The following is a 278,245-nucleotide window of genomic DNA, read 5'->3' as shown; positions in this document are numbered from 1 at the left end:
GTATTCACAAACCATCAGGAGAGTAAGTTTTAGGGAACCCTGCTCACTGTGCCCATGAAATACCTGATTTGGAGCCCGGTAATCATGAAACATGCAGCAAAGCACCAAGTTCAAGGATCGCATTGGGCCTGATAGATGTTTAATTTCATGCAGTCTTTTAAAAATTTTTGTTCAGTGTGTCAGAATGTTCAAGTGTTCTTGGTGTTCAATAATAAATGATTTTCTGTCTTTGTTTGTGTCATATCTCTGTTTGAAAAGGGGGGGTGGGGGTGGAACCTGAGAAGAGCTCCCGGGGGTGGCACGGGCAAAAAGCAGTTGAGAATCACTGCTTTAGACAATGCTCCAAAATGGGCTTTTGCCCGAAACGTCGATTTTGCTGCTCCTCAGATGCTGCCTGAACTGCTGTGCTCTTCCAGCACCACTAATCCAGAATCCATGCTCCATAATTGCCCAGTTGTACTTGGCCATCCCCTGGCTACAAACAGACAAGATGCTTTCTTCCTCAGCAACTGCTAACGTCTCAGACATACCCTGCATGGACTTCAACTCAAGCTTTACCCTTCGTACTTCGAATCCCTCCAGGATTACAAGTATCTCCCTGACATTCAACATTCCTCGGACTACTGATTTCACCAGATCCTGCAATCCGTGATTAACGCCATGCACTGGTGTATATATACACTTGACTCCACTCTGCAATAACATCGACTCACCCTCTCTACACCGGTCCACAGCTTCACTTCAACAAAAGACGGTTTTTTTCTGTCCTACGAACATCAATGTGCACACGCTCCAGCACCTTTTGGATTCCAACATCCGTCCTGTGGACTGCCCCTTCGCAGCCACCCCTGACCAAGCCCTCAGAAACCATTACTTTCTGTCACCCTGAGGCCACTCCATGCAACTACAGCCTTTGCCATGTGTTCACCATACCTCCTGCCCTTCCCCTCTATTAGAATTAGAATCCCTACAGTGTGGAAACAGGTCCTTCGACCCTCCAAAGTGTAACCAACCCACACCCAATCCCCTACCCTATATTTGGCCCGGACTAATGCACCTAACCTACACATCCCTGAACGCTATGGCCAATTCACCTAACCTGCACATCTTTGGACTGTGGGATAAAAACCAGAGCACCCAGAGGGGATCCACACAGGCACAGGGAGAATTCACAAACTCCACAAAGGCATTTGTCCAAGGCTGGAATCGAACCCAGGTTCCTGGCACTGTGAGGCAGCAGTGGTAACCACTGAGCGGCCGTGCCACCTGTCTGAGGAGGAAGGTACTAGCCTCAACAAAGAACTCAGCTTCATACCCTTACACCCTCACCTTAATGAATCTCGGGCTTGTCATGGTGTTTTTCTACCACCTCTGCCTCCTCGCTCATTTCTTAAGGCAGGAATCCTGCCCCCCCCGTCTTTCCGCTGACCCCTTCACCCGCCTCCAGTATTCACCCTCCACTTGGATCCCATTTCCTGTCCTGCTGGCATGACATTGACTGTGTCAATTTCTCTGCTTCTCTCACCCACTCTAACCTGTCCCCTTCTGAAACTGCTGCACTTTGCTGTCTTAGGTCTAACCCTAACTTTGATATCAAACTGGCCGACAGAGGCTGTGCTGTTGTAGTCTGGCGCACTGATCCTTATCTTGCGGAGGCTCAATGCCAACTCTCAGACACTTCTTCCTACCACCCCCTGGACCATGACCCCACACCTGAACATCAAGCCATTGTTGCCAGGACTGTCACCGACTTCATTACTTCGGGAGATCTTCCCCCCACTGCCTCCAACCACAAGGTGTCCCAACCCCAAACAGCCCAGTTCTACCTCCTTCACAAATTCACAGATCAGACTGCCCCAGGTACTCCCATTGTATCAGCCTGTTCCAGCCCCACTGAGCTCATTTCCTCCTACCCTGACTCCATCTTTCTCCAGGCCCTGCCCACTTACATCTGTAATTCCTCTGATGCCCTCCACCATATTGACAATTTCCAGTTTCCTGGCTCTAATTGCCTCCTGTTCACCATGGATGTCCAATCCCCTCTACACCTCCATTCCCCACCGGGACGGGTCTGAGAGCTCTTGGCTCCTTCCTTGACCAGAGGCCTGAACACTGGCCATGCTCCACCACTCTCCTCCACCTGGCTGAACTTGTTCTCTCACTGAACAATTTCTCCTTTAATTCATCTCACTTCTGCCAAGTCAAAGGAGGAGGTATGAGCATCTACATGAGTTCCAGTTATGCCTGCCTTTGTATGGGGTATTGGGAATGATCCTTTTGCCAGTTTTACACTAGTCCCCACCTACCCACAACTCTCTTTCAGGTGTATCGATGACAGCTTCATGCTCCCACCAGGACCATGAAAACGTTTTGCCTCCAATTTCCACCCCTTTATAATTTTCGCATTGTCCATTTCCAATATTTCTCTTCCATTCCTTGACCTCTCTGTCTCCATTTTGGGGAATAAACTGCCCACTGCCATCTGCTGCAAATGACTCCCAAGGCTACCTTTATTACAGCTCATTACAGCCCACGTCCTGCAAGGACTCCATCCCATTCTCCCAGTTCCTTTGCCCACGCTGCATCGGTTCGTATGATGTCACCTTCTAAAACAGCACTGCTGACATGGCTTGCTTCTTCCATGGCCGTGATTTCCCACCCTCTGTGGTTGATAGGGCCCTTAACCGCATCTGACCTATCTCCCATGCTTCCATCCTTGCCCCTTCCCATCATGCACAGCAGCATGATCTGGTCTCCCTTACCCTCACTTTTCATCCCACCAGCCTCCGCATTCAAAGGATCGTTCTCAGCCATTTCCGACAACTCCAGCAGAACACCACCAAACACATCTTTCCCTTACTCCCCTGTCTGCGTTTCTCTCTGGGACATCCTAGTCCATTCCACCACCACCAACGCTAACCCTGTCTCCACGGCACCTTCCCATGTAACCGCAGAGGGTGTAACACCTACCCCTTCCCCTCGTCCCTGCTCAGTGTCCAAGTGCCTAAACAGCCTTTCTAACAGAAACAGCATTTCACCTGCACCTCCTCCAATGGGGCCTACACTACACTGCAGAACCCAAACACAGACTGGGTGACCGCTTTGCGGAACACCTCCGGTCTGTGCCCAAGCATCACCCCGACCTTCCTGCAGCTGGTCATTTTAACACAGTGCCCTGCTCACATGCCCATGTGCCTGTCCTCACCATGCTGCAGTGTTCCAGTGAATCACAGGGCAAACTGGAGGAACACCATCTTATCTTCAGATGAGGCACTTTACAGCCTTCTGGAGCGAATATGGAGGTCAACACCTTCAAACTGTGAACCATTTCTTCTCTTTCTTTTAGCCCCTGTTATCATGCACCTCCCTCCCCCAACCCAGATACTGTCCTCATTCCTGATGAACCCGAAACTTCGATTTTCCTTGCTCCTCAGATGCTGCCTGACCTGCTGTGACTTGCTCCACTCTGATCTCAACTACTGTTCTTATCAGTCTGACAGTTAGCCACAACATTGTTCTTCCGTTCTCATATTCTGATCACTAAATCTGAACTATCAACATCTTTTCTCCAACAGCACCCTACACCCACTAACCCCACACACCCCCACCCCAAACCACTGCATAAATGCTGTCCCCTCCACACTTCACTCCAGCTCTGATGAAGAGTCATCCAGACTCAAAATGTGAAGTTGCTCTCTCTCAGTGGATGCTGCCTGACTCGCTGTGATCTCCAGCATTGGTTGTTTTCAGTACAGATTTCAGCATCGGCAGCAATTTGCTCCTACGAGAGGCAAATACATGACCGGTACACCACCATGAGACTGGCACGGTCTGTACACAAGCAGCACTGTGTCAGCAACAGGGTTTCAACTTTCACAATGGAAGGCCAATGGAAAAGTGCAGGGTTTTCCTCCAATCTTTTAACTGAATATCATTTAGGTTGTGGGGTACAAAAACCATCAAGGAGTGATCTGTAAACGTCGTATTTAAATGACAACACAAAGCTGGAGATAAAGTGCTTTTCATGACCCCTGGAACCTAGGATTCTGTGAAGTTCAAAGGTTATAGAGATAAGGCAGGAACAGGATACTGATTAAGGATGATCAGCCATGAGCATATTGAATGGTGGTGCAGGCTCGAAGGGCAGAATGGCCTACTCCTGCGCCTACTGTCTATTGTCTATTGTCTACAGTAAGGTGAGAATGACAACTTTACAAAACAGCAGGAGAATTCCTGCAAGATACAACTTTTTATTCACTCAATGCCCTCCATTGTGTAAGCAAACATGATCAGCTCACTTACTCATTGGAGTATCACTCCCATACTTGCCACAGGAAGGGAAGGAGCAATGGACATAAACACTCTCCAAGCAACCAGACAGCAACAATGGGAGGGCTAATCAAAGCTATTGGTCTCCTATCAAATGTCAAAGAAACCATGCAACCTTTAATCTTATTCCCCAAACCAGCCTCAAACATTTGCAATTCTTTGCACCCTTGGTTGGAGTTTAATTCATTTCTCCACACACTTCCTCGGTAACTTCATGTGGAATATTGGAAGGATTTGCAGATGATCTGCACTGTAACCCATCTTTCTGGAATGTACCATTTTTATATCAGTCTTACGAGTTTTGTGATCTCCCACAATGCTTAGGAACAGAGGCGATGTCTCCATACCTACTGGATGCTCGGGGGTTTGTTAGCTCAGTTGGCTGGACAGCTGGTTTACAATGAAGAGTAATGCCAACAACATGGACTTAATTCCCACACCAGTTAAGGTTACCAAAGAGGTTACAATGAAGGTCTTGTCTTCCAAACATCGTCTGAGGTGTGGTGTCTGTCAGGTTAAACCACCAGCAGCCATCTCTCTTTCCAATGAGACTGCAGCTCCATAGTCCAGTTGAAGTGTGGTGACTTTTCTTTTTACTGGATGTTAGCCCAATTCCAAGATGGAGCTTTGGTCTTTTCTCACCAAGGGAGTTTGCTCCTTCTGACTCTGAGGCGGGAATGCTCTTTTATATCCAAGCCCCCCCCCCATTCATTCACAGAAACAGGTGTCATTGTCAGGACCAGCAATTCACTGCCTAATTGTCAGATGGTGACGATTCTAACTTTGACTTGCTCGGCCGTATTAAAGGGGAGTGCAGTTAAAGAGCCAAATACTGTACCGTGGGTCTGGAGTTATGCACAAGCCAGACTGGGTAAAGGTCACAGAGAAGGGTTACAGTGCGGAGGCCATTCAGCCTACTCTGCCCGCATCAACTGTTCAAACGAGTATCATTCCTTTGTGCCAGTCTCCTGCTTTAACCACCGACACCCTCCCCCACACACATACCGTTGCACGTTATTTTATCCAAATACTCACTCCATGTCCTCTTGAATGCTTCTCGATATCGCATTTCCTTCCTTCCCTAAAGGAAATCTGTGAATGATATGGATGTTTTACAGCTGTCCAATAGCTTCTTGGTCACCATTACAGTTGTGAAATTTGGAATCCATCTTTTTAAAGCAAAAAAAATCAATTGAAAATACGTTCCTCTGATGCTGCGTTGAGATTTACTCAAAAGCTCTGAGTCCAAAGCTCTATGAATGCCAGTCCGTTAACATAACTGCTATACTCTCTCATTCGTTATAACTAACCGCCAACCTCTGTTTAATGGTGCCAGCAGCAAAATGTATGGATTTATATAATTCACTGAACCCAACGTAATAACACACTCATGTAGATTTTCTGACAAGCAGTTAGCACATACACAGAGTCAAGTTTATTTCAGTACCTACACATAATTTCTAACATGAAACAGCATCACAGACATGAGACAAGTGCAGTGTCAGGTTAAGAGGACACCTGAGGTGTGATGAGATCCAAGTATTTAAATGGGAACTGCACCCATTCCTACAAGGTCATGAGCTGCCAGTAAATGTTGTGACTTCAATTTAATAACTCATTCTGGAGGACAGGGCTAATTCTAAGTGACACATACAGCTGTCCGCGTATTGGCATTATTTTTAGACAAGGCTGTATGTCTAATAAGCTCTCTGCAGTGCACGGATAGTCAATTTCACTGAATTTTAATATGCTCCCTTACTGCTATGGAGAAGAAAAGGGTTTGCAAGGGTCAACACTCATCTGAAGCTAAGATACAGGGTGCGGAAAGAAACCCAAAAATGCCTAGTGGCCTGGTTGCCTATATCTCAAGTAGACTGGAAGGAAATAAAGGGGCTGTATAGGTATACTTCAGATGTCATCTGCAGTACTAAGTCAAGATTTGAGCATCACAGTTAAGGAAAGATACACTGGCTCTCCCAAGACTTGTTGATATTGGCCCTCCAGAACCCTAAGTGGCAGTACAATTGAATAACTATTTTGCAACCTGTAACACATATTGATATTCTAATCTATTTTATCTGTATTAATCTATATCATTCATATTGCCAGAAATAACAAAGCTAGGTTCCATATCTTTTTCTAATCTTGGCAGACAAGGAGTAACAAGGAATCAGCAACTGAGGAACAAAGGTTCCAATGGGAGTTTTGGTCTTGAACATATTAATTTTCAGCAGTTTATAATCTCAACCAGATTAAGATGGTTTGCCTGGAGGTTTGGAAACATTTATTTTAATCTCTCCTGGATGTGACTAACTTTCAGTGCCCATCCCTAGCTGCCCTTGAGAAGGTGAGGTGGAGTGAGCTTCCTTCTTCAATTGCGTCAGTTGCCATAAGTAGACCCACACTGCCATTAGGGTGGGGACTCCAAGATCTTTACCCAATGACAGTCAAGGAATGGTGATATATTTCTAAATCAGGATGTCTTGGAGGGGAACTTGCAAGCCAGTTTTTTTTTCTCTGGAGAGTGTCACGTTTCTTGAGTGTTGTTGGAGCTGCACCCATCCAGGCAAGTGGGGAATATTGAGCTGAAAATGTGTTGCTGGAAAAGCACAGCAGGTCAGGCAGCATCCAAGGAACAGGAGAATCGACGTTTCGGGCATAAGCCCTTCTTCAGGAATGTGGGGAATATTCCATCACACTCCTGATTGAGCCTTGTCGATGGTGGAGAGTCTTTGGGGAGTCAAGTGGTGAGTTACACTCTACAGTATTCCTAGCCACTGATCTACTCCTGCAGACACTATATTTATATGATGAATCTCATTCAGTTTCTGATTAATGATTATCCCCAGGATGTTGATAGTTGGGGATTCAGTGATGTCAGTAGTTTTGCTACCCTCTTGGGACAGTGGTTCAACTCTCTTTTATTGGACGTGGTCATTGTCTGGCACTTGTGTCATGCAAATGTCAGTTGCCACTTGTTAGGCCAAGCCCGACTCCTTTGGGGAGTCAGGAGGTGGGTTACCCATTGCAATTTCCTAGCCTCTGAGCTGCTCTTGTGGTCACTGTGTTTATATGGCAAGTCCAGTTGAGTTTCTGGTAAATGGTAAGCCACCAAAATGTTGATAGCAGGCAATATGAATGATATAGATTAATATAGATAAAATAGATTAGAATATCAATATGTGTTACAGGTTGCAAAATAGTTATTCAATTGTACTGCCACTTAGGGTATGGAGGGCCAACAAGTCTTGGGAGAGCTTTTGTCCTGGACCTGTCAGCAAAGAAATCGCCTTCAATTCCGATTGTAGACTATTCCCAGCTCTGGGCAATCTCAGTGCTTATAGAGCCATAAAGTCATACAACACAGACAGAAACTCTTCAGTCCAACCTATCCATGCCAACCAAGTTTTCTAATTTAGTCCGACTTGCCTGCATTTGACCCATATCCCTCTAAATCTTTCCTATTCATCATTCCACATATGAACAGTCCTCGGTGCGAAAACGTTGCCCCTTAGGACCCTTTCAAATCTTTTTCCTCTCACCTTAAAAATATGCACCCTAGTTTCAAAATCCCCCACCCAAGGGAAAAGATCTTTGCTGTTTACTTTATCTCTGCCAATCTGCACTCATCCCACCTGCCTGCATTCGGCCCATATTCGTGAGGTGGCATGGTGGCTCAATGGTTAGCACAGCTGCCTCACAGTGCCAAGAACCTGGGTTCAATTCCAGCCTCAGGTGACTGTAGTGTGTGGAGTTAACACCTTCTCCCTGTGTTTCCTCCAGGTGCTCCTGTTTCCTCCAACAATCCAAAGATGTGCATGCTAAATTTTCCATGGATGTGTAGGCTCCATGCATTAGGCAAAAGCGAGGACTGCAGATGCTTGAAACCAGAGTTTAGATCAGAGTGGTGCTGGAAAAGCACAGCAGGTCAGACAGCATCCAACGAGCAGGAGAATCGACATTTCGGGCAAAAGCCCTTTATCAATGTTATGTGCATCAGTCAGGGGGAAATGTAGAGAAATAAGGGTCGGGCAATGGGGTTGGGTGGGATACTCTGAGGATCAGTGTGGACTTGTTGTGCAAAATGGCCTGTTTTAATACTGTAGGGATTCTATTCTATATATCTCCAAACATTTCTTATTCTTTTTATGTATCCAAATGTCTTTTAAGAGTTCTAACTGTACCTGCATCCACTCCTTCCCCTGGAAGTTCATTCCACACATGAACTGTGAAAAAAAAATGATCCTTATATCTTTCTGTATACCTTTCTTATCTCACCTTAAAAATATGTCCCCCTAGTCTTGAAATCCCCCACCCTAGAGAAAAGGCACCTGCCATTCACCTAATCTACACCCCTTGTGATTTTTTTAATCCTCTATAAGTTCAGCCCTCAATCTCCTACGCTCCTGTGCGAAATTGTCCAGCCATTCCAGCCTCTCCTCATAACTCAAACCCTCCATTCCTCGCTAGAACAATGGCCCAATTGCTTGGGCGATCTTCAGCTACCTCTCACTGGAGGCTTATCACAAATCAGAAACAGAAAGAAAGCAATTTTGCTCCTTACAATAAGAGAGAGGATAATTTAGTAACTAACTAGTTGACCTGTGACACCAAAGCCAGCTCTGATAGGAACAGGCTGGGCTAACTGCCTAGCATCTCCACAGAACACAGAAATCAACAGTGTACTGTCTTACAGCTGGGGCCAGGTAAGTGCCTCAACGTCACTTGACACAAGTGACACTCCATCTGTCTCAGACTGCATAAAGTGCTCTGTACAAAATATTTATTCAAATTGGTATGCGTAATCAGGGAGAATCATGATCTCAGACAGTACATAACAATCTATTTGATGGTCTTCCGAAATTGCCTGATGGAATTGGCTTCAATTCTTCAATACATATTTAAATACACATATGCATGCAGATAAGTGACAATCTTTCAGCAGAAAGTGGCTTGTTTCAAACACAATATTGATGCTAATACTGAGGACTACTTATGAATAAGACTTGCTTTTAATATAATAAGTCAAAGATTTAGACTGGTTTAATTTTGTTGGGCACCAATAAAGACCCCATATTTTGAATTTTCTTTATTTCTGGATTATGGCCTGAAGTGAGTAAAGGGATACTGCTTTAGAGATTGTGGAAGATATTTCAGTTTTAAAGCAAGTTATCGAACTCACTGAGAGTTTTATTGATACAGTTGCTCTGTTCTAGCAGTGGGGAAGATGGTTGGAATCACCGACATTGCGATCGTGTGTTCAGGGCTGTTTTCCACAGAGAAAACCTGTTGATTAGCTTTTCCAATCAGGACCAGTTGCTTAGGTCAGGAGTCATCAGCACAGTAACAATTCTCAGATCCAATCCTGGGCAGTTAGAGAGTCTGTATGTTAACCACACAAAAAGCCTTTAGTCTCTAAAAAGACAACACCCTCTCTCTCCTTACAGGGAAGGAACAAAGAATTGGAGGATTAGTTAGCTACTCTATTCACTATTTGTCTATAAGTGTTCCAGTAAAATGGTGACAAAGTAGGGCTCTCCAGCTGGAGCTCCTCGGGTCTGCCATTCCCTTTCTCCCCCTTCCCCCCCCTTAACTCCCTTCTCTCAGCTTTGGATTCCTGTGTCCAAAAATCTGGGTCCGCTACGTAGATGACACCTTTGTCATCACAAAACGAAACAAGATAGAAGAGACATTTAACATCATCAACAACACCCTCACTGGCATAAAGTTCACCAAGGAGGAAGAAACTGACAATAAACTCACATTCCTGGACGTCACAGTCGAAAGAAAAGGACAACGGAGAACTATAAACCTGTGCATACAGAAAACCGACAAACACTGACCAAATACTTAACTACACCAGCAACCATCCCAACACACATAAACGAAGCTGTATCAGAACACTATTCCAACGAGCCACCTCACACTGCAGCACAGACGAACTTCGGAAAACAGAAGAGAACCACCTATACAATGTATTCAAGAAGAACGGATACTCAAAAAACACAGTGCGCAGATACCTCGAGAACAAACCACGACAAGCAGACCAAACACAGCCAGAAACTCTAACCACCTTCCCATACATCAACGAAGTTTCAGAAATGACAGCCAGACTACTGAGACCCCTCGGAATCCTAGTAGCACACAAACCCACCAACATTCTCAAACCAAAACTAACAAACTTAAAAGACCCAGTACAACCCATGGACAAAACCAACGTCATCTACAAAATTCCATGCAAGGACAGCCACAAACACAACATAGGACAAACAGGAAGAAAGTTAGCCACCAGGATACAAGAACACCAGCTAGCCACAAAAAGACACGACCCTCTCTCCCTTGTAGCCCTACACACGGATGAAAAAAAGCACCATTTCGACTGGGACAACACATCTATCCTGGGACAGGCTAAGCAAAGACATGCCAGAGAATTCCTAGAGGCCTGGCACTCCAACCACAACGCCATAAACAAACACATAGATCTAGATGCCATCTATCAACCCCTCAGAAAACGAACAGGAAATGACATCACCACAAACCCCAGGAACCCCATCCAGGAGAAAGATATAAATAGAAAGCAGGAGACAACAGCTTCGCTTCACTTGGAGGTCCCCACTGATGATGTTACCTAGCCAGGTAATGTAACGTCTGGATATCAAACCTACAGCTCAGCGAGCAAACCTACACCCTGGGCCTGGCCTCTGACTCCCAGCCTCCAAAGCACGGATGGTGGTTGGCAGCCTGGAATGAGGATGCCAGCGACTAGCCGGCACGCATCGGGGATGCTAAAGGCCTGGTGGGAAGCAGGGGCAGCAGCCCAGGGTGGAGCTTGGGGGCAACCAGCAGTCAAACCACATGGAGTCCCCCCCCACCCACTCCCCTCTCCCCCGCTGGTCTGCTGCGGAGATCCTTTGGACAGAGACTGTGATGATTGCCTTTTTAACTTCTTGTTTTTCTGACCTGTGTGTATAACTGTGATGTAACTTTTCTCTTCATTCCTCTATTCTGTCACTAAGGATTGTACCTAGACACCCTGTACCTAAGATGATGTCGTGTGTTGGTGACATTGTTATACTTGTATCTGAAGAAGCTGAACCTGCTACCTTAGTACCTCAGGTGGTGTCTTATGAACTTTACACTGGACTCACTTGAGTACATGTGACAATAATGCCAACTCAATACAATAAGCTGCGGCCTCAAACCAGTGACTGAGAAGCTGAAAAGTTGGTGTGTCCTGTCTCTTCACGAAAACCTGAGGACTTGGAATGAAGATGATCAGAGATAGAGGAACTCTGAAGAAGCAAAAGGACACTTCATTGAACCTTGTGGACTGGTTCATTGAACCACGCTTTCCTAATTCTTTTCACCACTTATAACAGCTATGTTTTTTTTCTTGCTCTGTGTATGCCTGCATGTTGTGTGAGGGTTTAAGAATGGGTTAGAGTTTAAGTGAGAGAGTTATAAGTTGAACATTCATATTTTCTTTGCCTGTGGATGTAGTTTAAGTGCAGAAACCTGATCAGTGTTTTCTGAGTATATCAGGAAGGAAATTTGGGGACTTTCAGTAATTTAGTTAATTCTTTAACTTTTGCAGCATTCCCGGAGATAATGGGGCTGGTGTATCAGTGCTTTGTTCCAAATGGGTTATGACATAATTTGATTAAAAGTACATTACTTTCGGCTTCTAACCATTAAGACAAATCATTTTATTAAATAGAATTTAAAAGCCTTGAAGGTAGCAGATCGAATGAGAGTGCTATTATAAAAAAAAGCTTTATGAGATCCCTGTCTTTATAAATAGAAGCATAGAATGCAAAAGCAAAATAAATTTATGAAAGCTTTAAAATCACTGGTGAGACCTCAGTTATGAGCATTATGTCTGGGTACCTCACTGTACAAAGGATGTTACAGCCTTGGAGAGACAGTGTCGTGATTTGTTCCATTGATGAGGGACTTTGGTTGTATAGAGGGGCTGCAGAAGCTAGGATTGTTCCCCTTGCAGCAGAGAGGATGAAGGAGGGATTCAGCAGAGATGTTCAAAGTGATAAAGGAGAAATTATTTCCTCATGGGGAGCACTGGGAACCAGGCGATACAGATTTAAAAGAAGAGGGTTTTTTGTACAACTAGTTGTTGATCTGGAATGCACTGCTGGCAAGGGTGATGGTGGAAAGTTCAGTAATAACATCAAAAAGGAACTGGAACTGGAGAAATCTGAGTTCATCCCTTGTGGTTGGAGGGTTCCCAGGCGGAAGATGAGGCGCTCTTCCTCCAACCATCGTGTTGCCATGGTCTGGCGATGGAGGAGTCCAAGGACCTGCATGTCCTTGGTGGAGTGGGAGGGGGAGTTGAAGTGTTGAGCTACGGGGTGGTTGGGTTGGTTGGTCCGGGCCCTCCCCCCACCTTGTCTCAGTCAAATCCCTCGAACTCAGCACCGCCTTCCTAACCTGCAATCTTCTTCCTGACCTCTCCGCCCCCACCCCCATTCCGGCCTATCACCCTCACCTTGACCTCCCTCCACCTATCGCATTCCCAATGCCCCTCCCCCAAGTCCCTCCTCCCTATCTTTTATCTTAGCCTGCTGGACACACTTTCCTCATTCCTGAAGAAGGGCTGATGCCCGAAACATCGATTCGCCTGTTCCTTGGATGTTGCCTGACCTGCTGCACTTTTCCAGCAACATATTTTCAGCTCTGAACTCCAGCATCTGCAGTCCTCACTTTCTCCTCCAACTGGATAAATATCACAAGTTAAAAGATCACAGGGTTATGAGGAAAGAGCAGAGGAATGAGATGAATTGGTTATCACTTTCAAAGAGTTAGCACAGACACATTGGGCCAAATGGCCTCCCTTTGTGCAGTATGATTCTGCCAGTGAATAGCATGGAGACTTCTAGTTAATTATAATCAAAACAAACACTTCCTTCACCATTTTGTATCTCTTCAAAACCCAGTCCATATTTGGCCTATGCCAACAGTAGGGTAACATTTGACAACTGCTGAATAAAGATCGATTTTACCACCTATCAACGCCAGGTCGTTTTACACCTCAGGAATGCATCAGCTATTGTTGATTCCAGATGACAACAGAGCAGCTTCACACTAGGCTTGAGTATGTCCCATCAAACCAGGATTGACGATACACGATTTGTCTGATGGAGGATCTGAAATGCAATACATTGGAACATTGCCAAAAAGAAACATGTCTGTTCCAGTCATGTAGTTATTTCAGTTCCTGTCACATTTCATCTTGCAAATCTTCAACCATCTAATAATACCCTTCCTATAGCAGGGTGATCAGAACTGCATGCGGTGCTCCAAAGGTGGTCGCACTAATGTCCTCCATAGTCACAACATAACATCCCAATTCCTATATTCACTGCTCTGACTGGTGAAGACAAGCAGACCAAATATCCTCTTCACCACCCTGTCAACCTGTGACACTCCTTTCAAGGAACTATGCACCTGAACCCCAAGGTTTCTCTGTTCTTCAACACTCTATAGAGCCCTACCATTAATTGTGCAAGTCCTACCCTGGTTTGTATATGATACTTCCCATTGCATAGTATAGTTAAACAGCATGGAGTTATGTGTAGCATTGTGCTGGCAGTCTTTGCTTTGAGTCACGGAGCTGATGGATTCAAGAGACTTAAGCACGGCACTTAGGCCGACACTTCAGTGCAAACCCAGGCATTAAAAATGTCACATGCTATTCGAAAAATGCTCTTCCTGCTGAAGGTGTTCAGTGCACATGAAAAAATGGAAAAGATTTGAATTCATACAGTGCCTTCCATGATCTCAGGTTGACCCACATTGATTTACATCTGATCATTGCAATTTAGTCTAACGAAACACTTGTTAAAGGTGTGTTCACTGTCTGAACATGGGAAACACGACACTCACTTGGAACCATCATTGTGATAATGGCCCAATCATCTGTTTTGCAGTGACCATGGTTGAGACAAAAGTGTTGGCTGGGACCAATGTTCCTTACCGACTCAGCATCTATTCGGCAACAAAATTTGCTGGAAAAACTCAGCGGGTCTGGCAGCGTCTGTGGAGGGAAAGCAGAGTTAACATTCTGTGAGTCACTACCCTGGCCGTGCATAAGTAAGAGACAAAAACTGCGGATGTTGGAATCCAAAGTAGGCAAACAGGATGCTGGGAGAACACAGCACGCCAGGCAGCATCAGGAGGTGGAGAAGTCAACCTTTCAGGTGTAACCCTTCTTCAGGACTGGGGGTGAGGGTAGGGGAGCTACAGGTAAAGGCGGGAGGGGGCATTGGGATGAGGAGGGTAGCAGAATGCTGAGGTAGTGATAGGTGAGCACAGGTGGTGGGTACGACCCGGTTGGTCAATGGGAGGGATGAATCCAGCTGGAAGGAAAGGTCAGGGGGTGGAAAGGAAGGGGGGGAGGAGGGGCTGGAATGGGAGCCGGGGGATGGGTGGGAAGGTTATTTGAAATTGGAGAACTGAATGTTAGGGGAGTAGGCTGCCCAGGTCAAAGATAAGATGCTGTTGCTCCAATGTGCAGGCTGATTCACTATGGCAATGGAGGAGGCTGAGGATGGACATGTTGGAGAGGGAATGGGAAGGGGCATTAAATGTGCGGTGACTGGGAGATCAGGTCCGCCTCACCACGAGCCTGGCTGAGACGCTTGGCGAAACAGTCACCTTGTCTATGTTGGATCTCCCGGATATAGAGAAGGACCCCACATCGGGAGGACTAGGATGTAGTAGACTAAGTTGGAGGAGAGGCAGGTGAACCTCTGTCTCACCTGGATGGACTGTTTGGGGGCCTGGATGGAGGTCAGGGGGGTGGTGTACCAGCAGGCTTTACATCTTGTATGGTTGCAGGGGAAGGTACCTGGGAGGGGGGGGATGGGGGCGGGGGGAGTGGACAGGTCAGGAGGGTGGAACGAACCAAAGAGTGAGAAAAAAGATCCTCAGTTTCTACCCCCCCAACTTCCATGTTCAACATATCATCCTCAAACACTTCCGCCAACTCCAATTAGACTGTCCCACCCAGGACATCTTCCCCTTCCCACCCCTCTCTGCCTACTGCAAGAACCATTCCCTTTACCAATCCTTGGTTTGTGCCACTCTCCCCACCAATGCCCCAATATTCCATCCGCCCCAGCCTCCCCACCCCAGGTACCTTCTCCTGCAACTGTAGAAGATGTGAAATCTGCCAGTACACCACCCCTCTCACCTGTGGTCATCTGTACATCGGGGAGACCCAACATAAACCAAGTGAACATTTCACCAAGTTTCTTTGCCAGGTCCAAAAATGGCCAGCCTGACCTCCCGGTCACTGCCATTTCACTTCCCCTTCCCATTCCCTATCCTTGGGCCTCAGAGGGAACGTTGAACAGGCCAGCAGAGAAAATACACCTGATCGCTTCCAAAATGGTGTAATGGGATTGTACACATTAGCCTTGCAAGCTCAGCTGACTGTGTCCAATTCTACACCCCGAACATTAACAGCTCGTTGTAGGCAGCTGAAAACCAAAACTGTTAGAAATCACAGCAGCTCAGGCAGCACCAATAGAGAGACAGCAAGCTCACCTTTTGAGCCCAGATGGCTCTCATGAGATTGGATTTCTCTCCATGGATGCTGCCTGACCCGTTGTAATCACCAGCATTTTTAAAATTTCAGTACAGATTCCAGCTTTTGCAGTAATTTGCTCCGATGCTGAAGACAGCAGTGTTTCCAACATGTGCATTAATGTAGTCCCAGTAATGGGTTACTAGATATTGAGATAACTCGTTTAACATCTGGTCAAATATTACTCAGATCCACAGCAACACTTTACTCTTGTGGACAAAAACCTTGTACATTTAAGATAGTTTCAACAAATGATTAATCCCTAGTCACATATTTTCCTCTTTTCTATCTCTGCCAATAGATTGCAATCCATTGTTTTCATGTTTTGCAGGTCAATGTGATCAGCTTAGTCTTAGCCCTGCAAATAAACAATCCATCCATCACCAAAGCTTAATAAATAGAATGTATTGATCACTCTGAATGTTATCAATCATGCTTGCAACAGGCACTTCATCACGAGGTGAAATTATCAGTGAATTTGGTAAGACCTTGTGCTAAGAGTATTTTTGGCAATATTTGTGAGGGTTGTAAATGACAAAGAGCCACATGCAGATCTGTATCAGACCATTCACAATCGCCACTGTCACGGTTCAGAGAGATTGTCAAGCTATCAACACCCAGCATTGAAGTAACTTATGAAATAATGCCAGGATGTGAACCAACCAGGAAACCACCAGGTCCTGCAGGGAAAGGAATCCTTAGCCTACCCATGTCTATGTGGATTTATTATTAAAGCCTTTTGAAGTGCCCTATGGCTAGAACTTCAACCGTGGATTCATACAGCACAGAAACAGATCCTTCAGTCCAACTCATCCATGCCAACTACGTTTCCCAAACTAAGCTAGTCCCATTTGACTGCACCCGGCCCATATCCCTCGAAACCTTTCCTATTCAAGCACCTGTCGAAATGTCTTTTAAATGTTCTAACTGTACCTGCATCTATCACTGCCTCTGGCAACTCATTCTACATATGCACACCCCTCTGTGTAAAAAAGTTGCCCCTCAGATCCCTTTTAAATCTTTCCCCCCTCACCTTAAAACCTATGCCCTCTAGTTTTTGAACTCCCTCACCCTAGGGCCTCTCATGATTTTATAAACACCTATAAGGTCACCCCTCAATCTCCTACACTCCAGGCAAATAAAGTCTCATCCTCAGTAAAATCCATGTACATTTTTTCTGCACCCTTTCCAATTTAATAATATCCTTCCATCTAATCTAATCTAATCTATAGCAGAGTGGCCATAACTGTATGCAGTACTCCAAAAGTGGCCTCACCAATGACCTGCACAACCACAACAGGACGTCCCAACTCCTATATTCAATGCTTTGACCGATGAAGGCAAGCGTACCAAATTCCTTCTTCACCATCCTGTCTACCTATGGCAACCCTTTATATACCTGAACCCCAAGGTTTCTGTGATTGACAACACTCCCCTACTCATTAACCGTACAAGTCCTGCCCTGGTTTGTCTTACCAAAATGCACTATGTACCACTACTTCAAGGGATATATAGTAAACTTGGTCTCCCAATTTTCAGTGTTATATCTGTCAGAGGAAAACCATTGGACACAATAGCAGGGCATTTGCAATACTTCAAGGTAATCAGCCAAAGTCAACATGGTGTTGTGAAAGGGAGATAGTATTTGAGGAGTCTACTGGATTTCTTCACGGAGGCGACACTTGCTGTAGATAAAGGGGAACCAGTAGATGTAGCACACTTAGATTTCAAGAAAGCATTTCATAAGGTGTTATATCAAGGATATTGTGGACAGTATAAGCTCATATTGCAGAGGTAGCATATTGGCATGGATGGTACCAGGAAGCAGAAAGGAGGCATAAATGGGTCTTAGTTGGCAAGATGTTTAAAATGATGTGCTACAGTGTTGGGGCCTCACTGTTCATAATTTACACAAAATAACTTAAATTCAGGGGGGAAGAGCCTCAAAATAGAGGGGGGTGGGGTGGGGTGGGGGCCGCAGATTTAGGACCGAGTTGAGGAGGAACTTTGTCACCCAAAGGGATGTGAATCTGTGAAACTCTCTGCCCAGAATGTTTTTAAGGCAAAGGTAGATAGATCTTTAAACAGTAAAGGAATTAAGGGTTATAGTGAGCGGGTGGGTAAGTGGGGCTGAGTCCACTAAAAGGTCAGTCATGATCTTATTGAATGCTGGGGCAGGCTCAGTGGGTCAGATGCTCTTTTCCTGCTCCTATTCCTTACGTTCTTAAGGCATGGTTTCCAAATGGCTAACAACACAAAGATAGTGCATAGAGGACACAAGAACATGAGAGAGGGATAGAAATAGGTTGAGTGGGTAGCAAAACTCTGGCAAATGGAGTACATTATGGGAAGATTTGAAATTGTTTAGTCTAGCAGGAGTAAATGAAAGAAGTATATTTTGTCAACAGTGAAACCTCTAAGAGCTCTGAGAAGCAAAGGGGTCTGAGTGACGTTGTGCATGAATCTTAGAAGTTTAGAAGTAATCATGGAAGGTATTTGGAAGTTATCAATTATTGCAGAGGAACCGAATACTGAATCAAAGAGATTATGCTTCAGTCACAGGGGACACTAATGAGACCATACCTGGAGTACTGTGTACAGGCCACATTATTGAAGGAAAGGATATAAATGCATTGGAGGAAGTTCAGTGAAGGTTTGCTAGATTAACACCTGGAATGGGAGATTGCGTTACTGTGCTGAAAATGTGTTGCTGGAAAAGCGCAGCAGGTCAGGCAGCATCCAAGGAACAGGAGAATCGACGTTTCGGGCATAAGCCCTTCTTCAGGAATGAGGAAAGTGTGTCCAACAGTTCAACACCAGGACCTCCACATCACAATTTTCAATGTTTAATCACATTTTGATCTGTTCTTCCCATCATGCCATGCTTCCTCGTTTACCCTACAGCCTGAGGACAGAGTTGTAGTCGCAGGACACCCAGTCACATTGTGTTACAGTCCCTGGTTTGTGAATGGTTCCCTCCTGGAAGAAAGGTTCGATAAACTGGCTTTGTACCTGCTGGAGTTTCAAACAATAAGAGGTGATTTGTTCAAAACACACGAGACCCTGAAGGAGCTCAACAGGGTAGATGTGAAGAGAATGAAACAAATGAACAAGTGGTGTTCGGAACTTGAAACAAAAACAAAGTGCTGGAGAAACTCAGCAGGTCTGGCGGAACCTGTTGGGAGATAAACAGAGTTAATGTTTCAAGTCCCTCCTTTAGAGCTTCGGTTAACTCTGCTTTGTCTTCATAGATGCTGCCAACCTACTGTGTTTCTCCAACAATATCTGTTGATGTGAAGAGAGTGTTTCCTCTTATGGGGAATCAAGAGCTAGGTGTCACTGTTTAAAAATCAGGAACAAAGTCAGAGATGAGGCAAAACATTTTCTCACAGACGATGTGAGCCTTTGGAATTTTCTTCCTGAAAGTTTCCTTAGAGTGCACCAGTTTCCTCTCTCAGTCCAAAGATGTGCAGGTCAGGTGAATTTGCCATGCTAAATTGCCCGTAGTGTTAGGTGCATTAGTCAGAGGGAAATGGGTCTGAGTGGGTTACTCTTCGGAGGGTCGGTGTGGATTGGTTGGGTTGAAGGGCCTGTTTCCACGCTGTAGGGAATCTAATCTAATCTAAATTGCCCACAATGTTCAGGGATGTGTAAGTTAAGTGCATTAGTGATGGGAAACGTAGGGAAATGGGTCTGGGTGGGTTGCTGTTTGGAGTGTCAGTGTGGATTTGTTGGGCTGAAGGGCCTGTTTCCACACTGGAGGGATTCCATTCTATTCTTGATAAGCAAGGAGGTGAAATCTTAACAGAGGGAGGTGGGAAAGCAGATTTGCAATTACAGCCAGACCTTACTAAGGTTATCAAAGATTACAAAGAAGTCTTGCTTAATTGTGTCAATGGGCTGAGGAGTGGAAGATGGGATTTAATTTGGATAAATGCGAGGTATTACATTTTGGTAAAACTTACATATTAATGGTAGGGCCCTGGACAGTGTTGTAAAACAGAGAGGCCTAGTAGTTCAGGTACATAATTCTTTGAAATCTTCATCACAGGTAGACAGGGCATTTAGCACTTACTTTCATTGGTCAGACCTTTGGGTGTAGGAGTTGGGATGTCACATTGAAGTTGTTCAACATGTTGGTAAAGCCTCTTCTGGAATACTGCGTGCAGTTCTCGTTACACTGTTAGAGGAAGGGTATTATTAAACTGGATTGGGTTCAGAAAAGATTTACCAGCATATTGCTCGGACTGGGGGGTTTGAGTTATGAACATAAACTGGAAAAACTGAGACTTTTTCACTGTAGCGTAGGAGTTTGAGAGGTGACCTTATTGAGGTTTATCAAATCATGAGGGGCTTAGATAAGGAGAATAGCAAGCGTCTTTTCCCTAAGGTGGGCAGAGTACAATTTAAAAAAGGACAGGAGGGGCAACTTTTTTACACAGACAGTGGCTTGTGTGTAGAATGGACTGCTAGAGGATGTAGTGGATGCGAGCACAGTTACAACATTTAAAAGACAATTAGGTAAGCTCATGAACAGGAAAGTTGGGAGGGATACGGGCCAAGTGCAGGCAGGTGGGAGTAGTTTAGTTTGGGAACATGGTTGGCGTGGACTGGTTGGGGCTGTTTCCATGTTGTATAACTTCTATGAGTAGCACAGCAGGCCAGAGGGGCTGAATCGCCTGAACGGCCTAATCCTGGTCCTAGGTAACACGGTCACATGAACCTAACTGACTCTGAGCCACATACACCAACAGGACATTAACTCCACACACTTTCAGAAAGGAACAGCACATTCTTTTGTTCAGGAGTTAAAGTCGTAACTTATGGCTATTCCCAACTTTCACCCAATGGGGAAAATAATCAAGTTCAAATGAGCTGTGACCTGGCCACTTCCCCGGGGTGCTCCTCAGAATGGGTAAAATTCAGAAAATCACTGCCCGATTAGCGAGCAGTGTGTGTTTTTTTTTCCCAGCATCCAAAGGGAACATCTGGACAGGCCTGACCCAAGTAAAAATGCAGCCTTTATTCCCCTGCCACAGGGCTGATTAGTTTCCAACTTTGAAGTTTGTGCCACGAGGTGTGTGTTGGAGGGGGGAGGGGAGTGGGGGGAGGGGGGGGGGTGTGGGGGACAGGCTGGAACAGCTGAAGAACATGTGTTAAAGGCAACCACAGCGCAAAACTCTACAAAATACCAAAACTCAGAGAAAAAAGGACTACTCAGCAACACAAAGCGGAAGCATGGCTTTCCAGTTAACCCACCAGAGTCTGCCAAAATCTATCAGCTTCACGGCCATGAGAGAGAGAGAGAGAGAGAGAGAGAGAGAGAGAGAGAGAGAGCGAAAGGCTGAGTTCTTCTGTTTGGGATTAAACTAATGTGTCCTGTATTCCCTCGGTTTCACCTTTGTATCCCAGAAAATATTCGAATACACGGCTGCCAACAGGAATCCAAACGTTAATGTGAATCCAGGTGATGGCAATCGCACCTCTCTGTAGTTTTAAACACAGCCAAGGCTGATACTCCAATGCAGCATCGAGGGAGTGCTGCACTGTTGAAAGTACCAGCTTTCAAATGAGACATGAAGCAAAGACCCTCTTAAATGAATGCACCCCCAGGTGCCAAGAATCACCCAAAGAAGAGCAAAAGCAACTAATATTCATATTACGCTTTCGATGGACTCCGTAAAAGCGTTAGAAGGAAAACAGAACTTCATAGAGTAAAGAGTTTTTAAAGCATGAAAAGAGGCCATTTGGCCCATCATGCCTGTGCTGGTCAAACAAACAGCTACTCTCATCTCATTTTCCAGCACTTGGCCCCTCAGTTTACATGTTATGGCATTTCAAGTGCTCATCTAATTGGTTCTTAAATGCCTTGAGGGTTCCAGCCCATACCAGCCTTTTAGGTAGAGAGTGCCAGATACCCACAACTGTCTGGGTGAAACGTTTTCCCTCTAAACCTCTTGCTTCCTACCAGTGCCCTCTGGTTACTGACTCCTCTGTGAAGCTGATAGGTTTTCTCCCTCTCTATGCCCCTTGGAACTTTGTAGACCTCAATCAGGTCCCCCTCAGCCTTCGTTACTCTAAAGAAAACAACCCCAGCCTAACTAGTCTTTGGTCATAGCTGAATCACTCCATCCTAGTCAACATCCTGGTGAATCACCCCTCTAATGCAAACACATCCTTCCTACTGTGTGACGACCAGGACTTCACCCAGTCCTCCAGCTCTGGCCTAACTAATCATTATATTCCTACTGTAGAAGCAGGCTATTTGGTCTGTTGAGTCCACACTGACTCTCTAAAAAGCATGGCACTGGACCTTACATTTCCCATGGCTAATCCACCTACTCTGCCCATCCCTGGGCACTATGGGCAATTTAGCACAGCCAATTCCCCTGACCTGATCATAGTTAGAGAGTTGTAGAGCACGGATACAGACTTCTCGTCCAATCAGATATCCAAAACTGATTGAGTCCCATTTGCCAGCATTTGGCCCATTTCCCTCTAAACTATTCCTATTCGTCTTTGGATGGGAGTGGAAGGAGACCAGAATACCTGGAGGAAACCCACAGAGACACAGGGAATATATGCAAACCCCACAAGGACCAAAGCTGGAATCAAACCTGGATCCCTGTGTGACTGCTGTGACACAGAAGTGCTAGCCACTGGGTCACTATGCCTATGATAGAAAGTGCTCCTTCATTATCTCTAAAACAGTACAAAGAACTGCAGATTTTGGAAAACTGAAACAAAAACAGAAATTGCTGGAGAAACTCAGCAGGTTCATTCTGAAGAAAGGTCACTGGACTTGAAAAGTTAACCTTGCTTTTTCTCCACAGATGCTGTCAGACCTGTTGAGTTTCTCCAGCAATTTCTGTTTTTGTTCCATTATACCCTCCTTGCTCTTGCATTCAATGCCTTGACTAATAAAGGCAAATGTCCCTTGTGCTTTCTTAATCGCCTAATCGCTTCAAAGATCTATGTGCAAGTACATCAAGAAACCTCTGAACCTCTGTACCCCCTAGGGATTGCCATTCAATCTGTACTCCCTTACACTGTTAGTCTTTGCAAAACACATTAATCCTCACTTTTCAGGATTTAAATTCCATTTGTCACCGTTTAGACCATCAGATCGGCCCAAGCTGTTATTCTTTTTGTTAATGAAGAGGGGAAAACTTCATAGCTTTCACTTGGCAAAGTATATAGCTATTCAACAGTATCTTAAACAGAGGAAAGAGACATAGGGAGTCAGAGAGCTTTAGAGAAACAATTATGAGGAAGTGAGGACGGCAGATGCTGGAGGTCAGAGTTGAAGAGTGTGGTGCTGGAAAAGTATCTGACCAGCAGGAGAGTCGACGTTTTGCGTGTAAGCCCTTCATCAGCCATTCCAAACGTCGACTCTCCTGCTCCTTGGATACTGCCTGACCAGCTGTGCTTTTCCAGCACCACACTCTTCGATTTAGGGAAAGAATTCCAAAGCCTCAGGACTGTATAGGTAAAGATCTGCCCACCTGCCTCTCCCTTGCCTTTTGATGGTCCGTACTGCCCGTAATGGGCTTTACATGTGAATTAATAATTTGGAAAGCACAAGTGATTTATTGGTGGTGGTTAATAGATGAAAAAAAAACATGGGTGATTTGGAATGAAAAGCTGTTCGGTTGCGTGTGAGTGTGAGAGGGACAGGAAAAACAATCGAAAAGAAATTAAAGGTCCAGCCACCAGTGGTCATAGAGTCATAGAGATGTACAGCATGGAAACAGACCCTTCGGTCCAACTCATTCATGCTGACCAGATATCCCAACCCAAAGTAGTCCCACCTGCCAGAACCTGGCCTATAACCCTCCAAATCCTTCCTATTCATATACCCATCCAAATGCCTTTTAAAAGTTACAACTGTACCAGCCTCCACCACTTCCTCTGGCAGCTCATTCCACACACGCACTGTCCTCTCTGTGAACAAGTTGCCCTCTAGATCTTTTTTATATCTTTCCCCTCTCACCCTAAACTTATGCCCTCTAGTTCTGGACTTCCTCACTCCAGGGAAAAGACTTTGTCTATTTACCCTATCCATGCCCCTCATGATTTTATAAACCTCGATAAGGTCACCCCTCAGCCTCTGACGCTCCAGGGAAAAAAAGTGTTAGCCTATTCAACCTCTCCCTATAGCTCAAATCCTCCAACCCTGGAACATCCTTGTAAATCTTTTCTGAACTCTTTCAAGTTTCACAACATCCTTCCAATAGGAAGGAGACCAGAATTGCACGCAATATTCCAAAAGTGGCTTAACCAATGTCCTGTACAGCCGCAACATGACCTCCCAACTCCTGTACTCAATATTCTGACCAATAAAGGAAAGCATATCAAACACCTTCTTCACTATCCTATCTATCTGCGACGCTACTTGCAAGGAGCTATGAACCTGCACTCCAAGGTGATTTTGTTCAGCAACACTCCCTAGGACTTTACCATTAAGTGTTAAGAGGTTCAAAAGGCCAGAATAAACTGAGAGCAGATGGGTTCTGGGGGCGGGAGAAGATTACTGAGATTGGATGGAAGGGTATGAGATTTATAAACAAGGCTGAGAATTGTAAAACCAAAATGTTGCTTGGCCAAAAGCCAATATAGGTCAGTGAGCATGGGGGTGGAATGGGACTCTCTGCAGGCTGGAACATGCGCTACTCCGTTCCTGGGTGACCTCACTTACACAGAGAGTAGGATGTGGAACAGCAGCCAGGGGTGTGCAGGAACAGTCAAGTTTAGAGGTAACAAAGTCATGAATGGTGTGTGTCAGCAGCTGACAGAGAGCCAACAGCACTAAAACAGATTATTTGCTTATCGTCATAATGTAGTTTGTGGAACACTGTATGTAAATTGACTGCCCTGTTTGATGCTTTACAACAGTGAATATGCTGAAGAGTACTGCCCCTCATTTGCTTGTTAAGGACTCAGTGCTCTGAGGTTGTGAATGGTATTGGGTAAATCCGTATTTAGCCCAAATTTTAAAACTGGTTTCCTCTGTTGTTGCAGATTTAGTCATAGAGTCATAGAGATGTACAGTATGGAAACAGACCCTTCGGTCCAACCCGTCCATGCTGACCAGATATCCCAACCCAATCTAGTCCCACCTGCCAGCGCCCGGCCCATATCCCTCCAATCCCTATTAAATTGACTTTCCCAGAAAAGGTGGAGCAGCTGCTTTAGGATGTGTCCATGACTAATCCACTGACCCATCATTTCATACAGGACTCATTGAGGATCGCATTGCTATTCCTACAGCCACTTGACAAAGTCTAACTTCGTCCATTTATTCTTCCTTAAAGGGAGTGGGTGAAGCGCAGGTAACTGAAAAATCAGCCGACCTCTGGCCTTCGTTGTGGCTTTACTTAGGATGGTATTTATCGGGTCATCAATCGGGGTGAGACTTGGAACACAGAAGTGGGTGCCCAAGCACTGACTTGTGACTGTCCTTTCCCCTCTCATATTGTCAGTTACATATTGAGTCGAGAGGAGGCATCAGATGAAAAACAAGTCTTGTGTAACTGGAGTTTAATCAGTCCGGAGATAGAGTTAATAGCTTCTGAGCAGATCTTGCCACTGCCCAGCACTGAAAACCATCTCGACCAACAAGATGCAGTGGTTTGGTTAAGATTTGTACTTCAACCTAGCTCCTGGGGAAGAGAATTCCACAATCTCATAATGCTCAGAGGGAAGGAAATGTTCTCCTTAGAAAAGGAGATTTCTTGCTTTTAAACCACATCCTCTAGTTTTATGATCCTTATTGCAGAAAACCCCATTATGGTTTCCGCTCTACCTAATCCTCTCAGGATCTTATCCTTTTCAATAAGGTCATCTCTCATTCTTCTAGACTTCGGGAGGTACAGGCACAAACTGTTCAAGCTTCCTTCAAAAAATAAGCCCTTGATCTGAGGAATTAGTTGAGTGAACTGTCTCAGGGCTGCTTCAGAAACAATTAGAGCATTTTTTTCAAATCACTAGAATGAACTTCTACACTGTACACTCCAGATGTGGTCGCACCAGTACCCTTTATAACTGAAGGAGTGTATTCCAACTTTTACATTCCATTCTCCTTACAAGAAATGAAAACATTCCACTTACTTTCCTAATCACTGGCTGCACCTTTCTGCATTTCATCTTCTGTCCAACTAAGTTCTGCAATCTCTCTGCATCTGAATAGCGTACTGCTTTTCTTTTCGTCCTGTCAAAATAGACAAGTTCATATTCATCCATGTTTCACAACATTCCTCAAATATTTGCCCACTCACTTAACTTTCCCTATATTCCTTTGCAAACTCTCTAACTCCTCTTCACGATTTACTTTCTGAATTGTCGGTGTCATCGGCAAATTTAGTGATCACACATCTAGTCCACACATGCAAACCATTGATTTGGATGGTAAATAATTGAATTCCCAGCACTAACCCTTCTGCCCCCTTCTATATGTTTCAGCTCTTTACTCCTCTGTACTTCAGTCAATGCAAGTTGAGTCTGTCCAATCTTTCCTCACAAGACACCCTACACATTTCAGGTATGAGTCAAGTAAACCTTCTCTAATCTGCTGCAACACATTTACATTCTTTCTTAAATAAGGAGACAAGTTACTGTACACTGTATTCCAGATATGTCCTGCATAATCTGCTTACCTTTGTATTCAATTCCTCCTCAGTGTATTACTTTTCCAATTACTTGTTGCATTTGTGTACTAGTTTTTTTGGGATTCATTTCACTTGAACATCCAGGTTCCTCTTCATTTCAGAGCACTAAAACGTTTCACCATTCAGGTAACATACTATTTTAATTCTTCTGCCAAGATAGATAATTTAATTTGCAATATGCAGATTTGTAATCAGTAAGGAATTCAAGGATTATGGGAAAAAGGTGGAGTTCAGGATGATCAGATCAATCATGGTGTCATCGAATGGTGGAGCAGACTGGATGGGCTGAATGGTCTACTTCTACATTTTACAGCAGACAAATTATTTCCATAAATTATAAAAACGTGAAGTCACAACACTGATCCCTATGGTACATCACTTATTACATTTTACCAATCTGTAAAAGACACATTTATGCTCATTCCTGATGAAGGGCTTTTGTCCAAAACGTCGATTCTCCTGCTCCTTGGGTGTTGCCTGACCTGCTGTGCTTTTCCAGCAACACACTCTTGACTCTAATCTCCAGCATCTGCAGTCCTCACTTTTGCCTACATTTATGCTACTGTTTACATTTAGCTAGCCAATCATCTGTCCTTGTCAACTCCCTGCGCAATGAGCCTTTGTTTCCTGCAATAACCTTTGATGTTACACCTTATCAATTACCTTCTGGAAATCCCAATAGCACATCTATCAGTTCTCCTTTATCCTCAGCACCCATGCATCTTCAAAAGAACCCCGTAGGTATGGAGGGTTTAAGATATAAAAATAGACTGGAAAGGCGGGAATGCTTTTTCACTGGAGTGTAGGAAGGTTGAGGAGTGATCTTATTGAGGTTTACATAGATGAGGTAAATGACTGGGGTCTTTGCCCTAGGGTGGGGGCCATATTTTTAAGGTGAGAGGAGAAAGATTTAAAAAGGACGAGAGGACATTTTTAACAAGAGTGGTTCGCACATAGAATATACTGCCAGAGGATGCAGTGGATGTGAGTACAGTTAACAACATTTAAGAGGCATTTGAATAAGTACACGAATAAGAAATGTTTGGAGGGAAATGGACCAGGAGCAGGCAGCTGGGATTAGTTTAGTTTGGGGATAATGGTCGGTCGTGGACTGGTTGAATCGAAGGGTTTGTTTCCTTGCTGTATAACACTAGGTTGGTTAAACATGACTGGTCCTTCCCAAAACCATGCCTGATTTCTCAGAACACTTTCAAAGTGCCCTGGTGCAGTGTGTTTAATCATTCCTGCACCGTCGCTGAGAGATGTCATTAGGTGCTCTTTGGTTCTTAATCTACTGCCATCGGAACCATTTCTTCGCTAAAGGGAACACCCATAGCTATGGCAACTGATTCTCTCATCCTTTGAAATACTTACCACGGACGTTTCCTGCATCTTCTCCAACGGCTTCACATCTTCCCAAATTCTGGTGCTCAGACTTGCTGAATAGTTCGGAGCTAGTGTTTCACAATGGTTCTCTCTATAACTTTCTGCTTTTCCATGCCGATATTTTCTGTTCAGACTTGTTACGACACACCTCTGGAGAAGGTGGGAATTGAACGGAAGACTTGGGACACTATCATTGCACCACAAGTGCCCCACTTTTGTACTGTTCAGATTGCACTTGGCTGAGGATCTCCAATACCTGCTTTCTCAACCAGTCTTGCCAGTTTCCAAACGTTTGTGCGTCTGCATTCCCAGATCCCTCTGCTCCCATGACCCCCTGGAGATTTGTGTCCTTTATTTTGTGTTGGTTTTCCGTCTTTTTGCCAAAAAAATGATTCATTTCACAGCAAATTTTATCCGGCAACCCCCCCCCCCCCCCCCACCCCCCCCCCTCCGTCCTCCCACCTCACCATCCCATCTTCTCTTGAACTCCAGCTCTATTCCACATCACAGGTCACAATATTCCCAAGATTTTTTTGTATCCGCCGCAGGTTTTGATGGGCTGGCCTGCAGAAGGATCCAAGTCAAGGTCACTCACGTGGATCAGGGGTCCCAGGACTAAAAGACTGAGGAACCCCAGCATCGAAACCTCACCCTCTCGGCCCCCACCCTCTCAGAAACAACCCTCCATCCAGTCACACAGTCAACTGCCCCACACTGGAAGGTAGCAGAAGGGTTCCCCTGCCTCTGAATACACATGGTTTGCTTGTGGCCACCTTCTGATTGGTGGGAGCTTGCTGTGCACCTCTACCAGCTGCAAAGCTTGCTGCAGGTGTTATGCAAATGCAACTTGTTACTGTGAAGTATATTCACAAGGGGCTGGCCCAAGTGTCCCTCATGGGGCAAGCAGCAAAACACAGCAAAGTCCGGGAGCCCCCCCACAGCTTTCCGCTCACAGCCCGGAGCCCCAGGGCTGTATCATCCCCGGGGTCAGGAGGAGGCTGACAGTGGTGTCAATCCCCTCACTGGGCTGTCCCAGTGCCCAGTGCCGAGGACCTGTTATTCCGGAACGCCGTGTATCAACCACCCTGGCTCCCGCAACACTGCTGCTGGTCAGTCTCCAGCTCCCCGTCTCCCTGCTGCTGGTCAGTCTCTAGCTCCCTGTCTCCCTGCTGCTGGTCAGAGTCCAGCTCCCTGTCTCCCTGTTGCTGGACAGTGTCCAGCTCCCCGTCTCCCTCCTGCTGGTCAGTGACCAGCTCCTTGTCTCCCTGCAGCTGCTGGACAGGATCCAGCTCCTCTTCTCCCTGCTGCTGGTCAGTGTCCAGCTCCCGGTTTCCCTGCTGCTGATCAGTGACCAGCTCCTTGTCTCCCTGCTGCTTCTGGACAGGGACCAGCTCCTTGTCCCCCTCCTGCTGGTCAGTGACCAGGTCCCTGTCTCCCTGCTGCTGGTCAGTGTCCAGCTCCCTGTCTCCCTGCAGCTGCTGGTCAGTGTCCAGCTCCCCATCTCCCTTCTGCTGGTCAGTGTCCAGCTCCCTGTCTCCCTCCTGCTGGTCAGTGACCAATCCTGGTCTCCCTGCAGCTGCTGGTCAGTGTCCATCTCCCCATGTCCCTGCTGCTGGTCAGTGTCTAGCTCCCTATCTCCCTGCTGCTGGTCAGTGTCCAGTTCCCTGCCACCCTGCTGCTGGTCAGTCTCCAGCTCCCTGTCTCCCTGCTGCTGGTCATGGTCCAGGTCCCTGTCTCCCTACTGCTGGTCAGTGTCCATCTCCCTGCCACCCAGCTGCTGGTCAGTCTCCAGCTCCCTGTCTCCCTGCTGCTGGTCAGAGTCCAGCTCCCTGTCTCCCTGCTGCTGGACAGGGACCAGCTCCCTGTCTCCCTCCTGCTGGTCAGTGACCAGCTCCCTCTCTCTCCGCAGCTGCTGGTCAGTGTCCAGCTCACTGTCTCCCGCCTGCTGGTCAGTCTCCAGCTCCCTGTCTCCCTGCTGTTGCTGGTCAGTGAGCAGCTCCCTGTCTCCCTGCTGCAGGTCAGTCTCCATCTCCCCATCTCCCTGCTGCTGGTCGATGTCCAGCTCCCTGTCTCCCTGCTGTTGGTCAGTGTCCAGTTCCGTGTCTCCCTGCTGCTGCTGGACAGGGTCCAGCTCCCTGTCTCCCTCCTGCTGGTCAGTGACCAGCTCCCTCTCTCTCCGCAGCTGCTGGTCATGGTCCAGCTCCCCGTCTCCCTCCTGCTGGTCAGTGTCCAGCTCCCCGTCTCCCTCCTGCTGGTCAGTGACCAGCTCCATGTGTCCCTGCTGCTGCTGGTCAGGGTCCATCTCCCTGTTGCTGGTCAACCTCCAGCTCCTCGTCTCCCTGTTGCTGCTGGTCAGGGACCACTCCCTGTCTCCCTGTTGCTGCTAGTCAGTGACCAGCTCCCTGTCTCCCTGCAGCTGCTGGTCGGTATCCAGCCCCCTGTCTCCCAGCTGCTGCTGGTCAGTCTCCAGCTCCCTGTCTCCCTGCTGCTGCTGGACAGTGTCCAGCTCCCTATCTCCCTGCTGCTGGTCAGAGTCCAGCTCCCTGTCTCCCTGCTGCTGCTGGACAGTGTCCAGCTCCCTGTTTCCCAGGTTATGGTCATAGTCCAGCTCCCCGTCTCCCTGCTGCTACTGGTCAGTGTCCAACTCCCTGTCTCTCTGCTGCTGGTCATTCTCCAGTTCCGTGTCTTCCTCCTGCTGCTGGTCAGTGTCCAGTCCCTGTCTCCCTGCTGCTGCTGGTCAGTGTCCATCTCCCCATCTTCCTGCTGCTGGTCAATGTCCAGCTCCCTGTCTCCCTCCTGCTGGTCAGTCTCCAGCTCCATGTCTCCCTGCTGCTGACAGTCAGTGTCCAGCTCCATGTCTCCCTGCTGCTGGTCATGGTCCAGGTCCCTGACTCCCTGCTGCAGGTCAGTGTCCAGCTCCCTGTCTCCCTGCTGCTGCTGGTAAGTGTCCAGCTCCCTGTCTCCCTGCTGCTGGTCAGTCTCCAGCTCCCTATTTCGCTGCTGCTGGTCAGTGTCCAGCTCCCATCTTCCTGCTGCTGCTGGTCAGTGTCCAGCTCCCTGTCTCCCTGCTTCTGGCCAGTCTGCAGTCCCATCAACCTGCTGCTGGTCAATATCCATTGGTCTCATTGCTACTGGTCAGTGTCCAACTCCCTGTCTCTCTGCTGCTGGTCATTCTCCAGTTCCCTGTCTTCCTGCTGCTGCTGGTCAGTGTCCATCTCCCCATCTTCCTGCTGCTGGTCAATGTCCAGCTCCCTGTCTCCCTCCTGCTGGTCAGTCTCCAGCTCCCTGTCTCCCTCCTGCTGATAGTCAGTGTCCATCTCCCCGTCTCCCTGCTGCTGCTGGTCAGTGTCCAACTCCCTGTCTCTCTGCTGCTGGTCATTCTCCAGTTCCGTGTCTTCCTCCTGCTGCTGGTCAGTGTCCAGCTCCCTGTCTCCCTGCTGCTGCTGGTCAGTGTCCATCTCCCCATCTTCCTGCTGCTGGTCAATGTCCAGCTCCCCGTCTCCCTCCTGCTGGTCAGTCTCCAGCTCCATGTCTCCCTGCTGCTGGTCATGGTCCAGGTCCCTGTTACATTGCTGCTGGTCAGTCTCCAGCTCCCTGTCTCCCTGCTGCTGGTCAGAGTCCAGCTCCCTGTCTCCCTGCTGCTGGTCATGGTCCAGGTCCCTGTCTCCCTGCTGCAGGTCAGTGTCCAGCTCCCTGTCTCCCTGCTGCTGCTGGTAAGTGTCCAGCTCCCTGTCTCCCTGCTGCTGGTCAGTCTCCAGCTCCCTATTTCGCTGCTGCTGGTCAGTGTCCAGCTCCCATCTTCCTGCTGCTGCTGGTCAGTGTCCAGCTCCCTGTCTCCCTGCTTCTGGCCAGTCTGCAGTCCCATCAACCTGCTGCTGGTCAATATCCATTGGTCTCATTGCTACTGGTCAGTGTCCAACTCCCTGTCTCTCTGCTGCTGGTCATTCTCCAGTTCCCTGTCTTCCTGCTGCTGCTGGTCAGTGTCCATCTCCCCATCTTCCTGCTGCTGGTCAATGTCCAGCTCCCTGTCTCCCTCCTGCTGGTCAGTCTCCAGCTCCCTGTCTCCCTCCTGCTGATAGTCAGTGTCCATCTCCCTGTCTCCCTGCTGCTGCTGGTCAGTGTCCACCTCCCCGTCTCCCTCCTGCTGATCAGTGACCAGCTCCTTGTCTCCCTGCAGCTGCTGGACAGGGTTCAGCTCCTCGTCTCCCTGCTGCTGGTCAGTGTCCAGCTCCCAGTCTCCCTGCTGCTGGTCAGTGTCCAGCTCCCCATCTCCCTGCTGCTGTTCAGTGTCTAGCTCCCTGTCCCCCTGCTGCTGGTCAGTCTCCAGTGCCCTATCTCCCTGCTGCTGGTCAGTGTCCAGCTCCCTGTCTCTCTGCTGCCGGGCAGTATCCAGCTCCCTGTCTCCCTCCTGCTGGTCAGTGACCAGCTCCCTCTCTCACCGCAGCTGCTGGACAGGGACCAGCTCCCCGTCTCCCTCCTGCTGGTCAGCGACCAGCTCCATGTGTCCCTGCTGCTGCTCGTCACGGCCCACCTCCCTGTCTCCCTGTTGCTGGTCAACCTCCAGCTCCTCGTCCCCCTGTAGCTGCTGGTCAGGGACCACTCCCTGTCTCCCTGTTGCTGCTGGTCAGTGTTCAGTTCCTCGTCTCCCTCCTGCTGGTCAGTGACCAGCTCCCTGTCTCCCTGCTGTTGCTGGTCAGTCTCCAGCTCCCTGTCCCCTTGCTGCATGTCAGTCTCCATCTCCCCATCGCCCTGCTGCTGGTCAGTGTCTAGCTCCCTGTCTCCCTGCTGCTGGTCCGTGTCTAGCTCCCTGTCCCCCTGCTGCTGGTCAGTGTCCAGCGCCTTATCTCCCTGCTGCTGGTCAGTGTCCAGCTCCCTGCCGTCCTGGTGCAGGTCAGTATCCAGCTCCCTGTCCCCCTGCTGCTGGTCAGTGTCCAGCGCCTTATCTCCCTGCTGCTGGTCAGTGTCCAGCTCCCTGCCGTCCTGGTGCAGGTCAGTATCCAGCTCCCTGCCACCCTGCTGCTGGTCAGTCTCCAGCTCCCTGTCTCCCTGCTGCTGGACAGGGTCCAACTCCCTGTCTCCCTGCTGCTGGTCATGGTCCAGCTCCCTCTCTCCCTCCTGCTGGTCAGTGACCAGCTCCCTCTCTCTCCCCAGCTGCTGGACAGGGTCCAACTCCCTGTCTCCCTGCTGCTGGTCAGTGTCCAGCTCCCTGTCTCCCTCCTGCTGGTCAGTGACCAGCTCCATGTGTCCCTGCTGCTGCTGGTCAGGGTCCATCTCCCTGTTGCTGGTCAACCTCCAGTTCCTCGTCTCCCTGTTGCTGCTGGTCAGGGACCACTCCCTGTCTCCCTGTTGCTACTGGTCAGTGTCCAGCTCCCCGTATCCCTCCTGCTGGTCAGTGACCAGCTCCCTGTCTCCCTGTAGCTGCTGGTCAGTGTCCAGCTCCCTGTCTCCCTGCTGTTGCTGGTCAGTCTCCAGCTCCCCGTCTCACTGCTGCTGCTGGTAAGTGTCCAGCTCCCTGTCCCCCTGCTGCTGGTCAGTCTCCAGCTCCCTATTTCGCTGCTGCTGGTCAGTGTCCAGCTCCCATCTTCCTGCTGCTGCTGGTCAGTGTCCAGCTCCCTGTCTCCCTGCTTCTGGCCAGTCTGCAGTCCCATCAACCTGCTGCTGGTCAATATCCAGCTCCCTGTCTCCCTGCTGCTGGTGAGTGTCCAGCTCCCTGTCTCCCTGCTGCTGGTCAGTGTCCACCTGCCTGTCTCCCTGCTGCTGGTCAGTGTCCACCTGCCTGTCTCCCTGCTGCTGGTCAGTGTCCAGCTCCCCGTCTCCCTGCTGCGGCTATTCAAGGTCCATCGCCCCGCCTCCCTGCTGCTGCTGGTCAGTGTCCAGCTCCTGTCCCCCTGCTGCTGGTCACTGTCCAGCTCCCTATCCCCCTACTTCTGGTCAGTGTCCAGCTCCCTGTCTCTCTGCTGCTGGTCATTATCCAGCTCCCAGTTTCCCTGCTGCTGGTCAGTGTCCAGCTCCCTGCCACCCTGCTGCTGGTGAGTATCCAACTCCCAGTCTTCCTGCTGCTGCTGGTCAGTGTCCAGCTCCCTGTCTCCATGCTGCTGGTCTGTCTCCAGCTCCCTGTCTCCCCGCTGCTGGTCAGTGTGCAGCTCCGTGCCACCCTTCTGCTGGTCAGTGTCTAGCTCCCTGTCTCCCTGCTGCTGGTCAGTATCCAGCTCCGTCTCTCCCTGCTGCTGGTCAGTGTCTTTTCCCTGTCTCCCAGCTGTTGCTGGTCAGTGTCCTGCTCCCTGTCTCCCTGCAGCTGCAGGTCAGTGTCCAGCTCCCTGTCTCCATGCTGCTGGTTGGTCTCCAGCTCCCTGTCTCCCTGCTGCGGGTCAGTCTCCAACTCCCTGTCTCCCTGCTGCTGGTCAGTGTCCAGCTGCCTGTCTCCCTGCTGCTTCTGGTCAGTGTCCAGCTCCCCGTCTCCATGTTGCTGGTCGGTCTCCAGCTCCCTGTCTCCCTGCTGCTGGTCAGTGTCCAGCTCCCTGTCCTCCTACCTCTGGTCAGTGCCCAGCACACCTTCTCCCTCCTGCTGGTCATTATCCAGCTCCCTGTCTCCCTGTTGCTGGTCGGTCTCCAGTTCCCTGTCTCCCTGCTGCCGGTCAGTATCCAGCTCCCTGCCACCCTGCTGCTGGTCAGTCTCTAACTCCCTGTCTCCCTGCTGCTGGTCATTGTCCAGCTCCCCATCTCCCTGTTGCTGATCAGTCTCCAGCTCCCTGTCTCCCTGCTGCTGGACAGGGTCCAGCTCCCTGTCTCCCTGCTGCTGGTCAGTGTCCAGCTCCCTGTCTCCTTATGCTGGTCAGTCTCCAGCTCCCTGTCTCCCTGCTGCTGGTCAGTGTCCAGCTCCCTGTCCCCCTGCTGCTGGTCAGTGTCCAGCTCCCTGTCTCCCTGCTGCTGGTCAGTGTCCAGCTCCCTGTCTCCATGCTGCTGGTCAGTCTCCAGCTCCCTGCCGTCCTGCTGCAGGTCAGTGTCCAGCTCCCTATCTCCCTGCTGCTGGTCAGTGTACAGCTTCCTGTCTCCCTGCTGCTGGTCATGGTCCAGGTCCCTGTTACCTTGCTGCTGGTCAGTGTCCATCTCCCTGTCTCCCTGCAGCTGCTGGTCAGTCTCCCGCTCCCCGTCTCCCTGCTGCTGGTCAGTGTCCAGCTCCCTGTCTCCATGCTGCTGGTCAGTGTCCAGCTCCCTGTCTCTCTGCAGGTGCTGGACAGGGTCCAGCTCCTCGTCTTCCTGTTGCTGCTGGTCAGGGACCACTCCCTATCTCCCTGTTGCTGCTGGTCAGTGTCCAGCTCCCCGTCTCCCTCCTGCTGGTCAGTGACCAGCTCCCTGTCTCCCTGCTGCTGCTGGTCAATGTCCAGCTCCCCGTCTCCCTCCTGCTGGTCAGTCTCCAGCTCCATGTCTCCCTGCTGCTGGTCATGGTCCAGGTCCCTGTTACATTGCTGCTGGTCAGTCTCCAGCTCCCTGTCTCCCTGCTGCTGGTCAGAGTCCAGCTCCCTGTCTCCCTGCTGCTGGTCATGGTCCAGGTCCCTGTCTCCCTGCTGCAGGTCAGTGTCCAGCTCCCTGTCTCCCTGCTGCTGCTGGTAAGTGTCCAGCTCCCTGTCTCCCTGCTGCTGGTCAGTCTCCAGCTCCCTATTTCACTGCTGCTGGTCAGTGTCCAGCTCCCATCTTCCTGCTGCTGCTGGTCAGTGTCCAGCTCCCTGTCTCCCTGCTTCTGGCCAGTCTGCAGTCCCATCAACCTGCTGCTGGTCAATATCCATTGGTCTCATTGCTACTGGTCAGTGTCCAACTCCCTGTCTCTCTGCTGCTGGTCATTCTCCAGTTCCCTGTCTTCCTGCTGCTGCTGGTCAGTGTCCATCTCCCCATCTTCCTGCTGCTGGTCAATGTCCAGCTCCCTGTCTCCCTCCTGCTGGTCAGTCTCCAGCTCCCTGTCTCCCTCCTGCTGATAGTCAGTGTCCATCTCCCTGTCTCCCTGCTGCTGCTGGTCAGTGTCCACCTCCCCGTCTCCCTCCTGCTGATCAGTGACCAGCTCCTTGTCTCCCTGCAGCTGCTGGACAGGGTTCAGCTCCTCGTCTCCCTGCTGCTGGTCAGTGTCCAGCTCCCAGTCTCCCTGCTGCTGTTCAGTGTCTAGCTCCCTGTCCCCCTGCTGCTGGTCAGTCTCCAGTGCCCTATCTCCCTGCTGCTGGTCAGTGTCCAGCTCCCTGTCTCTCTGCTGCCGGGCAGTATCCAGCTCCCTGTCTCCCTCCTGCTGGTCAGTGACCAGCTCCCTCTCTCACCGCAGCTGCTGGACAGGGACCAGCTCCCCGTCTCCCTCCTGCTGGTCAGCGACCAGCTCCATGTGTCCCTGCTGCTGCTCGTCAGGGCCCACCTCCCTGTCTCCCTGTTGCTGGTCAACCTCCAGCTCCTCGTCCCCCTGTAGCTGCTGGTCAGGGACCACTCCCTGTCTCCCTGTTGCTGCTGGTCAGTGTTCAGTTCCTCGTCTCCCTCCTGCTGGTCAGTGACCAGCTCCCTGTCTCCCTGCTGTTGCTGGTCAGTCTCCAGCTCCCTGTCCCCTTGCTGCAGGTCAGTCTCCATCTCCCCATCGCCCTGCTGCTGGTCAGTGTCTAGCTCCCTGTCTCCCTGCTGCTGGTCCGTGTCTAGCTCCCTGTCCCCCTGCTGCTGGTCAGTGTCCAGCGCCTTATCTCCCTGCTGCTGGTCAGTGTCCAGCTCCCTGCCGTCCTGGTGCAGGTCAGTATCCAGCTCCCTGTCCCCCTGCTGCTGGTCAGTGTCCAGCGCCTTATCTCCCTGCTGCTGGTCAGTGTCCAGCTCCCTGCCGTCCTGGTGCAGGTCAGTATCCAGCTCCCTGCCACCCTGCTGCTGGTCAGTCTCCAGCTCCCTGTCTCCCTGCTGCTGGTCATGGTCCAGGTCCCTGTCTCCCTGCTGCTGGTCATGGTCCAGCTCCCTCTCTCCCTCCTGCTGGTCAGTGACCAGCTCCCTCTCTCTCCCCAGCTGCTGGACAGGGTCCAACTCCCTGTCTCCCTGCTGCTGGTCAGTGTCCAGCTCCCCGTCTCCCTCCTGCTGGTCAGTGACCAGCTCCATGTGTCCCTGCTGCTGCTGGTCAGGGTCCATCTCCCTGTTGCTGGTCAACCTCCAGTTCCTCGTCTCCCTGTTGCTGCTGGTCAGGGACCACTCCCTGTCTCTCTGTTGCTGCTGGTCAGTGTCCAGCTCCCCGTCTCCCTCCTGCTGGTCAGTGACCAGCTCCCTGTCTCCCTGTAGCTGCTGGTCAGTGTCCAGCTCCCTGTCTCCCTGCTGTTGCTGGTCAGTCTCCAGCTCCCCGTCTCACTGCTGCTGCTGGTAAGTGTCCAGCTCCCTGTCCCCCTGCTGCTGGTCAGTCTCCAGCTCCCTATTTCGCTGCTGCTGGTCAGTGTCCAGCTCCCATCTTCCTGCTGCTGCTGGTCAGTGTCCAGCTCCCTGTCTCCCTGCTTCTGGCCAGTCTGCAGTCCCATCAACCTGCTGCTGGTCAATATCCAGCTCCCTGTCTCCCTGCTGCTGGTGAGTGTCCAGCTCCCTGTCTCCCTGCTGCTGGTCAGTGTCCACCTGCCTGTCTCCCTGCTGCTGGTCAGTGTCCACCTGCCTGTCTCCCTGCTGCTGGTCAGTGTCCAGCTCCCCGTCTCCCTGCTGCGGCTATTCAAGGTCCATCGCCCCGCCTCCCTGCTGCTGCTGGTCAGTGTCCAGCTCCTGTCCCCCTGCTGCTGGTCACTGTCCAGCTCCCTATCCCCCTACTTCTGGTCAGTGTCCAGCTCCCTGTCTCTCTGCTGCTGGTCATTATCCAGCTCCCAGTTTCCCTGCTGCTGGTCAGTGTCCAGCTCCCTGCCACCCTGCTGCTGGTGAGTATCCAACTCCCAGTCTTCCTGCTGCTGCTGGTCAGTGTCCAGCTCCCTGTCTCCATGCTGCTGGTCTGTCTCCAGCTCCCTGTCTCCCCGCTGCTGGTCAGTGTGCAGCTCCGTGCCACCCTTCTGCTGGTCAGTGTCTAGCTCCCTGTCTCCCTGCTGCTGGTCAGTATCCAGCTCCGTCTCTCCCTGCTGCTGGTCAGTGTCTTTTCCCTGTCTCCCAGCTGTTGCTGGTCAGTGTCCTGCTCCCTGTCTCCCTGCAGCTGCAGGTCAGTGTCCAGCTCCCTGTCTCCATGCTGCTGGTTGGTCTCCAGCTCCCTGTCTCCCTGCTGCGGGTCAGTCTCCAACTCCCTGTCTCCCTGCTGCTGGTCAGTGTCCAGCTGCCTGTCTCCCTGCTGCTTCTGGTCAGTGTCCAGCTCCCCGTCTCCATGTTGCTGGTCGGTCTCCAGCTCCCTGTCTCCCTGCTGCTGGTCAGTGTCCAGCTCCCTGTCCTCCTACCTCTGGTCAGTGCCCAGCACACCTTCTCCCTCCTGCTGGTCATTATCCAGCTCCCTGTCTCCCTGTTGCTGGTCGGTCTCCAGTTCCCTGTCTCCCTGCTGCCGGTCAGTATCCAGCTCCCTGCCACCCTGCTGCTGGTCAGTCTCTAACTCCCTGTCTCCCTGCTGCTGGTCATTGTCCAGCTCCCCATCTCCCTGTTGCTGATCAGTCTCCAGCTCCCTGTCTCCCTGCTGCTGGACAGGGTCCAGCTCCCTGTCTCCCTGCTGCTGGTCAGTGTCCAGCTCCCTGTCTCCTTATGCTGGTCAGTCTCCAGCTCCCTGTCTCCCTGCTGCTGGTCAGTGTCCAGCTCCCTGTCCCCCTGCTGCTGGTCAGTGTCCAGCTCCCTGTCTCCCTGCTGCTGGTCAGTGTCCAGCTCCCTGTCTCCATGCTGCTGGTCAGTCTCCAGCTCCCTGCCGTCCTGCTGCAGGTCAGTGTCCAGCTCCCTATCTCCCTGCTGCTGGTCAGTGTACAGCTTCCTGTCTCCCTGCTGCTGGTCATGGTCCAGGTCCCTGTTACCTTGCTGCTGGTCAGTGTCCATCTCCCTGTCTCCCTGCAGCTGCTGGTCAGTCTCCCGCTCCCCGTCTCCCTGCTGCTGGTCAGTGTCCAGCTCCCTGTCTCCATGCTGCTGGTCAGTGTCCAGCTCCCTGTCTCCATGCTGCTGGTCAGTGTCCAGCTCCCTGTCTCCATGCTGCTGGTCAGTGTCCAGCTCCCTGTCTCTCTGCAGGTGCTGGACAGGGTCCAGCTCCTCGTCTTCCTGTTGCTGCTGGTCAGGGACCACTCCCTATCTCCCTGTTGCTGCTGGTCAGTGTCCAGCTCCCCGTCTCCCTCCTGCTGGTCAGTGACCAGCTCCCTGTCTCCCTGCTGCTGCTGGTCAATGTCCAGCTCCCCGTCTCCCTCCTGCTGGTCAGTCTCCAGCTCCATGTCTCCCTGCTGCTGGTCATGGTCCAGGTCCCTGTTACATTGCTGCTGGTCAGTCTCCAGCTCCCTGTCTCCCTGCTGCTGGTCAGAGTCCAGCTCCCTGTCTCCCTGCTGCTGGTCATGGTCCAGGTCCCTGTCTCCCTGCTGCAGGTCAGTGTCCAGCTCCCTGTCTCCCTGCTGCTGCTGGTAAGTGTCCAGCTCCCTGTCTCCCTGCTGCTGGTCAGTCTCCAGCTCCCTATTTCACTGCTGCTGGTCAGTGTCCAGCTCCCATCTTCCTGCTGCTGCTGGTCAGTGTCCAGCTCCCTGTCTCCCTGCTTCTGGCCAGTCTGCAGTCCCATCAACCTGCTGCTGGTCAATATCCATTGGTCTCATTGCTACTGGTCAGTGTCCAACTCCCTGTCTCTCTGCTGCTGGTCATTCTCCAGTTCCCTGTCTTCCTGCTGCTGCTGGTCAGTGTCCATCTCCCCATCTTCCTGCTGCTGGTCAATGTCCAGCTCCCTGTCTCCCTCCTGCTGGTCAGTCTCCAGCTCCCTGTCTCCCTCCTGCTGATAGTCAGTGTCCATCTCCCTGTCTCCCTGCTGCTGCTGGTCAGTGTCCACCTCCCCGTCTCCCTCCTGCTGATCAGTGACCAGCTCCTTGTCTCCCTGCAGCTGCTGGACAGGGTTCAGCTCCTCGTCTCCCTGCTGCTGGTCAGTGTCCAGCTCCCAGTCTCCCTGCTGCTGTTCAGTGTCTAGCTCCCTGTCCCCCTGCTGCTGGTCAGTCTCCAGTGCCCTATCTCCCTGCTGCTGGTCAGTGTCCAGCTCCCTGTCTCTCTGCTGCCGGGCAGTATCCAGCTCCCTGTCTCCCTCCTGCTGGTCAGTGACCAGCTCCCTCTCTCACCGCAGCTGCTGGACAGGGACCAGCTCCCCGTCTCCCTCCTGCTGGTCAGCGACCAGCTCCATGTGTCCCTGCTGCTGCTCGTCAGGGCCCACCTCCCTGTCTCCCTGTTGCTGGTCAACCTCCAGCTCCTCGTCCCCCTGTAGCTGCTGGTCAGGGACCACTCCCTGTCTCCCTGTTGCTGCTGGTCAGTGTTCAGTTCCTCGTCTCCCTCCTGCTGGTCAGTGACCAGCTCCCTGTCTCCCTGCTGTTGCTGGTCAGTCTCCAGCTCCCTGTCCCCTTGCTGCAGGTCAGTCTCCATCTCCCCATCGCCCTGCTGCTGGTCAGTGTCTAGCTCCCTGTCTCCCTGCTGCTGGTCCGTGTCTAGCTCCCTGTCCCCCTGCTGCTGGTCAGTGTCCAGCGCCTTATCTCCCTGCTGCTGGTCAGTGTCCAGCTCCCTGCCGTCCTGGTGCAGGTCAGTATCCAGCTCCCTGTCCCCCTGCTGCTGGTCAGTGTCCAGCGCCTTATCTCCCTGCTGCTGGTCAGTGTCCAGCTCCCTGCCGTCCTGGTGCAGGTCAGTATCCAGCTCCCTGCCACCCTGCTGCTGGTCAGTCTCCAGCTCCCTGTCTCCCTGCTGCTGGTCATGGTCCAGGTCCCTGTCTCCCTGCTGCTGGTCATGGTCCAGCTCCCTCTCTCCCTCCTGCTGGTCAGTGACCAGCTCCCTCTCTCTCCCCAGCTGCTGGACAGGGTCCAACTCCCTGTCTCCCTGCTGCTGGTCAGTGTCCAGCTCCCCGTCTCCCTCCTGCTGGTCAGTGACCAGCTCCATGTGTCCCTGCTGCTGCTGGTCAGGGTCCATCTCCCTGTTGCTGGTCAACCTCCAGTTCCTCGTCTCCCTGTTGCTGCTGGTCAGGGACCACTCCCTGTCTCTCTGTTGCTGCTGGTCAGTGTCCAGCTCCCCGTCTCCCTCCTGCTGGTCAGTGACCAGCTCCCTGTCTCCCTGTAGCTGCTGGTCAGTGTCCAGCTCCCTGTCTCCCTGCTGTTGCTGGTCAGTCTCCAGCTCCCCGTCTCACTGCTGCTGCTGGTAAGTGTCCAGCTCCCTGTCCCCCTGCTGCTGGTCAGTCTCCAGCTCCCTATTTCGCTGCTGCTGGTCAGTGTCCAGCTCCCATCTTCCTGCTGCTGCTGGTCAGTGTCCAGCTCCCTGTCTCCCTGCTTCTGGCCAGTCTGCAGTCCCATCAACCTGCTGCTGGTCAATATCCAGCTCCCTGTCTCCCTGCTGCTGGTGAGTGTCCAGCTCCCTGTCTCCCTGCTGCTGGTCAGTGTCCACCTGCCTGTCTCCCTGCTGCTGGTCAGTGTCCACCTGCCTGTCTCCCTGCTGCTGGTCAGTGTCCAGCTCCCCGTCTCCCTGCTGCGGCTATTCAAGGTCCATCGCCCCGCCTCCCTGCTGCTGCTGGTCAGTGTCCAGCTCCTGTCCCCCTGCTGCTGGTCACTGTCCAGCTCCCTATCCCCCTACTTCTGGTCAGTGTCCAGCTCCCTGTCTCTCTGCTGCTGGTCATTATCCAGCTCCCAGTTTCCCTGCTGCTGGTCAGTGTCCAGCTCCCTGCCACCCTGCTGCTGGTGAGTATCCAACTCCCAGTCTTCCTGCTGCTGCTGGTCAGTGTCCAGCTCCCTGTCTCCATGCTGCTGGTCTGTCTCCAGCTCCCTGTCTCCCCGCTGCTGGTCAGTGTGCAGCTCCGTGCCACCCTTCTGCTGGTCAGTGTCTAGCTCCCTGTCTCCCTGCTGCTGGTCAGTATCCAGCTCCGTCTCTCCCTGCTGCTGGTCAGTGTCTTTTCCCTGTCTCCCAGCTGTTGCTGGTCAGTGTCCTGCTCCCTGTCTCCCTGCAGCTGCAGGTCAGTGTCCAGCTCCCTGTCTCCATGCTGCTGGTTGGTCTCCAGCTCCCTGTCTCCCTGCTGCGGGTCAGTCTCCAACTCCCTGTCTCCCTGCTGCTGGTCAGTGTCCAGCTGCCTGTCTCCCTGCTGCTTCTGGTCAGTGTCCAGCTCCCCGTCTCCATGTTGCTGGTCGGTCTCCAGCTCCCTGTCTCCCTGCTGCTGGTCAGTGTCCAGCTCCCTGTCCTCCTACCTCTGGTCAGTGCCCAGCACACCTTCTCCCTCCTGCTGGTCATTATCCAGCTCCCTGTCTCCCTGTTGCTGGTCGGTCTCCAGTTCCCTGTCTCCCTGCTGCCGGTCAGTATCCAGCTCCCTGCCACCCTGCTGCTGGTCAGTCTCTAACTCCCTGTCTCCCTGCTGCTGGTCATTGTCCAGCTCCCCATCTCCCTGTTGCTGATCAGTCTCCAGCTCCCTGTCTCCCTGCTGCTGGACAGGGTCCAGCTCCCTGTCTCCCTGCTGCTGGTCAGTGTCCAGCTCCCTGTCTCCTTATGCTGGTCAGTCTCCAGCTCCCTGTCTCCCTGCTGCTGGTCAGTGTCCAGCTCCCTGTCCCCCTGCTGCTGGTCAGTGTCCAGCTCCCTGTCTCCCTGCTGCTGGTCAGTGTCCAGCTCCCTGTCTCCATGCTGCTGGTCAGTCTCCAGCTCCCTGCCGTCCTGCTGCAGGTCAGTGTCCAGCTCCCTATCTCCCTGCTGCTGGTCAGTGTACAGCTTCCTGTCTCCCTGCTGCTGGTCATGGTCCAGGTCCCTGTTACCTTGCTGCTGGTCAGTGTCCATCTCCCTGTCTCCCTGCAGCTGCTGGTCAGTCTCCCGCTCCCCGTCTCCCTGCTGCTGGTCAGTGTCCAGCTCCCTGTCTCCATGCTGCTGGTCAGTGTCCAGCTCCCTGTCTCTCTGCAGGTGCTGGACAGGGTCCAGCTCCTCGTCTTCCTGTTGCTGCTGGTCAGGGACCACTCCCTATCTCCCTGTTGCTGCTGGTCAGTGTCCAGCTCCCCGTCTCCCTCCTGCTGGTCAGTGACCAGCTCCCTGTCTCCCTGCTGCTGCTGGTCAATGTCCAGCTCCCCGTCTCCCTCCTGCTGGTCAGTCTCCAGCTCCATGTCTCCCTGCTGCTGGTCATGGTCCAGGTCCCTGTTACATTGCTGCTGGTCAGTCTCCAGCTCCCTGTCTCCCTGCTGCTGGTCAGTGTCCAGCTGCCTGTCTCCCTGCTGCTTCTGGTCAGTGTCCAGCTCCCCGTCTCCATGTTGCTGGTCGGTCTCCAGCTCCCTGTCTCCCTGCTGCTGGTCAGTGTCCAGCTCCCTGTCCTCCTACCTCTGGTCAGTGCCCAGCACACCTTCTCCCTGCTGCTGGTCATTATCCAGCTCCCTGTCTCCCTGTTGCTGGTCGGTCTCCAGTTCCCTGTCTCCCTGCTGCGGGTCAGTGTCCAGCTCCCTGCCACCCTGCTGCTGGTCAGTCTCTAACTCCCTGTCTCCCTGCTGCTGGTCATTGTCCAGCTCCCCATCTCCCTGTTGCTGATCAGTCTCCAGCTCCCTGTCTCCCTGCTGCTGGACAGGGTCCAGCTCCCTGTCTCCCTGCTGCTGGTCAGTGTCCAGCTCCCTGTCTCCTTATGCTGGTCAGTCTCCAGCTCCCTGTCTCCCTGCTGCTGGTCAGTGTCCAGCTCCCTGTCCCCCTGCTGCTGGTCAGTGTCCAGCTCCCTGTCTCCCTGCTGCTGGTCAGTGTCCAGCTCCCTGTCTCCATGCTGCTGGTCAGTCTCCAGCTCCCTGTCTCCCTGCTGCTGGTCAGTGTCCAGCTCCCTGTCCCCCTGCTGCTGGTCAGTGTCCAGCTCCCTGCCGTCCTGCTGCAGGTCAGTGTCCAGCTCCCTATCTCCCTGCTGCTGGTCAGTGTACAGCTTCCTGTCTCCCTGCTGCTGGTCATGGTCCAGGTCCCTGTTACCTTGCTGCTGGTCAGTGTCCATCTCCCTGTCTCCCTGCAGCTGCTGGTCAGTCTCCCGCTCCCCGTCTCCCTGCTGCTGGTCAGTGTCCAGCTCCCTGTCTCCATGCTGCTGGTCAGTCTCCAGCTCCCTGTCTCCCTGCTGCTGGTCAGTGTCCAGCTCCCTGTCCCCCTGCTGCTGGTCAGTGTCCAGCTCCCTGCCGTCCTGCTGCAGGTCAGTGTCCAGCTCCCTATCTCCCTGCTGCTGGTCAGTGTACAGCTTCCTGTCTCCCTGCTGCTGGTCATGGTCCAGGTCCCTGTTACCTTGCTGCTGGTCAGTGTCCATCTCCCTGTCTCCCTGCAGCTGCTGGTCAGTCTCCCGCTCCCCGTCTCCCTGCTGCTGGTCAGTGTCCAGCTCCCTGTCTCCATGCTGCTGGTCAGTGTCCAGCTCCCTGTCTCTCTGCAGGTGCTGGACAGGGTCCAGCTCCTCGTCTTCCTGTTGCTGCTGGTCAGGGACCACTCCCTATCTCCCTGTTGCTGCTGGTCAGTGTCCAGCTCCCCGTCTCCCTCCTGCTGGTCAGTGACCAGCTCCCTGTCTCCCTGCTACTGCTGGTCAATGTCCAGCTCCCCGTCTCCCTCCTGCTGGTCAGTCTCCAGCTCCATGTCTCCCTGCTGCTGGTCATGGTCCAGGTCCCTGTTACATTGCTGCTGGTCAGTCTCCAGCTCCCTGTCTCCCTGCTGCTGGTCAGAGTCCAGCTCCCTGTCTCCCTGCTGCTGGTCATGGTCCAGGTCCCTGTCTCCCTGCTGCAGGTCAGTGTCCAGCTCCCTGTCTCCCTGCTGCTGGTCAGTCTCCAGCTCCCTATTTCGCTGCTGCTGGTCAGTGTCCAGCTCCCATCTTCCTGCTGCTGCTGGTCAGTGTCCAGCTCCCTGTCTCCCTGCTTCTGGCCAGTCTGCAGTCCCATCAACCTGCTGCTGGTCAATATCCATTGGTCTCATTGCTACTGGTCAGTGTCCAACTCCCTGTCTCTCTGCTGCTGGTCATTCTCCAGTTCCCTGTCTTCCTGCTGCTGCTGGTCAGTGTCCATCTCCCCATCTTCCTGCTGCTGGTCAATGTCCAGCTCCCTGTCTCCCTCCTGCTGGTCAGTCTCCAGCTCCCTGTCTCCCTCCTGCTGATAGTCAGTGTCCATCTCCCTGTCTCCCTGCTGCTGCTGGTCAGTGTCCACCTCCCCGTCTCCCTCCTGCTGATCAGTGACCAGCTCCTTGTCTCCCTGCAGCTGCTGGACAGGGTTCAGCTCCTCGTCTCCCTGCTGCTGGTCAGTGTCCAGCTCCCAGTCTCCCTGCTGCTGGTCAGTGTCCAGCTCCCCATCTCCCTGCTGCTGTTCAGTGTCTAGCTCCCTGTCCCCCTGCTGCTGGTCAGTCTCCAGTGCCCTATCTCCCTGCTGCTGGTCAGTGTCCAGCTCCCTGTCTCTCTGCTGCCGGGCAGTATCCAGCTCCCTGTCTCCCTCCTGCTGGTCAGTGACCAGCTCCCTCTCTCACCGCAGCTGCTGGACAGGGACCAGCTCCCCGTCTCCCTCCTGCTGGTCAGCGACCAGCTCCATGTGTCCCTGCTGCTGCTCGTCAGGGCCCACCTCCCTGTCTCCCTGTTGCTGGTCAACCTCCAGCTCCTCGTCCCCCTGTAGCTGCTGGTCAGGGACCACTCCCTGTCTCCCTGTTGCTGCTGGTCAGTGTTCAGTTCCTCGTCTCCCTCCTGCTGGTCAGTGACCAGCTCCCTGTCTCCCTGCTGTTGCTGGTCAGTCTCCAGCTCCCTGTCCCCCTGCTGCAGGTCAGTCTCCATCTCCCCATCGCCCTGCTGCTGGTCAGTGTCTAGCTCCCTGTCTCCCTGCTGCTGGTCAGTGTCTAGCTCCCTGTCCCCCTGCTGCTGGTCAGTGTCCAGCGCCTTATCTCCCTGCTGCTGGTCAGTGTCCAGCTCCCTGCCGTCCTGGTGCAGGTCAGTATCCAGCTCCCTGCCACCCTGCTGCTGGTCAGTCTCCAGCTCCCTGTCTCCCTGCTGCTGGTCATGGTCCAGGTCCCTGTCTCCCTGCTGCTGGTCATGGTCCAGCTCCCTCTCTCCCTCCTGCTGGTCAGTGACCAGCTCCCTCTCTCTCCCCAGCTGCTGGACAGGGTCCAACTCCCTGTCTCCCTGCTGCTGGTCAGTGTCCAGCTCCCCGTCTCCCTCCTGCTGGTCAGTGACCAGCTCCATGTGTCCCTGCTGCTGCTGGTCAGGGTCCATCTCCCTGTTGCTGGTCAACCTCCAGTTCCTCGTCTCCCTGTTGCTGCTGGTCAGGGACCACTCCCTGTCTCCCTGTTGCTGCTGGTCAGTGTCCAGCTCCCCGTCTCCCTCCTGCTGGTCAGTGACCAGCTCCCTGTCTCCCTGTAGCTGCTGGTCAGTGTCCAGCTCCCTGTCTCCCTGCTGTTGCTGGTCAGTCTCCAGCTCCCCGTCTCACTGCTGCTGCTGGTAAGTGTCCAGCTCCCTGTCCCCCTGCTGCTGGTCAGTCTCCAGCTCCCTATTTCGCTGCTGCTGGTCAGTGTCCAGCTCCCATCTTCCTGCTGCTGCTGGTCAGTGTCCAGCTCCCTGTCTCCCTGCTTCTGGCCAGTCTGCAGTCCCATCAACCTGCTGCTGGTCAATATCCAGCTCCCTGTCTCCCTGCTGCTGGTGAGTGTCCAGCTCCCTGTCTCCCTGCTGCTGGTCAGTGTCCACCTGCCTGTCTCCCTGCTGCTGGTCAGTGTCCACCTGCCTGTCTCCCTGCTGCTGGTCAGTGTCCAGCTCCCCGTCTCCCTGCTGCGGCTATTCAAGGTCCATCGCCCCGCCTCCCTGCTGCTGCTGGTCAGTGTCCAGCTCCTGTCCCCCTGCTGCTGGTCACTGTCCAGCTCCCTATCCCCCTACTTCTGGTCAGTGTCCAGCTCCCTGTCTCTCTGCTGCTGGTCATTATCCAGCTCCCAGTTTCCCTGCTGCTGGTCAGTGTCCAGCTCCCTGCCACCCTGCTGCTGGTGAGTATCCAACTCCCAGTCTTCCTGCTGCTGCTGGTCAGTGTCCAGCTCCCTGTCTCCATGCTGCTGGTCTGTCTCCAGCTCCCTGTCTCCCCGCTGCTGGTCAGTGTGCAGCTCCGTGCCACCCTTCTGCTGGTCAGTGTCTAGCTCCCTGTCTCCCTGCTGCTGGTCAGTATCCAGCTCCGTCTCTCCCTGCTGCTGGTCAGTGTCTTTTCCCTGTCTCCCAGCTGCTGCTGGTCAGTGTCCTGCTCCCTGTCTCCCTGCAGCTGGAGGTCAGTGTCCAGCTCCCTGTCTCCATGCTGCTGGTTGGTCTCCAGCTCCCTGTCTCCCTGCTGCGGGTCAGTCTCCAACTCCCTGTCTCCCTGCTGCTGGTCAGTGTCCAGCTGCCTGTCTCCCTGCTGCTTCTGGTCAGTGTCCAGCTCCCCGTCTCCATGTTGCTGGTCGGTCTCCAGCTCCCTGTCTCCCTGCTGCTGGTCAGTGTCCAGCTCCCTGTCCTCCTACCTCTGGTCAGTGCCCAGCACACCTTCTCCCTGCTGCTGGTCATTATCCAGCTCCCTGTCTCCCTGTTGCTGGTCGGTCTCCAGTTCCCTGTCTCCCTGCTGCGGGTCAGTGTCCAGCTCCCTGCCACCCTGCTGCTGGTCAGTCTCTAACTCCCTGTCTCCCTGCTGCTGGTCATTGTCCAGCTCCCCATCTCTCTGTTGCTGATCAGTCTCCAGCTCCCTGTCTCCCTGCTGCTGGACAGGGTCCAGCTCCCTGTCTCCCTGCTGCTGGTCAGTGTCCAGCTCCCTGTCTCCTTATGCTGGTCAGTCTCCAGCTCCCTGTCTCCCTGCTGCTGGTCAGTGTCCAGCTCCCTGTCCCCCTGCTGCTGGTCAGTGTCCAGCTCCCTGTCTCCCTGCTGCTGGTCAGTGTCCAGCTCCCTGTCTCCATGCTGCTGGTCAGTCTCCAGCTCCCTGTCTCCCTGCTGCTGGTCAGTGTCCAGCTCCCTGTCCCCCTGCTGCTGGTCAGTGTCCAGCTCCCTGCCGTCCTGCTGCAGGTCAGTGTCCAGCTCCCTATCTCCCTGCTGCTGGTCCGTGTACAGCTTCCTGTCTCCCTGCTGCTGGTCATGGTCCAGGTCCCTGTTACCTTGCTGCTGGTCAGTGTCCATCTCCCTGTCTCCCTGCAGCTGCTGGTCAGTCTCCCGCTCCCCGTCTCCCTGCTGCTGGTCAGTGTCCAGCTCCCTGTCTCCATGCTGCTGGTCAGTGTCCAGCTCCCTGTCTCTCTGCAGGTGCTGGACAGGGTCCAGCTCCTCGTCTTCCTGTTGCTGCTGGTCAGGGACCACTCCCTATCTCCCTGTTGCTGCTGGTCAGTGTCCAGCTCCCCGTCTCCCTCCTGCTGGTCAGTGACCAGCTCCCTGTCTCCCTGCTGCTGCTGGTCAATGTCCAGCTCCCCGTCTCCCTCCTGCTGGTCAGTCTCCAGCTCCATGTCTCCCTGCTGCTGGTCATGGTCCAGGTCCCTGTTACATTGCTGCTGGTCAGTCTCCAGCTCCCTGTCTCCCTGCTGCTGGTCAGAGTCCAGCTCCCTGTCTCCCTGCTGCTGGTCATGGTCCAGGTCCCTGTCTCCCTGCTGCAGGTCAGTGTCCAGCTCCCTGTCTCCCTGCTGCTGCTGGTAAGTGTCCAGCTCCCTGTCTCCCTGCTGCTGGTCAGTCTCCAGCTCCCTATTTCGCTGCTGCTGGTCAGTGTCCAGCTCCCATCTTCCTGCTGCTGCTGGTCAGTGTCCAGCTCCCTGTCTCCCTGCTTCTGGCCAGTCTGCAGTCCCATCAACCTGCTGCTGGTCAATATCCATTGGTCTCATTGCTACTGGTCAGTGTCCAACTCCCTGTCTCTCTGCTGCTGGTCATTCTCCAGTTCCCTGTCTTCCTGCTGCTGCTGGTCAGTGTCCATCTCCCCATCTTCCTGCTGCTGGTCAATGTCCAGCTCCCTGTCTCCCTCCTGCTGGTCAGTCTCCAGCTCCCTGTCTCCCTCCTGCTGATAGTCAGTGTCCATCTCCCTGTCTCCCTGCTGCTGCTGGTCAGTGTCCACCTCCCCGTCTCCCTCCTGCTGATCAGTGACCAGCTCCTTGTCTCCCTGCAGCTGCTGGACAGGGTTCAGCTCCTCGTCTCCCTGCTGCTGGTCAGTGTCCAGCTCCCAGTCTCCCTGCTGCTGGTCAGTGTCCAGCTCCCCATCTCCCTGCTGCTGTTCAGTGTCTAGCTCCCTGTCCCCCTGCTGCTGGTCAGTCTCCAGTGCCCTATCTCCCTGCTGCTGGTCAGTGTCCAGCTCCCTGTCTCTCTGCTGCCGGGCAGTATCCAGCTCCCTGTCTCCCTCCTGCTGGTCAGTGACCAGCTCCCTCTCTCACCGCAGCTGCTGGACAGGGACCAGCTCCCCGTCTCCCTCCTGCTGGTCAGCGACCAGCTCCATGTGTCCCTGCTGCTGCTCGTCAGGGCCCACCTCCCTGTCTCCCTGTTGCTGGTCAACCTCCAGCTCCTCGTCCCCCTGTAGCTGCTGGTCAGGGACCACTCCCTGTCTCCCTGTTGCTGCTGGTCAGTGTTCAGTTCCTCGTCTCCCTCCTGCTGGTCAGTGACCAGCTCCCTGTCTCCCTGCTGTTGCTGGTCAGTCTCCAGCTCCCTGTCCCCCTGCTGCAGGTCAGTCTCCATCTCCCCATCGCCCTGCTGCTGGTCAGTGTCTAGCTCCCTGTCTCCCTGCTGCTGGTCAGTGTCTAGCTCCCTGTCCCCCTGCTGCTGGTCAGTGTCCAGCGCCTTATCTCCCTGCTGCTGGTCAGTGTCCAGCTCCCTGCCGTCCTGGTGCAGGTCAGTATCCAGCTCCCTGCCACCCTGCTGCTGGTCAGTCTCCAGCTCCCTGTCTCCCTGCTGCTGGTCATGGTCCAGGTCCCTGTCTCCCTGCTGCTGGTCATGGTCCAGCTCCCTCTCTCCCTCCTGCTGGTCAGTGACCAGCTCCCTCTCTCTCCCCAGCTGCTGGACAGGGTCCAACTCCCTGTCTCCCTGCTGCTGGTCAGTGTCCAGCTCCCCGTCTCCCTCCTGCTGGTCAGTGACCAGCTCCATGTGTCCCTGCTGCTGCTGGTCAGGGTCCATCTCCCTGTTGCTGGTCAACCTCCAGTTCCTCGTCTCCCTGTTGCTGCTGGTCAGGGACCACTCCCTGTCTCCCTGTTGCTGCTGGTCAGTGTCCAGCTCCCCGTCTCCCTCCTGCTGGTCAGTGACCAGCTCCCTGTCTCCCTGTAGCTGCTGGTCAGTGTCCAGCTCCCTGTCTCCCTGCTGTTGCTGGTCAGTCTCCAGCTCCCCGTCTCACTGCTGCTGCTGGTAAGTGTCCAGCTCCCTGTCCCCCTGCTGCTGGTCAGTCTCCAGCTCCCTATTTCGCTGCTGCTGGTCAGTGTCCAGCTCCCATCTTCCTGCTGCTGCTGGTCAGTGTCCAGCTCCCTGTCTCCCTGCTTCTGGCCAGTCTGCAGTCCCATCAACCTGCTGCTGGTCAATATCCAGCTCCCTGTCTCCCTGCTGCTGGTGAGTGTCCAGCTCCCTGTCTCCCTGCTGCTGGTCAGTGTCCACCTGCCTGTCTCCCTGCTGCTGGTCAGTGTCCACCTGCCTGTCTCCCTGCTGCTGGTCAGTGTCCAGCTCCCCGTCTCCCTGCTGCGGCTATTCAAGGTCCATCGCCCCGCCTCCCTGCTGCTGCTGGTCAGTGTCCAGCTCCTGTCCCCCTGCTGCTGGTCACTGTCCAGCTCCCTATCCCCCTACTTCTGGTCAGTGTCCAGCTCCCTGTCTCTCTGCTGCTGGTCATTATCCAGCTCCCAGTTTCCCTGCTGCTGGTCAGTGTCCAGCTCCCTGCCACCCTGCTGCTGGTGAGTATCCAACTCCCAGTCTTCCTGCTGCTGCTGGTCAGTGTCCAGCTCCCTGTCTCCATGCTGCTGGTCTGTCTCCAGCTCCCTGTCTCCCCGCTGCTGGTCAGTGTGCAGCTCCGTGCCACCCTTCTGCTGGTCAGTGTCTAGCTCCCTGTCTCCCTGCTGCTGGTCAGTATCCAGCTCCGTCTCTCCCTGCTGCTGGTCAGTGTCTTTTCCCTGTCTCCCAGCTGTTGCTGGTCAGTGTCCTGCTCCCTGTCTCCCTGCAGCTGGAGGTCAGTGTCCAGCTCCCTGTCTCCATGCTGCTGGTTGGTCTCCAGCTCCCTGTCTCCATGCTGCTGGTTGGTCTCCAGCTCCCTGTCTCCCTGCTGCGGGTCAGTCTCCAACTCCCTGTCTCCCTGCTGCTGGTCAGTGTCCAGCTGCCTGTCTCCCTGCTGCTTCTGGTCAGTGTCCAGCTCCCCGTCTCCATGTTGCTGGTCGGTCTCCAGCTCCCTGTCTCCCTGCTGCTGGTCAGTGTCCAGCTCCCTGTCCTCCTACCTCTGGTCAGTGCCCAGCACACCTTCTCCCTGCTGCTGGTCATTATCCAGCTCCCTGTCTCCCTGTTGCTGGTCGGTCTCCAGTTCCCTGTCTCCCTGCTGCGGGTCAGTGTCCAGCTCCCTGCCACCCTGCTGCTGGTCAGTCTCTAACTCCCTGTCTCCCTGCTGCTGGTCATTGTCCAGCTCCCCATCTCCCTGTTGCTGATCAGTCTCCAGCTCCCTGTCTCCCTGCTGCTGGACAGGGTCCAGCTCCCTGTCTCCCTGCTGCTGGTCAGTGTCCAGCTCCCTGTCTCCTTATGCTGGTCAGTCTCCAGCTCCCTGTCTCCCTGCTGCTGGTCAGTGTCCAGCTCCCTGTCCCCCTGCTGCTGGTCAGTGTCCAGCTCCCTGTCTCCCTGCTGCTGGTCAGTGTCCAGCTCCCTGTCTCCATGCTGCTGGTCAGTCTCCAGCTCCCTGTCTCCCTGCTGCTGGTCAGTGTCCAGCTCCCTGTCCCCCTGCTGCTGGTCAGTGTCCAGCTCCCTGCCGTCCTGCTGCAGGTCAGTGTCCAGCTCCCTATCTCCCTGCTGCTGGTCAGTGTACAGCTTCCTGTCTCCCTGCTGCTGGTCATGGTCCAGGTCCCTGTTACCTTGCTGCTGGTCAGTGTCCATCTCCCTGTCTCCCTGCAGCTGCTGGTCAGTCTCCCGCTCCCCGTCTCCCTGCTGCTGGTCAGTGTCCAGCTCCCTGTCTCCATGCTGCTGGTCAGTGTCCAGCTCCCTGTCTCTCTGCAGGTGCTGGACAGGGTCCAGCTCCTCGTCTTCCTGTTGCTGCTGGTCAGGGACCACTCCCTATCTCCCTGTTGCTGCTGGTCAGTGTCCAGCTCCCCGTCTCCCTCCTGCTGGTCAGTGACCAGCTCCCTGTCTCCCTGCTGCTGCTGGTCAATGTCCAGCTCCCCGTCTCCCTCCTGCTGGTCAGTCTCCAGCTCCATGTCTCCCTGCTGCTGGTCATGGTCCAGGTCCCTGTTACATTGCTGCTGGTCAGTCTCCAGCTCCCTGTCTCCCTGCTGCTGGTCAGAGTCCAGCTCCCTGTCTCCCTGCTGCTGGTCATGGTCCAGGTCCCTGTCTCCCTGCTGCAGGTCAGTGTCCAGCTCCCTGTCTCCCTGCTGCTGCTGGTAAGTGTCCAGCTCCCTGTCTCCCTGCTGCTGGTCAGTCTCCAGCTCCCTATTTCGCTGCTGCTGGTCAGTGTCCAGCTCCCATCTTCCTGCTGCTGCTGGTCAGTGTCCAGCTCCCTGTCTCCCTGCTTCTGGCCAGTCTGCAGTCCCATCAACCTGCTGCTGGTCAATATCCATTGGTCTCATTGCTACTGGTCAGTGTCCAACTCCCTGTCTCTCTGCTGCTGGTCATTCTCCAGTTCCCTGTCTTCCTGCTGCTGCTGGTCAGTGTCCATCTCCCCATCTTCCTGCTGCTGGTCAATGTCCAGCTCCCTGTCTCCCTCCTGCTGGTCAGTCTCCAGCTCCCTGTCTCCCTCCTGCTGATAGTCAGTGTCCATCTCCCTGTCTCCCTGCTGCTGCTGGTCAGTGTCCACCTCCCCGTCTCCCTCCTGCTGATCAGTGACCAGCTCCTTGTCTCCCTGCAGCTGCTGGACAGGGTTCAGCTCCTCGTCTCCCTGCTGCTGGTCAGTGTCCAGCTCCCAGTCTCCCTGCTGCTGGTCAGTGTCCAGCTCCCCATCTCCCTGCTGCTGTTCAGTGTCTAGCTCCCTGTCCCCCTGCTGCTGGTCAGTCTCCAGTGCCCTATCTCCCTGCTGCTGGTCAGTGTCCAGCTCCCTGTCTCTCTGCTGCCGGGCAGTATCCAGCTCCCTGTCTCCCTCCTGCTGGTCAGTGACCAGCTCCCTCTCTCACCGCAGCTGCTGGACAGGGACCAGCTCCCCGTCTCCCTCCTGCTGGTCAGCGACCAGCTCCATGTGTCCCTGCTGCTGCTCGTCAGGGCCCACCTCCCTGTCTCCCTGTTGCTGGTCAACCTCCAGCTCCTCGTCCCCCTGTAGCTGCTGGTCAGGGACCACTCCCTGTCTCCCTGTTGCTGCTGGTCAGTGTTCAGTTCCTCGTCTCCCTCCTGCTGGTCAGTGACCAGCTCCCTGTCTCCCTGCTGTTGCTGGTCAGTCTCCAGCTCCCTGTCCCCCTGCTGCAGGTCAGTCTCCATCTCCCCATCGCCCTGCTGCTGGTCAGTGTCTAGCTCCCTGTCTCCCTGCTGCTGGTCAGTGTCTAGCTCCCTGTCCCCCTGCTGCTGGTCGGTGTCCAGCGCCTTATCTCCCTGCTGCTGGTCAGTGTCCAGCTCCCTGCCGTCCTGGTGCAGGTCAGTATCCAGCTCCCTGCCACCCTGCTGCTGGTCAGTCTCCAGCTCCCTGTCTCCCTGCTGCTGGTCATGGTCCAGGTCCCTGTCTCCCTGCTGCTGGTCATGGTCCAGCTCCCTCTCTCCCTCCTGCTGGTCAGTGACCAGCTCCCTCTCTCTCCCCAGCTGCTGGACAGGGTCCAACTCCCTGTCTCCCTGCTGCTGGTCAGTGTCCAGCTCCCCGTCTCCCTCCTGCTGGTCAGTGACCAGCTCCATGTGTCCCTGCTGCTGCTGGTCAGGGTCCATCTCCCTGTTGCTGGTCAACCTCCAGTTCCTCGTCTCCCTGTTGCTGCTGGTCAGGGACCACTCCCTGTCTCCCTGTTGCTGCTGGTCAGTGTCCAGCTCCCCGTCTCCCTCCTGCTGGTCAGTGACCAGCTCCCTGTCTCCCTGTAGCTGCTGGTCAGTGTCCAGCTCCCTGTCTCCCTGCTGTTGCTGGTCAGTCTCCAGCTCCCCGTCTCACTGCTGCTGCTGGTAAGTGTCCAGCTCCCTGTCCCCCTGCTGCTGGTCAGTCTCCAGCTCCCTATTTCGCTGCTGCTGGTCAGTGTCCAGCTCCCATCTTCCTGCTGCTGCTGGTCAGTGTCCAGCTCCCTGTCTCCCTGCTTCTGGCCAGTCTGCAGTCCCATCAACCTGCTGCTGGTCAATATCCAGCTCCCTGTCTCCCTGCTGCTGGTGAGTGTCCAGCTCCCTGTCTCCCTGCTGCTGGTCAGTGTCCACCTGCCTGTCTCCCTGCTGCTGGTCAGTGTCCACCTGCCTGTCTCCCTGCTGCTGGTCAGTGTCCAGCTCCCCGTCTCCCTGCTGCGGCTATTCAAGGTCCATCGCCCCGCCTCCCTGCTGCTGCTGGTCAGTGTCCAGCTCCTGTCCCCCTGCTGCTGGTCACTGTCCAGCTCCCTATCCCCCTACTTCTGGTCAGTGTCCAGCTCCCTGTCTCTCTGCTGCTGGTCATTATCCAGCTCCCAGTTTCCCTGCTGCTGGTCAGTGTCCAGCTCCCTGCCACCCTGCTGCTGGTGAGTATCCAACTCCCAGTCTTCCTGCTGCTGCTGGTCAGTGTCCAGCTCCCTGTCTCCATGCTGCTGGCCTGTCTCCAGCTCCCTGTCTCCCCGCTGCTGGTCAGTGTGCAGCTCCGTGCCACCCTTCTGCTGGTCAGTGTCTAGCTCCCTGTCTCCCTGCTGCTGGTCAGTATCCAGCTCCGTCTCTCCCTGCTGCTGGTCAGTGTCTTTTCCCTGTCTCCCAGCTGTTGCTGGTCAGTGTCCTGCTCCCTGTCTCCCTGCAGCTGCAGGTCAGTGTCCAGCTCCCTGTCTCCATGCTGCTGGTTGGTCTCCAGCTCCCTGTCTCCCTGCTGCGGGTCAGTCTCCAACTCCCTGTCTCCCTGCTGCTGGTCAGTGTCCAGCTGCCTGTCTCCCTGCTGCTTCTGGTCAGTGTCCAGCTCCCCGTCTCCATGTTGCTGGTCGGTCTCCAGCTCCCTGTCTCCCTGCTGCTGGTCAGTGTCCAGCTCCCTGTCCTCCTACCTCTGGTCAGTGCCCAGCACACCTTCTCCCTGCTGCTGGTCATTATCCAGCTCCCTGTCTCCCTGTTGCTGGTCGGTCTCCAGTTCCCTGTCTCCCTGCTGCGGGTCAGTGTCCAGCTCCCTGCCACCCTGCTGCTGGTCAGTCTCTAACTCCCTGTCTCCCTGCTGCTGGTCATTGTCCAGCTCCCCATCTCCCTGTTGCTGATCAGTCTCCAGCTCCCTGTCTCCCTGCTGCTGGACAGGGTCCAGCTCCCTGTCTCCCTGCTGCTGGTCAGTGTCCAGCTCCCTGTCTCCTTATGCTGGTCAGTCTCCAGCTCCCTGTCTCCCTGCTGCTGGTCAGTGTCCAGCTCCCTGTCCCCCTGCTGCTGGTCAGTGTCCAGCTCCCTGTCTCCCTGCTGCTGGTCAGTGTCCAGCTCCCTGTCTCCATGCTGCTGGTCAGTCTCCAGCTCCCTGTCTCCCTGCTGCTGGTCAGTGTCCAGCTCCCTGTCCCCCTGCTGCTGGTCAGTGTCCAGCTCCCTGCCGTCCTGCTGCAGGTCAGTGTCCAGCTCCCTATCTCCCTGCTGCTGGTCAGTGTACAGCTTCCTGTCTCCCTGCTGCTGGTCATGGTCCAGGTCCCTGTTACCTTGCTGCTGGTCAGTGTCCATCTCCCTGTCTCCCTGCAGCTGCTGGTCAGTCTCCCGCTCCCCGTCTCCCTGCTGCTGGTCAGTGTCCAGCTCCCTGTCTCCATGCTGCTGGTCAGTGTCCAGCTCCCTGTCTCTCTGCAGGTGCTGGACAGGGTCCAGCTCCTCGTCTTCCTGTTGCTGCTGGTCAGGGACCACTCCCTATCTCCCTGTTGCTGCTGGTCAGTGTCCAGCTCCCCGTCTCCCTCCTGCTGGTCAGTGACCAGCTCCCTGTCTCCCTGCTGCTGCTGGTCAATGTCCAGCTCCCCGTCTCCCTCCTGCTGGTCAGTCTCCAGCTCCATGTCTCCCTGCTGCTGGTCATGGTCCAGGTCCCTGTTACATTGCTGCTGGTCAGTCTCCAGCTCCCTGTCTCCCTGCTGCTGGTCAGAGTCCAGCTCCCTGTCTCCCTGCTGCTGGTCATGGTCCAGGTCCCTGTCTCCCTGCTGCAGGTCAGTGTCCAGCTCCCTGTCTCCCTGCTGCTGCTGGTAAGTGTCCAGCTCCCTGTCTCCCTGCTGCTGGTCAGTCTCCAGCTCCCTATTTCGCTGCTGCTGGTCAGTGTCCAGCTCCCATCTTCCTGCTGCTGCTGGTCAGTGTCCAGCTCCCTGTCTCCCTGCTTCTGGCCAGTCTGCAGTCCCATCAACCTGCTGCTGGTCAATATCCATTGGTCTCATTGCTACTGGTCAGTGTCCAACTCCCTGTCTCTCTGCTGCTGGTCATTCTCCAGTTCCCTGTCTTCCTGCTGCTGCTGGTCAGTGTCCATCTCCCCATCTTCCTGCTGCTGGTCAATGTCCAGCTCCCTGTCTCCCTCCTGCTGGTCAGTCTCCAGCTCCCTGTCTCCCTCCTGCTGATAGTCAGTGTCCATCTCCCTGTCTCCCTGCTGCTGCTGGTCAGTGTCCACCTCCCCGTCTCCCTCCTGCTGATCAGTGACCAGCTCCTTGTCTCCCTGCAGCTGCTGGACAGGGTTCAGCTCCTCGTCTCCCTGCTGCTGGTCAGTGTCCAGCTCCCAGTCTCCCTGCTGCTGGTCAGTGTCCAGCTCCCCATCTCCCTGCTGCTGTTCAGTGTCTAGCTCCCTGTCCCCCTGCTGCTGGTCAGTCTCCAGTGCCCTATCTCCCTGCTGCTGGTCAGTGTCCAGCTCCCTGTCTCTCTGCTGCCGGGCAGTATCCAGCTCCCTGTCTCCCTCCTGCTGGTCAGTGACCAGCTCCCTCTCTCACCGCAGCTGCTGGACAGGGACCAGCTCCCCGTCTCCCTCCTGCTGGTCAGCGACCAGCTCCATGTGTCCCTGCTGCTGCTCGTCAGGGCCCACCTCCCTGTCTCCCTGTTGCTGGTCAACCTCCAGCTCCTCGTCCCCCTGTAGCTGCTGGTCAGGGACCACTCCCTGTCTCCCTGTTGCTGCTGGTCAGTGTTCAGTTCCTCGTCTCCCTCCTGCTGGTCAGTGACCAGCTCCCTGTCTCCCTGCTGTTGCTGGTCAGTCTCCAGCTCCCTGTCCCCCTGCTGCAGGTCAGTCTCCATCTCCCCATCGCCCTGCTGCTGGTCAGTGTCTAGCTCCCTGTCTCCCTGCTGCTGGTCAGTGTCTAGCTCCCTGTCCCCCTGCTGCTGGTCGGTGTCCAGCGCCTTATCTCCCTGCTGCTGGTCAGTGTCCAGCTCCCTGCCGTCCTGGTGCAGGTCAGTATCCAGCTCCCTGCCACCCTGCTGCTGGTCAGTCTCCAGCTCCCTGTCTCCCTGCTGCTGGTCATGGTCCAGGTCCCTGTCTCCCTGCTGCTGGTCATGGTCCAGCTCCCTCTCTCCCTCCTGCTGGTCAGTGACCAGCTCCCTCTCTCTCCCCAGCTGCTGGACAGGGTCCAACTCCCTGTCTCCCTGCTGCTGGTCAGTGTCCAGCTCCCCGTCTCCCTCCTGCTGGTCAGTGACCAGCTCCATGTGTCCCTGCTGCTGCTGGTCAGGGTCTATCTCCCTGTTGCTGGTCAACCTCCAGTTCCTCGTCTCCCTGTTGCTGCTGGTTAGGGACCACTTCCTGTCTCCCTGTTGCTGCTGGTCAGTGTCCAGCTCCCCGTCTCCCTCCTGCTGGTCAGTGACCAGCTCCCTGTCTCCCTGTAGCTGCTGGTCAGTGTCCAGCTCCCTGTCTCCCTGCTGTTGCTGGTCAGTCTCCAGCTCCCCGTCTCACTGCTGCTGCTGGTAAGTGTCCAGCTCCCTGTCCCCCTGCTGCTGGTCAGTCTCCAGCTCCCTATTTCGCTGCTGCTGGTCAGTGTCCAGCTCCCATCTTCCTGCTGCTGCTGGTCAGTGTCCAGCTCCCTGTCTCCCTGCTTCTGGCCAGTCTGCAGTCCCATCAACCTGCTGCTGGTCAATATCCAGCTCCCTGTCTCCCTGCTGCTGGTGAGTGTCCAGCTCCCTGTCTCCCTGCTGCTGGTCAGTGTCCACCTGCCTGTCTCCCTGCTGCTGGTCAGTGTCCACCTGCCTGTCTCCCTGCTGCTGGTCAGTGTCCAGCTCCCCGTCTCCCTGCTGCGGCTATTCAAGGTCCATCGCCCCGCCTCCCTGCTGCTGCTGGTCAGTGTCCAGCTCCTGTCCCCCTGCTGCTGGTCACTGTCCAGCTCCCTATCCCCCTACTTCTGGTCAGTGTCCAGCTCCCTGTCTCTCTGCTGCTGGTCATTATCCAGCTCCCAGTTTCCCTGCTGCTGGTCAGTGTCCAGCTCCCTGCCACCCTGCTGCTGGTGAGTATCCAACTCCCAGTCTTCCTGCTGCTGCTGGTCAGTGTCCAGCTCCCTGTCTCCATGCTGCTGGTCTGTCTCCAGCTCCCTGTCTCCCCGCTGCTGGTCAGTGTGCAGCTCCGTGCCACCCTTCTGCTGGTCAGTGTCTAGCTCCCTGTCTCCCTGCTGCTGGTCAGTATCCAGCTCCGTCTCTCCCTGCTGCTGGTCAGTGTCTTTTCCCTGTCTCCCAGCTGCTGCTGGTCAGTGTCCTGCTCCCTGTCTCCCTGCAGCTGCAGGTCAGTGTCCAGCTCCCTGTCTCCATGCTGCTGGTTGGTCTCCAGCTCCCTGTCTCCCTGCTGCGGGTCAGTCTCCAACTCCCTGTCTCCCTGCTGCTGGTCAGTGTCCAGCTGCCTGTCTCCCTGCTGCTTCTGGTCAGTGTCCAGCTCCCCGTCTCCATGTTGCTGGTCGGTCTCCAGCTCCCTGTCTCCCTGCTGCTGGTCAGTGTCCAGCTCCCTGTCCTCCTACCTCTGGTCAGTGCCCAGCACACCTTCTCCCTGCTGCTGGTCATTATCCAGCTCCCTGTCTCCCTGTTGCTGGTCGGTCTCCAGTTCCCTGTCTCCCTGCTGCCGGTCAGTGTCCAGCTCCCTGCCACCCTGCTGCTGGTCAGTCTCTAACTCCCTGTCTCCCTGCTGCTGGTCATTGTCCAGCTCCCCATCTCCCTGTTGCTGATCAGTCTCCAGCTCCCTGTCTCCCTGCTGCTGGACAGGGTCCAGCTCCCTGTCTCCCTGCTGCTGGTCAGTGTCCAGCTCCCTGTCTCCTTATGCTGGTCAGTCTCCAGCTCCCTGTCTCCCTGCTGCTGGTCAGTGTCCAGCTCCCTGTCCCCCTGCTGCTGGTCAGTGTCCAGCTCCCTGTCTCCCTGCTGCTGGTCAGTGTCCAGCTCCCTGTCTCCATGCTGCTGGTCAGTCTCCAGCTCCCTGTCTCCCTGCTGCTGGTCAGTGTCCAGCTCCCTGTCCCCCTGCTGCTGGTCAGTGTCCAGCTCCCTGCCGTCCTGCTGCAGGTCAGTGTCCAGCTCCCTATCTCCCTGCTGCTGGTCAGTGTACAGCTTCCTGTCTCCCTGCTGCTGGTCATGGTCCAGGTCCCTGTTACCTTGCTGCTGGTCAGTGTCCATCTCCCTGTCTCCCTGCAGCTGCTGGTCAGTCTCCCGCTCCCCGTCTCCCTGCTGCTGGTCAGTGTCCAGCTCCCTGTCTCCATGCTGCTGGTCAGTGTCCAGCTCCCTGTCTCTCTGCAGGTGCTGGACAGGGTCCAGCTCCTCGTCTTCCTGTTGCTGCTGGTCAGGGACCACTCCCTATCTCCCTGTTGCTGCTGGTCAGTGTCCAGCTCCCCGTCTCCCTCCTGCTGGTCAGTGACCAGCTCCCTGTCTCCCTGCAGCTGCTGGTCAGTGTCCAGCTCCCTGTCTCCCTGCTGCTGCTGGTCAGTGTCCAGCTCCCTGTCTCCCTGCTGCTGCTGCTGGTCAGTGTCCAGGTCCCTGTCTCTGTGCTGGCAGACAGTGTATAGTTCGCTGTCCCCCTGCTGCTGGTCAGTGTCCAGCGCCCCGTCTCCCTACTGCTGGTCAGTGTCCAGCTCCCTGTCTCCCTGCTGCTGGTCAGTGTCCAGCTCCCTGTCTCCCTGCTGCTGCTGGTCAGTGTCCAGCTCCCTGTCTCCCTGCTGCTGGTCAGTGTCCAGCTCCCTGTCTCCCTGCTGCTGCTGGTCAGTGTCCACCTCCCGGTCTCCCTGCTGCTGGTCAGTATCCAGCTCCCTGCCACCCTGCTGCTGGTCAGTGTCCAGCTCCACGTCTCCATCCTGCTGGTCAGTGTCCAGCTCCCCGACTCCCTGCTGCTGCTATTCAGGGTCCATCGCCCCGCCTCCCTGCTGCTGCTGGTCAGTGTCCAGCTCCCTGTCCCCCTGCTGCTGGTCAGTGTCCAGCTCCCTGTCTCCCTGCTGCTGGTGAGTATCCAACTCCCAGTCTTCCTGCTGCTGCTGGTCAGTGTCCAGCTCCCTGTCTCCCTGCAGCTGCAGGTCAGTGTCCAGCTCACTGTCCTCCTGCTGCAAGTCAGTGTCCTGCTCCCTGTCTTCCTCCTGCTGGTCAGGGTCCAGCTCCCTGTCCCCCTGCTGCAGGTCAGTGTCCAGCTCCCTGTCTCCCCGCTGCTGGTCAGTGTCCAGCTCCGTGCCACCCTTCTGCTGGTCAGTGTCTAGCTCCCTGTCTCCCAGCTGCTGCTGGTCAGTATCCAGCTCCCTGCTGCCCTGCTGCTGGTCAGTGTCCAGCTTCCTGTCCTCCTACTTCTGGTCTGTGTCCAGCACCCTGTCTCCATGCTGCTGGTCATTTTCCAGCTCCTGTCTCCCTGCTGCTGCTGGTCAGTGTCCTGCTCCCTGTCTCACTGCTTCTGGCCAGTCTGCAGTCCCATCAACCTGCTGCTGGTCAATATCCAGCTCCCCATCTCATTGCTACTGGTCAGTGTCCAACTCCCTGTCTCTCTGCTGCTGGTCATTCTCCAGCTCCCTGTCTCCTTGCTGCTGCTGGTCAGTGTCCATCTCCCCATCTTCCTGCTGCTGGTCAATGTCCATCTCCCTGTCTCCCTGCTGCTGGTGAGGGTCCAGCTCCCCATCTCCTTGCTGCTGGTTAGTGTACAGCTCCCCGTCTCCCTGCTGCTGCTGGTCAGTGTCCACCTTCCGGTCTCCCTGCTGCTGGTCAGTATCCAGCTCCCTGCCACCCTGCTGCTGGCGAGTGTCCAGCTCCACGTCTTCATCCTGCTGGTCAGTGTCCAGCTCCCCGTCTCCCTGCTGCTGCTATTCAGGGTCCATCGCACCGCCTCCCTGCTGCTGCTGGTCAGTGTCCAGCTCCCTGTCCCCCTGCTGCTGGTCAGTGTCCAGCTCCCTGTCTCCCTGCTGCTGGTGAGTATCCAACTCTCAGTCTTCCTGCTGCTGCTGGTCAGTGTCCAGCTCCCTGTCTCCCTGCAGCTGCAGGTCTGTCTCCAACTCCCTGTCTCCCTGCTGCTAGTCAGTGTCCAGCTCCCTGCCACCCTTCTGCTGGTCAGTGTCCAGCTCCCTGTCTCCCTGCAGCTGCAGGTCAGTGTCCAGCTCCCTGTCTCCATGCTGCTGGTCTGTCTCCAGCTCCCTGTCTCCCTGCTGCTGGTCATTGTCCAGCTCCCTGCCTCCCTGCTGCTGGTCAGTATCCTGCTCCGTCTCTCCCTGCTGCTGGTCAGTGTCTTACCTCTGTCTCCCAGCTGCTGCTGGTCAGTACCCAGCTCCCTGTTGCCCTGCTGCTGGTCAGTGTCCGGCTCCCTGTCTCCCAGCTGCTGGTCAGTGTCCAGCTCACTGACCTCCTGCTGCTACTGGTCAGTGTCAAAATCGGTGTCTCCCTGCAGCTGCTGGTCCGTGTCTAGCTCCCCGTGTCCCTGCTGCTGGTCAGTCTCCAACTCGCTGTCTCCCTGCTGCTGGTCAGTGTCCAGCTGCCTGTCTCCCTGCTGCTTCTGGTCAGTGTCCAGCTCCCTGTCTCCATGTTGCTGGTCGGTCTCCAGCTCCCTGTCTCCCTACTTCTGGTCAGTGTCCAGCACCCCGTCTCCCAGCTGCTGGTCATTATCCAGCTCTTTGTCTCCCTGCTGCTGGTCAGGGACTAGCGCTCTGTCTCCCTGCTGCTGGTCAGTGTCCAGCTCCCTGTCTCCCTGCAGCTGGTCAGTCTCCAGCTCACTGTCTCCCTGCTGCTGTTGGTCAGTGTCCAGCTCCCTGTCTCCCTGCTGCTGGTCAGTCTCCAGCTCCCTTTTTCCCTGCTGCTGGTCAGTGTCCAGCTCTCAGTCTCCCTGCAGCTGCTGGTCAGTGTCCAGCTCCCCGTCTCCCTGCTGCTGGTCAGTGTCCAGCTCCCTGCCACCCTTCTGCTGGTCAGTGTCTAGCTCCCTGTCTCCATGCTGCTGGTCATTATCCAGCTCCCCATCTCCCTGCTGCTGGTCAGTGTCCAGCTCCCTGTCTCCCAGCTGCTGGTCAGTGTCCAGCTCCCTGTCTCCCTGCTGCTGGTCAGTCTCCAGCTCCCAGTCTTCCTGCTGCTGCTGGTCAGTGTCCATATCCCTGTCTCCCTGCAGCTGCTGGTCAGTATCCAGGTCCCTGTCTCCATGCTGCTGGTCAGTGTCCAGCTCCCTCTCTCCCTGCTTCTGGCCAGTCTGCAGTCCCATCAACCTGCTGCTGGTCAATATCCAGCTCCCCGTCTCATTGCTACTGGTCAGTGTCCAACTCCCTGTCTCTCTGCTGCTGGTCATTCTCCAGTTCCCTGTCTTCCTGCTGCTGCTGGTCAGTGTCCAGCTCCCTGTCTCCCTGCTGCTGCTGGTCAGTGTCCATCTCCCCATCTTCCTGCTGCTGGTCAATGTCCAGCTCCCAGTCTCCCTCCTCCTGTTCACTCTCCAGCTCCCTGTCTCACTGCTGCTGATAGTCAGTGTCCATCTCCCTGTCTCCCTGCTGCTGGTTAGAGTCCTGCTCCCTGCCACCCTGCTGCTGGTCAGTGTCCAGCTCCCCGTCTCCATCCTGCTGGTCAGTGACCAGCTCCCCGTCTCCCTGCTGCTGCTATTCAGGGTCCATCGCCCCGTCTCCCTACTGCTGCTGGTCAATGTCCAGCTCCCTGTCCCCTTGCTGCTGGTCAGTGTCCAGCTCCCTGTCCCCCGACTTCTGGTCAGTGTCCAGCTCCCTGTCTCCCTGCTGCTGGTCAGTGTCCAGCTCACTGTCTCCCCGCTGCTGGTCAGTGTCCAGCTCCCTGTCTCCCTGCTGGCGGATAGTGTATAGTTCGCTGTCCCCCTGCTGCTGGTCAGTGTCCAGCTCCCGTCTCCCTGCTGCTGGTCAGTGTCCAGCTCCCGTCTCCCTGCTGCTGGTCAGTGTCCAGCTCCCTGTCTCCCTGCTGCAGGTCAGTGTCCATCTCCCTGTCTCCTTGCTGCTGGTTAGTGTACAGCTCCCTGTCTCCCTGCAGCTGCTGGTCTGTGTCCAGCTCCCTGTCTCCCTGCAGGAGCTAGTCAGTGTCCAGCTCCCTGTCTCCCTGTTGCTGGTCAGTGTCCAGCTCCCTGTCCCCCTACTTCTGGTCAGTGTCCAGCTCCCTGTCCCCCTGCTGCTGGTCAGTGTCCAGCTCCCTGTCTCCCTGTTGCTGGTCAGTGTCCAGCTCCCTGTCCCCCTACTTCTGGTCAGTGTCCAGCTCCCTGTCCCCCTGCTGCTGGTCAGTGTCCAGCTCCCTGTCCCCCTGCTGCTGGTCAGTGTCCAGCTCCCTGTCCCCCTACTTCTGGTCAGTGTCCAGCTCCCTGTCTCCCTCCTGCTGCTGGTCACTGTCCAGCTTCCTGTCTCCCTGCTGCTGGTCAGTGTCCAGCTCCCTGTCTCCCTGCTACTGGTCAGTGTCCAGCTCCCTGTCTCCCTGCTGCTGGTCAGTCTCCAGCTTCCTGTTTCTCTGCCGCTGGTCAGTCTACAGTTCCCTATCTCTCTGCTGCTGCTGGTCACTGTCCAGCTCCCTATCTCCCTACTGCTGGTCAGTGTTCAGCTCCCTGTCTCCCTGCTGCTGCTGGTCAGTGTCCAGCTCCCTGTCTCCATGCTGCTGGTCAGTGTCCAGCTCCCTGTCTCCCTGCTGCTGCTGGTCAGTGTCCAGCTCCCTGTCTCCATGCTGCTGGTCAGTGTCCAGCTCCCTGTCTCCATGCTGCTGGTCAGTCTTGAGCTCCCTATTTCCGTGCTGCTGGTCAGTGTCCAGCTCCCTGTCTCCATGCTGCTGGTCAGTCTTGAGCTCCCTATTTCCGTGCTGCTGGTCAGTGTCCAGCTCCCAGTCTTCCTGCTGCTGCTGGTCAGTGTCCATATCCCTGTCTCCCTGCAGCTGCTGGTCAGTGTCCAGCTCCCTGTCTCCCTGCAGCTGCTGGTCAGTGTCCATCTCCCCATCTTCCTGCAGCTGGTCAATATCCAGCTCCACGTCTCATTGCTACTGGTCAGTGTCCAACTCCCTGTCTCTCTGCTGCTGGTCATTTTCCAGTTCCCTGTCTTCCTGCTGCTGCTGGTCAATGTCCATCTCCCTGTCTCCCTGCAGCTGTTCAGTCTCCAGCTCCCTATCTCCCTGCTGCTGCTGGTCAGTGTCCAGCTCCCAGTCTCCCTGTTGCTGGTCAGTGTCCAGCTCCACGTCTCCCTGTTGCTGGTCAGTCTCCAGCTCCCTGTCTCCCTGCTGCTGCTGGTCAGTGACCAGCTCCCTGCCACCCTGCTGCTAGTCAGTGTCCAGCTCCACGTCTCCATCCTGCTGGTCAGTGTCCAGCTCCCCGACTCCCTGCTGCTGCTATTCAGGGTCCATCGCCCCGCCTCCCTGTTGCTGCTGGTCAGTGTCCAGCTCCCTGTCCCCCTGCTACTGGTCATTCTCCAGCTCCCTGTCTCCCTGGTGCTTGTCAATGTTCAGCTCCCTGTCTCCCTGCTAATGGTCAGTGTCCAGCTCCCTGTCTCCCTGCTACTGGTCAGTGTCCAGCTCCCTGTCTCCCTGGTGCTGGTCAGTTTCCATTTCCCTGTCACCCTGCTGCTGCTGGTCAGTGTCCAGCTCGCTGTCTCCCTACTGCTGGTCATTGTCCAGCTCACTGTCTGCCTTCTGTTGGTCAGTGTCAAGCTCTCTTTCCCCACTCTCCCCACTTCCCCCAGGAGACACAGGCTGCACTCCCGATAATGAGCCCCTTCTCCTTCTCTTTCTGCCTCTCTTTGGAATCTTACATCCACTACAGTGACCAGCCTGTCCTGCCCTCCCCATCAGAGTCCCTTCAAGGGATCTTGTCCCCAACCTTCCCCCCTCCACCCCCACCCACAACCCCAGCTCCTCCAGAGTCAAGGCAGCAGTTTCTGTTCTCATACCTGGGCGTGGGCCTGGATGTCACCTTCGCAATCTATCCCCAGGAGGAGCCCAGCCTGTATCACCCACTCCATATCACACCCTCAGCCCATATCACATGCTCCAATAACAGCCCATGACCATCCCTTACACCCTGTATCAAACATTCAATATCACTCTCCTCACCCCACATCACCGCATTCTCACCCCCTCACCCCATATCAGCACAATATCACACACTACTCCATATCCCAACCAATTTCACGTCCCCCATTTTATCCCTAAATCATCCCATCTTACACCCCACATTGCATCCCCATCATCGCACCTCATATCACAACCCCAGATTACCTGTCTTACCCCATTTCACCCCCACATCACAAACCTGTTTCACACCTCTTATCATCCCCATATATACTGGAAAAGCAGGTCAGGCAGCATCCAAGGAGCAGGAGAATCGACGTTTCGGGCGTGAGCCCTTCTTCAGGAATGAGGAAAGTGTGTCCAGCAGGCTAAGATAAAAGGTAGGGAGGAGGGACTTAGGGGAGGGGTGTTGGAAATGCGATAGGTGGAAGGAGGTCAAGGTGAGGGTGATAGGCCGGAGTGGGGTGGGGGCGGAGAGGACAGGAAGAAGATTGCAGGTTAGGAAGGTGGTGCTGAGTTTGAGGGTTGGGACTGAGACAAGGTTGGGGGGGGGGGGGGGGGGGGGTGGAGGCACCCGATGTGGCCTCCTCTATATTGGGGAGACAGGCCACCTACTTGCGGAACGTTTCAGAGAACACCTCTGGGACACCCGGACCAACCAACCCAACCACCCCGTAGCCCAACACTTCAATTCCCCCTCCCAATCCACCAAGGACATGCAGGTCCTTGGCCTCCTCCATCGCCAGACCATGGCAACACGACGGTTGGAGGAAGAGCGCCTCATCTTCCGCCTAGGAACCCTCCAACCACAAGGGATGAACTCAGATTTCTCCAGTTTCCTAATTTCCCCTCCCCCCACCTTGTCTCAGTCAAATCCCTCGAACTCAGCACCGCCTTCCTAACCTGCAATCTTCTTCCTGACCTCTCTGCCCCCACCCCCTCTCCGGCCTATCACCCTCATCTTAACCTCCTTCCACCTATCACATTCCCAACGCCCCTCCCCCAAGTCCCTCCTCCCTACCTTTTATCTTAGCCTGCTGGACACACTTTTCTCATTCCTGAAGAAGGGCTCATGCCCGAAACGTCGATTCTCCTGCTCCTTGGATGCTGCCTGACCTGCTGCGCTTTTCCAGCAACACATTTTCAGCTCTGACCTCCAGCATCTGCAGTCCTCACTTTCTCCCCAGATATACTGCCCCTGTCCCCCCAATATCACCCCCTCAGCAATATTACACCATCAGTCCATATTCCTGACCTATTTCACACCCTGTACCATCCCTTATTATCAGCAATGAACAACTCACATCAATAAAGTACAGGTCAGGACTGTGATGAAATACTTCGCACTTACCTGGAGGAAGGCAAATGAAACAATTGACTGGATAATCTGTTTTATTATTGTCGTTTGAGGGATAAATATTAGACAAATGTAGAACTTCCTGACTCTTCTTCACAATCGTGCCCTGGGATCTTTTACACCATATCTCACAGGGTATGTCATAGTCTCGGCTAAACTCCACCATTTCACAGACATAGGAACGGTTCCTCCCATGTCTTTTTTCTGAGACCACACCCCAGATCACACCATCAGGAACCCAGCTCAACATGACACACCCAGGTCTCTGTTTGACATCTTAAACAGTTTGTCACTCCCTCTGTATCGCACTGAATTGTTAGCCCATGATCTGAAGAAGGGGCATATTGGATTCAACAACCCTCCCTCTCTCTTTCCCTCTCTCTCTCTCTCTCTCTCTCTCTCTGACACTTTCTCTTTCTTCTGACCCCTTTCTGCTCTCTCTCTGTCCTCTCACTACAGCCAGATTAGCTGAGTTTCTCTAGCACGTTCTTTTTATATTTCAGATCACCGCTTGAATTATGTTGAGACCGAGGATGAAGTTCAGTCGAACTGATTCTATTAAATTTCTTTTGTTTGTTCACTGGGTGTGAGTGTCTCTGTGTGGGTGTCTCTGTGTGAGTGACAATGTGTGAGTGTCACTGTGTGGGTGTCACTGTGTGAGTGTCACTGTGTGAGTGTCTCTGTGTGAGTGTCGCTGTGTCGGTGTCACTGTGTGGGTGTCACTGTGTGGGTGTTACTGTGTGGGTGTCGCTGTGTGGGTGTCTCTGTGTGAGTGACAATGTGTGAGTGTCACTGTGTGGGTGACACTGTGTGGGTGTCACTGTGTGAGTGTCGCTGTGTGGGTGTCTCTGTGTGGGTGTCACTGTGTGAGTGTCACTGTGTGGGTGTCACTGTGTGGGTGTCACTGTGTGGGTGTCGCTGTGTGGGTGTCGCTGTGTGGGTGTCACTGTGTGAGTGTTACTGTGTGAGTGTTACTGTGTGAGTGTCTCTGTGTGGGTGTCACTGTGTGGGTGTCTCTGTGTGAGTGTCACTGTGTGAGTGTTACTGTGTGGGTGTCACTGTGTGAGTGTTACTGTGTGAGTGTTACTGTGTGAGTGTCTCTGTGTGGGTGTCACTGTGTGGGTGTCTCTGTGTGAGTGTCACTGTGTGAGTGTTACTGTGTGGGTGTCACTGTGTGAGTGTCACTGTGTGGGTGTCACTGTGTGGGTGTCTCTGTGTGGGTATCGCTGTGTGAGTGTCGCTGTGTGGGTGTCACTGTGTGAGTGTCTCTGTGTGGGTGTCACTGTGTGGGTGTCGCTGTGTGGGTGTCTCTGTGTGAGTGTCGCTGTGTGGGTGTCGCTGTGTGGGTGTCACTGTGTGAGTGTTACTGTGTGAGTGTTACTGTGTGAGTGTCTCTGTGTGGGTGTCACTGTGTGGGTGTCTCTGTGTGAGTGTCGCTGTGTGAGTGTCACTGTGTGAGTGTTACTGTGTGAGTGTCTCTGTGTGGGTATCGCTGTGTGAGTGTCGCTGTGTGGGTGTCACTGTGTGAGTGTCTCTGTGTGGGTGTCACTGTGTGGGTGTCCCTGTGTGGGTATCGCCGTGTGAGTGTCGCTGTGTGGGTGTCACTGTGTGAGTGTCTCTGTGTGGGTGTCGCTGTGTGGGTGTCCCTGTGTGGGTATCGCCGTGTGAGTGTCGCTGTGTGGGTGTCACTGTGTGAGTGTCACTGTGTGGGTGTCACTGTGTGAGTGTCTCTGTGTGGGTGTCTCTGTGTGGGTATCGCCGTGTGAGTGTCGCTGTGTGGGTGTCGCTGTGTGAGTGTCGCTGTGTGAGTGTCGCTGTGTGAGTGTCACTGTGTGGGTGTCACTGTGTGAGTGTCGCTGTGTGAGTGTCACTGTGTGAGTGTCTCTGTGTGAGTGTCGCTGTGTGAGTGTCACTGTGTGGGTGTCGCTGTGTGAGTGTCACTGTGTGAGTGTCTCTGTGTGAGTGTCGCTGTGTGAGTGTCACTGTGTGAGTGTCACTGTGTGGGTGTCGCTGTGTGAGTGTCACTGTGTGAGTGTCGCTGTGTGAGTGTCACTGTGTGAGTGTCTCTGTGTGAGTGTCGCTGTGTGAGTGTCACTGTGTGGGTGTCTCTGTGTGAGTGTCACTGTGTGAGTGTCGCTGTGTGGGTGTCGCTGTGTGAGTGTCGCTGTGTGAGTGTCACTGTGTGGGTGTCTCTGTGTGAGTGTCACTGTGTGAGTGTCGCTGTGTGGGTGTCGCTGTGTGAGTGTCGCTGTGTGAGTGTCACTGTGTGAGTGTCTCTGTGTGAGTGTCGCTGTGTGAGTGTCACTGTGTGGGTGTCGCTGTGTGAGTGTCACTGTGTGAGTGTCTCTGTGTGAGTGTCGCTGTGTGAGTGTCACTGTGTGGGTGTCGCTGTGTGAGTGTCACTGTGTGGGTGTCGCTGTGTGGGTGTCGCTGTGTGGGTGTCGCTGTGTGGGTGTCTCTGTGTGGGTGTCGCTGTCTGGGTGTCGCTGTGTGGGTGTCACCGTGTGAGTGTCGCTGTGTGGGTGTCACTGTGTGGGTGTCGCTGTGTGGGTGTCGCTGTGTGAGTGTCTCTGTGTGAGTGTCACTGTGTGGGTGTCGCTGTGTGGGTGTCGCTGTGTGGGTGTCGCTGTGTGGGTGACACTGTGTGAGTGTCACTGTGTGAGTGTCGCTGTGTGGGTGTCGCTGTGTGAGTTTCGCTGTGTGGGTGTCGCTGTGTGGGTGTCGCTGTGTGGGTGTTACTGTGTGGGTAACACTGTGTGGGTGACACTGTGTGGGTGTCGCTGTGTGAGTGTCGCTGTGTGGGTGTCTCTGTGTGAGTGTCGCTGTGTGGGTGTCGCTGTGTGGGTGTCACTGTGTGAGTGTTACTGTGTGAGTGTTACTGTGTGAGTGTTACTGTGTGAGTGTCTCTGTGTGGGTGTCACTGTGTGGGTGTTACTGTGTGGGTGTCGCTGTGTGGGTGTCGCTGTGTGGGTGTCTCTGTGTGAGTGTCACTGTGTGAGTGTTACTGTGTGGGTGTCACTGTGTGAGTGTCACTGTGTGAGTGTTACTGTGTGAGTGTCTCTGTGTGGGTATCGCTGTGTGAGTGTCGCTGTGTGGGTGTCACTGTGTGGGTGTCGCTGTGTGAGTGTCGCTGTGTGGGTGTCGCTGTGTGAGTGTCGCTGTGTGAGTGTTACTGTGTGAGTGTCTCTGTGTGGGTGTCACTCTGTGGGTGTCTCTGTGTGGGTATCGCTGTGTGAGTGTCGCTGTGTGGGTGTCACTGTGTGAGTGTCTCTGTGTGGGTGTCACTGTGTGGGTGTCCCTGTGTGCGTATCGCCGTGTGAGTGTCGCTGTGTGGGTGTCACTGTGTGGGTGTCACTGTGTGAGTGTCTCTGTGTGGGTGTCTCTGTGTGGGTGTCGCTGTGTGGGTGACACTGTGTGGGTGTCACGGTGTGGGTGTCACGGTGTGGGTGTCACGGTGTGGGTGACACTGTGTGAGTGTCTCTGTGTGGGTGTCGCTGTGTGGGTGTCACTGTGTGGGTGACACTGTGTGAGTGTCACTGTGTGGGTGTCACTGTGTGGGTGTCGCTGTGTGGGTGTCTCTGTGTGAGTGTCACTGTGTGAGTGTCTCTGTGTGAGCGTCACTGTGTGAGCGTCGCTGCGTGAGTGTCACTGTGTGGGTGTCACTGTGTGGGTGTCGCTGTGTGGGTGTCACTGTGTGAGTGTCACTGTGTGGGTGTCACTGTGTGAGTGTCGCTGTGTGGGTGTCACTGTGTGGGTGTCGCTGTGTGGGTGTCACTGTGTGGGTGACACTGTGTGAGTGTCACTGTGTGGGTGTCACTGTGTGGGTGTCACTGTGTGAGTGTCTCTGTGTGAGTGTCGCTGTGTGGGTGTCACTGTGTGGGTGTCGCTGTGTGGGTGTCACTGTGTGGGTGACACTGTGTGAGTGTCATTGTGTGGGTGTCACTGTGTGGGTGTCACTGTGTGGGTGTCGCTGTGTGGGTGTCACTGTGTGGGTGACACTGTGTGGGTGTCGCTGTGTGAGCGTCGCTGCGTGAGTCTCACTGTGTGGGTGTTGCTGTGTGGGTGCCGCTGTGTGGGTGTCACTGTGTGAGTGTCACTGTGTGGGTGTCACTGTGTGGGTGTCGCTGTGGGAGTGCCGCTGTGTGGGTGTCTCTGTGTGGGTGTCACTGTGTGGGTGCCGCTGTGGGGTGTCACTGTGTGAGTGTCACTGTGTGGGTGTCACTGTGTGAGTGTCGCTGTGTGAGTGTCGCTGTGTGGGTGTCACTGTGTGAGCGTCACTGTGTGGGTGTCACTGTGTGAGTGTTACTGTGTGGGTGTCACTGTGTGAGTTTCACTGTGTGAGTGTTACTGTGTGAGTGTCTCTGTGTGGGTATCGCTGTGTGAGTGTCGCTGTGTGGGTGTCACTGTGTGAGTGTCTCTGTGTGGGTGTCTCTGTGTGGGTATCGCTGTGTGAGTGTTACTGTGTGAGTGTCACTGTGTGGGTGTCACTGTGTGAGTGTTACTGTGTGGGTGTCACTGTGTGAGTTTCACTGTGTGAGTGTTACTGTGTGAGTGTCTCTGTGTGGGTATCGCTGTGTGAGTGTCGCTGTGTGGGTGTCACTGTGTGAGTGTCTCTGTGTGGGTGTCTCTGTGTGGGTATCGCTGTGTGAGTGTCGCTGTGTGGGTGTCGCTGTGTGAGTGTCGCTGTGTGAGTGTCACTGTGTGGGTATCGCTGTGTGAGTGTCGCTGTGTGGGTGTCACTGTGTGAGTGTCTCTGTGTGGGTGTCACTGTGTGGGTGTCCCTGTGTGGGTATCGCCGTGTGAGTGTCGCTGTGTGGGTGTCACTGTGTGGGTGTCACTGTGTGAGTGTCTCTGTGTGGGTGTCTCTGTGTGGGTGTCGCTGTGTGGGTGTCACTGTGTGAGTGTCACTGTGTGAGTGTTACTGTGTGGGTGTCACTGTGTGAGTGTCACTGTGTGAGTGTTACTGCGTGGGTGACACTGTGTGAGTGTCTCTGTGTGGGTATCGCTGTGTGAGTGTCGCTGTTTGGGTGTCTCTGTGTGGGTGTCGCTGTGTGGGTGACACTGTGTGGGTGACACTGTGTGGGTGACACTATGTGGGTGTCACTGTGTGGGTGTCGCTGTGTGGGTGACACTGTGTGGGTGACATTGTGTGGGTGACACTATGTGGGTGTCACTGTGTGGGTGACACTGTGTGGGTGTCACTGTGTGGGTGACACTGTGTGGGTGTCATGGTGTGGGTGTCACGGTGTGGGTGTCACGGTGTGGGTGACACTGTGTGAGTGTCTCTGTGTGGGTGTCGCTGTGTGGGTGTCACTGTGTGGGTGACACTGTGTGAGTGTCACTGTGTGGGTGTCGCTGTGTGAGTGTCTCTGTGTGAGTGTCTCTGTGTGAGCGTCACTGTGTGAGCGTCGCTGCGTGAGTGTCACTGTGTGGGTGCCGCTGTGTGGGTGTCACTGTGTGAGTGTCACTGTGTGGGTGTCACTGTGTGAGTGTCGCTGTGTGGGTGTCACTGTGTGGGTGTCGCTGTGTGGGTGTCACTGTGTGGGTGACACTGTGTGAGTGTCACTGTGTGGGTGTCGCTGTGTGAGTGTCACTGTGTGAGTGTCACTGTGTGGGTGTCGCTGTGTGGGTGTCACTGTGTGGGTGTCACGGTGTGGGTGTCGCTGTGTGAGCGTCGCTGCGTGGGTGTCGCTGTGTGGGTGTCACTGTGTGGGTGTCGCTGTGTGGGTGCCGCTGTGTGGGTGTCACTGTGTGGGTGTCGCTGTGTGGGTGTCACTGTGTGAGCGTCGCTGTGTGGGTGTCTCTGTGTGGGTGCCGCTGTGTGGGTGTCACTGTGTGAGTGTCACTGTGTGGGTGTCACTGTGTGGGTGTCGCTGCGGGAGTGCCGCTGTGTGGGTGTCTCTGTGTGGGTGTCACTGTGTGAGTGTCGCTGTGTGAGTGTCGCTGTGTGGGTGTCACTGTGTGAGCGTCACTGTGTGGGTGTCGCTGTGTGGGTGTCACTGTGGGAGTGCCGCTGTGGGAGTGCCGCTGTGTGGGTGTCTCTGTGTGGGTGTCGCTGTGTGGGTGTCGCTGTGTGAGCATCGCTGTGTGGGTGTCTCTGTGTGGGTGTCACTGTGTGGGTGTCGCTGTGTGGGTGTCACTGTGTGAGTGTGACTGTGTGGGTGTCTCTGTGTGGGTGTCACTGTGTGGGTGTCTCTGTGTGGGTGTCACTGTGTGGGTGTCGCTGTGTGGGTGTCACTGTGTGAGTGTGACTGTGTGGGTGTCTCTGTGTGAGTGTTACTGTGTGAGTGACGCTGTGTGGGTGTCTCTGTGTGGGTGTCGCTGTGGGAGTGCCGCTGTGTGGGTGTCGCTGTGTGGGTGTCACTGTGTGGGTGTCGCTGTGTGGTTGTCACTGTGTGGGTGTCGCTGTGTGGGTGTCACTGTGTGGGTGCCGCTGTGTGGGTGTCACTGTGTGGGTGTCGCTGTGTGGGTGTCGCTGTGGGAGTGCCGCTGTGGGAGTGCCGCTTTGTGGGTGTCGCTGTGTGGGTGTCACTGTGTGGGTGTCGCTGTGTGGTTGTCACTGTGTGGGTGTCGCTGTGTGGGTGTCACTGTGTGGGTGCCGCTGTGTGGGTGTCGCTGTGTGGGTGTCGCTGTGTGGGTGACACTGTGTTGGTGTCACTGTGTGGGTGACACTGTGTGGGTGTCACTGTGTGGGTGACACTGTGTGGGTTTCACTGTGTGGGTGACACTGTGTGGGTGTCGCTGTGTGGGTGTCGCTTTGTTGGTGTCACTGTGTGGGTGTCACTGTGTGAGTGTCTCTGTGTGAGTGTCACTGTGTGGGTGTCACTGTGTGGGTGTCGCTGTGTGGGTGTCGCTGTGTGAGTGTCACTGTGTGAGTGTCTCTGCGTGGGTGTCGCTGTGTGGGTGACACTGTGTGAGTGTCGCTGTGTGGGTGTCTCTGTGTGAGTGTCTCTGTGTGAGTGTCACTGTGTGGGTGTCGCTGTGTGAGTGTCACTGTGTGAGTGTCACTGTGTGAGTGTTACTGTGTAGGTGTCACTGTGTGAGTGTCACTGTGTGAGTGTTACTGTGTGGGTGTCACTGTGTGGGTGACACTGTGTGAGTGTCTCTGTGTGAGTGTCACTGTGTGGGTGTCGCTGTGTGAGTGTCACTGTGTGAGTGTCACTGTGTGAGTGTTACTGTGTAGGTGTCACTGTGTGAGTGTCACTGTGTGAGTGTTACTGTGTGGGTGTCACTGTGTGGGTGACACTGTGTGAGTGTCTCTGTGTGGGTATCGCTGTGTGAGTGTCGCTGTGTGGGTGTCTCTGTGTGGGTGTCGCTGTGTGGGTGTCACTGTGTGGGTGTCACTGTGTGGGTGACACTGTGTGGGTGTCACTGTGTGGGTGTCGCTGTGTGGGTGTCACTGTGTGGGTGTCGCTGTGTGAGTGTCACTGTGTGAGTGTTACTGTGTGAGTGTCTCTGTGTGGGTATCGCTGTGTGAGTGTCGCTGTTTGGGTGTCTCTGTGTGGGTGTCGCTGTGTGGGTGTCACTGTGTGAGTGTTACTGTGTGAGTGTTACTTTGTGAGTGTCGCTGTGTGGGTGTCACTGTGTGGGTGTCTCTGTGTGAGTGTCACTGTGTGAGTGTTACTGTGTGGGTGTCACTGTGTGAGTGTCACTGTGTGAGTGTTACTGTGTGAGTGTCTCTGTGTGGGTATCGCTGTGTGAGTGTCGCTGTGTGGGTGTCACTGTGTGAGTGTCTCTGTGTGGGTGTCACTGTGTGGGTGTCTCTGTGTGGGTATCGCTGTGTGAGTGTCGCTGTGTGGGTGTCACTGTGTGAGTGTCTCTGTGTGGGTGTCACTGTGTGGGTGTCCCTGTGTGGGTATCGCTGTGTGAGTGTCGCTGTGTGGGTGTCACCGTGTGGGTGTCACTGTGTGAGTGTCTCTGTGTGGGTGTCTCTGTGTGGGTGTCGCTGTGTGGGTGTCACTGTGTGAGTGTCACTGTGTGAGTTTTACTGTGTGGGTGTCACTGTGTGGGTATCGCTGTGTGAGTGTCGCTGTTTGGGTGTCTCTGTGTGGGTGTCGCTGTGTGGGTGACACTGTGTGGGTGACACTGTGTGGGTGACCATATGTGGGTGTCACTGTGTGGGTGTCGCTGTGTGGGTGACACTATGTGGGTGTCACTGTGTGGGTGACACTGTGTGGGTGTCACGGTGTGGGTGTCACTGTGTGGGTGTCGCTGTGTGGGTGTCTCTGTGTGAGTGTCACTGTGTGGGTGTCACTGTGTGGGTGTCGCTGTGTGAGTTTCGCTGTGTGGGTGTCTCTGTGTGGGTGTCACTGTGTGAGTGTCTCTGTGTGGGTGTCACTGTGTGGGTGTCACTGTGTGGGTGTCGCTGTGTGCGTGTCACTGTGTGGGTGTCTCTGTGTGAGTGTCTCTGTGTGGGTGTCACTGTGTGGGTGTCTCTGTGTGGGTGTCACTGTGTGGGTGTTGCTGTGTGGGTGTCTCTGTGTGAGTGTCACTGTGTGGGTGTCACTGTGTGGGTGTCACTGTGTGAGTGTCTCTGTGTGGGTGTCTCTGTGTGAGTGTCACTGTGTGGGTGTCACTGTGTGGGTGTCGCTGTGTGGGTGTCACTGTGTGGGTGTCACTGTGTGGGTGTCACTGTGTGGGTGTCGCTGTGTGGGTGTCTCTGTGTGAGTGTCACTGTGTGGGTGTCACTGTGTGAGTGTCACTGTGTGGGTGTCACTGTGTGGGTGTCACTGTGTGAGTGTCTCTGTGTGGGTGTCACTGTGTGGGTGTCGCTGTGTGGGTGTCTCTGTGTGAGTGTCACTGTGTGAGTGTCTCTGTGTGGGTGTCACTGTGTGGGTGTCTCTGTGTGAGTGTCACTGTGTGGGTGTCTCTGTGTGGGTGTCACTGTGTGGGTGTCACTGTGTGAGTGTCTCTGTGTGGGTATCGCTGTGTGGGTGTCTCTGTGTGAGTGTCACTGTGTGAGTGTCTCTGTGTGGGTGTCACTGTGTGGGTGTCGCTGTGTGCGTGTCACTGTGTGGGTGTCTCTGTGTGAGTGTCTCTGTGTGGGTGTCACTGTGTGGGTGTCTCTGTGTGGGTGTCACTGTGTGGGTGTTGCTGTGTGGGTGTCTCTGTGTGAGTGTCACTGTGTGGGTGTCGCTGTGTGCGTGTCACTCTGTGGTTGTCTCTGTGTGAGTGTCACTGTGTGGGTGTCACTGTGTGGGTGTCGCTGTGTGGGTGTCACTGTGTGGGTGTCACGGTGTGGGTGTCACTGTGTGGGTGACACTGTGTGAGTGTCACTGTGTGGGTGTCACTGTGTGGGTGTCACTGTGTGAGTGTCTCTGTGTGAGTGTCGCTGTGTGGGTGTCACTGTGTGGGTGTCGCTGTGTGGGTGTCACTGTGTGGGTGACACTGTGTGAGTGTCACTGTGTGGGTGTCACTGTGTGGGTGTCACTGTGTGGGTGTCGCTGTGTGGGTGTCACTGTGTGGGTGACACTGTGTGGGTGTCGCTGTGTGAGCGTCGCTGCGTGAGTGTCACTGTGTGGGTGTTGCTGTGTGGGTGCCGCTGTGTGGGTGTCACTGTGTGAGTGTCACTGTGTGGGTGTCACTGTGTGGGTGTCGCTGTGGGAGTGCCGCTGTGTGGGTGTCTCTGTGTGGGTGTCACTGTGTGGGTGCCGCTGTGTGGGTGTCACTGTGTGAGTGTCACTGTGTGGGTGTCACTGTGTGAGTGTCGCTGTGTGAGTGTCGCTGTGTGGGTGTCACTGTGTGAGCGTCACTGTGTGAGTGTCGCTGTGTGAGTGTTACTGTGTAGGTGTCACTGTGTGAGTTTCACTGTGTGAGTGTTACTGTGTGAGTGTCTCTGTGTGGGTATCGCTGTGTGAGTGTCGCTGTGTGGGTGTCACTGTGTGAGTGTCTCTGTGTGGGTGTCTCTGTGTGGGTATCGCTGTGTGAGTGTCGCTGTGTGGGTGTCGCTGTGTGAGTGTCGCTGTGTGAGTGTCACTGTGTGAGTGTCTCTGTGTGGGTATCGCTGTGTGAGTGTCGCTGTGTGGGTGTCACTGTGTGAGTGTCTCTGTGTGGGTGTCACTGTGTGGGTGTCCCTGTGTGGGTATCGCCGTGTGAGTGTCGCTGTGTGGGTGTCACTGTGTGGGTGTCACTGTGTGAGTGTCTCTGTGTGGGTGTCTCTGTGTGGGTGTCGCTGTGTGGGTGTCACTGTGTGAGTGTCACTGTGTGAGTGTTACTGTGTGGGTGTCACTGTGTGAGTGTCACTGTGTGAGTGTTACTGCGTGGGTGACACTGTGTGAGTGTCTCTGTGTGGGTATCGCTGTGTGAGTGTCGCTGTTTGGGTGTCTCTGTGTGGGTATCGCTGTGTGAGTGTCGCTGTGTGGGTGTCGCTGTGTGAGTGTCGCTGTGTGAGTGTCACTGTGTGAGTGTCTCTGTGTGAGTGTCGCTGTGTGGGTGTCACTGTGTGGGTGTCGCTGTGTGGGTGTCACTGTGTGGGTGACACTGTGTGAGTGTCACTGTGTGGGTGTCACTGTGTGGGTGTCACTGTGTGGGTGTCGCTGTGTGAGTGTCGCTGTGTGGGTGTCGCTGTGTGAGTGTCGCTGTGTGAGTGTCACTGTGTGAGTGTCTCTGTGTGAGTGTCGCTGTGTGGGTGTCACTGTGTGGGTGTCGCTGTGTGGGTGTCACTGTGTGGGTGACACTGTGTGGGTGTCACTGTGTGGGTGTCACTGTGTGGGTGTCGCTGTGTGGGTGTCACTGTGTGGGTGACACTGTGTGGGTGTCGCTGTGTGAGCGTCGCTGCGTGAGTGTCACTGTGTGGGTGTTGCTGTGTGGGTGCCGCTGTGTGGGTGTCACTGTGTGAGTGTCACTGTGTGGGTGTCACTGTGTGGGTGTCGCTGTGGGAGTGCCGCTGTGTGGGTGTCTCTGTGTGGGTGTCACTGTGTGGGTGCCGCTGTGTGGGTGTCACTGTGTGAGTGTCACTGTGTGGGTGTCACTGTGTGAGTGTCGCTGTGTGAGTGTCGCTGTGTGGGTGTCACTGTGTGAGCGTCACTGTGTGGGTGTCGCTGTGTGGGTGTCACTGTGTGAGCGTCACTGTGTGGGTGTCTCTGTGTGAGTGTCACTGTGTGAGTGTTACTGTGTAGGTGTCACTGTGTGAGTTTCACTGTGTGAGTGTTACTGTGTGAGTGTCTCTGTGTGGGTATCGCTGTGTGAGTGTCGCTGTGTGGGTGTCACTGTGTGAGTGTCTCTGTGTGGGTGTCTCTGTGTGGGTATCGCTGTGTGAGTGTCGCTGTGTGGGTGTCGCTGTGTGAGTGTCGCTGTGTGAGTGTCACTGTGTGAGTGTCTCTGTGTGGGTATCGCTGTGTGAGTGTCGCTGTGTGGGTGTCACTGTGTGAGTGTCTCTGTGTGGGTGTCACTGTGTGGGTGTCCCTGTGTGGGTATCGCCGTGTGAGTGTCGCTGTGTGGGTGTCACTGTGTGGGTGTCACTGTGTGAGTGTCTCTGTGTGGGTGTCTCTGTGTGGGTGTCGCTGTGTGGGTGTCACTGTGTGAGTGTCACTCTGTGAGTGTTACTGTGTGGGTGTCACTGTGTGAGTGTCACTGTGTGAGTGTTACTGCGTGGGTGACACTGTGTGAGTGTCTCTGTGTGGGTATCGCTGTGTGAGTGTCGCTGTTTGGGTGTCTCTGTGTGGGTGTCGCTGTGTGGGTGACACTGTGTGGGTGACACTGTGTGGGTGACACTATGTGGGTGTCACTGTGTGGGTGTCGCTGTGTGGGTGACACTGTGTGGGTGACATTGTGTGGGTGACACTATGTGGGTGTCACTGTGTGGGTGACACTGTGTGGGTGTCACTGTGTGGGTGACACTGTGTGGGTGTCACGGTGTGGGTGTCACGGTGTGGGTGTAACGGTGTGGGTGACACTGTGTGAGTGTCTCTGTGTGGGTGTCGCTGTGTGGGTGTCACTGTGTGGGTGACACTGTGTGAGTGTCACTGTGTGGGTGTCGCTGTGTGAGTGTCTCTGTGTGAGTGTCTCTGTGTGAGCGTCACTGTGTGAGCGTCGCTGCGTGAGTGTCACTGTGTGGGTGCCGCTGTGTGGTTGTCACTGTGTGAGTGTCACTGTGTGGGTGTCACTGTGTGAGTGTCGCTGTGTGGGTGTCACTGTGTGGGTGTCGCTGTGTGGGTGTCACTGTGTGGGTGACACTGTGTGAGTGTCACTGTGTGGGTGTCGCTGTGTGAGTGTCACTGTGTGAGTGTCACTGTGTGGGTGTCGCTGTGTGGGTGTCACTGTGTGAGTGTCACTGTGTGGGTGTCACTGTGTGGGTGTCACTGTGTGAGTGTCGCTGTGTGAGTGTCGCTGTGTGGGTGTCACTGTGTGAGCGTCACTGTGTGGGTGTCGCTGTGTGGGTGTCACTGTGTGAGCGTCGCTGTGTGGGCGTCGCTGCGTGGGTGTCGCTGTGTGGGTGTCACTGTGTGGGTGTCGCTGTGTGGGTGCCGCTGTGTGGGTGTCACTGTGTGGGTGTCGCTGTGTGGGTGCCGCTGTGTGGGTGTCACTGTGTGGGTGTCACTGTGTGAGCGTCACTGTGTGGGTGTCGCTGTGTGGGTGTCACTGTGTGAGCGTCGCTGTGTGGGCGTCGCTGCGTGGGTGTCGCTGTGTGGGTGTCACTGTGTGGGTGTCGCTGTGTGGGTGTCACTGTGTGGGTGTCACTGTGTGGGTGTCGCTGTGTGGGTGTCACTGTGTGAGCGTCGCTGTGTGGGTGTCACTGTGTGAGTGTCACTGTGTGGGTGTCACTGTGTGGGTGTCGCTGCGGGAGTGCCGCTGTGTGGGTGTCTCTGTGTGGGTGTCACTGTGGGAGTGCCGCTGTGGGAGTGCCGCTGTGTGGGTGTCGCTGTGTGGGTGTCGCTGTGTGAGCATCGCTGTGTGGGTGTCACTGTGTGGGTGTCGCTGTGTGGGTGTCACTGTGTGAGTGTGACTGTGTGGGTGTCACTGTGTGGGTGTCTCTGTGTGAGTGTCACTGTGTGAGTGACGCTGTGTGGGTGTCTCTGTGTGGGTGTCGCTGTGGGAGTGCAGCTGTGTGGGTGTCGCTGTGTGGGTGTCGCTGTGTGATCGTCGCTGTGTGGGTGTCACTGTGTGGGTGTCGCTGTGTGGGTGTCACTGTGTGAGTGTCACTGTGTGGGTGTCGCTGTGTGGGTGTCACTGTGTGGGTGCCGCTGTGTGGGTGTCGCTGTGTGGGTGTCGCTGTGGGAGTGCCGCTGTGGGAGTGCCGCTTTGTGGGTGTCGCTGTGTGGGTGTCACTGTGTGGGTGTCGCTGTGTGGTTGTCACTGTGTGGGTGTCGCTGTGTGGGTGTCACTGTGTGGGTGCCGCTGTGTGGGTGTCGCTGTGTGGGTGTCGCTGTGTGGGTGACACTGTGTTGGTGTCACTGTGTGGGTGACACTGTGTGGGTGTCACTGTGTGGGTGACACTGTGTGGGTTTCACTGTGTGGGTGTCGCTGTGTGGGTGTCGCTTTGTTGGTGTCACTGTGTGGGTGTCACTGTGTGAGTGTCTCTGTGTGAGTGTCACTGTGTGGGTGTCACTGTGTGGGTGTCGCTGTGTGGGTGTCGCTGTGTGAGTGTCACTGTGTGAGTGTCTCTGCGTGGGTGTCGCTGTGTGGGTGACACTGTGTGGTTGTCACTGTGTGGGTGTCGCTGTGTGAGTATCTCTGTGTGAGTGTCACTGTGTGGGTGTCGCTGTATGAGTGTCTCTGTGTGAGTGTTACTGTGTAGGTGTCACTGTGTGAGTGTCACTGTGTGAGTGTTACTGTGTGGGTGTCACTGTGTGGGTGACACTGTGTGAGTGTCTCTGTGTGAGTGTCACTGTGTGGGTGTCGCTGTGTGAGTGTCACTGTGTGAGTGTCACTGTGTGAGTGTTACTGTGTGGGTGTCACTGTGTGGGTGACACTGTGTGAGTGTCTCTGTGTGGGTATCGCTGTGTGAGTGTCGCTGTGTGGGTGTCTCTGTGTGGGTGTCGCTGTGTGGGTGTCACTGTGTGGGTGTCACTGTGTGGGTGACACTGTGTGGGTGTCACTGTGTGGGTGTCGCTGTGTGGGTGTCACTGTGTGGGTGTCGCTGTGTGAGTGTCACTGTGTGAGTGTTACTGTGTGAGTGTCTCTGTGTGGGTATCGCTGTGTGAGTGTCGCTGTTTGGGTGTTTCTGTGTGGGTGTCGCTGTGTGGGTGTCACTGTGTGAGTGTTACTGTGTGAGTGTTACTTTGTGAGTGTCTCTGTGTGGGTGTCACTGTGTGGGTGTCTCTGTGTGAGTGTCACTGTGTGAGTGTTACTGTGTGGGTGTCACTGTGTGAGTGTCACTGTGTGAGTGTTACTGTGTGAGTGTCTCTGTGTGGGTATCGCTGTGTGAGTGTCGCTGTGTGGGTGTCACTGTGTGAGTGTCTCTGTGTGGGTGTCACTGTGTGGGTGTCTCTGTGTGGGTATCGCTGTGTGAGTGTCGCTGTGTGGGTGTCACTGTGTGAGTGTCTCTGTGTGGGTGTCACTGTGTGGGTGTCCCTGTGTGGGTATCGCTGTGTGAGTGTTGCTGTGTGGGTGTCACCGTGTGGGTGTCACTGTGTGAGTGTCTCTGTGTGGGTGTCTCTGTGTGGGTGTCGCTGTGTGGGTGTCACTGTGTGAGTGTCACTGTGTGAGTTTTACTGTGTGGGTGTCACTGTGTGGGTATCGCTGTGTGAGTGTCGCTGTTTGGGTGTCTCTGTGTGGGTGTCGCTGTGTGGGTGTCACTGTGTGGGTGACACTGTGTGGGTGACCATATGTGGGTGTCACTGTGTGGGTGTCGCTGTGTGGGTGACACTGTGTGGGTGACACTATGTGGGTGTCACTGTGTGGGTGACACTGTGTGGGTGTCACTGTGTGGGTGACACTGTGTGGGTGTCACGGTGTGGGTGTCACGGTGTGGGTGTCACTGTGTGGGTGTCGCTGTGTGAGTGTCTCTGCGTGAGTGTCACTGTGTGGGTGTCGCTGTGTGAGCGTCACTGTGTGGGTGTCTCTGTGTGGGTGTCTCTGTGTGAGTGTCACTGTGTGGGTGTCGCTGTGTGGGTGTCTCTGTGTGAGTGTCACTGTGTGAGTGTCTCTGTGTGGGTGTCACTGTGTGGGTGTCGCTGTGTGCGTGTCACTGTGTGGGTGTCTCTGTGTGAGTGTCTCTGTGTGGGTGTCACTGTGTGGGTGTCTCTGTGTGGGTGTCACTGTGTGGGTGTTGCTGTGTGGGTGTCTCTGTGTGAGTGTCACTGTGTGGGTGTCGCTGTGTGCGTGTCGCTCTGTGGTTGTCTCTGTGTGAGTGTCACTGTGTGGGTGTCACTGTGTGGGTGTCGCTGTGTGGGTGTCACTGTGTGGGTGTCACGGTGTGGGTGTCGCTGTGTGAGCGTCGCTGCGTGGGTGTCGCTGTGTGGGTGTCGCTGTGTGGGTGCCGCTGTGTGGGTGTCACTGTGTGGGTGTCGCTGTGTGGGTGCCGCTGTGTGGGTGTCACTGTGTGGGTGTCGCTGTGTGGGTGTCGCTGTGTGGGTGTCACTGTGTGAGCGTCGCTGTGTGGGTGTCACTGTGTGGGTGCCGCTGTGTGGGTGTCACTGTGTGGGTGTCGCTGCGGGAGTGCCGCTGTGTGGGTGTCTCTGTGTGGGTGTCACTGTGTGAGTGTCGCTGTGTGAGTGTCGCTGTGTGGGTGTCACTGTGTGAGCGTCACTGTGTGGGTGTCGCTGTGTGGGTGTCACTGTGTGGGTGTCGCTGCGGGAGTGCCGCTGTGTGGGTGTCTCTGTGTGGGTGTCACTGTGGGAGTGCCGCTGTGGGAGTGCCGCTGTGTGCGTGTCGCTGTGTGGGTGTCTCTGTGTGAGCGTCACTGTGTGGGTGTCGCTGTGTGGGTGTCGCTGTGTGGGTGTCTCTGTGTGAGCGTCACTGTGTGGGTGTCGCTGTGTGGGTGTCACTGTGTGGGTGTCGCTGCGGGAGTGCCGCTGTGTGGGTGTCTCTGTGTGGGTGTCACTGTGGGAGTGCCGCTGTGGGAGTGCCGCTGTGTGCGTGTCGCTGTGTGGGTGTCGCTGTGTGAGCATCGCTGTGTGGGTGTCACTGTGTGGGTGTCGCTGTGTGGGTGTCACTGTGTGAGTGTGACTGTGTGGGTGTCACTGTGTGGGTGTCTCTGTGTGAGTGTCACTGTGTGAGTGACGCTGTGTGGGTGTCTCTGTGTGGGTGTCGCTGTGGGAGTGCCGCTGTGTGGGTGTCGCTGTGTGGGTGTCGCTGTGTGATCGTCGCTGTGTGGGTGTCGCTGTGTGATCGTCGCTGTGTGGGTGTCACTGTGTGGGTGTCGCTGTGTGGGTGTCGCTGTGTGGGTGTCACTGTGTGGGTGCCGCTGTGTGGGTGTCGCTGTGTGGGTGTCGCTGTGGGAGTGCCGCTGTGGGAGTGCCGCTTTGTGGGTGTCGCTGTGTGGGTGTCACTGTGTGGGTGTCGCTGTGTGGTTGTCACTGTGTGGGTGTCGCTGTGTGGGTGTCGCTGTGTGGGTGTCACTGTGTGGGTGCCGCTGTGTGGGTGTCGCTGTGTGGGTGTCGCTGTGTGGGTGACACTGTGTTGGTGTCACTGTGTGGGTGACACTGTGTGGGTGTCACTGTGTGGGTGACACTGTGTGGGTTTCACTGTGTGGGTGACACTGTGTGGGTGTCGCTGTGTGGGTGTCGCTTTGTTGGTGTCACTGTGTGGGTGTCACTGTGTGAGTGTCTCTGTGTGAGTGTCACTGTGTGGGTGTCACTGTGTGGGTGTCGCTGTGTGGGTGTCGCTGTGTGAGTGTCACTGTGTGAGTGTCTCTGCGTGGGTGTCGCTGTGTGGGTGACACTGTGTGGTTGTCACTGTGTGGGTGTCGCTGTGTGAGTATCTCTGTGTGAGTGTCACTGTGTGGGTGTCGCTGTGTGAGTATCTCTGTGTGAGTGTCACTGTGTGGGTGTCGCTGTATGAGTGTCTCTGTGTGAGTATCTCTGTGTGAGTGTCACTGTGTGGGTGTCGCTGTATGAGTGTCTCTGTGTGAGTGTCACTGTGTGAGTGTTACTGTGTAGGTGTCACTGTGTGAGTGTCACTGTGTGAGTGTTACTGTGTGGGTGTCACTGTGTGGGTGACACTGTGTGAGTGTCTCTGTGTGAGTGTCACTGTGTGGGTGTCGCTGTGTGAGTGTCACTGTGTGAGTGTCACTGTGTGAGTGTTACTGTGTAGGTGTCACTGTGTGAGTGTCACTGTGTGAGTGTTACTGTGTGGGTGTCACTGTGTGGGTGACACTGTGTGAGTGTCTCTGTGTGGGTATCGCTGTGTGAGTGTCGCTGTGTGGGTGTCTCTGTGTGGGTGTCGCTGTGTGGGTGTCACTGTGTGGGTGTCACTGTGTGGGTGACACTGTGTGGGTGTCACTGTGTGGGTGTTGCTGTGTGGGTGTCACTGTGTGGGTGTCGCTGTGTGAGTGTCACTGTGTGAGTGTTACTGTGTGAGTGTCTCTGTGTGGGTATCGCTGTGTGAGTGTCGCTGTTTGGGTGTCTCTGTGTGGGTGTCGCTGTGTGGGTGTCACTGTGTGAGTGTTACTGTGTGAGTGTTACTTTGTGAGTGTCTCTGTGTGGGTGTCACTGTGTGAGTGTCTCTGTGTGGGTGTCTCTGTGTGAGTGTCACTGTGTGAGTGTTACTGTGTGGGTGTCACTGTGTGAGTGTCACTGTGTGAGTGTTACTGTGTAGGTGTCACTGTGTGAGTGTCACTGTGTGAGTGTTACTGTGTGGGTGTCACTGTGTGGGTGACACTGTGTGAGTGTCTCTGTGTGAGTGTCATTGTGTGGGTGTCGCTGTGTGAGTGTCACTGTGTGAGTGTCACTGTGTGAGTGTTACTGTGTAGGTGTCACTGTGTGAGTGTCACTGTGTGAGTGTTACTGTGTGGGTGTCACTGTGTGGGTGACACTGTGTGAGTGTCTCTGTGTGGGTATCGCTGTGTGAGTGTCGCTGTGTGGGTGTCTCTGTGTGGGTGTCGCTGTGTGGGTGTCACTGTGTGGGTGTCACTGTGTGGGTGACACTGTGTGGGTGTCACTGTGTGGGTGTTGCTGTGTGGGTGTCACTGTGTGGGTGTCGCTGTGTGAGTGTCACTGTGTGAGTGTTACTGTGTGAGTGTCTCTGTGTGGGTATCGCTGTGTGAGTGTCGCTGTTTGGGTGTCTCTGTGTGGGTGTCGCTGTGTGGGTGTCACTGTGTGAGTGTTACTGTGTGAGTGTTACTTTGTGAGTGTCTCTGTGTGGGTGTCACTGTGTGAGTGTCTCTGTGTGGGTGTCTCTGTGTGAGTGTCACTGTGTGAGCGTTACTGTGTGGGTGTCACTGTGTGAGTGTCACTGTGTGAGTGTTACTGTGTGAGTGTCTCTGTGTGGGTATCGCTGTGTGAGTGTCGCTGTGTGGGTGTCACTGTGTGAGTGTCTCTGTGTGGGTGTCACTGTGTGGGTGTCTCTGTGTGGGTATCGCTGTGTGAGTGTCGCTGTGTGGGTGTCACTGTGTGAGTGTCTCTGTGTGGGTGTCACTGTGTGGGTGTCCCTGTGTGGGTATCGCTGTGTGAGTGTCGCTGTGTGGGTGTCACCGTGTGGGTGTCACTGTGTGAGTGTCTCTGTGTGGGTGTCTCTGTGTGGGTGTCGCTGTGTGGGTGTCACTGTGTGAGTGTCACTGTGTGAGTTTTACTGTGTGGGTGTCACTGTGTGGGTATCGCTGTGTGAGTGTCGCTGTTTGGGTGTCTCTGTGTGGGTGTCGCTGTGTGGGTGACACTGTGTGGGTGACACTGTGTGGGTGACCATATGTGGGTGTCACTGTGTGGGTGTCGCTGTGTGGTTGACACTGTGTGGGTGACACTGTGTGGGTGACACTATGTGGGTGTCACTGTGTGGGTGACACTGTGTGGGTGTCACTGTGTGGGTGACACTGTGTGGGTGTCACGGTGTGGGTGTCACGGTGTGGGTGTCACGGTGTGGGTGACACTGTGTGAGTGTCTCTGTGTGGGTGTCGCTGTGTGAGTGTCTCTGCGTGGGTGTCGCTGTGGGAGTGCCGCTGTGTGGGTGTCACTGTGTGGGTGTCTCTGTGTGGGTGTCACTGTGTGGGTGTTGCTGTGTGGGTGTCTCTGTGTGGGTGTCACTGTGTGGGTGTCGCTGTGTGGGTGTCTCTGTGTGAGTGTCACTGTGTGGGTGTCGCTGTGTGGGTGTCTCTGTGTGAGTGTCACTGTGTGAGTGTCTCTGTGTGGGTGTCACTGTGTGGGTGTCACTGTGTGGGTGTCGCTGTGTGCGTGTCACTGTGTGGGTGTCTCTGTGTGAGTGTCTCTGTGTGGGTGTCACTGTGTGGGTGTCACTGTGTGGGTGTCACTGTGTGGGTGTCTCTGTGTGAGTGTCTCTGTGTGGGTGTCGCTGTGTGGGTGTCACCGTGTGAGTGTCGCTGTGTGCGTGTCACTGTGTGGGTGTCTCTGTGTGAGTGTCTCTGTGTGGGTGTCGCTGTGTGGGTGTCACCGTGTGAGTGTCTCTGTGTGGGTGTCACTGTGTGGGTGTCACTGTGTGGGTGTCACTGTGTGGGTGTCGCTGTGTGCGTGTCACTGTGTGGGTGTCACTGTGTGGGTGTCTCTGTGTGGGTGTCACTGTGTGGGTGTTGCTGTGTGGGTGTCTCTGTGTGAGTGTCACTGTGTGGGTGTCGCTGTGTGGGTGTCACCGTGTGAGTGTCGCTGTGTGGGTGTCTCTGTGTGGGTGTCGCTGTGTGAGTGTCGCTGTGTGGGTGTCACTGTGTGAGTGTCACTGTGTGGGTGTCGCTGTGTGGGTGTCACTGTGTGGGTGTCGCTGTGTTAGTGTCACTGTGTGAGTGTCACTGTGTGGGTGTCACTGTGTGGGTGTCGCTGTGTGCGTGTCACTGTGTGGGTGTCTCTCTGTGAGTGTCACTGTGTGGGTGTCACTGTGTGGGTGTCGCTGTGTGGGTGTCACTGTGTGAGTGTCGCTGTGTGAGTGTCGCTGTGTGGGTGTCACTGTGTGAGTGTCACTGTGTGAGTGTCACTGTGTGGGTGTCTCTGTGTGAGTGTCACTGTGTGAGTGTCACTGTGTGGGTGTCGCTGTGTGGGTGTCACTGTGTGAGTGTCACTGTGTGAGTGTCTCTGTGTGAGTGTTACTGTGTGGGTATCGCTGTGTGAGTGTCGCTGTGTGAGTGTCACTGTGTGAGTGTCTCTGTGTGAGTGTCACTGTGTGGGTGTCGCTGTGTGGGTGTCGCTGTGTGGGTGACACTGTGTGGGTGACACTGTGTGGGTGTCACTGTGTGAGTGTCGCTGTGTGGATGTCTCTGTGTGGGTGTCGCTGTGTGGGTGACACTGTGTGAGTGTCGCTGTGTGGGTGTCGCTGTGTGGGTGTCACTGTGTGAGTGTCTCTGTGTGAGTGTCGCTGTGTGAGTGTCACTGTGTGGGTGTCGCTGTGTGAGTGTCGCTGTGTGGGTGTCGCTGTGTGAGTGTCACTGTGTGGGTGTCGCTGTGTGGGTGTCGCTGTGTGAGTGTCGCTGTGTGAGTGTCGCTGTGTGAGTGTCGCTGTGTGGGTATCGCTGTGTGGGTGTCGCTGTGTGAGTGTCTCTGTGTGAGTGTCACTGTGTGGGTGTCTCTGTGTGGGTGTCACTGTGTGGGTGTCACTGTGTGAGTGTCTCTGTGTGGGTGTCTCTGTGTGGGTGTCACTGTGTGAGTGTCGCTGTGTGGGTGTCACTGTGTGGGTGTCACTGTGTGGGTGTCGCTGTGTGGGTGTCTCTGTGTGGGTGTCGCTGTGTGGGTGTCACCGTGTGAGTGTCGCTGTGTGGGTGTCTCTGTGTGAGTGTCGCTGTGTGGGTGTCACTGTGTGTGTGTCACTGTGTGGGTGTCGCTGTGTGGGTGTCTCTGTGTGGGTGTCGCTGTGTGGGTGTCGCTGTGTGGGTGTCACCGTGTGAGTGTCGCTGTGTGGGTGTCGCTGTGTGGGTGTCGCTGTGTGAGTGTCTCTGTGTGGGTGTCTCTGTGTGAGTGTCACTGTGTGGGTGTCACTGTGTGGGTGTCGCTGTGTGCGTGTCACTGTGTGGGTGTCTCTCTGTGAGTGTCACTGTGTGGGTGTCACTGTGTGGGTGTCGCTGTGTGGGTGTCACTGTGTGAGTGTCGCTGTGTGAGTGTCGCTGTGTGGGTGTCACTGTGTGAGTGTCACTGTGTGAGTGTCACTGTGTGGGTGTCTCTGTGTGAGTGTCACTGTGTGGGTGTCACTGTGTGGGTGTCGCTGTGTGCGTGTCACTGCATGGGTGTCTCTGTGTGAGTGTCACTGTGTGGGTGTCGCTGTATGCGTGTCACTGTGTGGGTGTCACTGTGTGGGTGTCGCTGTGTGAGTGTCACTGTGTGAGTGTCACTGTGTGGGTGTCGCTGTGTGGGTGTCACTGTGTGAGTGTCACTGTGTGAGTGTCTCTGTGTGAGTGTTACTGTGTGGGTTTCACTGTGTGAGTGTCTCTGTGTGAGTGTCACTGTGTGGGTGTCGCTGTGTGGGTGACGCTGTGTGAGTGTCACTGTGTGAGTGTCTCTGTGTGAGTGTTACTGTGTGAGTGTCACTGTGTGAGTGTCACTGTGTGAGTGTCACTGTGTGGATGTCGCTGTGTGAGTGTCGCTGTGTGGGTGTCGCTGTGTGGGTGTCGCTGTGTGGGTGACACTGTGTGGGTGACACTGTGTGGGTGTCACTGTGTGAGTGTCGCTGTGTGGATGTCTCTGTGTGGGTGTCGCTGTGTGGGTGACACTGTGTGAGTGTCGCTGTGTGGGTGTCGCTGTGTGGGTGTCACTGTGTGAGTGTCTCTGTGTGAGTGTCGCTGTGTGGGTGTCGCTGTGTGGGTGTCGCTGTGTGGGTGTCGCTGTGTGAGTGTCGCTGTGTGAGTGTCACTGTGTGGGTGTCACTGTGTGAGTGTCTCTGTGTGAGTGTCGCTGTGTGAGTGTCGCTGTGTGGGTGTCTCTGTGTGGGTGTCACTGTGTGGGTGTCACTGTGTGAGTGTCTCTGTGTGAGTGTCGCTGTGTGAGTGTCGCTGTGTGGGTGTCGCTGTGTGGGTGTCGCTATGTGAGTGTCGCTGTGTTGGTGTCGCTGTGTGGGTGTCGCTGTGTGGGTGTCGCTGTGTGGGTGTCGCTGTGTGAGTGTCACTGTGTGAGTGTCTCTGTGTGAGTGTCGCTGTGTGAGTGTCGCTGTGTGGGTGTCGCTGTGTGGGTGTCGCTATGTGAGTGTCGCTGTGTTGGTGTCGCTGTGTGGGTGTTACTGTGTGGGTGTCACTGTGTGGGTGTCACTGTGTGGGTGTCACTGTGTGAGTGTCTCTGTGTGAGTGTCGCTGTGTGAGTGTCGCTGTGTGGGTGTCGCTGTGTGGGTGTCGCTATGTGAGTGTCGCTGTGTTGGTGTCGCTGTGTGGGTGTTACTGTGTGGGTGTCACTGTGTGAGTGACGCTGTTTGAGTGTCTCTGTGTGGGTGTCGCTGTGTGGGTGTCGCTGTGTGAGTGTCGCTGTGTGGGTGTCGCTGTGTGGGTGTCTCTGTGTGGGTGTCACTGTGTGAGTGTCACTGTGTGGGTGTCACTGTGTGGGTGTCACTGTGTGGGTGTCGCTGTGTGAGTGTCGCTGTGTGGGTGTCGCTGTGTGGGTGTCACTGTGTGGGTGTCACTGTGTGGGTGTCGCTGTGTGAGTGTCGCTGTGTGGGTGTCGCTGTGTGGGTGTCTCTGTGTGGGTGTCGCTGTGTGAGCATCGCTGTGTGAGTGTCGCTGTGTGGGTGTCGCTGTGTGGGTGTCGCTGTGTGAGTGTCTCTGTGTGAGTGTCTCTGTGTGAGTGTCGCTGTGTGAGTGTCGCTGTGTGGGTGTCGCTGTGTGAGTGTCTCTGTGTGGGTGTCGCTGTGTGGGTGTCGCTGTGTGAGTGTCTCTGTGTGAGTGTCGCTGTGTGAGTGTCGCTGTGTGGGTGTCACTGTGTGGGCGTCACTGTGTGTGTGTCGCTGTGTGGGTGTCGCTGTGTGGGTGTCGCTGTGTGAGTGTCTCTGTGTGAGTGTCGCTGTGTGAGTGTCGCTGTGTGGGTGTCGCTGTGTGAGTGTCGCTGTGTGGGTGTCGCTGTGTCAGTGTCTCTGTGTGGGTGTCACTGTGTGGGTGTTTCTGTGTGAGTGTCACTGTGTGGGTGTCTCTGTGTCGGTGTCACTGTGTGAGTGTCGCTGTGTGGGTGTCTCTGTGTGAATGTCGCTGTGTGGGTGTCGCTGTGTGGGTGTCGCTGTGTGGGTGTCTCTGTGTGAATGTCGCTGTGTGGGTGTCGCTGTGTGAATGTCGCTGTGTGAGTGTCACTGTGTGGGTGACACTGTGTGAGTGTCTCTGTGTGAATGTCGCTGTGTGGGTGTCGCTGTGTGGGTGACACTGTGTGAGTGTCTCTGTGTGAATGTCGCTGTGTGGGTGTCGCTGTGTGGGTGACACTGTGTGAGTGTCTCTGTGTGAGTGTCTCTGTGTGGGTGTCACCGTGTGAGTGTCGCTGTGTGGGTGTCTCTGTGTGAGTGTCTCTGTGTGAGTGTCGCTGTGTGGGTGTCGCTGTGTGGGTGTCGCTGTGTGGGTGTCGCTGTGTGGGTGTCTCTGTGTGAATGTCGCTGTGTGGGTGTCACTGTGTGGGTGACACTGTGTGAGTGTCTCTGTGTGAATGTCGCTGTGTGGGTGTCGCTGTGTGGGTGTCGCTGTGTGGGTGTCTCTGTGTGGGTGTCACTGTGTGAGTGTCGCTGTGTGGGTGTCACTGTGTGGGTGTCACTGTGTGGGTGTCGCTGTGTGGGTGTCTCTGTGTGGGTGTCGCTGTGTGGGTGTCGCTGTGTGGGTGTCACCGTGTGAGTGTCGCTGTGTGGGTGTCTCTGTGTGAGTGTCGCTGTGTGGGTGTCACTGTGTGGGTGTCGCTGTGTGGGTGTCGCTGTGTGGGTGTCGCTGTGTGGGTGTCACCGTGTGAGTGTCGCTGTGTGAGTGTCGCTGTGTGGGTGTCACTGTGTGGGTGTCACTGTGTGGGTGTCTCTGTGTGGGTGTCACTGTGTGAGTGTCGCTGTGTGGGTGTCGCTGTGTGGGTGTCGCTGTGTGGGTGTCTCTGTGTGAGTGTCGCTGTGTGGGTGTCGCTGTGTGAGTGTCGCTGTGTGGGTGTCGCTGTGTGGGTGTCACTGTGTGGGTGTCTCTGTGTGGGTGTCACTGTGTGAGTGTCGCTGTGTGGGTGTCACTGTGTGGGTGTCACTGTGTGGGTGTCGCTGTGTGGGTGTCTCTGTGTGGGTGTCGCTGTCTGGGTGTCGCTGTGTGGGTGTCACCGTGTGAGTGTCGCTGTGTGAGTGTCGCTGTGTGGGTGTCTCTGTGTGAGTGTCGCTGTGTGAGTGTCGCTGTGTGGGTGTCACTGTGTGGGTGTCGCTGTGTGGGTGTCTCTGTGTGAGTGTCGCTGTGTGAGTGTCGCTGTGTGGGTGTCTCTGTGTGAGTGTCTCTGTGTGGGTGTCGCTGTGTGGGTGTCACCGTGTGAGTGTCGCTGTGTGAGTGTCGCTGTGTGGGTGTCTCTGTGTGAGTGTCCCTGTGTGAGTGTCGCTGTGTGGGTGTCACTGTGTGAGTGTCGCTGTGTGGGTGTCGCTGTGTGGGTGTCTCTGTGTGAGTGTCCCTGTGTGAGTGTCGCTGTGTGGGTGTCACTGTGTGAGTGTCGCTGTGTGGGTGTCACCGTGTGAGTGTCGCTGTGTGAGTGTCGCTGTGTGGGTGTCACTGTGTGGGTGTCTCTATGTGGGTGTCGCTGTGTGGGTGTCTCTATGTGTGTGTCGCTGTGTGGGTGTCACTGTGTGGGTGTCGCTGTGTGGGTGTCGCTGTGTGAGTGTCGCTGTGTGGGTGTCACTGTGTGGGTGTCACTGTGAAAGACAGCATTTATTACCCATCCTTAATTAGCCCTGAGAAGGCAGTGCTGGTGAGCAGTTTTCACTCAGCCATTTCTGACGCTATAAAAGGCAATACATTCATTAAAATCTCTCAGTGGAGATTTTGGCACTGCAGAATGGGTGGCACGGTGGCACAGTGGTTGCACTGCTGCCTCACAGTGCCAGTTACCTGGGTTCAATTCCCGCCTCAGGTGACTCTCTGTGTGGAGTTTGCACATTCTCCCCGTGTCTGTGTGGGTTTCCTCCGGGTGCTCCGGTTTCCTCCCACAGTCCAAAGATGTGCGGGTCAGGTGAAGTGGCCATGCTAAATTGCCTGTGGTGTTAGGGGCAGGGGTAAAAGTAGGGGTGTGGGTCTGGATGGGTTGCTCTTCGGAGGGTCGGTGTGGACTTATTGGGCCGAAGGGCCTGTTTCCATGCTGTCGGGAATCTAATCTAATAAAAGAATCCTATGACTTAGAACCCAATATTTAACGTTCAGCTTTGCTTCTGGGTAAACCAGTGATCATCCAACTTTCATGCTCTTAAAATGTATCTTAAAAACATTGAAATTCTGTACGATCGAAGCCATATTTACCCACCTCCTTAAACACAATGTAATTTCTCTTGATTTATAAACACGTCACTTTGATTAGACAATGACTTTGTTCTGATATGATTTATAAATATTTGAGGTCGTGCAGAAGATATCACGATACAAACAAAATTATAATAAACTATCATTTGTTTTCTTGTTGACTCCTTATCATAAATCCCAGACACTGCTTTAGAAAGAATTCATGCTAGTTTGTAAATTTCATACGAGAGTTACTACAGCAATGGATTATTCTTAAGTGTTTTGGCAGAGACCATTAGTCTAAATGAAACATGCACAACTGGTTAGTGAAGTACTTGCTAAAGAGTACAATTGCTTTTGCGAAAAGTCAAAAAATGGGAGAAAGAGAAAAGGTAAACAGTGGCACGGTGGTAAGAAAGACAGAAACAATGGAATGGTGGTAGAGTGAGGGAGGAAAGAAAAAGATGTCCCACTATTTCATGGCTAACAAATACTTTTGAAGTGTTGACATTCCAACAAACTGTGTTACTAGGGGAGAGGTTACACGTTGAGAGAAACATTCACTTTGCTGCAGTACGATTTTGATTGCTTCCATATCAGATTGTAATGAAAACTTTATTTAACGAAACATAAAATGAAGGAACAATCTGGTTATTTACTGCAAATCAGATCATAAACAGGAGGAATAGGCCCTTTGGCCCATCAAGCCTGCTATGTCATTCAACAAGATGATGGCTGATTGTGATTTAACTGCACCTTCCAGTCGGACCCTCATTACACTTGGCGCGCTTGTCAATCGAGAATCTCGTCTCGCTCAGTCATGAATATATTCAATAACATTTGTTCATAGGATGTGGACGTGGCTGGCTAGACCATTTATTACCCGTCCCTAGTTGTCCTGGAGAAGGTAGTGGTGACCTGTGGGATGTAGTAACACCCACCCTGCTGGTGGGAGGGAATTCCAGGACTTGATCCAACAGCAGTGAATGAGCAGTGTTATATTTCCATGTCAGGATATTGTGTGGCTTGCAGGGCGATTTGCAGGTTCCATGTATTTGCAGCCTTTATCCTTCTGGACAATAGAGGTCACAAGTTTGGAAGGTGTTATCGAAGAGGTCTTGGTGAGTTCCTCCATTGCATCTTGGAGATGGTGCTACTACTGTGCATCAGTGGTGTGACAAGGGCGAAGGTTTGTAGATGTGGTGCCAAGTCAAGTTTGGCCTGGATTGTATCAAGCTTGTGTTGTTGGAGCTGTACCCATCCAGGCAAACAGGTGGTATTCCACCACACTCCTGACCTGTGCCTTGTCGATGGTGGACAGGCTTTGGGGTGTCAAGAGGTGAGTAACTCAGTGCTACATTCCCAGCCTCTAACCCACTCTTGTAGCCACTCTATTTCTAGTAATGGCCTAGTTCAGTTTCCGGTCAATTGTAGCCCTCAGGATGTTGATAGTGGGGTATTTAACAATGGCTTTGGAATTGAATGTCAAGTGCTGATGGTCATTGCCTGGAACTTGTGTCTTGTAAATATCACTTGAATGGAATTGAATTTATTGTCACATGTACCGAGGCACCGTGAAAAGCTTTGTCTTGCGAGCAATACAGGCGGATCACAGAGTTAAATAGCATAGATAAGTAAATAATAGGTAAAGTGTGGCAAAAACCAAAACACAGGTACAAGCGAATGCCGGTTTGAGAGTCCATTCGGTATTCTAACAACAGTAGGGTAGGAACTGTTGTGAAACCGGCTGGTGCATGTGTTCAGGCTTCTGTACCTTCTCCCCGATGGGAGAGGTTTTAGAGAAACATTACCAGGGTGGGATGGATCTTCGAGAATGCTTGTGGCCTTTCCCTGACAGCGGGCCTGGTAGATGGATTCTATAGATGGGAGGTTGACCTTTGTGATTGTCCAGGCCAAGTTCACCACTCTCTGTAACCGTCTCCGATCTTGAATGGTACAATTGCCATACCAGGTAGTGATACATCCAGACAGAATGCTCTCGATGGTGCACCCATAAAAGTTGGCACAGGTATTCACCATCATGCCAAATTTCCTCAGCTGCCTGAGGATGAAGAGACGTTGTTGGGCCTTTGTAACCAGTGTGTCCACATGAAAAGCTTGTTATGGATGACCATTCCCAGGAGTTTGACAGTCTCCACTCGCTCCACCTCTGTGCTGTTAATGTGTAGGGGAGCATAGGTAACATCCTGCCGAAAGTCAATAATGAGTTCCTTGGTTTTACTGACATTGAGAGCGAGGTTGTTCTCAGTGCACCATTTGTCCGGGTCTTCCACCTCCTGCCTGTAGTCTGTTTTGTAGCCACTTATTTGCCCATATCTGGATATTACCTCAGTCTTGCTGCCTTTTAATATGGATGGCTTCAATATCTGAGGAGTTGCAAATGGTGCTGAACATTGTGCAACCCATTGGTAAACATCCCCACTTCGGACCTTATGATGGAAGGAAGGTAATTGATGAAGCAGCAGGAGGTGGTTGGGGCTGGGATACAATCCTGAGGAATTCCTGCAGCGATGTCCTGGAGCTGAGATCTCTTGTGTTGACTCTCAGTCTTTTCTTGTGTTTAAGGAAGTGTTTTGAATTGTGAACTACATCAGGTGAGAGGCAGTAGATTGTCATGCAGAGGAAATCTGATTTAAAAGGGTAAAGTAGTCATAGTCTGACCAGACTCTAAGGCTGTTGTCTCATTAGAAAGAGGGGACTGGTGGTGGTTTAAGCTGAGGGTTACCATACCTCAGGTGAGGAGGGAGATTGAGAAGGAGAATTCTTGATGATAATCTTAGCTGGTGTGGGAATTGAAGATGCGCTATTGGTGCTACTCTGCATTACAAACCAGCCATCCAGCTAACTGACCCCCACAATGCTATTAACTGCAGCTGTCTATTATGGCTATCATGTGGAAGAATTCCCGGGGCTCATTGACTCACAGACACAACTTGAAAGAAAAATATTAATGAGGAAAGTGAATCAAATTTGTGGATGACACAAAAATAAGTTAAAAATCACAGCTTGTAGTCTAAAAGGATTATTTGCAGGTACTAGTAGTTGGAGTGCTGCTTCTTCATCAGGTAGCTGTCATTAAAATAGGTGGGAAGGTAAAGGTTCAGGATGCCAAAGCATTGACAGAGATAAAAATCACACAACACCAGCTTATAGTCCAACAGGTTTAATTGGAAATACTAGCTTTCAGAGTGACGTTCCTTCATCAGTTGGACAACCACTTGATGAAGCTCGTGCTTCTAAATAAACCTGGTGGATTATAACCCGGTATTGTGTGATTTTTAACTTTGTCCACCCCAGTCCAACACCGACATCTCCAAATCATCGACAGAGTGATATAGACAGATCGAGTGTGTGGGTGAAAGCGTGTTAGGTGGAATATAATATGGGAAAATGTGAGCTTTTGCACTTTGACAGGAAGAGTCGAGGAGTTGAATGTTGTTTAAATGGTGAAAGATTGCAGAAAGCTGCCACACAGAAGGATTTGGGGGACCCTTGAGCATGAATCACAACATGCTGGCATCCAAGTTCTGCAGGCTATGGGGAAGGCAGTTTGAATGCTGGTCTTTAGTTCAAAGGGAATGGGATGTATACAATGGGGAGGTTTTGCTAAAAGTATACAAGGCAGTATTCAGACCACAGTTGGAATACTTGTGAACTGTTGTGATAGCTAAGGAATGACATGCTGACATTGGAGACAATCTAGAGAAGGTTCACTAGTCAGATCCCAGGTTTGGTGGGATTTCTGAGTGAGGGGAGGTTGCATAGATTGGGCTTATACTCATTGACATTCAGAAGAGTGAGACATAACCTGATTGAAACATACATTCTTAGGTATCTTGACAGTGTAGATACAGAGAAGATGTTGCCCCTTGTGGGTGGGTCTAAGACCAGAGGTCATAATCTCAGAGTAAAGTATCACCCTTTTAAGACAGAGATAAAGAGGATTTATTTTCTCCCAGAGGGTGGTGAATCTGTGAAATATTTTATTGCAGAGGGCTGTCAAGGCTGACTCTCCAGGCTGAGATAGAGATATTTTTAATCAGGTAAAGAATCAAAGGTTACAGGGGAATGCAGGTTAATTGATTTGAGGATGATCATATTAGCTACAATCTCATTGAATGGCGAGGCAGACTTGATGGGCTGATTGGACTGTGTCTACTCCAATATCTACAGCCTTATGGGACCACGCAGTTGAAGGGGTGTGGTGGGGTGTCAGTCTGAATACCATTTATTCCTTGACCAACACCAATCCAGTAGGTGATCTGGTCATTGTCACATTGTGGGTTGCAGGAGCTTGTTTTAGATAAATTGGCTCCTGTAGTTCCTGTACAGAAACAGTGATTATTCTTCATGGGGACTAAGTGCAGCAACTCCCTGGGTATCTCAGGAAATGACACCAATGACACAATAGTATGGGCTTTCTGTGATGCTTAACCAATCGCAACCTGTGACGGTGACCTGACCAATACCTGGCCATTGTGAGATCACTGACTAACTTTCATCGATAACATTTTTTTACAGACAAGTTACAAGCACATACCTAAAGCAGAGATTTCAATTGATTCAGCATCCACAGGTACAGAATGATATTTTTCATACAATTTACAATATATACTGTTTATAAAATGGACCACATCTTGCTCGGGTGGAACACCACTTTCCTGCCGCTGGCCTTTAGCTTCAGTACGAGTTGGGCTACAATTTGCAGGAGGTGAGGGCTGATAAGAGGGTGGCCAGTGCAACTAGGGACCTGGACCTTTCTCAAACTTTGGGACCACTGAAAGAGTGAGGAAGAATCAGAGGAGCAATGAAAAAGGCAGTGGATTGGTAACACCTTGAGCAAGGTAAAGAGTGGGAGAGGGGTTGGGTGAAGACCATATGACCATATGACCATATGACATAGGAGTGGAAGTAAGGCCATTCGGCCCATCGGGTCCACTCCGCCATTCGATCATGGCTGCTGGGCACTTCAACTCCACTTACCCACATTCTCCCCGTAGCCCTTAATTCCCCGAGACAACAAGAATCTATCAATCTCTGCCTTGAAGACATTTAGTGTCCCAGCCTCCACTGCACTCTGCGCCAATGAATTCCACAGGTCCACCACTCTCTGGCTGAAGAAATGTCTCCGCATTTCTGTTCTGAATTGACCCCCTCTAACTCTAAGGCTGTGTCCACGGGTCCTAGTCTCCTCACCTAACGGAAACAATTTCCTAGCATCCACCCTTTCCAAGCCATAAGAGAGAGTGACAGAAAAGAGAAAGAAATGAAAACATTAAGCCTCACATTTTGAAAACCTATGTGAAGAACAGGCTATAATGCAGGAATGAGACACAGCAGTTCAAATTGATCCCTTTTTAGGCCAGAGAGGTAGATTAGTGTTGGAAGGATTACTACAAGACAGTTAACTGCAAGTCCTAACTTTTTGTGATGAATGGACCATTAATGTATAAATCCAGCAAGTTCTTGAAAGGACAAACTGTTTTCATGGGAGATCAATGGCAGAGCAGCATAAAATGGCCCTTGTGTTATGGAGATCAAAAAGGTAGAACATTTGATTTCTTGCTCTGATCTGGTTGGCTGATATGAGCATTCATTATGCCATGTGTCGTGAACTCAGTTACTTCTCTAGAAAGATTTAGCTCAATGTTTTCCTTTTCCCCCAGTCTTGTCATCTTCAGCTGCTGAGCAGAAGCTTCTGTGATTATTTACAACAATAATGTTGAGAATTGCGCAGCTGATTCTAACAGCTCTATTAAGCTTCTTATGCTTGGTTTGTTTGCAACACTCTTGCCTACACTGTTATGCCTTCTGGTAGATTTAATGTTTCCAAGATGTTTGAAATAATTATTCTTTAAACTTGGAAGGATGAGAGTTCTTTTGTTTAATTCTGCCTTGACATACTGCCCGGTTTTTGAAGGCTGGTTTGTTAATTGTTGTGTTACACACAACAGCTGACTCTCCAGTGCAGCTATGAATGTTACCCTTTCAAGCACTTGTGCATACAATTAGTTCCTGGCTAATTAGTTTCTGGCTCATGACAGACAGGGTAGCAATATATAACACTCCTCTTTCTTCAAAATATGACTCCCCTATCACTATATAAACTGAACCCCTTCTTAGAGTCTTTTTTTATTTCAAAAATATCCTTTATTCATAACATCATCTATAAGTACATTCAAATGTTCTAAATCAGATCTGCACAATCTTTGCAGAGAGAACGTAAAATTGGAGTTTTGACCTTTCTCTGACTTTGTCTGCACTTGCAAAATCAAAGGCATTTTTACTTGCACAGGAAGCTATGCACCTTCATTTGGAGGTACAAAGAGGGTCCTTATTGTATTTTGGCAGAAAGACCTCAGACGGTGGTCTTTCCCTATTGCACCTCACTGGCAGCTGCCCCAAGCTTCAGCGCGTCCCTCAGCACGTAGTCCTGGACCTTGGAATGTACCAGTCTCCAACACTCGGTCAGGGTCAACTCTTTGCACTGAAAGACCAACAGGTTTTGGGCATACCAAAGAGCATCTTTCGCCGAGTCGATGGTCCTCCAGGCACAGCTGATGTTTATCTCGGTGTGCGTCCCGGGGAACAGACCGTGGAGCACAGAGTCCTGCGTCACGGAGCTGTTCAGGATGAGCCTGGACAGAAACCACTGCATCTCTCTCCAGACGTCCTTTGCAAAGGCATATTTCAGAATGAGATGTGTGATAGTCTCTACCTCTTCCTGCAGCCTCTTCAAGGGCAGTGTGTGTTGGAGCATGGAGACTAGGCAAGCATGAAGGATCTCACAGTGGGTGCCGTTCTCACCACCAGCTGAGCAATCTCTTGGCACCTGTTGGAAAGTTCTGGCAATGAGGCATTCTGCCAAGTGACTTTGATAGTCTGTTCAGGGAACAACCCTCTTTTTTTCTTGAGGAAACTATATGCTGGCCACTTCCTGATGTACGTATGATCGAAGGTACTTTCCATTGCAAATTTTCCACGAAGGTTAGGTGATAAAGGAATGGTCCAACTACCGGGGGTTTGGGAGTGGGTGGTTTGGGAGATGGGGTTCTGTGGCCTTGAGGCCTGTCCCATTCTTCACAACCTCCAAGGACAGGTTTTCCTGTTTCTGCCAAGGCAATAAGATGGTTTTCTGCTGTTTGCTGTGTTTGCTGTTCTCAGTGCTGAGTTGGCACACTGTATATGTGGTTATTATTGGTCCTGGTGTTGGAGGAGAGATGCTTTCAAGTTGCTGATGTTGTCTCTCTGGATAGTGATGTTACCGGTCTTGCTGCTGATGACCTTTTCTGACCACCTCAGATGTGGGTTCCCTATTGCTTCTCACTCAAGCAGGTCAGGCAGCATCTGAGGAGCAGGAGAGTTGACGTTTCGGTCACAAGCCCTTCCTGCCTGAAACATTGACTCTCCTGCTCCCCGGATGCTGCCTGACTGGCTGTGCTTTTCCAGCACCACACTTTTCAACTCTGATCTCCAGCATCTGCAGTCCTCACTTTCTCCTGTAGATGTTCAGTTTGTCCTTTGGCACACCTAGGGGCTTAGCATCCCCATTGAAGTGCTGACCTCTCCTCTCTCCTGTCTTAGAGTCATCTCATTTATTCCCAGTAACTTGGAGAATGTAATTTCCTGGCAGAATAGTCTTGCATCTTCTTCCATTCAATGACATTGCAAGTGATTTAATGCTAACCACAACGAGTGTAGGTCTGAGTCACAATAAAGCCAGTCTCTTGTCTCCCTGTTGCAGAGGTTCTTCCAGGAGCATAGACATGTCATTCTAACCAGTGTTGCTGAGGGTAGTGCAGTGATGATGTTGAACTTGTCCTGAAATTGTACAAGAAATAGACCAAGTAAAATAACTCCAGTCTGTCCAACCTTTCCTCAAAGCTGAAAGTCTCCAATCCAAGGAACATCCAGATAAATCTACTCTGTATCCTCTGCAGTGCTGTCATATCCGTTTCATAATGTGGATTCTAGAACTATAAACAATACTCCAGATGTGGCCTGACGAGCATTTTCGACAGTTGGCAAACATTAATCTTTCAGGAATCCCTTGTTCAACAAATAGAACTCCTATGTTGAGATGTCTGTTGTGGTTCTCATGTGACCAAGAGATATCATTCTTATCAGGTCATGGTCATGTTCTGGGTGATTCTCCAGTACAGCCATCCCTTCTTTCTGCTATGTGTTTCTGTATCTCGAACATGTGGACTCCACATTTTCAATATCTTTGCAAATGCAACAGCTGATCTAGTTCTGATGTTACACTTCTCCATTACCAAGCGGCCTTCATCTGTCTTCTGGAGAAGCTCTTGCAGTATCGTCCTGGGTGGGATTACTCTGGATCTGAGCAGCAAAACACCATCTTCTAGCAAGATGTCCTCTCTGATGGATCCAGTATTGTTGCATAGGCGGGTGTAAATGATCAGCCGTGCCTGGATTACATGCTGATTGGGAGCATTTGTAGCTCCTTGCCTTTGCTGGATCATCTCAAATTTGACTCCATTTCATTGGTGTTGCATCTACCTTGTCTTTATAAACCTTTATTTTTTTCCTCTTGCAAGGCAAAACTTGAGATAATGTATCTACCAGCACCTTTTCACATTCTAGATCATAGAATCCAGGCTATTCAGCCCATCAAGGACACACTGAGCCCCTGAAGAGCATCTTACCCAGACCTAGCCACTTACGTGATCCCGGTAACCCTGCATTTCCCATGGTTAACCCATCTAGCTTATACCTCCCTGGACATTATGGGCAATTTCCCATGGCTGATCCACCTAACCTACACATCTTTGGACTGGTGGGAGGGAACCCACACAGACAGTCACCTGAGGGTGGAATTGAACCCAGGTCTCTGGTGCTGTGAGGCAGCAGTGCTAATCACTTAGCCACTGCGCTACCCTATAATTGCTTGTTCTCTACACACTGAAGGATATAGCAGAGCCTTTCTTCATTACTCATGCAGATGTGCTTCTATGAATAATTAACATCCACAGTTGTTATGGGCTGTAGCTGTTGGCAATCTGTTTATATTTCACTTGGTTAACTCAGTCTTTCTCCTGTGGATCCATTTTCCAAATCAGCATTAAATTCATATGGCTTAGTATTTAGTCACATATTATGTCTTCTGGTTATCTTATGGTTCCCAGATGTTTGAAATAATCATGGTTTAAATTTAGAAACGTGTAAAAAGCAATAAAACTAGGTCAGAATTGGGTAACTCACCATAAAGGTAAAGTTGCCACCGTCTTGCTGGACAATAGGCCTACTCTCTCATTAGAGAGAAAGAGAGACTGATGGTGGTTTAAGCTGAGGAGCACCACGCCTCAAGCAAGGGGAGAAGTTGAGAAGGAGAGTGCTTCATGGTAACCATAGCTGACATGGGAATTGAGCCCATACTGTTGGTCTCGCTCTGCATCACAAACCAGCCATCCAACCAACTGAGCTAACAAAAGCTATCACTCCAATGTGATAGTGAATGTTGCCCGCAGACTATTGGTTCCTGGCTAATTCGTACATACATAATAGATACTTGAGACAATTGTTGGTTCAGATCCCATTCTAGAGTTTGCACTTGGCTGATACAATTCGAAACGTTTGCTGTGCCGTTTTAGCCCAGGTGCTCTTCGAACATCCCTGATGTGGAGATGTCAAGTTGGACTGGAGTGGCCAAAGTCAGAAGTCACGTGACACCACAGGTGACGAAGGGGCAGCGCTCTGAAAGTTTGCGATTTCAGTTAAACCTGTTGGACTATAACCTGGTGTCGTGTGACTTAGAACATCAGTGGGCATTTTTTTTAAATAAGAAGTGCACAGGTTCCTCTGCGTGCCCTGGTTAATGCCCCCCCCCCCCCCCCACCCCACCCACGGAGGTTATTTTTCTCATTGCTGCTGGTGGAATCTTGCTGTGCTCAAACATTTCCTGCATGAAGTCAGTGACTGTTGCTCAAAGAGAGCTGTGGAAGTTGTGAAAAAAAATGCCTTAGAGTTGCAAATCTGTTCACTCTCAAGGATGCTATTAATATTCCCTCCTGTATCTCGTCTGCAAATTGGGTGAGGTTGTTTTCAAACAAACAGAGACAATTGGAGTGGCTCTCAGACCTGAAAACCCAATTATCTGGTTGCTGTACAGATGGCCTATTATCTTTGCTTCTAACCCTTGTCACGGCCGTGCTGTTTCAGACAAATTATGCTGCTTTTCCAGAAACCCCCTCCTACGTGTGGCACAAACCAAAATAATCTTATTTAATGAAACAATTACTGCAACAGTGCTCTGATTTAATTCCCATTGGCCTTCATGTTCACTCAGAGGATAACTGGAATCTACATGCTGAATGAGAAAAACGCGGCTTTATCAGCGGATTACGAGAATGTGGAGAAGCAATTGTATATGGGTCCAATTTTAAATTGAGACGCGTTGTTTGAAAGGGTTTAGAAATATCCATCAGAGTTTGGGATGTCACTTCAGAATTCCAGCGTAATTATCCAACCCAGTTGGGAGAGCTGATGCAATAATTACTGCTTTTCTCCCAACTGAATGTATTCAGTGCAATCTCACCTTTGACCCCACTGGCACACGCCAACAATATGACAATGGGATAGCCATCGACAAATCTCCATTAAGAACCAGCAATTTCGGCCTCATCTCTCTGTTTGCTGCAGCAGATAGTCTGACATTTTTAGTGTTGGTGCCAGTTGGTTGGTAATGTTCTCACTTCTCAATCAGCATGTTATGAGGTCAGTCCCCACCCAGCACTGCACCTTCTGACTTGATCATATGTGAGCTGATCAACACGAGTCAGTATGGCTTTATTCAGGGAAATCCGTGCATGAATGATCTAGTTGAATTAGTTAAAGAGATCATTAATGTGGTAGTTAAGGGAACATCAATATATGACATTCATATGAATTGACAGAAAGCATTCCAAGAAGTTCCACACCCATCTGATGTTGCAAACTTGATAGTTCTCTGCCTATGTCAGTTGTTGGAACCTGGCAATATCCTTTTAGCAAGTCAATTTCCATGATGAATCATATGTCTCCAATTCTTTGTGTTGTTACTGTTTGACTTTACGATAATCAATGCAGAATCTTTGTGACCCACCCGATTTCAGTACCATCACGGTAGGTGAGATTCAGCTACTATGACTCGGTTTAGTAATGTCATTGTCAATCATGAATTTAATCTCTTCTTTCACTTGTGCTAATCTCTCTAGATTGAGTCTTTAAGGGTTTTGCCTTAAAGATAGCATGAGCAACTGTTTTTCCTGGTCTATTCACATAAAACAATAGAGCAGTCTGTAATAAGTCACTTTTGTAGATTTCTGGAAAATGATATATCGTGCTACCGAACACTTTGAGCACCCCCATATTATTCCAAAAGGGGATTGGGTCCTTGAGCCCAGACCATGAAATGGATTAATTTCTCTTCCTTTAAAACATTTGTTTTATTATCCTGTTCTGGAAGGATTGCTATTCTGAACTTTATATTTCTTTATTTTTCTTATCTCTGACAGTGATTTTGTCCTTTTGAAGACTACAATGCTGGACATTTTATTTCTTTATTTTTCTATTTTTTCTCCGAAGAAATTTTCCTCAAGAACCTGCACCCAGGTATCTTTGTACCTAAGATGGCGCCATAAGTGGCGATTTGTAAACTTTTCACCGTGCTCATGTGAGTATGTGATAGTAAAACTGATTCTAATTCAATTCATTCTAACAATTCCACTTTTGAATTTTTAATTCCTGATTCATCACCAATTGTTCAGATATTTTAATTTCACTCCCTATTTCCTTCACTACCACAAATGCACCTCTGTTCTGACTATCATCCTACAAACTATTGTTTTAATATGCTAACATGAAACACATACTGATATCTACTACTGTCTGGAGTACCCTTATATATAATCTACATCCTTGACTTCCCTTTCACATTTGATGAGGGCGAGTGAACCTTGTTATCAAAGCTTCCCCAGAGACAGGCAACTCCAGCAATAACATTTTGAACAATGTAGTGACCATTCTTCAAATAACCTTTTGGCCATCTCGTAGATTTGGTTAAGTTCTCTCTGAAATTCCCAATGCTGGCTGGAAGTGCAATCTCTGAACGTTGGTTTATCATTGTTTCTTTGATCAATAAATCATCCACAATCATTAAAAGATATTTATTTCCATTCCTGATGGAGGGGCCTGACACAATCTATTTAAGACCTTGCCAAACCGGTCATTAAAAACTGGCGTTAGAATTAAAGATGTAGGTTGAATTGGGGGCTGGAGTTTCCACATTACTTGAAATGTACGGGATGTCTGGCAAAGTTTGACCACATCTTTATGTAATCCGGGAAAATAAAATGTTTTTTTTTTGTATTTTCGTCTGTATTTTCCTAATACCTAACTCATCTTGTCACTGGAAGTTTGTGAGCCACTTCTGAAACTTTGTTATGACCCTCAGATAGAATTAGCAGCAGATGGGCTTTTCCCCATTCAGCTGATATTTGAGGGAGTCTCCACTTCCTCAGTAATGTACTCTTTCAAGAAATAATGCACAGATATCAGTTTTGATTCAATTTCTGAGTAGCCTGTTTAGTGTAACTCTTTCAATTCAGGATCCATTTGTTCCATTTGTATTAAAGAAGGTAGGCAAAAGATGTCTGCCTCAACTCTTTGCCTTCATCCTTTTTGAAACTTGTGACTGATGATTGAATTTCCAAGTTACCTTCATGTTTCTCTCTGTCTAATTCTACTGGCCTGAGATCTTGTCACAACACAATCCATGCTGTTCCGCCTACAGCACCTCAGTCTTATTTTCCCTCCACTGATTTGGTGAGGCCAATATGCTTTAACCAGTTGGTCATTTCCCAAGATAAAATGAATTCTTCCAATCAGGATTTGTTTCACCACTTCAGCTATAACTTCTTCAATTACTACTCTTTAATCCAACTTTATGTGACCATACTGGCTTGTAACCTCCATATACATCACCAATTCATATTTTCTCCTTTATTAAGCCTGCTGGAAGACTAATGGCGTTATCAGCTAGCATCAGTGATTGACTTGCACCCTTGTTTTGAGTGGATAGAGTCTTACAGGGCGCGAAATAACAAGGACCATGGTGATAAATCTGGGAGCATTGTGCGAGAAATCGAGTGAAAGCCTTTTTCGAATTCACAAGCAACTAGCTGCACTTTTCAACTGTGTTCTGGATGTCAAGAAAATGATGGGGATAATTGCTCGTTATAAACATAACTCTACGTTGCACTTCATTAACATGCAGTTTCTTGCCCTTAAATATAATTGTTTGTCCCCTACCCACTGAAGGATATAGCAGAGCATTTCTTCCTTACTAGTGTCTTTTACATACCTACTAAACTTCAACATACGTTGCTGTTTCGACGACATTATTATCATCCAAATTATTGTGGGCTTTGGCAGTCGACAGGCTGTTTGTTTTTCACTTGATTGACTCAGCTCAATCCACCATGAAGACACAAGGCACTAAGAATTCCTGACGTGAAGATTGGGTGCCTGGAAACTCCAGCTCAGCAATATGCTCCTCTGGGCCACCATCATCTAAAACTGGCAACAGCTGCATCTCAGGGCACTCTCCAGGGCACCAGCCACAATTCCTCCCCACCTCCCCCCCCCCCCCCACACTCCATGCACACTGGCATCAAACTCTTGCCCACCTTTTAGGACCCTCCTGGCACCTTTTTGATCCTCCTACAGAATGCCCCAGAAATTGGCATTGCACTCCTAGACCAGGTTTCATCTCAGGCCCTGCTCTCCCGTGGCTAACCCAGCAGCCCTTCCTAATGCAGTCACACAAGCACGCAACTGGTTCTTGCTGGTCAGCAATCTGCAGTCAAAGGGGATAGACATATTGCAGTACAGCACATCGCAACATCGCTCTCATACCTGCACCAAGCACCAACGGCTCCCACGACAAATATGCAGCGTGTACAACAAGCAGAGAGTGGCATCTAAAAGCCTCCGGACTGCAGACCACATTGAAGTGCATGGAGGCTGGTCAGGAGGTCCCAGCACAGTAAGTCAAGGCAGCCTCGGAGCTCAGTTCTGGGCTTTTGGCCATACTAAGATGTTCAGTCGGGACCAGTCTTGGCCAGGGGCTATATTTATCTGCGATCCAGGGAGTGGGGAAAGGTCAGCCTTTTGAGAAACACAGTCAGGGGGAGGTGCAGGCATCTTCAGGGCTATACGCACCACTCTAATGTCACTCTAGGGAGTGGATCACGATCAGTCTGTTGGGTCCGTCCAAAGAGAACAAGAGGGAAATGGGGGAGTGTGTAAAGAGGGTCAGTGCTGAGGTAAGAAGGCTACTGATACTGAGCGTTGGTGGTGGAGGGTGTGGATGTTTGTGGTTATAGTGCCAAACACATGGGCTGCTTTGTCCTGGATGGTGTCAAGCTTCTTGAGTGTTGTTGGAGCTGCACCCACCCAGGCACGTAGGGAATATGACAACACAATCCTGTCTTGTTCCTTTTAGATGGTGAACAGAGTTTGGGGAATCAGCAGGTGGACTACTCACTGCAGTATTCCTAGCCTCTGACCTGCTCTTGTAGCCACTGTGTTGCTGTGGTGAGCCCAGTTCAGTTATTGGTCAATGTTAACCCCTAGGATGTTAATAGCTTTGCCTTCCCTGAACTATCCAAACATCATTCTTGGAGAGATACTGTATTTCTGAACTCAGCCAGGTATCATTTGAACTGCCCTAAACTTTTCAATCCCTGGATGTTCTAAGTTAAAATCAATCCTTGATTATCTTGAATCAAAACAAAAACCCACATTTAAAAGCCATATTTAGCTCAACCGTCATAAACCATAATACAAACAATTTTCCATTCACACTCCAGGAGAACTGAGCTCTCTGATAGAGGTTTTGGTCATTGTTCTGGAAGGATATTCTGACCCAGTTATTCTTTAAATCCTTCAGAGAAGTAGTCAACTGCATATGGCATTATTTTAAAATTCAAACCATAAAAATAACATTAATATATACATATTTCAGACACCTTTCGCAACACAAGCAACCGGAAGTTCATGCTTGTTGAAGTGTTCTGCATCATGGTTAACCAGCATGCGTTTGGTTCCGCCAGTGCAGAGGAGAGTGTAGTGAGAGCAATGAATACCATGGGAGAGATTGAAAAAGTATAAGTAAATAACTCCTTCACCTAGAAGGAGTGAGCAGGGCCTTGAGCAGAGAGGGGAGCGAAGGTAAAAAGGCAACTGTTACATCTCCTGTGCTTACATGAAACAGTGTCATGGTTTGGGAATGAAGGCTGGTTCAGGAATAGAGGAATGGATCCCGGTATGACAGAGGGAATGGTCCCTTCAGAATGTTGAAAAGTAGGGAAGAGGGGAAGATCTATTTGATGTTGGCACCACACAGTAGTGGCAATGAGAGCTGATGATCCATTGAATATGAAGGTTTGAGGAGTGAAAGATGAAGACAACATAGAACATAGAACATAGAAGAATACAGCGCAGTACAGGCCCTTTGGCCCTCGATGTTGCGCCGATCCAAGCCCACCTAACCTACACTAGCCCACTATCCTCCATATGCCTATCCAATGCCCGTAAAGAGGGAGAGTCCACCACTGCTACTGGCAGGGCATTCCATGAACTCACGACTCGCTGAGTAAAGAATCTACCCCTAACACCTGTCCTATACCTACCACCCCTTAATTTAAAGCTATGCCCCCTCGTAATAGCTGACTCCATACGTGGAAAAAAGTTCTCATGGTCAATCCTATCTAAACCCCTAATCATCTCGTACACCTCTATCAAGTCACCCCTAAACCTTCTTTTCTCCAATGAAAACAGCCCCAAGTGTCTCAGCCTTTCCTCATACGATCTTCCTACCATACCAGGCAATATTCTGGTAAACCTCCTCTGCACCCGTTCCAGTGCCTCCACATCCTTCCTATAGTATGGCGACCAAAACTGCACACAATACTCCAGATGTGGCCGCACCAGAGTCTTATACAACTACAACATGAACTCAATTTCTCTACCAATATAAACCAGTACGCCATATGCCTTCTTCACTGCACTATTTACCTGGGTGGCAACTTTCAGAGATCTGTGTACATGGACACCAAGATCCCTCTGCTCATCCACACTACCAAGTATCCGACCATTAGCCCAGTACCCCATCTTTTTGTTACTCTTACCAAAGTGAATCACCTCACACTTACCCACATTGAACTCCATTTGCCACCTTTCTGTCCAGCTCTGCAGCTTATCTATATCCCGCTGTAACCTGACACATCCTTCCTCACTGACAACAACTCCATCGACTTTTGTATCATCCGCAAACTTGCTCACCCAACCTTCTAACCCCTCCTCCAGGTCATTTATAAAAATGACAAACAGCAAAGGTCCCAAAACACATCCTTGCGGAACACCGCTAGTAACTGCACTCCAAGATGAACCTTTACCATCAACTACTACCCTCTGTTTTCTTCCAGTCAGCCAATTCCTAATCCAAACCTCCAACTCACCCTCAATGCCATACCTCCATATTTTTTGCAGTAGCCTACCATGGGGAACCTTATCAAAAGCCTTACTAAAATCCATATACACCACATCTACCACTTTCCCCTCGTCCACCTCCTTAGTCACTTTCTCGAAGAAATTCAATAAGGTTTGTGAGGCACGACCTGCCCTTCACAAAACCATGCTGACTATCCTTGATCACATTATTCCTATCCAGATGTTCATAAATCCTATCCCTTACAATTCTCTCTAAGACTTTGCCCACAACAGAAGTGAGACTCACTGGCCTATAGTTACTAGGGTTATCCCTACTCCCCTTCTTCAACAAGGGAACCACATTTGCTATCCTCCAGTCTTTTGGCACTACTCCTGTAGACGACGAGGACATAAAAATCAAGGCCAATGGCTCTGCAATCTCCTCCCTTACTTTCCAGAGAATCCTAGGATAAATGCCATCAGGCCCAGGGGAATTATCTATTTTCACCCTTTCCAGAATTTCCAACACCTCTTCCCTACATACCTCAAAGCCGTCCATTCTAATTACTTGTGACTCAGTATTCACATCGGCAACAATGTCCTGTTCCTGAGTGAATACTGATGAAAAGTATTCATTCAGTGTCTCCCCAATCTCTTCAGCCTCCACACGCAACTTCCCACTACTATCCTTGACTGGACCTATTCCTACCCTAGTCATTCTTTTATTCCTGACATACCTATAGAAAGCCTTAGGGTTTTCCCTACTCCTACCAACTAAGGACTTTACCTGTCCCCTCCTTGCTGCTCTTAGCTCTCTCTTCAGATCCTTCCTGGCTACCTTATAACACTCAATCGCCCCAATTGAACCTTCACGCCTCATCTTTACATAGGCTGCCCTCTTCCCTTTAACAAGGGATTCCAATTCCTTATTAAACCACGGCTTCCTCACACGACCCTTTCCTCTCTGCCTGACAGGTACATACTTATCAAGGACACTCAATAGTTGCTCCTTGAACAAGCTCCACATATCGATTGCGCCCTTGCCTTGAAGCCTACTTTTCCAAGGCACGCATCCTAAGTCGTGCCTTACCGCATCATAATTTCCCTGCCCCCAGCTATAACCCTTGCCCTGCAATGCACACTTATCCCTCTCCATCACTACAGTAAAAGTCACCGAATTGTGGTCACTGTCCCCAAAGTGCTCACCTACCTCCAATTCTAACCTCCAATTCTGGTTCGTTACCCAGAACCAAATCCAGTATGGCCTCACCTCTTGTTGGCCTGTCTACATATTGTGTCAGGAAACCCTCCTGCACACATTGGACAAACACCGACCCATCTAACGAACTCGAGCTATAGCTTTCCCAGTCAATATCAGGAAAGTTAAAGTCCCCCATAACAACCACCCTATTACTTTCACTTTTCTCCTGAATCATCCTCGCAATCCTTTATTCTACGTCTCTCGGACTATTAGGAGGCCTGTAGAAAACTCCTAACAGGGTGACCTCACCTTTCCTATTCCTAACCTCAGCCTAAACTACCTCAGATGGCGAGTCTTCATCCATCGTCCTTTCCACCGCTATAATACTATCTTTGACAAGCAATGCCACACCTCCCCCTCTTTTACCCCCACCTCTGACCCTACTAAAACATTTAAACCCTGGAAGCTGCAACAGCCAATCCTGTCCCTGTTCTACGTAATCCATGTCTCCGTAATAGCCACAACATCGAAATCCCAGGTACCAACCCACGCTACAAGTTCACCTACCTTATTACGTATACCTCTTGCATTGAAGTATACACACTTCAAGCCACTTTCCTGTTTCCAGGCACCCTCCTTTGAGATTGATGTCATGTTCCTAACCTCCCTACACTCCAGGTCCTGCACCCTAAAGCTACAGTCTAGGTTCCCATGCCCCTGCAGAGTTAGTTTAAACCCCCCCCCCCCCCCCAAGAGCACTAGCAAACCTCCCCCCCAAGGATACTGGTGCCCCTCAGGTTCAGGTGTAGACCATCCTGTTTATAGAGGTCCCACCTTCCCCAGAAAGAACCCCAGTTATCCAGAAACCGGAATCCCTCCCTCCTGCACCATCCCTGTAGCCACGCATTTAACTGTTCTCGCTCCCTATTCCTCGACTCTCTATCATGTGGCACGAGTAACAAACCAGAGACAACAACTCTGTTTGTTCTAACTCTGAGCTTCCAACTTAGCTCCCTGAAAGCCTGCCTAACATCCTCAGCCCTCCTCCTACCAATGTGGACCACGACTTCGGGCTGCTCCCCCCCACCCTCCCCCTTAAGGATCCGGAAAACACGATCGGAGACATCACCTGGAAGGCAACATACCAAATGTGAGTCTCTCTCGCCCCCACAAAACTGCCTATCTGTGCCCCGAACTATCGAGTCCCCAATAACTATTGCTCTGCTCTTCTCCACCCTTCCCTTCTGAGCAATGGGGACAGGTTCCATGCCAGAGGCCTGAACCCCATTGCTTACCCCTGGTAAATCGTCCCCCCCACAAGAATCCAAAACGGTATACTTGTTCTTGAGTGGAATGGCCACGGGGGGTCCCTGCACTGACTGCCTCCTCCCAGTCCCCCTCACTGTCACCCATCTGTCTGAATCGTTGGAGTTACTACTTCCCTAAAGCTCCCATCTATGACCCCCTCTGCCTCCCTAATGATCCGAAGTTCATCCAACTCCAGCTCCAGTTCCCTAACACGGTCTTGGAGGAGCTGGAGATGGGTGCACTTCCTGCAAGTGTAATCAGCAGGGACGTCCATGGCATCCTATACCTCAAACATCAAACATCAAACATCAAACAAGAGGGAATGTATTGTGGTTCGGGGGGGCGGAAGTGAGACTCATTAGGAAATGAGTCAAACAAGTGAAGGGAAGTTTTTTGTTCAGCCTTCTTGTTTATGCTTATCCTAAAGTGAAAAACGTCAAAACATGATCTCTTCAATAATCACACTGCTGTTTTTGGGGATTTCCAACAATGACTACAATTAGAACATTTCAGTGTTGCACTTTAGGACACCTTGAGATTCTGAAATATGTTACATCATGTTCCTTCTCGATGTAAAGGCTACCATAGAAACAGGAGTAGACCATTCAAACTTTCAAGAACGCTCCACCATTCAATCAGACCATGGCTACTCACAGCCTTCAAATAACTGTCAAACATAAATCTATCAGTCTTAATTTACAAAATATTTAGCTGTCCTGAACGTAACAACTTTTTTTTGGCAGGGGTGAGCGTTTTCTGACTTAACTCTATGTTGCTTATTCCAGACTCTTTCACTCCCCTCCAATGACCTTTGATATGGAATACAGTACCGAGCCTTGCAATAGAAAAGGACTTAAGATGTCTAAGACATGTTGTTCAGTAATAATTGACAAATAAGTAAAATGGATTTCAGATGAAGCCGTGCACAGTTTTGGTTTGCCTATCTAACCATTGTGCATACTAACATTGGGGCCCAGAGCAATGAATTCAGTGAACTACACAGAGAGTGGCTTAGAAGTCTGTGATCAAAGGTGTAAAATTAGAAGACTCCACATGACAATCAGTTACATTTTCCAAATTAGCAGAAACCTCAACATTTGGATACCTGCTTATTCTTTCGGTTGAAATGCATGGAGGATGCTTAAAGACATAATTTTAAGGTATAGGGAACATAGAAACAATCACAGACTGAATAGTATCATTTTCCACTTTGAAGTGACAACCCCTGAGCAAATAAATAGCTGATATTTTTATTTGGCTGCATTTCTGAAGTGTGTTCATAGTCTGCAGTCTTCAGGCACCTCAACAGAACCTAATGTTCCAATTTCTCATTCTAGGCTTGGATCAGCAAGAAATCATTTGACATATGGTTTCACACAAGCTGTCACACCTACAACAGGTTACACCCTGAGCAATCCACAAAGTCTTTTCTAGACTTATGCTCCCATTTATATTGTGATTGATACTATAGCACGTGTCAGTTCAAGCACAGGTAGGTTATGAAATACTATTTTTAGTGTACTTTTGGTGAAATGCAGCAACCTCTTCTGAATCTGCGTGAGGTGTTGAATTTGCTCACAATGGACCCAACACACCGAGCTCCACAAAACTGTTACATCGCAGAATGAGACCAGCTGGCCTGTCATGTCAGTGTTGGCTTTTGAATGAACAATTTACTCCCTCACCTTCTACTGTAACCCTGCACTATCTTCATTTTCAGATGATAATCTAACCCTGTCTTAAATGTTTCGATTGAGTCTGCCTCCAGCAGATTCTCAGAATGTCCATTCCATCTCCTCACGTGGTGTGTGAAGTGTTTTAATTAGATTAGATTAGATTACTTACAGTGTGGAAACAGGCCCTTCGGCCCAACAAGTCCACACCGCCCCGCCAAAGCGTAACCCACCCATACCCCTACATCTACCCCTTACCTAACACTACGGGCAATTTAGCATGGCCAATTCACCTGACCTGCACATCTTTGGACTGTGGGAGGAAACCGGAGCACCCGGAGGAAACCCACGCAGACACGGGGAGAACGTGCAAACTCCACACAGTCAGTCGCCTGAGGCGGGAATTGAACCCGGGTCTCTGGCGCTGTGAGACAGCAGTGCTAACCACTGTGCCACCGTGCCGCCCACATGATTTACTTTCCATTGCTTCTTTTGTCAGTTATCTTAAATTTATGTCCTCTGGTTCTCAGTCATTTCACCAAAGGGAATAGTTCCTCCCTATCTAATCTGGCTGGAGACCTCATCATTTTGAGCTCTTCAATCAAATAAGACCATAAGACATGGGAGCAGAAGTTGGCCGTTCAGCCCACTGAGTCTGCTCTGTTATTTAATGAGATCATGGTTGATCTAACAACTCTCAATTCCAATTTCCTGTATTTTTCCCCTAAATATTGATTCCTCTTAAAAATCTGTCTGTCTCAGCCTTGACCATACTTAATGACCCAACCTTAACAATCCTCTGCAGTAAAGAATTCCACAGATTCACAATCTTCTGGGAGAAGAAATTCCCCCTCATTTCTGTTTTAAATGTGTGTCCCCTTATTCTGAGATTACACCCTCTGGTCCTAGACTCTCCTGAGAGAGGTAATATCCTTCTGCATCCACTCTGAAAAGTCTTCTAAGTATGTTTCAATAAGGTCACTTCTCATTCTTCTATATTCAAATGTGTGCAACCTACTCAACCTCTGCTCATTAGACATTCCCTCCATACAAATCATGAGGGGCATGGATAAGGTGAATAGCCAAAGTCTTTTCCCCAGGGTAGGGGAGTCCATAACTAGAGGGTATTGGTTTAGGGTGAGAGGGGAAACATTTAAAAAGGACCTAAGGGGCAACCTTTTCATGCAGAGGGTGGTGCATGTATGGAATGAGCTGCCAGAGGAAGTGGTGGAGGCTGGTACAATTACAACATTTAAAAGGCATCTGGATGGGTATGTGAATAGGAAGGGTTTATAGAGATATGGGCCGAATGCTGGCAAATGGGACTAGATTGATTTGGGATATCTGGTTGGCATGGACACATTGAACCTGTTTCCCTGCTGTACCTCTCTATGACTCTATGGTATCAGCAAATTAACCTTCTCTGGACGGCCTCCAATGCCATATATCTTGCCTTAGATAAGGGACCCAAAAGTGTTGCTAGTATCTCAGCTAAGATCTGAACTAGTGCCTTGTACAAAGTTGTGGATTCCTTCACTGAGCTGGTGTGGTTTTCTGGAAACGTCTCGTTGCCTCGCCAGGTGACATCATCAGTGTGTCTTTGATAAGGTGTAGGTGCTTTGTACTGTCTGTAAGTGATGTGTCTCTGTTGGTTGGTACTTGCAGTTCTGCATCTGAGTGGTTTGTATACGGGTTCCAGTTCAATGGATTGAGTTACAGTTGGAGTGCCAGGCTTCAAGGAATTCTCTGGCATGTCTCTGGTTTGCCTTTGCTAGGATGGGTACATTGCCCAGTTGAATTTGTGTCCTTTGTTGTCTGTGTGTCTTCTATAGTTTAGCTAAAGCTCCATACTTTTCCTGTCCGCCTCTTCCTCTCCAAGAGGAGCTCAGTCCCTCTTCTACAATCTATGTCTAATGGAAGTTTCTCATCACTGGAACCATATTCATGAATCCTTCATGCACTCTCTCGAATGCCTTCACCTCTTTCTGAAAGTGTGGCACCCACAACTGGACACCATTCAGCTGAGGCTGAACTAATGTTTTCTCCAATTTCATCATAATCTTCTTACTATTGTATTCTGTGCTCCAAGTAACAAAGCGCTTGCAACTCCCTCAGAATCACCTCCAAGCCAGAACACAGCATAAGATCATCGGTAATGAACAGATCTGGCTGTATGTTGAAGTTGATGTTCGTACATGAGCTGACAGACTATTCCAGAGCTCCCATTATCCCATGTAAATAGAAATGCTGTCTGAAAAATGCTGTCTAAAACCTACTCTTTTAATACTGATCTCCCTCAGCCCTTCAGGGTTGAAGGTGACTTTCTTCCGCCCTGCAGTTGTAGGTCCTGAGGTGGTTAAACAGTCTAATGCTGGACGTACATGCCCTGCCACAGATGGGGCCAATGGTGTTTGCAGAGCTCTCTGGGTGGGATGCTCAGCCCACTCTCTGCTATTTGCACTTGTCCTCCACCTGGCTCTCTTGGAAGTGCTCGAGATGGTCAGCACCTTCGAGGGTGCTGCTACTCCCAGTTTGGGAGTTCCTGGGCTAGGATCTCACTGATCACCAGGAAAATCGCATTATTTTGTAAGGGTATTTATAACTTTTACGAATGATACCAACTCCTCTCACACTGATTCAGTCAAAACTTAAGGTCTACACATATATAATCACATCCCCTTATGAATCACAATTACTCTAAATTCTGTGCTCCTTTTAAAGTGCAGCAAGCCAGTTGTTTGACGTTATCTGGGTAACCTGGGGAATCGTGTGATGTTCATCCTCTCAATGCAATTCTCAGTAACAAACATGCCTTTATAATATTTGCATGAATAAAGATATTTACAAATCTTACACAATGTATATGTGTAAATTAAGTAGATGTTCATTTGTAAAATAGGGTCCTTTATGATACATTGATTGATAGTAACATAATAGGTGATGGATGGATAGGTGGATAGAGAGATAAAAAGGTAGATTGATGGACAGGTAGATAAATTGATAGATAGAAAGTCAGACAGATAAAAAGTCAGAGATAGATATCAGGTAGATAGACAGACAGATAGATGGACAGACATGGATAGATGGATGGATAGACAGATAGATAGACAGATGAATAGAAAGAGATCAACATCAGATAGGCAGGTAGATAGACAGACATAGATAGATGGATAGACAGACAGAGACAGACAAATAGATAGACAGATGGATAGACAGATGGATGGATACATAGACAGACAGACAGATAGATAGACAGACATAGATGGATGCATGGATAGACAGACAGACAGATAGATACACAGACAGACAGACATAGTTGGGTAGGCAGACAGATAGATAGACAGACATCGATGGATAGACAGATAAATAGACAGAGATAGACATCAGATAGATAGGTAGATAGAAGAAAGAATGATTGGTGGGTATGCAGGTAAATGGACAAGTCAAAAGAGGAGCAGATAGACAGATCTGGAGAGGTAGACGGGTGGATAGATATTCAGACAGGCAGATAGGTCAATAAATGGTCAGGTAAATAGATAAGCATATGGCTGGATATATATTCAGGTAGGCAGACAGACAGAGAGATTCAGGACGCTGGCTTGTTAAACTGGAAAGGCCAGGCTGGGGACTGGGGCTGTTAGCACGATGAAGGTGTCCCGGAACCGGCACATCGTCGCTCTCCTCCCGTGTACCAGGAAGCGGGTGTAGAGACCGTTGTGCCTCTCCATGGAAACGGTCAACACACGGCGCCGACCCGAGTGGCCCTGGAGAGGGAGAGAGAGAGAGGGAGAGAGGGAGGGAAGGAAAGGAGAGTGCAGCCGGCAGTGGCGGTGAGGCTAGAGTACCATCTCCCTTGTCTGCACACACTGGCACGTTGTGTTTGTGCTGGGAGCCTGGGTTAAAGTGACTATTCCCAAATTAAAGACTGCCCAGTCCAGAGAAGGTGTAATTTGGTGAGTATTAATTTTGTGTTGGACTCATAACAGAGATTTGAGGTTGAAGGAGGACAGATGATAGCAATTTGGTTCCTGTTTCCTTGAATGCTGAAGATTCAGGGTGAGCTGTTCTGGGTTTCTAAAATGAGACAGGAATTTTAAAAATTAAAGTGTGTCCTCAATTGGGAGAAAACCAAGGACCAAAAGGCACAATCTTTAAATGTAAGAGGGGCGGGGGGAACCCTTAACACACACACAGTAGTGAAAAAGTGGAACTCTCTCCCAGACAAGTTGACACAATTGGAGATTTTCAGATTAAGAGACATGGAAGGAAATAGAGTTAAAATACAGTCATTGTGTATTTGAACTGGGAAAAGACCAAAGAGGGGCTGAGTGGCCTCCTCCTGTTCCTATGTTCCTTTCTCTATACATCTTAATAGTGCCATTACCAGAAGTTGTAAATAGCACATTGTGTCTTGTGTAATTTGTAATTGAACTGGGACATGGGTGACTGAGTCATAGACTGGTTGGCTCGTTCTTTGGCTGGAGTGTGCCAATTGGGGAAGGTCAGAAATGTTTACCACTGCTGTCTGTTCAGGTGTGGAGATGCCGGTGTTGGACTGGAGTGGACAAAGTTAAAAATCACATCACACCAGGTTAGAGTCCAACAGGTTTATTTGGAAATACAAGCTTTCAGAGTGCTGCTCCTTTGTCAGGGAGCTAGTGGGGCAGGATTATTGGACACAGAATTTATAGTAAAAGATCAAAGTGTCATACAACTGATGCGATGCATTTCACCAACACTGGGGTATCGTCTTGCCTTACATCTGTGCTGCTCCACATCCTGGCTTGTTTCTGTACTGGAAGGCAGTTGTACATGGGCATGCTATTTGCTGGATTCACACACAGTTATATTGGGCTCTGGAGAACAGTAAACGTGAACAGTGCAGTAAGCCATTTCAGTTGTTGCATCATTTCCATAATGTTCAGTAAATTCGATTAAAAGTCATGCTGGCTGATTTTTAATGTTTAGTGCAGACCCCTCGTTTTCTTTATTTTCGACAACTTGCTTTTATTTAGTTCCTCACTTTCCTCTACACAATTGGCTGTGCAAGGATTAAACCAGATCCCTAGCTCCTTCAGCAGTGTTGCTATGGCACTGGTTACTGGGAGTCATGTAAGGAAAGTGCAAAGTGACTCTTCACGACACTCTGTCTCCTGCTGAGGAATACCTAGCCTGCACTTCTTACAGAAGCATGGAGAGGACTGTTGGTCCAATGCACAAGGCTGAATTAGTACTAAGGTGCTTCAGGCTCACTGCCTTTATTCCTGATGAAGGGCTTTTGCCCGAAACGTCGATTTCACTGCTCGTTGGATGCTGCCTGAACTGCTGTGCTCTTCCAGCACCACTAATCCAGTGAATTAGTACTAAGGCAGTCCAACACGCTAGTTTGAGGGAAATGTGTAGCATATTAATTAATACATATTTGAACATATTTGCTGAATAGTTGTGCAGAAAAGATTATCATTACCAGAGAGCTGACTGACCTATTGCAGTGCAGAGGGAGTGCTGCACTGTTGGAGAAGCTGCCTTAAAAAAAAGGATCTTCAATCCAAGAGCTTACAAGTATACTTACTGATCACAAAGCCTCATTTTGAAGAAATTGTCTGTGTGTCCAACACTTATTTTCAACCAACATCTAAAATCATTACCCCATTTCTCTTTGTCAATAAATTCTTACTGAACACAGAATCACTTCATGTTTCCCAACATCACAACAGCGACAGCAGTTCCAACATGTATATCAATGGCTGTGAAACCAGCTGAGACATCCAAAGGTCATAAAAAGCTCTTTATAGTCCAATTTCTCTCCTATTTCTTTCTGAAGGTAATCTGCTTTAGTTAATGTTCAATGACAGATAAGCACTATCAAGGAGAATCTCACTCCTTTTGAACAACATAATGGGATCTTTCTATGCTCACCTAAGTGAGCAGTTGAATTTTGGTTTCAAACCTTATGAAAAACACTGCACCTCCAATAATGCAACAAACATTTCCTTATTCCTACTCCGACTGCCAGCTTGTGGTATATACTCAGATGTTACATACAGGCAATGCCTGGAACCTGCTGAGGGAGTATTACCAGTAGAGCCAAGGCTGATATAGTGTTGGCTGTTCTGTTCCGTTTATCATCTTTATCACTCCTTAATGTAATAACACATGTATAGTCACGATTTTACCATTTTTATTCATTCATCCACGACATATGGGTGCCGCGGGCTGGGCCAGCATTTATTGCCCGTCCCTAGTTGCCCTTGAGAAGTCAGCGTTGTGCTACCTTCTTGAGCCGCTGCAGTCCATTTGGTGTAGGTAGATCCATAGAGTCATTCATTGCAGAATGTTGACCCAGTGACACTGAAGCGATAAATGTCCGAATCAGAATGGTGAGTGGCTCTGCTTCTTGTGAGGGGTGTTGGTGGAGGGAGTGTGGATGCTTGTGGGCGTGGTGCCAGTCTGCTTTGTCCTGGATGGCATCAAGCTTCCTGAGTGTTGTTGGAGCTGTATAGTCATTGAAGCAAAAGGGGAGCGTTCCATCACACTCTTGGCTTGTGCCTTGTAGATGGTGGACAGAATTTAGAGAGTCAAAAGGTGAGTTATTCACTGCAGGATTGTCAGCCTCTGATTGGGTCTTATTGCAACTGTATTTAAGTGGGCTAGTCCCAGTTCAGATTCTGGGCAATGGTGACCCTCGGCTCCTGAATTAACATGGAGGATCGTGTACGTCCAGATTTATAAAGTCTTCAGGTCTTCAGTTGTTAGCGTCTGTGGTGCTTTTTAAGTTCAATCTGCAAAGGTATCAGAGGCCACAGTCTAGAAGCATAAAGGTTTATGTCCTGGAGAGCTAATGCCTAAACTATCTTTCTTCACTGCTTAGCTCGGCCACAGCAAGCACCTTCTTTGACTTACCCAAGATTCCATGTGGTGTGGGTGAGACTCATTCAAGGAGCGACAAACTCGGTCGAACCCTTCAAGTTGAATGTCAAACAAGGGATATTTATTGTGAATGTCAAGACGAGTGAACTAGTGTTGTGGCGTCCCATTGTTGCCATGGGGAAGGGTTGAAATCTGTGGCACTCTCTTTAATTTTCAAACTGAAATGTTTTGCCCTCGAGCTTTAGGCCCAACATGGCATTTGTTTTCCAAATATCAAGGGTACGGCAATCATATTGAGGCACCTAAGAGCGGAACATGCTGCAGACAAGTTGGATTTTATTGCCTTTTCTGTAGTCTTCGAGTTCAAATGTTTTGGAATGTACTTTCATAAATTTTACAAATACATTGTATTTTTGGAAAACCAGAATCTTGCAGAAGATGGGATTTCAGTCCATTATTGGTATGCCACTGCAGCATTATGAATGGCTGCCTGACGTAAAATGGTTGTCTTGCCAGCTCTGTCTTATTCGCCGACTGTAGGTTGGGGTCAGAAGGAATCCTGGAAGTCAAGGGCTGTCCAATGTTGTCATTGCAGATGGCTGGGATTGTGCTCTTCTCGGTACAACCTGCAACCTCAAGGCATTCTAACTGTGAGGGGCTTAGTGTCAATGTGACTGCAAGTGAGGCAAGTAAAGGGGGGGCAACCATGAGAGCAGGAATACGGGAGCCTCAGTCTTGGCAACTATCCAACAGCTCTGAGGATCTTTCAACTTAATTGGATGTGAGTGTGGGCTACAGAGTAGATGAGCTAACTAACCATGATGCTTTGGTGCAGGAAGCTATTCAAGAAATGGGGGTGGGGGATGACTAAGAGGAAATGCAATAGGATAGGGGACAATGGAATGAGGGGCTTGACATTGCTTTCAGCAGCAAACAGCGTGATTCCAGATGGCTATGTTCTCTGCCAGTGTCAGGGATCGGGACCTTTGCTCTAGGCAGGGCTGATAGAATCATAGGGTCATACAGCACAGTGACAGACTCTTTGGTCCAACCAATTCATGCCAACCATAACCCTTACTACACCAGTCCCACTTGCCTGCAGTTGGACCATATCCCTCCAAACCTTTCCTATTCATGTACTTATCTGAATGTCTCTTAGATTGGCTCAATGTGCTGAACAGTGGCAAATGGAGTTTAATTTGGATAAATACCATGTACCCACATCCACCACTTTCTCTCAGAGTCCATTCCAGACATGAACCACTTCCTGTATTTAAAAAAATGCCTCTCATATGTGTTTTAAATCTATCTCCTCTCCCCTTAAAACTATGCCCCCTAATCTTGAAATCCCCCACCCCAGAGAAAAGACACCTGCTATTCCCCTTATCTATACCCCTCTCATGGATTTTATAAGCCTCTATGAGGTCACCCCTCAGCCACCTACGCTCCTGTGAGAAAAAGTCTCAGCCTCTCCAGCCTCATCTTATGACTCAAACCTTCCATTCCCAGCAACATCCTGGTAAACCTTTTCTGAACCCTCTTCAGCCTTCCTATAACAGGGTGACCAGGAATGGATATAGTACTCATTGCAGACGCCTCACCAACATCCTATACAACTTCAATATAGCGTCCCAACTCCTGTACTCAAAAGGTCTGAGGAATGAAGGCAACCATGTTAAATGCCTTCTTACCCACCCTATCTATATGTGGTACAAACTTCAAAGAATGGGCGGCACGATGGCACAGTGGTTAGCACTGCTGCCTCACAGCGCCAGAGACCCGGGTTCAATTCCCGCCTCAGGCGACTGACTGTGTGGAGTTTGCACATTCTCCCCGTGTCTGCGTGGGTTTCCTCCGGGTGCTCCGGTTTACTCCCACAGTCCAAAGATGCAGGTCAGGTGAATTGGCCATGCTAAATTGCCCGTAGCTTTAGGTAAGGGGTAATTGTAGGGGTATGGGTGGGTTGCACTTCGGCGGGTCTGTGTGGACTTGTTGGGCCGAAGGGCCTGTTTCCACACTGTAAGTAATCTAAAAAAAGAATTATGAAATCCAAGGTTTGTTCCACAACAGTACCCAGGGTCCTACACAATTAGAGTCAGAGTCATAGCGAAGTACAGCATAGAAACAGACTGCAATTCTTGCCTTTGTTTGTTTTGCCAAAATGCAATTTATCCAAATTAAACTCCATTTGCCACTGTTCAGCACATTGAGCCAATTGAGGTAATTGGTGTCACCTTAATGTCTGCTTAAAACACAGTATAGGCAGTACCAGGGTAATGAACATGTTCCATTCCTGAGTACATTTGTACACATGTTGGAATATAAAACAATAAATATAAAATATCTGTTCATGAGTACGAACAAACATTGAATCCGAAAAACTAATAGTGATATGGGATCTTGTTTGTAAGCATAGATGTTTGTAAGCATAGATGTTTGTAAGTCAGAGTATGGGTATGTTCATATGGGGTTTATGGTGAACCCATTGTGAGCGGAATTGTTCTAGCTATTAGATTTGCCTTTCAGTAAATTATAATCGCTGTTTTCTGCAGCCAACAAAATGGCAGATTGTGGGTCTATTGGCCAGAAGTCAGAGAAAGCTCAACTGCAGGAGCTGAATGAACGATTCTGTCATTACATACGAAAAGTGAAATGCATGACAGATCAGCTTGGAATGAAGGTACAGTACTGAACTTGGAAAAGGTTCCTCAAAATATGTTTATGCCAATGTTCCTTTTGCTTGCTGTCCTGTGCTTCTGGGATATCCTGGGGCTGTGAAAAGCACAATATCAATGCAACCCATACATTTTTGAAATCATTTGAAATGCAGTGTTGCAACAAAAATGCCCATGGAATCAGAGACTTGAAAGCCAACAATTTCTGTCGCTTCACTGCTTTCCGATGAATTATTCTCAATGGGGGACAAAAAGCTCACCTAACAAAGTCGGAGCTGCCTTTCCCTCTTGGAGTGGTCTGGGTTACAGTCACAACATTAAAATTTACAGGGGCAGCTACAGAATGAAAAAAGCTTTTAGAAATACAGTAATTAGTAGAATTTGTCAAATATGTGTTTGGTTTTGGATATCAATATTTCCTTTGAATTCTCTCTATATGTGGGAGGGGTGAATGACGAACTGCTCTTACAACAGAAAGTCAAAACCAAAGTCTTTATTTGATTTGTAAATTCTGGCCCTTCTTTCACAGTTAACCTGTTTGTATGTAATGTGTATGTAATTATGTCTTTATTCTGAATGAATTTCAGTTTTATAATGTCTATGAAAATCTTTTACAAGAAAGTTTCAGGATCTTAGAAGAAGCGTCACAAAGTAAAGGAAGTGTATGACAATGAATGCGATTGTAGATAGTTCACACGATTCACTGATTGAGTTGATAAGTACGTGCTTTTATGTGTGAATACCAGAGTGCATGTTCATACAGGAGGTGAAAGTGTCCGATCTCCCTCTTTGATCTACTGCTGTTTTGGATCATATCTTATATTGCAACTGATTGGGTGGAAACAGTCACACTGACCTATGTAGTCAGAACTTACTGTCTTCTAAACAATCGGCAAATCAATTGCTGTGGAGTAATTACAAAGAGAGCAAGGAGGATAGACAGGAGGACAATTCACAAGGAGAGAAAAAAAATGAAGGGGGAGCTGAAGGAAGGACAAATAAGCCTCATTGACTCATATGCTGTGTTTAAATTGGGGAAAGCTAAGCATCCCATCAGTGCTGTTTCTTTCAGTACATTGAGTTGGCATTTTAGGCTGATTCAATGACCAATTGCATACTTCCATTGTATTTCATTTAGAATAAAAGGATGCATCAACCAATTTTCTTAAATACACAATAAAATTATTGATTTATTTTGAAAAAGACTTATTTGAAAAAGATATAAAGCTAGTTATCATATAGTTTGAAATATGAAAGCACAAATACCTATCCTTGTAAGTTCTCCATGGCACAAAAATACATTTATTCACGTCAGAAGATGGAAAAAAATGGATTTCTCTCTGCAGAGGTTAATTTTGAAAAAGGAATTTCTAGCTAATGATGGTTGGCTCTTGAAGGCAAAATGGAAATGGGGATGCTCAGTTAGCTGTCAACCTTACACTTGGACCCCTACATATTCATAGAGGTAGATAAATCCTCGAGACAGGATCAGGTGTACCTGAGAACTCTGTAGGAAGCTAGAGAAGTGATTGCTGGGCCCCTTGCTGAGATATTTGTATCATCGATAGCCACAGGTGAGATGTCGGAAGACTTGAGGTTGGCTAACGTGGTGCCACTGTTGAAGAAAGGTGATAAGGACAAGTCAGGGAATTATTGACCAGTGAGCCTGATGTCAGTGGTGGGCAAGTTGTTGGAGGGGTTTCTGAGGGACGGGATGTACATGTATTTGGAAGGGCAAGGCCTGATTAGGGATCATCAATATTACTTTGTGTGTGGGAAATGTGGGTTGTTTGAAGAAATGTTGAAGAGCATTGATGAGGGCAGAGCAGTGGATGTTGTCTTTCTGAGTTCAGTAAGGCATTCAACAAGGCTCCACGTGGTAGACTGGTTAAAAAGGTTAGATTACTTTGAATACAAGGAGAACTAGCCATTTGGAAACAAAACTGGTTAGAATGTAGGAGCCAGAGGGTAATGTTGGAGAGTTGTTTTTTGGACTAGAGCTCTGTGACCAGCAATGTGTCAGAAGGATTGGTGCTGGCCCACTGCTTTTCGTCATTAATATAAATGATTTGGACGCAAGCATAAGAGGTACAGTTAGTAAGTTTGCAGATGACACCAAAATTGGAGGTGTAGTGGACAGCGAAGAGGGTTACCTCAGAGTACAATGGGATCTTGATTAATGGGCCAATGGGCTGAGGAGTGACAGATGGAGTTTAATTTAGATAAATGTGAGGTGCAACATTTTGGAAAGGCAAATCAGGGCAGGGCTTATACTCATATATAAGGTTTTGCAGCATGTTGCCGAACAATGGCAATTTAAGTGGAGTCACTAGTAGACAGGGTAGTGAAGGAAGAATTTGGTACACTCCCCTTTATTGGTCAGTGCATTGAGTATAGGAGCTGAGAGGTCATGTTGCAGCTATAAGGACATTGGTTAGGTCACTTTTGGAATACTGCATTCAATTCTGATCTCCTTGCTATAAGAAAGATGTTGTTAAACCTGCAAGTGTTCAGAAACAATTTAAAAGGATGTTGTCAGGGTTGGAGGGTTTGAGCAAAAGGGAGAGGTTGAATAGACTGGGCTAGTTTCTTTAGAACATTGAAGGTTAAGGAGTGACATTTATAGACATTTATAAAATCAAGAGGGGCATGGATAGGGTGAATAGCCAACATCTTTTCCCCAGGGTAGGGGAGTCCAAAATTAAAGGGCACAGATGTAAGGTGAGAGGAGAAAGATTTAAAAGGGAAATAAGGGGCAACTTTTACATGCAGAGGGTGGTGCTTGTGTGGAATGAGCTGCCGAATGAAGTGGTGGAAGCTGGTATAATTATAACATTTAAAAGGCATCTGGCTGGGTAAATGAATAGGAAGAGTTTGGAGGGATATGGGTCAAGTACTGGCAAGTGGGACTAGATTAGTTTAGGATATCTGGTTGGCATGGATGTGTTGAACCGAAGGGTCTGTTTCTGTTCAAAGTTTGGGAGAAGATTTGTAGCTCGGGTGCTCGTTGTTGTGGTTCTGTTCGCTGAGCTGGGAATTTGTCTTGCAAACGTTTCGTCCCCTGTCTAGGTGACATCCTCAGTGCTTGGGAGCCTCCTGTGAAGCGCTTCTGTGCTGTTTCCTCCGGCATTTATAGTGGTCTGTCTCTGCCGCTTCCAGTTGTCAGTTCGAGCTGTCCGCTGTAGTGGCCGGTATATTGGGTCCAGGTCGATGTGTTTGTTGATAGAGTCTGTGGATGAGTGCCATGCCTCTAGGAATTCCCTGGCTGTTCTGTTTGGCTTGCCCTATAATGGTAGTGTTGTCCCAGTTGAATTCATGTTGCTTGTCGTCTGTGTGTGTGGCTACTAAGGATAGCTGGTCGTGTCGTTTTGTGGCTAGTTGGTGTTCGTGTATACGGGATCGTTAACTGTCTTCCTGTTTGTCCTGTGTAGTGTTTTGTGCAGTCCTTGCATGGGATTTTGTACACTACATTGGTTTTGCTCATGTTGGACAACAACTCACCAGGACGAAGGACCCAATACCCAACATGAGCAAAACCAATGTAGTGTACAAAATCCCATGCAAGGACTGCACAAAACACTACATAGGACAAACAGGAAGACAATTAACGATCCGTATACACGAACACCAAATGAATAGCCACGAAACGACACGACCAGCTATCCTTAGTAGCCACACACACAGACGACAAGCAACATGAATTCAACTGGGACAACACTACCATTATAGGGCAAACCAAACAGAGAACAGCCAGGGAATTCCTAGAGGCATGGCACTCATCCACAGACTCTATCAACAAACACATCGACCTGGACCCAATATACCGGCCACTACAGTGGACAGCTCGAATTGACAACTGGAAGCGGCAGAGAACAGGCCACTATAAATGCCGGAGGAAACAGCACAGAAGCGCTTCACAGGAGGCTCCCAAGCACTGAGGATGTCACCTAGACAGGGGACGAAACGTTTACAAGACAAATTCCCAGCTCGGCGAACAAAACCACAACAACGGTCTGTTTCTGTGCTGTACATCTCTGTGACACTACCTCGATATCAGCAAATATTGACAGTTGTCGCTGGGATGTTTGCTTGCTTTAGGAAACACAGTAAGGCGAAGTATTCCAAGTTGCTCTTCGGGACGACAATTGGGTTAGTCACTTGATTCAAGATGTTCTTTCCTTCAGAAGCCTGAGAAGTGAGGTGGGAGCTCCTTCTTCTCCACAGGCTAGTCTCCAGCTACTCAAAACAATATCTGAAACATGACTTGCAGCCTGATGATCACCAGCCCAAGCAATGGCATCTTCAGTAAACAAGCAGTTATCACACATGTGGCATTCAGCAGATGCCTTGTTAGAACAAGGTCAGATGTCCTTTCATTGACCTCTTTTTTAAAAAAAATATGTCCTCCAAACTCAAGTTCATTAAAAATATTGAACATGAAGTCTTCACAATACAAAATGCATTATATAAAGGGGAAGGTGAGAGCCCAACCAGACTATCGATTAGATTACATTACTTACAGTGTGGAAACAGGCCCTTCGGCCCAACAAGTCCACACCGCCCCGCCGAAGCGTAACCCCACCCATACACCTACCCCTACATCTACATCTACCCCTTACCTAACACTATGGGCAATTTAGCATGGCCAATTCACCTGACCTGCACATCTTTGGAGTGTGGGAGGAAACCGGAGCACCCGGAGGAAACCCACGCAGACACGGGGAGAACGTGCAAACTCCACACAGAGAGTCGCCTGAGGCAGGAATTGAACCCAGGTCTCTGGCGCTGTGAGGCAGCAGTGCTAACCACTGTGCCACCGTGCCGCCCTGGAGGGAGTCCGTCTATTCTGTAGCTAGTTACTGTCTTATACGATAAAGAGGCAAAGCAGTCTGTAAATGCCCACTGCCACCTTCTCAAGCAGGAACGGGCATCACAGACAGGCTTTGCCAGTGATCCACCACATTGCAAGGAATGGATGCCCAACTTGCTATGCTGCCTTTAAGTGTGGGTAACTCACATTTCATCATACCAGATCACCTTCCCACATGCATTTTGAAACTTGAAACCAGAATGCTGGGACCCTCTGAGAATATTGTTCAGATTTTGTGCCACTGGAGATGGTGTACTGAAATGTAACTGTATGACCACACTGAGGATACCAGCCCCTGTGTGTGTTGATGTTTTGAAGATAGCAGGCTAAATAGCCTTCGTTCTATTTTCATCCAGCAAGTATTTAAATACTTGGCCTGCATCTTGTTGATGGCAGCCTGTCTGATTGGGGCCATTTTAAGAGGTTGTCTAAAACTTGTAGCAGGTGTCAGTTTGATAAGTCCTCATAGTGGAACGTCAGTCTGGAATTAATAGCTTGATAACCAACAGATGCTTAAAACAAAATCATCCGAATGGTTTGTGCACTCACACGAATGCATTTCCCCAGAGGATTTGGGATTTTATATATTGTGGCAACAGCAAGGAAATTAAGTATGTAAAAATACAGCGAATTGTGTTACAGTGTTCATTTTGAAGGGTCATCTTTCCTGCTTGGCTTTTTCGAAAGAGCTCACAGGGGGTCTCCGATTTCCGAATGTACGACTTATAAGAGTTTGTACTTGCGAAAGCGACGCTATTTAGGGCTGTGATTTTAAACACCTGACAAATGAACGTTGACTGTACTTAGGAACAACTGCTTAACATTGTCCTGCATTGAGTTCTCCAGAACTGAACCCATTTACAGCCTGTGGACTGCCTGTAATGTGTACGATTTCAAGATTACAAGTAGGGCCTGATGTGTTTAAACATAGAGTGAATATTACCCCATTGTTTTGCGTCCTGTTCTAGTTCAGACAATGTGATTAAAAGGCAATAGTTGACTAGTCAAGGGATGTTACTGTAGTGATTATAATAAGGTCAGCCAGTTGGGCATCATAGAATATGAGTTCACTGACTGGGGCTGTTAACCTGGTCCAGTCAGGGAGCCCTGGCTGACAGATGTACACAGGAGTGTCAGAGGGACGTTCACTCTGAGAGCTGGCTCTGAGGAAACCAGACCCATCTGCCTACTGTTATGGATAAAGGGTGGCTTGGTGATGGGCTGTCTGCCTCTGTGGCGTTACATCAGTGACAACAAAAGGATAAAAGTACTCTCCTGAAGAAATTCACTCGAAATAGTCATCTTTGAATTGAAGTAAGCATTCCTGGCATCACGCCCTTATATGGGAAGTTTGACTCATTTGATCAAAAATGACATTGAGGGCAAATGAAAAGTAACGAGTAATTCTCCAGACAGCTTATGGACCCGCAGTTGTTTTGGTTATTGGGAGCCTAACTTCCCCTGAGGTACCAGATACTAAAACCTTTCAAGACTTGATGGATTTAGTTAACGAACATTATGACCCCTAAGCCTCCTCTAATGCTAAGAAGCTATAGATTTTACTCAGCAATTTGAGAACCTGGGGAATCTGTGTCAGGATTTTTGACTTGGTTAAGACAACTGGCAGAAGTATGTGACTTTGGTTTAACCCTTAATGAGATGCTGAGAGATTGTTTAGTATATGGGCTTAATGATGTAACCACGCAAAAGCGCTGACTGGTTGAAGCCCAACTGGTCTTCAAACAGACTCTACAGTTGGCTTTGTCATTGAAAAATGCAGAAAGTGGATCATGGGAACTACGAGGCATCCCAATGGAAGTAGACACCCTCAGTTCTCTGACTGAGCTTGGGGAACACCACTTGAGTGAAAGCAATTGCATAGCCTCACTCAGGACATATCCTGAGCAGAGGGACTCTGGCTCAGACCACAGACAAACCCCAAAAATAGAGCCAAGTCTTGGTCAAAAGGCTAACATTTTCTTCAGGATTGTCATTGCTACTGGTGTGCAGACTCGAGACAGCAAAGAGTCCCATTAGACCGAAACTGAGTAAGAGCACTCTGAGGCTGGTACCCAGGAGAGTGCACATCCTGGAAAGTCTCTCTACATCTGGTTTATTTGGAAGCACAAGCTTTCATAGCACTGCTCCTTCATCAGATAGCTGTGGAGCAGGACCATAAGGCACAGAATTTATAGCAAAACACGTCTTATAGACCTGCTCCACAGCTACCTGATGAAGGAGCAGCGCTCTGAATACTAGTCCTTCCAAGTAAATCTGTCGGACTATAACTTGGTGTTGTGTGATTTTTAACTTTGTCCACCCCATTCCAACTCCGGCTCCTCCATACCTGGTTCGGAACAGTTAAATTGCTTAGCAACGTCCAAACCAGAACCAAACAAAATGACCATATGGTGAAAAGGTCACCCGCTTCTAATGAAGGTTGATACTGGCGCGGCCGTTTCAGTGATCACAGAACCAGTCTTTAACAACATTCACTCTGGACTCCAACAATCAAGGAGCCCTGGCTGACAGATAAGACAGGAGGGTCAAACATCCTGTTCACTCTGAGAGCTGGCTCTGAGGAAGCTGGATCAGTGTCAAGGACTCTCCGTGTGTAAATAAAGGGTGATTGGTGACAGGATACTGGACCCTGTGCAGTTATTTCTGTTACCCAGTCAATTGCTGAGCTTTCTATCCTCTGCACAACCAGTAATCAGTACGTATCCTCTTGCTTCATCATTATCTCCTTGGTTTAAGTAAAGCTTATCTGTTCACAGCACAATGGAAACAATGAGGAATGTTTGTATTTTCACAGCTCATTGTCACTGAGTCAAATAGCACTCTGAGCCTCTCAATTATCTATTTTAAAGTGAGAGGAAAAGTTATGGGACTCTGTACCAAAATTCCCAAACGTGTTCCTGATGACTGCTCATTTCGAAAGAGAGCTTAAGATGAAGTTTGGGGAGTAATTGCGAGGGTATGATCTTCAACGTGCTTCAGAGCAGACAGAATTTATACTGCTGCTGATTGAGCTGAGCGAATACAGCCAGGGTGAAGCAGAAATGTGTAAGCTGAAGAACCAAACTGTACAATCAATGTATGAAGTGTTCCTGGAAAAGGCATTTTATTCAGTGCAGGACCTCCCGAAGTGTTTTACAGCCAATGATATACAATATTTGTAAGGTGTGGTAATTGCAGGAAATAATTTTCACGCAACACACTTCCACAAACAGCAATATCGCAATAAAGGCAAGACTTTTTTTTTCTTTTGAGTGATGTCAGTTGGGGGTTAAACATTGGTCAGGATCATGAGGGTGGGGAGAAATATTCCAATCTTTTCCAATTTCTATCACCTGATAGGGTTGATAAGGCCTCAGTGCACCAGGTCTCAGTACTGCACTGAAGAAATTACATTTTAAAACATTTTAAAATTACTGTACTATATGGGATCCTGTTCAAGGTCTTCTTAGTAAATTGGAGACCACCTATAATCACATTTGAAAAGCCAAAAAGGAAAGGTTACCTTTTAAAATGAACACTGTAATGCAGCTCTCGGTCTTTTAGAAATTTAATTTTTTTGCTGTTGTCACAGTATTAAAGTGCAAAATCCTAGATTTTGTCTGAGACGATACTGTAGCTTGAAGAGGTGTATTTTGTTCTGATTTTCTTTTATGAAGAAAGATTGAAACAGAGATGAGGAGTGGTCTGTCCAAGCCAATAAAGTAAACAACTTTTTAAAAGTTGGAACAATAGAAGCAGCCTGAACGGGTGGAGTCAGGCTCCCATGGAGCCAGGGTTTTAGTTTAGATTTCAGTAGTTCTTGGGTTTGGAAGCTCCTATACCTCTCTCCCTGTTATGCTTGAGTTCTTTCCCTGTTTCTATCAGAATTTTCTCTTGATGCTTTTTTCTCCTAGACTGGAGAAATACTGCATATAAAACAATCTATTTTACTGAATTTGCCTTTGCCAAGGGTGTGTTTATGGGATGTCACTTTATTGTAACAGTTACGGTTTAGTAGTTAAATAATCTATTATTCTATTGCATCTTCCAATTTAGTTAAAATTATACCAATACTCCTGTGGCTGTTTATAAATTAACTATATGGTAAGAATAAAGTGTGTTTTGGTTAAAACCAATTAATATAACCAATGAATTACATCTGGAACACAGTACCTCACACTTACCTTTAAATAAGATAAAAGTTAGGCTCTAGACTATCTCCTTGATATCTTTGGTGGAGGGAACAGTGGCAATAGAGTTAAGTTATTCCAGTTTCTTGTTTCTATTGTTGAATGTTAATATAGAGTATGAATAAAGTGTGTTTTGTTTAAAATCTAGTAGTTTAATCAATCAACTTGTATCCGGAATGCAATGCATGGTAGTTGCCTTTAACATAAGAAAAAGTTAGTGTCTAGGCAATCTTCTTCATATATTTTGAGGAGGTTTGGTCTGGTCCACAACAAATAGTGCCCTTAAAATAGTTAAAAGCTCCAGGCTGCTTCTGAGGGAGCATTATCAAACATGATTTGACATTGAGTCACATCGGGAGATATTTGGTCAGGTAACTAACAACTGGGGTGGAGCAGTGGGTGGCAATTGGTACAGAGCAGAGGAAGCTTTTTCAGTCCATTGTGTCTGTGCCAGCTCTCTGAGCATTTTAACTTCGTGCCAATCTTCTGCATTTTTTCTATAATTTTCTGACACATTGTTTCACTTTAAATAAGCATCCAATGCCCTCTGAAATGCCTTTATTGAACTTGCCTCCACTACATTCCAAGGCAGAGGATTACTCACTTTGTGAAAAGGTTTCTTTCTCACTTCGTATAGAGAGCTAAAAAGATGTATGGAAAGAATTCCAGCGTTTAAGGTATTGGGAACTGAAGGCATGTCTAGCAGTAGTGGTGTGATTTAAGCCAGGAATGCATGAGAGGTCAGAACTGACCAGCACATAATTATATTGGAGCATTGTAAGACTGGAAGAAGTAAGCCAAGGATAAGAATTGTAAATCTGAGCTCTAACAGGAACAGGAGATGTTAATGTTATTAACTTGGTTTGATTCAGACCCACATCCAATAAGGGAGGCATAGTGAAACCACAGTGACATCATCCACAAAGCTGAACATGCTGGGTTTAAGTAATGGTGTATAATCTTTCCTTTTGTCTAGTCTGATAATTCCAATGATTTAAAACGCATCCAAGAGTTGGAAGAGGAAATGGTAGCTGCTCGCAATATGTACAACAAGGAAATCCAGGCTCTACATGATCAACTGGATCAGAACTGTAAAGAAAGAATGCAGATTGAAATGAACAATCTCAAAAATTCCCAAATGATTGCTGAATTCAGGGAAAGGTGAGTAATCTCTTAAAATCCGAAGGAGGGAGGCCATTCAGCCTACACCAACTCTCCGCAGAGGATCCCACCCAAACCCCCTATCCCTGTATTCCCCATGGTTAACACACCTAGCCTGCACACTATGGGCAATTTAGCACAGCCAATCCACCTAACCTGCATGTCTTTGGACTGGGGGTGGACACAGGGAGCACATGCCAAGTCTTCACAGACAGTTGCCCAAGGCTGGAATCAAACCCAGGTCCCTGGTGCTGTGAGGTAGCAGTGAGCCATCGTTCCAGCCCTCATCCCTTTGGAGTATAAATGAAGAAGCAAAAGTGAAGGGTAACAACCACAATATTTAAAACTTAGTTATTATAATTAGAACAATTACATCATTTAATATGCACCTAGATGGTATATTATTAGTAAGGGGTTGGAAAGGTATGGGCCAAATGCTGGTAAATGCTGCAGAAGAAATTTACAAGGATGTTGCCAGGACTCAGTGATCTGAGTTATAGGGAGAGGTTGGACAAGCTAGGACCTTTTTCTTCCGAGCACAGGAGACTGAGGGGCGATCGTACAGAAGTGCATAAGGTCATGAGAGGCATGGATAGGGTAAATTCACTAGTCTTTTTCCTAAGGATGGGGAATTGAGGACCAGAGGGCATCCATTTAAGGTTAAAGGAGAAAGAATAAAAGGGAAGTTGAAGAACAACTTTTTTACACAGAGGGTGGTATGCATATGGAATGAGCTGCCATCACAAATGGTTGAGGCGGGTACATTAACAATATTTAGAAGGCATTTGGACAAATACATGGATAGGAAAGGATTAGAAGGAAAAGCAGGAAGATGAGGTTCATGTGGATGGACATTGTGTTCGGCATGCACTAGTTTTGGCCAAAATGCCTGTCTCCATGCAATAGGACTCTATGACTCTATGCCTTTAAATGGGACTCGGTCAAATTAGGATATCTGGTTTGTGCAGATGAGTTGGACCGAAAGGTTTATTTCCATGCTGCAGGATTCTATGACACAATGTAACCTAGCTGTGCAAATATTCCATGCCAGCTGAAATAGTGAGGGTAGGTTTCATTGCGTTCTTGGAAAGGGCTCAAGCTGTTTTAGAAGCCAGACTTCATCTAGGTTGAATTGGTAAGATGCTAGCAATGAACCAGCACTCACAACTCACACAGCAATTTGGGATGTGGGTACTAGTATCATTCTCCAAGGTTGGGAAGGCTGGTGGGACCTAGGACAGAGCAGAGAGCTACAGCCTACGCAATGGCACCTCAAATGGTGTCCTATCTAGGTCTGGCTATAGCTCAGAGTTTCTGTAGCTTATTGGCAGCTTTTTCCAAGGTGAACAGGCAATGGCATGTTAGGACAATGTAGGGGGAAGGGAAGTTGGCAAATCAGTTGCGTGATTTCAGGATAATGACTGGCTGTAAGGGCTGGATGCAGTTTTACCCAGTAAAGCAAATGATTAGAGGCCTTGGGACCAAAACAATCTCAACCTACTGGGGCGGAGGGGCGGGGGGTGTGGTGGGGGGGCGGGGGGGGCGGGTATGGTGGCGGTATGGTGGCTCAGGGGTTAACACTGCTGCCTCACAGTACCAGGGACCTGGGTTCGATTCCAGCTTCGGGCGACTGTCTGTGTGAAGTTTGCCCATTCTCTGGGTGCTCCTGTTTCCTCCCACAGTCCAAAGATGTGCACGTCAGGTGACTTGGCCATGCTAAATTGCCCATAGTGTTAGGTGCATTAGTCAGAGGGAAATGGGTCTGGGTGGGTTACTCTTCGAAGGGTTGGTGTGGGCTTGGTGGGCCAAAGGGCCTGTTTCCACGCTGTAGGGAATCTAACCTGATCTATCCTCGAGTTTCAGATGAGTAAGAAGCCCAATTTGCTGGCTTGGAGCCAGGTGTGGAATGTGAGGGCCAAATGGGGTGGGCAGCACGGTGACTCAGTGCTTAGCACCTGCTGCCTCACAGCACCCGGGACTCAGGTTCAATTCCACCCTTGGATGACTGACTTGTGGAGTTTACATGTTCTCCCTGTGTCTGTGTGAGTTTCCTGCAGGTGCTGTGGTTTCCTCCCATACTCCAAAGATGTGCAGGTTAGGTGGTTTGGCCATGCAAAATTGCCCATCGTGTCCAGGGATATGCAGGCTGGGTGGGTTAGCCATAGGGAATGCAGGTTTACAGGGATGAGGTAGGGGTCTGGGTCTGACTGGGATGGCCGTAGGAGGGTCAGTCCAGACTCAATAGGCCTCTTTCTGCACTGTAGGGATTCTATGAAGTTGGCGACAGAGAAGGTCATACCTTTTCTGAATTTTAATGAGTTCAGTGCTCACAACATGAAGGTTTGTCAACCAGACTTGTTTCAGATGTAATTGTAATTAAAGTAATATTTTAATTTGCAACATCTGATGTATTATAGAAAGCCTACTTTATTTGCTACAGTATTCCCCATTTTTGAAATCAGTGAATGTTCTTATAGTTATAGAGACTGGCCTGGCTGTTAGGGTCAGAAACTTTATCTTGAACAAAATTCAGAGATTATAAAAAAATCCCAACTGGTTCAGACAGGCCAGTGGGAAGGAAGCCTGCCATTCTGGAAGTATATGTGACACAATGCTGTGAGGCTGTGTCAAAATCCTGGAATAGGGGGAAAGTGAGGACTGTAGTTGCTGGAGATCAGAGTCGACAGAGTGGTGCTGGAAAAGCACAGCAGATCAGGCAGCATCCGAGGAGCGGGAGAATGGATGCTTCAGGCATATGCCCACCAGCTCATTCTTGATGAAGGGCTTATGTTGACTCTCCTGCTCCTCAGATGCTGCCTGACCTGCTCTGCTTTTCCAGCACCACACTCTTGACGCAAAATCCGGGAATACCCTCCGTAATGTAGTGGGTGTATCTACCCTAAATGGTCCACAGCGGTACAAGAAGACACCTCACCATGACCCTCTTGAGTGCGGTTTGGAGTGGGCTACAAATACTGACCCAACCAGTGATGCCCCCATTCCTTGAAGAAAGGAAAGACTGGGCCAGGAGTCAGATTATGTGATTTAACTGCCCTTATCTGGAGTACTGTGTCCAGTTCGGGTGTCCCGGTTATAGCAAAGGGTATTATTAAGCTGGAGAGGCGTCAGAAGAGATTTACCAGGATATTGCCAGGAATGGAGGGCTTTGAGTTATGGAAAGGCTGGGGCTTCTTTCACTGCAGCGTAGAGGGTTGAGGGGTGACCTTATAGAAGTTTATAAAATCATGAGGGATAGAAGTAAAGTGAATGGTAGGTGTCTTTTCCCTAGGGTGGGAGATCTCAAGGCTATTGAGCATATTTTCAAGATGACAGGAGAAAGATGTAAGAAAGAAATGAGGGGCAATTTTTTTACATATGTCGAATGAACGTCCAGAGGAAGTGTGGGTGTGAGTACAGTTCCAATACTTAAAAGACATTTGGATAAGTAGATGAAAAGTTTGGAGGGATATGGGCCAAACGCAAGCAAGTGGGGCTAGTTTAGTTTGGAATATGGTCGGCATGGACAGGTTGGACTGAAGGGTCTGGTCCCATGCTGGAGGACTCTCCGACTCTCGATAACTGCCCAAGGAGGTCACACCAAGGCAAGGAATGAGGAGTGAGCAATAAGTGCCACAATGAATACATTGTCACGCCAGCGCCTTGGTGTGCCAATGCTGAGAGCCAATGGGAACGTTATGTCACTAGGAGTTAAATGCACATTTGCTGAACTGCTGAAGACCGGTAGGCATTAATATCCAGCAGTCCCTGCGGGGCAAGTATAATGTTGCCAATGTGTTCTGTCTTTGGTGCAGCATACTGGCGCTCAACACAGCCGTGCTGCAGAAAGAGGAAGAGAAAAAATGTATAGAGTTGTTGCTGTGTCAGAAGGAAGCAGAGCTCAGGGAGCTGATGAACAATGCGTCAAACCCCTCTTCAGAGGTGGACGACCTTAAACGGGACCTCGAGAGGTTACGCTGCAGCCTAGAAGAGATCCAACAGAAGTAAGATTACACTTCTTTAAAATATTGAGGTGGATATGATATATATTTATGTGTTTCTGTAATACCTATTGCACAAATTAAACAAGATGGACTCTGTTTTCCGCAGCCTTCCCCCTTTCAGAGTGCACTCTGCCTGGCTTGATATTTAACATTACAGATTATTCTTCCATCTTTTGACTGGTCTGTACAGCCAGGAAATGGGATCAGAATCCCAATCCTGCAGAAGTGATAACGGTAATCACTGGTAATGGTAATCGCAGGTTAAAGCAGTCAGTAGTAATGAGAGTGTGAATGGTTGTCAGTGATAATGGTGTCAGCGGAAACACTAATGGCCATGGTGAGAAAGATTGTCCATGATTGCGATGGTTGATGGTAGTAGTAACCACTGGTCATGGAGTCAGTGGAAATATGAACACAAGAACATATGACTTAGGAGCAGGAGGAGGCCATTCAGCCTCTTGAGCTTGCTCTGCCGTTCAATAAGACTATGGCTTGAACTTCAAATCCACGTTCCCACCCACCCTTGATAATCCTTTGCCCTCATCACATTCCATAAATCTATCCACCTCTGCCTCAGAAACACTTAAAGACTGTTTCTACTGCCTTTTCAGGGAGAGAGTTCTAGCAACTCATGCCTCTCTGAGAGGAAGAATATTCCTCATCCCCATATTAAATGGGCTACGCCTTACTTAAGAGGAGCCCTTCTCTCCATATCCTCTCAGTCAGGACCCCCGAAGAATCTAATATGTTTCCCTTCCTCCTCTAAACACCACTGGATATAAGCCTAACCTGCCCAATCTTTCCTCAGAAGACAGCCCAACAGAAACCATATACTTCAGTGCTCTTCCTGGCCTGTGCTTCTGGCCTCACCTCTCACCCTCAGCCTGATCACTAGGAATTGTGTGCAGTGGGGCCCATTATAGACCTGGACCCTAGTTGTTAGGCCCCGATGTACTCCACTGTCCTCAGTCCTACAACCTACCTGAACCTTCTCTATACTGCTTCCAATGCATTTACATAGTGCACTTCTTTAAATAGTACAATCGAGAGTGCACAAAGTATTCCAGATGAGGTTTTATCAGTACCCTCTATAGCAGAAATATAACTTCCTTCCTTTTCTATTCGATTCCCTTCACAACAAATGATAACATAGTATTCGCTTTACTAATTACTTGCTATGCCTGCATACTAATGTTTTGTGATTCGTTCACACCCAGATCCCTCTGCATCTTAATACTTTGAAATCTCTCATCACTTACATCGTGGGCTTCTTGTTTTTGTTCTTCCTGCCAAAAAAGGGCAAATTCACATTTTCCCACAGTATACGCCATTTCTGGACTCACTTTATCCATCCAAATGAGCGGAATCTTTCCAGCCTTTAAATGATGTGAGAATTGGCGAGAATGTTGGGGAAATAGGGAGAAATTGGCAGAAATGAGATTCTCAAAGTTGTGAGCAAAACGTCCCATTCTCCAAACCAAGTCTTGAATGGCAAGGCTAGGATCTCTGTAGTGAGAAGCAAGAGGCATTCTGCATCTATTTTCATCCATCAGCAACTCTTCATTATCTAATCTCAGCTCACTAAGATGCAGTTTCCCAGTCTCCCACCCGGCATGACAACTCCTGTCAGGGTGGGTGACTCCAGCTCACCTCCAGGTCTCTAGCTTGGACATAAGTCACGGTGGCTCAGTGGTTAGCACTGCTGCCTCACAGGGCCAGAGCCCTGGGTTCAATACTAGCCTCGGCGACTGTCTTTGTGGAGTGTGTACATTCTACCCATATCTGTGTGGGTTAGGTGAAATGGTCACGTTAACTAGTGTTCATGGATGTGTAGGCTAGGTGTGTTAGTCAAGGGAAATGTAGAGTAGTAGGGTAGGGGAATGGGTTTGGGTGGGATACACTTTGAAGAGTTGGTGTTGACTTGTTGGGCCGAATGGCCTGTCTCCCCACTGAAGGGATTCTGTGATCTCAGGATGCACTCCATGGGCAGCGACCACCTGCCACTCCTCACTGCCATTACCATTGACATCAGACACCATACCACAAATGATGCAGCCAAATGTGACTAGTTTAGTTTGGGAAACCTGGTTGGCATGGCTGAGTTGGGCCAAGGGGCCTGTTTCCCATGCTGCATGACTCTATGAGACACCCTCATGGTATATCTCCAATTCATTACAGTGCGGGTACCCACGTCAATGCTGCATTTCGAACACACCAGCAGCTTTCATTGTAAAGTAGCTGCCGGGACACATTGCTCACAGGGATGGACACCCAGCTCATGGATTGGACCAGAGCTCCTTAAGCGTTGGAGGCTGAGGGGTGACCTTATAGAGTTTTACAAAATTATGAGGAGCATGGATAGGATAAATAGACAAAGTGTTTTCCCTGGGGTGGGGATGTCCCAAACTAGAGGGCATAGGTTTAGAGTGAGAGGGAAAAGATATATAAGGGATCTAAGGAGCAACATTTTCATGCAGAGGGTGGTACATGTATGGAATGAGCTGCCAGAGGAAGTGGTGGAGGCTGGTACAATTGCAACATTTAAGAGGCATTTGGTTGGGTATATGAATAGGAAGGGTTTGGAGGGATATGGGCCTGGTGCTGGCAGGTGGGACTAGATTGGGTTGGGATATCTGGTCGGCATGGACGGGTTGGACCGAGGGGTCTGTTTCCATGCTGTACATCCCTATGACTCTATGACACCTACTTCAGCACTCTCAGCATCCTTGCCTTGCCTTGCCTGTTTTTGCACTTTGACCCTCATCCAGAGCTTAAATGTTCACCGTACTTCTGTCATACTGGGTGTTTTAATTGAGAGACAACACCAGGAAGCTTCTCATGGCTGTCCGGGGTGTAGGGGGGCATGTGTCAATAAAGGAGATGGGCATATTGCTGTCTGGCACCAATTTACATAACTATCATGCCTGCATTACGTGACAGCAGCCCACATTGCAAACACACTGCTTCAACCAAGTGGTCCTATCCCAAAGTGGAATGGGATTAGTTGAGTCAAAGGAGAACCACTTTCAGTCAGATGGTGCTGGCACAGAAAGTCTGCTATCTATCGGGGCGGGTGGGGAGCAGGGGGTTCAGACCACGTTCAGCCAGCTACCTGGGTCGGTCAAAGTCAAGGATCTGTACCTCTACGCTCCAGAGAGTGGGCGATGGTCAGTCCTGAAAGTAAAGGTGGGCTTACAAGGGGCTATGGCTGTGGTAGGGGAATTGGAGAATTTGATTGTGGGTTTTGGAGGCAGCGTGCTGGGATGCAGTGGAGGCATTAATTGTGACGAGGGGAGACTCTAATTATTGGGTAGGGAGATGATGATTGGTGGATATGGGATCCCTACAGAAGTGGGAGGCCCTCAACGATCACAGCCAGCCTGGCTTCAATGGGCAGGGGCAGGGAGGCTCGCTGATTGGCAGGGCTGAAGCGTAGGCTACATTGGGCACTTAGGGGGGAAGTATAGCACTCTCTTAGACAGGTTTCTAAGATGGGTAACCTGTGCAGCTTGGTAAATAGCAATAGATGTACAAATGTGCACATGGGCTTGCAACGTAGTACCAGCTGTCCCACTGTGTGCCCCCAGCAGGTTTTTCTCTCCCACTGTGTGCACTGTGAAGGGTGGTTCTTGGCTGCCAGAACTTGCCCTGATGAAAGACTAACTGGCTTTAAATGTGGTACTGGCACACTGAATTCCAGGGTATCCCAGCAGTTGCCAGTATTTCGCCCGTGGTGCATAGTTAATGAGGCAGGTTTCAGAGAACCGTGTGAAAAATCTCATGGAGTGAAGCCTTCCCTGAAGCTGGCCAGAACTGACATTTAGTCACTTTCTGGTAAAATGCAGCTCTGTTTGATTGTAGTCTTCTGTTGTTCTCTGCATGTGTTACTTTATACCTAGCTTTGTACCACCAGCATATTTGGCAACCATACCTTAAGTCCCTTTGTCTAAGTCAGGGGTATAAAGTCAAGGCCCCAGCACTGATCCCTGTGGCACACCACTCACTACAAGAGCCATTTATACGTACTGTCTGCTTTCTGGTAGCTAACCAGGTTGTCAGTGAGAAAGGTTTCCAGTGGGAATGGCAATCAATGGTTACAGAAGTCACAATCACATATTTGTAATGGAGCAGAAGGAGGCCATTTGGCCCATTGTGTGTTGACCAACTGTCTGGTTGAGCATCATGACATAATGTTTTAGTTAAAAACAATGACTGCAGATGCTGAAAATCAAATACTGGATTAGTGGTGCTGGAAGAGCACAGCAGTTCAGGCAGCATCCAACGAGCAGCGAAATCAACGTTTCAGGCAAAAGCCCTTCATCAGGAAAGGCTTTTGCCTGAAACGTTGATTTCGCTGCTCGTTGGATGCTGCCTGAACTGCTGTGCTCTTCCAGCACCACTAATCCATCATGACATAATGCCACACTCCTAACCTTTCTCCTTAACTTTGCATATTATTACTGTTTACATGATTATCCAAAGCCCTCTTGAAAGTCTCCTTGCCTCCAGGTACTTTCCAAACATTGTATTCCAGAATCTTTTGAAGTGCTGTGTGAAAAGCCTTTTAATTCCATGCCTCCCATTCTCAATGCTGTTTAAAAGAGGGAATGGTTTCTGCACAGACACCTCATAATGTGAAAACAAAAGCCTCTCTTCAGCTCAGGTCTTATATAAGTTCGTCCTTGCTCTTGTACTCTATACATCTATTAATGAAACCAAAGATATTGTTTACTTTAGTAACCACACTCTCTGCCTGTCCTGTTACCTTTAATTTCTTATCCACACAGTGTCTGCGGACTGAACTTTCTGAGCATGAATCAGAAGAACCCTAACCCTAACACTTCTGAAAGGGCATTTCAGCCTTCACATAAGATTTAATTTTCATTTTCACATTTATCTTTCCTTCCTCCTGTCTCTCTCTCTCTCTCTCTCTCTCTCTCTCGATCTCTCTATCTCTCTCTCTCGCTCCCTCTCTCTCTCTCTTGCTCTCTCTCTCGCTCTCTCTCTCTCTCTATCTCTCCCCCCTCTCTATCTCTCTCTCTCGCTCTCTCTCTCTCTCTCTCCCTCGCTCTCTCTCTCTCTCTCTCCCTCTCTCTCTCTCGCTCTCTCTCTCTCTCTCTCTCTCCCCCCCCCCCCTTTCTCTCTCTAAGCATTCTTTTTGTGCAAACTCAAATAATTAGTCTTCACAAATCAAGTTGTCACCTGGTAAAAACTACTTACATTTTGTGAAAAAAATCTCAATTTGTGGTCCAGCTTGGATTGATTGGAAGCAAATTGTGTTTCTCCTCACTAGCTGTGAATGAAAGACATTCAATGAATCCTAACCCAGACCATCCTAATGCAGACTTTTATTTAACAGCCCTGTTTACATCATAGACCGGCCCTGTAAAATAGAATAGAATCTCTACAGTGGGGAAACAGGTCCTTTCGGCCCAACAAGTCCACACCGACTCTCTGAAGAGTATCCCATCCAAACCTATTCCCCTACCCTATTACTCTACATTTACCCCTGACTAATGCACCTAACTTACACATCTCTGAACACTGTGGACAATTTAGATTAGATTAGATTACTTACAGTGTAGAAACAGGCCCTTCGGCCCAACAAATCCACACCGACCCTCCGAAGCGCAACCCACCCATTCCCCTACATTTACCCCTTTACCTAACACTATGGGCAATTTAGCATGGCCAATTCACCTGACCTGCACATCTTTGGACTGTGGGAGGAAACCAGAGCACCCGGAGGAAACCCATGCAGACACGGGGAGAATGTGCAAATCCACACAGACAGGTTTGGCCTAGTCCGTCTGCCCTTCAGCTGGTCAGCCAACACATAAATCTCCTCTGTCGTTATGCCCTTTACTTGGAGGAAGAATTCACAGACCAGGACAATGACAGATGTAAGCCACCCATTGAGACAAGGAGTTATTAAATTGCATTTATTCCACACCGTATCTCTCCCGGAAGGCTGTGAATCTGAGAATTGGCTGTCATCGGGGTAGGGTCTCAGCTACAATTTGGATGGTTTCCAAGTTGAAACTTACCTGGATATCACTCCAAAAATCATCACCCCATTCCCAATCCACGCTGATCTTGGTATCTAGTTACAACCCACTGTTGGCAGAAGAGGTTGCAGATTCACGGCAATTGTTTTTCCCCCCAAATGATAAGTTCAAAATCATACTCCTTTGTAATTCGTGGGAAGACAAAGGAAGAATTTTGGTCCTTTCTCCACCTCAGGATGTCCAAAAGGTCTTCGCAGTTGATGAGATGCTCCTGAAGTGTAGCAGTGATAGCACGTTGAGCAGACATGAAGGGTTGAGTGGTCTACTATTGATTCCAGTTTGTACATTTGTAAGAAACAGGGCAGCCAAATTGTGGGCAGAAAGATCTCCATTGACAGCAATGAGCTGAATGACTAGATCATCTCTTCTTTAATGTTTGTTGGGGGTAAATATTGGCCAGGAGGTCAGGGAGAACTCGCCTATCCTTCATCAAATAGTGCCCTGGGGATTTAGCTGCAGTTGATGGGATGTTTGGTTCCCAGTCAGCATTGTGTTTCGCAAGAAATGAAATGCTATCAAGAGATGAGCTGATAATGTCTTGTCGGCTGCGAAGAAGACAATGTCAATGTCAGCAACAAGAAACATAGTACATTGGTACCTCTTTGTCATCTATCACTCAAAAGAACTTACATCCAACAGTGTAGCATCCCCTCAGTACTGTACTCTGAGTCTCAGTCTGGACTCCACATTTAGGTTTCGAGAATGGGACTTGAACCCACAACCTTCAGTCTCAGAGTCTAGAGTGTTGCTAATTGATTCATGACTGACTTTGTTCCTATCAGCTTTACAATTCTTTATACCCATAAAAATCACCCCAAGGTGCCGTGCTTGAATTTCACCAACCTTCATGAATCCACATTGTAGCCCATCCCTTAAAACTTTATTCCTCTTAATATACAGACAAGCTGGATATTTATGTGGCTGTAATCAATGCTGAACAACCCATTTATTCAAAATACGCATATGGACTACTCAAGAATTTGTAAGTGATATCTGCTGATCAGATAAAGAATTATTGAAAAATAATTGGATCTTATGTTCTGGATTTCTACCCAAAACACAATTTTTCTCACAAGAAAATGTTCCTCATGTGCGTGGAAACCATCAACCTCAAGATTATCACATGGCTGGAATGAAACAAAGACAAATGCATTGTGCATGAAAAATAGAATGAATATCCTATTGTGGGATTGTTCAGGCTAAAATTAATTGTGGTATTTATTTTAAAATGTGACATTTACAGTGAAGCAGCCAAACACATTCCAAGCAATTAGTGGTTCAAAACTTGACTAACTGCTTAAACCATTTACAAACAATCTTTGTAGTTCTTGCCAAACTTGCAATTGATTTTGCTTGTGAACATCTTCAGACCATATATGGCAACTGAAGCAGGAATTTCAGGAAGCATGCAAAACCCCTAGGTTTTACTGCAACATCTTCAAAATGCATATTCTTCATGAAGATCCAGGTAGTTCTTTGTCAGTAGTCAGATAATCTCCCTTATTCAGTACCTTTGCTACTCAAGTAAATAAGTGGAGAACAAAATTTCTTGTTTTTTTTGCTAAGAATACACATCCAAAATCACTCGCAACATCTGGAGTTTTCTTGGAGTCTGAAATGCTCCTTTGTGCAAACTGACAAAGATTTGATGAACTGAGCTGATGAAACTGACATAGATTCATGAACAGGGGCCCATTCCCTGCAAGTGGAAAGAATATTTGAATGACCCAGGAGCTTGGCGAGCCTATTAGGGTACCCCCTTGACGAGCCTATTAGGGTACCCCCTTGACGAGCCTATTAGGGTACCTCCTTGACTTCTCCACGTGAATGCCTCAGACAATCAAAGGCAATTTGTTGACTATCACCCATTATCTCCTGTCGTACAAATTGTTGTAATGGTTTGAAATTTGGCATTCTTGCATTGGTCCTGAAGAGTACAAGATGAATATTCAAGTTCTGTACAACGAAATGACTATCTAAATAGGTTTTGGTGAAATGTTAGCCATCAAACAACTGGCTGGCTGCTATTTCTAGATATGTCTTTGCTCCCAAAACACCAAAAGCTAAAGCAGCAATTTTAAAAAAGGGCATGTTTATTTCCCTTGCTACAAATATCAGGATGAAATGGGATCAAACCTTTCCATTTTGGGATGTTTCCATGGAAATTCTATAAGTCCAGTTATGTATCTTCTTTGGACCAATAGGAGCCATCATTCCAGACTTGAAACGTTAACACTGTTCCTCTCTGCCCAGGTACTGCCAGAATTCCCGAGTTTCTCTTGCACTTTCTGTATTTCAGAACTTCAGACTCTGCCGTATTTTGCTTCACTTGAAACCAGATTAATTATTCTGTATTCACCTAACGCAAAAAAAGTTGCATCACCCACTTCGCAGTCAGCGGTTAGCACAATATTATCAACAAAATTCTATTCAGGCATGTACTAAAGCATTTATTTAAAGTCACTGGGCATGATATCCCAGCACTAAACCTTATTTCAGTTCCACTCCCCATTTTAAAGCTCTGCGGAACTCTGAACACCCTCTTCAAACACCAGGAGTGGTGGTTAATTTGACTTAGTTTTGAACAGGCTTTCAGTGAAGGTATAGAAGATGTAGGAACATAGGAAGCGGAGTAGGTCATTCAGCCCCTCAAGCCTGTTCTGCCATTCAATGAGATCATGGTTGATCTGTGGCCTAACTCCATATTCCTTCCTTTGGCCCATATTCCTTAATACTTGTTGCTCAACGAAGATTTTAAATCTATTTCAGATTTAAAATTAACAACTGATCCAGCATCCACTGCCATTAATGGAAGAGAGTTCAAAACCTTATACCACCCTTTGTGTGTAGAAATGCTTCCTAACTTCTCTCCTGAATGGTCTGGTCCTAATTTTCAACTATGCCCCCTAATTCCAGAATCCCCAACCAGTGGAAATAATTTATCTTAATCTACCCTGCCTTTTCCTGCTAATAACTTAAAGACTCTGATCAGATCACCCCTAAACTTTCTGATTTTTAGAGAAAACAGGCCTAATTTGTGTAATCTCTCCTCATAACCTAACCCCTGAAGGCCAGGTATCATTCTTGTGTACCTATTGTGCTCCCTCCAAGGCCAGTATATCCTTCCTAAGGTGTAGTGCCTAGATCTGCTCACAGTGGAGGTTTGTTTGGGTTTCTTATATGTAGATTATAACTTTGCTAAGCATCATTAAGAATATAAGAATAAGACCAGGATGAGGCCATTCGGTCCCTCAAGCCTACCCTGCTATTCTATAAGATTAAGGGTGATCTGCCTCAGGTTTAAAATCCTTCTTCATACCATACATTGTCCTTAACTCTGCTATATTTTTAAAAAAATCTATCTGCTTCCTCTGTAAATACTCTTAATGATCTAGCCTCCGCACTCTCTGGGGTAAAGAATTCCAGACATTCGTTACCATCTGGGAGCAGATATTCCTTTGGTTCTCAGTTTTAAATGAATCTCTCCTTATTCTGTAGCTACATCCCTGAGTTCAACTTCCCCAACTGGTGGAAACACCTTCCCTCAACATTTACCCTCCATCAGAATTCTGTATGTTTCAACACAGTCACCTTCTAAATTCGAATGAAAACGTGGTATTGTCACTGGACTAGTAATCCAGAAACCCAGGTTAATATTGTAGTTAATAATCAGAGAAGGAAATCTATCATCCTGATCTGGTCTGGCCTACACGTGATCGCAGACCCACAGCAATGTGGTTGACTCTTATCTGCCCTCTGGGTAATCCGGAATGGGCAAGAAATGCTGGCCCAGCCAGTGAAGCTTACATCCAGTGAATGAACATTAAAAAATAAAACCCTAAATTATTCCATGGTTCAGAATTCTCCTGAGAGAGAATTCAATGAGAATTTTGACACGTGATATTGATTATTCTGGCAGATGTTTTACACATCTGGGTGGATTGTATGGAAGCATTTGAAATTTCCAAATTCTCCACAAGGCTTCAGATACGGTTCTGCGTAAACATGTTTTTTTTTTGGTTTCAAGCCTTGTCATCTTAATTTAGAAACAAAAACCCTACTTTAAAGCTTTTCATGAGTTGTGGTTGTGTGAGTCTGACCATCCCAGTCTGGTGAATCAGCCTGTTCTCTTTCACATTGTAGATCTTTCTGAATCTGTTTGTAGTTGTAGGCTGATTAATGACCAGTGTGATTCCACACCTGATAACATATCCTTAACATCTACAAATTTCTGCTTTCTGGGGTTTACATTGCACTCCACTGAAGTTAATCACTGATGATAGCCAGACCAAATTCCAGGATAAACAAAGCTCAAACAAAGAATGGAAAGTGCTGGAAAATACTCAGCAGGTCATGCAGTATCTCTGGAGAGTGAAAACCAGAAGCAACAGTTCCAGTTGGCCACCTTCCAGTGGAGTTAGGGAGAAATATAGGAGAGGGTGACCCCAATCTTCTGGTTCCTGGACAGTTGAAGGCTGGGTGTACCCGAAAGCATCCACCTCGGGAACCCTCCAAAGTCCTGATGGTGTAGGAATTGCCTGCGAAGATTAATCTTCTGATAGGCACTTACCCTGAATCTCAAGTCCTTTGAGAGTTTCAGTCAGGGACTTCAGACTCTGACTCAGCCACCCGATAGTTACTGGGAAATGTTAGATAAATTAAACCCGTTCCCATTTTGATTGTGGTTGTACAATTGATTCACCAACAGCCACAACAACGCCCCAATGGACCCGACAAACTCCTCACCTGACCCTCCGACATGCTCCCCCCTCCATTTGCTTGACTGCTCACTGACCTTCCGACTACTTCTAATCCATGCCTGGTTACCCTCCTTCACCTGACCCCGATTCTGACTTGACCCTGACCAGCCTCCCCAACCTTGACCCTGACCCTGACGTGACCCTGGTTGCAGATGACATTGATCATCTGTCTAAGATTCTCCCTTTCTAAGCAGTCAGAAAATATAGTAAGATAGGAACTGGCTAGGGCATTCAGCCCTTTGACCCTGCTGCATCATTCATTTAGGTCAGGGCTGATCATCTACTTCAATGCCACTTTCCCGTTTCCCATGATGCCATAGGTCTCCAGACTATTGATGGTAATGCAGCTGTGGCCTTACTCGGTTGTTTAAAGTGAGGACAGGTTCAAGCACTGGAAAGTGAAGTGGATGGAGACAGATTGGGTCCAGTTTCACGGAAGAAGTGAAAAGATTGAGAGGCTAGCCCAGTGGAAGTTGAAGGTGTCGTTGGTCTAAGTATCAGCGGTGAAAAGAAGATGGGTATCATTTCAAACTGTAAATGTAGAGGCATTCAGACACAATTATTCAGAGAATCCTTACAGCACAGCCTTGGCTTCTGAAGAGCATCCCAGCCAGACCCAACCTCCTACTCTACCCTGTAACCTTGCATTTTGACTGACTGAGTGAATGATTTATTGTCATATATATCTAGGGAGATACAGTGAAAATTGTTCTGTCGCCACAAACCGGCGCTATTTTGAGGTACAAAAGAGATAGAGACAGCTAGAGAGAGGAAGAATAAAAGAGAGACAGGAGGGGAGAAGAATTTAAGAGAAGTCAGAAGCAAACAGGAGTTAAGAGAAGACACAGAGAGACTGAAGAGGTGATACTCATCATTGTAGTGGGTCCCAGCTCTCTCAATAATTTTCTCACACTCCCCTTTCTCCCATGAAGGAACACACACTGCTCCTGGTCTGTCCATCCAATCCGTCTACTTTGTATAGCTTTGGACTGTGACAGGAAGCCCAGCAGACACAAGGAGAATGTGCAAACTCCACACAGACAGTCACCCAAGGTTGGAATTGAACGTGGGTCCCTGGTGCCGTGAGGCAGCAGTGCTAGCCACTGAGCCACCGTGCTAGCCACAGTCACCATAAGTGTCCTCCACATCTATTCAAACAAAAACATGTTTCAGACGTGGCTAATGGGCTTGTAGTGAGCAGTTGTTTTTGTAGAAACAGTATTCTCGTGCCTGAAGACTGCACAAGATGCGATGGAATCGAATTGTTCATGTTCAATCTGTTCAAGGCAGGAGCAAGGCAGGGGTGAAGCATCTGATACCAGACTGATCCCTGGGATGCAGCACTGATTTATGAAGAGAGAATAATTAAGTTGGGACTATTATTTGCTGGCATTTAGAAGAATGAGGGGGGAGGATCTCATAGAAACCTATAATATTCTAACGGGACTAGACATAGTAAACACAGGATGGATGTTCCCAATGACGGGGGAGTCCAGAACCAGGGGTCACTATCTAAGGATAGGCCATTTAGGACTGAGTTGAGGAAAAATGTCTTCACCCAGAGAGTGATGAGCGTGTGGAAAGCAGTTGAAGGAAAATATAGAAAGAGTTAGATATTGTTGGGCTAAAAGGATTGAAATGTATGGGGAGAAATGGGAACAATGGACTGAGTTGGATGATCAGTGTTGAATGGCGGAAGGCCTATTTTCTATGTTTCTACTGCAATGGGATGGCTTGCGTATAATGGGCATTGGGATCCCTCTGGAAAATATAAAGGACCTATTTTCAGGGTTGTAGCTGCTGCTGCCAATGAGACAGTCAAGCCGGCATTGCTTTGGACCTGACCACTCCCTGAAGCTAGGAGAAAGTGGGGACTGTAGTTGCTGGAGGTCAGAGTCGAGAGTGTGGTGCTGGAAAAGCACAGCAGCTCAGGCAGCATCCGATGAGCAGGAGAGTCAATGCTTCAGGCATAAGCTCTGCTAACTTGCCCCGAGCATCGACTTCCATTGGATCTTTCAGTTTGGGAACAGCTGGTCACACGGCATCATGTCTAATAACAGAAACGAAACAACCTGTGGGTGCTGGAGATCAGAAATAAAATCAAAATGGTGAAGAAACTCAGCAGGTCTGGCAGCAACTGTGGAGAGAGAAACAGAATAAACGTTTGAGTCCAGGACAATTATTTTTCAAAACTGAGTGTCTCCAGCATTCTTGGTGTTTGTTTTGAGTCCGATATGAGTCTTTTCTAGAACTGAAGATGGATATCCTTTTCAAGTTTCCCAGCTCACTTTTTCCTCTCAAGTTTCTCCTTTCCTCTTCAGTTCTGAAGTTACACCATTTCGAATGAACCCAGATCAAAACCTGCCTTCAAACAACGTTTAGACCTTTTATTAATTGGTGTTTAGAACAGAATTTAATCCTTTGTTTTGCTGCAGCATTGGGGGAGTGCTGCATTCCTGGAGGTGCTGGCTTTTGGATGTGAGGCTAAACTGAGGTGGATGTATAAATAGTCACTGGGAGTTTTGAAGGACAGCTGCAGGTTTTCACCTGGTCGATATTTCATTACTTAAGTCTTTTAAGGTTAGCTGGTGAGGTTACTGCGGAAGTGGAAATTCAACTGGAATGAACAGATCAGAAAACCCAACTAGAATGAGTAATTTGGAGTCCGTGTCTGGATTGAGTGCAGGAATCACATTTCGTTATTCCAACAATGATCTCCTGTCAGGTAGCTACAATCAAGTCACAATGATTAGTTTTACAGTAGCACCAATGTCTGAGTGGATGGACCATTGTCCTTTGCCATTTTAAGTTGGTGCAGAGGAGGCAGTGTTGGACTGGGGTGGACAAAGTTAAAAATCATACAACACCAGGTTATAGTCCGACAGGTTTATTTGGAAGCACTAATTTTCGGAGCACTGTTCAACCACCTAGTGAAGAAGCTGTGCTCTGTGGAAACACACAGAAAGGTCCCACAAACAGCAATATGATCAATGATAAGCTGTCCAGTTTTGTTGATATTGCTTTGAGGAATGTATTTGGGCTGGGGCACCAGGAGATCTCCTGATGAGTTTGGAATGTCTCCATTTCCAAAAATGCTCAGCTGGTTTTCAAATATGCATTGTGATTTGATTTGATTTGATTTATTATTGTCACATGTATCAGGATACAGTGAAAATTGTTGCTTTGCGTGTTCACCAGACAAGTCTAACCTGACGGAATTATATCAGGGTAATACAACAGACTGTACCATATAGTGTTACAGCTATAAAGAAGGTGCAGAGAAAGATCAACTCTAATATATAAGAGGTCTGTTCATAAGTATAATAACAGCAGGTTGAAGCTGTTCTTAAATCTGTTGGTATGTGTTTTCAACCTTTTGTGTCTTCTGCCTGATGGAAGAGAGAGGAAGAGAGTATAACTGGGGTGGGAGAGGTCTCTGATCATGTTAGATGCTTTCCTGAGGCAGTGGGAAGTGCAGATGGAAGGAAGGCTGGTTTGTGTGATGGACTGGGCTGTGTTCACGACTCTAATTTCTCGCGATCTTGGGCAGAACAGGTACCATGGCAAGCTATAATGTGTCCAGATTGCACACTTTCTGTGGTGCATCTATAAAAATTGATAAGAGTCACTGCGGATACGCTGAATTACCAGAGACTTCTGAGGAAGTAGTGTGCTTTCTTCACTGTAGCATTGGCGTGGCTAGATCAGACCAGATCAATGGTAAGAGTTAGAACGAAACAGATCATTGGTGATATTTAGACCAGAATGGATCATTGGTGATAGTTAGACCAGAATAAATTATTGGTAATAGTTAGACCAGAGCAAATCCTTGGTGTATTTATACCAGAGCAGATCATTAGTGATATTTATACATGAACAGATCATTCGTAATATTTAGATCAGAACAGATCATTGGTAATAGTGAGACCGGAACAAATGATTGGTGATACCTAGACCAGAGCAGTTCATTGGTAATGTTTAGACCAGATCAAATCATTGGTGATATTTCGACCTGAACAAATCATTGGTGATATTTAGGGCAGAACAGATAATTAGTAATAGACTAGAACAGATCATTGGAAATATTTAGACCAGAACAGATCATTGGAAATATTTAGACCTGAACAGATCATTGGTGATATTTAGACCTGAACAGATCATTGGTAATAGTGAGACCAGAATAAATCATTGGTGATATTTAGACTAGAACAAATCATTGTTAATTGTTCGACCAGAACAGATCATTGGTGATAATTAGACCAGAACACTTCATTGGTAATGTTTAGACCAGAACAGACCATTGGTGATATTTAGACCAGAACAAATGATTGGTGATATTTAGGGCAGAACAGATCATTGGTGATAGTTAGAACAGAGCAGATTATTGGTAATATGTGTACCATAACAGATCATTGGTAATAATAGACCAGAGCAGATCATTTGTAATAGTCAAACCAGAACAGATCATTGGTGATAGACCAGAACAGATCACTTCTAATTGTGAGACCCGAACAGATCATTGGTGATAGTTAGACCAGAACAGAACATTGGTAATACTTCGACCAGAATAGATCATTGGTAATAGTGAGACCTGAACAAATCATTGGTGACATTTAGACCAGAACAGATCATTGGTGACAGTCAGACTAGAACAGATCATTGGAAATATTTAGACCTGAACAGATCATTGGGAATATTTAGACCAGAATAAATTATTGGTGATTGTTAGACCAGAACAGATAATTGGTAATAGTTAGAGCAGAACAGATAAAACATAGAACATAGAACATAGAAAAATACAGTGCAGTACAGGTCCTTTGGCCCTCGATGTTGTGCCGATCCAAGCCCACCTAACCTACACTAGCCCACTATCCTCCATATACCTATCCAATGCCTGTTTAAATGCCCATAAAGAGGGAGAGTCCACCACTGCTACTGGCAGGGCATTCCATGAACTCACGACTCGCTGAGTAAAGAATCTCCCCCTAACATCTGTCCTATACCTACCACCCCTTAATTTAAAGCTATGCCCCCTCGTAATAGCTGACTCCATACGTGGAAAAAGGTTCTCATGGTCAACCCTATTAAACCCCTAATCATCTTGTACACCTCTATCAAGTCACCCCTAAACCTTCTTTTCTCCAATGAAAACAGCCCCAAGTGCCTCAGCCTTTCCTCATACGATCTTCCTACCATACCAGGCAACATCCTGGTAGACCTCTTCTGCACCCGTTCCAGTGCCTCCACATCCTTCCTATTGTATGGCGACCAAAACTGCACACAATACTCCACATGCGGCCGCACCAGAGTCTTATACAACTGCAACATGACCTCAGGACTCCGGAACTCAATTCCTCTACCAATAAAAGCCAGTACGCCATATGCCTTCTTCACTGCACTATTTACCTGGGTGGCAACTTTCAGAGATCTGTGTACATGGACACCAAGATCCCTCTGCTCATCCACACTACCAAGTATCCGACCATTAGCCCAGTACCCCATCTTTTTGTTACTCATACCAAAGTGAATCACCTCACACTTACCCACATTGAACTCCATTTGCCACCTTTCTGTCCAGCTCTGCAGCTTATCTATATCCCACTGTAACTTGACACATCCTTCCTCACTGTCAACAACTCCACCGACTTTCGTATCATCCGCAAACTTGCTCACCCAACTTCTAGCCCCTCCTCCAGGTCATTTATAAAAATGACAAACAGCAATGGTCCCAAAACAGATCCTTGCGGAACACCGCTAGTAACTGCACTCCAAGATGAACCTTTACCATCAACTACTACCCTCTGTCTTCTTCCAGCCAGCCAATTCCTAATCCAAACCTCCAACTCACCCTCAATGCCATACCTCCATATATTTTGCAGTAGCCTACCATGGGGAACCTTATCAAACGCCTTACTAAAATCCATATACACCACATCTACCACTTTACCCTCGCCCACTTCCTTGGTCACCTTCTCAAAGAATTCAATAAGGTTTGTGAGGCACGACCTGCCCTTCACAAAACCATGCTGACTATCCTTGATCACATTATTCCTATCCAGATGTTCATAAATCCTATCCCTTACAATTCTCTCTAAGACTTTGCCCACAACAGAAGTGAGGCTCACCGGCCTATAGTTACTAGGGTTATCTCTACTTCCCTTCTTGAACAAGGGAACCACATTTGCTATCCTCCAGTCTTCTGGCACTATTCCTGGAGACAACGAGGACATAAAAATAAAGGCCAATGGCTCTGCAATCTCCTCCCTTGCTTCCCAGAGAATCCTAGGATAAATGCCATCAGGCCCAGGGGACTTATCTGTTTTCACCCTTTCCAGAATTTCCAACACCTCTTCCCTACATACCTCAAAGCCGTCCATTCTAATTAATTGTGACTCAGTATTCACATCGGCAACAATGTCCTGTTCCTGAGTGAATACTGACGAAAAGTATTCGTTCAGTGTCTCCCCAATCTCTTCAGCCTCCACACGCAACTTCCCACTACTATCCCTTTCCTCCCTGCCTGACAGGTACATACTTATCAAGGACACTCAATAGTTGCTCCTTGAACAAGCTCCACATATCAATTGTGCCCTTGCCTTGAAGCCTACTTTTCCAAGCCACGCATCCTAAGTCGTGCCTCACCGCATCATAATTTCCCTTCCCCCAGCTATAACTCTTGCCCTGCAGTGCACACTTATCCCTCTCCATCACTAGAGTAAAAGTCACCGAATTGTGGTCACTGTCCCCAAAGTGCTCACCTACCTCCAATTCTAACCTCCAATTCTGGTTCTTTACCCAGAACCAAATCCAGTATGGCCTCACCTCTTGTTGGCTTATCTACATATTGTGTCAGGAATCCCTCCTGCACACATTGGACAAACACCGACCCATCTAACGAACTCGAGCTATAGCTTTCCCAATCAATATCAGGAAAGTTAAAGTCCCCCATAACAACCACCCTATTACTTTCACTTTTCTCCTGAATCATCCTCGCAATCCTTTATTCTACGTCTCTAGGACTATTAGGAGGCCTGTAGAAAACTCCTAACAGGGTGACCTCACCTTTCCTATTCCTAACCTCAGCCCAAACTACCTCAGATGGCGAGTCTTCATCCATCGTCCTTTCCACCTCTGTAATACTATCTTTGACAAGCAATGCCACACCTCCCCCTCTTTTACCCCCACCTCTGACCCTACTAAAACATTTAAACCCTGGAAGCTGCAACAGCTAATCCTGTCACTGTTCTACCCATGTCTCCGTAATAGCCACAACATCAAAGTCCCAGGTACCAACCCATGCTGCAAGTTCACCTACCTTATTTCGTATACTTCTTGCATTGAAGTATACACACTTCAAGCCACTTTTATGTTTACAGGCACCCTCCTTCGAGATTGATGCCATGTTCCTAACCTCCCTACACTCCAGGTCCTGCATCCTAAAGCTACAGTCTGGTTCCCATGCCTCTGCAGAGTTAGTTTAAACCCCCCCCCCCAAGAGCACTAGCAAACCTCCCCCCAAGGATACTGGTGCCCCTCAGGTTCAGGTGTAGACCATCCTGTTTATAGAGGTCCCACCTTCCCCAGAAAGAACCCCAGTTATCCAGAAACTGGAATCCCTCCCTCCTGCACCATCCCTGTAGCCACACATTTAACTGTTCACTCTCCCTATTCCTCGACTCTCTATCACGTGGCACTGGTAACAAACCAGAGACAACAACTCTGTTTGTTCTAACTCTGAGCTTCCAACCTAGCTCCCTGAAAGCCTGCCTAACATCCTCAGCCCTCCTCCTACCTATGTCATTGGTGCCAATATGGACCACGACTTCGGGCTGCTCCCCCTCCCCCTTAAGGACCCGGAATACACGATCAGAGACATCACGTACCCTTGCAGCTGGGAGGCAACATACCAAACGTGAGTCTCTCTCGTTCCCACAAAACCGCCTATCTGTGCCCCGAACTATCGAGTCCCCAATTACTATTGCTCTGCTCTTCTCCACCCTTCCCTTCTGAGCAACGGGGACAGGCTCCGTGCCAGAGGCCTGAACCTCGTTGCTTACCCCTGGTAAGTCATCCCCCCCACAAGTATCCAAAACGGTATACTTGTTCTTGAGGGGAATGGCCACAGGGGGTCCCTGCACTAGCTGCTTCCTCCCAGTCCCCCTCACTGTCACACATCTGTCTGCAATCTTTGGAGTTACTACTTCCCTAAATCTCCGATCTTTGGTGATATTTAGACCAGAGCAGATCATTGGTTTTGTTTAGATCAGAACAGATCATTTGTAATAGTCAGACCACAACAGATCATTGGTGACAGTCAGACTAGAACAGATCATTGGAAATATTTAGGCCAGAACAGATCATTGGTAATAGTCAGGCCAGAAGAGATCGTTGGTGAAATTTAGACCAGAACAGAACATTGGTAATAGTTAGTCCAGAACAGAACATTGGTGATAGTTAGTCCAGAACAGATCATTGGTGATAGTTAGACCAGAACAGAACATTGGTGAAATTTAGACCAGAACAGATCATTGGTGATAGTTAGACCAGAACAGAACATTGGTGAAATTTAGACCAGAACAGATCATTGGTGATAGTTAGACCAGAACAGAACATTGGTGAAATTTAGACCAGAACAGAACATTGGTGATAGTTAGTCCAGAACAGAACATTGGTGATAGTTAGACCAGTACAGATCATTGGTGGTAGTTAGACCAGAACAGAACATTGGTGATAGTTAGTCCAGAACAGAACATTGGTGATAGTTAGACCAGTACAGATCATTGGTGGTAGTTAGACCAGAACAGAACATTGGTGAAATTTAGACCAGAACAGAACATTGGTGATAGTTAGTCCAGAACAGAACATTGGTGATAGTTAGTCCAGAACAGATCATTGGTGATAGTTAGACCAGTACAGAACATTGGTGATAGTTAGACCAGAACAGAACATTGGTGAAATTTAGACCAGAACAGAACATTGGTGATAGTTAGTCCAGAACAGAACATTGGTGATAGTTAGACCAGTACAGATCATTGGTGATAGTTAGACCAGTACAGAACATTGGTGATAGTTAGACCAGACAGAACATTGGTGAAATTTAGACCAGAACAGAACATTGGTGATTGTTAGACCAGAATAGATCAGTCGTGATATTTAGACAGAACAGATCGCTTGGTGATACTTACTCTCATGTGCTTGATCCTTTTAACCACCTCCACCTGAGTCATGGCGATATATATACACCATAAGTAATTAAATGTCTGGTCCTTTGCAGGTATGAGAGGGAACACAAGCAGAACATGGAGCTGCAGTGCACAGTTCAGCAACTGCGACATAAACTGGAGAGACAACAGGAAAATCATTGCCAGGTCAGCAAATTGCAATGGCACAAATACTCACCAATGTACGTAGTAGTAGCAGGAGTCGGCCTCTCAGCCTATCGGGCCTGCTCCAGTCTTCAGTAAGATTCAGACATACCTGAAGCTGGCCTACATGTGACTGGAGACCCATAGCGATGTCGTTGATTGCCCTCTCGGTGAATAGGGATGGGCAATAAATGCTGGCCTAGTCAGTGATGCCCTCGTCCCATGTATGAATAATAAAACATAGTTCCTGTTGACCTCCAATAACCTTTCCCACCCTTGCTTATCAAGAATCTATCACATCTGCCTTAAAAATATTCAAGCCTCTGGCTTCCACCCCCTTTTGATGAAGAGCATTCCAAAGGCTTTCCACGAAGAAAAATAGTTTACTTCATCTCTGGTGACCCATTATTTTGAAACAGTGGCCCCGGGTTAAGGATTCTCCCATGAGAGGAAACATCCTTTCCAAAACCAACCCCTCTAGACCCCTCAGGATCTTATAAGTTTCAACCTAGTCACCTGCTAACCTGCAGCAGATAGAGGCCCAGTCTGTCCAACCTTTCCTCATGAGACAATCTGCCCATTCCAGGTATTAATGTCGAAAACCTTCTCTGAACTGCTTCCTTTACATCCTTTCATAAGTAAAGTGACCAGCACTGCACACAGTATTCCAGATGTACCCTTGTAAATGGAAGAGCTTACCTTTGTCTAGAGCCATTCACCTCAACATGTCCCTTTCCTTTATAACTTAGTCACTGTTATATTGTGGGAAAGCTGTCAGCCAATGTGTACAAAGCATGATCGCATCAATAAAAATGACATCAATGGTAGATAATCAGCTATCGTAATGTTGGTTGAGGATTAACCTTCAACCAGGACAACAGGAGAAATCCTGAGCACTTCTTTGAATGCTCCTTGGGAATTTTTGCCATCCACCTCAATTTAACTTCATGTTGGAAAACAACACATGGTGGCACGGTGGTTCAGTGGTTGGCATTGCTACTCCACAGTGCCAGGGACCCGAGTTCAATTCCAGCTTCGGGCGACTGTCTGTGTGGAGTTTGCACATTTTCCCCGTGTCTGCGTGGGTTTCTTCCGGGTGCTCCAGTTTCCTCCCACAGTCCAAACATATGCAGGTTAGGTGAATTGGCCAGGCTAAATTGCCCATAGTGTTCAGGGATGTGTAGGTTAGGTGCATTAGTTACGGGAATGGGTCTGGGTGGGTTACTCTTCGGAGGGTTGGTGTGGACTTGTTGGGCCAAATGGCCTGTTTCCACACTGTTGGGATTCTATGATTCTAAGCACTTCCAACCATGTAGCACAATCACCCAATACAGAGGGAACAAGGGTATGGAGAGAAAACAGGAACAGGGGACTGATTTGGTTGACCGGCCATGATCATAATGAGGGTGAAACAGGTTTGAAGGGCTGAATGGCCTACTGCTGTTGCTTGTTTCTGTGTTTCTATGTCCACTGCAGTGGAATATTGCCTTAGCTGATACATTTAAATCTCTGGAGTGGGTGTGAACCCAACCTCCTGAATTCAAGGTCAGAGAACGAGCACTCAGCCAGAGTTGATGGCGGCTTTGAGATTGGGTCAAGAACAGGTACAATCTTGATGGAACAGGATACCCCGGTTGGATGTTTCAAAGGCCACAGTTTGGCCATGAATTCTAGACCTTTGTCGTCAACCTGTTCAGAGAGGTTCCAACACGTGTCTGAGGCATTGAACTCAGACCTTCTGGTTCAGAGATAGGGACACTATCGCAGCACCAACTTCACCAGGAATTATACCCCAGTTCAGGTGTTATTGGTGACGAGAAGTGGGAATTGACTGACATATTCTGCGTCATTGGAAAGTCGTCCTGTTTCGGTATGGGATCTGCTGACAAGCAGGGCTGTTTAAACTGGGCGAATGGGAGTTTAGGAAACATCACCCCACTGAGCCGACAATACATGGGGGTCCCTCTCTCTAACTCTAATGTTTCTCAGGCTTTGAAAATGTACCCCCAAATGTTTCACCACCAGGGCGCAACGTCTTCCCTATTTATAACAACTTGAAGCCCATGTGAAACCCAGGATTACTTTGACATAATTGACAGCAGCAGCTGAAGGGGTGCATCCCCAGAGGAGCGCAAGACAAAGTGCTTTTAGTTTAATTGAGTGACTTATTTAGGTGCACCGGTTTAAAATGGTGCAGTTAATCATGTTAAGCATTTTGTCAGTGCACAACGCAGTCAGCATTGTCCTGTCAGCATTAATCTGTGCTGAGGGAACAGCCTAATATCAGCTAAATCTAGATTCGATCTGCTGCAGTAATGGAGCGTGGAGCTGATCTGTTTCCCTCAGAGAAACCCCCATGGGGAATTCACAGCAGCAGGTCGGAATTGTTGACCTGCCAATAAAATTTGATTCAGGCAGGACAACCCAGTCCCGGCAGGTTAACACACCAAGGGCTTTAGTGAGATGAGAGGCATACACAATCATGTAATAAAATATTATTGTACATCAGCGATGGACATGGTACATTCTTGTGCCAGTTCTGAATTGCTACGGTTCTCCATGAGTAATGGCTCTTTCACACTATATTTTACTCTCCATTTAGCGACAACAATTTGTATTTATATAGTGCCCTGAATGCAAGAAAGCATCCCAAAACTCTGAAGAAATTGGCAAATGTTGTGCTTTTGGCAGAGTGAGAGTTTGGTGCTGGACAATGGGGTCACTAACAAGATAGAAAGATCGTTCTCTGACATAATTCTGGTTTCAGCTGACATTGATCACCTCTCTGTAAGATTCTCCTTTTATGACACAAACTTAATAATCTGCAGTCAGAAAATGTAGGAAGATAGGAACTGGAGTAGGCCATTCATTTAGATCATGGCTGACCATCTACTTCAATGCCACTTTCCCAAATCCCGTGATGTCTTTAGCCTTCAAAAAATCTAAGGAATGCTGACTTGAAGTTAATAATTGAGCTACCTTCGGGGTAGATTCCAACAATTCACCACTTTGAGCAAAGAAATTCCTCCTCATCCCCATTTTAAATGACCTACCCCTCAGTGAGATATTGTGTCCCCTGGTTTTAGACTCAGCAGACAGGACCCTGCCATGCCCTATATGAACTCTTCACATTTCAATGACATCAATTCTCACTCTTTGAAACTCTAAGGCCTCTATTAAGTAGATTGTAACCGACTGGTTTGACCGCAGAGTCTTCAATGGTCGATTTCACTGCGCGTTGTGTTCCTTCACTGCCCACTATCTTCATGCCAATTCTGTTTGAGAAAAGTGCATGTCCTTAGCCAGCTTCTTGCATATGTTTCCGTTTGGTCCAGATGGACTATCTTTGTGGGGTAAACACAGTTCTGTGGTGGACGTGTAAGCAAATGAATAAGAAATGTACCAGGAACTGATGTGTGCAGTCAGGATATTGCAATACTTGAAACAAAGGAGGCCATTCAGCCCATCATGTCTACGCAGAGTTTCTGCAAGAGTAGTTCAGCCTATTCCCATTCCTCTGTCCATACTCTGTAGACCTGCAGAGTTCCTTATCTAAAAGGTCCGTGCAGGATGAAGAAACATTAGGGGGGGACACTGCCACACCCGACATCCAAATCTGACTGACCCAAGCTGACCAGGGGTCCTGGAAGCAAATCATACCCACAGAATGACACCACTGTGCCTACACATTGGAAACCAGCAGTGACATTTCAAGTGTTCCAGAGGCAACTTCAGGCTTAGTCCCAAACCTCTCACCATTAAAGAAGTATTCTGACATTCTACCAACGCCTCTTCATTCTATCTGCCATGTTCTTTCCCATTTCCATAGTTATTTTAATCAGACATTGCTGTGACACATCTCTGTGGCACAGGGGAGAGGCTGGGACACTCCCACTGAACCACAAGGCATTCCCTTCGCTTGTCCAAATCCACCTGCAGCCACTTTTTGCAATATACGTTCCTTCTTATTTTGTGCCCTCAGCAAGTTTGGGAACATTACAATTTCACCCCACAGCCAAATCATTTATGGACATTGTGAACATTTGTGGAACCAATATCAATCCTTGTCATATCCCACTGAGTAAGAGGCTGCCACCATGAGATTGATCGCTGACAGTCATAGAGTCAGAGAGAAAACAGATCCTTCGGTCCAACTCATCCATGCCGAGAAACATCCTAAATTAATCTAATCCTATTTGCCAGCCTTTGGCCCATATCCCTCTAAATCCTTCCTATTCATACACTCATCCAGATGCCTTTTAAATGGTGTGATTGTACCAGCCTCCAACACTTCCTCTGGCAGCTCACTCCATACACACACCACCCTCTGTGTGTAGAAGTTGCCCCTCAGGCCCCTTTTAAATCTTTCCCCTCTCACCTTAAACCTATGCCCTCTACCCTTTTGTCTGAAACTCTAAGGCCTCTATTAAGTAGATTGTAACCGACTGGTTTGACCGCAGAGTCTTCAATGGTCGATTTCACTGCGCGTTGTGTTCCTTCACTGCCCACTATCTTCATGCCAATTCTGTTTGAGAAAAGTGCATGTCCTTAGCCAGCTTCTTGCATATGTTTCCGTTTGGTCCAGATGGACTATCTTTGTGGGGTAAACACAGTTCTGTGGTGGACGTGTAAGCAAATGAATAAGAAATGTACCAGGAACTGATGTGTGCAGTCAGGATATTGCAATACTTGAAACAAAGGAGGCCATTCAGCCCATCATGTCTACTCATTCTTAATCTATTCTATTTCCCTCAATCCATGCGTTTAATGTGATCACTGTTCAACCATGGTTCATCTTGGACAAATGCAGCACCTTTGTTATGATTCACTCAGAACCTGAACCATTCTTGTGCAGCTTGTTAAAATTCATTTGCAGGATGAGCTGCTGCCACTAAATTTGTCAAAATTCTAATCCCACTTGGGCAGTGTAGGCCTTTGATCTTTACTTTGACTTGTTTAATCAGAGAGGCAGGGCATGATCAAATCATGCTTAAGGTCATAGCTTCTGAAATGCTCCCCGATCTTATGAAAGACACTTTGAAACTTGATGATTTTACCAATCAGTAAAGATGAGTGGACTCTCTCTCAGCTTGTCCATTTGGCAGCATGCTTTTCTCAGTAACAGTTTACCCTGCATTTCCAGGACATGATATGTATGAGAGAGAAGGCTGCCGAAGCAGATCAGTTGATTCAGGAACTGGAAGCGAAGTTGAGAAAGCCAAGCACCGACGATGGTGGTGCCATGAAGATGCTGCAGAAAATCCGTGAGGCGAACGAAGCCGAAATGAAACACTACCAGCGACAAACAGAGCAGGCCTATAATCAAAATGTAAGCTTGACTTCATATCATTGTAGAATCTGGCAGCAGGCAGGGAGGCCGATTAATCCATCATGCCTGTGGAATTGAAAGCTAGTCTCAGCAATGATTGCCAAGAAATTATCATTGACTTGTTGTAAAAACCCATCTGGTTCCCTCATGGCCATCAGGGGAAGAAACCTGCCCTCTTTACCTGGTCCGACCCACATGTGTCTCCACACCCACAGCAATGTGTTGACTCTTAACTGCCCTCTGAAATGGTCGAGCAAGTCACACATTTCAAGGGCACTTAAGGACACAGGTGAATGCTGGCTTTGTTGGTGATACCCCACCTCCCAAAAAAAATGGGTAATTGGAAAATGTATTCACTTCCCCTTTGAAAGCCATAGTTATATCTGAGAGATAGCGAGGCCTGCAGATGCTGGAGAAGTCAGAGTCGATAAAGTGTGGTGCTGGGTGGCACGGTGGCACAGTGGTTAGCACTGCTGCCTCACAGCGCCAGAGACCCGGGTTCAATTCCCGCCTCAAACGACTGACTGTGTGGAGTTTGCACATTCTCCCCGTGTCTGCGTGGGTTTGCTCCGGGTGCTCCGGTTTCCTCCCACAGTCCAAAGATGTGCAGGTAAGGTGAATTGGCCGTGCTAAATTGCCCGTAGTGTTAGGTAAGGGGTAGATGTAGATGTAGGGGTATGGGTGGGTTGCGCTTCGGCGGGGCGGTGTGGACTTGTTGGGCCGAAGGGCCTGTTTCCACACTGTAAGTAATCTAATCTAATCTAAAAAAAAAGCACAGCGGGTCAGGCAGCATCTGAGAAAGGTTAAGCCCTAAATGTCGACTCTCTTGCTCCTGAGCTGCTGTCTGACCTGCTGTGCTTTCTCCAGCGCACACTTTATTGATTTCCCCCACAATTATATCTGACCCCACCATACTCTCAGGCAGATTCCCAACCTCAGTTTGGAAGTCCCCCCTCCTTTGTAGGCAGATTTAGTACCCAGCCCTTTGCTTTCTCAGTCTTTGCAAAAGTTTACATCTGGATGCCACAGTGGCTCAGTGGTTAGCACTGCTGCCTCACAGTGTTAAGGCAGTTTGATTCTAGCCTCGGGCGACCGTGTGGAGTCTGCACATTCTCCCCCTGTAGGATTCCTCCAGCAGCTCCAGTTACTTCCCACAGTCATAAGATGTATGGGTTAGGTGGATTCGCCTTGCTTTAGTGTCTAGGGATATGCACACTAGGTGGGTTAGCCATGGGAAGGGCGGGTATAGGATGGGGGAAATGTGGGTCTGGGTTCGATGCTCTTCAAAGATTTGGAGTGGGCTTGATGGCTAAATGGCCTGCTACCACACTGTAGGGCTGGACCTCAGTTTATCATCTCTTTTGAAGTGCGGTGCCTGACGCAGTGTAGCCCTCCTTGAAGATGGATGGCTGTCTGCTTGAACTATGTTGCTGTGGGACACCTTTGAAGCCGCTTCAGTCCCGGCACTGAGCAAGTGTGCCATGTGATCACAAGGCGTGCTGTAAGCTGCTGTCGGGAATCTGTAATGACAGCAGCTATAAGCTTGCTCAAGGTTATGACTGCTGTGATAATGAGATTTAGAGTTGCTGAACTTTTGACACCTGCACATTAATTTTGATCCTAGCTGATGGACCTGAGCATATGCCTGAATAAAGAGCGTATCCAACTGGAGCAAGTTCAGGAGGAAAACCAGTGTCTGCGCCAGCACATTAACAACCTGTCGACTGAAATTAAAATGCTGCAAACGAAGGTTAGTGGGAGGCTGGGAAAATGAGCCGGGTTGACCAGATTAGATCCTGGTAAGGAATATTGTGACCTGAAGGAGAGGGCATTTACCTTGATAGGTGTGTCCTGTTATGCAATTAGACAATTGCTAATCAGTTCTATTTGCCCACCTTAGTCCCACAGCCCTTGACGTCTGCACACAACAAAAATATATCCACCTCAATCTCGGAAGCTGCAACTGACTTGCAGGCTCTTGGGTACAGATATGTACTCACCTTTTGTGTGGAAATCTGCTTCCTGAGCCCATTCCAGAATAAGCTTTCTCCTATTTCTCAAAAGGAATTTTTTTTTCTCTCTGTCTCTACCCTTTCAAAGCATTGTTATGTTTTAACCGCCTGGATCAAATCACATCCCAGCACTCAATGGGGTACAAGCCAAGTCAGTCTGCCTCTCCTCTGCTGCAAGATGGAATGATGGCAGGGGGGTGCAAGCTGACATTGGGCTGAACTGCCAGCTCTGCAGCTGTCAGAGTGAGTAATAACTCCAGCCTTTGCACAGGTAGTGGAGCATGGACTCAAGTGCATCTCATCCTCTTAGGGTAGTGTGTGCAGTAGAAATGCAGCTTTGTATTGCACAGACAGTTTGCTCACAGGTAAATTGGAGTCAGAAACCAGAGTTAAGTCTTGAGCTGGCACTATTGCATGCTTCAGTTAATTGCCAATATATCAATCAGTGACAAGGACTGGTCAGATAAGACTGTGTGTTCCTTGTTTGAAAGTATGGCTGGTAACTGGAAGGCTATATAGTCATATCTGACTGATAAGACTCTAGCTCTGTTCTGGCTACAGAGTAAATGGCTTATACATCACATCCTGTTATGGATGGTTGTCATTTAGGATAGTCTCCCTTAAAGATGCATCGCAAGTGTACCTGAGTCTGAGGAGGTCCACTTTCCTTCACCTTTGAGTCAGTTGGCTTCTTCACAGTGGAATGTTCTTCTCAGTTAGAAGAAGAATGTTCTGAACATCCAAACCCAAGTTCTGCCCCTGTTTCACCTGAGATTGTAAAGCAATGGACAATCCTCAGCCATTCCATGTCGCGTAAGAACAGGTACTCTGAGGAGCAACCAAACAAAAATGCTTAAAATGTGATTTTTAACCACTGATTATTAACCAAAACCAGACTGAATATGGGTTCTTTAAAAACTAAGTATTTGAACAGACAGAAAATACAGTCCAGAAAAAGTAAAGAACAGATGCCATCCCAGTCCCATCTTACCGCAAATCACAGTCAACTTTTAAGAAATATATTGTAATGTTTAACTAATCTGCCTTGTGTTTGTATGGACTACAGTAGACTGATGTGGGGGCTGGAATGACGCAGATTCTTGATGATTTTTGATGAATCACTCTGTATTTCCTCTGTATTTATACTGTGCTCTCAGGACAGAGTGAAAAATTAAGGCTGACTCCAGAACTGGAGCCTGTCCTGACGATTACAAGTGGTGTTTATGCAGCTCCTTTGACATTGTGAAACATCCCATGGCACTGTGCTGGAGCATAAAACAAATCAGACAAATGACCACTTTGTGGTCAGGGAGACAATTCCTGCTTCCCACATTGAATCCTTACAGTGTGAAAGCAGGCCATTCAGCCCATCAAGTGTGCACTGACCCCTAAACTGCATCCCACCCAGACTTACCCCCCCTACCCGGCCGGTGGCTAACCCACCTACCCAGCAAATCCTTGGGTTGTGGGAGGAAACTGGAGCACCCGGAGGAAACCCACGCAGACATGGGGAGAATGTGCAAACTCCACACAGACAGCTGAAGCTGGAATCCACTCCAGGCATCTGGTGCTATGAGGCAGCTGTGCTAACCACTGAGCCACCACGCCACCAGGAGATGTTTCTGTCTCGAGTCACTTGGTTATTGAGCTGGACTGGGAGTTAGAGACACTGAAACATCAGGAATGAAGAGCACATCCTGGATAGTCTCTGCAGAAAGCAGTCCCATCCCAAAGGGATACATGGCTCAGGAAAAGGACGGTGTGACTTTCAGGGCCTCAGAAGCTGGGACCCTGCAGAGGATGAGAAAGAGGCCCCAGGGACAGCATTTTGTTCAACAGCCACTTGTAAAAACAAGGAGAAAGCCCATGGGGAAGAGAGCCACAGCACCTTGGCTAAGAGGGTTGAAGACCAAATCAGGAATGAGACAGTGAAGAGGAATTTTCTAGTGGATTAGATAGAATTCTATATAACCATAAATGAGAGTCCGAAAGGCTATTGCCTGCCTGACACCAGATCAGATATATCTTGCAGTGCTTGAAGAGGAATTTGGAAGTAGGGAGAAAGTTCAATTATCATGCTCCTTACAAAATACAGAGTGGGTCACAATCTCAGGATAAAAGGTTTAGGACTGAGAATGTAGAAGAATGACAGAGGGATCTTATAGAAACGTGCAAAATTATGAAGAAAATGGATAATGTAAAAATAGAGAGGTTGTTTCAGCTGGTGGGCGAAGCTAGAATTACCTCAAAACAAGGGGGAGCAGATTTCAGACTGAGTTGAGGAAGAACTTCTTCACCCAAAAGGTTGTGAATCTGTGAAATTCCCTGCCCAGTGAAGCAGCTGAGGCAAAGATAGATAGATTTTTGAACATAAAGGAATAAAGGGTTATAGAGAATAAGTGGGCAAGTGGAGCTGAGTCCACGAAAGAGATCAGCCATGATCTTATTGAATGACAGGGCAGGCCCAAGGGGCCAGATGGCCTACTCCTGCTCCTGGTCCTTACGTCCTTACATTCTTAGTCACTCAGGGGGTAGACAATCTTTGGAATCTTCTACAGCTGATGTCTGTGGAAGCTCAGACATTGAGTGGATTCAACTCATGCGTTGAAAGATCTCCCTAGTTATTAATGACATCAAGAGATACAGGGATAGTAACCTACTCCTCTTCCTATGTTCCTATATTGGAATCAATGGTTAAAGGTCAACACTAAGATATGGCATTGTTGCGAGACTGATATTCCAGCCCAATGCTCCAGATACACCATTTCACTACAGGACATGGCGAAATTTAACTTTCCTTAGTTAAGAAATGATACAGTTGCATTAGAAGCAGTTCAACAAAGGTATGCTTGACAATTTCTGTAGTGAGGGGTTTGGCTTATGTGGAAAGGTTGAGCAGGTTAGGCCTGTACTCCTTGGAGTTTAGAAGAATGAGAAGTGATATTGGAATATATAAAATCCTGAGGGGGCTTGATCATGTAGATCCTGAGAGAATTGTTCCCCGTGTGTAGCTAAGTCTAAAACTAGGGAGCGCAGTTTAAGAATCAGAGTCTGCCCTTTAAGACTGAATGAGGCAGAATTTCTCCCATCAGAGATTCTTTGGAATTCTCTGGAAAGTGGAGGCTGGGACATTGAAATATTCAAGCTTGGGTTAGGCAGATTTTTGATCGATGAGGGAGTTCCAGGGCTGTGGGAGACAGGCAGGAAAATGGTGTTGAGATCTTAATCAGATCAAACAACATCCAACTGAATGGCAGAATGAGGTTGATGGGCCAAATGGCCTAGAGCAATTCTTGTGAGCTTGTGTTGGAGCTAGAGACCCTGCTGGGGAAATATTGGAACTTAGGAACCAGATTTAGAAATTGGACCACTAAGGTAAATAATGTCTCTGAGGTAAAAACAATGACTGCAGATGCTGAAAACCAAATACTGGATTAGTGCTGCTGGAAGAACACAGCAGTTCAGGCAGCATCCAACAAGCAGCGAAATCGACGTTTCGGGCAAAATCCCTTCATCAGGAATAAAGGGCTTTTGCCCGAAACGTCGATTTCGCTGCTCGTTGGATGCTGCCTAAACTGCTGGGCTCTTCCAGCACCACTAATCCAGTAAATAATGTCTCTCCCAAGCTACATGCAAATTGGTACAGGGAATTCCAGAGCAGGAGAAAAAAAAGAGCTTTTAGTTGAAGGTCTGGGGAGGGAAAAGGTGCTCCATTTTCATGGAACGCTGGTACTAATTCCGGGAAAGGCAAGAACAGCATTAATGAAACAGCCTCTAACTGCAGCAGACAAGCAGGAGGCTGGAGGAACACAGCAAGGCAGGCAGCATAAGGAGGGACAGGCAGGAGGCTGGAGGAACACAGCAAGGCAGGCAGCACCAGGAGGGACAGGCAGGAGGCTGGAGGAACACAGCAAGGCAGGCAGCACCAGGAGGGACAGGCAGGAGGCTGGAGGAACACAGCAAGGCAGGCAGCATCAGGAATGACAGGCAGGAGGCTGGAGGAACACAGCAAGACAGGCAGCATCAGGAGGGACAGGCAGGAGGCTGGAGGAACACAGCAAGGCAGGCAGCATCAGGAGGGACAGGCAGGAGGCTGGAGGAACACAGCAAGGCAGGCCGCATCAGGGGGGACAGAGAGGAGGCTGGAGGAACACAGCAAGGCAGGCAGCATCAGGAGGGACAGGCAGGAGGCTGGAGGAACACAACAAGGCAGGCAGCATCAGGAGGGACAGGCAGGAGGCTGGAGGAACACAACAAGGCAGGCAGCATCAGGAGGGACAGGCAGGAGGCTGGAGGAACACAGCAAGGCAGGCAGCATCAGGGGGGACAGAGAGGAGGCTGGAGGAACACAGCAAGGCAGGCAGCATCAGGAGGGACAGGCAGGAGGCTGGAGGAACACAACAAGGCAGGCAGCATCAGGAGGGACAGGCAGGAGGCTGGAGGAACACAACAAGGCAGGCAGCATCAGGAGGGACAGGGAGGAGGCTGGAGGAACACAGCAAGGCAGGCAGCATCAGGAGGGACAGGGAGGAGGCTGGAGGAACACAACAAGGCAGGCAGCATCAGGAGGGACAGGGAGGAGGCTGGAGGAACACAGCAAGGCAGGCAGCATCAGGAGGGACAGGGAGGAGGCTGGAGGAACACAACAAGGCAGGCAGCATCAGGAGGGACAGGCAGGAGGCTGGAGGAACACAACAAGGCAGCATTAGGAGGTGGAGATTTCGGGTGTAACCCTTCTTCAGGACTGGGGATGGGTGTAAGGGGAGCTTCAGATAAAGGGGGCGGGGGGTGTGGCAGGGAGCAGGGTGGTGAGGCTGGGATAGGTGAAGACAGATAGAGGGTACGACCTGTTTGCTCGATGAGAGGAATGAATCCTGTTGGTAGCTGGAAGGAAGGGTCGATCGGAAGAATGGAAGGGAGGGGGAGGGTTTTCCCCCATCACCTCTTTAACTGCAGCTCCCCCGATAACCACCCCCAGTCCGGAAACATTGACTTCTCCACTTCCTGATGCTGTCGGCCTTGCTGTGTTCCTCCAGCCTCCTGCTTATTTACCTCGGATTCCAGCATCTGCAGCTTCTTTTTGTCTTGAGCTGCAGTAAAGCAGGATGTGGTTCCCAGCAGAAAGAATAAGTTGGGAGAAGCAAAGGCTGTGAATCTGATACGATGAGATTGGAACGTACAAGGAATGAGCTGAGCTTTGCTATAAGTGGAACAGAAGTGGAAAGCATAGGATATACGATAATAAGGATCTGTGTTACCAAGGAATAAATGCAATCATAGAACAGGAAGGTAAAATATTCAGTAAGAGGAACTGCTATGACAAATGAATTAAACATCTGTTCAGCAATCAGCATACCATGTGTAATTCAACAGGAGAACTCAAGGTAATAATAAATAGTGACTGATAAGTACAGCTGAGATTATTGAGAGATTCCAATGGAAAGATGAAACATTACCAAATATAACATGTTTAGAAATAATAGAGGGCAAAGGGGTTTGTGAAGTAGCTGTGCTTATTATAAATAATAGTGACAACAGAAAAAAACATGATGTAGTCATCAATAAAACAGATAGATAATTCATCCAGCCAGAGAGAAAAGACAGTGAAGGATCAATACCATTGATGGAGGTAGTCTACAGGCCATCTAATAGTGGTAGGGAGGCAGAACAGGAAATATGCAAAGAAATTAGAGAATTGAATTTAAAAAAAAGATAATAGTGGGGACTCACTCCATCTTCAGCAGAATACCTGCCGCTTCAAATGCCAATCAGCTGTACACTTCTCTTGGAGAGTCCCACAGCCTGCATCCAGTACTATCACTGGATAAATACCCTGGAAGCAAAATTGCGCCATGATATTTCACAGCTCAGTGCTACTTTCCTGGCATCCTCATTTATAATTCCTGATGAAGGGCTTATGCCCGAAACGTCGATTCTTCTGCTCCTCAAATGCTGCCTGACCTGCTGTGCTTTTCCAGCACCACACTCTTTGACGTCCTCATTTCCCAGTCCACTACCTGGAAAGACAGTCAACTTCCCTCCAGAATGTTTTTAACTATATAGCGATGAGCGTAGCTAGGTGATGGCGTTGTGGCATTAGGGGAGGTGATGTCCTATTGTAAGGTCCATTAGGCTGTTAATTCAGAGGTCCAGGTAATATTCTGGAGACCCATATTTGAATCCTGCCACCGCAAATGCTGGACGTGAATTCAATAAAAATCTGGAATTAAGTGTCGTGTGATGACCATGAAATCATTGTCGATTATCGGATAAGGGGAAAGTGAGGACTGCAGATGCTGGAGATCAGAGTCAGGAGTGTGCTGCTGGAAAAGGACAGTAGGTCAGGCAGCATCCGAGGAGCAGGAGAATCAACGTTTCGGATATAAGCCCTTCATCAGGAATGAGGCTTGTGGCCCAGGGGTGCTGAAAGATAGAGAGGGGGGGGGGGGGGTTGGGGGGGAAGGTAGCTGGGAATATGATAGGTAGATGAAGATGGGGGTAATGGTAATAGGTTGGAGAGGAGGGTGGAGCAGATAGGTGGGAAAGACTATGGACAGGTCAAGAGGGCGGTGCCAAGTTGGAGGCTTGGGGCGATAAGGTGGGGGGAGGGGAAATGAGGAAACTGGTGAAATCCACATTGATCCCATGTGGTTGCAGGGTCCCAAGGTGGAAGATGAGGCGTTCTTCCTCCAGCCGTTGGGTGATTAGGGATTTGCGAAGGAGGAGGCCCAGGACCTGCATGTCCTTGGTGGAGTGGGAGTTGGACTGGGAGTTAAAGTGTTTGGCCACGGGGCAGAGGGTTTGGTGGGTGCAGGTGACCCAGAGATATTCTCTGAAACGATCCGTAAGTTGGCATCCTGTCCCCCCAATTAGAGACCACATCAGGTACAATGGATACAGTAGATGACGGGTGTGGAAGTACTGGTAAATCTCTGTCGGATGTGGAAGGCTCTTTTGAGGCCTTGGATGGAGGTGAGGGGGGTAGTGTGTGCGCAGGTTTTGCACTTCTTGCGGTAGCAGGGGAAGGTGCCGGGAGTTGGGTGTCAGCTGGTTGGGGGGAAAGGTCTCTCTGAAATGCAGATAGAAGTGGTGGGGGGCGAAAATATATCCCTAATGGTGGGGTCTGTTTGTACATGGCAGAAGTGGCAGAGGATGATGCAATGTGCCAGAGGTTGGTGGGGTGGAAGTTGAGGACCAATGGGGTTCTGTCCTTGTTGCAATTGGAGGTGTGGGGTTCAAGAGTGGAGGTGCGGGAAGTGGATGAGATGCGCTGGAGGGCATCACCACACGTGGGAGGGAAATTGCGGCCTTTGTAGAAGGAGGCCATCTGGGATGTTCTATGGTGGAATTGGTCCTCCTGGGAGCAGATTCGGTGGAGACAGAGGAATTGGGAATATTTTATAGGAAGCGGGCTGGGAGGAGGTGGAGTCCAGGTAGCTGTGGGAATTGGTGGGTTTGAAGTAGATGTCCATGGTTAGTCGGTCACCAGAGATGGAGATTGAGAGGTCCAGGAAGGGGAGGGAGGTGTCCAAGATGGTCCAGGTGAACCTTCTCATGGGAGCATGAGGTGGCGCCATTACAGTCATTGATGTAGTGGAGGAAAAGTTGAGGAATGGTGCTGGTGTAACTCCGGAACATGGACTGTTCCACGTCCCCAACGAAGAGGCAGGCGTAGCTGGGGCCCATGTGGGTTCCCCTGGCTACCCCTTTGGTTTGAAGGAAGTGGGAGGATTGGAAGGAGAAATTGTTGAGGGTGAGGACCAGTTCAGCCAAGTGGATGAGAGTGTCAGTGGAAGGGTACTGGTTGGGTTGGCGTGAGAGGAAGAAATGGAGAGCTTGGAGACCTTCATCATGTAGATCAATGTGTACAGGGTCTGGATGTCCATGGTGAAGATGAGGCATTGGGAGCTGGGGAAACAAATATCTTGGAGGAGGTGAAAGGCATGGGTGGTGTCCCGAATGTAGGTGGGGAGTTCCTGGGCTAAGGGGTCAGGATGGTGTCAAGGTATGTAGTGATAACTTTGGCGGGGCAGGAGCAGGCCAAGAGAATGGGTTCACCGGGGCAGTCAGGTTTGTGAAGTTTGGGTGGGAGGTAGAACCGGGCTATGTGGGTATCCCAAACGATGAGGTTGGAGGCTGTGGGTGGGAGGTCCCCTGAGGTGATGAGATTGTGGATGGTCTGGGAGACAATGGTTTGGTGATGGGAGGTGTGGTCGGTGGTCAAGGAGGCAGTAGGAGGAGATGTCTTCAAGCTGGCACCTGGCTTCTGCATTGTCGAGGTCAGTGTGCCACAGTACCACTGTGCACCCCCTCTTGTCTGCTGGTTTGATGGTGAGGTTGGGGTGGAGGGCTGTGCATTGTGAGGGTGAGAGGTTGGAGTGGGTGACAGGGGTGGACAGGTTGAGGTGGTCCATGTCACGGTGGCAGTTGGAAAGATTGGATAAGCCTGTTTTTTTTTCCACTAATGTCCTTCAGGGAAGGAAACTGCTGTCATTACCTGGTCTGGCCTTTATGTGGCTCCAGACCATCAGCAAAATGGTTGACTCTTAAATAGAAGATGAGCAATAAATGCTAGCCTGGCCAGTGATGCTATGAATGAATGTTTTAAAAAAAACCTAGGAGCTATTGATATAAGAGAGTCAGCAAAATATCCTTTTGGGAATTTGAGCGAGAGAAGCGTTTTGAAGGAGAGGGCACATTGAGAGTGACAGTTGTAGGTTTGGATGAGGGAAAGTTGGGAGGAGGCTTGAGTGAGCACAAACACTAGCATGGTCTAATTGGGCCAACACATTCTCTAAGTAATAAAGAGTTATTTAGGAGAGGTGATCAAATCTCTGCTCAGATAAGTGAGTTTTAAGGAGCATTTTGGAGAGGTGCAGAGATTTTGAGAAAAAAGTTGCAGAACTTGGGATTGAGATGGTTGAAGCCAACACCGGGCAAAGGATGCATCGGTAGGCTACAGAAATTATAGCACAAATCTCTGAGACCGTTGTCGGCTGGAGGAGGTTGCACAGAGACAGGGAAGGGCGAGACCACGCAGGGATTTGAGCTTGAAGATCAGAATTTTAAAATTGAGGTGTTGCCAAACTAGAAACCAATTTGCATTTAGGAGAATTGAAGGTGAGAACGAGACTTGGTACGAGTTAGAACAAGGTATAAAAATTACCACAATAGAATGTGGTGGACTGAGAGGCTTGATTTTCATGCAGTGTTAAGCCAACGCTTTAATCAGATTTAAAGCTGAGAGCGTTTGTTACAGAGATGTGAATAATGCTGGCAAGGTTTGTCTTAATTGCTTATAACTGGTGCTGGACTTTCCTAAGTTGATATGACTCCCTTTTCCATTACAACTAACATTTACAGACCTAAATACAGTCCTGACATAAATCAGCAAAGCCACTCACTTACAGATTAAACCAAGATGGTTTAGATCTCCTGACTCAGCAGTAGTAGAAATGTGAAATTCACGTAGAAAACGCAGCCCCTAAATCTTTCTCAGGAAACCTTTGTCACCTCATCTGGTAGATCACAGCTGGCAGAATAAGATAAATACGTACAGAGACAGGATTGAAATACTTCTCAAATCTGTTTGGGGGAAATCTCTGAGACACATAATAAAGAATAGACAAAAAAATGATAGTAAAGAATTTTTTTCTCTATCAAACTGTCTTACAAGGAATAAAAATAATTAAAAATTGTAAAAATTCTGTACTTTGATAGCAGCTTATCCAGTACCCCAGAACCTTCTGTTGTTCAATATGAAGTGCTGGCTATCCACCAGTGGAACTGCATCAGTCACATTTTAACCAGACACAGTCATTTCAATAGAAAGGACCACAAGTACACTTACACAACATGGGTAATTGTACTCACACTTACACATGACAAGCAATAGCACTTTACACTTACATAATGCAAATAACTGTACTTCACTCTTACATTCTTACAAAGAGCCCTGGTACAAATGCATCTGGAGTATTAAGAATCATAGAGATACACAGCAAGAAACAGACCCTTCGGTCCGACTCGTCCATGCTGACCAGATATCCTAAATTAATCTTGTCCCATTTGCCAGTATTTGGTCCATGTCCTTCTAAACCCTCCGTATTCATATACCCATCCAGATGTTGTAATTGTATCTATCTCCACCATCTCCCGCGGCAGCTAACTCCATATATGCAACATTCTTTGCATGAAATCATTGCCCATTAGGTTCCTCTTATATCTTTCCCCTCTCTCCTTAAGCCTATGTCCTCTAGTTTTGGAGTTCCCCACCCAAGACTTTGTCTGTTTATCCTATCCATGTCCCTCATAATTTTATAAAACTCTATAATGTCACCCCTCAGCCTCCGACACTCCAGAGAAAGCATTTGGTTCAGTTTTGGCCTCCTTACCTGTGGAAAGACACACTAAGTCATACAAACAGTGCAACAAAGGTCCACTGAACAAATTCCTGGAATGGTGTTATGAGGAAATATTTCACGAGGTTGCATCCTTAACAACGGAGAGATGATCCAATTCAACTCCATACAGGGATCAATAAGGTAGGTGAGGGAAGACATTTCCGCTGGTTAGAGGGGGTCAAGAAGCCGTGTCAGATGAAAGTACTGCGATGAGGTGGGATTTCTTCACTCAGAGCATGGTTTTCTTTTGCAAAGGGCTATGGAGGCTCAGTCTTTGAATGTTCAAGACAGAGCTCGATAGAACTGTTTAAGAAAAGCATACAGTTTAATGGCAGGCCACTGAACAGCATTGATGTATAGTGGGATCTTGGGTTCAAGTCCATAGCTCCCTGAAAGTGGCCACAAGTAGATAGGGTGGTAAAGCATACTTGCCTTTATTGGATGGGGAGCTTAGTATAAGAGTCAGGACGTCAAGTGGCAGCTTTATAAGACTTTGGTCAGGCCACACTTTGAGTATTGCATTCAATTCTGGTCACTACATTACAGGAAGGCTGTGGAGGCTTTGGAGAGGGTGCAGAAGAGGTTTACCAGGATGCTGCCTGGATTAGAGGGTATGAACTATAAGGAGAGGCTGGAAAAACTCTGGTCATTTTGTCTGGAGTGGCGGAGGCTGAGGAGGGACTTGATAGAAGTCGATAAAATTCTGAGAGGCATAGATAGGGTTGAAGGTCAGAATCTTTTTCCCAGAGATGAAATGTTGAATACTAGGGGAGCATGCCTTTAAAGTGAGAGGGGGAAAGTTCACAGGAGATGTGAGGGGCAAGTGGTAGGTGTCTGGAAAGCATTGTCAGGAGGCAGATACAATAGGGGCGTTTAAGGGACTTGTAGGTAAGCATGTGAATATGCAAGGAATGCAGGGATGTAGACCAAGGGCAGGCAGAAGGGATTAGTTTAATTTGACATCATGTTTAACACAACATCATGGGCTGAAGGGCCTGTTGCTGTGCTTTACTGTTCTATGTTCCAATTCTACTTATTGAAATCATGAAGGGAATGTGGGGTTAGTGTAGTGAACACGTTCAAGGGGCTGAATGGCCTACACCTGCTCCCATTTCTTATATTTTTAAATAACAACCACCTCCCAATGTTAATTAAGGAAGAGAGTAAAGCACTTATACTCCTCAAAAAGTATTCACACAATCTGATCTTCTGTTTTACATTTTAACATGCTAAAATATTCAAGTCACCAACACAGGTCTTAATGTTAGTGTGCATTATCCAATTGTGATTGACCAGTCATAAAAGCAATTAAGCTGCATGGCTGGATTCCCAATTAGCCACACTACAGAAACACTGCCATCCTGTTTTCAGTCAGGGCTTGGTAGAAATCTCCTACTGGTTCTTTCCAGGAGGAGACCTTGCAATGCATGAACGCTCAGAAAATGAAGTGACGAGCTACATCTGATTTGTTCAGCCCTGTTACTCAACGTAATGGAGCGGAGATGACAAACACATAACTTGAGTCCAAACAGTTATAAAATAGTGATAAGACACCGTGGATTGCAGAATTCCTCAGGCGTTATCTATCAGTCAGGGCAGAGAATGACTTAAGGTCAAGAATGCTTAGAGCTCTTCTTTAATGTGCTGCTCCTGGGAGTTTTCATAATGAACTGATTAGACCTGGTTTACAATGAGAATGGTCTCAATAATTGTGTCATTGGCTCTTAACAAACGCTGAATTGGATGTTTAAATTTGCAACAAATCAAAACAGAAGTATCTCAGTGATAGACCTTGAGAATTTGTTTTGTAATTTGCATTCTTCACAAATTCATAAAATTTTTAACGCCATCATTTCTGTTTTGACAAACTGAGATGTAGTATATGACCTGATGAGAGAGTGAGTTGGTGTGTATGTGCACGTGACTGTGTGGATACTCTAAATTTTAACGCGCTCTGAGCTAAAAATGAGTGACTGAGCATCTTATTTCTGCGATCTGTGTTCTTTGTGGTTTAGAAGAGTAATCAGGGCTTCCGTTAGGAAATGAAAAGCACAGAAGCAGGAAACAGTCATTCCCCCTCAAATCTGACCCGGTTCCTCATTCAGTTCAACGTATCCCTATCGTGTTGAAGCAGGACTTTTGATCTGACAGGTCCACCCTGACCCTTTGAAGAGAATTCTTCCCTGACCTATCCTACTCCCTGTAACCCTGCATTTCCCATAGCTAATCCACCTAGCCCGCACAATTTGGCATGGCCAATCCACGGGGCGAATGTGCAAACGCCACACTGACAGTCACCCTATGGATCTGAACCCGGGTCTCTGGCGCTCTGAGACTGCAGTGCTAATCCCTGAGCTATCATGCTGCCCCATTAGCATATATCTGACTTGTCTTTTAACACTATATTCATGGCCTGGTTCCATGTCCCTCCATACCATCGCTAGCAAACAGCTATCTAAGTAGCCCAGGCTCGACAATTTTTGAAGGAGGCATTTCAGATTTCCACTATTCAGCTTTCTTGTGAATTTGTGGTCCCTGCTATCAACCCTCAATTGCCAGGCTGCAAAGGGGAAAGAAATTCATGCATTTATATATATATAGTGCCTGTCATAATCACATATCCAATAGTGCAGCACATTCAGTATTGCAGCATCTCCTCTGTACTGCATGGGAGTATTCAGCATTATTTTCTGGTCCTGGAATGGGATGTGAACACAGACTCTGTGACTTAGATGCAAGAGAGCTATCCAGTGCGTCATGGCTGACATGTAATAGTAGAATTATACCCCTTGGTGTCCCCATCAATGGAAACAGCTTCTATCTATCTACCTTCACAAGCTCTTCACTGAGCTTGAATATCTCTGTTAAACTCAAAACAATACACACCCTGCAAACTGTCCACAAAATGTAACCCTTAGATCTCGAGCAGCATTTAGTGAATCTGCCCTCCATCCTGTCCCATGTGAAAAAATGTGAATTGAACAAGCTTTATTGTCACGTGCACTCAAATGAGTACGGTGAAAAGTTTACAAGTTGCCAATTATGGTGCCATCTTAGGTCCAAGGTACCTAGCTACAGATTCTTCAGTACAAGTTCTTCAGGAAAAAAATTTAGAAAAATAAAGAAATTAAGATGTCCAGCATTATAAATTGCCACACGAGGCCGGGAGAACACCACTCCAGGCCCAGAGGATGCCTCATTGCGGTTGCGCTGAGGCTGAGACTCCGAGTCTGTGCTGAGGCTCGGAGTTCAGGATATCACCAAGAAGAAGTGAGGGAGAAAAACACAAAAGAGAAAAAAAGATACAAGTAAAGAAAAAGAATCAGACTGAATGGACGGGTTCTGGCTGAAACATCCTACTCTCCCGCCATTTTGGAAGTAGAGTAGGCGCTAACAAACTTTCTTCAAGTCTGCGTAGGGAATGGGTAAACACCTTGTACAATGGCATTTCAGTGAAGTGAGTGGGTGAAAATGCCCTGGACTTTAATTTTTCGTTGAGGTATCATCACACGTTCTACCAACCTCTGCTCCGGTGCCTCAACCCTATCAAAACTAGACCAAGGAGAGAGGTTGCAAAGAGACATCAGTTATATTCTGAGACAATACATGCTTTCTGACACGTCACTGCACTTTGGAAGCTGCTTATAGCTTGACAGGTACTCGGGGAGCCTCCAAACACAAACGTCAAGGATTAATTAGTTCCACAATCTACATTCTGCTGTCTGTTCTGGTTAGTGCTTTCAACTTCCAGCAGACATCCCCCAGTTACAGTAAGTTATTGTCAACAGTTTATGTTGCATGTAGCTTTATTGCAACAGCTGGAAGATTGCAATACAAAAGGTTATCGCCACTTCTTTCAAAAGACGTGTCATTCCATGCTTCAGCATTCAATAATAATGAACTGAAGGAGGCACTGATTCCACTGGGAGGAAACCATTCTACTAGGATCACTCATACTGGAGCGGTCTTCCTTTTGTTGTGTTAAGTTTATCAATAAATACTTTGAATCTTCATTTCATTTGATGACTTTGGTACGGACTTAGGAAACCAAGAATCAGCCAATGAATTCACTTCTCGTAGTTATTGCTAGGAAATGGTCAAACTCAGTGGCAAGTTTAGGAGCACGTTCCCACAACTGGACTGGGATGTCTATTGCCTAAAAATGTGTTGCTGGAAAAGCGCAGCAGGTCAGGCAGCATCCAAGGAGCAGGAGAATCGACGTTTCGGGCATAAGCCCTTCTTCAGGAATCAGTGGGATGTCTATTGCCCCCTAGGTCAGGGTTGGCAGGCATTGATGTGATGCCACGCTTGCCATTCCTGATACCTACCTGCCCACGCTTGCTGCAGATCTATCCCTGTGGCTGCGGTGGGCATTGGTGACCAACCTGCCCGAGGGACCTTGAAGCTCAACATTGATGGCCAGTTAAAAACTTCATCTCCCCACCACCTAAATTTCACCCTCGCAGGAAGACGCCATTGCCAAGTGTGTAGCCTGGTAACTTGCAATGGGAGGACTGATGACTGGCAGCTTTGATCCCCTTATGTAGGAAAAGATATCATTTCATTGGAGGCAGTTCAGTGAAGGTTCACAAGGATGACCCCTGGTACAGAGGGAGTGCTGAATGGGCAAAGGCTAAACAGGTTGGGACTTTACTCGCTGGAGTTTAGAAAAATGAGAGATGATCACTTTGAAAGATATTGGATTATTAAGTGACTTGACAGGGTCAATGCTGAGAGGATGTTTCCCACATGGGAGAGTCTAGGACCAGAGGGCACAGTCTCCGAGTAAAGGGGCACCAATTTCAGGCTGAGATCGGGAGGAATTTCTTCTGTCAGAGGGTCTTGGGAACTCCTTGCCACAGAGAGAGCTGTGGGGGCAGAGTCCTTGTGCATATTTAAGGCTCAGGGGGATAGATTCTTGATCAATCGAGGAATCAAGGGTTACTGGGAAAGGGCAGGAAAATGGACATGAGGGATTTCAGATCAGCCATGATCTTATTCAATGGCACAGCAGGCTTGAGGGGCTGAATAGCCTCCAGCTGCTCCTACTTCTTATGATTTTATGGTGTTGAGAAGAGGCCTGGTGGCTCGAGGACCTCCTTCATGCCCCTCCTCCCCCTACTGGTGACTTGTTGGACATTTCCCATGCCGGCACTTCCATGCAGTCCAACCTGTCCAAGCTGGGCCCTGATCTCCCTCAGCCCACTTCTTTGGTCTTGCAGAAATACCTCCCCCCTCCCCCACACCACGAACAAAACCACACTGCAGAAGAATGCCACTCTGCCCATTGTGTCTGTGCTGACGCACTCAAAGAGCATGACTTAGTAGCCATTACCCTGCCTCTTCCCCATAATCCTCCATATTATTTCTATCCAAATAACCACCCAGTGCCCTCTGGAATGCCTCAATGGAACCTGCCTCCCAACACATTTCCAGGCAATGCATTCCAGATCCTATCTTCTTTGGAAGTAAAAACGATGGATGATGATGGGATACTGTAGGGGGATGGGTTTAGATTAGATCACAGGTAGCTGCAATGTCGAGGGCCAAAGGGCCTGTTCTGTATTGTTCTATGTTCTATGATTGTCACGTTTTCATTCATTTCACTTCAAACTTGTGTCATCAGGTGCTTGATCCTTAGATATGCAGAAACAACTTCTCCCCTCTCCAGTTCCTTCATGATTTTGAAAAGTCCTATCACATCTCCTCCTTCACCCTCATCTCCCCAAGGAGAACAGTCCCAACTTCTACCTGTTCCATTTCCTCATCCCTGCAACTCTAGTGAATGAGATGTGTTTTACAACAAATAACAATGGTCACATGGTCACAATTAGACCAGTTCTTTAGGTCAGCTGTTTAAGAATAAAATTTAAATTTCTTCATCTACCATTGTGGGATTCAAATCCATATTTGGGATGGCCAAGTGATTTAGTGGTGTGCACTGCTGCCTCACAGCACCAAGGACCCGAGTTTGATTCCAGCGTTGGGTGGCTGTCTGTGTGGAGTTTGCACATCCTCCCTGAGTCTGTGTGGGTTTGCTCCGCTTTCCTCCCACAGCCTAAAGGTGTGCAGGTTAGATGGATTGGCCATGCTAAATTGTCCGTAGTTTCCAGGAGTGTGCAGGCTTGGTGGATTAGCAACGGGAATGCAGGGTTACAGGGATAGGGGACAGGTTGGGGTAGGAAACTCTTTGGAGGGTCAGTTGCTACCCGATGGACCGAATGGCCTACTTCCACACTGTCGGGATGCTCTGATGTCCTCGGAGCATTGGCCAGGGACTGCTAGTCCAATGAGATTGCCACGATGCCTTTGCTCTGACTGTGAGTGATGGTGTTTCACCATTAGACTCTTCTCCATTCTCCTGCCACTCACTTGCCCAAAGGGTCGGGTTATGAGGACAGGTCTTGGAGGGGAGGGGAAGCTTGGTGGGAAAGGAAGGCAAGTACACTGACACTACCCAAGAGCTTCAAAATCAGGGCGGAGTATCAGGTGAGGGACCAGAAATTGACTGGTGCAAAGGAGGAAGCCACTGCCACCTTTAGTCTGGTCACTGGGCATGGCAACTATCAGTGCCAAGGCCAGTGCAAGGCGGTATAAGCCCCCTGTTAATCAGGTGCTGCTGTCTTCAATTGTGTATCATCCCATCCCGAACGAGAGACCGAGCTGGGTCACAGAGTGGTGGGCGGGATGTTTGAATGGTGAGGCTGGCACAGTTGAATAGCCGACAGTGAGCGCAAACCATGAGATGTGAGGTTTGCTGCATTGCTGAGTGAATGAGATTGAGGAGGAGCAATGAACATTTTAGATTGATCGGGTGCGATGCTCCGTGAGTGATGGGAATCTGGTGAATGGAGCAGTGGAGGACGCTGGTGGTTCAGGTCGTGTAATGGGCTTTTCAAACTTGGACTCAACCCCGCCCCCCCCCCACCCTCCCCCACCTTGCCCACTTGAGTTGTTGAGCTTCTTTGGGAACCGTATCCAAGTCCTGGGGGGTGGGCACAGCTGGCACTGACGTTCCCCCTGGTCCTATTGCCCTGCTTGGGGTTTACTTGGAGAGACCTCCTAGCTTACTGACCAGGTAGTGCCAACATCCTCCTGCCTACCTCCTGAGTGAGACCTCGGTGGGGAGGGGGGATCTGGTGAACCTTCACCAGCAGGAAGCAAATCGATACGAGCACCGAGGTTGCTCTTCAGTATAACAGGCGTGTTAGTGCACTGAGGTGGTTAGCACCCACTCAGCAGGTTTTATATGGGGGATGCTCAAGTAGAGGTAGCAATATCGGTGGCTAAAGGGTATCTAGATACCTGGAGTACGTGTTAGGATGTCTGAGAACCTGGGGCTGGGTATGGTCAGCATCTGGTATCATTGATGGAGGAGCTGGGATGCAATATTTGTGATAATAGTTATCAGAGTTTGGTGTTGGGGATGGGGGCAGACAGTGTTTGGTGTTGGGGATGGGGCGGACAGTGTTTGGTGTTGGGGATGGGGGTGGACAGTGTTTGGTGTATTGGAAGATGGCGGACAGTGTTTGGTGTTGGGGATGGGGGTGGACGGTGTTTGGTGTATTGGAAGATGGCGGACAGTGTTTGGTGTTGTGGATGGGGGTGGACAGTGTTTGGTGTTGGGGATGAGGGCGGACAGTGTTTGGTGTTGGAGATGGGGTTGGACAGTGTTTGGTGTTAGGGATGGGGGTGGACAGTGTTTGGTGTATTGGAAGATGGCGGACAGTGTTTGGTGTTGTGGATGGGGGTGGACAGTGTTTGGTGTTGGGGATGAGGGCAGACCGTGTTTGGTGTTGGAGATGGGGTTAGACAGTGTTTGGTGTTGAGGATGGGGTTGGACAGTGTTTGGAGTTGGGGATGGAGGCGGACAGTGTTTGGTGTGGGGAATGGGGATGGTAAGTGTTTGGTGTTGGGGATGGGGGCAGACAGTGTTTGGAGTTGGGGATGAGGGTGGACAGTGTTTGGTGTATTGGAAGATGGCGGACAGTGTTTGGTGTTGTGGGTGGAGGCGGACAGTGTTTGGTGTGGGGAATGGGGATGGTCAATGTTTTGTGTTGGGGATGGGAGCAGACAGTGTTTGGTGTTAGGGATGGGGGTGGACAGTGTTTGGTGTTGGGGATGGGGTTTGGACAGTGTTTGGTGTTGGGGATGGGGATGGACAGTGTTTGGTGTTGGGGATGAGGGCGGACAGTGTTTGGTGTTGGAGATGGGGTTGGACAGTGTTTGGTGTTGGGGATGGGGTTGGACAGTGTTTGGTGTTGGGGATGGGGTTGGACAGTGTTTGGTGTTGAGGATGGGGGCGGACAGTGTTTGGTGTTTTGGAAGATGGCGGACAGGGTTTGGTGTGGGAATGGGGTTGGACAGTGTTTGGTGTTGAGGATGAGGGTGGACAGTGTTTGGAGTTGGGGATGGGGGTGGACAGTGTTTGGTGTTGGAGATGGGGGCGGACAGTGTTTGGAGTTGGGGATGGGGGTGGACAGTGTTTGGTGTATTGGAAGATGGCGGACAGTGTTTGGTGTTGGGGATGGGGGTGGACAGTGTTTGGTGTTGGGGATGGGGTTGGACAGTGTTTGGTGTTGGGGATGGGGGCGGACAGTGTTTGGTGTTGGGGATGGGGGTGGACAGTGTTTGGTATTGGGGATGGGGTTGGACAGTGTTTGGTGTTGGGGATGAGGGCAGACAGTGTTTGGTGTTCGAGATGGGGTTGGACAGTGTTTGGTGTTGAGGATGGGGTTGGACAGTGTTTGGAGTTGGTGATGGGGTTGGACAGTGTTTGGAGTTGGGGATGGGGGTGGACAGTGTTTGGTGTATTGGAAGATGGCGGACAGTGTTTGGTGTTGTGGGTGGAGGCGGACAGTGTTTGGTGTGGGGAATGGGGATGGTCAATGTTTTGTGTTGGGGATGGGGGCAGACAGTGTTTGGTGTTGGGGATGGGGGTGGACAGTGTTTGGTGTTGGGGATGGGGTTGGACAGTGTTTGGTGTTGGGGATGAGGGCGGACAGTGTTTGGTGTTGGAGATGGGGTTGGACAGTGTTTGGTGTTGGGGATGGGGGCGGACAGTGTTTGGAGTTGGGGATGGGGGTGGACAGTGTTTGGTGTTGGGGATGGGGTTGGACAGTGTTTGGTGTTGGGGATGAGGGCGGACAGTGTTTGGTGTTGGGGATGGGGTTGGACAGTGTTTGGTGTTGGGGATGGGGTTGGACAGTGTTTGGTGTTGGGGATGAGGGCGGACAGTGTTTGGTGTTGGAGATGGGGTTGGACAGTGTTTGGTGTTGGGGATGGGGTTGGACAGTGTTTGGTGTTGGGGATGGGGTTGGACAGTGTTTGGTGTTGGGGATGGGGTTGGACAGTGTTTGGTGTTGAGGATGGGGGCGGACAGTGTTTGGTGTTTTGGAAGATGGCGGACAGGGTTTGTTGTGGGAATGGGGTTGGACAGTGTTTGGTGTTGAGGATGGGGTTGGACAGTGTTTGGAGTTGGGGATGGGGTTGGACAGTGTTTGGTGTTGGGGATGGGGTTGGACAGTGTTTGGTGTTGGGGATGGGGTTGGACAGTGTTTGGTGTTGGGGATGGGGGCAGACAGTGTTTGGTGTTGGGGATGGGGGCAGACAGTGTTTGGAGTTGGGGATGGGGTTGGACAGTGTTTGGTGTTGGGGATGGGGTTGGACAGTGTTTGGTGTTGGGGATGAGGGCGGACAGTGTTTGGTGTTGGAGATGGGGTTGGACAGTGTTTGGTGTTGGGGATGGGGTTGGACAGTGTTTGGTGTTGGGGCCGACAGTGTTTGGTGTTTTGGAAGATGGCGGACAGGGTTTGGTGTGGGAATGGGGTTGGACAGTGTTTGGTGTTGAGGATGGGGTTGGACAGTGTTTGGAGTTGGGGATGGGGGTGGACAGTGTTTGGTGTATTGGAAGATGGCGGACAGTGTTTGATGTTGTGGGTGGAGGCGGACAGTGTTTGGTGTGGGGAATGGGGATGGTCAATGTTTTGTGTTGGGGATGGGAGCAGACAGTGTTTGGTGTTCGGGATGGGGGTAGACAGTGTTTGGTGTTGGGGATGGGGTTGGACAGTGTTTGGTGTTGGGGATGGGTGCGGACAGTGTTTGGAGTTGGGGATGGGGATGGACAGTGTTTGGTGTGTTGGAAGATGGCGGACAGTGTTTGGTGTTGGGAATGGGGATGGTCAATGTTTAGTGTTGGGGATGGGGGTGGACAGTGTTTGGTGTTGGGGATGGAGGTGGACAGTATTTGGTGTTGGGGATGGGGTTGGACAATGTTTGGTGTTGGGGATGGTGGTGGTCAGTATTTGGTGTTGGGGATGGGGGTGATCAGTGATTGTTGTTGGGGATGGGGGTGATCAGTGTTTGGTGTTGGAGATGGGGGTGGTCAGTGTTTGGTGTTGGGGATTGGGGTGGTCAGTGTTTGGTGTGGAGGATGAGGGTGGTCAGTGTTTGGTGTTGGGGATGAGGGTGGTCAGTGTTTGGTGTGTTGGGATGGGTGTGCTCAGTGTTTGGTGTGGGGGATGAGGGTGGTCAGTGTTTGGTGTTGGGGATGGGGGTGGTCAGTGTTAGGTGTTGGGGTTGGGGTGGACAGTGTTTGGTGTTGGGAATGGGGTAGTACAATGTTTGGAGTTGGGGATGGGGGTGGACAGTGTTTGGTGTTGGGGATGGGGTTGGACAGTGTTTGGTGTTGGGGATGAGGGCGGACAGTGTTTGGTGTTGGAGATGGGGTTGGACAGTGTTTGGTGTTGGGGATGGGGTTGGACAGTGTTTGGTGTTGGGGATGGGGTTGGACAGTGTTTGGTGTTGGGGATGAGGGCGGACAGTGTTTGGTGTTGGAGATGGGGTTGGACAGTGTTTGGTGTTGGGGATGGGGTTGGACAGTGTTTGGTGTTGGGGATGGGGTTGGACAGTGTTTGGTGTTGGGGATGGTGTTGGACAGTATTTGGTGTTGAGGATGGGGGCGGACAGTGTTTGGTGTTTTGGAAGATGGCGGACAGGGTTTGTTGTGGGAATGGGGTTGGACAGTGTTTGGTGTTGAGGATGGGGTTGGACAGTGTTTGGAGTTGGGGATGGGGTTGGACAGTGTTTGGTGTTGGGGATGGGGTTGGACAGTGTTTGGTGTTGGGGATGGGGTTGGACAGTGTTTGGTGTTGGGGATGGGGTTGGACAGTGTTTGGTGTTGGGGATGGGGGCAGACAGTGTTTGGAGTTGGGGATGGGGTTGGACAGTGTTTGGTGTTGGGGATGGGGTTGGACAGTGTTTGGTGTTGGGGATGAGGGCGGACAGTGTTTGGTGTTGGAGATGGGGTTGGACAGTGTTTGGTGTTGGGGATGGGGTTGGACAGTGTTTGGTGTTGGGGATGGGGTTGGACAGTGTTTGGTGTTGAGGATGGGGGCGGACAGTGTTTGGTGTTTTGGAAGATGGCGGACAGGGTTTGGTGTGGGAATGGGGTTGGACAGTGTTTGGTGTTGAGGATGGGGTTGGACAGTGTTTGGAGTTGGGGATGGGAGTGGACAGTGTTTGGTGTTGGGGATGGGGGCGGACAGTGTTTGGAGTTGGGGATGGGGGTGGACAGTGTTTGGTGTATTGGAAGATGGCGGACAGTGTTTGATGTTGTGGGTGGAGGCGGACAGTGTTTGGTGTTGTGGGTGGAGGCGGACAGTGTTTGGTGTGGGGAATGGGGATGGTCAATGTTTTGTGTTGGGGATGGGGGCAGACAGTGTTTGGTGTTGGGGATGGGGGTAGACAGTGTTTGGTGTTGGGGATGGGGCTGGACAGTGTTTGGTGTTGGGGATGGGAATGGTCAGTGTTTGGTGTTGGGGATGGGGGTGGACAGTGTTTGGTGTTGGGGATGGGGGCGGACAGTGTTTGGAGTTGGGGATGGGGGTGGACAGTGTTTGGTGTATTGGAAGATGGCGGACAGTGTTTGATGTTGTGGGTGGAGGCGGACAGTGTTTGGTGTTGTGGGTGGAGGCGGACAGTGTTTGGTGTGGGGAATGGGGATGGTCAATGTTTTGTGTTGGGGATGGGGGCAGACAGTGTTTGGTGTTGGGGATGGGGGTAGACAGTGTTTGGTGTTGGGGATGGGGTTGGACAGTGTTTGGTGTTGGGGATGGGAATGGTCAGTGTTTGGTGTTGGGGATGGGGACGGACAGTGTTTGGAGTTGGGGATGGGGGTGGACAGTGTTTGGAGTTGGGGATGGGGGTGGACAGTGTTTGGTGTATTGGAAGATGGCGGACAGTGTTTGATGTTGTGGGTGGAGGCGGACAGTGTTTGGTGTTGTGGGTGGAGGCGGACAGTGTTTGGTGTGGGGAATGGGGATGGTCAATGTTTTGTGTTGGGGATGGGAGCAGACAGTGTTTGGTGTTCGGGATGGGGGTAGACAGTGTTTGGTGTTGGGGATGGGGTTGGACAGTGTTTGGTGTTGGGGATGGGTGCGGACAGTGTTTGGAGTTGGGGATGGGGATGGACAGTGTTTGGTGTATTGGAAGATGGCGGACAGTGTTTGGTGTTGGGAATGGGGATGGTCAATGATTAGTGTTGGGGATGGGGGTGGTCAGTGTTTGGTGTTGGGGATGGGGGTGGACAGTGTTTGGTGTTGGGGATGGGGGTGGACAGTGTTTGGTGTTGGGGTTGGGGATGGTCAGTGTGTGGTGTTGGGGATGGAGATGGACAATGTTTGGTGTTGGGGATGGGCGGACTGTGTTGGTGTTGGAGATGGGGGCAGACAGTGTTTGGTGTGGGGAATGGGGATGGTCAGTGTGTGGTGTTGGGGATGGGGGTGGACAGTGTTTGGTGTTTTGGAAGATGGCGGACAGTGTTTGGTGTTGAGGATGGGGGCGGACAGTGTTTGGTGTTGGAGATCGGGCCGGACATTGTGTGGTGTTGGAGATGGGGGTGGACAGTGTTTGGTGTTGGGGATGGGGACAGACAGTGTTTGGTGCTGTGGATGGGTGTGGTCAGTGTTTGGTGTTGGTGATGGGGTGGTCAGTGTTTGGTGTTGGGGATGGGGCGGCGGACAGTGTTTGGTGTTGGGGATAGGGATGGTCAGTGTTTGGTGTTGGAGATGGGGTGGACAGTGTTTGGTGTTGGGGTGGACAGTATTTGTTGTGGGGGATGGGTATGGTCAGTGTTTGGTGTTGGGGATGGGGAGCGGACAGTGTTTGGTGTTGGGGATGGGGATGGTCAGTGTTTGTTGTTTGGGATGGGGGCAGACAGTGTTTGGTGTTGTGGATGGGTGTGGTCAGTGTTTGGTGTTGGTGATGGGGTGGTCAGAGTTTGGTGTTGGGGATGTGGCGGACAATGTTTGGTGTTGGGGATGGGGGTGGTCAGTGTTTGGTGTTGGGGATGCGGATGGTATGTGTTTGTTGTTGGGGACGGGGCCGGACAGTGTTTGGTGTTGGAGATGGGGGTGGTCAGTGTTTGGTGTTGGTGATGGGGATGGTCAGTGTTTGTTGTTGGGGATGGGGCCAGACATTGTTTGGTGTTGGAGATGGGGGTGGTCAGTGTTTGGTATTGGGGATGGGGACGGACAGTGTTTGGTGTTGGGAATGGTGGCGGTCAGTGTTTGGCGTTGGTGTTGGGGGTGGACAGTGCTGGGTGTTAGGAATGGGGGTGGTCAGTATTTGGTGTGGGGGAAGGGGGTGGTCAATGTTTGGTGTTGGTGTTGGGGGTGGACAGTGTTTGGTGTTGGGGATGGAGGAGGACAGTGTTTGGTGTTGGGGATGGTGGTGGTCAGTATTTGGTGTTGGGGTTGGGGGTGGTCAGTGTTTGGTGTTGGGGATGGTGGTGATCAGTGATTGTTGTTGGGGATGGAGGTGATCAGTGTTTGGTGTTGGAGATGGGGGTGGTCAGTGTTTGGTGTTGGGGATGGGGACGGACAGTGTTTGGTGTTGGGAATGGTGGTGGTCAGTGTTTGGTGTTGGGGATGGGGGTGGTCAGTTTTTGGTGTGGGGGAAGGTGGTGGTCAATGTTTGGTGTTGGGGATGGGGGTGGACAGTGTTTGGTGTTGGGGATGGAGGTGGACAGTATTTGGTGTTGGGGATGGGGTTGGACAATGTTTGGTGTTGGGGATGGTGGTGGTCAGTATTTGGTGTTGGGGATGGGGGTGATCAGTGATTGTTGTTGGGGATGGGGGTGATCAGTGTTTGGTGTTGGAGATGGGGGTGGTCAGTGTTTGGTGTTGGGGATTGGGGTGGTCAGTGTTTGGTGTGGAGGATGAGGGTGGTCAGTGTTTGGTGTTGGGGATGAGGGTGGTCAGTGTTTGGTGTGTTGGGATGGGTGTGCTCAGTGTTTGGTGTGGGGGATGAGGGTGGTCAGTGTTTGGTGTTGGGGATGGGGGTGGTCAGTGTTAGGTGTTGGGGTTGGGGTGGACAGTGTTTGGTGTTGGGAATGGGGTAGTACAATGTTTGGTGTGCTGGGATGAAGGTGGTCAGTGTTTGGTGTGTTGGGATGGGGGTGGTCAGTGTTTGGTGTGGGGGATGGGGTGGACAGTGTTTGGCGTTGGGATTGGGGACAGACAGTGTTTAGTGTTGGGGTTGGGGGCAGACAGTGTTTGGTGTTGGGGATGGGGCGGACAGTGTGTTGTGTTGAGGATGGGGTTGGACAGTGTGTGGTGTTGGAGATGGGGGTCGACAGTGTTTGGTGTTGGGGATTGAGGCAGACAGTGTTTGGTGTTGGGGATAGGGGTGTGGACAGTGTTTGGTGTTGGGGATGGGGGCGGACAGTGTGGTGTTGGAGATGGGGGTGGACAGTGTTTGGTGTTGGGGATGGGGGTGGTCAGTGTTTGGTGTTGGGGATGCGGATGGTCTGTGTTTGTTGTTGGGGATGGGGCCGGACAGTGTTTGGTGTTGGAGATGGGGGTGGTCTGTGTTTGGTGTTGGGGATGGGGCCGGACAGTGTTTGGTGTTGGAGATGGGGGTGGTCAGTGTTTGGTGTTGGTGATGGGGATGGTCATTTTTTGTTGTTGGGGATGGGGCCAGACATTGTTTGGTGTCGGAGATGGGGGTGGTCAGTGTTTGGTGTTGGGGATGGGGACGGACAGTGTTTGGTGTTGGGAATGGTGGTGGTCAGTGTTTGGTGTTGGGGGTGGGGGTGGACAGTGTTTGGTGTTAGGAATGGGGGTGGTCAGTGTTTGGTGTGGGGGAAGGGGGTGGTCAATGTTTGGTGTTGGTGTTGGGGGTGGACAGTGTTTGGTGTTGGGGATGGAGGTGGACAGTATTTGGTGTTGGGGATGGAGGTGGACAGTATTTGGTGTTGGGGATGGGGTTGGACAATGTTTGGTGTTGGGGATGGAGGTGGACAGTCTTTGGTGTTGGGGATGGAGGTGGACAGTATTTGGTGTTGGGGATGGGGTTGGACAATGTTTGGTGTTGGGGATGGTGGTGGTCAGTATTTGGTGTTGGGGATGGGGGTGGTCAGTGTTTGGTGTTGGAGATGGGGGTGGTCAGTGTTTGGTGTTGGGGATGGGGACGGTAAGTGTTTGGTGTTGGGAATGGTGGTGGTCAGTTTTTGGTTTTGGGGATGGGGGTGGACAGTGTTTGGTGTTAGGAATGGGGGTGGTCAGTGTTTGGTGTGGGGGAAGGGGGTGGTCAATGTTTGGTGTTGGGGATGGGGGTGGACAGTGTTTGGTGTTGGGGATGGAGGTGGACAGTATTTGGTGTTGGGGATGGGGTTGGACAATGTTTGGTGTGGGGGATGAGGGTGGTCAGTATTTGGTGTTGGTGATGGGGGTGGTCAGTGTTTGGTGTTGGGGATGAGGGTGGTCAGTGTTTGGTGTGGGGGATGAGGGTGGTCAGTGTTTGGTGTTGGGGATGAGGGTGGTCAGTGTTTGGTGTGTTGGGATGGGGGTGGTCAGTGTTTGGTGTGGGGGATGAGGGTGGTCAGTGTTTGGTGTTGGGGATGCGGGTGGTCAGTGTTTGGTGTGTTGGGATGGGGGTGGTCAGTGTTTGGTGTGGGGGATGGGAATAGTCAGTGTTAGGTGTTGGGGATGGGGTGGACAGTGTTTGGTGTGTTGGGATGGGGTTGGTCAGTGTTTGGTGTGGGGGATGAGGGTGGTCAGTGTTTGGTGTTGGGGTTGGGGATAGTCAGTGTTAGGTGTTGGGGATGGGGTGGACAGTGTTTGGTTTTGGGAATGGGGTTGTACAATGTTTGGTGTGTTGGGATGAGGGTGGTCAGTGTTTGGTGTGTTGGGGATGGGGGGCGGACAGTGTTTAGTGTTGGGGATGGGGATGGTCAGTGTTTGATGTTGGGGATGGGGATGGTCAGTGTTTGTTGTTTGGGATGGGGGCGGACAGTGTTTGGTGTTGTGGATGGGTGTGGTCAGTGTTTGGTGTTGGTGATGGGGTGGTCAGAGTTTGGTGTTGGGGATGTGGCGGACAATGTTTGGTGTTGGGGATGGGGGTGGTCAGTGTTTGGTGTTGGGGATGGGGGTGGTCAGTGTTTGGTGTGTTGGGATGGGGGTGCTCAGTGTTTGGTGTGGGGGATGAGGGTGGTCAGTGTTTGGTGTTGGGGATGAGGGTGGTCAGTGTTTGGTGTGTTGGGATGGGGGTGGTCAGTGTTTGTTGTGGGGGGTTGGGGATAGTCAGTGTTTGGTGTTGGGGATGAGGGTGGTCAGTGTTTGGTGTGTTGGGATGGGGGTGGTCAGTATTTGGTGTGGGGGATGGGGATAGTCAGTGTTAGGTGTTGGGGATGGGGTGGACAGTGTTTGGTGTGTTGGGATGGGGTTGGTCAGTGTTTGGTGTGGGGGATGAGGGTGGTCAGTGTTTGGTGTTGGGGTTGGGGATAGTCAGTGTTAGGTGTTGGGGATGGGGTGGACAGTGTTTGGTTTTGGGAATGGGGTTGTACAATGTTTGGTGTGTTGGGATGAGGGTGGTCAGTGTTTGGTGTGTTGGGGATGGGGGGCGGACAGTGTTTAGTGTTGGGGATGGGGATGGTCAGTGTTTGATGTTGGGGATGGGGATGGTCAGTGTTTGTTGTTTGGGATGGGGGCGGACAGTGTTTGGTGTTGTGGATGGGTGTGGTCAGTGTTTGGTGTTGGTGATGGGGTGGTCAGAGTTTGGTGTTGGGGATGTGGCGGACAATGTTTGGTGTTGGGGATGGGGGTGGTCAGTGTTTGGTGTTGGGGATGGGGGTGGTCAGTGTTTGGTGTTGTGGATGGGTGTGGACAGTGTTTGGGGTTGGGGATGGGGATGGTCAGTGTTTGGTGTTTTGGAAGATGGCGGACAGTGTTTGGTGTTGTGGGTGGAGGCGGACAGTGTTTGGTGTAGGGAATGGGGATGGTCAATGTTTTGTGTTGGGGTGGGGGCAGACAGTGTTTGGTGTTAGGGATGGGTTTGGACAGTGTTTGGAGTTGGGGATGGGGGTGGACAGTGTTTGGTGTTGGAGATGGGGGCGGACAGTGTTTGGAGTTGGGGATGGGGGTGGACAGTGTTTGGTGTATTGGAAGATGGCGGACAGTGTTTGGTGTTGGGGATGGGGGTGGACAGTGTTTGGTGTTGGGGATGGGGTTGGACAGTGGTTGGTGTTGGGGATGGGGGCGGACAGTGTTTGGTGTTGGGGATGGGGGTGGACAGTGTTTGGTATTGGGGATGGGGTTGGACAGTGTTTGGTGTTGGGGATGAGGGCAGACAGTGTTTGGTGTTGGAGATGGGGTTGGACAGTGTTTGGTGTTGAGGATGGGGTTGGACAGTGTTTGGAGTTGGTGATGGGGTTGGACAGTGTTTGGAGTTGGGGATGGGGGTGGACAGTGTTTGGTGTATTGGAAGATGGCGGACAGTGTTTGGTGTTGTGGGTGGAGGCGGACAGTGTTTGGTGTGGGGAATGGGGATGGTCAATGTTTTGTGTTGGGGATGGGGGCAGACAGTGTTTGGTGTTGGGGATGGGGGTGGACAGTGTTTGGTGTTGGGGATGGGGTTGGACAGTGTTTGGTGTTGGGGATGAGGGCGGACAGTGTTTGGTGTTGGAGATGGGGTTGGACAGTGTTTGGTGTTGGGGATGGGGGCGGACAGTGTTTGGAGTTGGGGATGGGGGTGGACAGTGTTTGGTGTTGGGGATGGGGTTGGACAGTGTTTGGTGTTGGGGATGAGGGCGGACAGTGTTTGGTGTTGGAGATGGGGTTGGACAGTGTTTGGTGTTGGGGATGGGGTTGGACAGTGTTTGGTGTTGGGGATGGGGTTGGACAGTGTTTGGTGTTGGGGATGAGGGCGGACAGTGTTTGGTGTTGGAGATGGGGTTGGACAGTGTTTGGTGTTGGGGATGGGGTTGGACAGTGTTTGGTGTTGGGGATGGGGTTGGACAGTGTTTGGTGTTGGGGATGGGGTTGGACAGTGTTTGGTGTTGAGGATGGGGGCGGACAGTGTTTGGTGTTTTGGAAGATGGCGGACAGGGTTTGTTGTGGGAATGGGGTTGGACAGTGTTTGGTGTTGAGGATGGGGTTGGACAGTGTTTGGAGTTGGGGATGGGGTTGGACAGTGTTTGGTGTTGGGGATGGGGTTGGACAGTGTTTGGTGTTGGGGATGGGGTTGGACAGTGTTTGGTGTTGGGGATGGGGGCAGACAGTGTTTGGTGTTGGGGATGGGGGCAGACAGTGTTTGGAGTTGGGGATGGGGTTGGACAGTGTTTGGTGTTGGGGATGGGGTTGGACAGTGTTTGGTGTTGGGGATGAGGGCGGACAGTGTTTGGTGTTGGAGATGGGGTTGGACAGTGTTTGGTGTTGGGGATGGGGTTGGACAGTGTTTGGTGTTGGGGCCGACAGTGTTTGGTGTTTTGGAAGATGGCGGACAGGGTTTGGTGTGGGAATGGGGTTGGACAGTGTTTGGTGTTGAGGATGGGGTTGGACAGTGTTTGGAGTTGGGGATGGGGGTGGACAGTGTTTGGTGTATTGGAAGATGGCGGACAGTGTTTGATGTTGTGGGTGGAGGCGGACAGTGTTTGGTGTGGGGAATGGGGATGGTCAATGTTTTGTGTTGGGGATGGGAGCAGACAGTGTTTGGTGTTCGGGATGGGGGTAGACAGTGTTTGGTGTTGGGGATGGGGTTGGACAGTGTTTGGTGTTGGGGATGGGTGCGGACAGTGTTTGGAGTTGGGGATGGGGATGGACAGTGTTTGGTGTGTTGGAAGATGGCGGACAGTGTTTGGTGTTGGGAATGGGGATGGTCAATGTTTAGTGTTGGGGATGGGGGTGGACAGTGTTTGGTGTTGGGGATGGAGGTGGACAGTATTTGGTGTTGGGGATGGGGTTGGACAATGTTTGGTGTTGGGGATGGTGGTGGTCAGTATTTGGTGTTGGGGATGGGGGTGATCAGTGATTGTTGTTGGGGATGGGGGTGATCAGTGTTTGGTGTTGGAGATGGGGGTGGTCAGTGTTTGGTGTTGGGGATTGGGGTGGTCAGTGTTTGGTGTGGAGGATGAGGGTGGTCAGTGTTTGGTGTTGGGGATGAGGGTGGTCAGTGTTTGGTGTGTTGGGATGGGTGTGCTCAGTGTTTGGTGTGGGGGATGAGGGTGGTCAGTGTTTGGTGTTGGGGATGGGGGTGGTCAGTGTTAGGTGTTGGGGTTGGGGTGGACAGTGTTTGGTGTTGGGAATGGGGTAGTACAATGTTTGGAGTTGGGGATGGGGGTGGACAGTGTTTGGTGTTGGGGATGGGGTTGGACAGTGTTTGGTGTTGGGGATGAGGGCGGACAGTGTTTGGTGTTGGAGATGGGGTTGGACAGTGTTTGGTGTTGGGGATGGGGTTGGACAGTGTTTGGTGTTGGGGATGGGGTTGGACAGTGTTTGGTGTTGGGGATGAGGGCGGACAGTGTTTGGTGTTGGAGATGGGGTTGGACAGTGTTTGGTGTTGGGGATGGGGTTGGACAGTGTTTGGTGTTGGGGATGGGGTTGGACAGTGTTTGGTGTTGGGGATGGGGTTGGACAGTATTTGGTGTTGAGGATGGGGGCGGACAGTGTTTGGTGTTTTGGAAGATGGCGGACAGGGTTTGTTGTGGGAATGGGGTTGGACAGTGTTTGGTGTTGAGGATGGGGTTGGACAGTGTTTGGAGTTGGGGATGGGGTTGGACAGTGTTTGGTGTTGGGGATGGGGTTGGACAGTGTTTGGTGTTGGGGATGGGGTTGGACAGTGTTTGGTGTTGGGGATGGGGTTGGACAGTGTTTGGTGTTGGGGATGGGGGCAGACAGTGTTTGGAGTTGGGGATGGGGTTGGACAGTGTTTGGTGTTGGGGATGGGGTTGGACAGTGTTTGGTGTTGGGGATGAGGGCGGACAGTGTTTGGTGTTGGAGATGGGGTTGGACAGTGTTTGGTGTTGGGGATGGGGTTGGACAGTGTTTGGTGTTGGGGATGGGGTTGGACAGTGTTTGGTGTTGAGGATGGGGGCGGACAGTGTTTGGTGTTTTGGAAGATGGCGGACAGGGTTTGGTGTGGGAATGGGGTTGGACAGTGTTTGGTGTTGAGGATGGGGTTGGACAGTGTTTGGAGTTGGGGATGGGAGTGGACAGTGTTTGGTGTTGGGGATGGGGGCGGACAGTGTTTGGAGTTGGGGATGGGGGTGGACAGTGTTTGGTGTATTGGAAGATGGCGGACAGTGTTTGATGTTGTGGGTGGAGGCGGACAGTGTTTGGTGTTGTGGGTGGAGGCGGACAGTGTTTGGTGTGGGGAATGGGGATGGTCAATGTTTTGTGTTGGGGATGGGGGCAGACAGTGTTTGGTGTTGGGGATGGGGGTAGACAGTGTTTGGTGTTGGGGATGGGGCTGGACAGTGTTTGGTGTTGGGGATGGGAATGGTCAGTGTTTGGTGTTGGGGATGGGGGTGGACAGTGTTTGGTGTTGGGGATGGGGGCGGACAGTGTTTGGAGTTGGGGATGGGGGTGGACAGTGTTTGGTGTATTGGAAGATGGCGGACAGTGTTTGATGTTGTGGGTGGAGGCGGACAGTGTTTGGTGTTGTGGGTGGAGGCGGACAGTGTTTGGTGTGGGGAATGGGGATGGTCAATGTTTTGTGTTGGGGATGGGGGCAGACAGTGTTTGGTGTTGGGGATGGGGGTAGACAGTGTTTGGTGTTGGGGATGGGGTTGGACAGTGTTTGGTGTTGGGGATGGGAATGGTCAGTGTTTGGTGTTGGGGATGGGGACGGACAGTGTTTGGAGTTGGGGATGGGGGTGGACAGTGTTTGGAGTTGGGGATGGGGGTGGACAGTGTTTGGTGTATTGGAAGATGGCGGACAGTGTTTGATGTTGTGGGTGGAGGCGGACAGTGTTTGGTGTTGTGGGTGGAGGCGGACAGTGTTTGGTGTGGGGAATGGGGATGGTCAATGTTTTGTGTTGGGGATGGGAGCAGACAGTGTTTGGTGTTCGGGATGGGGGTAGACAGTGTTTGGTGTTGGGGATGGGGTTGGACAGTGTTTGGTGTTGGGGATGGGTGCGGACAGTGTTTGGAGTTGGGGATGGGGATGGACAGTGTTTGGTGTATTGGAAGATGGCGGACAGTGTTTGGTGTTGGGAATGGGGATGGTCAATGATTAGTGTTGGGGATGGGGGTGGTCAGTGTTTGGTGTTGGGGATGGGGGTGGACAGTGTTTGGTGTTGGGGATGGGGGTGGACAGTGTTTGGTGTTGGGGTTGGGGATGGTCAGTGTGTGGTGTTGGGGATGGAGATGGACAATGTTTGGTGTTGGGGATGGGCGGACTGTGTTGGTGTTGGAGATGGGGGCAGACAGTGTTTGGTGTGGGGAATGGGGATGGTCAGTGTGTGGTGTTGGGGATGGGGGTGGACAGTGTTTGGTGTTTTGGAAGATGGCGGACAGTGTTTGGTGTTGAGGATGGGGGCGGACAGTGTTTGGTGTTGGAGATCGGGCCGGACATTGTGTGGTGTTGGAGATGGGGGTGGACAGTGTTTGGTGTTGGGGATGGGGACAGATAGTGTTTGGTGCTGTGGATGGGTGTGGTCAGTGTTTGGTGTTGGTGATGGGGTGGTCAGTGTTTGGTGTTGGGGATGGGGCGGCGGACAGTGTTTGGTGTTGGGGATAGGGATGGTCAGTGTTTGGTGTTGGAGATGGGGTGGACAGTGTTTGGTGTTGGGGTGGACAGTATTTGTTGTGGGGGATGGGTATGGTCAGTGTTTGGTGTTGGGGATGGGGAGCGGACAGTGTTTGGTGTTGGGGATGGGGATGGTCAGTGTTTGTTGTTTGGGATGGGGGCAGACAGTGTTTGGTGTTGTGGATGGGTGTGGTCAGTGTTTGGTGTTGGTGATGGGGTGGTCAGAGTTTGGTGTTGGGGATGTGGCGGACAATGTTTGGTGTTGGGGATGGGGGTGGTCAGTGTTTGGTGTTGGGGATGCGGATGGTATGTGTTTGTTGTTGGGGACGGGGCCGGACAGTGTTTGGTGTTGGAGATGGGGGTGGTCAGTGTTTGGTGTTGGTGATGGGGATGGTCAGTGTTTGTTGTTGGGGATGGGGCCAGACATTGTTTGGTGTTGGAGATGGGGGTGGTCAGTGTTTGGTATTGGGGATGGGGACGGACAGTGTTTGGTGTTGGGAATGGTGGCGGTCAGTGTTTGGCGTTGGTGTTGGGGGTGGACAGTGTTTGGTGTTAGGAATGGGGGTGGTCAGTATTTGGTGTGGGGGAAGGGGGTGGTCAATGTTTGGTGTTGGTGTTGGGGGTGGACAGTGTTTGGTGTTGGGGATGGAGGAGGACAGTGTTTGGTGTTGGGGATGGTGGTGGTCAGTATTTGGTGTTGGGGTTGGGGGTGGTCAGTGTTTGGTGTTGGGGATGGTGGTGATCAGTGATTGTTGTTGGGGATGGGGGTGATCAGTGTTTGGTGTTGGAGATGGGGGTGGTCAGTGTTTGGTGTTGGGGATGGGGACGGACAGTGTTTGGTGTTGGGAATGGTGGTGGTCAGTGTTTGGTGTTGGGGATGGGGGTGGTCAGTTTTTGGTGTGGGGGAAGGTGGTGGTCAATGTTTGGTGTTGGAGATGGGGGTGGACAGTGTTTGGTGTTGGGGATGGAGGTGGACAGTATTTGGTGTTGGGGATGGGGTTGGACAATGTTTGGTGTTGGGGATGGTGGTGGTCAGTATTTGGTGTTGGGGATGGGGGTGATCAGTGATTGTTGTTGGGGATGGGGGTGATCAGTGTTTGGTGTTGGAGATGGGGGTGGTCAGTGTTTGGTGTTGGGGATTGGGGTGGTCAGTGTTTGGTGTGGAGGATGAGGGTGGTCAGTGTTTGGTGTTGGGGATGAGGGTGGTCAGTGTTTGGTGTGTTGGGATGGGTGTGCTCAGTGTTTGGTGTGGGGGATGAGGGTGGTCAGTGTTTGGTGTTGGGGATGGGGGTGGTCAGTGTTAGGTGTTGGGGTTGGGGTGGACAGTGTTTGGTGTTGGGAATGGGGTAGTACAATGTTTGGTGTGCTGGGATGAAGGTGGTCAGTGTTTGGTGTGTTGGGATGGGGGTGGTCAGTGTTTGGTGTGGGGGATGGGGTGGACAGTGTTTGGCGTTGGGATTGGGGACAGACAGTGTTTAGTGTTGGGGTTGGGGGCAGACAGTGTTTGGTGTTGGGGATGGGGCGGACAGTGTGTTGTGTTGAGGATGGGGTTGGACAGTGTGTGGTGTTGGAGATGGGGGTCGACAGTGTTTGGTGTTGGGGATTGAGGCAGACAGTGTTTGGTGTTGGGGATAGGGGTGTGGACAGTGTTTGGTGTTGGGGATGGGGGCGGACAGTGTGGTGTTGGAGATGGGGGTGGACAGTGTTTGGTGTTGGGGATGGGGGTGGTCAGTGTTTGGTGTTGGGGATGCGGATGGTCTGTGTTTGTTGTTGGGGATGGGGCCGGACAGTGTTTGGTGTTGGAGATGGGGGTGGTCTGTGTTTGGTGTTGGGGATGGGGCCGGACAGTGTTTGGTGTTGGAGATGGGGGTGGTCAGTGTTTGGTGTTGGTGATGGGGATGGTCATTTTTTGTTGTTGGGGATGGGGCCAGACATTGTTTGGTGTCGGAGATGGGGGTGGTCAGTGTTTGGTGTTGGGGATGGGGACGGACAGTGTTTGGTGTTGGGAATGGTGGTGGTCAGTGTTTGGTGTTGGGGGTGGGGGTGGACAGTGTTTGGTGTTAGGAATGGGGGTGGTCAGTGTTTGGTGTGGGGGAAGGGGGTGGTCAATGTTTGGTGTTGGTGTTGGGGGTGGACAGTGTTTGGTGTTGGGGATGGAGGTGGACAGTATTTGGTGTTGGGGATGGAGGTGGACAGTATTTGGTGTTGGGGATGGGGTTGGACAATGTTTGGTGTTGGGGATGGAGGTGGACAGTCTTTGGTGTTGGGGATGGAGGTGGACAGTATTTGGTGTTGGGGATGGGGTTGGACAATGTTTGGTGTTGGGGATGGTGGTGGTCAGTATTTGGTGTTGGGGATGGGGGTGGTCAGTGTTTGGTGTTGGAGATGGGGGTGGTCAGTGTTTGGTGTTGGGGATGGGGACGGTAAGTGTTTGGTGTTGGGAATGGTGGTGGTCAGTTTTTGGTTTTGGGGATGGGGGTGGACAGTGTTTGGTGTTAGGAATGGGGGTGGTCAGTGTTTGGTGTGGAGGAAGGGGGTGGTCAATGTTTGGTGTTGGGGATGGGGGTGGACAGTGTTTGGTGTTGGGGATGGAGGTGGACAGTATTTGGTGTTGGGGATGGGGTTGGACAATGTTTGGTGTGGGGGATGAGGGTGGTCAGTATTTGGTGTTGGTGATGGGGGTGGTCAGTGTTTGGTGTTGGGGATGAGGGTGGTCAGTGTTTGGTGTGGGGGATGAGGGTGGTCAGTGTTTGGTGTTGGGGATGAGGGTGGTCAGTGTTTGGTGTGTTGGGATGGGGGTGGTCAGTGTTTGGTGTGGGGGATGAGGGTGGTCAGTGTTTGGTGTTGGGGATGCGGGTGGTCAGTGTTTGGTGTGTTGGGATGGGGGTGGTCAGTGTTTGGTGTGGGGGATGGGAATAGTCAGTGTTAGGTGTTGGGGATGGGGTGGACAGTGTTTGGTGTGTTGGGATGGGGTTGGTCAGTGTTTGGTGTGGGGGATGAGGGTGGTCAGTGTTTGGTGTTGGGGTTGGGGATAGTCAGTGTTAGGTGTTGGGGATGGGGTGGACAGTGTTTGGTTTTGGGAATGGGGTTGTACAATGTTTGGTGTGTTGGGATGAGGGTGGTCAGTGTTTGGTGTGTTGGGGATGGGGGGCGGACAGTGTTTAGTGTTGGGGATGGGGATGGTCAGTGTTTGATGTTGGGGATGGGGATGGTCAGTGTTTGTTGTTTGGGATGGGGGCGGACAGTGTTTGGTGTTGTGGATGGGTGTGGTCAGTGTTTGGTGTTGGTGATGGGGTGGTCAGAGTTTGGTGTTGGGGATGTGGCGGACAATGTTTGGTGTTGGGGATGGGGGTGGTCAGTGTTTGGTGTTGGGGATGGGGGTGGTCAGTGTTTGGTGTGTTGGGATGGGGGTGCTCAGTGTTTGGTGTGGGGGATGAGGGTGGTCAGTGTTTGGTGTTGGGGATGAGGGTGGTCAGTGTTTGGTGTGTTGGGATGGGGGTGGTCAGTGTTTGTTGTGGGGGGTTGGGGATAGTCAGTGTTTGGTGTTGGGGATGAGGGTGGTCAGTGTTTGGTGTGTTGGGATGGGGGTGGTCAGTATTTGGTGTGGGGGATGGGGATAGTCAGTGTTAGGTGTTGGGGATGGGGTGGACAGTGTTTGGTGTGTTGGGATGGGGTTGGTCAGTGTTTGGTGTGGGGGATGAGGGTGGTCAGTGTTTGGTGTTGGGGTTGGGGATAGTCAGTGTTAGGTGTTGGGGATGGGGTGGACAGTGTTTGGTTTTGGGAATGGGGTTGTACAATGTTTGGTGTGTTGGGATGAGGGTGGTCAGTGTTTGGTGTGTTGGGGATGGGGGGCGGACAGTGTTTAGTGTTGGGGATGGGGATGGTCAGTGTTTGATGTTGGGGATGGGGATGGTCAGTGTTTGTTGTTTGGGATGGGGGCGGACAGTGTTTGGTGTTGTGGATGGGTGTGGTCAGTGTTTGGTGTTGGTGATGGGGTGGTCAGAGTTTGGTGTTGGGGATGTGGCGGACAATGTTTGGTGTTGGGGATGGGGGTGGTCAGTGTTTGGTGTTGGGGATGGGGGTGGTCAGTGTTTGGTGTTGTCGATGGGTGTGGACAGTGTTTGGGGTTGGGGATGGGGATGGTCAGTGTTTGGTGTTTTGGAAGATGGCGGACAGTGTTTGGTGTTGTGGGTGGAGGCGGACAGTGTTTGGTGTAGGGAATGGGGATGGTCAATGTTTTGTGTTGGGGTGGGGGCAGACAGTGTTTGGTGTTAGGGATGGGTTTGGACAGTGTTTGGAGTTGGGGATGGGGGTGGACAGTGTTTGGTGTTGGAGATGGGGGCGGACAGTGTTTGGAGTTGGGGATGGGGGTGGACAGTGTTTGGTGTATTGGAAGATGGCGGACAGTGTTTGGTGTTGGGGATGGGGGTGGACAGTGTTTGGTGTTGGGGATGGGGTTGGACAGTGTTTGGTGTTGGGGATGGGGGCGGACAGTGTTTGGTGTTGGGGATGGGGGTGGACAGTGTTTGGTATTGGGGATGGGGTTGGACAGTGTTTGGTGTTGGGGATGAGGGCAGACAGTGTTTGGTGTTGGAGATGGGGTTGGACAGTGTTTGGTGTTGAGGATGGGGTTGGACAGTGTTTGGAGTTGGTGATGGGGTTGGACAGTGTTTGGAGTTGGGGATGGGGGTGGACAGTGTTTGGTGTATTGGAAGATGGCGGACAGTGTTTGGTGTTGTGGGTGGAGGCGGACAGTGTTTGGTGTGGGGAATGGGGATGGTCAATGTTTTGTGTTGGGGATGGGGGCAGACAGTGTTTGGTGTTGGGGATGGGGTTGGACAGTGTTTGGTGTTGGGGATGAGGGCGGACAGTGTTTGGTGTTGGAGATGGGGTTGGACAGTGTTTGGTGTTGGGGATGGGGGCGGACAGTGTTTGGAGTTGGGGATGGGGGTGGACAGTGTTTGGTGTTGGGGATGGGGTTGGACAGTGTTTGGTGTTGGGGATGAGGGCGGACAGTGTTTGGTGTTGGAGATGGGGTTGGACAGTGTTTGGTGTTGGGGATGGGGTTGGACAGTGTTTGGTGTTGGGGATGGGGTTGGACAGTGTTTGGTGTTGGGGATGAGGGCGGACAGTGTTTGGTGTTGGAGATGGGGTTGGACAGTGTTTGGTGTTGGGGATGGGGTTGGACAGTGTTTGGTGTTGGGGATGGGGTTGGACAGTGTTTGGTGTTGGGGATGGGGTTGGACAGTGTTTGGTGTTGAGGATGGGGGCGGACAGTGTTTGGTGTTTTGGAAGATGGCGGACAGGGTTTGTTGTGGGAATGGGGTTGGACAGTGTTTGGTGTTGAGGATGGGGTTGGACAGTGTTTGGAGTTGGGGATGGGGTTGGACAGTGTTTGGTGTTGGGGATGGGGTTGGACAGTGTTTGGTGTTGGGGATGGGGTTGGACAGTGTTTGGTGTTGGGGATGGGGGCAGACAGTGTTTGGTGTTGGGGATGGGGGCAGACAGTGTTTGGAGTTGGGGATGGGGTTGGACAGTGTTTGGTGTTGGGGATGGGGTTGGACAGTGTTTGGTGTTGGGGATGAGGGCGGACAGTGTTTGGTGTTGGAGATGGGGTTGGACAGTGTTTGGTGTTGGGGATGGGGTTGGACAGTGTTTGGTGTTGGGGCCGACAGTGTTTGGTGTTTTGGAAGATGGCGGACAGGGTTTGGTGTGGGAATGGGGTTGGACAGTGTTTGGTGTTGAGGATGGGGTTGGACAGTGTTTGGAGTTGGGGATGGGGGTGGACAGTGTTTGGTGTATTGGAAGATGGCGGACAGTGTTTGATGTTGTGGGTGGAGGCGGACAGTGTTTGGTGTGGGGAATGGGGATGGTCAATGTTTTGTGTTGGGGATGGGAGCAGACAGTGTTTGGTGTTCGGGATGGGGGTAGACAGTGTTTGGTGTTGGGGATGGGGTTGGACAGTGTTTGGTGTTGGGGATGGGTGCGGACAGTGTTTGGAGTTGGGGATGGGGATGGACAGTGTTTGGTGTGTTGGAAGATGGCGGACAGTGTTTGGTGTTGGGAATGGGGATGGTCAATGTTTAGTGTTGGGGATGGGGGTGGACAGTGTTTGGTGTTGGGGATGGAGGTGGACAGTATTTGGTGTTGGGGATGGGGTTGGACAATGTTTGGTGTTGGGGATGGTGGTGGTCAGTATTTGGTGTTGGGGATGGGGGTGATCAGTGATTGTTGTTGGGGATGGGGGTGATCAGTGTTTGGTGTTGGAGATGGGGGTGGTCAGTGTTTGGTGTTGGGGATGAGGGTGGTCAGTGTTTGGTGTTGGGGATGGGGGTGGTCAGTGTTAGGTGTTGGGGTTGGGGTGGACAGTGTTTGGTGTTGGGAATGGGGTAGTACAATGTTTGGAGTTGGGGATGGGGGTGGACAGTGTTTGGTGTTGGGGATGGGGTTGGACAGTGTTTGGTGTTGGGGATGAGGGCGGACAGTGTTTGGTGTTGGAGATGGGGTTGGACAGTGTTTGGTGTTGGGGATGGGGTTGGACAGTGTTTGGTGTTGGGGATGGGGTTGGACAGTGTTTGGTGTTGGGGATGAGGGCGGACAGTGTTTGGTGTTGGAGATGGGGTTGGACAGTGTTTGGTGTTGGGGATGGGGTTGGACAGTGTTTGGTGTTGGGGATGGGGTTGGACAGTGTTTGGTGTTGGGGATGGGGTTGGACAGTATTTGGTGTTGAGGATGGGGGCGGACAGTGTTTGGTGTTTTGGAAGATGGCGGACAGGGTTTGTTGTGGGAATGGGGTTGGACAGTGTTTGGTGTTGAGGATGGGGTTGGACAGTGTTTGGAGTTGGGGATGGGGTTGGACAGTGTTTGGTGTTGGGGATGGGGTTGGACAGTGTTTGGTGTTGGGGATGGGGTTGGACAGTGTTTGGTGTTGGGGATGGGGTTGGACAGTGTTTGGTGTTGGGGATGGGGGCAGACAGTGTTTGGAGTTGGGGATGGGGTTGGACAGTGTTTGGTGTTGGGGATGGGGTTGGACAGTGTTTGGTGTTGGGGATGAGGGCGGACAGTGTTTGGTGTTGGAGATGGGGTTGGACAGTGTTTGGTGTTGGGGATGGGGTTGGACAGTGTTTGGTGTTGGGGATGGGGTTGGACAGTGTTTGGTGTTGAGGATGGGGGCGGACAGTGTTTGGTGTTTTGGAAGATGGCGGACAGGGTTTGGTGTGGGAATGGGGTTGGACAGTGTTTGGTGTTGAGGATGGGGTTGGACAGTGTTTGGAGTTGGGGATGGGAGTGGACAGTGTTTGGTGTTGGGGATGGGGGCGGACAGTGTTTGGAGTTGGGGATGGGGGTGGACAGTGTTTGGTGTATTGGAAGATGGCGGACAGTGTTTGATGTTGTGGGTGGAGGCGGACAGTGTTTGGTGTTGTGGGTGGAGGCGGACAGTGTTTGGTGTGGGGAATGGGGATGGTCAATGTTTTGTGTTGGGGATGGGGGCAGACAGTGTTTGGTGTTGGGGATGGGGGTAGACAGTGTTTGGTGTTGGGGATGGGGCTGGACAGTGTTTGGTGTTGGGGATGGGAATGGTCAGTGTTTGGTGTTGGGGATGGGGGTGGACAGTGTTTGGTGTTGGGGATGGGGGCGGACAGTGTTTGGAGTTGGGGATGGGGGTGGACAGTGTTTGGTGTATTGGAAGATGGCGGACAGTGTTTGATGTTGTGGGTGGAGGCGGACAGTGTTTGGTGTTGTGGGTGGAGGCGGACAGTGTTTGGTGTGGGGAATGGGGATGGTCAATGTTTTGTGTTGGGGATGGGGGCAGACAGTGTTTGGTGTTGGGGATGGGGGTAGACAGTGTTTGGTGTTGGGGATGGGGTTGGACAGTGTTTGGTGTTGGGGATGGGAATGGTCAGTGTTTGGTGTTGGGGATGGGGACGGACAGTGTTTGGAGTTGGGGATGGGGGTGGACAGTGTTTGGAGTTGGGGATGGGGGTGGACAGTGTTTGGTGTATTGGAAGATGGCGGACAGTGTTTGATGTTGTGGGTGGAGGCGGACAGTGTTTGGTGTTGTGGGTGGAGGCGGACAGTGTTTGGTGTGGGGAATGGGGATGGTCAATGTTTTGTGTTGGGGATGGGAGCAGACAGTGTTTGGTGTTCGGGATGGGGGTAGACAGTGTTTGGTGTTGGGGATGGGGTTGGACAGTGTTTGGTGTTGGGGATGGGTGCGGACAGTGTTTGGAGTTGGGGATGGGGATGGACAGTGTTTGGTGTATTGGAAGATGGCGGACAGTGTTTGGTGTTGGGAATGGGGATGGTCAATGATTAGTGTTGGGGATGGGGGTGGTCAGTGTTTGGTGTTGGGGATGGGGGTGGACAGTGTTTGGTGTTGGGGATGGGGGTGGACAGTGTTTGGTGTTGGGGTTGGGGATGGTCAGTGTGTGGTGTTGGGGATGGAGATGGACAATGTTTGGTGTTGGGGATGGGCGGACTGTGTTGGTGTTGGAGATGGGGGCAGACAGTGTTTGGTGTGGGGAATGGGGATGGTCAGTGTGTGGTGTTGGGGATGGGGGTGGACAGTGTTTGGTGTTTTGGAAGATGGCGGACAGTGTTTGGTGTTGAGGATGGGGGCGGACAGTGTTTGGTGTTGGAGATCGGGCCGGACATTGTGTGGTGTTGGAGATGGGGGTGGACAGTGTTTGGTGTTGGGGATGGGGACAGACAGTGTTTGGTGCTGTGGATGGGTGTGGTCAGTGTTTGGTGTTGGTGATGGGGTGGTCAGTGTTTGGTGTTGGGGATGGGGCGGCGGACAGTGTTTGGTGTTGGGGATAGGGATGGTCAGTGTTTGGTGTTGGAGATGGGGTGGACAGTGTTTGGTGTTGGGGTGGACAGTATTTGTTGTGGGGGATGGGTATGGTCAGTGTTTGGTGTTGGGGATGGGGAGCGGACAGTGTTTGGTGTTGGGGATGGGGATGGTCAGTGTTTGTTGTTTGGGATGGGGGCAGACAGTGTTTGGTGTTGTGGATGGGTGTGGTCAGTGTTTGGTGTTGGTGATGGGGTGGTCAGAGTTTGGTGTTGGGGATGTGGCGGACAATGTTTGGTGTTGGGGATGGGGGTGGTCAGTGTTTGGTGTTGGGGATGCGGATGGTATGTGTTTGTTGTTGGGGACGGGGCCGGACAGTGTTTGGTGTTGGAGATGGGGGTGGTCAGTGTTTGGTGTTGGTGATGGGGATGGTCAGTGTTTGTTGTTGGGGATGGGGCCAGACATTGTTTGGTGTTGGAGATGGGGGTGGTCAGTGTTTGGTATTGGGGATGGGGACGGACAGTGTTTGGTGTTGGGAATGGTGGCGGTCAGTGTTTGGCGTTGGTGTTGGGGGTGGACAGTGTTTGGTGTTAGGAATGGGGGTGGTCAGTATTTGGTGTGGGGGAAGGGGGTGGTCAATGTTTGGTGTTGGTGTTGGGGGTGGACAGTGTTTGGTGTTGGGGATGGAGGAGGACAGTGTTTGGTGTTGGGGATGGTGGTGGTCAGTATTTGGTGTTGGGGTTGGGGGTGGTCAGTGTTTGGTGTTGGGGATGGTGGTGATCAGTGATTGTTGTTGGGGATGGGGGTGATCAGTGTTTGGTGTTGGAGATGGGGGTGGTCAGTGTTTGGTGTTGGGGATGGGGACGGACAGTGTTTGGTGTTGGGAATGGTGGTGGTCAGTGTTTGGTGTTGGGGATGGGGGTGGTCAGTTTTTGGTGTGGGGGAAGGTGGTGGTCAATGTTTGGTGTTGGAGATGGGGGTGGACAGTGTTTGGTGTTGGGGATGGAGGTGGACAGTATTTGGTGTTGGGGATGGGGTTGGACAATGTTTGGTGTTGGGGATGGTGGTGGTCAGTATTTGGTGTTGGGGATGGGGGTGATCAGTGATTGTTGTTGGGGATGGGGGTGATCAGTGTTTGGTGTTGGAGATGGGGGTGGTCAGTGTTTGGTGTTGGGGATTGGGGTGGTCAGTGTTTGGTGTGGAGGATGAGGGTGGTCAGTGTTTGGTGTTGGGGATGAGGGTGGTCAGTGTTTGGTGTGTTGGGATGGGTGTGCTCAGTGTTTGGTGTGGGGGATGAGGGTGGTCAGTGTTTGGTGTTGGGGATGGGGGTGGTCAGTGTTAGGTGTTGGGGTTGGGGTGGACAGTGTTTGGTGTTGGGAATGGGGTAGTACAATGTTTGGTGTGCTGGGATGAAGGTGGTCAGTGTTTGGTGTGTTGGGATGGGGGTGGTCAGTGTTTGGTGTGGGGGATGGGGTGGACAGTGTTTGGCGTTGGGATTGGGGACAGACAGTGTTTAGTGTTGGGGTTGGGGGCAGACAGTGTTTGGTGTTGGGGATGGGGCGGACAGTGTGTTGTGTTGAGGATGGGGTTGGACAGTGTGTGGTGTTGGAGATGGGGGTCGACAGTGTTTGGTGTTGGGGATTGAGGCAGACAGTGTTTGGTGTTGGGGATAGGGGTGTGGACAGTGTTTGGTGTTGGGGATGGGGGCGGACAGTGTGGTGTTGGAGATGGGGGTGGACAGTGTTTGGTGTTGGGGATGGGGGTGGTCAGTGTTTGGTGTTGGGGATGCGGATGGTCTGTGTTTGTTGTTGGGGATGGGGCCGGACAGTGTTTGGTGTTGGAGATGGGGGTGGTCTGTGTTTGGTGTTGGGGATGGGGCCGGACAGTGTTTGGTGTTGGAGATGGGGGTGGTCAGTGTTTGGTGTTGGTGATGGGGATGGTCATTTTTTGTTGTTGGGGATGGGGCCAGACATTGTTTGGTGTCGGAGATGGGGGTGGTCAGTGTTTGGTGTTGGGGATGGGGACGGACAGTGTTTGGTGTTGGGAATGGTGGTGGTCAGTGTTTGGTGTTGGGGGTGGGGGTGGACAGTGTTTGGTGTTAGGAATGGGGGTGGTCAGTGTTTGGTGTGGGGGAAGGGGGTGGTCAATGTTTGGTGTTGGTGTTGGGGGTGGACAGTGTTTGGTGTTGGGGATGGAGGTGGACAGTATTTGGTGTTGGGGATGGAGGTGGACAGTATTTGGTGTTGGGGATGGGGTTGGACAATGTTTGGTGTTGGGGATGGAGGTGGACAGTCTTTGGTGTTGGGGATGGAGGTGGACAGTATTTGGTGTTGGGGATGGGGTTGGACAATGTTTGGTGTTGGGGATGGTGGTGGTCAGTATTTGGTGTTGGGGATGGGGGTGGTCAGTGTTTGGTGTTGGAGATGGGGGTGGTCAGTGTTTGGTGTTGGGGATGGGGACGGTAAGTGTTTGGTGTTGGGAATGGTGGTGGTCAGTTTTTGGTTTTGGGGATGGGGGTGGACAGTGTTTGGTGTTAGGAATGGGGGTGGTCAGTGTTTGGTGTGGAGGAAGGGGGTGGTCAATGTTTGGTGTTGGGGATGGGGGTGGACAGTGTTTGGTGTTGGGGATGGAGGTGGACAGTATTTGGTGTTGGGGATGGGGTTGGACAATGTTTGGTGTGGGGGATGAGGGTGGTCAGTGTTTGGTGTTGGGGTTGGGGATAGTCAGTGTTAGGTGTTGGGGATGGGGTGGACAGTGTTTGGTGTGTTGGGATGGGGTTGGTCAGTGTTTGGTGTGGGGGATGAGGGTGGTCAGTGTTTGGTGTTGGGGTTGGGGATAGTCAGTGTTAGGTGTTGGGGATGGGGTGGACAGTGTTTGGTTTTGGGAATGGGGTTGTACAATGTTTGGTGTGTTGGGATGAGGGTGGTCAGTGTTTGGTGTGTTGGGGATGGGGGGCGGACAGTGTTTAGTGTTGGGGATGGGGATGGTCAGTGTTTGATGTTGGGGATGGGGATGGTCAGTGTTTGTTGTTTGGGATGGGGGCGGACAGTGTTTGGTGTTGTGGATGGGTGTGGTCAGTGTTTGGTGTTGGTGATGGGGTGGTCAGAGTTTGGTGTTGGGGATGTGGCGGACAATGTTTGGTGTTGGGGATGGGGGTGGTCAGTGTTTGGTGTTGGGGATGGGGGTGGTCAGTGTTTGGTGTGTTGGGATGGGGGTGCTCAGTGTTTGGTGTGGGGGATGAGGGTGGTCAGTGTTTGGTGTTGGGGATGAGGGTGGTCAGTGTTTGGTGTGTTGGGATGGGGGTGGTCAGTGTTTGTTGTGGGGGGTTGGGGATAGTCAGTGTTTGGTGTTGGGGATGAGGGTGGTCAGTGTTTGGTGTGTTGGGATGGGGGTGGTCAGTATTTGGTGTGGGGGATGGGGATAGTCAGTGTTAGGTGTTGGGGATGGGGTGGACAGTGTTTGGTGTGTTGGGATGGGGTTGGTCAGTGTTTGGTGTGGGGGATGAGGGTGGTCAGTGTTTGGTGTTGGGGTTGGGGATAGTCAGTGTTAGGTGTTGGGGATGGGGTGGACAGTGTTTGGTTTTGGGAATGGGGTTGTACAATGTTTGGTGTGTTGGGATGAGGGTGGTCAGTGTTTGGTGTGTTGGGGATGGGGGGCGGACAGTGTTTAGTGTTGGGGATGGGGATGGTCAGTGTTTGATGTTGGGGATGGGGATGGTCAGTGTTTGTTGTTTGGGATGGGGGCGGACAGTGTTTGGTGTTGTGGATGGGTGTGGTCAGTGTTTGGTGTTGGTGATGGGGTGGTCAGAGTTTGGTGTTGGGGATGTGGCGGACAATGTTTGGTGTTGGGGATGGGGGTGGTCAGTGTTTGGTGTTGGGGATGGGGGTGGTCAGTGTTTGGTGTTGTCGATGGGTGTGGACAGTGTTTGGGGTTGGGGATGGGGATGGTCAGTGTTTGGTGTTTTGGAAGATGGCGGACAGTGTTTGGTGTTGTGGGTGGAGGCGGACAGTGTTTGGTGTAGGGAATGGGGATGGTCAATGTTTTGTGTTGGGGTGGGGGCAGACAGTGTTTGGTGTTAGGGATGGGTTTGGACAGTGTTTGGAGTTGGGGATGGGGGTGGACAGTGTTTGGTGTTGGAGATGGGGGCAGACAGTGTTTGGAGTTGGGGATGGGGGTGGACAGTGTTTGGTGTATTGGAAGATGGCGGACAGTGTTTGGTGTTGGGGATGGGGGTGGACAGTGTTTGGTGTTGGGGATGGGGTTGGACAGTGTTTGGTGTTGGGGATGGGGGCGGACAGTGTTTGGTGTTGGGGATGGGGGTGGACAGTGTTTGGTATTGGGGATGGGGTTGGACAGTGTTTGGTGTTGGGGATGAGGGCAGACAGTGTTTGGTGTTGGAGATGGGGTTGGACAGTGTTTGGTGTTGAGGATGGGGTTGGACAGTGTTTGGAGTTGGTGATGGGGTTGGACAGTGTTTGGAGTTGGGGATGGGGGTGGACAGTGTTTGGTGTATTGGAAGATGGCGGACAGTGTTTGGTGTTGTGGGTGGAGGCGGACAGTGTTTGGTGTGGGGAATGGGGATGGTCAATGTTTTGTGTTGGGGATGGGGGCAGACAGTGTTTGGTGTTGGGGATGGGGGTGGACTGTGTTTGGTGTTGGGGATGGGGTTGGACAGTGTTTGGTGTTGGGGATGAGGGCGGACAGTGTTTGGTGTTGGAGATGGGGTTGGACAGTGTTTGGTGTTGGGGATGGGGGCGGACAGTGTTTGGAGTTGGGGATGGGGGTGGACAGTGTTTGGTGTTGGGGATGGGGTTGGACAGTGTTTGGTGTTGGGGATGAGGGCGGACAGTGTTTGGTGTTGGAGATGGGGTTGGACAGTGTTTGGTGTTGGGGATGGGGTTGGACAGTGTTTGGTGTTGGGGATGGGGTTGGACAGTGTTTGGTGTTGGGGATGAGGGCGGACAGTGTTTGGTGTTGGAGATGGGGTTGGACAGTGTTTGGTGTTGGGGATGGGGTTGGACAGTGTTTGGTGTTGGGGATGGGGTTGGACAGTGTTTGGTGTTGGGGATGGGGTTGGACAGTGTTTGGTGTTGAGGATGGGGGCGGACAGTGTTTGGTGTTTTGGAAGATGGCGGACAGGGTTTGTTGTGGGAATGGGGTTGGACAGTGTTTGGTGTTGAGGATGGGGTTGGACAGTGTTTGGAGTTGGGGATGGGGTTGGACAGTGTTTGGTGTTGGGGATGGGGTTGGACAGTGTTTGGTGTTGGGGATGGGGTTGGACAGTGTTTGGTGTTGGGGATGGGGTTGGACAGTGTTTGGTGTTGGGGATGGGGGCAGACAGTGTTTGGAGTTGGGGATGGGGTTGGACAGTGTTTGGTGTTGGGGATGGGGTTGGACAGTGTTTGGTGTTGGGGATGAGGGTGGACAGTGTTTGGTGTTGGAGATGGGGTTGGACAGTGTTTGGTGTTGGGGATGGGGTTGGACAGTGTTTGGTGTTGGGGCCGACAGTGTTTGGTGTTTTGGAAGATGGCGGACAGGGTTTGGTGTGGGAATGGGGTTGGACAGTGTTTGGTGTTGAGGATGGGGTTGGACAGTGTTTGGAGTTGGGGATGGGGGTGGACAGTGTTTGGTGTATTGGAAGATGGCGGACAGTGTTTGATGTTGTGGGTGGAGGCGGACAGTGTTTGGTGTGGGGAATGGGGATGGTCAATGTTTTGTGTTGGGGATGGGAGCAGACAGTGTTTGGTGTTCGGGATGGGGGTAGACAGTGTTTGGTGTTGGGGATGGGGTTGGACAGTGTTTGGTGTTGGGGATGGGTGCGGACAGTGTTTGGAGTTGGGGATGGGGATGGACAGTGTTTGGTGTGTTGGAAGATGGCGGACAGTGTTTGGTGTTGGGAATGGGGATGGTCAATGTTTAGTGTTGGGGATGGGGGTGGACAGTGTTTGGTGTTGGGGATGGAGGTGGACAGTATTTGGTGTTGGGGATGGGGTTGGACAATGTTTGGTGTTGGGGATGGTGGTGGTCAGTATTTGGTGTTGGGGATGGGGGTGATCAGTGATTGTTGTTGGGGATGGGGGTGATCAGTGTTTGGTGTTGGAGATGGGGGTGGTCAGTGTTTGGTGTTGGGGATTGGGGTGGTCAGTGTTTGGTGTGGAGGATGAGGGTGGTCAGTGTTTGGTGTTGGGGATGAGGGTGGTCAGTGTTTGGTGTGTTGGGATGGGTGTGCTCAGTGTTTGGTGTGGGGGATGAGGGTGGTCAGTGTTTGGTGTTGGGGATGGGGGTGGTCAGTGTTAGGTGTTGGGGTTGGGGTGGACAGTGTTTGGTGTTGGGAATGGGGTAGTACAATGTTTGGAGTTGGGGATGGGGGTGGACAGTGTTTGGTGTTGGGGATGGGGTTGGACAGTGTTTGGTGTTGGGGATGAGGGCGGACAGTGTTTGGTGTTGGAGATGGGGTTGGACAGTGTTTGGTGTTGGGGATGGGGTTGGACAGTGTTTGGTGTTGGGGATGGGGTTGGACAGTGTTTGGTGTTGGGGATGAGGGCGGACAGTGTTTGGTGTTGGAGATGGGGTTGGACAGTGTTTGGTGTTGGGGATGGGGTTGGACAGTGTTTGGTGTTGGGGATGGGGTTGGACAGTGTTTGGTGTTGGGGATGGGGTTGGACAGTATTTGGTGTTGAGGATGGGGGCGGACAGTGTTTGGTGTTTTGGAAGATGGCGGACAGGGTTTGTTGTGGGAATGGGGTTGGACAGTGTTTGGTGTTGAGGATGGGGTTGGACAGTGTTTGGAGTTGGGGATGGGGTTGGACAGTGTTTGGTGTTGGGGATGGGGTTGGACAGTGTTTGGTGTTGGGGATGGGGTTGGACAGTGTTTGGTGTTGGGGATGGGGTTGGACAGTGTTTGGTGTTGGGGATGGGGGCAGACAGTGTTTGGAGTTGGGGATGGGGTTGGACAGTGTTTGGTGTTGGGGATGGGGTTGGACAGTGTTTGGTGTTGGGGATGAGGGCGGACAGTGTTTGGTGTTGGAGATGGGGTTGGACAGTGTTTGGTGTTGGGGATGGGGTTGGACAGTGTTTGGTGTTGGGGATGGGGTTGGACAGTGTTTGGTGTTGAGGATGGGGGCGGACAGTGTTTGGTGTTTTGGAAGATGGCGGACAGGGTTTGGTGTGGGAATGGGGTTGGACAGTGTTTGGTGTTGAGGATGGGGTTGGACAGTGTTTGGAGTTGGGGATGGGAGTGGACAGTGTTTGGTGTTGGGGATGGGGGCGGACAGTGTTTGGAGTTGGGGATGGGGGTGGACAGTGTTTGGTGTATTGGAAGATGGCGGACAGTGTTTGATGTTGTGGGTGGAGGCGGACAGTGTTTGGTGTTGTGGGTGGAGGCGGACAGTGTTTGGTGTGGGGAATGGGGATGGTCAATGTTTTGTGTTGGGGATGGGGGCAGACAGTGTTTGGTGTTGGGGATGGGGGTAGACAGTGTTTGGTGTTGGGGATGGGGCTGGACAGTGTTTGGTGTTGGGGATGGGAATGGTCAGTGTTTGGTGTTGGGGATGGGGGTGGACAGTGTTTGGTGTTGGGGATGGGGGCGGACAGTGTTTGGAGTTGGGGATGGGGGTGGACAGTGTTTGGTGTATTGGAAGATGGCGGACAGTGTTTGATGTTGTGGGTGGAGGCGGACAGTGTTTGGTGTTGTGGGTGGAGGCGGACAGTGTTTGGTGTGGGGAATGGGGATGGTCAATGTTTTGTGTTGGGGATGGGGGCAGACAGTGTTTGGTGTTGGGGATGGGGGTAGACAGTGTTTGGTGTTGGGGATGGGGTTGGACAGTGTTTGGTGTTGGGGATGGGAATGGTCAGTGTTTGGTGTTGGGGATGGGGACGGACAGTGTTTGGAGTTGGGGATGGGGGTGGACAGTGTTTGGAGTTGGGGATGGGGGTGGACAGTGTTTGGTGTATTGGAAGATGGCGGACAGTGTTTGATGTTGTGGGTGGAGGCGGACAGTGTTTGGTGTTGTGGGTGGAGGCGGACAGTGTTTGGTGTGGGGAATGGGGATGGTCAATGTTTTGTGTTGGGGATGGGAGCAGACAGTGTTTGGTGTTCGGGATGGGGGTAGACAGTGTTTGGTGTTGGGGATGGGGTTGGACAGTGTTTGGTGTTGGGGATGGGTGCGGACAGTGTTTGGAGTTGGGGATGGGGATGGACAGTGTTTGGTGTATTGGAAGATGGCGGACAGTGTTTGGTGTTGGGAATGGGGATGGTCAATGATTAGTGTTGGGGATGGGGGTGGTCAGTGTTTGGTGTTGGGGATGGGGGTGGACAGTGTTTGGTGTTGGGGATGGGGGTGGACAGTGTTTGGTGTTGGGGTTGGGGATGGTCAGTGTGTGGTGTTGGGGATGGAGATGGACAATGTTTGGTGTTGGGGATGGGCGGACTGTGTTGGTGTTGGAGATGGGGGCAGACAGTGTTTGGTGTGGGGAATGGGGATGGTCAGTGTGTGGTGTTGGGGATGGGGGTGGACAGTGTTTGGTGTTTTGGAAGATGGCGGACAGTGTTTGGTGTTGAGGATGGGGGCGGACAGTGTTTGGTGTTGGAGATCGGGCCGGACATTGTGTGGTGTTGGAGATGGGGGTGGACAGTGTTTGGTGTTGGGGATGGGGACAGACAGTGTTTGGTGTTGGGGATAGGGATGGTCAGTGTTTGGTGTTGGAGATGGGGTGGACAGTGTTTGGTGTTGGGGTGGACAGTATTTGTTGTGGGGGATGGGTATGGTCAGTGTTTGGTGTTGGGGATGGGGAGCGGACAGTGTTTGGTGTTGGGGATGGGGATGGTCAGTGTTTGTTGTTTGGGATGGGGGCAGACAGTGTTTGGTGTTGTGGATGGGTGTGGTCAGTGTTTGGTGTTGGTGATGGGGTGGTCAGAGTTTGGTGTTGGGGATGTGGCGGACAATGTTTGGTGTTGGGGATGGGGGTGGTCAGTGTTTGGTGTTGGGGATGCGGATGGTATGTGTTTGTTGTTGGGGACGGGGCCGGACAGTGTTTGGTGTTGGAGATGGGGGTGGTCAGTGTTTGGTGTTGGTGATGGGGATGGTCAGTGTTTGTTGTTGGGGATGGGGCCAGACATTGTTTGGTGTTGGAGATGGGGGTGGTCAGTGTTTGGTATTGGGGATGGGGACGGACAGTGTTTGGTGTTGGGAATGGTGGCGGTCAGTGTTTGGCGTTGGTGTTGGGGGTGGACAGTGTTTGGTGTTAGGAATGGGGGTGGTCAGTATTTGGTGTGGGGGAAGGGGGTGGTCAATGTTTGGTGTTGGTGTTGGGGGTGGACAGTGTTTGGTGTTGGGGATGGAGGAGGACAGTGTTTGGTGTTGGGGATGGTGGTGGTCAGTATTTGGTGTTGGGGTTGGGGGTGGTCAGTGTTTGGTGTTGGGGATGGTGGTGATCAGTGATTGTTGTTGGGGATGGGGGTGATCAGTGTTTGGTGTTGGAGATGGGGGTGGTCAGTGTTTGGTGTTGGGGATGGGGACGGACAGTGTTTGGTGTTGGGAATGGTGGTGGTCAGTGTTTGGTGTTGGGGATGGGGGTGGTCAGTTTTTGGTGTGGGGGAAGGTGGTGGTCAATGTTTGGTGTTGGAGATGGGGGTGGACAGTGTTTGGTGTTGGGGATGGAGGTGGACAGTATTTGGTGTTGGGGATGGGGTTGGACAATGTTTGGTGTTGGGGATGGTGGTGGTCAGTATTTGGTGTTGGGGATGGGGGTGATCAGTGATTGTTGTTGGGGATGGGGGTGATCAGTGTTTGGTGTTGGAGATGGGGGTGGTCAGTGTTTGGTGTTGGGGATTGGGGTGGTCAGTGTTTGGTGTGGAGGATGAGGGTGGTCAGTGTTTGGTGTTGGGGATGAGGGTGGTCAGTGTTTGGTGTGTTGGGATGGGTGTGCTCAGTGTTTGGTGTGGGGGATGAGGGTGGTCAGTGTTTGGTGTTGGGGATGGGGGTGGTCAGTGTTAGGTGTTGGGGTTGGGGTGGACAGTGTTTGGTGTTGGGAATGGGGTAGTACAATGTTTGGTGTGCTGGGATGAAGGTGGTCAGTGTTTGGTGTGTTGGGATGGGGGTGGTCAGTGTTTGGTGTGGGGGATGGGGTGGACAGTGTTTGGCGTTGGGATTGGGGACAGACAGTGTTTAGTGTTGGGGTTGGGGGCAGACAGTGTTTGGTGTTGGGGATGGGGCGGACAGTGTGTTGTGTTGAGGATGGGGTTGGACAGTGTGTGGTGTTGGAGATGGGGGTCGACAGTGTTTGGTGTTGGGGATTGAGGCAGACAGTGTTTGGTGTTGGGGATAGGGGTGTGGACAGTGTTTGGTGTTGGGGATGGGGGCGGACAGTGTGGTGTTGGAGATGGGGGTGGACAGTGTTTGGTGTTGGGGATGGGGGTGGTCAGTGTTTGGTGTTGGGGATGCGGATGGTCTGTGTTTGTTGTTGGGGATGGGGCCGGACAGTGTTTGGTGTTGGAGATGGGGGTGGTCTGTGTTTGGTGTTGGGGATGGGGCCGGACAGTGTTTGGTGTTGGAGATGGGGGTGGTCAGTGTTTGGTGTTGGTGATGGGGATGGTCATTTTTTGTTGTTGGGGATGGGGCCAGACATTGTTTGGTGTCGGAGATGGGGGTGGTCAGTGTTTGGTGTTGGGGATGGGGACGGACAGTGTTTGGTGTTGGGAATGGTGGTGGTCAGTGTTTGGTGTTGGGGGTGGGGGTGGACAGTGTTTGGTGTTAGGAATGGGGGTGGTCAGTGTTTGGTGTGGGGGAAGGGGGTGGTCAATGTTTGGTGTTGGTGTTGGGGGTGGACAGTGTTTGGTGTTGGGGATGGAGGTGGACAGTATTTGGTGTTGGGGATGGAGGTGGACAGTATTTGGTGTTGGGGATGGGGTTGGACAATGTTTGGTGTTGGGGATGGAGGTGGACAGTCTTTGGTGTTGGGGATGGAGGTGGACAGTATTTGGTGTTGGGGATGGGGTTGGACAATGTTTGGTGTTGGGGATGGTGGTGGTCAGTATTTGGTGTTGGGGATGGGGGTGGTCAGTGTTTGGTGTTGGAGATGGGGGTGGTCAGTGTTTGGTGTTGGGGATGGGGACGGTAAGTGTTTGGTGTTGGGAATGGTGGTGGTCAGTTTTTGGTTTTGGGGATGGGGGTGGACAGTGTTTGGTGTTAGGAATGGGGGTGGTCAGTGTTTGGTGTGGGGGAAGGGGGTGGTCAATGTTTGGTGTTGGGGATGGGGGTGGACAGTGTTTGGTGTTGGGGATGGAGGTGGACAGTATTTGGTGTTGGGGATGGGGTTGGACAATGTTTGGTGTGGGGGATGAGGGTGGTCAGTATTTGGTGTTGGTGATGGGGGTGGTCAGTGTTTGGTGTTGGGGATGAGGGTGGTCAGTGTTTGGTGTGGGGGATGAGGGTGGTCAGTGTTTGGTGTTGGGGATGAGGGTGGTCAGTGTTTGGTGTGTTGGGATGGGGGTGGTCAGTGTTTGGTGTGGGGGATGAGGGTGGTCAGTGTTTGGTGTTGGGGATGCGGGTGGTCAGTGTTTGGTGTGTTGGGATGGGGGTGGTCAGTGTTTGGTGTGGGGGATGGGAATAGTCAGTGTTAGGTGTTGGGGATGGGGTGGACAGTGTTTGGTGTGTTGGGATGGGGTTGGTCAGTGTTTGGTGTGGGGGATGAGGGTGGTCAGTGTTTGGTGTTGGGGTTGGGGATAGTCAGTGTTAGGTGTTGGGGATGGGGTGGACAGTGTTTGGTTTTGGGAATGGGGTTGTACAATGTTTGGTGTGTTGGGATGAGGGTGGTCAGTGTTTGGTGTGTTGGGGATGGGGGGCGGACAGTGTTTAGTGTTGGGGATGGGGATGGTCAGTGTTTGATGTTGGGGATGGGGATGGTCAGTGTTTGTTGTTTGGGATGGGGGCGGACAGTGTTTGGTGTTGTGGATGGGTGTGGTCAGTGTTTGGTGTTGGTGATGGGGTGGTCAGAGTTTGGTGTTGGGGATGTGGCGGACAATGTTTGGTGTTGGGGATGGGGGTGGTCAGTGTTTGGTGTTGGGGATGGGGGTGGTCAGTGTTTGGTGTGTTGGGATGGGGGTGCTCAGTGTTTGGTGTGGGGGATGAGGGTGGTCAGTGTTTGGTGTTGGGGATGAGGGTGGTCAGTGTTTGGTGTGTTGGGATGGGGGTGGTCAGTGTTTGTTGTGGGGGGTTGGGGATAGTCAGTGTTTGGTGTTGGGGATGAGGGTGGTCAGTGTTTGGTGTGTTGGGATGGGGGTGGTCAGTATTTGGTGTGGGGGATGGGGATAGTCAGTGTTAGGTGTTGGGGATGGGGTGGACAGTGTTTGGTGTGTTGGGATGGGGTTGGTCAGTGTTTGGTGTGGGGGATGAGGGTGGTCAGTGTTTGGTGTTGGGGTTGGGGATAGTCAGTGTTAGGTGTTGGGGATGGGGTGGACAGTGTTTGGTTTTGGGAATGGGGTTGTACAATGTTTGGTGTGTTGGGATGAGGGTGGTCAGTGTTTGGTGTGTTGGGGATGGGGGGCGGACAGTGTTTAGTGTTGGGGATGGGGATGGTCAGTGTTTGATGTTGGGGATGGGGATGGTCAGTGTTTGTTGTTTGGGATGGGGGCGGACAGTGTTTGGTGTTGTGGATGGGTGTGGTCAGTGTTTGGTGTTGGTGATGGGGTGGTCAGAGTTTGGTGTTGGGGATGTGGCGGACAATGTTTGGTGTTGGGGATGGGGGTGGTCAGTGTTTGGTGTTGGGGATGGGGGTGGTCAGTGTTTGGTGTTGTGGATGGGTGTGGACAGTGTTTGGGGTTGGGGATGGGGATGGTCAGTGTTTGGTGTTTTGGAAGATGGCGGACAGTGTTTGGTGTTGTGGGTGGAGGCGGACAGTGTTTGGTGTAGGGAATGGGGATGGTCAATGTTTTGTGTTGGGGATGGGGGCAGACAGTGTTTGGTGTTAGGGATGGGTTTGGACAGTGTTTGGTGTTGGGGATTGGGTTTGGACAGTGTTTTGTGTTGGGGATGGGGATGGACAGTGTTTGGTGTTGGGTATGGGGATGGACAGTGTTTGGTGTATTGGAAGATGGCGGACAGTGTTTGGTGTTGGGGATGCGGGTGGTCAGTGTTTGGTGTGTTGGGATGGGGTTGGTCAGTGTTTGGTGTGGGGGATGAGGGTGGTCAGTGTTTGGTGTTGGGGTTGGGGATAGTCAGTGTTAGGTGTTGGGGATGGGGTGGACAGTGTTTGGTTTTGGGAATGGGGTTGTACAATGTTTGGTGTGTTGGGATGAGGGTGGTCAGTGTTTGGTGTGTTGGGGATGGGGGGCGGACAGTGTTTAGTGTTGGGGATGGGGATGGTCAGTGTTTGATGTTGGGGATTGGGATGGACAGTATTTGGTGTTGGGGATGGGGTTGGACAATGTTTGGTGTTGGGGATGGAGGTGGACAGTATTTGGTGTTGGGGATGGGGTTGGACAATGTTTGGTGTTGGGGATTGTGGTGGTCAGTATTTGGTGTTGGGGATGGGGGTGGTCAGTGTTTGGTGTTGGAGATGGGGGTGGTCAGTGTTTGGTGTTGGGGATGAGGGTGGTCAGTGTTTGGTGTTGGGGATGAGGGTGGTCAGTGTTTGGTGTGTTGGGATGGGGGTGCTCAGTGTTTGGTGTGGGGGATGAGGGTGGTCAGTGTTTGGTGTTGGGGATGAGGGTGGTCAGTGTTTGGTGTGTTGGGATGGGGGTGGTCAGTGTTTGGTGTGGGGGATGGGGATAGTCAGTGTTAGGTTTTGGGGATGTGGTGGACAGTGTTTGGTGTGTTGGGATGGGGTTGGTCAGTGTTTGGTGTGGGGGATGAGGGTGGTCAGTGTTTGGTGTTGGGGTTGGGGATAGTCAGTGTTAGGTGTTGGGGATGGGGTGGACAGTGTTTGGTTTTGGGAATGGGGTTGTACAATGTTTGGTGTGTTGGGATGAGGGTGGTCAGTGTTTGGTGTGTTGGGGATGGGGGGCGGACAGTGTTTAGTGTTGGGGATGGTGATGGTCAGTGTTTGATGTTGGGGATGGGGATGGTCAGTGTTTGTTGTTTGGGATGGGGGCGGACAGTGTTTGGTGTTGTGGATGGGTGTGGTCAGTGTTTGTTGTTGGTGATGGGGTGGTCAGAGTTTGGTGTTGGGGATGTGGCGGACAATGTTTGGTGTTGGGGATGGGGGTGGTCAGTGTTTGGTGTTGGGGATGGGGGTGGTCAGTGTTTGGTGTTGGGGATGGGGATGGTCTGTGTTTGTTGGGGATGGGGCCGGACAGTGTTTGGTGTTGGAGATGGGGGTGGTCTGTGTTTGGTGTTGGGGATGGGGCCGGACAGTGTTTGGTGTTGGAGATGGGGGTGGTCAGTGTTTGGTGTTGGTGATGGGGATGGTCAGTTTTTGTTGTTGGGGATGGGGCCAGACATTGTTTGGTGTTGGAGATGGTGGTGGTCAGTGTTTGGTGTTGGGGATGGGGACGGACAGTGTTTGGTGTTGGGAATTGTGGTGGTCAGTGTTTGGTGTTGGGGATGGGGGTGGACAGTGTTTGGTGTTAGGAATGGGGGTGGTCAGTGTTTAGTGTGGGGGAAGGGGGTGGTCAATGTTTGGTGTTGGTGTTGGGGGTGGACAGTGTTTGGTGTTGGGGATGGGGATGGTCAATGTTTAGTGTTGGGGATGAGGGCAGACAGTGTTTAGTGTTGGGATGGGGGCGGACAGTGTTTGGTGTTGGGAATGGGGATGGTCAATGTTTAGTGTTGGGGATGGGGGTGGTCAGTGTTTGGTGTTGGGGATGGAGGTGGACAGTGTTTGTTGGGGATGGGGCCGGACAGTGTTTGGTGTTGGGGATGGGGGTGGACAGTGTTTGGTGTTGGGGTTGGGGATGGTCAGTGTGTGGTGTTGGGGATGGAGATGGACAATGTTTGGTGTTGGGGATGGGCGGACTGTGTTGGTGTTGGAGATGGGGGCAGACAGTGTTTGGTGTGGGGAATGGGGATGGTCAGTGTGTGGTGTTGGGGATGGGGGTGGACAGTGTTTGGTGTTTTGGAAGATGGCGGACAGTGTTTGGTGTTGTGGGTGGAGGCGGACAGTGTTTGGTGTTGGGGTTGGGGATGGTCAGTGTGTGGTGTTGGGGATGGAGATGGACAATGTTTGGTGTTGGGGATGGGCGGACTGTGTTGGTGTTGGAGATGGGGGCAGACAGTGTTTGGTGTGGGGAATGGGGATGGTCAGTGTGTAGTGTTGGGGATGGGGGTGGACAGTGTTTGGTGTTTTGGAAGATGGCGGACAGTGTTTGGTGTTGTGGGTGGGGGCGGACAGTGTTTGGTGCTGTGGATGGGTGTGGTCAGTGTTTGGTGTTGGTGATGGGGTGGTCAGTGTTTGGTGTTGGGGATGGGGCGGCGGACAGTGTTTGGTGTTGGGGATAATGATGGTCAGTGTTTGGTGTTGGAGATGGGGTGGACAGTGTTTGGTGTTGGGGTGGACAGTATTTGTTGTGGGGGATGGGTATGGTCAGTGTTTGGTGTTGGGGATGGGGAGTGGACAGTGTTTGGTGTTGGGGATGGGGATGGTCAGTGTTTGTTGTTTGGGATGGGGGCAGACAGTGTTTGGTGGGGGTGATGAGGGTGGTCAGTGTTTGGTGTTGGTGATGTGGTGGTCAGAGTTTGGTGTTGGGGATGTGGCGGACAATGTTTGGTGTTGGGGATGGGGGTGGTCAGTATTTGGTGTTGGGGATGTGGATGGTCAGTGTTTGGTGTTGGGGATGGGGGTCGACAGTGTTTGGTGTTGGGGATGGGGTTGGACAATGTTTGGTGTTGGGGATGAGTGTGGTCAGTGTTTGGTGTTGGGGATGGGGCCAGACAGTGTTTGGTGTTGGGGATGGGGTTGGTCAGTGTGTCGTTTTGGTGATGGGGGTGGACAATGTTTGGTGTTGGGGATGGGGGTGGACAGTGTTTGGTGTTGGGGATGGGGTTGGACAATGTTTGGTGTTGGGGATGAGGGTGGTCAGTGTTTGGTGTTGGGGATGGGGGTGGTTAGTGTTTGGTGTTGGGGATGGGGGTGGACAATGTTTGGTGTTGGTGATGGGGGTGGACAGTGTTTGGTGTTGGGGATGGGGTTGGTCAGTGTGTCGTTTTGGGGATGGGGGTGGACAATGTTTGGTGTTGGGGATGGGGGTGGACAGTGTTTGGTGTTGGGGATGGGGTTGGACAATGTTTGGTGTTGGGGATGAGGGTGGTCAGTGTTTGGTGTTGGGGATGGGGGTTGTTAGTGTTTGGTGTTGGGGATGAGGGTGGTCAGTGTTTGGTGTTGGGGATGGGGTTGGTCAGTGTGTCATTTTGGGGATGGGGGTGGACAATGTTTGGTGTTGGGGATGGGGATGGACAGTGTTTTGTGTTGGGGATGGGGTTGTACAATGTTTGGTGTGGGGGATGAGGGTGGTCAGTGTTTGGTGTTGGGGATGAGGGTGGTCAGTGTTTGGTGTGTTGGGATGGGGGTGGTCAGTGTTTGGTGTGGGGGATGGGGATAGTCAGTGTTAGGTTTTGGGGATGTGGTGGACAGTGTTTGGTGTGTTGGGATGGGGTTGGTCAGTGTTTGGTGTGGGGGATGAGGGTGGTCAGTGTTTGGTGTTGGGGTTGGGGATAGTCAGTGTTAGGTGTTGGGGATGGGGTGGACAGTGTTTGGTGTTGGGGATTGGTGTGGACAGTGTTTGGTGATGGGGATGGTCCAGATGCTCCAAGTCAGGTTTGTCCTCGGATCCTGGACAGTTTCATCCTCAAAATCCCCTCTCGATTAGTGATTATATTGAATTGAAATGTACTTGCTCATGTGTTTGATACATTTCTTAAAATGAACAGCAGGTTGTTACTGAGCCTTCTGCTGTGATTTTGTATGTTCAACTGGAAGATATTATAAAGCTGTCTGGATAGTTATTCACTGAATTAATATGCAGTTAACAATTTATGAAGTGAACATCTGAAATATGCCTCATGCAACCTGCATGATACTAAACTTTCTTGCAGTGGTACCGAGCTCAGTAATCATCTCTGTTTTATTAAAGTGAATGGACAGTTTGTGTTGGTGAGGGTATTGAGATAGCTGTCAGAATTGGTTTGATAAGTAAGAAATTGCACAAGTTAAGGGGAGGGAAATCTGAATTTTCAGACATTGTCTCCACATCAAAACATTAAAATGAAAAGCTGTATGAGAATGAATTAAATAGAGATTAAAGAATGGTGAAGATATGATGAAAACAATAAACTCTTGTTGTCCATTTGTCACCAAGTTTGGGAAATAATTCATGTTTTTAAGATACAGAGAGCTGCGGATGTGGTTTGTATTGAGACAGATTTTATTGAAGAAAGCTCAGCGTGGAGTATGACAAACAGGTTGTCATTTTTAGAACACTAAGGTCAAAGGCATTGATTCAGGTTTTGAGGTCAATGTCAAACTGACAGTAATCACTGCTGACTGGAAAACAAGCTCCCCTTTAAGATGCAATACTCTCTGTGGTCGACGCCCCTCCCTTCCTCCTTGGTTCATTTGAATCTGGTGCCAGGGCATGTAGATTTCCAGCAGAAGTGATGTCACTGAGCAGAGTAAGCAGCCAATTGTATTGAGGTATTCTCACAGACAGCAAACAAGGAAGTAAATGCAGTGATATAGGCTCCACATTTCCTCAAAGAGCAAATTAAAGTGTCATAAACATTAATTGTTGGATGTAGCATAAATAAACTTTAAAAATTAGATGTAAAGCTCTGGAGAGAAATTTGACAAATGTGCGATTGGCTTTCCTGGGCTTTCTTTTTAGAAATACTTCCAACTTACGATAGTGTTGCAAATCCCCTTATGTCTCAGTAACAAGATGTAACGTTTTGTAATTTTACATTTTACAGTGTTAAAGGGTAGGTTCATGTCAGTTCAGTGATTTCTAATTGGTTTCCATCCACAGGAACAGCACCTTCCGTGGTGAAGCAAGGGATTTTCATGTTTCATTGTGCAGCTCCAGGTTTCAGAAGCTGCTGTCAGCCTCCCAGTTTTTATAAAGATAGGAAATGCTGACAATTTCCCCTTTGTCAAATTCTGAGCCAGGCTGGAAAAAACAGCAGGGCTATATTAAATCAGTGAAATCTTATTTGACTGCTCCATTTTTAGAGTTTTTAATTCTCTCATGTTTAAGTTAATCCTTATAAAACACAGTTTTGCAAGAATGTTTTCTTTGTTTTAACCTTTTTACAGTTGCTAACTGAGGAGGAAAGCAAGGTTGCTCTCATTGACAAGTTGAATTGCGAACAGCAAAAGAACCAGCAACGCATACATGATTTAAAGATGAGGTTAGAGGTCAGTAGACTACCCTTTCAATGACAATTGTTTACTTTTTTGCAATGGAACAATTAAAGCACGGACTCCGATACTGCCAAGGGGGTGGCAAATTGAGGTGGTAAGTGTGTGTCAGCACTGCATCAGGAGACAAAGCAGGAAACGCTATTGTCAACCTGAGGTTTTGGATACATGGCGCATATGGTTGTGTAGAAATGATCAGAAATGGAAAACTGAACATTTGGAAAACATTAGCCACAAAGCTGCTCTCTCATGACTGGTGGTGGTTTGACCTGAGCGTCACTACTTGACAGGCAAGGGGAGAGATTGAGAAGGAGAGTCCATCATGGTAACTTAAACTAGTAGCAAGGATTGAACTGATAGCTATCAGCATCACTTTATATATAAATCAGCCATCCAGCCAACTAAGCTAACCAACCCAGGCAATGGTAACTCAATGGGCTGAATGGCCTACTTCTGTTTGCATGTCCATAATCGATATAATCCATCTGATGCCAGGATTTGGAAGGAGCTGAGACTTTAGAAAGAAACCGTTAATTACAGTGTTAAAAGAAACACGATGCTATTCAATGAATAAATGTAAACATAAGTATTGGCAAAAACATCATGTTGACTTATGCGTGCATGAGGATGTGAGAGGGATGCGTACGTAAAGGAGAAAGGGCTGGATGGATTTGGAGTTGGAAGAGGTAACTGGAATGGGAGAAGTGTATGTGGATATAAAACACAGAAGGCAGTGCAACAGGAGAGAGAGGCTGTACTGCAGACTGGTGAAGGAGATGAAAAGTGAGAGATGTCCTGTACCCACAAGCGCAAGGGGTATATATGTGTATGTATGCATATGCACACACATACACACAGACACACACCTCTTACAATAGTATGCAGCAAACTGTGTAATTATCACCTGCTCCAGCCTTGAAGGTCATAGACACAAATCAGTTCATTGCCCTACGCACTGTCACTGGCATTGGTAATGTAGCTCTCACTTTAGAGTCAGAGAGTTGCACAGCACAGAAACAGACCCTTCAGTCAAACTTGATCAGGCCGACCAGATATCCAAAATTAATCTAGTCCCATTTGCCAGCATTTGGCCTCTCTCCCTCAAAACCACCACCATTTCCTCTGGCAGCTCATTTCATGCACACATCACACTCAGCATGAAAACATCGCCCCTTAGGTTCCTTTTAAATCATTCCCCTCACACCTTAAACCTGTGCCCTCTAGTTTTGGACTTCTCTCATCCTGGGAAAAGATCTTAGCTATTCACCCTACCCATGACCCTCGAGATTTTATGAACCCCTATAAGGTCACCCTTCAGCCTCTGACTCTCCAGGGAAAACAGCTCCAGTCTCTCCCTACAGCACAAAACCTCCCACTCTGGCAACATCCTTGCAAGTCTTTTCTGAACCCTTTCAAGTTTCACAACATCTTTCCTATAGCAGGGAGACCAGAATTGAACGCAGTATTCCAAAATGCCCTAACCAATGTCATGTCCAGCTACAACATGACCTCCCAACTCTTGTGCTCAATGTAGCGATCAGTCAAGGCAAGCATACCAAAACCTTGTTCACTATCCAAAGCTGTGGTTGAGCTGTAGGTGTAAGACTTCAGTCGTTATGGAAGCTCAGGTATCTTGCAAATTGTTCCCCACTGGAGGTTTAGGTTGGTAAGTATCTCCCTGAGCTGACAGGTTCCCTATTCCAAGAACTCTTCTCCCCCATTCTCCTCCTTCGGCCTGCAACAACTTGTTGCGCTTTGTGTGATCTCTATTCATTCCCCCGATCATGCTGTATTCCAAAGGAAGGGCCACTCATGAACCCACAACGAGCAACTGCTTCAAGCAACAGTCTTGAAGTCAGCAAAGCTCCGTCAGCTATGGCTGCTCCGTTCTCTGACGGCTTTTAAAACTTTGAACAAATATTAAAAGCACCAAAAATAGAGGCAAAGCAACAGCCAGAACAACTCAGCCAAGAGGTGGTTTGATAATCTCTTTAAATATCTCTGGTGAGGCTAGGATTAAGGGGTCTCCATCCTGTTCAGTTGTGAGACTTCAAAGGACAGAGGGAGATCGCTATAAAATGGCAATGCTGGTGTCAAATAAGCGTTGCACATTGATCGATTTGCTGTTCATACTTCCAGGGGCTGTTCATCGCAACCACAGTAATGTTCTCACCGTTCTGATATCAAATATAACTCACTCCAGAGCTACGTGCAGGTACTTCAAGTGATGTTTCAGTCACCTGAGCAATGCTGGCTTCCAATCTGGTTTTATTGCTGAATTTGAGATTACGTTGCAAGAACCAACACAGTGCCACCTGCAGTAATATCAGGTACTTGCAATGAAATAGCTCCTTGATGCCAGCGTACTCATGAGATGTAACAGCATTTTTCAATAGTAGATACATTCCTTAGTGCACATGCTAATAGCAGTGTGTAAGGTTATGAGAATGAGTCAAATACGGGCCTCACTTTCCATTGCTGCACTTGAACTGAACATAATCCTTTGGCATCTGCAGCAGGCTTTATTTTTCCACACTTTTCGGTGTATGTTTATTCCAAAGTTATCAACAACACAAATATCGTTCATTTCTCTGAAGGTGAGTCATTCTTTCCAGCTTCTGTTGAATGTAATCCTTGATGCAGATATTAGTCTTTCAGAGTACAGCCCATGTGGATGTCAGACTCTCCATGGGGAGCACTACAGAGGGTCAGCGACATGACGCCATTTGGGGAGAGATGGTGTAGCAACAGATAGTGCTCACTTCGGACTTGGTCACAGGATCACAGAACCTTCCGACACAGGAGGAAGCCATTCGGCCCATTGTGAATGTGGCAGCCCTTAAATCCTGCCTCTTTCCCACAGGCCTGACAAGTTACCCCTTTCAACTCTATATGCCATTCCCCTTTAAAAAGTGATTAATTGAATCAGCTTTCTCTATTCCCTTCAACCAACACATTCCAGATCATAACAACTCACTGCTTTACAAAAAAAAAACCTTCTCCCTCCTCCAGATCTTAAATCTGTGTCATCTGGTTTCTGACCCTGCAGTATGTGGAAACAGTTTCCCCATTTCGATCAAAACATTAATCCACACTGCTCGAAGGAAAACAATCCCAGTTTCTCCAGCCTCTCCTTGTTAGAGAAGTCCTGTGTCCCAGACACTGTTCCTGTAAAACCCCCCCTCCGCCCTGAGCTGCACTGAGCTCCTGGGAGCTCCCAGCTGGGCAGAGCATGAGCTGGTCCCTTTGAAGTGTGGCAGCACAAACCAAACATGAGAGAGCCGTGCACTTCCGTCCACCTTTCTCAGCCACTCCCTTACGTTTGAAGATGACTTTCCTTCACTCCGGTCACATGGATTCTGAGGCAGTTGATTGTGGGATCTTCATGCAGACTGGCACCTGTGGGGCAGGTGGAGCTTGAAGAGTTGGGCAGATATCCATTTGTGTGCTTCCTCTGACACCTCAAATTCACCTCTGCCCATTCTCACTGTCCTCTCTGTGCCTCCCTGAACACACCTTCTCCATTATGGCCAGTCACATGCCCGGGCCTCCAAGGTTGCGCGTGTTTGACCCCGTCAGGGATGCTCTGAGGATATTCCTAAAGCTCTACGTGAACAGGGAACGTACAATAACATCTTGAGATCCTTCACTAAGCCATTTCTGGGGGCATTCAGAATGTTTGATAAAACCAACAGGATGGCACATCTCCCCACAAGAGGTAAATCTCTGCTTCTTGACACAGGGAGTACCTCGTCTCGGGACTGAGGAACAGTGGAGATATCCAGGTGCAATGAGGTTGGATTACTGCTCAGCTCAGTACGTCATGTTTATAAAATAATGAATGGTATAGAGAATGGGAGTTGTCTTTTCCCCAGGAATGCTGTATTTCATGACTCGGGGGCATATTTGTAAGGTGAGAGGAGAGCAATTTAAAAAAGACATGAGGGGCAAATTTTTTTACCTGAGGTGGTTCGCATGTGGAATGAACATCCTCAGGGAGTGGTGGATGTGGGTACATTTGCAACGTTTAAAAGACATTTGGATAAGTGCATGACAGGAAAGGTTTGGAGGGATATAGGCCAGGAGCAGGCAGATGGGACTAGTTTAGTTCGGGATTATGTTCAGCATGGACTGGTTAGACCGAAGGGTCTGTTTCCATGCTGTATGACTCTATGACTCTATGAACACTGGATATTAAAGTTTGACTCTCACATCAGTCTTCTCATTGGTGCATATTCAGCAACCCACGTCATTACAGCTGTCATGATGACAGAGTTATTATGAGGCAGTTTTTTTCGATGGTAACCTGTGGTATTTGCCATGACTAGCAGTATGTGGTGCTGGGCAAGGGTTCTTTGAAGTCATTCACTGCCTCCAATCCTCCCTTGTCTTGTGCCTACCTAGTGACAAATGGTGGAGGATACACCACAGTAGCATTCTGCTAAGATAAAAAGATGGTTTATTGTATAATAACAACAGGAACAACCATAGTTGATCAGGCATAATGACTAGGACCTTATGGAGCTGGTACAGGTTACAAAGTAGAATTGGTGGGCACAGTGGCTCAGTGGTTAGCACAGCCGCCTCACAACTCCAGGGACCCAGGTTTGATTCCAGCCTTAGGGAGTCTGTGTGGAGTTTGCATGCTCTCCCTGTGTCTGGGTGAGTTTCCTCTGGGTGCTCTGGTTTCCTCCCACTGTCCAAAGATGTGCAGGTTAGATGGATTAGCCATGGGAAATGTGAGTTTACAGGATATAGCATGGGTTGAGTCTCGGTGCAATGCTCTTTGGAATGTTGGTGTGAACTTGATGGAATAAATGGCCTGTTTCTGTGAAAAACTTGACCAGATTGTGTGTGACATCAGGATGGGTGGAGCCAATATAACATTAACTCCTTCAGAACCATTACCTTATACAATACTGGAGTGTTTTTATTATCTGTTGGATCTGTTTTCCTCATGGGTGTTGATTTGGGCAGCACGGTGGCTCAGTGGTTAGCACTACTGCCTCACAGTGCCGGGTTCGATTCCAGCCTCGGGCAACTGTCTGTGTGGAGTTTGCACATTCTCCCCGTGTCTGCGTGGGTTTCCTTCGGGTGTTCCGTTTCCTCACACAATCTTAAGATGTGCAGGTTGGGTGAATTGGCCATGCTAAATTGCCCATAGTGTTTGGGGATGTGTAGGTTAGGTGCATTAGTCAGGGGTAAATGTAGAGTAATAGGGTAGGGGAATGGATCTGGATGGGTTACTCTTCGAAGGGTCGGTCCGGACCTGTTGGGCCGAATAGCCTGTTATTTAGATCAAAGGCAGAATTTAAAAAGGATCCTTTCTTCAGGGAATCACTAAAGGAGAAAAAATAGGCTATGATCAGAATAATTTAACATGATTTAGATATAAGCCATTTGTTGCCGCCCTCCTTTACAATCAAAGATACTGAAAAACCCACCAATATGATCATTTATCCTGGATGGAAAAGGAAGATTTCATTAGCAAAAACACTTTGTTATAATATGTTAAAGGATAACCTATGATCAATAATTCAATCCTAGTTTTCAAGTTTGTTTGTGAGATGTGTCTGATGTCTCAAGACCAGCATTTGTTTCCCATCCCTAACTGCCCTTGAAGTGAGTGGCTTGCTGGACCATTTCAGATGGTACTTGAAAGTCACCCAAATCGCTGTGGTACTGGAGTCACATGTAGGCCACATTGAGTCAGGATGGTCGATTCCACACCTCAGTACACAGTAAGGGCATAAGTGAACCATTTGCAGTTTTAACAATTGAAGGTCACGGTTCTTAGATCTTTAATTTTTTTAAATTAAATTTCATCATTGCTATGGTGAAATTTGAGCCCATCTCCACAGACTATCGGCCTGACTCATTTAGTAACATTACCACTTGTCTGCCTTAAATGTCTGCCTGATCAGTACTTCAGTCATAGAGTCATAGAGATGTACAGCATGGAAACAGACCCCTCGGTCCAACCCATCCATGCCGACCAGATATCCCAACCCAATCTACTCCCACCTGCCAGCACCCGGCCCATATCCCTCCAAACCCTTCCTATTCATATACCCATCCAAATGCCTCTTAAATGTTGTAATTGTACCAGCCTCCACCACTTCCTCTGGCAGCTCATTCCATACACACACCACCCTCTGTGTGAATAAGTTGCCCCGTAGGTCTCTTTTATATCTTTCCCCTCTCACTGTAAACCTATGCCCTCTAGTTCTGGACTCCCCGACCCCAGGGAAAAGACTTTGTCTATTTACCCTATCCATGCCCCTCATAATTTTGTAAACCTCTATTAGGTCACCCCTCAGCCTCCAACACTCCAGGGAAAACAGCCCCAGCCTGTTCGACCTCTCCCTATAGCTCAGATCCTCCAACCCTGGCAACATCCTTATAAATCTTTTCTGAACCCTTTCAAGTTTCACAACATCCTCCGATAGGAAGGAGACCAGAATTGCACACAATATTCCAACAGTGGCCTAACCAATGTCCTGTACAGCTGCAACATGACCTCGCAACTCCTGTACTCAATACTCATAAAAGATTAAAACGTTTTGAAATTTTAAAAATCTGTGTAGGATGGAACTCCTCCAGCCTAAAATCCGGTACATTAGTGTACGCAGTTTGAAGTTCATAGAATCCTTACAGTGTGCAAAGAGGCCATTCAGCCTAGTGAATCCACACTTCCCCTCCAAAGAGCATGCTACCTGGACCCACCCCCCAAGCCTGCATTCCCCATGGCTGGTCCACCCAGCCTGCACACGATGGGGTAATTTAGCATGGACAATTCACCTAACCTGCACATCTTTGGATTGTGGGAGGAAATCAGCTATTACAAGGGGGCATAGCTTTAAATTAAGGGGGGGTAGATATAGGACTGATGTTAGGGGTAGGTTCTTCACTCAGCGAGTCGTAAGTTCATGGAATGCCCTGCCAGTAGCAGTAGTGGACTCTCCCTCTTTATGGGTATTTAAGTGGGCATTGGATAGGTATATGGAGGATAGTGGGTTAGTGTAGGTTAGGTGGGCTTTGATCGGCGCAACATCGAGGGCCGAAGGGCCTGTACTGCGCTGTATTCTTCTATGTTCTATGTTCTATGTTCTATGTTCTATGAAACCGGAGCACCCGGAGGAAACCCATACAGGCACAGGGGGGAATGTGCAAACCCCACACAGACAGTCACCCTGGGGTGGAATCAAACCCTGGCACTGTGAAGCAGCAGTGCTAACCACTGAGCCACCGTACCGCCCTTAGGAATGGGTTCTTACTTCTTCCTCTAATATTACTTAAGGTTGAAGCTGAGATGAGTTCCCAGCTCTTGCTATTAGTACTTGCTGATTTGAAATGCTGGCTGTACAGAAAATGAAGTAAAAATAGGTTGGTGAGGACATAAAAGAATCTCTCCTTATCAGGTGCTTTTAATCGAATGGTTCCTCAGAGTCTGGTCCCGCTCTGGTATCTAGTGTGTTGAAAACCTAGACAGTTTCCAGTATTTCAACACTTGGCATCAGCAGTATAAAGACCCAGTCATATTCACTCCCTTGGAATGTCACAACTAAGTTGTACTTGGTTCAGAAAACATGAACTAATCATCAACTAAAGGAGCCAACGGAGGATCAAAGAAACCTCAATTATATCTGAATACTCCAGTCTGTTCAAGGCCACTTCTTTCAGTCTGACGGTGAACTCTCAGCTTGACTATTAAAGGAAAAGAAAGACTTGCATTAATCTTGTTCAAGGTGATGGGACGGGGTTGTGGTTCCCTCCTCTTGGGTCCTGGAATCTGTCCGATCTCCCCGACAGGAAAGGCAGACGTTTAATGTCTCATCCAATCATAAAACTGCTATCTCCAACATGTAGGGTAAAGGGTTAAATATGGCATTACTATAATAATTACTACCGAGCGTGTGTGTGTGTGTGTGTGTGTGTGTGTATAAAGAGCTGTGTCTTAGTGAGATCAGGTCATGTGCAACAGCAGGGAAATAGTGAGCTGGAAAAGCACAGCAAGTCAGGCAGAATCTGAGGAGCAGGAAAATCGACGTTTTGGAAAAGCCCTTCATTAGGAATTGCAATAGCATTCTGAGTGCTTAAGGTAGTAGAAATGTCCTCTTTTCCCATCCGGGGCTGGGATACGGGGACACATTAGGACCCAAAAACCTCAGGAGTTCTGATTTCTGTTTCTATTTCCAATCTCTTGGTTATAGTTACATTTAACTCACTGGCATGAGCCTGCACTACCTTCTGTCAAGAATATACGAACATATAAAATGAGAGCAGAAATAGACAATTCAACCCTTCAAGCCTGCTCCACCATTCAATGTTATCATGTCTGAGTTATCTGTGTTTTGAATTCCACATTCTATCTCTAACCAACTCCCATAATCAGTGATTCCTGTGCCAAGTGAAAACATCTGTCCACCCTCACATATAATTAATGATGCTGCCCATACGGCCTGGTAATACAGCACGGGTCTCCCTCACTATACCTCTCAAGTACTGATGTGGATAATGTGCTTAATTTTCAGGAGTGCTACTTGAACTGAAGACCTTCTGGCTTCAAGTCAAGAGCACGACTGACTGAGCCACAGCTCACACATAGCCCCTTGGGATCAAAAAGGTGAAGCTGACATGGAGTCATACAGCACGGAAACAGACCTTTCAGTCCAACCAGGCCGTGCCAACCATAATCCCAAACTAAACTAGTCCCACCTACCTGACCTTGGCCCATATCCCTCCAAACCTTTCCTATTCGTGTATTTATCCTAATGTCTTTTAAATGTTGTAACTGTACCTGCATTCACCACTTCCTCTGGCAGTTCATTCCACACACGAACCACTGTCTGTTTGAAAAAAGTTACCCCTCATGTCCTTTTTTAAATCGTTCTCCTCTCACCTTAAACAATATGCCCCCTAGCTTTCAACTGCCCCACTCTAGGGAAAAGACCCTTGCTATTAACCTTATCTGTGCCCATGATGATTTTATAAACCTTAATAAGGTCACCCCTCAACCTCCTACTGTCCAGTAAAAAAAAAGTCCCAGTCTTTCCAGTCTATTTTTATATCTCAAACCCTCCATTCCTGGGCAACATCCTGGTAAATCTTTTCTGAACCCTCTCCAGTTTAATAATATCCTTCCGATAAAAAGGGTGACCAGAACTGCACACAGTCATGCTCTTGACTTGAAGCCAGAAGTTCAAGTAGCACTGCTGAAAATTAAGCACATTATCCACGTCAGTACTTGAGAGGAATAGTGAGGGAGACCCGTGCTGTATTACCAGGCCATATGGGCAGCATCATTAATTACTTGTGAGGGTGGACAGATTTTTTTGTTTGGCAAAGGAATCAATGATTATGGGAGTTGGTTAGAGGTAGAATGTGGAATTCAAAACACAGATAACTCAGACATGATGACATTGAAGGGTTGAAGAGTGGCCTCACCAACATCCTGCACAACCTCAGCATGACTTCCCAACTCCTAAGCTTTGCTAAACGCCTTCTTAACCACCCTGTCTACAATTTTCAAAGAAATATATACCTGAACCCCTAGGTTTCTCTGTTGTACAACACTATCTAAGGCCCTACCATGAATCTATAAGTCCTGTCCTTGTTTGTTTTACCGAAATGTAATAATACCTCGCACTAATCCAAATTAAAATCCTTAGCCCATTGATCCAATGATCAAGATCTTTTTGGAATCTTAGATAACCTTCTTCACTGTCCACTATACCACCAAATTTGGTGTCAACTGCAAAATTACTGGCATACCTCCTATATTTTCATCCAAATCATTAACATAAATGACAAACAAAAGTGGACCCAGTACCAATTCATGTGGAATACCGCTGGTCACAGGCCTCCAGTCCAAAAAACAACCCTACGGCACCACCCTCTGTCTCCTCCCATCAAGTTAATTGGCAATCTCAACCTGAATCCCATGGCCAATAACATCCACATCTTGTAAATGAATAGATTGGTTTTGAAAAAATAATTAATCCTTCCAGTAGAGGCCATACCTCAAAATGGGAACGATCAGGTACCAGTCACATCTCAAGAAATCTCTCTTCTCAGAGATGGCATGCTATGGTTTCCCATATCACTTTTTTTAAAAACAATGATTGTCTCACAGCCTCCCACACCTGGAAACGGTTGTACAGCCCCCTGCTGAAAGTAGATGGGGGTCTGTACAGTAAAACGGGTGGTCTGCCCACTAACTTCAAAGCCACGCCTCCATCTGCCTCCCATGGTGCAAGGGGCTGGGAAAGCATCAAGTCAGCCCCACATCCTTGAGCCTGTTGAGAGCCTTAACTGGAGGATTCATGGATGCTGAGGATCTGGTGATTGTAATACAAGTTCCAGAGCTACGCAGAGGCAGGTAATGCAGGTAGGCAGTCTGCAGCTATCACAGGTCAGCACGGTGGCTCAGTGGTTAGTACTGCTGCCCCACAGCACCAGGGATCCAGGTTCAATTCTAGCCTGGGGCGACTGTCCGTGTGGAGTTTGCACGTTCTCCCTGTGTCTGCGTGGGTTTCCTCTGGGTGCTCTCAGTTTCCTCCCACAATCCAAAGATGTGCAGGTCAGGTGAATTAGCTATGGTAAATTGCCCATAATGTTCTGGGATGTGTGGGCTAGGTGCATTAGTCAGGGGTAAATGTTGAGTATTAAAGTAGATTAGATTACTTACAGTGTGGAAACAGGCCCTTCGGCCCAACAAGTCCACACCGCCCCGCCGAAGCGTAACCCACCCATACCCCTACATCTACATTTACCCCTTACCTCACACTATGGGCAATTTAGCATGGCCAATTCACCTGGCCTGCACATCTTTGGACTGTGGGAGGAAATCGGAGCACCCAGAGGAAACCCACGCAGACACGGGGAGAACGTGCAAACTCCACACAGTCAGTCGCCTGAGGCGGGAATTGAACCCGGGTCTCAGGCGCTGTGAGGCAGCAGTGCTAACCACTGTGCCACCGTGCCGCCCACGGTAGAGGAATGGGTCTGGGTCTGGATGGGATACACTTCAGAGGGTCAGTGGGGACTTGATGGGCCAAATAGCTGTGGGGATTCTATGATTCTATCTCAGCGCAGAATGTCATTGGGCAGAAAAATTGCAATGAGTTGGGGTGGTGTTTATCCTTTGTGGGACTTGCCTTCTGTGAGATCATAGTCTTCCTTTAAGTCTTTCCCTGCTGGTCTGTACATTCCAACCACCTCTCAATGTGCATGGAGGCCAACAACTACCAGCTTCTGGCCAGGGTAGATCGCTGCTGTCATCCTCTTCCGGGTCTAAGGGCTTACTTGGTTTACAGTGTTAGAAGGGAAACCCCTCGTGAGACTTAAAGGCTGATGTGTGGCTGACTAAGCCCAATGAACTATTATAACAGGTTACCCCTTGACCAGTTATAGGGCTAGTGTTTGTTTCAGGAGTAGTTGGTCTCTGATTGATCTGTCTTTGGTCAGACTTGATGTATGTTGGTCTCTGTGCTATCAGGAGAAAGTGAGGATTACAGATGCTGGAGACTCAGAGTCAAAATGTGTGGCGCTGGAAAAGCACAGCAGGCCAGGCAGCATCCGAGGAGCAGGAAAAAAAAATCGATGTTTCGGGCATAAGCCCTTCATCAGGAATGTGTCTGGTGATGTCTGCTTCCAGCGCAGATACATGGAGGCAGCGGCAGAGGCAGGATTGGGTCCAGCAGCATCATTGGCAGCTGGACCGGTGAGGTGGGCCCGAAGCAGACTCATGGGAGCACTGGAGTCGAGTTTGGGCTCGTGTGGTACCCAACAGTATCAGCGGCGTTTGCATTGCGGGGACTCACGGAGATGAGATGGCACTGGAGAGTGGCTACTTCTATTCCAGCGGCAGTGCTGTGGGGAAGGGGCCACCAGGCCCATGGCCCATGATGGAGCACTTAACGAGAAGGACTGTAAAGTCAAATGGCAGAGCAGACTCGATGGGCTTTAGATTAGATTACTTACAGTGTGGAAACAGGCCCTTCGGCCCAACAAGTCCACACCGCCCCGCCGAAGCGTAACCCACCCATACCCCTACATCTACATCTACATCTACCCCTTACCTAACACTACGGGCAATTTAACATGGCCAATTCACCTAACCTGCACATCTTTGGACTGTGGGAGGAAACCGGAGCACCCGGAGGAAACCCACGCAGACACGGGGAGAACGTGCAAACTCCACACAGTCAGTCGCCTGAGGCGGGAATTGAACCCGGGTCTCTGGCGCTGTGCTAACCACTGTGCCACCGTGCCGCCCAACGGGCTGAATGGTCTAATTCTGCTCCTGTACCTTAAAGTCTTATGATGGTATAGCAAGTTAGACATTGTTACTGTGATGATGAGGAGGTATGAGATTGCACTTTTGTCCTCTCTGAGGTTTCCCAAGATGCTCGAATTCTCTCCGACCAAGTCCCTGTGACATCATCCGAATGGGTGGAACTTCATGCCCTCTGCAACATTAACCCTTACAGATTCATTACCTTGTCCAATCCACCCCGATACACCCCCAAAGGGGGTAAAGTCCAGCCCTTTGACATCCTGAAGGTTTGATATTTAGATAAACATGCTGATGCAGAACACTCTCCTTCACAGCAAAGTGGGACACAAACTGCAAGGTGCCAGCTCAATGGCGATTGAGGATGGGCAGTACACTGGCACCACAACACAGCCCAAGTGCTAACAAAGATAGATGTACCTAGTTGCTGGTCAGTTCTGATCCATTTCACTGTCCTGCTCTCCGTGCAGATTGTATAAATTAAATAAAATACTTGCCAAGCACCAGCTGTGTCTTTGCATTTTCACCCAGTGTACATGAATATGTATTGGACCCAAACTCAGGAAAACGTGCCAGGGTTGACTGAGATAGAATTCCTTGATGGTTTGCAGCACAGTAACAGGCCACTCTGCCCACTTCTCCATGGCAGCATTTACAGAGCTTCAATCCCACTGTACAGACGTAGTGTATAAATTGTGCCGTGTTAGACTCCACTCTGGAAAGGACAATTCTCTCACTTCGGCAGAGGTTGGAGATTAGAGTCAAGATTAGAGTGATGCTGGAAAAGCACAGCAGCTCAGGCAGCATCTGAGGAGCAGGAAAGTCGACGTTTCGGGCAAAAGCTCTTCGTAGAGTCAGTTGTTGTTCTGCTCAAGTAAGCACGTTGTGTTGTGATAGTTCTTAAGCTAACACATTATATTGCACTCATTGGTGAAGTAAAGGTAAAAGTCATGAAACCAGACAATACAGCTGCACTTTCATCTGAGGGAGACAGCTGGGGTTGTTTAACCTGAGGGTCACCACATGTCAGCTGAGGGGAGAGGTTGAGATGAAGAGACATAAGAACATGAGAACGAGGAGCAGGAGTAGGCCCATCTGGCCTATTGAGCCTATCCTGCCATTCAATAAGATCATGGCTGATCTTTTCTTGGCCTCAGCTCCATTTACCTGCCCTCTCACCATAACCTTTAATTCCTTTACAGTTCAAAAAATGATCTACCTTAGCTTTAAAAACGTTTACTGAGGAAGCCTCAACCACTTCACTGGGCAGGGAATTCCACAGATTCATGTGAAGAAGTTCCTTCTCAATTCAGTCCTAAATCTGCTCCCCCTAATTTGGAGGCTATGCTCTCTTGTCCTAGTCTCACCTGCCACTGGAAACATCCTCTCTACTTTGATCTAATCCAATCCCTTCATAATTTTAGATGTTTCAATATGATCCCCCCCCCCCCCCCCCCATTCTCCTAAATTCCAATGAACATAATCCCAGTCCACTCAGTCTCTCCTCGTAAACCAACCCCCTCAACTCCAGAATCAACCTCGTGAACCTGCTTTGCCCTACCTCCAGTGCCAGTATATTCTTTCTCAAGTGAGGTAACCAAAACCGCACGCAGTACTCCAGATGTGGCCTCTATTGGCACCCTATACAGCTGCAACTTAACTCCCTGATTTTAAACTCAATCCCTTTAGCAATGAAGGACACAATTCCATTTGCCTTCCTAATTACCTGTTGCACCTGCAGGCCAACCTCCTGTGATTCAAACACAAGGACACCCAGGTCCCTCTGCACAGCAGCATGCTGCAATTTCTTTACCATCCAAATTCCTATGAAAATGGATGACTTTACATTTATTAACATTATACTATATCTGCCAGATCTTTGCCCACTCACTTATGTCTCTGCAAAGTTTCGCAGTCCTCTGCACAGTTTGCTATCCCACTCACCTTAGTGTCATCCACAAACGTTGACACACTACACGTGGTGCCCAACTTCAAATCATTTATGTAACTTGTGAATAATTGCAGTCCCAACACTGATCCCTGAGACACAAGAGTAGTCACTGAGAGCCAACCAGAAAAGCACTCATTTATCTCCACTCTTTGCTTCCTGTTAGTTAACCAATCCTCTATTAATGCTAATACATTACCCATAATGCCTTGCATCCTTATCTTATGCATCAGCCTCTTGTGTGGCACCTTGTCGAATGTCTTTTGGAAATCTAGATACACCACATTTACTGGGTCCCCGTTTTCCACCGTGCTCATGATGTCTTCATAGAATTCCAGTAGATTAAATCAGCATGACCTGCCCTGCATGAACCCATGCTGCACCTGCCCAATGGGACAATTTCTATCTTGATACCTTGCTATTTCTTCCTTGATAAGAGACTCAAACATTTTCCCCACTCCAGAAGTTAAGCTAACTGATCTATAATTCCCAATCTTTTGTTTACCTTCCTTTTTAAACAGTGGTATCACATTTGCTGTTTTCCAATCTGCTGGAACTGCCCCAGAGTCCAGTGAATTTTGGAAAATTACCTCAAGTGCACTTTCTGTTTCTCCCACCATCTCTTTTCGTACCCTGCGATATATTCCATCAGGGCCCTTCTCATCCTCTAAACGACCAATGTTTACTTGAGTCACTCATTTTTGTTTTATATATTTATCGAAACCTTTGCTATCTGTCTTTATGTTCTGAGCTAGTTTATTCTCATAGTCTATCGCACTTTTCTTTATAACTTTGTTTGTGGCTTTCTGTTGACCTTTACAGCTTTCCCAATCTTCTGGCTTCCCACTGATCCTGGCCACTTTGTACGCCTTCTCTTTCACGGTAAGCACAGCTGGGGTGGGAATTGAACCCATGCCATTGGCCTTCCCCCTGCATTTCAGAGCAACATCCAGCCAACTGAGCTAACCAGCCTTCATCATTAGAGTCTCCTGATAGTAAATTCTTGGGGTGTGACCATCACTGGTAAGGCTGAGCTAAATTGGTCATTCCTGTCATCCTCTCTTTTCAGCCTATTCTTACACAGTAAGCACTAGTTGCCTGGGTCCTAGGGGGTGGTTTCGTTCTGTCATGCACTCAAGGAGCCATTTACAGTACAGGAAGAGGCCATTCGGTCCATTGAGCCCACAGTGGAACAATCCAGTTCATCCCCATAGTGCTGCCAGGTTTACTTCCTCCAAGTGTCAAATCCAAATTCTTTTTGAATATATTGATTGTAGAAAGGTTCTTCCTCACATTCCCCCTATATCTCTTGCTCAAACTCCTATCACTATTTCACAAGAAGAGTTTTTCCCTATCTACCTTACCTAAATCTGTCATTGTCTTATTTACCTCCATCCACTTTCCCTTTAACCTCCTTTGCTCCCAGCAGAACAACCCCACTCTTTCCAATCTACCCAGGTAACTGAAACCATGAAGCTATTCTGGTAAATCTCCTCTGCACCCTCCTGAGGACACTCACAACCTTCCTATGGCAGAACTGGATGCAATACACTGTTTGTGGCCTCAGCAGAGCTTTTTATAGGCTGAGCTTAACCTTTCTGTTTTCATGTTCAATGTCTCTACTTATGAAGCCCAAGATCTCATAAGCTTCATACACCACTCTCTCAGTATGTCCTATAGCGTTCAAATATCAGTGCATCACTACATGCTTTTTAATCCTATACGCTATTTATAGCTTAAATCTGTAATTACCTCTCCCTATCTGTTCCTCCAACGATTTCTGTGTATTAAACTCCAACTACTACTCTTCGCCCACGCTGTCGGCCTTGATCCTGTCACAGGTAATTCATCTCATCCTCACTGTTTGTCACTTCTCGAAGTTTTGGGATCAAAAGCAAATTTTGAAACTCAGCTCCAGATTCCAAAATCCAAGTCATTTACAGTTGACCAAAAATACACAGTGACTGTAGCCCTGGGGAACACCAATATCCACAGTCTTCCAGTCTCAAAAATAACTATTTATCACTACTCATTGCTTTCTGTCTTTGAGCCTTTGAACTTTGATTCTCCTATTCCGTGGACCTCAGTTTCGTAAATTAGAATTGTATGCCAATCCATAAAGACAAGATCCACCGCATTCCCTTAATCAACTTTCTCTATTTACCATGAAAAAAAATTAGATTAATCAACCAGAATCTGCCACAAACAAACCAGTGCCTCAACCTCTCAAAATGTCTCCTGATTTTTTTCACTGAGTAATGCCCTCTGATTTTAAAACCAATGTGCCTGTTGTTTCTAGGACTGTCAGCACGGGAACAGACCCTTCGGTCCAACCAGTCCATGCTGACTGTAATCCCAAACTAACCTAGTCCCACCTGCCAGCACTTGGTCCATTTCCCTCCAATCTTTCCTTACTCGTGTACTTATCTAAGTGTCTTTTAAATGTTGAAATTGTAACCGCACCCACTACTTCTTCTGGAAGTTCATCTCACACAGAAACCATTTCTTGTAAACGGGTGTTTTATATTCTGATCTCCAACCTGTTGGCTGTTGGGATACCTCGTTGGACAGGGTGTATTCAATAATGAGGTTTCTGGGACCAAAATAAGCTCTAAAGGCTGATAGGACTGACTGGAAATCTGCTGAGGAGGAGCTCTGTCAGTGAGGCTGGCTGCAGATAAGACAACAACGTTGCTACTTTGACCAGAGACCCTGAGGTGATTCTGTACTTGTTGAAATGCACCTAAATGTTTATATTAACAGCGTCGAAGGTCATCAAAAGTGGCCGACCCTGCTCAGATGCACATACACACTGCCATTTCAGATTAGATTTCACTTGGGGTATGCCTTTAACAACTTTATCTCGGTTGTGTTCAGGAACTCTTATGTTGAGGACTCTTCCCTTGTGACTCCGCAACTTTGCCCCGTGGTTTTTCAGATTCCTGAACAACTCCAGGGTGTTGGTGGACACCGCGTGCTCCTTCTCCAGAGACACCCGGGCTCTAACGTAACCGGTTTTTCAGATCCCTGCTTCAGACCTTGCTGCTCATCTTGATCAAATACAGGTTCTTCAGATCATCATAGAATCTCAGGCCTGACTTCTGAGTTACTGTTAAACAATGTCTAGTAGCAGGTTCGCATGGTAAGGCTGCAGAGCGCAGGAGGCCATCCTTCTAGTGCAGCCTACCTTAGAAGCTTATCGACATAAGTCTTCAAACCTCATGTCAATAGGCAAATACACAAAATGTTGGTAAAACTCAGCAATTCTGATGAGTCACTAGACTCAAAACATTAACCCTGTTTTCTCCCTACTGATGTTGCCAGACCTGTTGAGCTTCTCTAGCAATTTCTGTTTTTGTTTCAGATCTTCACATCTACAGTTCTTTTCTTTTAAAGTCTTATCTCAAGAGGGTGTTTTCTATATCAAGTGTTTTCAACACTGCAATGTGTGTTTTCTGTAACTGGTTATTCTCATGTTGGGTTTGTTAAAGGCTAATTATCAGCAAATGTTAGTTTAAATTTTTTCTTCTTTTTTCATTTTTTTTCTTTTTCTTTCTTTTTATATTTTTCCCCAGCATCCATGTTGTGTGTGTGTGTGCAGTGTGAGACACAGTGAAAGACACAAGGTCTACAAATCTTTACTCAATTCCCACCACCAGGAAGAAAGGAAACACCCAAGTGGCCTGTGACAAGCAGTGCCCTTCACATCAAAGGGCATTGCTGCATGATCAAACAGTGAAGGGGAGGGCGGTCATCAAATCAAAATAGAGTTGGAGGGGGAAATAACACTCCCTGCGGCGCCCACCTCTCCCTGAACGACTCCAGGGTGTTGGTGGACACCGCGTGCTCCTTCTCCAAGGACACCCGGGCTCTAACGTAACCCCGGAAGAGGGGCAGGCAGTCGGCCCTAACGACCCCCTCCACAGCCCGCTGCCAAGATGTTAGTTTAATGCTGGGAAGTTGATAATCGGTATTGCCTGCCCCACCCCACCCCCAATTATTGCCTCTCCCACCTAAATTCTTTGTTTCGACTTAATCCAATTTCATCCTTCAATATGGAGCAATGCTGCAGTCAAACCCCACTCACCATCTGGAAAGAGCTCCCATGTGTAAAATGCATTTTATGAAGTCTGCGTCGTGCCCTTTTTTTGTAGTGCATTTCTTTTTCTTTTCTTTTGTTTATTGGCCAGGAAATGGAGGATCTCCTGTTGGCCAAGATGAAGGAGCTTAGTTGTAAAAACGACAACCAGCCTGCTTCTATACAAGGAGATATTTTGGCATTTAAATGTATGCTTGAGTCAGAGGAGAGAAGGTGAGTATTCACTGATAAGTCCTAAACATATTGATGGTAGTTATTGTGGCCTCATTTGAAAGTTTGGTCCTGTTTTCTCCGCACCCTGAGTACAAAAGATGAACTGCAGTAATTCAGCCAGTCTCCTTTGACAGTATCTCTCAAACCTGGACCGTCTACCACTTAGAAGCACAAGGGAGACACACATGGGAATACCAACACTAACATGTCTCCCTCTAAGTACTGACTTGGAATATCACCATTCCTTCAGTGTTAAATATCCTCCCGAACAGCATTGTGGGTGTCCACCTCCCCATCCCCTCACCACCAACATATACTCTGCAGCAGTTCAAGAAGGCAGCCCCTCACCACCTTCTCAAGAGGGTTTAGAGATATCCCCACATCCAGCGAGTGAAAGAAAGGGAGTGAGAATGGATGCCTCTCCTGAGAATGTTCTCAGCATGTATTATATTCCTCAGTTTCAACAAGCAGTGTAGACCATGTAGGATACATGGCATAGAATGGGACTACTGGTCTTGCAGGCACTTATTATGCTGCACTCCAGCCACATCCCAACTCCCTTCAAATAGACTGAAGGAGATATTTTGTAAGACTCAGAACAGATACAAACCAGTGAGAACCAATGACTGGAGAAATCCTGCTCACTCACACACCCTATTCACTCCAGAAAATAAGTCTGGGCATTAACAGTGGAAAGTTGAGAAATTACATGTGAATTCAACAGATATTTTGCACTTATCTTCACTGTAGAGGATACAGCTAACATCCCAGAAATATAATCGTGAATCAGGCTGTGAAAGGGAGCGAGGAACTTAAAATAATTAGTCTTCAGTATTGCAATAAAGGGATACCAACGTCAAATGAAAACAGCCTCACTATCACTGGATTCACAACACGGTGAAATTAAAACATTCAATGACACCAAAGTTGTCCAATAATTCCAACCAGGTTTTATGAGTAACAGATCTTGGGCACCATGTTAATTTATTGTTAATAATGTAACTCTAGCAGACCAACGTTAAGCAAGAATATCATTTAATTAATATCGATGAGTTAAAGCCCAATCCTCTTTGATCAGAGCCCCAACTCACACATAGACAGACAGACAAGCACAGTTAAGGGATACATTTAAAAGAAAATAAAGGAATTATAATTTGCCAGTTTATGAAGCAGTTTCAAATAATAGATGCAAGTGAGGACTGCAGATGCTGGAGATTAGAGTCGAGAATGTGGTGCTGGAAAAGCACAGCAGGTCAGGCAGCATCCGAGGAGCAGGAAAATCGAAAACATTGACTCTCCTGCTCCTCGGGTGCTGCCTGACTTGCTGTGCTTTTCCAGCACTACACTCTCAACTTCAAACAATAGATACCAAGACTTCATGAAATCCTTGGGCAATGGGCTGTTCACAGGCAATCTCTGAAGTCACTGGTTAATGCAAACAGTTTCATCAGATTCTGAGAAACATTTATTGAATAAAGGAGAATCTTGATTTGGTTACCCAGCTTCCCCTTAAATGCATCGTACTGTTCACTTCAGCCAGTCCCTGTGATAGTGCATTCTGGATTCTCACCACTTTCTGGAAGATAAGATTCCTTCCTAAGGAATGACTTTCAGAGGAGACTTTCAGTGTGCCTTCACTTTATGAAAACCTTGCACACTTCAAAGACCTTTATCAAGTCATCCTATTTCTCTTAAGGGAAAAGAGACCCAGCCTGTTCATCCTTTCCTGATATGTTTGCAAATGCATTTCTGTTACTATCCTTGTAAATCCTCTCTCCAGTGCCTCCACATCCTGTGCTTAATAAAATAGGAACAAGAGATTGTGTCTGATTACCAACCCTTTGGAGGTTTTGCTGCACTCCAGGTGCAACATAAATGAAAGTTGTTGTTGAAAGCAGAGTCTGTTGGTGTACTGGAACAGGCACCATAAAGTGCGCCCCCTGCATTGTCAAATTCCTTTTGGTGGTTTTCAGTATAAGATTGACCTTGGACAAAAGGGCATATGTTTAATGTAGCTGATACAGCAAACTTTGTTTTAACCAGCATCTTGTGAACCGGCGCGCTCGATAAACTGGCAAAAATTATATCCCTCTAATGCCGCTAAGTTTATTGTAGTATTCTGTCCAATTATTGTATAGTTTTCAATTTATTTGCCGCAATGTAAGTATACTTGTTCAATTGAATGGCCACACGAAATATTAATAGCTGATTCCATTTTGAGTCAATTTCTCCTCAAGTACCACAATGTTTGATTAGTCAGCTGAGGGTGTGAGTGAGAAGACTCTCTGTTGATAAGTTTTATTCAAGGCAAAGTTCCAATATTATTTAACTGATTAATGCTGTAAATCAACTATAACAGTGATGTGTACACCCCCTGCATTACATTTCTATCACTTAGTATGTGTTTTTACATTGATAATATGGACCTCTTGATTATTTGATCAACTCCTGGATTCACAGGTGCTGGTTCATAAAAAGTTTGCTGTGTTATGCAATAACTGAGTACATAAACATTAATGCTTTCAAATGTCTTCTTTGTTTTGTAAAGGTTAAGTGACAGTCGACTGGTGTGCCAGCAGAAGTGTTCTCCATGCAAACCGTATTTACCCGCTCCTCGGACATCATGTGCTCCCTTGAGCCAGTCTTCCTGCCCACGAGTACCAGCTGCGTCCTCGTGCCCTCCTGTGAGCCTGCGCTCTTGCCCTCCACCTCCAATTTCCAACCCCTGCAAGCCATCGCACCAAAACTGTGGAGCTCTGCCCTCTGCCCTGAGCTCCTCCCTAGCATCCGCTGCCCCAATATGTTGCCTGCCATCTTCTGCTCTGACCACACGCCTCCCTGTGCATCAGCCGAGCTGCCCGCTACCTTCCTCTTTGGCCTCGTGCCTGTCCGCCGCCCGGCCAACTTGCTTGCCACCTTCTTGTATCCCACCCTGCCTTCCTGTGAGCCGGCTCAGCTGCCCACCGCCTTCTGCCCTTGCCTTGTGCACATCGATGAACCGGCCACGGTGCCCGTCACCTCTTCCGATGAGCCCGTGCCCTCCTCCTGCAAATCCCTCAGCAAGTTGCAGACCTGCTTCAAGTCGGCCATGCCCCGTGTCTTCAGTAACATACGCGAAACCTAATAATCCGACTGACACGTCGAAATTTAAACTTGAACAATGTATGGGTAAGATGATGAAGACTTAGTTTTACGTTACCGTGATTGTGCAATTGATTAATATCTGACAATTAAGAAGTCAAAGTTCATTTTTTTCTTTTGAACTGTGTATTCTCCTCACTTTGTCAATACAGCACGCACTTGATCTTGAACTGACCCTCACTGGTTTATAAGGTTCGTCGTATTAACAGGGGCCAGGACGCATCAATTTAGGATTGGCGCCATGGTAGAATTGTCCATGATTGCACAGTGTTAGGTTTGCCCACTTGCCTTTGATCATGACTGAAGCTTCCAATGTTGAGAAGGTCGCTGGTTGCAAGGTTTGTAATGAAGCAAGTCAGTCAGTCTCAGACAGCTCTCTCATTGGTATAATATGGGCACTAATGCCAAAAACTGCCAGACAAAGCTAAACTCTTCCTGTCCTGTGGCAGAGTAGTTACAATCCTGGATACTCAACACAGCTACACTCTACTTTGATTGGCACCACATCCACAAGCATTTGCTCCCTCCACTACTGACGCTCAGTAGCAGCAGTGTGGACTATCTACAAGATGCACTGCAGAAATTCACCAAAGATCCTTAGACAGCACCTTCCGAACCCACCACCACTTCCATCTAGAAGGACGAGGACAGAAGTGACATGGGGACATCACCATCTGCAGGTTCCCCTCCAAGCCACTCACTGTCCTGACTTGGAAATATATCGCCGTTCCTTCACTGTCACGTGGGTCAAAATCCTGGAGCTCCCTGGTCAACCCACAGCACATGGACTGCAGGGGTTCAGGAAGGCAGCTCACCACCACCTTCTCAAGGGGCAACTAGGGACGGGCAATAAATGCTGACCCAGCTACTGACACCCATGTTCCACAAATGAATAAAAAAAAAGCTAATGTTGGAGAATACCCCAGCGCCTTTTGCAATCCAACAAACTTTAATGATGTTGTTGCATGTTTATGCTTTATAACTTTATCATGAAAACTCTGCAGATTGCAGGCTGACCTGTTTCCCTCTATTCACCCAGTATCCCCTACGCACAGTGAACAAGTCATTTCCAGATGCTTTTTTGGTGCTTAATTAGATTAGATTACTTACAGCGTGGAAACAGGCCCTTTGGCCCAACAAGTCCACACCGATCCTCCGAGGAGCAGCCCACCCAGACCCTTTCCCCTACATTTATCCCTTCACCTAACACTACGGGCAATTTAGTGTGGCCAATTCACCTGACCTGCACATTTTTGGACTGTGAGAGGAAACCAGAGCACCCGGAGGAAGCCCACACAGACACGGGGAGAATGTGCACACTTCACACAGACTGAGGTGGTGAAGGGTATCAAAGGTCAGGGAACCGAGTCAGTGGAGTTTGGACCTGATGGGCTGAATGGCCTTCACCTGCTCCTATGTCCCTCTTGTTGAATGGTAATGGAAAGGGGCAGGATGATCACAATCTCCCTGGGCTAGCCAAACCCCCCTGCCAAAGGGATGAGATATGTAATGGGCTTGAATCAAAAGAGATGGACGGTGAAAGTTCAGAGAAAAAGGAGAAAAAAAGAAAGACGTTTGGAAGAGAGACAAACAGTTGCCACAGAAATTGTCAGGCAGATACAGGCCATTTGACCCAACCAGTGTGTGCTAGTCCACACATGGCCTCCTTGCCATCCCTGGATTCAGCCCAGAGTTCTGTAACTCAAGTACAGATGTTGATCTAATCTTCTCATGCTGCAGAGGGTCAAAGGCTTGTTGCCTGCCCCCAGACTTCAATGCAACAACCCAAGGTAAATATTCCCCACCATGGTCTGGTCATAATGCTCTAATGGCCTTGTTCCCCCCCCCTCCCCTCATCTATCATTAAAGGTGAATTACTTCCTGTTTGTGTCACTGTTTTAGACTGAGCTGGTTCCAGGTTAATAGCCTCTTGGTTCTCTCTTTATCAACCTCAGTGTCCATGAGTGTTGACTGACTTGACAATTTTCAACACATATTCTGAGACAGACTAGAAGCAGTCCCACAGCATGGGGCATTAATAATCATCCCCTAATTTCTGATGGCTGGCTCTGATTGGATGTATTGTTGAAGGTTTCTTCATCCCCTCCAGGCTCTATGCTCTTCAACTGGTCAAATAGCCACATCCCCCAGAGTTTAGAACCAAGAAATAAGGTTGTTCAAATATAAAAAAGGAAGTAAACATATTCACCCCTGAATGGCTGTTCTTCTATGTATTACTCACTGCAAAGATTACCTTTAACTTCCCGATACCTGTAAAACATTTACAATGAAATTAGTATTATTATGCAATAGAACATCTTCAAATCCCCAATCCTTGACAACATCCCTCATGCCTTCCCTTTCTTTTCCACAGTGGGTGGCACGGTGGCACAGTGGTTAGCACTGCTGCCTCACAGTGCCAGAGACACGGGTTCAATTCCCGCCTCAGGCGACTGACTGTGTGGAGTTTGCACGTTCTCCCCGTGTCTGCGTGGGTTTCCTCCGGGTGCTCCGGTTTCCTCCCACAGTCCAAAGATGTGCAGGTCAGGTGAATTGGCCGTGCTAAATTGCCCGTAGTGTTAGGTAAGGGGTAGATGTAGGGGTATGGGTGGGTTGCGCTTCGGCGGGGCGGTGTGGACTTGTTGGGCCGAAGGGCCTGTTTCCACACTGTAAGTAATCTAAAAAAAAATCTTTCCCTTGTACCAATGTTCAAATGCAACAGGATTGCACCGAGGCTTGTGTCACCAACTGATTCCTGATGAAGGGCTTATGCCTGAAATGTCGATTCTCCTGCTCCTCGGCTGCTGCCTGATCTGCTGTGCTTTTCCAGCACCACACTCTTGACTCTAATCTCCAGCATCTGCAGTCCTCAATTTTTCCTCCTTGGGATAACAACTGACAAGTAACATTCACGCCACACAAATGCCAGGCTATGACCATCCCCAAGAAGAGACAATCTAACCACCACCCCTTGACATTTAATGGTGCTACCAACATTGAATCCCCCACATCAATATCCCTGGGGTTGCCATTGACCAGAAACTCAACTGGACTGGCCACATAAACACATTGGCTGCAAGAGCAGGTCAGAGGCTGGGAATACTGTTGTGATAACTCACCTCCTGACTCCCCGAAATCTGTCCACCATCTAAAACGCACAAGTCAGGAGTGTGATGGAATACTCCCCACTTGCCTCGATGAGTGTAGCTCCAACAACACTCAAGAAGCTTGACATCATCCAGGACAAAACAACTCATTTGATTGAAACGCCACATCCACAAGCATCCACTCCCTCCATCACCGACACTCAGTGGCAGCAGTGTGTACCATCTACAAGGTGCACTGCGGAAATTCACCAAAGATTCTCAGACAGCGCCTTCCAAACCCATCTAGAACAACAAGGGCAGCAGATACAAGGGAACACCCCATCAGCAAGTTTGCCTCCAAGTCACCTACCATCCTGACTTGGAAATACAACCGTGTTCCTTCAATATCACTGAGTCAAAATCCTGGAAATTCATTCCTGAGGGCATTATGGGGCTACCTACAGCATGTGGTCTGTAGCAGTTTAAGTAGGCAGCTGACCATCACTTTCTCAAGGGCAGTTCGGGATGGGCAAAAAACACTGGCCCAGCCAGCGATGCCCACATTCACCAGTGAATTAAATGCCACCCACTTCAGCTTATACCATTTCTATCTACCCTGCTTTATTCCTCCCACGAAGATCCCCCCATCTCATGCCAATCCTCCTTCCACCCATTGCCCTTCCCCTCCTCGTCTCCTCTTGCAGAGTTTTTGAAATTTGCTGAGATTGTAATGGAGGCATGGAAACAGACCCTTCAATCCAACTTTGCCCATGCCAACTAGACATCCCAATCTTCCACAAAGCTCTGTTGGATGACCGTTGGTTAATTCATTTATTTAGGGAAGGAAATCTGCCATCCTCACCTGGTGTGTAACTCCACACACACAGCAATGTGGTTGACCTTTAATTGCCCTCTGAAATGGCCTAGCAAGCCCTCTCAGTTCAAAGGGCAAGATTGGGATGGGCAACTAAAGCTGGCCCTGCCAGGAGTACCCCATGAAAGAACAAAGGGAAGAAGTGAGATATTTTAAGCTGTTACTGTAACATCCTGGTGTACCCAGGCATTGCCCAACAGATAAACTCACCAACGGCTGCACGCCTTGAACTGAACAATCCAGGCAGACAGTAAATGTGTACAGATTCCTGGAGAATCCCAGAGATTTGGCAGCCTCGGATACTGATGATACGTCACACTTGCTAACTGGATGAAACTCAGCTGCAGATGGCTTGACCATTGTGACCTGATCTCACTGAAATGCGCAAGCTTCTGAGAGGGCTTGGGCAGGAAATCCACTGAGTGGATATCTCCCCTCATGGCAGAATCTAGGACAAGGGAACACAGTTTCAACACAAGGAATCTACCATTTAAAATTTCTTCTCTCGGAAGAATGGCAGTTCACCTTTGGAATACTGTATCCTATTCCTGCTCCTAATTCTTGTCTTTTTATTGAAGTTATAAGCACCACTGCAAACATTTATTCCCTTGTGGGAGCAATTCATGTTAATTCAAGAGTTTCTCTGCGCTTTCAAAATAAGAGTTGGGCATCCTTTAGTTTTGAAAATGGTAATGCATACGTTACCCTCACAGTGTTGATTGAAGACCCTGATAGGAGTGAACATGTTGTAGTATTTACACTCAAGTCTTCTCTTGCTACTGAATGTAAAATATTTGGTGTGAATGTTTCAGGGTCTATAATAAAAAAAGCAACTGTTTTATTGCCACATCAGCTCGAGTGTTTATTAGGACATGACAGAGTCGTTTTTTTTAAACGCTGTTTCTGTTTTAGTTCTTGCCCCTTTCCCGTGATCTCCCTCTGCTGCTATACCTTTCAATCCCACCTCCCCATTTATGGGCTGCTCATTGGTGTCAATCAGTACCAAGGTGGGTATGAGAATGGGGTGTGGGGGTAGCTAATGAGCAGTCCTTTCCATCAAACCCTCTCTACCCAACTGACCTGGGCATTTCACAGGTACGTAAGAGAGTAGGTGGGACTTGAACCCCGACTTCCTGGCCTTTGAGGTGAGGACATCTCTCTGAGTGCATCTCCTGAACGTCCTCATGGTTCAGCTCGAAAAACGCTCCTTAACATTAAGGCAAATAGCAGAGAATGTGACTGCAATCCTGATTTCCATCTGGTTACAGGGTTTGGGCTGTGGAACTGGGAAGTATTTGCAGGAAAGCTTGCATCAGGCTGATGAACACCTCACATCTCCACCTGACCCATCCACACAGCACCACAAGCCCAAGGTCAGGGAAGCAATGGGAAAGGTACTTTGCAGATCTGAACCTCACCAACAGCCACCCTGAGATATAGGCCTGTTCACACCTACTTGCACGTTAGGAGAGTCTCTGCTGTGCAAGCAGGATAGCAAAGTTTTCTGCTTTAACGTCTCCCTTGTTCAGCTATCTGAACCCTCTTTGTTCACTGCCTCCTTGTAAGGTTGGTATTTTTCTGAAGGGGAGAGAAGGAGGTGGGTTGGTGGTGGGGGGCATGTCTTTGCTTATAATCTTGTGTTCACCTGTGACTGCAGCCATGTGCAAAAGGCCATGAGGCTGTTGGGAGCACCTACAATGACATCTCTTCTTCTACAGCGTCGGAAAGTAATAAAACTGAGCCAAAGTGGTTCTGTGCAAAGCCTCCGACCCATTCTCCCAACAGTTGCAAATCCGGTCAAGGGCGAGATTTTTACAACACTTTGATTGAGAACCTCAAGAACAATGACTCGACCAACGCGCCCCTTGTTTGTAAGCCAGTCATGAACACATGTGACCTCAACACACCGGTCGCCAGGTAACCAAGACATGTTCCATCATCAGCTGTTGACTCATTGCTTTGTGTCTCAAACCTTTTATCCATGTGCTCACACTGTTGAGAAAGTTGGGAAGATTGTTCAATTGTGCCCTCCCATGGTGAAATTTGCTTCTGCATTTCATGATTATGGGAAATGGGCATTTAAAAAAACAATTCTCGACAAGTAAGGTTGTCCAGAAATAATGTCCACAGTTAACGACTGTTTATAAATAGATTTCTTTTAATGCGTTGTGTTCATACAATTAACAGTACAGATTATAGAATTCATTCTTATTAGAGGCAGGGCTGTTTACCATAAAAGTGTTTATTTTGGGAGTGTGGTCTTTGAGAACTTTTTTTTACTACAAGATATTTTTAAGGTGCGGCTAGAAAGATTTAAAAAAGACACGAGGGACAATTTTTTACACAGAGAGTGGTTGGTCCAGAGGAAGTGGCAGATGTGGGTGCAGTTATAATGTTTAAAAGAAATTTGGATAGGTACACGAATAAAAAAATGTTTTTGAGTGATATGGGCCAAGCGCAGGCAGGTGGGACTAATCTAATTTAGGATGATGGTTGGCATGGACTGGTTGGACTGAAGTGTCTGTTTCCGTGCTGTATGACTCTATAACTCTATAAGAGTCTCTTGAGAGATGGTGTCGTTGAAATCAACTGGGTTATGTCAGAGGGTAGTTGAGAGAAAATCATGTTGGTATAGGGCTGGAATCACATGTAGGCCAGATGAAGTAATGCTGGCTGGTTTCTTCCCAAATGGATATCCCCAAATTCTTTACTCATTACTTGTTGACTAGGAAGTGTTGAGAAGCTGGGATTGTCCTCCCAGGTGCGAGAAGGTTATGAGGAGATTTAATAAAGATGTTGAAAATGATGAATGGCTTGGATAGGCTAGCCATGGTGAAGGATTGGCGTGGACAAAGGTAAAAATCACACAACACCAGGTTATAGTCCAGGTAGCTACCTGACAAAGGAGCAACGCTCCAAAAGCTTGCATTACCAAATAAACCTGTTGGATTATATCGTGTGATTTTTACCATGGATAGGATAGGCAGGGAGAAATAGACAGGAGGGTTGAGTATGCAAGGACAGGGATCTATAATAACTTGTAATATACCCAGGGTGTGGAGTTTGGAAGGGGTGGGCTATACTGATGGCCTTGGTGAACTAAGGGGAATTTCTTTCAGAGTCGAGAGTGTGGTGCTGGAAAAGCACAGCAGGTCAGGTAGCATCCAGGGAACAGGAGAATCGACGTTTCGGGCATAAGCCCTTCTTCAGGAATGGATGAAAGGCTTATGCCCGAAACATTGATCCTCCTGCTCCTTGGATGTTGCCTGACCTGCTGTGCTTTTCCAGCACCACACTCTCGACTCTGATTTCTAGCATCTGCAGTCCTCACTGTCTCCTAGGAATTTCTTTCAGACCACGATGAATGTTGTAACTGTTTTTGGGGGGGTGGGGGGGGGGGGGGGGGGGGGGGGGGGGGGCTGCTGGAAGAATTGAGAAATAAGGAATATTGGCAGGGTTACAGGTGAAGTGGACTAGGCCAAACAACCTCCTCCAGTGACGTTAGATTTGTTGACTAATGTGGGAGAGTACAAAGGGATTTCACTATCAGAAGGGAACTGAAATCATTATAAAACATCAATTAACCTAGAATATTCTTGTAAAGAGTTGAATCAGTGAGAAGATACAGTATAGATTCATCACTGTGCATGTGATCAGTCTCTGACTTGTGTGTTGCTTGTGGAATGTGAACGCCTTTTCCAACATTTGAGCATTTCCTCCCCTGCTGGTCACCATGGTGATTGGAGTCTGCTTTGTTACTGCAACCTCTCGTGAACAGGTAGCCAGCCCTGTGCAGGGCTTCCCCCTGGAGGCTTATGGGGTTACTGATTAATCTCATGACAGGTGAGTGACCTGAGGGAAAGCCTATAGAGATATTAAAGTAATGGGGTGTGACTCTTGTATTTGTCTTTCTTTGTTTTATGTTGGGAAAGGATATATTGAAGTAGTTACAGGGTGGGGACGTTGGAGTAGGGTCATCTTGTGATGAAATGAGCCAGCTTCTCAGACTCGTGTGCTTAATATCTGTTTACTCCAACATTCACCAGTCTCAACAAGAGGGTGGGACCAGGGGCAGGGTGAATTCTTTTAATTCTTACCTTGCCATGAAGCAAAACCCATTTGTTATCTGATTGCCTTTGAGAAAGTGGTGTAGAGTTACAATTCATCTGGTCTCTGGTAGCAGTTTGGTACAACCGAGTAGCTCACTCAACCATTTCAGAGAGTGTTAAAGACTCAGCATATTAGATGTAATCAGTCATCTCTCTCTGTCTCTGTTTCTCTCTAATGCGAAAGCAGTGTATGGCCCATTGGATTATGGAAACTTTACCTTTACTGTTAGAGTTGACATGATATCTTCTTAACACAGAGCATTTGTGATTAGAATTCAGAACATCTATCGAAATGCTTCCTTAGAACCACAACAGGGATAGACAGGGTAGATGCAGGTAAAATGTTTATCCTGGTCGGGGAGTCTGGAGTGGGAGGTCACAATTTAAAAATAAGCAGAGTGCCATTTGAGAATCAGGTGAGGAGGAATTAGTTTTACTCAGAGGGTGGTGATACTTTAGAATTTTCTACCTCAGAGGCCTGGGGAAAATTCTGTCTCTGAGTGTAATTAGAGGTGAATCAAGTTTTGATTATCAGTGATGTGAAGGGTAAAGGGAATAATGTGGTCAAAGTGAAGTTTGGTCACCCATGATTGAATTAAATGACAGAGCAGACTCCATGGGCTGAATGGCCTGCTCTTATTCCTATGATCCTATAGCCACGTTGCTGTGGACCTGGAGTCATGTGTAGGCCAGACTAGGTAAGAATGGCAGATTTCCTTCCCAAAAGGCCATTAGTGAACCAGTTGCATTCCTACAACAATACTTTCATGGTCACCATCACTGAGATTAATTTCTAATCCCCTTGCTACTAGTTAATTCTACCGGCAGACATGGCGGGATTTGTCCCCATGGCAATAAATGGCGTCATGGATTAATAGTCCAGTAGCAGTATTGCCATCAAGGCACTTGATATTGTGAGGTTAAAAGAACCGAACCAGTTTTGAGGTTCTGTTTCCCACGTGCTGGCACCGCTTTCACAGAAGCAGACTTCGGGGAGAGGAGAGGATGTGGGGAGGGATTGGGAGTGCTGGCTGATGAAGATTGTTATTGACTCAATGAGGCTAATTAAAGGAGGCCAGTGAGACTGTGCAGCTGGCCTTCCTTCCCAATGCCAGGATTGGTAGTGGTAGAGAGCTGGGGGAGGGGGATTGGGTTGTCAGTGGCAGGGTTGTGGTGGTGGAAGGGGTGGTGGTCCAGCAATTCCCATTAGGCCTGAATGTAGGCTTCTCTGAGTGTAGTGGCTGCCATGGGACTGCCTTGTGAAAGGGGCTTCCCCTGCCCTGACACCCTCTGATTGGTCCTCTGGCTGTGAGAGTCATTGGACAGCGAGCCCACGTTGGCTTCTGTGGAGGAGGTCCCCATGGTTCCCCTCGCAGTGTGGGTTTCAGGGCCTCCTCCTGTTTCTGAGCGCACGGTATTCAACTTTCTCAGGCAAAGTGAGGTCAAACCATTTCTTTCTTCCAGCACCATGGGCAACATGAAAATAATCGAAGTCGCTGCCAATGGCCACTTTGTGCGGCTCTTAAATATCTCACTCAACACGGAGGAAGACATTGGGAACTACATCTTGCAGCAGAACATTGGTGGACACCCAGTGACAGTGTACCACTTCCCACCCAGGACCCGGGTAAATGCAGGGTCCAGTATAACGGTAAGTACAGGATGCCCATTGGTTGAATGCAAACCCTGCTCATACAAATTCCTTGGAAGCTGACTTGGAGCGATCCTCTGCTGTCACCATTTTTTGTCTGGATTCACATTCTGTCCAGCTTGGTCCGAGTTACCTTGCCACCTTTACCTCGGCTTGCAGGTGGGCCACTACCATTTGGGACCCTATTATTCCTGCGCCAAGGTGTGGCACCAAGTCTGGCTGAAAATGCTCCCCTGGGGTTCAATGAGATGGTGCCCAGCCCCACCTCATAGCAGCAAGAGATGAGTAAAGTGTGCCAGCCCTAGCTGACGATGCCCACAACCCGGGAATATTTAATTTGAAGTCTCTGCCTTTGAGCTATTGACACAGTTTCATTCACGGCTTTTTTTTAGGTCTGGGCAGCTGAAGCAAAGGTCCCACACAGTCCTCCAAAAGACTTTTTGTTGAAGGAAAGTAATAAATTCGGAACTGGTCCAGAATGTACGACAATCTTGTGCAAACCCAACGGGCAGGTAATTAGCTCTTGATTATACCTTCAGTAATCCAGTGGTATTACAGCAGTAGAGTCATACAGCACAGAAATAGACACTTCAACCCAACCTGACCATGCTGACCGGGTTCCCCAAATTAAACTAGACCCATTTGCCAGCATTTGGCCCATATCCCTCTAAACCTTTCCTATCCATGCATCTGTCTTTTAAATGTTGTAACTGTACTTAACGCTACCACTTCCTCTGGCAGCTCCTTCCATACATGCAACACCCTCTGCGTGAAAACGTTGCCCCTCAGGTCAATTTTGAATATTTCCCCTCTCACCTTAAACCTTTGTCCTCTGGTTTTGAACGCCTCTACCCGAGTGAAAAGACCATTGGTATTCACCTGATCACTGCCCCTAATGATTTTATAAACCCTTATGAGGTCACTCTTTAGTTTCCTACACTCCAGGGAATAAAAGTCCCAGCTTATCCAGCCTCTCCTTAGAACTCAAACCGTCCAGTTCCGGTAACACCCTGGTAAAGCTTTTCTGGACCCGTTCCAATTTAATAATATCCTTCCCATAGCAGGGTAAGCAGAATGCAGTATTCCAAAAGTAGCCTCACCAATGTCCTGTAGAACATGACGTCCCAACTCCTATACTCAATGGTCTGAGCAATAAAAAGTGCCTTCTTCACACTCTCTGCCTTGACGCCACTTTCAGAGACCTATGTATCTGAAACACTAAGTCTCTCTGTTTGACAATACATCTTTCAGGGCCCTACCATTAATTGTGTAAGTCCTGCCCTGGTTTGTCTTACCAAAATGTAACATGTCTCATATATCCAAATTAAACACCATTCTCCCATCTCATTGGTCCCACTGCGAAGCCATTCTGTCCATCGTGGGCAGGATTTTACAGGATTTCCTGCCATCCTTGACTTGTTTGTTGGTTGTCAGCCCATGCACCATGCTGCCCCAGAGTGGGGCTTTTACAGTGCAATCCACCTTGTCTGACTCAGAGTGAGACTCCCCTTCCCCACCTGGGCAGAGGTCACTCTGTTGAGAGAGCTGCATCAGATCCTAGGCTCAGCCTGACAGTGTCAGGATCGAGTGGGACTGCACAGCCAGGACTGCGGGCTGTCCCTGCGAATGAAGAATGGTTGCGCCTGGGCTTAAGTCTGAGATTTCAGACAGGCATGGGCTCGGCTTAGGTGCCAAGAGCATATTCAGTGGGAGGAGTGAGCTGGAGGGGGTTGGAGGGTGCAGGATGTTGGTTCCAATGGGCACAGAGAACCACTCTGACCAAGGTATGCTTCCAGTTCCTAACAATTGGTTGCCATCTCAATGAAACCGTGCATTGTAATGGCAGAGCGAGAGTGGGGCTGATGCTTGTCATTAATGGGGGCAGGGAGCATGGGGGATAGAGCTGTCCGACTCCTTTCCCTCCCAGCGTGAAATGGGAGAGTGATGGAGAGTGGGCAGGCCCACCCCATTTTGTTTTCCTCGACAAAAGTGAGGACTGCAGATGCTGGAAACCAGAGTCTAGATTAGAGTGGTGCTGGAAAAGCACAGCAGGTCAGGCAGCATCCGAGGAGTAGGAGCAAGACGTCGATTTTCCTGCTCCTCGGATGCTGCCTGGCCTACTGTGCTTTTCCAGCACCACTCTAACCTCCATTTTGTTTTCCTGCCCCATCATCTCTGTTTCTCCCCCCACCCCCCCCAACAACACTTCAGATATGCTGGTTGGAAAGGGTGTAATATCGTAAAATTACACCCACATCTGTGTTGGCCAACACACAGTTAACCAGTTTAATCCTGCTTCATTGAGCTGTGACCAACCTGACTGGCTGGCGGCTGTGTTGCCTCAGTAGCGCCAACCCAGAGCAGTGGCCACAGCTGGAACTGCATGCAGTTTCACCACTGCCAAGGAGCCCTTGGGGGAGTCAGGGAGTCTTAGCAAGGCCGAGCAACAGAAAGCCTTGCTTGTGTGGGCTATGGACCTATACCCCCAGTGAGGGGAACAGGCTAAAGAGTTGCAAGAACTGTACATACAATAATTAAGTGAAGAGAATTGGCTTACTCTGGGCTGTTTTGCCAATCGTGAGTTCCGTTAGTGCTTGATTGATACATTCTAGTGGAAAATGTCACAGGGTCAAGGGTATGTCACCCACTGATATGGACTCTTGTTAAGATTTTGGATCAATAATTGAATGCTTTCTCAGTCCCCTTTAACTGAACTGTGATCTTCCCCCTAGGCTGTAGCATGGTTCACTCCTGGTCATGGAAAATCAAAGCTAAAGGACCCATGCAAAGATGGAGAACAGTTCACAGACTATGAACATGCACTCCCAAAAAATAATGCTCAACATAATTTTCAATCAGACAAGGCAAAGGAAGAATCTTTTGCAAACGTGTGCCAATTCGTCCCAGAGACCTTACCAGTCAAGTAGGTATATGCGCAATTGAACATGTTGCCTTATTTCCCTGGAGCACCACCAGTGCTGCTCACTCAAAGAGATGTCTGAGATTAAGGAGCTCAAATTCACGATACTTCAGTTTCTGCGTGGTTACTCAAGCAAAACTCACAAAACGAATGGGCAAGGGCACATCACAATTAAAGTTGCAGATGGAATGAGAACCTTTAATGCAAAGGAACTGTACAAAGAGGAGCTAGTCCTGCTCACAGGCATGGTTTCTGCTCCTGGCCTGTGTCCCACAGAGCCTCGGGAACTGGTCATCTGCCCCCTTTCCAGGGTTCAGAGCCTTGGGTCGACCACATCTGGCGATCTGTCTGTGGTTTTCTTGATGCGAGTGTTTCGCCACGATATTATCAAGGCTTAAATCACCAGGACAGCTGGTCGAGCAGAAGCCAAGATTAACAACTGTTTATGATACACTAATACAAGATATTGCTATACATGTAGATCATAAGTACACCAGGCTGTGATCTAGTTACATTAGGACTAATGTACCAGACCGGTTGAAGAATGGCAAATGTTATTCCCTTGTTCAAGAAAGGGAATAGGAATAACCCTTGGAATTTACAGGCCAGTCAGTCTTACATTGGTTGGTGGGCAAATTATTGGAGAGGATTCTGAGTGACAGGATTTATGATTATTTGGAAAAGGATAGTTTGATTGGAGATAGTCAGCATGGCTTTGTGAGGGGCAGGTCATGCCTCATAAACCTTGTTGAATTATTTGAGAATGTGACAAAACTCACTGAAGGTAGAGCAGTGGATGTGGTGTACATGGATTTTAGCAAGGCGTGATAGGCTCATTCAGAAAGTAAAGAGGCATGGGATACAGGGAAATCTGGCTGTCTGGATACATAGAAGACAGAGGGTGGAAACTATTCAACCTGGAGCTCAGTGGCCAGTGGTGTTCCACAGTGATCTGTTCTGGGTCCTCTACTGTTTGTGATTTTTACAAATGACTTGGATGAGGAAGTGGAAGGATGGGTTAGTAAGTTTGCTGATGACAAGAAGTTTGGTGAAGTTGTGGATAGTGTGGAGGGCTGTTGTAGGTTGCAACGGGACATTGACAGGATGCAGAACTGGGCTGAGAAGTGGCAGATGGAGTTCAACCTGGAAAAGTGTGAAGTGGTTCATTTTGGAAGGTCAAATCTGAATGCAGAATACAGGGTTAAAGGGAAGATTCTTGGAAGTGTGGAGGAACAGGGAGATCTTGAGGTTGCCACCCAAGTTGATTAGGTTGTTAAGAAGGCGTATGGTGTGTTGGCTTTATTAGCAGGAGGATTGAGTTTAAGAGCCATAAGGTTATGCTGCAGTTCTATAATGCTCTGGTTAGACCACACTTGGAATATTGTGTTCAGTTCTGATCATCTTATTTCAGGAAAGATGTGGAAACTTTAGCGAGAGTGCAGAGGAGATTTACCAGGATGCTGCCTGGACTAGAGGGCGTGTCTTATGAAGAAAGGTTGAGGGAGCTAGGGCTTTCCTCATTGGAGCGAAGAAGGATGAGTGGTGACTTGATGGAGGTGTACAAGATGATGAGAGGCATTGGCCTGTGACCAGTGGAGTGCCACAAGGATCGGTGCTGGGTCCTCTACTTTTTGTCATTTACATAAATGATTTGGATATGAGCATTAGCGGTATAGTTAGTAAGTTTGCAGAGGACACCAAAATTGGAGGTGTAGTGGACAGCAAAGAAAGTTCCCTCAGATTACAACAGGATCTGGACCAGATGGGCCAATGGGCTGAGAAGTGGCAGATGGAGTTTAATTCAGATAAATGTGAGGTGCTGCATTTTGGGAAAGCAAATCTTAGCAGGACTTATACACTTAATGGTAAGGTTCTGGGGAGTATTGCTGAACAAAGAGACCTTGGAGTGCAGGTTCATAGCTCCTTGAAAGTGGAGTCGCAGGTAGATAGGATAGTGAAGGCAGCTTTTGTATGCTTTCCTTTATTGGTCAGAGCATTGAGTACAGGAGTTGGGAGGTCATGTTGCGGCTGTATAGGACATTGGTTAGGATGTTGTTGGAATATGGCGTGCAATTCTGGTCTCCTTCCTATCGGAAAGATGTTGTGAAACTTGAAAGAGTTCAGAAAAGATTTACAAGGATGTTGCCAGGGTTGGAGGATTTGAGCTATAGGGAGAGGCTGAACAGACTGGAGCTGTTTTCCCTGGAGTGTCAGAGACTGAGGGGTGACCTTATAAAGGTTTACAAAATTATGAGGGGCATGGATAGGATAAATAGGCAAAGTCTTTTCCCTGGGGTAGGGGAGTCCAGAACTAGAGGGCATAGGTTTAGGGTGAGAGGGGAAAGATATAAAAAAGACCTAAGGGGCAACTTTTTCATGCAGAGGGTGGTCTGTGTATGGAATGAGCTGCCAAAGGAAGTGGTGGAGGCTGGTACAATTGCAACATTTAAGAGACATTTGGATGGGTATGGGCCGGGTGCTGGCAGATGTGACTAGATTGGGTTGGGATATCTGGTCGGCGTGGACGGGTTGGACCGAAGGGTCCGTTTCCATTCTGTACATCTCTATGACTCTATGACTCTATGACTCTATAGAGTAGATAGCCAGACTCTTTTTCCCAGGGCAGAAATGGCTATCATAACGGGGCATAATTTTAAGGTGATTGGAGGAAGATTTAGGGGACACATCAGAGGAATGTTCCTTACACAGAGAGTGCTGGGTGTGGATTACACTGCCAGCAGTGGTAGTAGAATCAAAGACATTTGGGACATTTAAGCCTCTTGGATAGGCACAGTACAATGGAGGGTATGGAGGTTAGTTTGATCTTAGAGTAGGATAAAAGGCCAGCACAATATTGAGGGCTGAAGGGTCTATACTGTGCTGTAACATTCTAACCTATATTCTTCATATATTTATGTCCCATGTGCTCACTGTGTTCCTTCCAGAATGTTCCTCTGAGTGTGTTCCAGCTCTGGCCTTGCTGTGCCATTTATACCCCAGTAAGGTGCAACCCCATCACAAGGTTGCTCCAGGTCCCTCAGCTCTGACACAACAAAGTGAGGGGTCTTCAAGTTTGAAAGCAACTCTGGATGCCCTTGTTCACGTAGAGGGTAGTGGAAATCTCAAACCTTCCCCTCCAAAGGAGCTGGATGCTGGGAAGTTGTATTTATACCCCCATTGATTGCAAGAGCATATCATGGACTTTACCAGAATTGGCCCACATTAAAGACACACTACATCCACACTGCCACCATAGGAGAGGTAACAGTGTGATTCAGAGCTCACAACCCTACAGGGCTCAGCTTCTGGCACTAAAAAGAAGCCTCAGGAAAACAATCCCTGTGTGGTTGTTAGCTTGAGAAGAAACAGAACCTTCGAGAGACATTATTCAGGAGTCGATGGGGAGTTTGCATTCTGGTGTTGACATGTGATTCTGACTACCCCAAAATCTTCACAGAGAAAGAATAGTTTCTTTTAAATGTTCAATTCTTACTTCTTTACAATCCAATCACTCAGCCAGCCGAATTTTGATAGCTCTATGACTCTTGCTAGTGACAAATGACCATAAGAATGAGCTGTAAGTTAGGAAGTGTTTGGCCAACTGTCTTGCCTTGCTTTGCAGTGTCTGAGACACCTTTGTTTTTTTGCAGTCAGAAACCGAGCTTCTACAACTTTCCAACCCGCTGTCCTTGGGGTCAGAGTCTGGCTTCTCCTACCCACCCGGATTTCACCTTACCAAGGATGGTGTCTGCTGGGAACGATGGAAGCAGTCAGTGCAGGGACTCCCGTTCACAGTATACTCGACCTGACCCTATCCCAGGTGAGGTAAAAATCGGGCTGATCTGCACAAGAGCCAACTCTCCTGAAGGAAAGCTGCCCCGAGATTTATCAGTTGTGGAGAGGTACAGCACGGAAACAGACCCTTCGGTCCAACTTATCCGTGCCGACCAGATATCCTCACCTAATCTAGTTCCATTGCTAGCACTTGGCCCGTTTCCCTCCAAACCCTTCCTATTCATATACCCATCCAGATGCCTTTTAAAGGCTGTAATTGTACCAGCCTCCACCACTTCCTCTGGCAGCCCATTGGAGGGATAATGATAGCTGCTGGACAGTGGCACTGGCGAGAGTTGACACAGTGAACATTCTCATCCCTACACGTCCCTTGTGTCTGACGTATGTCTTCCCCCACAAAGCTTTTTACCAAATGTGGGAAAACATTATCAAGGCAAGTTGTAACACACTACCCTTTCAACACGGGTCGTCCATGTTTAAATACAGAGTGGGGAAATGTGGCGCTGGAAAAGCACAGCAGGTCAGGCAGCATCCGAGGAGCAGGAGAGTTCATGTTTCAGGAATAAACCCTTCATCAGGAATGGGGAGGGGTTGGGGATAGAGGGACTAAAGACCACCACCTCCATGATCACCGCCAGGACCAGCGCCTCCACGATCGCCTCCAAAACCTCCACGAACGCTGCGCACTATGTCACTTCCACCCCTGTGATTGCTGCTGCCGATGTCATTTCTGCCCCCACTGATGTCACTTGCCCAAACATCGCCAATGACCATGCCACACAACCCCCTCCCCCCCCGCTGCACATGCTGCCGAAAGCACCGATTCCACCACCGTATGCACCACCCCGCATTTGCTGCTGAATGTGCCACTTCCACCTCCCTCACTCTGAAGCTCCACCAACCATGTCGCCTCCACAGCTGCCACTGAGCACACTGCCTCTGGGAACGTCACACGGAGCGTCTCTTCTGTTCCCGTGGGAATACACAGCTTCCACGCCCCTCCCCAACCACCGCCATTTACGTCACTTCCTCCAGTGACATCACCAATGACCACATGACTGCCCCCACTCCAGCGAGAGTCCCTGCCCCCACTCCCAACTCCAACTCTACACCAGGCTCCACCCCTCCAGGCCCCAGGCCCCAGCCCACAGCCCTGTGGGTTTTTTCCATCTCCCCAGGCCTGCCCATCTCTGAGGATAAACGATCAGTCCTCAGTAAAGATCTCACCTTCATCTCACCACGTTGCCGGGTCAATGAATTCCAAACTGGTTATGACATCGAACTTTGCCTCCATGCTTATTTGTTCAATCATGACTCCCACTCACCCTCCAAAGACCCCGCTGCTGCCTCAAACATACTCCATCCACCTGGACACCCCATCCTGTTCTCTTACCCGCCCTCGACGTCTTCATCTCCAACTGCTGCCATGACATTGACTGCCCCAACCAGTCCACCCCCTCACCAACTCCACTCTCTCAGCTTTGCAAAAGGGCAGCCCTCCACTCCCTCTGTTCCAATTCCCACATCACCATTAAACCAGCGGATGGAGGGGGGGGGGGGGGGGGGGAAGGTGCACACAGTGGTAGTTTGGTGCACTGACCTCTACATCCTTAAGCCAGGTGCAACTCAAAAACACCTCCACCTACCACCCCTTCGATCACGACCTCACCTCTCATCACCAAACCATCGTGTCCCAGACCATCCACAACCTCATCACCTCAGGAGATCTCCCATCCACAGCCTCCAATCTCATAGTCCGGGAATCCCGCACCGCCCGGTTCTACCTCCCACCCAAAATCCACAAACGTGACTGCCCTGGTCAGCGCCTGCTGCTGCCCACCGAACTTATTTTCTCATATCTCGACACCATCCTGACCCCCTTGCTCAAGGAACTCCCCACATACAGCGGGACACCACCCACACCCTCCACCTCCTCCATGACTTTCGTTTCGCTGGCCCCCGATGCCTCACCTTCACCCTGAGCATCCAGTCCCTGTACACGTTCATCGGCCATGGTGAAGGCCTTCAAGCCCTCTGTTTCTCTCTCCCCCGCCGACCCAACCAGTACCCTTCCACCGACACACTCATTTGTTTGGCTGAACCGGTCCTCACCCTTGACAAATTCTCCTTTGAATCCTCCCACTTCCTCCAGACCAAAGGGGTAGTCATGGGCACCCACATAGTTCCCAGCTCTGCTGTCTCTTTGTCAGGTATGTGAAACAGTCCATCTTCTGCAGTTACACTGTCATCACCCCCAACCACTTCCTCCGCTACATCGAAGACTATATCAATGCCACCTCATGCTCCCACGAGGAGGTAAAAAAGTTCATCAATTTCATTAACACCTTCCACCCTGACCTCAGGTTCGCCTGGACCATCTTGAGCACCTATTTCCCCTTCCATTTCCATCTCCAGTGACTGACTCAACATGGACATCTATTTCAAACCCACCAACTCCCCCAGAAACCTGGACTACACCTCCTCTCACACCTCCCCCCTCACCCCTGTCCAAGGCTCCAAAGAGTCTTTTCACATCTGGCACATTTCTGCAAAGATTTTCTGGCACATTCACCGACCTTATCTATTGTGTCTATTGCTCTTGATGTGGTCTCCTCTACGTCAGGGAGCCAGAACGCCATCTTGTAGAGCATTTCAGGGAACGTCTCTGGGACACACACAACCACACACCCAACAACCAAGCAATCCCACCACCCTGGGCCAAACACTTCAACTCCCCCTCCCACTCCCCCAAGGACATGCAAGTCCTGGGCCTTCTCCACCGCCAAATCCAAGCCACCCGACGACTGGAGGATGAATGCCTCATCTTCCATCTTGGGACCCTTCAACCACATGGCATCAATGTCAACTTCACCAGTTTCAGAATCTCCCCTCCCCTCACCTCATCCCAGATCCAACTCTCCAACTTGACACCACCCTCTTGAACTGTCCTACCTGTCCATCTTCCTTCCCACCTATCTGCTCCACCCTCCCCACCAACCTATCACAATCATCCTCCCACCTTCATCCACCTATCACCTTCCCAGCTACCTGCCCCCCCAGCCCCACCCCCACCCCCACCCCCACCCTCCTATTTATCTCTCAGCCCCCTTCCCACCCTCCACATTCCTGATGAAGGGCTTATGCCCGAAACGTCGATTCTCCTGCTGCTTGGATGCTGCCTGACTTGCTGCGCTTGCCAGTGCCACACGTTTTGACTCTGACTCTCCAGCATCTGTAGTCCTCTCTTTCTCTCAGTCACTGTATTTAAATGCAGTCCCACTTATGGAATGAGTGCTTTCCTACCCAATCTGCTGGAAAGATACTATTATAAGCAGGATTAGATCCTGGATTTTTCCACAAGACTTGGGGTTCTGAAGTAGTGACCAACCAGCAGTCACAATTGGTCACCTCCTCGTTTTCCCTCCAATTGGGAACCTTGGGTAGGCACTCAGTTATTTATTTAGTGAATACAAGCCTCTGAGGCCAAGTGATTACCAACTCACTGGTTGAGTTGAAGTGGTCATTCCCCCATTAGTCTGTGGAAGGGACACGTCTGAGAAAGGTGCAGCATTACCTTTGTCTCTCTAGAAGTGCATTGAGGTTTGGTCTGTCCAAAACCTCTTAGTCTTCCAGTGTAAAGAGTTGCCCCCAACTGAGTGTTGCAAACTGGCACATGCCAAGGTGCAGGACCATTTGCTGAGGGACGCATAAAACTTGGGACAACTGCCATCATGGAGCAGTGTGGAAAGACCACTGTCTAAGACTTGCTGCCCATGATATCCCTCTTAACTTATAGAACTTCTCATTGCTTGTATTTGAATGTAAATAGTTTCTTGTCATATTTAATAAATATTCCAGTTGAATGGAGGCACCTAATATCATCGAATCTCAACAGTGTGGAAACAGGCCATTTGGCCCATCGAGTCCACACTGACCCTCTGAAGAGCAGCCCAGCCAGGTCCTCCCCATCCCCTGTCCATGGCCCATGGCCAGTCCACCTAGCCTGCTCATCTTTGGGCCATGCAGACATGGGGAGAATGTGCAAACTCCACGCCTCCAAGGGTGGAATTGAACCCAGGTCCCTGATGGTGGGAGGCAGCAGTGCTGAGCACTGAGCCATCGTGCCACCCCAAACATTGCATAGTTCCAATGGGAAATATGATACTTATATTATATTTTCTGTAATGTCTAACTTGAACTGTTTTATAATGTACTTGCAGATAATTTAAGAATAAATATATTTTTGCAAATGAGGAGTGAGGCCAGTGGCAATATGCCAGTGAGGCCCAACATTTAACCTGACTTGAAAAACAAAAAACACTGGAGGTTACAGCTCTTGAAGAGCCATTCAGATTCAAATAATTTGCTTACTTTCTTTCTATGAATGCTGCCCAACCCACTCTGATCTCCAACATTTTTTCCTTTCAGTACAGATTCCAGCATCTGCAGTAATTTACTTGCAGTCTAAATGATCTGAATTGGTTGAACCCTGCTCTGGCATTGCCAGAAAATTCAGGTCCCGGCCTACGTCCTGGGAAACCTTCGGAGCTGCAGGATATGGGGGGGTGCCACCTTATTGTGCATCCACTCCCTGCCCCCCCCACCACCCTTTGGTTCTCCTTCTGCCTTCAAGACTGGGCTCTGGAAATGCAGCCCTCTGACAGACTGCACAGCATTACATTCACGTTAACCAACACTCATGGTCAGGTGTACACATAGGAATGTAGAAAATGCTTCATTTAGGGGCAATTAGGGCTTTAGCGAAGGTAGAATTCAGGGTGATCTTTAGCCTTTGACTAGTTGTGGAGTACTTATGGAGGGACGCAGCACGTCTGAATTGGCAGTGTTTTAATCCCCTTGTGCTAACATCCTTCATTAAACAAGGGAAGTTGTCAGATTTTGATAGACGATAGCTTTGCATTGCTCAGCTGTACGGAGGACATTCTTTTGGCCATTCTCTCTTGCGAATTGCATGGAAGTTGCATCTTAAAAGTCTCCTCCTGTGTCATCCCTGCGCTTGAAAATGAGTTTCACATGTAACATAAGAGCTCAAATAGATTTTGCAATCTGAAAATCACCCCCTAGATAGCTTCAAAATTAACTTTGAGCTTTGTTACCAGGAATAGATTTCTTTTCTCCTTTATGCAACTATTTCCCACCTATATGCCCCCCTTATCCCTAGCCTGCCACCCATGCCCTTCTGTACACCAGTTAAAGGGAGAATAAAGAGTGTTTCTGTCTGTCCCAGAGAGCAGGAGAGAGCCCAGGGTGATTCTGGCTGATCGACATCTTTGCTAAGATCAGGAAGGTGGCATATTCGGAACTGGCAATGACTTCTTGGCACAGCCTGTTGGAACCATAATGCCTGGGCCTGCGCACGATGCCATAGCCACCTTTGTTCTGTTCTGGACCCTACCCCTTCAGGAAGGCCTGGGCAAGATTCACCAGGAGTGAAAACGGTTCACTCATTATAACCAGGAACTGAGATATTCCCATGAACATAGAGGATGCTCTGACTGAGATGATTGAAGAGGAGTTTGATAGAATCGGTTGAGAAATAAACCATTTCCTCTAGTTGGAGAAACACAGATACATAGAAAATAGAAGCAAGAATAGGCCATTCAGCCCTTTGAACCGGCTCTGCCGTTCATATGATCACAGCCATTCAACTCAGTCCCCTGTTCCTGCTTTCACCCCTATCTCGCTTGACTCAAAACATCTAGAGAAATGGAGTCCAGCACAAGGGGTAATACATTAACATTCATGTCAGGCCATTTTGGGGTGATACTTCATTGAAACTCTAATAATGAAAATCTGGAACTTTCTCTGTTGAAGGTGGAGATGAGTTTTCAATCTTTTTTGAAACTGTGATAGACTTTTGTTAGGCAAAAGCGTTATGATGTGGAACGAAGCCAGGAATTAGAATTAAGATAGAGGCTGTGTCTACATTTCACTCCTCCTTCTGACTGTTCCAGCAGTATCTTGTTCTAATCTTTCACAATTCTTTCCCATTCATTCTTCCAGATCAGCCAAACTCCAGACTGAGAGCATCACAACAGTGCAGGAAAAGCTCTCTCAGCAAAAATGAGAAGAAATCATCAACGTGCTCTGCAGCAGTAAGCAAACTAGCAAATTACTAACTCGTGCCAACGACGGCGAAGGGTATTTTCATACGAAGTACCAAGACAGTTTAACATTAAACCATTTGACTACCACAATATCAAACGTTATATTCTTCCTTATCAATCGATGTCTCCATATCATCATAGAACTGCTCTCAATAACAGACGCAATTGTTCAGGACTGTACTGTGTAAGAAATTTGACTCCTTGTTGCTGGGGTGACTTACTCTCACACCACAAGGGAAAGCAAGAAAACACAGAATCAAGTGAACCAAGCTTTTATCTGTCACTTCCTATTGGAAAACTAGTCTATTTCTTTAGATCAATGGACGAAGAGTACCATAGAATCCCTAGAGTGAAGTTTAGGCCATTTGGCCCATCAAATCTACACCACCCTTACAACAAGCGCCCCACCTAGGCCTGCCACCCCCCATTCCTGTAACCTAGCCTGCATGTCCCTGGACACCATGGGCAATTTAGCATGGCCAACCCACCTTACCTCCACATCTTTAGACTATGAGAGGAAACCATAGCACCTGGCAGAAATGGGATCGAACTTGGGTCCCTGGTGCTGTGAGGTAGTATTGCTAACTACCGAGCCACCCAAATGTTTCTGTTCAGGATTTTACCTGTGCCTCCAGTGTGTATATTCCTGGTTCTCAGCAAATTCCACCGTCTGCCATGGTAGGATTCAAACTCGGGTCTCCAGAACATTAGCTGAGTTTCTGGATTAATTCTGGAGTACCACTAGGCCATCATATCCCCTGGAATAAAGGATGCACTCGCTTTTAAGTTCATGTCAAGTTGGTTTGTCACCGGCTTTCATTAATTTCAAGTTGACACTTGCTCCAGAGTGAGCCTGAGGGCTCAAAGCCACCAGTTTCTTTGTCAAATGCAGGTGTGATTGAAAGGATATTGGGTCTTTCTGACAAAAAGAAGGTTTCAGGTGCAGGAACCATCCTTTACTCCCAGGACAGAGGATTAAAAATCAGCAGCAGCACTCAAAATGTCATTCTCTCAATGGTGGGCCAGTCATCACATTCATAGAACTAGTATAGAGTCTCAAAGTCTTTTGTTTCCACCCCTCAACTTTATCACTTTAGGAAAACCTTTATGTTTAACCTCTTACCTAGTACTGGTTGCCGTCAATCCAGATTAAGAGACCACAATGTTGGGAAGCAGGACTGACTTGTCTCATCCTCTGTCAATGACAAAACCAACAACCATTGTCACAGAATGGGAGACAAGCCAGGTTGACTCTAACAACAAGTTGGCAAAAGTAGGTACGGCAGATGCTGGAGTTTAGAGTCAAGATTGGAGCAGTGCTGGAAAAGCACAGCAGGTCAGGCAGCATCCAAGAAGCAGGAGAATCGACATTTCGGGCCAAGCCCTTCCTGCTCTTCGGATGCTGCCTGACCTGCTATGCTTTTCCAACACTACTCCAATCTTGACTCTAATAACAAGTAGTTGACCCCAAGCTATTGTTTACATTCGCATCTTGATGCCAGACTTATTGGGCAGCTCTCCCTGCCTTCCGAACCTTGCAACGCAACATATGACAGAGGTTCCCAAAACATCGCAATTACCCACCTTCCTTTTCTGATGCACACTGTAACACTTTCTGGTTACACTAGAATCCGAGTTGATTAACCCTCTCTATCCCAGGAATGATGAGTCAGACTGCAGTTCACAAATTCTCAGATCAAATCATTCAACAGAGACCTGAAATTGCCAGGGACCGTTTGTTTTAGACTCAACAAGGCATTATCCGTCACTGAAAGGAACTACTGTTCTCGACTGTGTCAAAACATTACTCTTCACTTGTATGAGGCTCTGGATGGAAACATCTGGAGTAACTGCACTTAGATAGAAACATCAAGACATAGAACATAGAGCAGTACAGCATAGTACGGGCCCTTCCGACCTCAATGTAGTGCTGACCTAAGATCAAATAAACCTACATACATGACATTTTACTATCATCCATGTGCTTATCCAAGAGTCGCTTAAATATCCCTAATGTCTCTGACTCTACTATCGCCACTAGCAGTGCATTCCACACACCCACCACTCTCTGTGTAAAGAACCTACCTCTGACATCTCCCCTAAACCTTTCTCCAATCTCCTTAAAATTATGCCCCCTTGTGATAGCTATTTCTGCCCTGGGGAAAAGTCTCTGTCTATCCACTATATCTATGCTTCTCATCATCTTGTACACCTCTATCTAAGTCGCCTCAAACCCTTCTTCACTCCAATGAGAAAAGCCTTAGCTCCCTCAACCTTTCTTCAGATGGCTAGCCCTCCAGTCCAGGGCAGCATCCTGATAAATCTCCTCTCCACATACTTCCTATAATGAGATTAACTGCACTTAATTAGAGACTTCTGGACGGACTGCTTTTACCTATGGGCACTGCCCCTCCAGGAGGCCATATTAATTTTGGAGGTGGCAGAACATGGGCCAACCAGCTTGACACAGGAACTGCAAAAGTTGCATGAAGTCAGGGTAACACATTTGGAGGCAAGAGGTGAGGGGAGGGATCATCCAGTAAAATCTGGAGGTCTCCGGTGAACTCTGGCGGGAGTGGGGTGGCCATCCTTTCTCGGCATCCCATGTGCCTTCGAGGAGCTCCCTGACAGGAAAGGCAGTGCCCCTGCCCACCACAGCCTGCCATGTGTGGTCCTCACCTCCCCATGTACCTATCTCTGAGGAGGTAAACCATCAACAGACCTGCTCCCTCTCAGTGTAGTGCCCAGCAGGGGCACCTCTGGTGGTTGAGGGGGGTCCAAGTACACAACCTTAAAATTACAGCCAGGCCATTAAGCCACGATGTCAAGCGGTACCTCCTCACAGAGAGGGTAACGGAAATCTGGGACTCTCCCCAAAAGAAAACGGTGGATTGGATGTTGATAAGCAATTAAAAGCTGAGCCTTGAAGATTTTTGTTGAGTTAGGGTATTAAGGGTTCTGAAACCAGGGCAGGCACGTGATGCTAAGATGTAGATTGGCCAAGTTCTAGAATGGTGGAATTGATCCAAAGACCTGAATGGCTTCCTCCTCCCGTTCCTTTTTGTTCTGTGTGCTGGTTTCATTAGCAAATGCTCCTGAGGAGGAATATATGTAACTTCTTTCTTACCTACAACCCACCATCAAGGCAGGGATCCCTAACCCAGGAAAACAACACATTCGAATCATAGAACCCCTACAGTGTGAAAGCAGAGCATTCGCCCATTGAGTCCACACCAACACTCTGAACAGCATCCCACCCAGAGCCAACCCCCCTCCCATTCTAATCCTTTAACCCTGCATTTCTCATGGCTAACCCACCTAGCCTGTAAATCCCTGGATGCTATGGGCAATTTAGCATGGCTAATCCACCTAACCTGCGCAACTTTGTGACGGTGGGAGGAAACTGGAACATCCCGGCAACTCGACACAGTCACCCGAGGGTGGGATTGAACCTGGGTCCCTAGCAGTGTGAGTCAAAGTGCCAACCACTGAGCCACCATGCTGGCCACTCCTAATATCGAAGATGAGGAGTATGGGAGGAAGTCTGGGTAATTGAAATGTGTTGCAAGATTTTGTTAATTCTTTGAGATAGAAAGACAAGATCGACCAAAATCTCCAAAATGGAATCTCTATAAACCTAGGAGGACACAATGACTTCCTAAATATCTGGTGGTAAAAATGATGTTGAGTGAAAACAGATGATTAACTATTCTTCCCTGCTCTTCACTCCAGTGTTTCCACAACCAATTTTCTTTAACCAAACCCATGCATTCTGTCCTCCTTGTTTACACAAGATGGATTGGATGGCTTCCTGCTGAGCTCTATGGCCAAGGCTGTGTGAGAAATTCTCAGTGATCTTAAAATGTGCAGTTCAGCTTACGTCAGACAGTTTTTACAAGTGTTTTCTTGTTATTTACAGAATAGCTCAGGGCAACAGCAAAACCTTCTCCCGGGGACCTTGCCGTCCCGAGTTCATCACAAGTCCTCAGCTCTGCAGCTTTTACAGTCCATGCAGAACCTGGCATTCCAGCCCCCGATGCCTCGTCCTCCCCCCGTTGCATCCTGGTGAACTATGATCATTAATCCAGGTCAGGCTTTAAAATATTTAAGATTTCTGTACCAATATGTGGGAGAGAGAGAGAGAGAGAGAGAGAGACAGAGAGAGAACGAGAGAGAGAAGTATTTTTGCACATTCTTACACGGTGGCCCAGTGGTTAGCACTGCTGCCTCACAGTGCCAGAGACCCCGGTTCAATGCCTGACTCAGGTGACTGACTGTGTGGAGTTTGCACGTTCTCCCCGTGTCTGCGTGGGTTTCCTCCGGGTGCTCCAGTTTCCTCCCACAGTCCAAAGATGTGCAGGTCAGGTGAATTGGCCATGATAAATTGCCCATAGTGTTAGGTAAGGGGTAGATGTAGGGGTATGGGTGGGTTGCGCTTCGGCGGGTCGGTGTGGACTTGTTGGGCCGAAGGGCCTGTTTCCACACTGTAAGTAATTCTAAATCTAAATCTAAAATATTTTTTCTATTCAGTCACTACTTAATCTGTGCAATAGCTTACAACTGAACCTCCCTTTTGGATTTCATTCTAAAGCGAAATTGTCCAGGAAACTTCCCTGTCTTTAACTTAGTTGGTTGAACATAGAACATACGAACAGTCCAACACAGTAGCGGCCTCTTGGCCCACAATGTTGTGCCAAACATGATGCCAAATGAAACTAATCCCTTCTGCCTGCCCTCCTGTATATCCCTCCAGTTCCTTGCATATTTATATGCTTATCTAAAAGCTGCTTAAATGCCCCTATCGTATCTGCTTCCCGGTAGCTTGTTCCAGACTCTTCCCACGCTCTGTGTAAAAAAACTTGCCCCTCACATCTCCTGTGAACTTTTCCCTCTCACCTTAAATGCATGCCCGCTAGTATTAGACATTTCAACTCTTGGGGAAAAGATTCTGACTGTCAACCCTATCTGTGCACCTCATAATTTTTGAACTTCGATCAAGTCTCCCCTCAGCCTGCACCACTCCAGAGAAAACAATCCAGGTTTTTCCAGTTTCTCCTGATAGCTCATACCCTCTAATCCAGGCGGCATCCTGGTAAACCCCTGCTACACCCTCACCAAAGCCTCCTGTAATGTGGCGAACAGAATTGAACGCAATACTCCAAGGGCAACCGAACCAAAGTTTTATAAACCTGCAACATGACATCCTGACTCATGTACTCAATTCCCTGACCAATAAAGGTAAGCATGCCTTTGCCTTCTTTACCACCTCATCCATGTGTATGGCTACTTTCAGTGGGTTATGGATTTGAACCCTAAGATCCCTCTGTACATTAATGCTGTTCAGGGTCCTGCCATTGACTCTATACTTTTCCTTAATATTTGATGTCCCAAAGTGGGCGGCACGGTGGCAGAGTGGTTAGCACTGCTGCCTCACAACACCAGTGACTCGGGTTCAATTCCCGCCCCAGACGACTGACTGTGTGGGGTTTGCACATCCTCCCCGTGTCTGCGTGGGTTTCCTCCGGGTGCTTGGGTTTCCTCCCACAGTCCAAAGATGTGCAGGTCAGGTGGATTGGCCATGCTAAATTGCCCGTAGTGTTAGGTAAAGGGTAAATGTAAGGGTATGGGTGGGTTGCACTTCGGCGGGGCGGTGTGGACTTGTTGGGCCGAAGGGCCTGTTTCCACACTGTAAGTAATCTAAACTAATCTAAAGTGCAGCACCTCACACTTGCCCAGATTAAACACCATCTGCCATCTCTCCGCCCATACCTACACCTGAGCTATATCCTGCTGCAACCTTTTACTATCCACAACTCCACTGGTCTTTGTATCGTCTGCAAACTTACTAATCCACCCATCTACGTTTTCAACCAAGTCATTTATATAAATTACAAACAGTAGAGGTTCCAGTACAGATCCCTGTGGAACATCATTAGTCACGGACCTCCAGCCTGAAAAACCAATCTTCCACCTATGCCTTCTATGGGGAAGCCAATTCTGAATCTACACGGCCACCATGTATCCCATGCATCTTGATGTTCTGGATGAGCCTACCATGAGGGACCTTACTAAAATCCACATAGACAACATCCACTGCCCTACCTTTATTGATCGCCTTTGTCAACTCCTTGAAAATGTCAACCAGTAAGACATAATCTGCCCTGCACAAAGCCATGCTGACCACCCCTAAATAGGCCATGCTTTTTGAAATGCACGGAAGTCCTATCTCCAAGAATTCTCACCAATAGATTCCCAACCACCAATGTGAGACTTACCAGTCTATAGTTTACTGGATTATCCTATTTCCCTTCTTGAACAGAGGAACAATATTAGCTATTCCCCAGTCCTCCAGAACCTCTCCTGTATCTAAGGAGGATACAAAGATCTTGGTCAAAGTCCCAGCAATCTCCTCACTTGCCTCTCTAAGTAACATTGGGTAGATACCATCATGCCCTGGGTACTTATCCACCTGACTGCTCTTCAAGCTGAAACCAGCACTAGTAGATTAGGATCATCAATATTTTGCAGTGGTCTCAAAGAATGAGCCACATCTTGCTGTAAGGTGGCACTACGCAATCCATGCCAGTTATCATAGAATCCCAACAGTGTGGAAGCAGGCTATTCAGCCCATCACGTTCACACTGACCCTCCAAAGAGCAATCCATCCAGACTCAATCCCCCTACACTATCCCTGTGACCACACATTTCCCAAATAGTTGAATTTTATTCTACTTGTACAGAAATGGCTATGATCAAGGAAAGCTATCTGGTGTCACAGTCCACCCAACTTTCAGATTGCTTCACATTGTTCTCTGAGGTTGAAGGTGCAGACATAGCTACCTAACTAACCTGTAAGTGTGAAGCTCTTTGTAAATCCTGAAACGCACTTACAAAATAAATTACAATCTTTTCTATTGGGCTTGCCAACTTGATATATTTGCTGGTGCTTCAGACAATAAACAAACAGGACACTATAGTCACAGCAACTCCTCTGCATGTACTACCACCCTCTTGCAATTTAAACTCATCCAGGATCCTTTTATTCAAGAACATTTATATTTGATAATAGTTCAGCTTCTGGTTGATGGTAACTCCAGGATGTTGGGTGGGGGGGGGGTGGGGGGGAGGAGTCCAGTGATGACAATATCTTTGAAATGTCTTCGCTTTCACAAAAGCTGACAAACACGGAAATCGACCAATAAGCTGCCACTAGCTGACCTGTTACAGAAATAGATCCCATGATTAGCACCTGGATATATGGCTGGCAGATGATCTCTGCCCTTTGTAGAATCTGTCCCAATTTTTGTTTCTGTCTTGATCGGCGATCCTGCAGAGCGGGCAGTCTCTGTAGAGGGGGGTTGATCTTTTATCAGTTTGATATCCAGGTAATGAATTGAAAACCAATAGGCAAATTTTAATCCAAGTTTACTGTAAGAAAGTGCCATCATGAAGCCCATGATCAGGTGGAAGCAAGCAGCTCCACTTACCCTAAGAGGTGATTTATTTCTTCTAACACTAGAAGATCCAACATTCATTTTAATATCCACTGGGCAATATTCAGTACATGTTATATTTTCTTGTGTGAATTTCTGGGATCTTTCAAGAGCAAGAAAGTACCTAAATACGTATTAAATATGTTCGTCAATCAACAGTAATTCTCAAAATTTAGAAAGAAAAAGCGCTTGCATTTCCACGCACCTTTCATGACATCAAAGCACTTTAATTAGTTCATAGCATGTGTCTCTCACTACCTGAGCAAGCCCTTACAGCCCACTATAATTGCCCTGGAGAAGGTGATGGTGAGCTGCCTTCAGAATTGCAGCAGTTCATAGAGTGGAGATTCACCACAGTGCTGTTAGGTAGGGAGCTTGCAAGATTTGGTCCCTGGTGATATATTTTTGGGTTGGGTTGAGTGTGACTTACACGGAAACTTGTAGGTGTCTCTGTGTATCTGCTGCTCTTGTCCTTCTAAATGGCAGAATTTGGAAAATGCTGTTGCAGGGTCATTGGTGAATTGCTGGAGTGTAGCTTGTAGAAAGTATACACTGCTGCTCCTGAGTGTCGATGATGGAGGGAGTCAATGTCTTGATGGAGTGCTGATCAGTCTTTGTCCTGGATGGTTTTGTTGGAGATGCACCCTTTTAGGCAAATGGAAAGGATTCTACCACACTTCTCCTTGTAGATGGTGGATAGGCTTTGGGAAGTCAGGTCAGTTGCTCACCACAGAATTCTTAGCTCTGACCTGCTCTTGTAGCTACCGTATTTAGCCTCAACATTTTACAATTTACAACAGAGTTGGATGAACGAGCTAAGTATAATGTACTCAAATTTGTTTGTGATACAAAAGGTGATGGGAAAGCAAATTTTAAGAAGAATGCAAAGAATAGAAGTGTGGGCTAGAATTTAAACAGAGCAATACTTCAGAATGCTGCAACACAGAGGAATCTGGGTAATCCCTGACACGAATCTGAAGAAATTAGCATTCAGGCACAATAAGTAATTAGGAAGGGAAATGTAATATTGGATTTATTACTGGGAGTTTGGACTATAAAAGTAACAACTATCCAGGGCATTGGTAGGACAGTACGTGGAGTAGAGAGTACAGTTTCAGTTTCCTTATTTAAGGATGGACATGTTAAATCACAGTTCGGAGAAGGTTACTGGTGTCGATTGCTGGGACAAAGAGGTTATCTTATCTGGAACATGAAGCAGGTTGTGCTTAGTCTCTATATTACACCTTGGAAAAATGGGAGGTACATAAAAGGCTCTGATGAGACTTAACAGTCAGAGGAAGTTTCCTCTGGTGGAAGAATGTACAACAAAGGCCACAGTTTCAAAACAAGGGGTCATCAATTTAATGTTTCGGGCATGAGCCCTTCTTCAGGAAACGTTGATTCTCCTGCCCGAAACATCGATTCTCCTGCTCCATGGATGCTGCCTGACCTGCTGCGCTTTTCCAGCAACACATTTTTAGCTATGATCTGCAGTCCTCACTTTCTCCTAGTCATCAATTTAATACAGAGATAAGGAGAAATACCTTCTCAGAGGGTCATTCATTTTTGGATTTGTGTGTACCCAGGGAACTGTGGGTGCTGGGTCATTGAAGACTCAGTTAGTTTTAATCTGCAAGGGAGTCAAGGGTTATGGGGAATGGGGAAGAAAGTGGGGCTAAGGCCACAAACAGATAAGCACGATCTCCTTGAATGGTTTAGCAAGCTGAAGGGGCTGAATGGAGATTGTGGTGCTATAAAAACACAAGAGGTCAGGCAGCATCCGAGGGGCAGGAGAACCGACGGTTCAGGCATAAAGCCCTTCATCAGCAATCTGCAACAGATGAAGGGCTTATGCCCGAAACGTTGATTCCCCTGCTCCTCGGATGTTGCCTGACCTGCTGTACTTTTCCTGCACCACATTCTTGACTCTGATCTCCAGCATCTGCAGTCCTCACCTTCTCCTCCCTGAAGAGGCTACTTATAATTAAATGGTAGCTAGACACATTTGTGAAAGGGGAAGGGATCGAACAATATGCAGTGTGACAAAGTAAGGTTGGAATAGGTTTGTGTACTGCATTAAACAGAAGCAGGGGGCATTTGGGCTGGCGATTCTATGTAATGGTGTCTGTTGTTGTTTTTCAGCCTTATCACCGAGGTGTGCTGTGCATGAACCCATCTCCATCTGATTCACCTTTGCAACAGTTTTATGCCAAGGCTTCTAGCAATATCATCGCCCCCAGGCAGTCCCCACCATGTCCTACAGCCCCCTCTAACCTTTAAAATGAATTTCAGCAATATTGCTTACTTGAAATTAACACCCTCTGTCAGTCTGTGCAATTGAAGAATAGCTTGAAACCGAACAAGAAGTGTGAAATGTAATTTTTTTAATGTGACAAATTGATGTTTGACGTGTGAGTGCAGAGGATCCGCAGAGGTCCTCCTGTAATACTGGAGTGTGTACTGCTTAAATGATAATGACAGGGACTGAACAGGAAACATCCCTCAGTAATTATCCGATTAGGAATTGGAATGA

General features: G+C 49.6%; 2 protein-coding genes across 2 annotated transcripts; both read left to right on the top strand.

The window, feature by feature from the left end:
- The first annotated feature begins 128,355 nt into the window (after window positions 1-128,355).
- LOC140466599 (uncharacterized) lies at window positions 128,356-245,703 on the top strand. The gene is made up of 9 exons (XM_072562050.1): window positions 128,356-128,408; window positions 132,670-132,854; window positions 136,667-136,855; window positions 156,958-157,051; window positions 162,192-162,377; window positions 164,002-164,127; window positions 223,853-223,954; window positions 242,394-242,515; window positions 245,064-245,703. The coding sequence occupies exons 1-9, from the start codon at window positions 128,385-128,387 to the stop codon at window positions 245,701-245,703; spliced, it is 1,668 nt and encodes a 555-aa protein (XP_072418151.1). The 5' UTR covers window positions 128,356-128,384.
- Window positions 245,704-245,952: 249 nt separating this feature from the next.
- Window positions 245,953-277,953, top strand: LOC140466598 (lamin tail domain-containing protein 1-like). The gene is made up of 9 exons (XM_072562049.1): window positions 245,953-245,994; window positions 251,274-251,533; window positions 255,190-255,376; window positions 255,769-255,888; window positions 258,109-258,299; window positions 261,947-262,116; window positions 268,116-268,207; window positions 272,139-272,307; window positions 277,855-277,953. Exons 1-8 carry the CDS (start codon window positions 245,953-245,955, stop codon window positions 272,286-272,288), a joined length of 1,212 nt encoding a protein of 403 aa, XP_072418150.1. The 3' UTR covers window positions 272,289-272,307; window positions 277,855-277,953.
- Window positions 277,954-278,245: the final 292 nt, after the last annotated feature.

Source organism: Chiloscyllium punctatum, chromosome 44, assembly GCF_047496795.1.
Source record: "Chiloscyllium punctatum isolate Juve2018m chromosome 44, sChiPun1.3, whole genome shotgun sequence".
In the NCBI taxonomy this organism is placed as follows: Eukaryota; Metazoa; Chordata; class Chondrichthyes; order Orectolobiformes; family Hemiscylliidae; genus Chiloscyllium; species Chiloscyllium punctatum.
The sequence above is the reverse complement of the archived record's forward strand: the minus strand, read 5'-3'. Positions and strand labels throughout refer to the sequence as shown.

Excerpts from the sequence above, each read along its gene's own strand:
- LOC140466599 (XM_072562050.1), top strand. The coding sequence starts at position 128,385 with ATGTGTACGATTTCAAGATTACAA. Across the intron at positions 164,128-223,852 it reads TTAAAATGCTGCAAACGAAG|TTGCTAACTGAGGAGGAAAG; the intron begins GTTAGTGGGAGG and ends ACCTTTTTACAG. Across the intron at positions 242,516-245,063 it reads CTTGAGTCAGAGGAGAGAAG|GTTAAGTGACAGTCGACTGG; the intron begins GTGAGTATTCAC and ends TGTTTTGTAAAG.
- LOC140466598 (XM_072562049.1), top strand. The coding sequence starts at position 245,953 with ATGACTGAAGCTTCCAATGTTGAGAAGGTCGCTGGTTGCAAG. Across the intron at positions 251,534-255,189 it reads CTCAACACACCGGTCGCCAG|CACCATGGGCAACATGAAAA; the intron begins GTAACCAAGACA and ends TCTTTCTTCCAG. Across the intron at positions 258,300-261,946 it reads CCAGAGACCTTACCAGTCAA|TCAGAAACCGAGCTTCTACA; the intron begins GTAGGTATATGC and ends GTTTTTTTGCAG.